This window comes from Dunckerocampus dactyliophorus, chromosome 6 (genome assembly GCF_027744805.1).
Source record: "Dunckerocampus dactyliophorus isolate RoL2022-P2 chromosome 6, RoL_Ddac_1.1, whole genome shotgun sequence".
NCBI classification, from domain to species: domain Eukaryota; kingdom Metazoa; phylum Chordata; class Actinopteri; order Syngnathiformes; family Syngnathidae; genus Dunckerocampus; species Dunckerocampus dactyliophorus.
In genome coordinates this window covers 18,706,456-18,963,912 of record NC_072824.1, presented here as the reverse complement: position 1 = coordinate 18,963,912, position 257,457 = coordinate 18,706,456, and the positions used below count along the sequence as shown (strand labels likewise).

The following is a 257,457-nucleotide window of genomic DNA, read 5'->3' as shown; positions in this document are numbered from 1 at the left end:
GACTTAATATAGCTGTGGAGGTTCAGGACCAGGCCTTTGGCATCTGGACTCATGACTAGAACTGTGAAATGAGCATCCAACAACAAACAAATCCAGTCCATAATCTATAAGAGAAGAAGAAGGAGCACACATCATTTCAAAGTTCAACATTCTAACCTCTCATTTCATTACATATTGTTCCAGACCTGGGTCAGATTTGGTGATCTGTAGCCATGCCTCTGAGGAAATGCGTCTTGATTATAATTGAAGTAGAGGAACTGCAGGTACTGGAGGAAAAGCTGATCAAGTGACAAAGAAGATTAATGACATGAAATAAAAGTAAATGAAGATGTATTTTTGGGTGGTGAACAGGGGACTACAGACTGGTACCTACAGTGTGCAAACATTATATGAAGTAAAGACAAGGAGAACTAAGCCAAAAACTCACAATAACATGTTGGGATGAGAGGTCTTTCAAATGTGGAAGGAGGAGGTCATCACTATATGCTGTCTGCAGGATTTCATTTCTGAACAGCTCTAGTTAAGATGTCACACCAAGTGTAATTGTAATGATTATACACTCATCTCATGTCTTGATAGTTCAGCGGCATGTGGCCTACAGTTGAAGGATACAGTAAAACAGCCTTGTGCAAACCGACTGGACAGCTATGTTCCAGGGGCGTTGAAGTCTTCTCCCCCTCGCCTGCTCTAGACATTGTGACATCTGAGTGGTCCTCCACAGAAGATGTGGAGCTAAAACCATTCTGCAAGCCAACCTGACCGTGCACCCTGGAGGTCAATGTTTCCATGAAGGAGACGCTATCAGGCTCCAGGTTCACGTTCTCTGCATCTTTGTCTGGCATGCTGCGTGAGAAGACAAGAATGCGCACCATGCATCATGTTTCACATGCTCATTTCTTGCCATAGTGAATTAGACAAGTCATATTATGCTCAAATTAGAAGTGCTGTGAGTGGCTAACAGAGAGGATTCTACCTGATGAATGCCTTCAGGCAGGTGCACGTGACAGCTTCTGGGACGTCAGGGAACAACTGCAAGCAGAGCTGACATAGGAAGTAATCCTTCTTTTCCAGGGCCAGCTGCATCAGGTCAGGGCACACACTGTAAAGGAGATGCAGTAATGAATAACAAAAAGCAACAACTGTGTTTATTATCTTATTGACTAATATTGAATCCTGCTTTGCAGAAATTCAATGCGAAGTAGGATTCCTTCTTTAGAAATTGAATATTTTCGTAGTTTGAGCATAGAAAACACAACCTTTTTCGTACGGTTTTTACCATTATTAAAGAGCCCTGTAGACATGAAATAACACTCCTATAGACCTTTACACTTGTATTACCCAATATAGTAGACATAATCAAAGAAAATAAGCCTATTAAGACACATAAAAAACTCATGTGTTGCTGTATGTCTTCCTTTGGGGGGACGGGTATGAAGTGAATCCTACTTTACAGTGATTCCTTCTTTATAAATGGAATTTTAAGTGAGAGCATAATTAGACAGGGAAGTTCCTTGTTGTTATAGTATCTCAAACGTGGGTCAATTGTGTCTATTAAAAAAAGCAACATGAGCCTATCATGCATTCTCACTATGATGTTTGTCGATTGATATGTTCGTGTTAGGGATCCGATCGATCGGCCACCGACCGATATTGGCCGATTTCTGTGAAAAAGCACGTGAACAGCATACGCAGATAAATGCCTTTCAACGCTGATCACAAAAGCTAATATTATGCGGCCTGCACCCTTTCACGATGCCTGTGTGCAATGCAGTGTCTTGCTCCAGTGTGTTGGAGAAGCATCCCCTGCCCACTTTCCTTCACACTACGCAGACGCGACAAAACCAAAACAACCATGTCTGCCATGTGGAACTTGGAACCTGACATTTGTGAGAGTGATAAAAAATTAAAAACATGGCATGAAAAATATCTTGCAGGTGTAGCATGTTAAAACGCTTGAATTTAATACGGTATTTGAAGAACAAACACTTGACGGAATATGGTGAGTTTGTGAGGCTCACGGTGCAGCATGTGTCAAACAGCAGCTCAAGCACCCAACGCTGGACACTCACCCGTATGTGTGTGACAGAAGGATAAGCAAATAACCTGAAAAATAATTAATGTGACGAGATGATTGATATGACTAGATGCTTATATTTATAGGACTAGTTGACGAGCCTCTCAGCGGTGGAAGACACCGGGTTTGAACACTGCTCTCTCACTTGGAACGACTGGAAGTCCTACTCGAGCTCCACCAATGTCTCGATCTCACATCCAGAGTCTCCTCAAAGAAGGCATCTCATCCTCTAAGTTTCATGCGTGATATATGTTCTCTTGAAAAAGTAAGTCAAATATGTTTTTCTCTAAATGAAGGTGATTTTATGGTTCCTTTTCCCATATCATATAGCCAAATAGCAGGGGTGCAGCCAGGAAATTCCGGGGCCCATGAAAAGAAAAAGAAAGAAATCATGGTGCCCTGAGTTAGCCTCCAATTTATTTATTCTAAACCTAAGAATTGGTTTGAAACTGAGCGGAAGAAAGACAAAATACGCAGCCAAAAACGTACCGCTTCCACACAGAATAGTGAGACATGGTCAACCGCTAAACCGAGATCATTAATTTAAACGCGATACAGTGAGGGAGCAATATTTGAACCATGATGTAGCGAGGGATGACTGCACTGCATTTGCGTGTTGTCCACAAGTGGGCAGCATAAACTGTATACAAAGTGCACTGTCATTTTTGAGAAGAAATATGGTTTGTTCCTGTTTACAACAGATTTGTTTGTTGATAATGTGTGGCTGGGGGTAAACATCTATCTTGCAGATCTTGTAGAAGCAATTGCAGACAACACACCACAAGAAAATGTTTTCATGAGGTTTGCCAGCTGGTGAGTTTGAGTGTGGCATGTATGTTTTAGGTCCAAATTACGTTTAAAGGTAAGTTTAGTTTTTATTTTAAATGTCAGCTCATTCAAATATATATTGCTTGATAAGCTTCCATAGGTTTCTTAGTAGTCAGTGGTACCCCTTAGTTCTGATTAGTTAGGTAGGTTAGGTAAAATAAATAGTGCCTCTTTAGTCCTTCCAGGAAAAAAACACAAACACCACAGTGGCTTGCGCTTACTAACCTGTGGCAGACACACTGCGTGTGCACTAGCTGTGCCAGTGTGGTTGGTGTGTAGAAGGATGGATCAGCCATGCTGCGGGACACCAGCAATGATGCCAGCTGCCCCACCCATTGATTCACGTCCTGAGTGTCTGTCCTGGAAAAGAGGCCTTCCACTTCTTTCTGGACTTTATCTATTGGTGTCGTCTAAGTACAAAAATAATAGTTATTGTTTCATCTCAAATGTTACATACAGTACATTATAGTCAAACACATTTTGAGGAAGTGCACTGGTTCATTATGTACAAATAGTAGACAACCACAAGACATCTGGATTATCTTTTGCATTCCAATATATAATATATGGAATGAATGTAAAATTAGAACGTAGTTAATCTCTGTTAACGTCGGAACGTTACTAAAATTACATTACATGCATATTAAGATCCCATGTACTCTTAAAAACAGTAAACATTCAAATAAATACTACAAATCCAACCTGAGCATAATTCAATACAATTCTTACCTTGATGAGCTCCAGAACTTGTCCAACTGTTAAATTGGCAGTTGATTGGGTCCTACGCGTTGTTCTCTGGAAAGACATTCAACTCAAATTAAACATCTGCTTTGCATAGAAGCAAAGCAAAGAACATAAATCACATTGCTCTATGAATCCACTTCTGTACTGTACTATTGGTTATTTTGCATTATTTGCGATGGATTGGAATTAAAGACAGAAACCTGTCAATTGTGTATGTAATTAACTTTGGAGATATACAAGTATCACACATACCAACTTTCTGGGCTCTATTGTTTTTGAGGTTTGAGCGCTGTCTTCCTTTAAGATGTTGTTCCAAGATGGCACAGAGACAAGAGGTCTGGATTCTGTGGAATTGAAAGGACAAGACATGTCATTGAGTCATCAATACCAGCAGTCTACCGTGAAGTGTTTTCGCTCACCTTCACTCCGGGCCTGCTTCAATTTGCCCAAGGCAGATGCGAGTGAAGATTTGGTGCATCCGTATGGAATGACAGACAGGGTTTTGCCATGTGGAATGAACAACTTGCTGGAATAACCCCATAGCTAAAATGATAAAAAGGATACTTACTAATAAAGAATGAGTAAATGTGACTTAAGTTTGTAAACTGCTATGCAGTTGTGAGGAGGGACTGTCAGCCCTGTCACAGTGGAGAGCAGACATGACGCTCTACCAAAGTCATACAGTCCTCCATCAGCACCTAGCAGCTGGGAGGACAGGGAACATTGGCCTGTGTTCAGAATGACGTTGAGGGAGGTGGCTGTTGTTGTAGACCAACCTCGGCAAGCTCACACATGCCGTTAGCTCAAATAGTCTCGCTAACCCCGTGTCTTGATCATCAAAATTAAACATTCAGTTTGGCAGGTTCTGAAAATATTTTTATTCCTACCTGTCCAAAGATTTTACCCGCAATTTCTTTTCCTGCCTGAAGTGTCTGGAAATTGATATTCCAGATGCAGAGAAAGTCTGAAAAAGCAAAGACAGCCATTGAAGCTCACTGAAGATAATTTAGTCACATAGTTAATACTTTCAGAAGTACAAAATGTTGATAGGTCATGACTCATCTGTCCTGCTCACAGTTCACTATGGACAAAAGTATTGGTACACTTGTAAGGTGTGAAAATGGAAGAAAATCTAGAGTTCCATTGTTTTACCATGTCTGTTGTTCATTGTTCCAGAAGTGAGGTCAATGACATTTGGCAGAGGGCTAATCTCTGTACTAATTCATTCTAAATGTGTTAAATGAGGTTGAGGTCAATGTTATGTGCAGCCCAGTCAAGTATGTCTACACCAGGGGTCACCAAGGTTTTTCCTTGTGAGAGCTACTTTTACAAAATGAAAATGGCCAAGAGCTACTCATTTTTGTAACATTTATTTTCAGAGCTTATTTAAACCCAAACAAAGTGAATATGCTTGTTTTACCAGAACATGAACAAAATGCTGGTGTCCACAACTCACATTTTGTATTTCAGAATGCATTTCTTTCTACTGTTCTTTCATCATTAACTGAAAACCTGAATGAAAAGCAGGCTTGCGGGCACCTCATGCCGTCGTGGGGGGCTACCTGGTGCCCGCGGGCACCACGTTGGTGACCCCTGGTCTACACCAAATTCACCCAACCATGCCTTTATGGAACTTAGTTCATGCAGTGGGAACTGTTCGCACAAAGATAGAACATAATTGTCAAGTATAGATTACAGATATTAGGAGTACAGAGTCAGGAGCTACTGGATAAAGGGGTCCAGGCCACATCCTGATTGACCTTTATCTCAGAAATATATTCAAAATTTTGTACAACTCAAGCCTTTAACAAGCCACATGTTCACATTTACTACACAGACATTTTCATTTTGAGGAAGAACAATGTCATGTACCTTTACCAGCTCCAGCTAAGGGGTGTGGAACGCCAACTACAGCAATGTGGGCTTCATCCAACATGAGGGCAGAAGCTGCATCCAGTGGGCCCTCATCAACAGTAAGAGACAGCAGCAGTTTACGGGGAAGTGGAAGTGTTTGGGAACCCTGATCGGCCCCCAGGGCTCGCACAGAGATTACACTCTGGTACACGTGACCATTAGGGTCTGGATGACAGAAATGACAAAAATTATCTTTATATGGGAAAAAATATGGGATGCATGATATGTTTTGTTCAAGCCAATACTGATAACTTCCTGCTTCTCACGGACAATACGGATAAGTTTTTATATCTATAATTTTTTTGAATATAGATTTAAAATTGTAGACTAAAAATTAATTAATTGGTTTAGATTAAAAATGTAATGAAAATATAGATTTAACTCCTGGGGGTAAGAACACCTCGAACTAAGTTGAATCTGACAAACAGTATCTGTGGATTTGTCCTTCCCAAATACCATAACATCACTACTTTTAACAAAATACTAGCGGCGACTCAGAAGTACAAACCATAACTCAGAGTGGTTTGCTGGCTGACGAGGGCCGGTGTCTTCGACGATAGTGGAGGACACCGCGGTGATGGCAGCGGCGTCCTGGGCCTTTCTTTGCGGCTGGCCTTAAGGCAGCGTCTTTGACAGCGCAGGTGTCTTTGTGGGCTTTCGGGGCGCCGTTGTGGCGATGCTGGTGTTTTCGGTGGCTGGTGGGGTTTGGTGTGTTGAGGGTCGATGTTTTTTTGTCTTTCGCTTGTGTGTTTGCTGCGACTTGTGCGTGAGGTGTCTGAGGCAGTGGAGAGGTCCTACACGACTGATGCCATGTTTGTTTACAGCACGTCACATGTAAGAGCGCTTGATTTGCACAGTACAAGTGATCTCATCTCATTTGAGGATTTTTTTTTTTTTAAATGATCAGAGCTATTTTTTTTATGTTATCTGATTTATCGGTATGACATCATAAGTCCTTATATCAGCCTGATAGTTATCGTTCTAATATTTATCGTGCACCTCTGGAAAAAATACAAATCCATTATGTGTCCAAATAAAGAAGCATCTGGAAACGTGATGCAAGCAATAACGTTTCAATTTCAAAATCATTTGGGTCAGATTGTGACTTGTTTGGTCAAACCAATAATTAACTGGTTAAAAATATCTGCAAACACCCTTAACTTAATCTCTGCAATAATACAGTACTTTTTACCAAGGCTGCACTCTTGAGTTGCATGTGCACTGTACCGCCCAAGACTCAAAGATATGCTCCTACTTTATGCACATCTTTCAGCAAGATATTTACTGCTTTCATATTTATTATGTCATCTGCTGTGTTGGTTTGTTAATATCAGAGTCCATGAATCAAAACATATGTCAATGTGTAAAAATGGAGGCTTACAAAGGTAAAGCAGGTGGATGAGTCTCTCTCTGTAGGATGCAGAGAAGCTGAGCGGTGAGAGGCCGGAGTCTTCTCGCTCCAGTCGATACCTCTGTAGTGTATTAGGATTCAGTTTCTGTAAGTAGAGGATGCTGTCCCCCTTCTAGAGAAAGAAATAGACAATAGAGGTTACACTAGGCCTTTTATTTTTCCACAATCATTTGGCGAGATTTGGCAACTGCATGTATGTACCGTACTAGCAAGGTATACATGTGATATAACGCTACAGCACATGCTGTTGAGAGTCTAGTGGCGAAACATGCAGCAACAGCGCTCTGTCACAGGGAAGAAACACTTCCTGCTCTCCAAAATAAAACATTCCTCTCTGCACCCTTGCTCTGCTGTTAAACAGATGTATTAATTTATTTATTAAAAACACGACTACAGCGCTTTTCCTGCCAATTGTCAGTAATCCAAACGTAACAAGTGTGGCTATCTCAACACAACACACATTAACATAAATGAAAGTCACAATTAATAATACTTGACACCACCCGATACATTCTTTGACGTGCACTGCGGCCAGCGATGCCAACTGTTTTTGTACATTTGCATAATTAAACAAATCAAGGCAAATGCTGGCTAACCTAAGCTCTTATCAACAGCTATTAAAGGCCAATCAGAGAAGGGAAAACCAGCAACTATCACAGAAAAACAAAAAGACAGACACAGATTCACAGAAAAAACAAACGTTTACATGTACACATACTCCATGTATGTGCCTTTTCATTAATATGTGCTTTTCATGAAAAAGGACTGCTAGAAATCTGCTACCTGTTGTGTGGTGAAGATGACAAACTGCTGCGTTTCTGCCACTATGTTGGTGCTCCACCTGACGACAAAAATAATCAACTACAACGAAAGTCGAAGCAAGACAGCAACAAAGCTTGAGCAACGGAGTCATTTAATTTAGATTTATAGCAATGATAACAATAATTATTGTGTAAGTGAGTATAGTGGTTGCAGTTTGCAGTGGTGTAGAACTGCACTGTATTATATGCCACTGCCATGTGGCATACCCAGTAGTCCTGTCACGGTAACAAATTTTGCCGGACGATAATTGTCCTACAAATTATTGCCGATAAACGATATCATTGTCTACATTATTTTGAGACCATTTTTTCATTAATGTAATGATAATACATGGCATAATAATGTGAGTATACGTGAACACATGTATCAAAAGCATTTAATTTCTCATGTATAGTATATATAGTATAACATTGTAATTGGAATGTCAAGAGGTTTTCAATATAATAAATTGAACAAACCTAATAAATTAAACAAACCTAATAAATTACAACAAAAAAGACAAAAAAAACCCAATGGGAAAAAAAGGGCTTAGCAAAAATTGCACTCAAATAAAAATCACAATCATAACCAAAAACATTAAAAAATAGACCATCTCTGCTAAGAAAAAAAAAACACTCCAATAAAAACCACACACAACAATAAAAATAAATAAAATGACGTATCAAGTGTCTGTAAACAACATTGCACTTCATCACAATATGAGTGATCTTCAATGCATTGTTAGTTAGAACAAGAGTAACACACTTCCCCCTTCTGCCGAAACATGATGTAAAACTATAGTTTCCCAAAGTGTATTGATAAAAACTAGATCTGTAGAAAACTGAAACGTAACACGTATTATAGACACTATGCCATATTTCTGATTTTGAATCAGTGTCATGCCATGCCATGTAGACAAGTAGGGTAACCACAATATTACAACAATCTCAGGATGATACAGTGCAGTTTTACACCACTGCAAACTACAACCCCATATAAACGTATGGTTAAACTAATACCTATCTGATAGTGTCAATCAAAAGTGATCATAGTCATCTTTTATAAAGGGAGGTTTGTGTTACCTGATGGTCTCATCTGGAGCCAAAACTTCCTCAATGGTTTGCTGAGGAGCGGATAGCAGAGAATCAAGAAGTCTCACAGCTCCTCTCTGGAACAAGACCACTGGATCTACTCCAGCAACACAGTGGACTCTCCAAATGTCAGATGACACCTGGACAAAGCACGTTTAAATAAATTCAACCAAAATGAACCAAGTCTTATAACGTGCATATTAGGCCTGTCACGATAATGGATAAATCGTTTTATCAAACGATAAAAAAAAACAGGTAGATAATTATGAGCCCTCGATAAATTAACATTTACATGTACTGTATGCGCGTCTGTTCCATCTATCTCTCTGTGGTACACAGGCTGGATGACAAGAGGTTTCACTCTGCATGTCTGTGTGCATTGGCTCTTTATGCATCTTCTCAGCTATTAAGCCTCTTTGTTCCAGTAGTGAAGGCGGGGGCTACCCACACCGAGTGCGAGCAGTTAGCTCGCAGACGCGATTATGAATGAAGGCACAAACGTAATCGTTTCCAAGCCGAATGCCACAGTTCCAGTGTGGATGTGAAGCAAAGCCTTCCTCCCGACGGTCAACGTTACTGAGGCGTTTCATCGGCGGAGTAAATATTAAACAAAATATAACAAAATGGTGCGCGTTCAGTGTCGCTCGCTACATTGCAAAAGAAATACACCCTTTCAATATGGCTGAAAAGCCAGAAGTAGGAATTGCCAGGAAGATGTCAGCAACATTGCATTTCACATCACTGTCTTGTCTGTTTTTATCCACCTATTGTGTTGCTGTGTGTAGTTCATTTGACACCATGAGTAGGATTGGTATGTGACGTCCTGAGTATTCTCGTGGGCGGCTTCACGCTTGAGTGCTATCTAGTGGCGCAAATGTGACATGAAAAAATGATCATTGAATAATAACAAACCAAATGATATGGTTTAAAAAAGTTCGAAATTATCGATCAATTTGAGTAAAATTATCGTCCAGCAAAATTTGGTATCGTGACAGGCCTACTTTATATCTAGAAGCACACTGAGATTTCTGAGAAAAGCACAAGTCAATTTGACATTTACAGTTGCTTTGAATGTCTTATCCAGGACAACATCTTCTTCCTTCCAGATTCTGATCACCTAAAAAACATACAATAGACATCACATCAAGATGGACCTTACTACTACATGCTCTCATGTATAGTATACTGTATAGCCTAATTGTGCGTGTTTGTAAGCGTACAGATAAATTGTGCTTACCTTATTGTCTGTGACAGTGATATATTCTTTAGTATGTGTGTTGTAGACTGCTGGACTGGTCAAACAGTTGCCTTGTTTCACCGTCCAGCTCCCCAGTGGCTTCTGGTCTGAAACCTGATAGAAGCACAATGTTGAGGGTGCGTTCACACGAGTAGTCCGGTTCTCTGGCCAGGTCAAAAATTTTTAAAAAAGATACTTGGTGGCAACTGCTGCTACTGTTGCTGAGTTTTTGTTTTTGAATTTGAAAAAGTTAATGCTAGGTGTAGCCGTACGTTTCTATGTTGCTATGTGACCAGAAAGGAAGTTCTGGTAATGCTTAAAAGGACGAAAATACGGCAAAATACTCCAAGTATTACATGTTATCATGAATTTAACTCTTACTGCATGGTTACAACAAGTATATAAATCATAAAACCTTGGAGGTTTTTGGAGGTGTTTTAATAGCAAACTTTGTAGGCATCATCTGTGTATCCGATTACATGCAGTGCAGTGTTCTCTCGCTCTTTCGCGGTTTACCTTTCGCGATTCGTTTATTTTTTTTTGTTATTACAGTGAATGAACTGTTACAGGCCGAGCCTGGCCCTTTAAGAAGAATTGCATATTGGGAAGTTCAGTGTCTATCTCTTTCATTTCTTGTCCGTCTGCACCGCCCATTGTTTTCTGCGTCCTGATTGGCTGTAAAAAAAAAAAATGAAGTTGGCCACTTTGCGGATTTCACTTATTGCGGGCTGTTTTGGGAACCTATCCCCCGCATGAACGAGGGAACACTGATAAGCTGTCTCTTTTTATATCATTAGAACGCACAGAAAAGAAAAAGATGTGTGTTCATGTCTCACACAAGGATTGTGATGGGCAAAATTTTTTAAAAAGTGCACTTTTACTTTAAAAGGCCAGACATGAGGTTTATGCATTGGAAATCACGTAATTTCCGATACGTGAATTATGCTGGTATGTGAACCCCATGCCAATACTCGATCGGTCTCATCTCTTTCTATGGCAGATTTTTTACCAGCTCAGATGTAATGAAGAGGATATAAATGACGTCACAAAGTGTCCTGTAGATGTGCTGCAAGGAGTCAACTTCTCCAGACTGTAATGATCAACACGACCGCTTTGTTGTAAAGATCAAAGTATGTTCAGCTCTCTTATTTTTTTTGGATGATTTTCCCTGAGCTTTCTGTTAAGTGTTGCTAACCATCGCCTGGTTACAGAGGTGCTTTTAAAAGAGACAATGCCATGTGCATCACTGATTGACAATAAATCTGTTGACAACCATAACATAAACATCTTATCTATACTGGTTCGTAAGATTGTCAGGAACATGTTTGTTCAGTGTTGACACTGATTCCATTAGCACGACCACATTTCTTTATTATAACGTCTAAGTCTCCTTCAATGTATTATGCTAAACTAGCAAATGTGAGAATAGTAGCCGTTTCTGGAACATAGCACATGCAAACTCAAAACTATAAGCTCTTCTTTTGCCTCACATAAAAATGATCAGAGCAGTCAACTACTGTGTCGTTTATTCTAGTTATTTGTCAATGTTCCTGAAAAATCCGAAGACGCCAACACGAGTTGTGCATGAAGTACTCCTCTGCTAACTAGCTAGTGGTTGCTAAAACCGCTACAAACACATTACAAGTTACCTTGTAAAGAGTCACACATCTGGCGGAGTCTGTGACAATTACATGGTCGCTGTCCCTCTCCGCTTCAACACCCCGAATGCCGGAATTTGACAGACTTTGGGATGGAACTAGCCCACATAACGTGTATGCCTCATACAGCGCCGCCATGCTGGACGAGGAGAAGAGAATGGGGCTTCGTTGGATCTCGCGAGACTAGAAGAAATCTCTCGCGACGGGATAATGTACGTGGGCGGTTAAAATACGATGTACACTAAAAGACGGGCGATATCACAAATTTTGGCATTGATACCAAGTAAATACAGGGAAAGTATCGCCGATACCAATACTATTTTTTAAATCATTGAATATTTTTCTGATTTTTTCCCCTCTCATTTGTTAATCATGATTATAATCAGAATAAAACAAAGATTTTAGGCAAACAAAAAATATTTGTATCAACACACTTATTTGTGAAAAATGTACAACATTTAATACAATATAAGACAATGTAACAATATCAGCACAATACTAAAAAGATTCCCTTTTACTACAAGAGTTAGAAAAATAAATGTCATGAGCTGGGGTGCTGCTCTGCTGCCACCTTGTGTTTATCTGTTGCAGCACACCTACCTACCTAGAGGGAGGCGCTCTGACACAGCTGCTTGCAATCACCACGTCCTACTAATACCCTGCACTGAGTCTCAGTCCTTGCCACATTGTCTCATCATGTTCACCTGTTGCTTGTTCATGCTTAGTCTTGCCTTCCAATGTTTCTGTAGCTTCTGGTCAAACTCCCAAGTTGTAAGTACCTATGCTTTGTTCCTGCGTGCACTTTTTGCCACCGTGATTTTTGTTAGCATTTTGCTCTGCTTAGCCTTTGTTGTTGTTGCCTTAGTTTTTGTATATTTGTACATAGTTGGACATTGTTATGTTTTGAGTCTTTCCTGCTAGTGCAGTGATTTTTTTGTTACATCTTTTTCCCGTGGATGTACCCGGCGCTTTTTGTTATTGGACTGTCACAGATATTCTAGTGCAGGGGTGTCAAACTCATGCCATGGAGGGCCGACACGCTGCAGATTTTCTTTCTAGCCGGTCACTAAAGCAGGTGATTTTAATGATCACCACCTCCTCTAATTTGAGGGAAGGAGCTCATCAATCTAATCACCTGCTGGAGAAACTGGTTGGAGAAAAAACCTGCAGTGTCTCGGCCTTCCATGGCACGAGTTTGACACCCCTGTTCTAATGTGTTAATAAATATTTTTGTACAACGGAAGTTGTCCAATCTGCATTTTGGAATCCTGTAATCGGCCACGCGCCAGTCCGTGACAGTCACTTTTGCAAAGTAAACAAAAAACAAACTACTTTTCGCTCTAGGAGTTTGTGAAAAATATAATGAATATATACAATAAATTTAAAACACGATTTAAAAAAAAAAAAAAAAAAAAAAAGTTTGTGAAATTAAATACAAGAACTGAGAAATATTGTGCTCTAACGCTCGTCTAGCATCGATCTGAGCCCGATATTCCCCTGGTATTCCCCCCGTCCTGTCCAGCCTTTAAAGCAGATAGAATTGTAGATCTAAATGCCGTCAAGTGCTCAACAGATTTACTCTGCCAGGGAGAAGTGTGATATACACTTCCCCTGTCATACAAAATTTATTTGACTTTGATGCTTGTTATAAAGCAAATTTGGAGCGACCGGACCGGAGCAGGAGGGGACAGAGAAGAAGAGAAAAGGAAACGGGGGGGGGGGGGGGGGGGGGGGGGGACAACAAAAAAAAAGAGACAAGGACGACAACAACAACAGCAGCAACAACAACAATTGTGATAGAACAACAGAAACATACAGGACGACATCAGCAAATAAATGTCTTTGACAACTATAAAGACGAACAAGGACATAAGGACAAAACAATATCAACAACCACAATGACAAAGTTGTCAATGACAATCACACATAATAGCAGTCATGAAATGATGAACTATGACAGTGATCACAATGACAATACTGCATTGAAACAGTCACACATAATAGCAGTCATGAAATGAACTATGATAGTGATCACAATGATAATACTGCATTGAAACAGTCACACATAATAGTAGTAATGAAATGATGAACTATGATAGTAATCACAATGATAATACTGCATTGAAACAGTCACACATAATTGTAGTAATGAAATGATTATCCATGATAGTGAACAGAATGAAAATTACTGTAATGCACATCATTGTAAAAAGAAAGAAAAAAAAAAAAAACACTATAGTCATACTGCTGATATCACCGTTGCTGTAATAAAACCAACAACATAACACCCTGGATAACTCAGTGAGTAATGTGGGGAAGTACGTATGTACTGTGAGTGTGCATATGTACAGGTATTGCTGTATGTGAGGAAGACTTCATATATATAAAGGTGCAAGAATGTGTGGGCGTGTAATTGTCACTGAGAATGCATGAAAGGAAAGGGGCCGCCTTCCACCTCCCAGAGAGCCCCGCCCCAAATAGCCAGGCCGGGCCCCGACCGCCAGAAGGCCACCAGGCCCACAGGGGCAGGCAGCACAAAGATCAGTGCCCCAAGAGCCAGCCCAGAGAGCGCCAAACCGGCAGGCCCAGAGACGCCTCCACAACCGGAAAGAAAAGCCCGCCCGCGCCGGAAGCGCCAGATTCCGCCCACCGCCACCCCCACCCCCAAGGAGCGGAGCCCGGCCCGCCCCGGGCCAACCCCCGCCCGACTCCCGACACAGGGCCGCCCCGCCAAGGGATGCAGGAGGCACACCCTCCATCCACCCGGCGGAGGCACGGGCGGCAGAGATGTATCACCCAGCACCCGACCCCACGGAGCAAACCCCTGTATGCCCCCCCCCCCCAAAATAAATCACTAAAATAAATAAATAAATAAATAAAAGTATAATAATATTATAATAATATGGTAATATTATAATATCGATAATATTTGTATCAATCTGCCCACATCGAATGCACATGTTTTCGTGCTTGACATTGATATTGTAAGCATTACTAATCAAAGTCCGCTTGAATTAGAGGTAGGGTTGTAGTAATAAACCCACCAACAGCATTTTCATCTCTCGCATAATAGAAAAAAAGCTTTTAAAAAATTCAGTATTTAAAAAAAAAAGAAGATAATGCTCAGTTTTTATTCAAAAATATTAATTTAACAATACATTATTATTGCGGTTGTAATTTACAGTACTGTGACTGAAATGTTGACTACTCTAATATTTGGACTGTGTAGCTTTAGAATATACATGTACTATAGAAAAATGTAAGATGATGCAGTTGCTTTTGAGGTATTTGTATTTTATTGAGGTGAATGAAGAACCATTAAATTTGGTTGCAGAAGACAGCAAGTCAAACAGGAGACAACAGAGTAATATTGTGGTATTACAGAAGGACTCTGCTGTCGTCGTAGCACTGTTCTATTTCAGATGGAAGTGAACCTGAATAAAGGGCATAATCAGTGCTGCTTGGCTCTAAAAAGGAAACACATGAAAAGAATAAGTTAGAATTTAAACATGCAATCACCAAACTATAAAATATGTTTTTCCATTGGTCTTATACTTTAAAAACTGTCGAATCGGCTAGCTACATTTAGATTTTCAGTGTATTTTTTTTTTTTGACGCTACATAACTATCCATCCGTTTCCATTCAGTAAAAAAAAAAAAAAATCAGTATCATGGAAATGGTGAATCCCCGCATATTGGAGACCCTGCAAATTTACTAATGTACAAATTTTTGACAAACTTTTTTTTTTTTAAATTCGTGGGAAACCACAAACGTCTGTGCTTTTTGTCTATAAATAGGCTGTACACTGGAGATCAGGTTGGGGGGGCCCCCCCTCAAAACTGATTTTCGGAAGCATATTTTGCAGCATTTTCTGCACACCCCTGACTCAGTTTAGTGTTTCATTGTGAGAACTAAAAATCAACCAATTTTGCTGTGAAACATAAATGAACTTAGCTTTTGAACGTAGCTTTTTGGAAAAAGGTGTTTTTCTCTATTTTCCTCAAGCTGCTGCACCTCCCCTGGAGTCTTTTGGCGCATCCCAGGGGAAGCCGCCACTGCTGTAACTGTATTACACGTTACCTTCATAGCATTCAGGGATTTTGAGTTTCCCATCAGTGCACTGGCTTGACACGGCATAGCCACACTTCCTGGCTTTATCCATGCAGTAGACTGAGACTATGTCACCATGGAGGACTCTGTTCGGCTGGAAGGCTTCAATCCAGAGTTTTTGTTCCTTGTACAATATTCTTCCTCTTTTTATGTCAATGCTGCAAGGGGCTGCATGTCACAGCAACAAAGAAACTTAATACCTCAGATGATGACGTTGTACAGCTAACACGTTACATCTTTCTTCGACACAATGGAGTCAAATTGTTGTGATTGGGTTATGATTTGCAGTATTACATAACAGAAATCGTGTACAAATTAACTTGGAAAAAGACCTCCAGAAAACATCTGCTGTATTATACAATGAACCAAAACAGGCATGTTATTGTACCTTTGCAGACTGGTTTTTCAGACCATTCTCCATCCTTCTGACAAACAGTTTGGAAGCTTCCTTCCAGCTCGTAGTCGCCATTGCAGCCATACCTGACTATCTCCAAGTAGTAGTAGTACTTCCTGTTGGTGGTGGACATGTAACCATTGGCAATGTTCTCTGGTGGAGGACATGTGACAACTGGAAAGATTTGGTCAAGTGAGTAGATCAATAAGTCATGAAGTTTTCCTTTTAAACTGCATCTACTTTTCTGCAAGGTTTAACAGAGAGTAAACTACTGAAATGCAGAGGTTGGAGTTGTCAGTGTTTTGCAAGTCTCAAGTTAAGACAAGTCGAAGTCATAGACTTGAAATGTTCCACCCCTTACAAGTGATAACTGTTTCGTAAAAAATAAAATGCCATTTTACAATGTAATCTATTACATTTGACAAATACAATGAATTTCTTTTTGAATTTCTTTTTTTTAATGAAATAGGACCAGTGTGATGAGACGTAGTCATAGAAAAAGAGTGCTGACATAGCATTCAGGATTTAGTCCACACCCTTGTTTGTCCATAGACCTGATTGGACGTTAATAGATGCATTCAATGAGGCAGATTCAAAGGGAAAATATGTTGTCTTGCTGGGAATTATGCAATAATATAATAATTAGTTGACTGCTTTGAATGGGGATGCATTTTACTCAACACGCTCACTGAAAATGTGAATTATTTTCACGTCATCAGACTAAAGTCAAAGTCTGGTCCTGAGTCACTTATGTGAAAGACTAAGTGGAATTGCAAATCTGTGGTGAAAGTCATCCAAATTGTGACTTGAGTCTGACTCGAGTCCAAGTCGCGTGACTCGAGTCCTCACCTCTGCTAAAATGGTAGGTGAGTTACAGGTGACCCTGGCCAGTGCACTACAACTTGGCTCTAAGCTACATGTCTTGTGGATGGACTGTATTTGACATTTTGGAATTACACTCGTCACACAAATGAAATGATCAAGAACCAGGTAGGGTAGTACCATAACACATCCAGCAGATGGTGCTGTGGTAAAAAAAAAAAAGCTTGCTCTTATTTAGAGTGACCTGAATGCCCCTCTAGTTGAAACTTTTTGCTTTTTTTTTTCTTTGGCTTGCTGTTACACTCATTCTACAAGAGAAAGAGCAGCCTCTACAACGAGTATTTAGAGAAAAAGAACGTGAGACGAACACTATACCTTTACATTCAGGTGTCTTGGTCCAGTTGCCATTAGCTGTGCACTCTGCATGTGCGTTTCCAAAGAGGGCGTAAGGAGGCAGGCACTTATATGTCCCATGGATGCCAAAATAAGTAGTGTTGCCTTTGATATTTTTGTTATAAATGATAAGACCAAACTTTGGAATTGGAGCGAGACCACAAGACACAGCTGAAAGAGAAGAGAAGAATTATTAACATTTAGGCACACCTGTACTAACTAGAAATATCTGGCTAGGTTTGAATGTTTACTGTTAAAATACGTTTGCACTCCGGTTTTGATGTGCTCCATGTTCTATTAGCTTGGCATTTAGCACTGTTGGGTCCAGACAAGGTGTACCTGCAGAGAGAAAACATTCATTTTCTACTGCGTACCCTGGTCAGGGTCACGGGTGAGCTGGCCCCTATCCCAGCTGACTTTGGGTAAGAGGTGGGGTACACCCATACACCCAGCCACTCTCAGGGCACATATAGTCAAACAACCATTCACACTCACATTCACACCTATGAACGATTCTCATATTTCCCTTAAACACCTGTCTTTGGTCAAACATATCATTTGTGTTTAATATTGTAACAACAGCCTCTCGGCCAGATTTGTTGTGCTTGATTTCAAATGTTGACAGACCGGGAGAATCATAAACACAACACAGTACATATAAGCACAAGGGAACCTCCAAAAATCAAATACCGATCGATTCAAGCAGAGATTCCCAAACTGCGGTATAACAAATTGATGTAGGGAGTAAAACATAAAAACATGTTTTGCAAAGCAACCTGATAATATACTGCACAAAAAAATTTGAGGAACACTTTGAAAACACATCAGATCTAAACTGGGGGAAAAATGATCTTGAATATCTTTCCTGATAATAAGTGGGTGATGTATTAGTAACAAAATGATGCTACATAATTTGACAGAAATGAAAATGGTCACCCTATAGAGGGGGGAAATCAAAGACACCCCAAAAATGAAAGTGAAAAAATGATGCAGCACACTGGTCCATTTTGCTAAAATGTCATGGCAGCAACTCAAAATGATTCTCAATAGTTTGTGTGGCCCCCACGTGCTTGTACGCATGCCTGACAACGTCGGGGCATGCTCCTAATGAGACTACGGATGGTGTCTGGGGGATCTCCTCCCAGATCTGGACCAGAGCATCAATGAGGTACCTGGATGCATGGAGGAGATTCCAGAAGACGGGTAGTTACCCTAGGAGAGCTGGACAGGGCCGTAGAAGGTCCTTCAACCCTCAGCAGGATCGGTATCTGCTCCTTTGTGCAAGGAGGAACAGGATGAGCACTGCCAGAGCCCTACAAAATGACCTCCAGCAGGCCACTGGTGTGAATGTTTCTGACCAAACAATCAGAAACAGGCTCCATGAGGGTGGCCTGAGGGCCCGACGTCCTGTAGTGGGCCCTGTGCTCACTGCCCAGCACCGTAGAGATTTGCCATAGACCACCAGACCAGACCACTAGACCATCATTTTGTTACTAATACATCACCCACTTATTATCAGGAAAGATATTCAAGATCATTTTTCCCCCCAGTTTAGATCTGATGTGTTTTGAAAGTGTTCCTCTAATTTTTTTGAGCAGTGTATTTTGAATAAATAATATAGTTGTTCCAGGAATGTTTAGTGTGTGTGGCTGTCTGAAAAACATTTATTTCATTATTTTTTTTTTGCGTAATAAACGCGTGCACATAATGGCAAGCCACACCTCTCTGTTATGACTTTACTCTGACCTGAACACATCAACAGCAGTGCAATTCCAACATCATATAGGTATCCCAACTCAGAAACGCATCCATTTGTCCTGGAAACAACTCTTCCTCATTCCTGAGATGCATTCATGGACACGCCGAACTCCGAATATCGCAACATCTTTATTATGCTCAAAACATGTGAATGCAACAAAAATTACGTGATGTCTTTGAGCGCAACCCCCCATTTGCTCATAATAACATGGTTAAAGTGTGATTCAAATGTGCTGCTACTATTAAAGAAACTACTGTATTGGCAAATCGATTTTAACACGTGTTTAATTAAAATGCTCTGTTCATTTAGAGCTGTTAATATATACTAATCTATTGTGTTTTATTTGTCATTTACTGTTCTTCATAAAATACAGAAAAAATGGCATATTTCAGACATAGTTGCAAATGGTGACTAATCGTGATTCATTCGTTTGAAATGAATCACTGTGATCCATCCGATTAAAAATTGTAATCATTTGACAGACCTAATAATTATCAAAGACGAACGTAAGGTACGCTGCAGCCATTGTTTTGTGTTATTGTGAAGAGACCCTCTCCCTCTGCACATTTGATACCGCATCATCTGCAGTGGGTCATCAAAGTTAAGGGTGAGTAACTTCTTTTTATGAGGTCAACTCAGCAGTCCTTTCAACTCACAAGTCCTTTCTTCTGCACTCACTCCACCAAAATCCTTTTTTATTTTAGCTTGATTTTGTCTTAGAATCCCGTGGTCAACCTAGCTGTGATTTAAGCAAGAATAGCAACCCCAAAAAACTGGATGCAGCTCGGAGGTAAGTGGCACTATTTGCGCTATCTTTAGAACAGGCTGGCGGGCGACTCATGCAGTCCTTAGGGGCCACCTGGTGCCCACGTTCATGTGATGGTCCGCGTGTCCCTGAATGCACCTCGCGGTCTGTCTTGTGACAACGAGGAAGCGTCGTTGCAATGACGAATTGGCTAGAGACGTTTATTTACAGTTGAAAATACTTATAGGGTGCTTGAATTGCACTGCTGTTGATGCGTTCAGGTCAGAGTAAAGTTATCAAGGAGTGACAGACTCTGTGGGGAGCTACACTGTTCCGCTGTCTGTCGTCATAACAGAGAGCAGTGGCTTGCCATGATGCGTATGCGTTAAATACGCTCAACAATAAATACACTACACATATAGCTGACTAATAAACACTAAATATAGCAACTTTTGATCAAACTTTTGTCAATTTCAGAATTAAAATAATGTACCGATTTAAGCCCCACACATTTCCGGTTAAACCACGCCCATTTCCGGTCTATGCCCCGCCCATTCAGAATACAGATACTGTTATAGATCATTTAGATGGGTGAACAGATGCAGATAGAGATACATATAGGGGTGTACTCGCTCATCCCTAATCTGTGTGCTTATCATTGTCAGCTATTGTGTCAGAGTGATAGGTTTCGGGTTAATTTGGCACCAACTTGCCGTGCTCTTTTTATTACTTTCAAGGTGTGCCTGTCAACATTCCCATTTACCAGCACACCAACGAAATTTGACAAGAACTTCTTGGCTTTACCCCTCATGACAGGTGTAGTTGACTGTACTCTTGTATACCGTATCCTCATAGTATGTTTTTCCATGGAGCGGTGCGTCTGGATAAGGGCATCGTTTTGCTAGAATAGAGAGGTTACGTCAGAGGGAAGCAAGAAACATGGACAGTCGCTAACACATATTATCACACAACAAATAAGTGAGACCCACCAATGCACATGAATTGGGTTTTCGTCCACTCTCCATGCTCTGTACATACAATTGTTCGGGGGCCCAACATGGATGTGTATCCCAGTTCGCAGGCCAGTGGTAACACTGTACCGGGGCTAAAGTACATCTGCTGCTCGACAGCTTCAACGTGGTCACCCAGTTCGGGCATCACACATACTAAAAGGACAAAGATTTAATGACAGAAATAAAATGTATTACTGGTGCCCACTAGCTTCATGTAAAATGTACTGTCTTTTATTTTTATTGTAGACTCAACTAATGGAGCTGTTCTACCATTTTTCACCTGAACAAACACACAAAACAAGCTCAATATGAATGAAAATAAGGTCCTATTTCAACTACGGTATGTTCTATTCCAGTTTGGTGCATTTACAATCCCACATGCTGTACGTATGTCATCATAGGTGGCATCAAAAAGTAACAAAAAGTAATTACCATCGTTTTCTTGTGCAGTCACAGTGGACAAAAATGTGCATAGAAGTAGAAAATATAGATATTCCATGCTGAAGTGAGTTCTTTCCTATGGTGACAAGTACACGCTCTGTGATGTCTGCCCACTCGGTTACTGCTGTTTGTGCTTGTCCAAAAGTAAACAGATAAGACGTTGCCGGTGATCCCGCTTTTGTTTTTTAATTCTTCAATCAGCAAGAATATTAAAACAAAGCAGTCAGACAAGTGCAGGCTTTTTGTGGCATCTAAACAAGACTTTGTTTGTGGCCCAATTCGGTCTTTAATATTACTAGGGTTTGATTTGCTAAGTTGCTAAATAAATTGAACCCTCCAAGGCTCCAAGTGACATTAGTTAAAATATAATGAGTGCGCATCTAAATGGACTTGAACATGGTCAGCGCCTTTCTGATCACGTGCCCTCCCCTAGTGGTTGTGGCCCTAAACAACCGAGTATTTATGGCAGGAGCAGGTGTATTGGTCCAGTGGTTAATTCACCTCTAGCGCCCTATGATCATAATCAGGGTAAGTGGTACAAAATGGATGAATAGATGGAATGAAACAACTCATCAGTGCAGTGGCCTCTGAACCTCTGGATGAATAGACGAACAAAATCGCCACTCACAAAAGCTTTTAGACAGTGGCTGTGGGGACAACATTTTTACTTCCCGTACGTGTGATGGCCCAATACTTTGGCCCATGCGGTGCACTTTGAAACCCTTCGAGCTCTTGTGTGCCTGGCAAAGAAAAAAGAATGACATCAGTGCACCGAAACGTTTCTTATCAGGACGCTCTGGACTTTCACCTTTGTTGTAACAAAGTCAAAATACAACGCTTACCTTTCCCACAACTATCTGAAGCGGTCATTAAAAAGGATGTAATTCTATGATTGTCCGCAGGATGGTGTCCACGTAAAGCACACGACAGGTAGGACTCCGGCTATAGAGTCCTGGGCTGCGCGATACCACGAGGCGGAACTGACTACCACGACTAGGATATTCGTAAAATAAAAGTCCTAGTAAAATATGTGGACGAGTTCTGCTGTTAACGATATTTACAGAAAGTTGTAAACTTCGATATGTCGTAACTTGCAGTCAGTAACGTTTCTCTCCATCCGGTAGGTAGGAGTAATGCGCAGAACAAAATTGGTTACAACTGCGAAATAACCAAAGATGTGGTTGTCACATTCCCCATATGACGTAAGTGGTGAAACCTGACCTACATTTTCTCATTGATTAATGTATTTAAAAATATACAACTGGTTTAGCATTTGATGTTTCTCCCTCGGTTGATTGTCTTGTATGGAAAAACTGAAGTTGCAATCAAACCAAATGCTAAATAAGCCCACTGCTGTAAAACGTGCTCATGAATGTCCACGTGCATGCGAAACTTTTTTGTGTAAGAAGATTCGACGTTGACAAGTGGGAAGCCTTTACTTTGAAGGGTATACCGGATGTAGTGCGCATGGCTAATTTGACGGCGTGTGAAGCTGTCAGCGGAGCAGCCCAGTGTCAGCGACAGGCGGGGAAACCCTCACACACACTAAAGTCCACAGCGTGTGTTTCAGCTGGCTTCTTACTGAAGTCCACACACGAAAAAAAGCACTAGAGCACAGCGACGCCGAGCTTGCAGCGCTCAACATGGCCGATACAACAAGTTTGAACGAGTCGTCCACCGTGGACGTGGCTAATCGGTTTGCTCGCAAAGGAGCTCTGAGGCAGAAAAACGTCCACGAAGTGAAGAATCACAAGTTCACCGCCCGGTTCTTCAAGCAGCCGACTTTCTGCAGCCACTGCACGGACTTCATCTGGTAAGCAATCCGTCCCCCCCCAACTCCCCCCGTAACCACCTCAGTGCTTGCAGCCTGTTGCATATTATTGCAACTTGGCACACCCGAGCCTCCTTCCATCATGTTACGCAACTTCACTTTGCAACTTTGCTGCACCTGATCCTGCATATCGCACCTCCTTGTCGACTGAGCTGTCAAAAGTAGACTTCCTCACGGATCCCGGGCCAATATGGGAGGGGCCACGTTGTTTTTTTACTCCTTGAAACACGGACTTTGCTTTTGCATGCTGTTTTACTCACATTTTGAAGATCCCTAATAATAACGAAGTACACATCCTAGACATTTTGGATAAGAGACAACGTTTCCTGCAGTGTTTCCTGCTGAAGCTGATGCACATTTCTGATGAGTCACAGATTCCCTTTGCTGACACATAAAGTTGATACATACAGTACTGCAATGCATTATTCGTTGTTTATGGGCACATTTTTGAGAGAGGGCATTTAGATTACTTTTGCAGTGAAAACATTTTTATTGGGCATTCCATTTTTGGGAAGAACGTGCAAATGGAAAGCAGGACCTGTGCAAAAGCGTACAGAGCGGCTTTTGTCCCCCCCTGCCAGTCTGCATAAGTGGCTATTTCAAAGCTCCAAAATCATCAAACCTGTGGCATATGCATTTGCAGGCTTTGATTGTGTGTTTAATGTAGACGATATTGTATTTGAGGCACTTGAATGTTGTCAAGCACTCACTAATGTATGTAGATTTCCACAATTTAATGGCTTCCTAGGTTATAGTAGGTTTATTATTGTGGTTGTAGTTTGCTGTATTGTTTCTAGTATTTAACTCTCATAAGAAGCATACTGTGGAATCTCACAATTCAAATGCCTTTGGAAAGTGAAACTGAAGAAACTGTCATTGTGTGTGACATCATGCAAATCTTGTGAGACTTCATCTCAAAGGAACTCCAGATGTGATTTGCATCTCCCTATAAGGCCGCCACACCAATGTTGGCAAAGTGGGAAAGTGCCATCCATCCATCCATTTTCTATACCGCTTCATCCTCATTAGGGTCGCGGGGGCATGCTGGAGCCTATCCCAGCTGACTTCGGGCGACAGGCAGGGTACACCCTGGACTGGTCGCCAGCCAATCGCAGGGCACATATAGACAAACAACCATTCACTCTCACATTCATACCTATGGACAATTTAGAGTTGCCAATTAACCTCACCTGCATGTTTTTGGGAATGTGGGAGGAAGCCGGAGTACCCGGAGAAAACCCGCGCGCACACAGGGAGAACATGCAAACTCCACACAGAAATGCCCAGGGGAGAATCGAACCCAGATCTTCCCGATCTCCAGGCTGTTCCTGTATTGGCCAACGTGCTAACCACTAGACCACCGTGCGGCCCCATGATGACCATAGAACCAGAAATGGAACTTAATTACACACGTCTCTGTCCTGGCTGCTTAGTACAATATGGTTATAGACAGGATTCAAGTTACATGGGCCAACATGGCTTGGGCGGTAGAGTGGTCATCTTCCTAAAGGTTCATCTTCAGTCCCCTTGTGACCATGTCGAAGTATTCTTGGATAAGATACTGATGATGGTCTGATGGTACTGATGGTCTTATTTGTGTGTGTGTGTGACTGAAGATTGTGGAGACTCCCTCAAAGCTCAGCTAATGAGTGAAGTCCAATAATAAAGAAAGCGCTGAATGTACACTGCAAAGTCAGCTGATCAGGAAGAGACTCACCTCCCAGGCACACTCAATAATACCCTGTGCACATTGATTTTGCGTCTGTCACCGGTCATCAGAGTTAAAAGTCTCTTATTATACAAATTTTCAGAGTTTCAGAGGTCCCACAAAACGTTATTCAAAGTGTATTGACCAAAATCTAATCGAAAAATGTAAAAGCGGTTTTCGTAAGCCCAACTGGCAACACTCCATTTTGTGTGTCTCTAGCTTTAAGGCTAATGAGTTGTGTTCGTCTACACAAGAAGTGCTGTTTCTTACATTTCTTTCTGCTTCTTACGTACACACAGTAACGCTGCGCTTGTCCACCGTAAAAGATGCTATATATCACACAACAACGTAACATTAAGGAGCGGGACAGGAGGACACATATGTTATAGTGCCCACGTCTTTTGCTGACTGACGGATAGTTGGCAGAGCTCTAGGTTTTATTTAGCATGTGTAGCGAAGCCTGTTTACATCTACAAAATCTACCGTTGTTAAGGTTATGTCCATGAGGAAGGAGGTTTTTCCTTCATGCCATCATGAAAACACGAAACATAAAAGTTTGAGGGCCTCTTCTCTCAAAAGCGAGGAAGATGATGGATTTTTGTCACGTTTTGCTGATCATCACCGTTATAATTAAAAATCATAATTAAAAAGTCAATTTTATATAATGTTGACCTTTTGATAGTAACATAATTTATTGTTTATAATTTTCAATACACAGTGGTTGACCCATTTTTACACTTACACCAATTTAGAATGTTGCAGCAGCCCTCCCACTCTACTTAACTAAATGCTCTATCAAAGGGTGAATAGTTTAGCAGTTTAGTTTGATCTAGTTTTATTACACAGCAGGCACCTCCTTTTTACACTTGTATGACAGTTAAGAATGTTACTTAATAGTTACTAAAATGTTTTGTAATAGTGACAGTTTGACTTATTAATTTTATTAGCATGATTTTCTAGGGGGAAAAAATGGGAAAAAAGAAAAAAAAGTCGACTAGAGTCTTGTATTGTGGATTGTATTCGACCCTAGAGGTTCCACGGTAAATATGCACCCATGTTCACAGTAGTTCACTGTTGCAGGTGCTAGTATGATCTCAGGCCCTATACAGCCTGTGGTTTATCACCCTGACAATTTTACGGCATGAAATGTGCCTCATGCCGCTCCTTAGTCCATGCTTGGGAGAACTAAACATGTCCGGGGTTACAGTGTACAGCTTGTTACAATGCCTATTGTATCTACGGAAGGAGGGTAAGTCCACTTTGTTTCCTGGGAGGGCCTAACTAACACAACACTGTGGCGATGAGCTCATAATTGCTCAGCCTTATTAGCAAGTCTGGCAGGAATAGCTGTACACTGCTTCCATCCATGAAAATCTTTCCAGACCCAAAAACGTCACAATGTGTGCACAGTGGAATACAGTGTGCTTTATAGTTTAGACCAGCTGTGTCTTACTTTTTCCACCGAGGGCCGCATACTTAAAAATCAAAGGATGCGGGGGACATTTTTACATTTTTCTTTAAAACCAAACCATGTAAATAATCAAATTTTCCAAGAATTGCAAATTTATTCTTTGTTTTGTTTGTTTGTCATAGAGTATTATGACTTTTTTTCCTTTTAAAATTTCACCTTTATGCTCCTTTTTTTCTTGATATTATGACTTCACTCTTTTAATATTTTGTCTTTATTCTTGTAAAATTATTGGTCTTTCCCCCCCCCATTTTTACTGTTATTATTTTCTTTTCTTGTTTAATTGTATTGTTAGAATGTACCTATGGCCACTTTACGGCCGCAAATGGCCCCCAGGCCGCACTTTGGACGTGCCTGGTTTAGACCATGTGTAAAGTATAACGTTTATTAAAAGAAACATCAACATTATAACAAATGTTTCATTTTTTTTTCATTAATTTGCAAAAAAAAGCACAATTATCTTGTAACTTGAACAAAGTTATTTTTTGACTAATTGCAACGGTGTCATTGGGCGGAGGACATTTTTTTCGTCAATGGACACCATATCAAGAGCAGCGGGCATTATGAGCTGCTCTGCGATGGCGTGTGGTTTCTCTTGGAAGAGGCCTCATGATTTTACTTCTACAGTTGACTGAACTGACTGAGTATTGCTCTGATTAAATAACAACAGCTTTATGATTGAATGTGAGAGTGAGGGTGGTCATGTGATCATTTAATTCTGTTTTTGTTTGTGTCCACAGGGGCTTTGGAAAACAAGGATTCCAGTGCCAAGGTAAACACAACATCAGGTTTATTCAGAGAGGATATTTGTTTTGTGTGTATGTGTGATGTGTCTGATGATATGTGGCTGTAGCCGTCTGTTTATGAATTGTGATTTTTGGAACGTCAGACACCTGCAACACAAGGGAAGGATGGCCAGTGGTTTATGTGGTTAACACTATCAGTGTATGGGTACATAAAACCTCCATTTTAATGTACCAACCGTACAGTACTTCCAGTATTTTGCTTGCAATTCTGCAGGCATGGTACTACAGTATTTACTCGCAACCTGAGTGTTGATTGTCTATGTTGAAATGTTAAAATGCCAAATAATTGGCAGTAAGTGAAGCTCTAACACAACACAATGCTACAATTAGCATTACACTAAATACACTAATAATACATTTAACAATGCTAAAAATATATATGATACAACATATTATATATTTTTCATATAATATATTATAATATATAATATGAATTAGATATCGTATTCTTAACAATAAAGCAAAGTACTGCAGGAAACATGCAAGGGCAGTTGTGGTCAGAAATTGACATACTTATCATAGGCGTGAATGCCGCATTCATTTATTACTTTTACCGAATGAATAATGAATAATTTGAACCATTGTTCTTGCAGTGTGGAACCCATGTCTAAGAAAGATTAACCGTCAGCTACAGTAATGACCAACAAGAAGTTAATAGGTGAATATGCAGTATGTATAATTTGACCCTGTCGTGATTGCAGAAAATTCCAAATAAATTCAAACCTGTGCACCCAATTAGCGCTTGTAAAATGATTGAAGATTAAGCAAACCCAAATAACGATTCAAATAAGTAATTAAAAGCTCAACATTTCCATGACATTCATGTCCACGATCAGAATATATAAATGTCTGGCTAAGTTTTGTTACCAATTACAAAACCCCTGCATGTACATACAGTATAAGAACACATCAAAGTCAATAAAGATACCTACACCTTACTTATTCTTGTTGTGTAATGGAAGTTACCCAGCAGCTGAAAACATTTACTGGATTGGCTTTGCCAGGTACCCTCCGTCCGTTCAATTTCCAATCGGTTGCAATCGTGAGATTGCAGGGAGTAATGCTCCCTGAGGAAGGAAGGCACATACAGTAGTTTACCAAATCTTCTAAGAGTCAATAACATTCTTAAGGAATAAGTGACTAATGAATCGATATGCCCTTTTATTGCTCCTTTTAATCATGAAATTTTGTTTGGCTCTCAGAATCAATACAGTTCTTAAGAAATAAGTGACTAATGAATCGATATGCCCTTTTATTGCTCCTTATAATCATGACATTTTGCTAAGTATGATTCAGTTTCATTTTCCATTGCACAGATGGCAACCTTCCCAGTGTCGCTGACAGTATGAGGATGCAGGCACGTTTCATAAAAAAGACGTTATGAACACAGCTGAACACGCATCGCGTATTAATAATGCGACAAGAGTCACCAACGTGGGATTCTTTGTTTGGGCACTCAAGTCTGTGGAATGATATGTGGGCAAACTTGTGTAACATTGTCATTTTTGGTCAAATGAATGTGACCCAGAGGGTACCGTACGGTGTATAAACTAAGCATGGTGTCGGGTGTGTGATCCAAGATGGCTGAATAAACAAGCAATGTGGGAAGTAATTTATTAATACCCCAACTTTCAATGTGCGGCTGGTATATTGCCGGTATTTGTTACCGGCAATACAAATACACAATATTGTACGATAACCGAGACAGTGCAGAATAAACAAGGCAGAATTTTGGTGAACATTTTTGTGAATCATAAGAAAACTGGGGCGTTGCTGCTTCATTTATGGGTATATATGTTTATGTTTCTTATGTTCTTATTCTTTCTTGTGTTTTCTTTTTTTTCTTGGGAGAATGAACAGAATAAGATTTTCATTGCATGGTATTACTGCTGTTTTACCATGCACATGACAATAAAACTCTCTTGAATCTTGAAGGTTCCACTTCCATCCAGCCATCCATTTTCTATACGGCTTTATCCTCATTAGGGTCGCGGGGGCATGCTGGAGGCTATCCCAGCTGACTTCAGGCGACAGGCGGGGTACACCCTGGACTGGTCGCCAGCCAATCACAGGGCACATATAGACAAACAAGCATTCACACTCACATTCATATTCAATTTTAGAGTCGCCAATTAACCTCACCTGCATGTTTTTGGGAATGTGGGAGGAAGCCGGAGTGCCCGGAGAAAACCCACGCGCACACGGGGAGAACATGCAAACTCCACACAGAAATGCCCAGGGGAGAATCGAACCCAGGTCTTCCCGATCTCCAGGCTGTTCCTGTATTGGCCAACGTGCTAACCACTAGACCACCGTGCGGCCCTGGTTCCACTTTAACATAATTAATCAACATTTCTACCCTGGTTGTTTGTTTGTTTTGAAAAGCTGTAAATGTTACATCCCTCAATAAAGTCCACATAGAGGTGAGGCAAATCATGAATAACATCTGATGTTTTAATTACAAATAATAATCAGTGGTCTTGATATTTTGCTTCCCTTGGACAACAAGACCTCAAAACAGTTTGCAGTTGAAACCATGCTCACTTAAATGCAAAAGAATTGTTTTGCATACCTTTGTATATAAAAATGTGTCATTTACATTTGGTAACACTGAATTGTAATCAGAGAACGCCCACACATCCCAACGTTGTCACCACCAGCATTTGTTGCTGCATTTTTGCGGTGTCCTCTTAGGCACGAGATAAAAGTGCGTACTGTCACAGTGCACATGTAGCAGGTGTGACCAGGTGCAAAGCACGCAGGATTATTGGTAGATTGCTCTCACCAGGCCATGCGGAAACAAAGCTTGTCTCTGTTGTAGACATAAAGATAAACACCCTGCAAGACATTTGAGCCTAATGATTGGGAGCTTTTCTCCTTCGGGTGTGAGACATTCAGAGGTCTTCGCTCACTGCATCATTCTAATAAACAGGGATGCTTCATGGAGTCTGACGTGTCTGTAGGAGGGAAATGTTCACACTCTGTGTGGTGGTGGTGCCGTGCAAGCAGCCGTGACTGCCGACAACCCACCTGATGGCGGTCAGGTGGAAGTGCGACCGGTAAAGACTCAGTCCAAGGTGTTGACAGCACATGTAGTGTGACGTCAGCCAGTCTGCTTTTATAGCAAGCTGTTATTTTCATTCAGCTTTACTGGTAATGTCTGACCTGTTCATATAAGAGATGATTCAGGAGAATACAAATATAGAGTGTGGAAGTGATACTTTGAAGCAGTCATGCAAAAAAAGTCAACAACACTCCACATTAGTGCCCCCTGTCAAATGCAAGGCAAAGCAACATGTGGTGCTGTACCTCCCAAAAGTAATGCTATTTCAGTCGGAAACCTGAACAAAGTCATTTCTGGAAAAGATGCTGAAACAAAAGTGAAGGTCATACTATATGTCTGGACCGATGTGAAAAACAGCTACAAAGAGGTCAGCTAAGAATGCACGTAATGGGACATTACGTACTACAGTATTCCGCACATAAAAACTCCAAAAAGCGCCAACAACGCTCTGTTTACATAATGTGACCTGCATATTAACCAAGCTACAGCGACATTGTTGTTATTGTTGTTGTTAACATTGTTACGCTGAAGAACTACTTTAGTGGTGCAGTGACACCTCGCCACACCACACCAGCTAGATGCTAGCCGGTTAGCGACTAGCTTCACCACACACTCGCTGACAGTGCCTTGCTCACAGGTGTAGCATTCCTTTCTATGTTGCTTTGTGAAATCAGTGCGCCCAGGAAGGAAGTTCCGGTACTGCTTGAAATGAGTACGGCAAAATACTTTTAAGTATTACACGTTATCGTGAATGTGCCTGTTACTACATGGTCATAGCATGTATATAAAACCTTGTTGGAAGTTTTTGGAGGTGTTTTAATACCAGGCTTTGTAGGCGGAATAGGTGTGTCCCATTACACGCATTAATTTGCTGCCTCTTTTTAGCTGTTTTTATATCTGTACAACGCACAGAAAAGAGAAAGACAATCCTTACGTAAGGATTGTGGGTGATGGGCAAAATTTTAAAGTTCAAACATTTAACCAAAGACATGACAAAGCTAACAATTTGCACGTAAATACCGTTCTCACAATGGAAAATGTTCACCCTTTCCTGGAATTTTCCAAACAGTCAATTTTCATAGACCTAAAATTTAATCAGCATGAGGACAAAAAGACCCAAAAAGCATTGTAAAATATTGATAGAAGTTTTTCAATTTGCTCAGTGTAGACGTACCCTGTACCAAAAAATGAGTATAAACTGCCCACGTCTTCTTTCCTTTTTTATTAATTCCCTGCCCAGACATGTTGAATAAATAATGTCCACCCTATCAAGAGGCGATCGTTTCCACTGCAGCTTTTAAAGTAGGAAAGGTCCTCACTTTGTAAGATCTGTTTCGCCATAAATTATTAAGGCTAAGGCGCTCTCCTCTAAAGTGGAGGTCAGACCAGGCGCCCTCTCACTCACTGCTTGAAAATGACAAGATGATAAACGGGAGGATGGCATTTCTCTTAACGGGATTGACATTTCATTTTCATCCCCATAAATGTCCTTTTGCTAAAAATAGGGCAGATTGCACGGTATTACATCACAAGTGTAGTTACATTGTCGCACGCAGGGCATGTTGAGGATTTTGAGGATTGATTTGGCTTTTTTGAAACACAAAATAAATCCCAGTTTAGAAGCTCATTAAATGAAAATGCGGGCGCATTTTTGGATTAATTAGTGAAAGAAATGTCCTATATAGATGTCAGTTTTAGCAGTTGGCATGTTAGAGCTTCAGTTTACTCCTGGGTTAAGTAAAGTCAATATTAGGGATGGGCTTTTGACTACATTTCGTTGAGCGACAGAGTAAAATTAACCGTCAATAAAGCAAATACTTGTAATTTTACTTCTTAAGACTGTTTTAGAAATTTGTTTTATCCATTTATATTTTTTTAATTCAGTTTTTTACCCTTTACACTTATTTTACCTGCGTTAAGTGTGTACTTTTGTCACAGTAAATAAAATAATAGTGTCTGTTAATCCAATGCAAAAATCATTTACATTTATTGATGCAACACGTCATTGGCCAATTTTGCCAGAAACGGATGTGACTTGGCTAACTTTTCTAATGGGAAGTCATCCTTTGAACACACAAAATCCTCAACAAGCTGCAATGCCTTTGCTTGTGGTTAAGGAAGACGTTGTCACCAATGCAGTTCCAAATGCGTTAATAATGTAAGACACCCTTATTTTGTCATTCATTTGGCAAACTATTTGCACATTTAAGACAGTATGTGGCAAACAGCACTCTTATTGTTGACAGTTAAGACGAGCTGAGAGCAGGAATACTGTATATTGTAGGTATAAAATATATTTCCTTGCACTAAAGGAAATATTAATATCGGCTAAAAGTGGTATTTGTCTTTTTTCTAGACCCCAAAACAAGTAAACCTTGTTGTTTAAAAAAATGGCATTTCTACTCACGCAAAGTGGTAACTGAAACTGCAAGTTTTCCAGCGGTCTGCAACGTACCACTTCAGCTATTTAAGTGAAGACTTCGGGTGCGATGCAGGGTACACCCTGGACTGGTCGCCAGCCAATCGCAGGCTTTTTTTGGGGACAACATCTGCACTCCAACAGAGATTCGAACCCATATCTTCCCGATCTCCTGACTGTGTGGCCAACATGCTAAACACAAGGCCACCGTGCTGTCCCAGATACAAACTGATTTTATACATTATAAATAATTTGTATTAGTCCAGGGTGTACCCTGCCTCTTGGCCCAAGTCTGCTGGGATAGGCTCTAGCATACCCCCGTGACCCCAGTGAGGACAAGCGGCATAGAAAATGGATGAATGGATATATGGATTGTGTTATGGTTCTTTACTAACAATATAAAAGACAATAGCAAGAACTCCAAATAGAAACAAACCTTGGATTGTTAGTGTTAAATAGTGCACTAGGCCAAACTTGAAAAGTGTCAAACAAACTAACTACAGTGCGGTTGTTCCATCTTATTTATGCACATAGCTCTGAGCTATTCAATGTTTGAACAGTGCTCAGAATATCCGCCATAGAGTCAACTATATATGTGTTGACAGTCATTTGAAAGGTAAATTCTATGTGTGTTCATGTTGGCTGGAGCACACATTCTGTCATTACCTGTAATTGTTACTTCACCTTTGCTCTGGAAACTTGATCAAATTGCGACTTGGCCTGCGTTTCCTCCTGAGGCTGCAATACAGCTGGTCAAAAGAAGAAGCGATTGAGCCTAATAGTCTTTTGAACAAGCATCTGTGTAGGCTCTCAGTCGTACAGGAGTTGTCCATCGAGGAAAAGGCTTCTTGAGACGTCATCTGTACTTCTGTGTAGAAGGTGTCGGACGTTTCGCTCCTCATCCGAAGAGCTTCGTCAGCAAACTAATAAGTGCTGGTAGCTTAGGCCTTAAATACAGTAAGAGTGGGCGGAATTGGTGTGCCAACACCCTCCTCCTATTGGTTCGTTACACTAAGCCTGGGCGGAGCAGTGGTATAATCCTATCCTGTTATTCACACCTACGATAAAAGGGAAGTGTCGCTCCCTGAATTGGGTATGAACGACTCTGATACTGGCTTGTTAGCATCTATTGTTCTGGCTCGGCCCTGCCTTCACCTCATTTGCAAGACTAAGAGCTGTGGGTTTTGGTCTCAGTAACCTGCTGAACACAGGGTCCAAATTAAACCTCAAACCACCATTCCGATTCAATGATGGGTTCTGTTGTTTGACAAAAATAGCTTCCTTAACTCCTCTTTCAAACCATCTGTTTTCTTTGGCCAAAATCTTAACCTCGCTGTCCTGAAAAGAGTGATTGGTAGCTTTCAGGTGTAGATGTACTGCTGATTGAGGACCACTAGCATTGTCCCTGCGATGTTGATAAAGCCTTTTTTGGAGCATTTGCTTAGTTTCCCCAATGTAGTGCTCTTTGCATTCCTCATCTTTACAGTGGATGGAATAGACCACATTGCTCTGTTTCTGGTTTGGAGCCTTGTCTTTAGGATGCACTAATTTTTGTCTCAGGGTATTTACTGGTTTGAAATAGGTAGGAATTTTGTGTTGCCATAAGATCCTCTGGAGTTTTTCGGAGACCCCCGCTACATAAGGGACTACCACTCCTCTCCTTTTTGCTTCTGTGGGCTTTTGGGTTTCTTTCCCTACTCTCTTCTTTTGACATTTGTTAAAAGCCCACCGTGGGTACCCACAGGTTGAGAGCGCTCTCTGGACATGTTGTGTCTCCTTTTTCTTTCCCTCAGCACTAGTTGGTATTTGTTCCGCTCTATGTTGGAGGGTCCTAATAACCCCTAGTTTATGTTGTAGTGGATGGTTTGATTCAAAAAGCAGGTATTGGTCAGTGTGTGTGGCCTTTCTAAAGACCTCTGTAAGTAGCTGTCTGTCCTTTCCTATAATTACCTTGCAGTCTAAGAAGGCTAGTTGGTTTTCTTTAGTGTCCTCGCGAGTAAATTTGATATTGGTGTCCACCGCATTGATGTGATCTGTGAAAGACTGAATTTCTTGTTTTTTGATTATGACAAAGGTGTCATCCACGTATCTAAACCAGTGCCTTGGTTTTGTCCCTGAGAAGGATGTGAGAGCCTGTTTCTCCATCTCTTCCATGTACAGATTCGCCACTATGGGTGAGACTGGTGAGCCCATAGCACAACCATGAATTTGTCTGTAGAATTTCCCTCTAAACTGAAAATATGTGGTGTTAAGGCAAATTTCCAGTAATTGGCAGATGTGGTCAGCACTAAGTTTTGTTCTCCGATGCAGAGTTGAGTCCTCGAGCAGTCTCTTCCTCACCACCGAGACTGCTGCTGAGGTGGGGACAGATGTGAAAAGTGAAGTCACATCATAAGACACCAAAGTTTCCTCTGGCTCCAATCTGAGGTCTTTGAACCAAACCACCACCGTCCAATATCACGTTAGGTGAGAGGAAAGCATTAGCGGCTCTGCAGAAAGATGAGAGCATCACCATCTTACCAGCTGATAAGGGCAGATGCACAGTGGTTCTCAACACATTGGACTACGAAGAAAAAATAACAAGTCTAATTAGTGATGCCAACACATATGAGCAAAAGGGACCCATCCAGTAGGTATAAGAAAGAAATCATACACTGTCTCCAAAAGTTAGAGAAGGAAGAACTAATTGACAGACAGATGTATCATAGGTTATACCCTGGGGAGGCTACACCATGTATCTATGGCCTTCCAAAAATCCACAAGGAAGGGTTTCCCCTCAGACCCATTGTCTGTAGCATTGACTCTACCACGTACAATGTAGCGAAATATGTAAAAACAGTCTTATCCCCATTGGTAGGCAACACTGATCATCATATAGAGAACACAAAAGGGTTTGTGGCGAGCATCAAAGACCTCAGATTGGAGCCAGAGGAAACTTTGGTGTCTTATGATGTGACTTCACTTTTCACATCTGTCCCCACCTCAGCAGCAGTCTCGGTGGTGAGGAAGAGACTGCTCGAGGACTCAACTCTGCATCGGAGAACAAAACTTAGTGCTGACCACATCTGCCAATTACTGGAAATTTGCCTTAACACCACATATTTTCAGTTTAGAGGGAAATTCTACAGACAAATTCATGGTTGTGCTATGGGCTCACCAGTCTCACCCATAGTGGCGAATCTGTACATGGAAGAGATGGAGAAACAGGCTCTCACATCCTTCTCAGGGACAAAACCAAGGCACTGGTTTAGATACGTGGATGACACCTTTGTCATAATCAAAAAACAAGAAATTCAGTCTTTCACAGATCACATCAATGCGGTGGACACCAATATCAAATTTACTCGCGAGGACACTAAAGAAAACCAACTAGCCTTCTTAGACTGCAAGGTAATTATAGGAAAGGACAGACAGCTACTTACAGAGGTCTTTAGAAAGGCCACACACACTGACCAATACCTGCTTTTTGAATCAAACCATCCACTACAACATAAACTAGGGGTTATTAGGACCCTCCAACATAGAGCGGAACAAATACCAACTAGTGCTGAGGGAAAGAAAAAGGAGACACAACATGTCCAGAGAGCGCTCTCAACCTGTGGGTACCCACGGTGGGCTTTTAACAAATGTCAAAAGAAGAGAGTAGGGAAAGAAACCCAAAAGCCCACAGAAGCAAAAAGGAGAGGAGTGGTAGTCCCTTATGTAGCGGGGGTCTCCGAAAAACTCCAGAGGATCTTATGGCAACACAAAAATCCTACCTATTTCAAACCAGTAAATACCCTGAGACAAAAATTAGTGCATCCTAAAGACAAGGCTCCAAACCAGAAACAGAGCAATGTGGTCTATTCCATCCACTGTAAAGATGAGGAATGCAAAGAGCACTACATTGGGGAAACTAAGCAAATGCTCCAAAAAAGGCTTTATCAACATCGCAGGGACAATGCTAGTGGTCCTCAATCAGCAGTACATCTACACCTGAAAGCTACCAATCACTCTTTTCAGGGCAGCGAGGTTAAGATTTTGGCCAAAGAAAACAGATGGTTTGAAAGAGGAGTTAAGGAAGCTATTTTTGTCAAACAACAGAACCCATCATTGAATCGGAATGGTGGTTTGAGGTTTAATTTGGACCCTGTGTTCAGCAGGTTACTGAGACCAAAACCCACAGCTCTTAGTCTTGCAAATGAGGTGAAGGCAGGGCCGAGCCAGAACAATAGATGCTAACAAGCCAGTATCAGAGTCGTTCATACCCAATTCAGGGAGCGACACTTCCCTTTTATCGTAGGTGTGAATAACAGGATAGGATTATACCACTGCTCCGCCCAGGCTTAGTGTAACGAACCAATAGGAGGAGGGTGTTGGCACACCAATTCCGCCCACTCTTACTGTATTTAAGGCCTAAGCTACCAGCACTTATTAGTTTGCTGACGAAGCTCTTCGGATGAGGAGCGAAACGTCCGACACCTTCTACACAGAAGTACAGATGACGTCTCAAGAAGCCTTTTCCTTTTGAACAAGCACACATTTCCTTCAGAGCACAAGTATACACATGGTGCATGTGAGTGTATCTTGGTACCACAAAACAAAGACACTCTCTACTTTTACATGCACGAAAACAGTCATAGTTTGGTTTTTGAATGGATCAATAAACTGAAGAAACAATGGTGGTCTAATCATTTTTTCCATGACTGTATATGATTAAAGTTTTATTTTATAATTATTTTTGTATTTAAAAAACTATTTATTTGAAATATCACCCAAATGGGTCGTTTGCATTTTTTTAAATAAAAGCATTTGAAGTCTTTTTTTTCTTCCTTTTTTGTACTGAAAATGAACCGAACCAAGCACTTCAAGAGACTGAACCGAACCGAAATTACATTTTAGTGTACCATTACACCCCTAGTGTAAATAAACTGACTGCTGTTGTGTGTGTTGGACAGACTGGGGTGCTTTTTGCAATGCACTCTCTGTTGTCTCTGTGTGCTATTGCAAAGCACATAGTTCTGCAGATGTGCATGCTGTGGTCTCGATGCAACAACGGTATCAAAAACATCTGGTAAGCTTTTGATAGCTCAGTTGGTGGCCTGTAGGACTGTAGAGGCAATATGTTGAAATCCATAGGACGCTGGCTCAAATCTGCCTGAAAGAGATTTTTAAGATGTCCAGTGTAACGCAATGTTTACTGTTCCGTGCTCTTGTTATAAACCCTCACTATCAGTGTGTGACTTTTGCCTGCTTGTTTGTTGTCAGAAAGACTCTACCCTACATGACTGCTCATGGAGCTTCTCTCCCTCTCTTACATGCCCAATCGTTTCATCACTTCCTGTTAAAACAGCAGAAATTAGTACTAACGGTCAAATCTGTACTCTTTGGCAGTAACGTTGTATGAAAGGCCATCTGCTGCTTGCTTGGCTCCGGCATCAAGATTCATTCACATTCACAAAGTAGAACAGTGTAATGCAAATGTCTATGCTCGTGTTTACAAGGCAGTGAGCGAGGTGGGCAGAGGTCAGTAGAGGCTATATTTAAAGTTGCTTTTCTGTCACTCTTGTAAAAGAGATTATTTATATCAGTGAAGTTTACCTGGTTAAATAAAGGATAAATAAATAAAAAAGAGATTTATAGGTTTATAGTTACGCTGTTATGCTATTCTTTGCCAAATGAATATTGTGTGATTATTATAAGTATTATTATTATTATTATTATTAATTATTATTATTATTATATTGTCTTGGGACAGACAGTACATGTTAAGTTGTGTAGGTTGAGTTTAATGCTTGTTCCTTCCTCAGTACACCTAATGAAACCTGGAAATGATGCTGTTTCGTACCAAGTGCCATTATAAAGGCCTTGATAATACATACAACAGATCGGTGTGTATATCTGGAAATGAAGCAAGCATTGTTGTGAAAAACTTAGGAAACTCCATGGGGTATGTATTTTGTTTGTGTAGGCTAGCTCTTTTACTCCTGAACTACCTCACACAAGTGGGTAAATATGGCAAAACATGCACCAAAGTTTGTTTCTAACCTGAGCACCTTAGTCATGCAGAATGAGTGAACTGTATGATTGTTTTGCCAGAACTGTCTTGCTTTACAACAGCTGAGTCTGGTATACTCCTCTTGTTCCAATTGCATTGCAAATTTATTGTTAAAACCACCAAACAGAACACAATTAGAGGGATGACAAACAAAGAGAGAGAAGAGAGAAAAGACAGCGTTAGGTCACATCATTGACTGTGATTGGAGTCTGAGTAGGGAATATTGGGTAAGGGTTAGGGGAAGAGAAGGGACCCAGATGTTGCCACAGATGGCGAGAGCACCCACTTCATCACCTGTTTCTGTAGTACTGGATGGGCCAGATAGTCAGTTGGTGCAGGAATAGTAGGGATGTAGCTGTGAGAACTGATTGAAGAACCTTGGGACTGGATGTGGAACCTAGCTGGAGAACCTGGGAATGGAGAGAAAGGGAGCACGAGACATGCCAGCAGACACTACTAACTTTAGTATAGCATCTTTCTGTATAGTTATTACTCCTAAGGTTACTCTCATTACTATAATAATAATATGATAACAAAGACAGAAACGATGGTGGTAACAATAATTTTAATATTAAGTATCAAATTAAAAGATGCTGAAAACAGACCATGCATGCATGCTAGTGTGTGTTAAAATTTCTCGCTTGGAGTCGGTGCTAATTCCCAATGGGGGTGCCGCAATGTTTGGCTGCATAAATTGGATTTTGCCAAATCCATCATCCATTTTCTATGCCACTTATCCTGGATTTTGCCAAATCACTACAACATTTGGTACACACCCTTAGGGGACTGACAAGTGCATAAAATACAATTTGAGCAAAATTGTTTGAAAAACATGACCACCATCATGCAAAATATCTTTGCAGGGGCACGGGTGGGACTTGGCAAGTAATTGCCGATCAGTTATTGACCATTTGTCTAAAAATGATAAAACTTTGAGGTTATCTGTATTATATGTATGCTAGCTTGTCTTCCAAAGCATTTTGAACACAACCCATAGGCGGTGCCACAAATGTCATTTACAGTCACAATTGGATAGTTTTGAAGCTACATCTGAATGAGGGTTGGATTTCTCAAAGATAATTAGACTGTGATTGCTTTCAACTACAAGAGGCTATGTGGCCAAGCAGCTTGGATTTCCCCGAAAGCCTCTCACCTCTCTTCCTGTTCCTCACTAATCAGTTCAGACCAGCTGCATTAAGATTAGACAAATCCATCACGGTACCTTGCATTATTTATCACCTAGACTCTCGCTGTGCGTTTGAAAGACGCACATATTGTGTGTGTGTGTGTGTGTGTGTGTGTGTGTGTGTGTGTGTGTGTGTGAAGTAGTGTTTGTACTAGAAAGGGCTACTGTTTGTCATAGTTGTCGACTTATCGGGGCGATGTTGGCATGTGTAAACAGTGCTCACAGGGGGAGTAACTCTGTGTGCATTTTAAATAGCGCAGTGGTATCTGCTACAACCGGTACACTTACATGCACCAAAACAAATATACTTACTTACTTATATATATTGCATGAATGTCGTTGAAACCCAACATTTTAAAATGCATGTAAACACCTTAATTAGACTGTGTTTGACTTTTTAAGCATGGGATTAACATACTTGGATTGGAAGCCAGTTTCTTCTTGCATGTATGCGCTACCCTTGATCAATCATTGGAGCTGGCATTCTGCAAATGCACCAATCTCCACGGTGGGGTGTAACGTGGAAAAGTGGTATTGGGTCCTCCCATTTAAGGTGCGCTTCAACCGATATGTTGGGCTTAGTGGGTTTATTATTCAGGCAGCTATCACAGAGATAAGACATGAAACAAAACCAGGTTCGCCAACAGATACTTTGGATGTGGTAAGTGTGATGACGTACAAAAAAAATACGACTTCCCAGCCTTTCTTCTCTCCTCCTCACAGACATGGACATGTGTGTTCCCTTTATTACTTCTTTAAGTGCACACATCCGCCTATGCCCACATGCCCACTCCCTCCACACCTCTACAGAGAACAACCTAAACCTGTCTGCTACAGGTGGTTTGTAGCAGAAGTGGTGTTCATGGCAAACTCAATGATGATTACTTGTTACTGTCGGCTATGGAATATCACCACAGCCACAAGAGCCATAGTAGATCTATCGTGTACCAACATTACAGTAAAGCGTACCGCACGTACAACATATACTGGCTGTTAATTTGTTCATGTCAGCATTCCTTGTTTCCAATTTTTGACTAGCTGATGTAATATGTCAGTCGGAAAAGCCGTACATTTGACGGTACGATAACCTTAGGCAAAAATGTCACTGTTTCATGGTTTTGTGTTATAATTACAGCTCTGAAATTTGTTATTTTGAAATATCTTTACTGAAAAGAAGAAAAATAAGTTTCTGTTGGACAGTCATTTTTTTAAACAATATAAAAGAACATGATGTGAGGGGAATATATGTATTGAAAATAAATAAAAAATGTACGCTGTATGAGCCGCTTTTTTCTTAAACTTTAACTCCTGCGGCTTATACAGCGATGCGGCAAATTTCTGGCTATGATCTTATCTTGTGACATCTCCTTTACTTCAGAACTACTACTAATCATTTAAATATTGTACCGCTCGCGAGTCAGTGAGGAAACGGTAGTTCTTTCTTTGTTAGACGGCAATCCCGATCTATAAGTGAACTCACAACGAGCTTGTCAAATTGGAAATCGCAGGATGTCATTACTCAATATAAGAAATATGCAAGGCAAGTACCAATACGAGTTTAAAATAAAAAACAACATCCCATAATGCATTTCGTCCCAGCAAAGCATTTCATTGTTTATGGCGGGGTGCTGCAACGCTGCCTCTGTCCACCAGCGGGAGCCAGAGGAGCCCAGAGAGAGGCTGACATCATTGCAGTACCCCGGCAGGCACCAATGAATGCTTTGCTCAGACGCAATGTATTAAAAGAAGAAGTTAAGTTACTACAGTAATAATTCAGGGTCAATGTGAGTGAACAGAGAGAGATGTTTACATGACAGATGTGTGTGTGAATGGACAGGCATATATATATATGTCTCACATGAATGTGAATGGATAGAAATGTGTTTATGTGAATGGACAGACGGATGATCTGTAACGCAAGCACAGAGAGAAGATTCCAAACACAGCTTCGAACCCAGATCTCTTGACTGTGAAGGCAGATGTGCTAACCACTAGTCCACCGAATGGCAGTACTAATAGTATGAATGTATTTCGATCAATGCAGTTCCTTTCTTTGGGTTTATTTTTCCGTTTTGTTGATGATTATGTTTAGGGGATCAGAATTACAGAATTTTTGCTTAATGGGAGCTTAACAGTAGCTTTTACTTCAATGAACGACTAAAATCAGCCTGTTTTTCATGAATGGGACCACCTGTTCATTTGTCATTTGCCTGTCGTAAGCGTACCCATTTACGCAGATTAACTTTTGGGCTGGATGCGAGCAGAAGGGAACAATCCTTCCCTGCACTGGTAAATTGATGCTGTCAACAGTTTGCAAATCCTCACATTTGTCTGCAAGCAAAGTAGGCCTCTGTGGTGACTGCTCGGTCCCTAAGCTGGATTGTCTGCATTGGCATTTTACACTGACCTTGTGTTGGCCTGTTAAAGTAAACCCTCGGCCTTAACTTACTGTGTAGCGATCTTCTAAAAATCCCATGAGGTTACTCTTTAGACGAGGTAGTGTTAGGATTTATTGATTAGCGTTGGCCTTTCAAAGTTAACATTTAAATGACACAATTCATCCGATCAACTTTAAAAGGCAGCGACGACATAGATAATGGCCTCTTTCTTTCTGACACCTGAACCTGAAATGCCAAAAGGACATAAGTGGTAATATTGAGTGTTTTTATGAGTTTAAAAATGTACCAGATTAGTGAACTTCAATATTTGTGATATAATAGGGTTTGTGTGTTCTTTGGCAGTACAGTTAGTGAGTGAAGTGCGTTTTTGTAGTTATTTCCCCACGATTCCACACAATCATTCAGATATGTGAAAGGACAGACAGATGTCTACATATTACAGTAATCCTTCGTTTATTGTAGTCAGTTGGTTCTAGACCCGACAGTGATCAGTGAATTTTCGCGAAGAAAGATACCTTACTTATAGATCGAATGTTTTTGTGGTTTTATGATCTTGTAAATTTGTTTTTTAGATTTTTTTTAGATCCCCTAGACAAGGGGTGTCAAACTCGTGCCATGGAGGGCCGAGACACTGCAGGTTTTCTTTCCATCCAGTCACTAAACCAGGTGATTTTAATGATCAACACCTTCAGTTTTAGGGAAGGAGCTCATCAATTAAATCACCTGCTGAAGAAACTGGTTGGAGAGAAAACCTGCAGCGTCTCGGCCCTCCATGTTTGACACATGTGATCTAGACAAATAACACCCCGAGAGTCACCTTTACACTTATAGAATATACATAATAAGAGTAAATAAGCCATTAAAAACACAAGTAAGATTCATGCTCGTGTGTTGCTATAAATGTGTTTCCAAGGGGAGCTGAGAGGCAAGTGGGCAGGAAGTGATGTTGGGGGTTCAGAGTTGAGTTTTAGCTTGGCGTGGGTTACTGCAGCAACTGCAGCCTGTGTATTTAATAAGGGTGTTCTTGGAGATTATTGTGTCTGTTGTGAGAGATTCAAACTTGCAATAAAAGCTTGTTGTTTTGGTGAGCAAGTCAGGCGTTTTTTCTGAAATGACGACGGTATGCTCTGTAAAATTCGTAGGTCTTGCACCCTTGTCTCAGTACGGTCCATCGCCTTTCTCTTTTGTGCGGTCCATGTGTTTGTTACGCAGTGTATCTCTTTACGACTCTGATACAAACGTCCTCAAATGGCGCCCACAGTGCATTGCGCGATCACGTGCGGGTATTGCGAGATTTCATCTTGTGCGTGTGACCCAAGATGGCGGCGTAACCAAACCTGGCGGTATTTTGGACACTAAACAAGCGGATGAAAGCAAGCCAAGGTTGTTAAAAAACGCGCTAACCAGGGTGGACATTAACCGAGGTACCACCGTATATTAAAATAGTCAGGCATTGTCTATACTGACTGAATAGATCTTTAAGTGTGTCTGAACGGGTAGACAGTCGCTGTGTTTTGGTATTACATAACACAACTTAGACTTGCAGGCCGCACGGTGGTCTAGTGGTTAGCGTGTTGGCCACACAGTAATAGTCTGGAGATCGGGAAGACATGGGTTATCAAACCCATTGGGCATTTCTGTGTGGAGTTTGCATGTTTGCATGTTTTCCCCGTGTGTGCGTGGGTTTTCTCCAGGTACTCCGATTTCCTCCCCAAAAACATGCAGGTTAGGTTAATTGGCAACTCTAGATTGTATGAACGTGAGCGTGAATGGTTGTTTGTCTATATGTGCTCTGCGATTGGCTGGCGACCAGTGTCAGCTGGGATAGGCTCCTACAGAAAATTGATGGATGGAACTTAGACTTGCCTCATTTCTGCTTTGCCAAGCACAACAAAGAAATAAATGTACCCTAAAGGGTAAAGAAAGTGGCATTTTTGTTCCAACGTTATAGAAGTTGAAATGTGGTGATTAAGGTGTTGTATCCCTGACCCAAACATACTCCCCACTATTTCTGCAGAATAAACAAACCGGTGTCTGTTCGACTTCTAGGCTTAGTCACTGTACATTACAGCATGGTCCTGTGACTGGTGATACAGTGTGTACCCTGCCTCTTGCCCTTAATCAACTGGGATAGGCTGTAGCCTCCCCCTGACCCTGCACTAGATGAGCAAATGTGTGCATGGATGGACATAACACCATAGAAAAAGGACTATATTACTGCCTTCAGTTGACCTTGAGTCTATCATGGATTATTATTACTATTAATGCATAATATTCCATATGATTGTACTTGTAGATGTTTTATGGGACTAAGCCTGTATGTTACCTAATGCATAGTGTGCTGGACATTTTACTTTTACACTTGCAAATGCACACACACACTGTGAGAAATGTCATTTTTCATTTATGTAAAATGTGAAAAATTGGTTTAGTACAGTGGTTATTTTCTGTCATGACAGAAATGTTTTCTGTTCCCACCCAATTGGAAATACTGTTGAGAAACTGATATCTATTTATTTATCTGTACTGTACAGACTGAACTCGATACTGAAATGAGCAAAATGCAACAAAATGGAGAGCAGTGAAGCATACAAGTGTATTCAAGAGTCAAATTGCATGCTGAGTACAATTTCACACATGTTGGCAGGTCTGCACTAACTTTGAAAGTCCTCCCTGCCTCTCACCTCATCTCCCCTGACAGTTCACCGCGTCCCCCCAGGGGGCCTCGCCCCACTATTTGAGAAGCACTGGTTTAGTAGAACTCTGCAGACAATGCATAGTCCCAGGTATTTCACTTGCGGCATACAATAATTTCTTCAGTCAACACTGAACTAAGAATAAATGGTATGTTATTAATCCTGCAGTGTCCGTATGGTCATTCATATGGATTTTCCTTTCTTGTTTTGAAGGCAAAGGTGACTAATAATGCAGAAGTTGTTTGGCAGAGGTCAGTGTTGGCAGCAGATGTTTGCAACCACAACAAACCTATGTGGATAACATTTGACCTGGATTTACATCTTGTTGTGGGGCTAATGCACCAAGCAGAAAAATGCTAATTCTATATCCTGAAGCTTAGTGAAAGGTGTAACTTTCAATGGTGCACCCCGTTTTTGTTTGGGATCAGAATGCTTTTAACAGTAAGAGGGCTTGCTTAATCCCTAGGGAGGAGCAGCACTGAACATTACCAAGGATTAGAGTGGGATATGACTGTCTGAATGCATTAGAGGTGTATTAGATAGCTTGATGATGGAGCAAAGACTAATGCATCAGACTCTGAATTACAGTATAATCTGCATTTAATTGCCCAGAGTTTTGATGTGATAATGGTATTATCTAATGGAAGGGCTCTAAGAAAAACAACAGGAAGGATAAATGGAATCAGCACTGTCAGTTACAGACTGTTGATCTGATGAGATGATTTAGATCTCCTTGATTGTTACTGAGGCATTTGTAACATTGGAAATGTCAAACGTAGGACAGCAGGCTCTTCTTATCATTCACTATTGAATTGTATAGCACAGGGCCTTAAATTAATACTGTTGAATAATAATTTATATATCATATATATCCTATAGTATTATAATGTATTACAGGGTTTCGCCGAGGATTTTCTGAAGCTGTGGTGGTGGGCTGCATGTGACTGCCGCCGCTGTGTCGTACCGCTGCTGCGTCTGCATTTTTTAAAATTATTATGACAAATAACAATTTTTTATGACTTCATTATTTTTTAACTTATTTATTAAACGTTTTTCAAAAAACAGCAGAACATGATCTGAGAACATTGCAAAACTGTTAATTTAATGGCAAAGTTGCTGAGAGCACTTAAAGTGAGTGTCTACAACGTCAAGCCTCCTTTTTGTTACCCGACCTATTTAGTCCAATAGACTAGTACAAAAGTACATTTTGTACTATTTGACACAAACCTAAATTTAATTTGATGCCTGTTTTAGAGTAAAACTAATACATGGGAAATTAATTGTTCAATAATGTTTTTTTGTTCAAAATAACACAATTAACAAAATAAAATCATTTTAATATTTTTGTTACACAAATGTGTCCTGTATAAAGAGTATAAAGGGTTATGATAGCACAGGTGTATCCACCTTGCAGCACTATTAAAGCTACTTTGACTAAAAGAAAGGAGAGGTGAGTTATTTTATGTGACTGCCAACATTTAATTGTAGTTTATTTACAAAGCACATCTCCACTCATTGTACTCATTTGTCATTAAACACAGGAGTCATGTTTGAATAGAACACTTATAAAACTAAGAGGTGAAGCAAATATTCTTTGGTGAACTACATTAGCTGGGGAGCTACCGCTAGCATACGAGCTACCTGTTGGACACCGCTGTATAGCATCACTGTCTAAGACTGGTTACTATTTGTTTTTGTTGAACAACTTAGTCACACATCTTATGTTTTATCGCTAAGTATTATAATGATGACATGAGAGCAAGATTGTTATCTTGACACTTTAAAAAGTAAGTTAGCATGAATGTGATAGCCACTTCTAGCTTGACCGTGATCGAGCTAGCTTCCGCCAGCAAGGCCGTGCAAATGTGTAAAAGACGCCGGAAAGTGGAATTAGATTGAAACGTGAGCGATCGCACACACACTCGCATAGATGCAGTAGGCTTTGCATGTGTCAAGATGTCATCAATACAATATACATTTTACATTTTTTTATTTGCACGACAGTAAGGAACACAGTGAACGTTAACAGAAGACGCGGGTGCCGCGACACGAGCAAGTGCCGACACGGCAGACAGCCATAAAGCGCAGTGAAACATTTTTATATTTTAAATTGTTTTCAGACTAATTGTGCGTAAAAAATAAGCTACTATGTGTCTATGTAGCATATGCAGTATATCCATTCACACAATATTTAATATACTTAACATTTTTTTCAAGTAAATTTTTAAGGAGTGGCGGGCCGCACGATCAATTACAGTAGTGGAAACCGTGTATTAGTAATGGGCAAAAGAAACAATATGTCCAAGAAACTATATAAATTTGTCCTAAAAGATGTTAATTCACCCTATTGCGATAATGCATGTTGATGATGCAATCGAGCCGCATCTGAATCTAGCGCATTGTCAATGTAATAAATAAACATGAACGCAAACAGGAAGAGCTGGTGAAATATACTGGTGCAACATCCATCAAACTAAATTTACTGCCTTCTGCACTGTTTGGCATTTTTTACTGTCTACTGGCATGGTACTGTTCGAAATATACTGGAAGATACTTTTACTATGCTTTAACGTTATTGAATTTAAGTAAATATAGCAAAACACGAAGATGGTGTCTGTGTTGCTCTCACTGCCGCATCTTATCTTTGTCAACAATCACGTCTTCAATTAAGGTAAAAGTTTATCCCTTTCATTTGTCATTTATGTGCATTTAGAATTGTTTTCTGCATGTAAAATGTCAAGGGAAAATTTTCTGCTGGCTTCCTAATAGACACAAGACAAGCCAAGACAGTTCTTTGAGAGTAATGAGAGGTACAATCGAATAAAACTTGCATGCAAGGAGACAAATCAATACAACCTGAACGGACCGCTTCTAGAGAAAATGGCTAACCTCTACAGGAAAAAATGTTGCTATATAAGATTTGCATATGTGAGGGGAGGGGTAATCTAAAATGAGGGGTGAAAGTTATCCTAAAGTGCTCAAGGCTGTTGAGTGTAAGCATGTGAAGGACTTGTTTTGGAGACAAGAGGTCTCTCGCCTTGAGCAGGTAATCATAGCAAGTCTGTGTGAGCAGAAATACATATGGATGTTAGTGCATAATTAGTGCTGGTAGTCGTAAAAAATCAAATGGAAATAATGGCCACGCAACATTTTACATATGCAATAACAAATCATATTTTCTTGACATTAAAAACGTGTTGTGTTAACATCTTTGAGACTTGTGGCATAACTGTGTTAGTTACTACAGAGTCAACCGCTGATTACTTCATTGACGAGCGACGTAAGCTGACTTGCGGTTCCTGTTTCCATGTAGTAGCAAGCTGACAGGCTGCTAACAAGGACGTTTCGAGATAAAAATACGAAGAGAAGAACACAGTTGGACTCATGCAGTGTATGAACTCATTTAATCCTAGCCATCTTTCAAGGCACATAGAATATTGTGTTCAATGGCTACATAAACATGGAACCTACCAAAAGAAAGGATCATTGATATTGTTCATAAATGTAAAGCAAAAACATCAACTGACTGTAACGGAATAGGAATGGAAACGATAAAAAAAGTTATTAACAGGATCGCAGAACCACTGACGTACATCAGTAATTTATCATTCCAGACTGGTAAATTCCCTAACAAAATGAAAACTGCTAAAGTAGTTCCAATTTTTAAAAATGAATACAAACATCAATTCACAAACTACCGACCGGTTTCCTTAGTACCCCAATTTCCAAAAAAATCATTGAAAAGCTATTCAATTGGACAAATGTATTAATAAGAATGAATTACTAGCAGACAGCACATGTGTGTGCGCGTGTTGTGTGTGCATGTGCGTGCGCATGTGTGTGTTTGTGTGCGTGTGTTAAAATTTACCTTCAATGCGCAACCTTCTGCCTGCTACACTCCTCCACGCTCTCCCACTCCCTCCTTCCTGTCATGTGTGTTTCTTCCACCCTCATGATCTCTGCCGAGCGCTTAACAAATGCACTTCTGCCACATAGTGGCCGTTTTTATGGCTTAAAATTGCTCTGAAGGCAAATGCATTGGTGGGGAGTTGCATCATCACCTCTTTTAGCCTCTCGCGCAAAAATCATAAAAGACGTATGAATACGTTGTTGGGATCGGGCGTTCGGGCTATAAAAAGTTTGACTTTGGCATTGAATGAGTTAAAAACAGATGCGTGCCATGTTGTACACAAACCAGAAAAAAAATGCAAACCGAAGCAAAATTTTGGTGGAAATTTTCCACGTTAACTGGGAAATACGCTAACCAGGGTTTATGATAACCGAGGTTCCACTGTAATCATATAGCACATTTCTTAAGTAAATGTATTATTATTTGCTACAATTTTGCATCACACAATAAAATACAATACAATTCTATTTTGACATCATGATAACATTAAAGGCCGCACGGTGGTCTAGTGGTTAGCACGTTGGCCAATACAGGAACAGCCTGGAGATCGGGAAGCCCTGGGTTCGATTCTCCCCTGGGCATTTCTGTGTGGAGTTTGCATGTTCTCCCCGTGTGCGCGTGGGTTTTCTCCGGGCACTCCGGCTTCCTCCCACATTCCAAAAAACATGCAGGTGAGGTTAATTGGCGACTCTAAATTGTCCATAGGTATGACTGTGAGTGTGAATGGTTGTTTGTGCCCTGCGATTGGCTGGCGACCGGTCTGGGGTGTACCCCGCCTGTTGCCCGAAGTCAGCTGGGATAGGCTCTAGCATGCCCCCGCGACCCTAATGAGGATGAAGCGGTATAGAAAATGGATGGATGAATAAAATGAAAGTGAAAAAATAAATACATTTGATTTCAACTGCTATTGCTTTGCCCTTGAATTTGGAAATGTGTGTGCGTTACTATTTGGTTGGAAGGGACTGTTGTCCTGGTAGCAGAGTTGCACATTGATTTTTTTTTTTTTGTCCACTCCTCCTGGTTGTCAGTGATAAGACTATAAATCACATCATTTGCATCCTCGATTGCCTTTTTGGCTTCTGCTGTGTGGCATGAACCCATTGACCCCCTTCTCCTTTGATTTAATGCGCCATGATCCAACTTTTAGTAGTTTAAGCTAGCCGAATTAAACAACGATAATACATTAATAGAGTCCCGCGTCATCTTCTCCAATCCGATAGCTTTTGATGACATTTTTTCATTTTTCCTAATTTTTTCAGCCAAGTCAACCTTCATGAGTGACGATCTGAACACAACACAAATGTTGTAAACACGGCTCTGTTGTGAACTTATAAAATACTTCGAAGTCATTATCAGCCAAAATTGTATACCTAATTTTTTCTCAGCACTAAATTCCAAAAGCGACCGTATAAAGCAAATTCCTCCTGCTGCCAAGAAGCCACATTTGTACATATGAATAGCATTATTCCCTCCCTCTTCCTGCTTTGAGTTCGCCGACGAAACACACACACACGCGCATCAGTTATATTTCTCGTCTAATAATAGCGATGTGGTTAATTTTAGCTACTAACATTAGCCATCGTTGAGTTTCTATGTCATTTTTATGCAGTGATTGCGTTGTTGACCCGTACCTGTATCCGCCGGAGGCTCCACAAACTATGATGACTCAAAGGCGGACCATGGTAAAAGAAGATTGAAGATTTGCTAGGTGTGTCATCGTGGTGTCTCAGATTTATGAGACGAAAAGGACTATCCATCAGGGCACCCACAACATGTTATACGCACGTTTAACTAGCTGTTCACTGTTTAACTCATTCAATGCCAGCCATTTTTCAAAAGACACCCCCTTCAGTACCGGCCATTTTTGACAATTTTGACTGATTTTTCAAGGTACACAGAATATTATGTTCTATGGCTATATATACATTGAACCTACCCTTTTCAATTCTTTCATAATCAGCAGTAGAACATGGGTAAGGTTCACGAAAATATCAGTTCCTGACTAAAAAAGGGAGAAAAGATACATTTCAAGCATAACTTACATTGAAGCAATTTTTTTCCTTTTGTGACAGTTCTCTATTGTCACAAAAGTAGTCTACTGTCCGCCTAGTCATAAACTATATCGTACCTAATATGACGTCATGTTAATTTTATGCATATCTTAAACTTAACGTTTAATAAGTTACATTAGCATTCATGTTAAGTTAGCTAAAGACACTTTCAGTGCGCAATTTACTGAGAAGACATATATATTAGCTAGCTTGTTTAAGCTAAGTTAGTGTTGGCAAATGTTAGCATTCTTGAAAGAGCTAGCTAAAAGACACATTCACGTAGATTACCTTTCTTTGTGGGTTTTATAGTGACGGGTGAAGTTGGATTGATTTTTGAGCTGCAGACCTTGCATACCGCTGTCCTCTTTTTAATACCGCCATTGACAAGATAGTCCTTGAACCCAAATTTAATTACAGTCATCCCTCGTTTATCGTGGTTAATTGGTTCCAGACTGCGATAAGTGGATTTCTGCGAAGTAAGAGTCAATATTAATAAACAAATGCAATAGTTTTTTAGTTAGAGCTTAGAAACCTGTTTAGGACTTTCTAAATATGACTTTTAACATTATTAGAGCCCTGTAGACATGAAATAACACCCCAATAGTCACTTTTACCCTCCTATTATTCTTTGTTTACGTCACATTGCGCAGGCTACGGGATCACTGCAAGCACATAACAGACGGCCGCTGCTAGCATAGCAAGCTAACTAGTTAGCTTCTCTAATTTACTTATTGTAAACTTTAAAAAAAGTGTTTGAAACGGAGTGGAGAAGGACAAAGAAGCCAAAAATGTACCACTTCCACACGGAATGAGAGGAGAACCCCCCCCCCAGTGTGCAGTGTGAAGGGTAATGTAATCTAGCGTCATATCATTACTATAACATTATTGATGCCTAGTGACCACAATACTTCATATAACTTGTTTTTCAATATTTCTTAAATAATAATAGGCCATAGTCAACCAAGAAATGCCAATTATTTATATTATATTATTATATTATTTAAAAAAAAAAGAAGCAGTACGGTTCATATCTCCGTGGGAACATCTCTGTGTGGACTTTGCATGTTCTCCCCATGCGTGGGTTCTCTGGCTTCCTCCCACATTCCAAACATATGCATGCTCGGTTAATTGGAGACTGAATTGTCCATAGGTGTGAATGTGAGTGTGAATGGTTGATGGTCTGTCTATATGCTATGTGATTGGCTGGCGACCATTCCAGAGTGCACCCCGCTTCTTGCTTGAAGACTGCTGGGATAGGCTCTAGCAACCTGTGACCCTAGTGAGGACAAGCGGTATAGAAAATGGACGGATGGATGGTAGAGTAGTCTTGCATATTCCTTACAAATAAACTGGTGAAAACTCCTGGTGGAGGAAGGCTATTTTCTTTTCCATTAATGTCCATACCAAATTCAACTCTGTTTTTCCACTGTTCTTTCTATTTTTCTTCTCTGTGCTCAAGTTGGAACATCAACAAATGTGGACGAGACATTACAGTCTCTGACAACTTCACCTTGAAGCTACATCTCAAGTGCTTTCCTGGCAATTGGCTTTTACATGAAATTCCTATCTATTCAATCCAACAACTGACTCAACATGAAGTACTGTGGTGTTGTTAACATAAGGCTGATGTTTTATGGCTCAGGCCCATTTGTTAGTACTGTGCTTCTTTAAGGATAGAAGTCAACTGAAAGTAGCACACATTTAAAGTGTAAAGTGATTTAAAAAGTTTGTACATTTCACCAAAATGACTAAATAATGACACAATACCAAGAGTGTCTGATTTAGTGTTTAATCTGCCGTTACCTTTGAATGAATGTGTGAAAATGATGACTATAAAACACTAACAGTATGGAGACCAACACACTAGACCAGAATGTACCTCTTCTTGTCTGCAGTGCTCCACACTACCACTACATGGTTGCATTGTGCGACTAAAATATGAGAAATTGCGAGTGACATGTACAACCAGATAAAAGTATGTGTCCCATACTGAGTTGACCAGGAACGTCCCTTATTATGGTGATAATGAAAAATAGTCTGTGAAATGTGTCAATTGACGACAGCTTGTCACAGTCTAAGCCTACCGATCACAGCGTGTGTGGTTGCTTATAATAATAGTGTGCTGGATTATAATAATTATGTATTGTCATCACAACACTAGGTGTGTGTCTAATTTGTTCAACATAAACACATGGTGTGTCCAGCTTTAAAGCAGTGATGCTATCAGGGGATCTTAACAGGTAGCTCGTGAACTACCAGTAGCTCGCCGTCTGATCAGTTGAGTAGCTCACCGAAGAATATTTGCTTCAACGCTTAGTATTTATTATAACTTCAATTCAGACATGATATCTGTATCTAATGACAAATGAGCACAAAATAGCATAAAGACAACGAGCACACTGCTTGAGTGGAGATGTGCTTTGTAAATAAAGTACAATTGAAATGTTGGCAGTCACATAAAACACAAGTAGCTCACCTCGACTTTCTTTTTGTCAAAGTAGCTTTAAAAGTGCTGGAAGTTGGATACACCTGCGCTATCATAACCCTGCACACTCAATTTATCCTGTTTTGTATTAAGCAGGACAGATTTTTATAGGAAAGATTTTTAATATTCTGTTAATTATGTTATTTGTAACTAAAAAATATATTATTAAACAATGAACTTCCAATCTATTAGTACTCCTACAACAGGCATCAATTATTAATTAATTAAATTATTATTATTATAATATATAATTATTATTAATTAAATTCAGGTTTGTGTCAAATAGTACAACATTTCCTTCACACAATTAAAGTAAAAAAAACAAAAAAAACAGTTGGGTTGGTTGGTCCTGCCAACAACATTACCAGTTAATTTGCCGACTTTATTTTATTTAATATTTTTTGTTGCTGTCAAACGTCTGCCCCACACTTTAGCCCAGAAGTTGACAGTAGCTCGCAAATGAGCTAGTTTGCCAACCCACACTAACTCCTAAAGAGGAAGCAAGGAGACAAACACAAAGAAGAAGGAATGAGGGAGGTGTTGGAGTTATAATGTATACGATGCCACCAATTAGGCCTTACAGAAGCTATGGACAGAAACAGGGTGGATAGAAAAGACGGTTGTCATTAATTGTTTGAGTACTTATCAGTAAAACAGTGAAAATGAAAGGAAATGTGAATATTTACTTTGCAAGTTGGTTTCGGTGCGCACCCCTACATTTTCTGCTTGCGCTCCTAAAATTTGAAGTTAGAGGCCACTGTGTTCCTGGCAAAAAAAGTTAGTCTGGAGCCCTGCTTTAAGGGTTTTAGCTGCGTTTAGACACACAAGTAACAGTGAGGTTATTAACCATGTGTAAGTAGGTAATCCTCCCAAGCCCTGTAGAAAATCACTTCAGTGTTCTTAGTAAAAAAAAAAAAAAAATAAAACAGTTCCCTGAATGGACATTAAATTATTCTGTTACCTTAATCGCTCTAGATGCCTGCATAATCCTGCCACAGTTGCAAAGTGCTGTTTAATCCAAGACAAAATATTTAATTGACACTCATAATCCTTTTTCACAATGGAATTTAAATTTATTACAGAATCAGCACTCATCTACTATTATTAGGGATGCTCCGAATGATCGGCTAGCCGTCAGTATCCGACGATTTCAATGAAAACGCACGTGATAGGCATATGCCGATAAATGCCTTTAACATACTACGGTATTTGAAGAGCAAACACGTGACGGGTTATGGTGAGTTTTTGAGGCTCACGAGTCAAATTTATTTTATTTTAGATACAGTATATGGGTACAAATGACCATGCATACTCTTGGAAATTGTCTTTATATACGTACCTCTCCTAGCTCAGGAAATAGGACTAGTTTAGGCCTTGTCCACATGGGAACGTTCTTGGGATTTTTTTTTGGCAGGTTGAAATAAATAGCTGCATCCAGATGGGAACGGATAACTGAGTGAAAACGGTGTAATACACAAGGCACACCTACAGTATTTGTGGCCCTGTGAACAGTCGCGGACGGAACAATGTGACACACCAAACCATAGAAGAAGAAAGAACGGATGCGCATAAGTCCGTCTTCTTCAGCTTTTCAAGGCTCGTGGAATTACGTGTGCGTCGTTTTGGGAGTATAAGACAAGAAAATACTGGGAGAATGTCGACAGCGGTGAGTCATGACACTTGTTCAATCATGACAATATTCAGTGGGTCGCTGACATCATCGTTCTCATATTGCCTGTTTACATGGCAACGACAAGCCGGCGTTTTCAGATTTTCCCAGCCTGGGAAAATAACCTTTCAGGTCACCCAGAACGGCATTCTCGTGTGGATGAGAGGCTGAAACGATAAAATACTTTGCCGTTTTGACCCGAAAACGTTTCCGTGTGGATAGCCCCTTAGTCTCATACAGGATACAGTATGAGTGTCAGCTGCAGTTTTATCACAAATGTTTCCCTGCACTTTTTCCACCGAGAGCCGTATACTGAATAATCAAAGGATGTGGGAGGTCATTTTGATATTTTTCATTGTGTAAAAAAGGATAAAACCAATCCAATATGCTAAGAAGTTAAATATATTTAATGAAAAAACAGCCTGCATGTCATCAACATTTCAAGTTTGATATTGTGCCTTTTTACTCTTTCTTCCCCATTTTTATGTTGAAATTGTCTTTTTAAACTGTCCCACGGGCCAATTAAAAATTAGCTGTGGCACACAAATGGTCCCCGGGCCGCAATTTGGACATACCTGTCTTAAAAGTGTTATTTACTGATGAAGCAGCAAACACCAGACTAAGGTGAAGGTATTAGTGTTTATTTCAAATGGCTTTTGGTAGAAGCCTGTGGGAACATTTCATCGTGCTTGAGCAAATATCACATTTACAAGGTGCCAACACTTAAGTAGTGTTCACCAGTGACAAGTTTGGAATAACCTGTCCTTATTCCATGGTGTTGATTTTACGGTCTTGCCTGCAGTCGCTTAGCTGCAGTTCAAAGACGCCACATGGAATGTTGCCTATGGGTTATTGTGCACATCTTCTTTGCAGTCTAGCAAAGAAGTTGTTAATTGAATTTGTCCTTAAAAGGATAGTTTGGATTTTTTTGACACAAAGTTGTCTGACATCCCCATCAGCAGTGTCGTCTATCAACAGTGACTTACCCCCCACTTTTTCCTGTGAGCAAAGTTCTGGTCGGATTTTGGTGAGGACACTTTTTCTTTTTATTGTGCAGTTTCAGCAAGTAACAAAGAAGCATTAATGAGATTCAGTCAGATAACTGGAAATTAGTGTATGAGAGAGGGAAAAAAAAAGGGAGAACAAACCTTACTTTGGGATGTAGATTAGGTGTGTGGTCCTAAAGTGCCTGCTCACGTTTTCGTAATTATGTGATGAATTCCTTCACTGTAGCTACCCCTTGCTTTTCTCACTCAGTTTCCCTGCAGTCACTCGCAATACCTCATCGCCCTGCACTATCAGCGATTGCGCCCTATGTAAACATGAAACACACATTTCATCTTAGTAGCTCCAGCACTAATGTCACAGTCACAAAATGTGTAGTAGCCCACAGTCTCCCACTGACTTGCTCGTGAAAGTAGTGACATGCTTGCACCCTCAGCTCTTTTTTCTGCACTTAAAACATTGGGATTGAGTGTGTTACATTTCTCCCTCGCTCGGCATGTGTGAAAGGCATGTAAGATAAAGGAAAGAGCAGTGGAATGACAACAGCCCGCTGCCCCCCACAGCCCTGGAAAATACCTTCTGCATTGTTTGTGTTGTAATGTCTTTTAAGAGGTGAACTTTGCTCAAGGTGGTGGTTGGATGATAATGATGTGGAGTGAGTGTTGTTTGCTGGCATGCAAAGGTCAGTTGTATATAGAGCGGTATGCTTCCTTATTATATTATGAAGGCTCATAGATTGCAAAGGAAATAATGTAATAATAAAATATAATGGCACTATCCAAATTCAGCGGGTTAATCTCTGGCACATTTAAATTGTTTAAGTATGGTATGGTGTATTTGTGTCAGACATGCCTAACAATTTGCATGAAGGAACATTGCGTGATTACATTTGCACAATTCAACATGTCCGAAAAGGAGTAGGAAGGAGCAGACCTTATTTAATCCTAACCCTTCTCCATGTCTATTACTGATAATTCATTCACACCATGACTTTTACATGTTAACATGTTCATTGCAATTTAATGGAAAATGTCACATCTCGCTCCGCAAATGAAGGAAATCATCTTCTTTGACTTAATTGCAGTAAAACTTAAAGGCATAGTTTGGATTTTTTGACATGAAGTTGTATGACATCCCCATGGGATGAGCGATTACACCACTATCTGTATCTGTATCTGTTCACCCATCTAAATGATCTGTATCCTGTCTGTAGTTGGAGTGGGCGGGGCATAAACCGGACGTGTGGGTGGTATAACCGGAAATGGGCGGGTCTTAAATTGGTACATTATTTTAAGTCGGAAATTGACATGGATTGACCAGAAGTTTCTATATTTATTGTTTATTATTCAGCAATATATGTACTGCGTACTTTATTATTTAATTAATTTTTAATGATCTGTGGTTGGTGATTCATGCAAACATCCAGTGATGGCAAACAGGGAAATAATCTGTCAGCCTTGGACACTGTAGTTTTCTCAAAAGCACCGCGACAAGCAAAGTTTTACAACTAACTTTGTATCACCAGCCCAATTAGAACCAAGCAGATGGAAAAAAACGCCCCCAAAAAACACAGGCAGTGACCAACGCAACACAAGTGGTTTGTCAAATGCACTGCGTACGCAACGAAACTAGTTTACCACGTAACTTTGGATACAAACTGAGCTGAGGAAAACCTAAAAAAAACCCCCGTCCGAAGTGGAGGCAGTGACCAACGCGACTCAAGCTGTTTTCAGCTCTGTCTTGTCCGATATCTGATATCACTATCGGATCGGGACACCCCTACTCTAAATTTTTTGTGTACAGGTATATGTGGCCTGTGACTGACTGGTGACCAGTCCAGTACTCTGGTGTACTCTGCCCTTGCCCCAAGTCAGCTGGGATAGACTCCAGCTCACCCACTACAGAGAACAAAATAAGTGGTAGAACATTTTCGTTCACTCACACAAGTCTGAAGTCTCACAAAGCAGGTAAAGAATAAGCATAGAAAAATACAAATATAATTACATACAGGAAGCAGACAGACAGGAGAATAGTGGGCCCTTCCAAACCACCCCATGTCTATGGCAAGGCGAGAGCCAGCGTGAGATAATCAGTCACCTTCTCACTGAGCTTTAACTTTAGCAACGTCACCCTCATCTATCTCCTCCTCCTATTTCCCTGTCGCCTACTCCCGCCAACCACCCCCTCAACTGGCATCACGCCACTTATCACTGGCTGCTACATGCCTCCCTTTTGTGCGACTCATGCTTGTTACAAGGTGTATAGCAGCGCTGACAGTGTGTGTTTGGGTTCCTATGTGCGCCTGTGACTGGTGACCTCATTGCTGCTAGGAGAGACCATTGTGACTCTCTACTGTGTGCATTCTTTACGTCATCGCTCATCTCGTTAAAAGTCTATTGTGATGGAGTCGTGTGTTTGTGTGTTACGTGACGGGTTTTATGAATGACTTGCTATTTTGTTGCGAGGGTGTGTGCTTCTGAGGCTGATAACAGTGAGTGAATGACAGACAAAGTTGCAAAATTAACGTTGCAAATGTAGTAAGGGATCTCATCAGTGATACATTATATGGACATAAGTAGCGGAGCACACCTCCTGCGCTGCGTTATTAATGTAAGATAGTTTTATGACACCCTTATTATATTTACACAATTAAACAAATGTGACAGAGCGCTCTTACTTTTGAAGGCCGGAAGTGTGTTGTGTGTGTTGAGAATGGCAATTGACGGTTGGTACGAGCTGGGTGCAAGAATAAACGTGCCTCTCATCTTTTTTTCACTCAGAACATGCACATCGCCAGTGAGCATTGTAAAATGGTCCTTACTTTATGAAATTGTCCTTACATTAAAGCGGTAAAACACAACACGGTGAAAAAGTACTCATCCAGCCTGAGTGGTGCGCACACACGCACTAGCACACTCTGCTAAACTAAGCTAACCCCGCTAGCTTCCATTCACGGTCCGCAACAGTGGTGTTTCCAAGGTTTTTCGCCGCCATTTCGACATGTTTAGTAGTGTTTGTGATGAGATTCCGCCACAATTGAGCGGCCCGCCGGGGATTTACTTCCCCACACGAACTTTCTCTCTTCTCACAATGACATAATTTCATTCACTTGTCACTTTCCGCGAGATTGTGCGTTTAACAGTAGATTCCGTTTATATTGGCCAATCCCACAATTTCGTCCGTGATTCCGTAAACGCGGAAATCAAATGGCCCTACACTACATAAGCTTTTTGATGGTTTTTAGGCAGACTGCATGATTGACGTGCTAAGTGACTGAGCATAAAGCAGCACAACGAATCATGTGATCTCGAACCTGCCGCTGTCCTCTCTCCACGTGTTTTTGTGCTCTGCCAAAGGCCGTGGATGACTTCAGTGTTACGCTCCCACAGCAGAGCATCTCCCTTTTTCATTGTGACCAAATTCCTTTTCTCTGAGCAACCTGCCTAAGCTCACTGGAAGGTGTTGCACGCTTGCTTGTGTGCCAGTCAAGTATGCAACTTGCAAAAGAGGCATTGCTCATTTGTGTTATTCAAAGTTTGGGAAAAAAACAGATAAGCAGAAGATTTGGACAGAGAAACTACAGCAAATAAGGCAGTTATGTAAGCGATGGTAATAGTGTGGTGATATCTTGGAACGCTCACATACTTCAGGCTGTGCGAAGAGCAATAAACTGTTCTTCTGGTCAGCTGACCACAGATGAGGACAATGAAGAAAGAGGAGTACATGCACACAAATTGGCCTCTCTAATTAAACTTCAGTGCCATTATCCATGTGCTTCCTTTTTCACTCTCAATGCAGCCTCAAGGGACATTCAATTTTTAGCTCTTTTTCTCATTTGTTATGTCTGAGCTAATTATTTTCCTGTATTCTTTGCCTCCACTATATTTGTAACATGTCTAAGTGATACTGTCTTTTTCTTTCCGACAGCTGCATTCTCTTTATATTACTATTCCTTTAAAAAAAAAAAAAAAAGATAATAATTTAGTTGATGTTTATTTGTTTGGGATTCCCATAGAACTTTGTGGAATGGTGGCATATGCTGGACAAGAAGGCATGAAATATATATATATATATATATATATATAACGATTTGGAAGCATTTGTTTCCTCTTTTTTCGATTTGGAACTGTTCCCTCTTCTCAAGATGCAAGTGGTCGAGTCCCATCCACCTCATGTTGACATCCTTCGTCATTCTCCAAGTAGCCTGCGAACTAACACATGGGCACACAAACATACGGATGCCACAATTTTTTTTTTCTCACAAGACTTTATTTGACAAGAGTTTATGCTGTTTTAGTTGCAATGAAAGTGTTGATTCATGTTGTATTTAAATGACACAATTTTATTTTGCTAACTGGCTGTTAGAGATCTTTGTTTTTAATGGCCATCTTCTGCCGTATTCTTGTTAGAGAGCACACTGCTGGTTGCAGAAACTCATGTTAGCTCCAATGTGGTTGTTCCATCTTGGCAGAATTCCATGCGCCACTGAATGTTGTTTTTTTTTTATTTTATTATTCGCCTTGTTTCCTTAGATTTTAATGTTTCGGCTTCTTCTGCATTCTTCTTATTGTTTTGTTTCTCCATTAAAATGCTATCGATGCCAAATGCTGTTAAAGTTCTCCTCATATTAGTATTTCTCTGTTGCATTCTTGTGTTCGACAAGCATGTTGTATTTGTTTGTTACTCTGTGGCCATTTCGGCCCACTGCACTACTGGCATACTACCCTGCATGGTGAGAAAAAGTGTTAAGATAATTTTTCACTCTAACACTAGCTATATAACACTTGGATACTGTGCTCCTTGCAGCTATTATTAGTGTATGATTAAAAGAGTCATTATTTCACACTCTACCTGGGATTATATGTCTTCGATTCATTTTTAATAAAGGGAATAAGGTCCTGATTTATTCAAAGGATTCCTTCATGAACTCTTCATGAACTTCATGGAGCTGTGACATTTTTTGGGGAAGCAGCAGGTTTGGATTGTGGATTGTGCAACAGTAGATAAATGCACACCCAGTTTGGCCTTTATACATGATGCAGGTTGTCTGCAAGTTATCTCCTGTCATTATTATAGACACTTGCAATGTTATACCCCCTGGGAGGATGTAACAGTTTGCACTTTGCACATTCAAAATAAGAGTTCAAAAGTAGGAATGGGCATTTGACTTAATTTCCTTTAATGTATGGATGATGTGAGATCAGCTTCCTGAATGTTTTGAATTCCAGTTTTGATGCCAGTGTTGTATGAAGTACATTTTATTTATATAGCACCGATTCACAACACAACTTGTCTGAGGGCACTTTATCCCTGGAACAGGTCTAGAATTACGCTCCTCAGCGTGAACTAAATCTCACAAAAGCAAGCAATTTGGTGACAGAGGCGAGGAAAAACTCCCTCTAAGGAATAAACACTGACAAGAACTAAGATGAAGTAAATAGGACATGATAATGCTGCCTGGAAAAGTTGTGTCAGAGCCAAGGTCTTGCTGGATGTGGCTCATTTCTCCATGCAGTGCAGCTGATTGGCCACAAACTAGTTGAGACTGAATCAACAGCAGCTCTGCTGGTTGCCTCAGTTGCGTCAAGACGGCGACTCGACTGATTAGTATGGCCATCCCTATTTGTAAGGTAGCATTATGAACGCTGACCACACTGAATGCTGGGTTTTTATAATAGGATGATCCACAGGCTGTTTCTTGAGACACCTGAACACAAAAGCATGCAATAGAGTACAATGTGTCAGGGTGACAGCTGTCCAATAAATAAAGGTTTAGTTGTCGAGAGGGTATCTGTAACACAACAACACTCAACAAGTATGCTTATTTCCTAGCAGAGAGAAAGAAAGTGAACGTTAGGTCAATAGAAAGAGAGAAGTGATGAAGGGAGTACAACTTAACACGAAAGATGATGAAAGAAATGCTCCTTGTACAGTAAAAAAAAAAAAGTACTTCCTATTTAACAGTCATGCTACTGATAATTTAATTTAGCCTTCATTATGCCCAAACCCTAAGGCCATGCTTTCACGCCTGTGAGTTATGCAGCATCCTGGCACTAGCAATAAAGCGTCACAGGCTTCGGCTTTCTGTAGGTGTCGTAAGTAATGAAATCCCAGAATGATGCAAATGAAAAAAAATAGTTTTCACCGGAATGGTGTCACACCGTTTTCTATTTATTAGGCTTTGTCGTGGAGGGTAATTTATAACATGAGCAATAGCAGGGACATTATCAAGGATCGACATCTTTGGCTCCATTTGCAGCCATAACTCAGGTGGAAATGATCGACTGTATGTGGCATTAGGACCTACAAAGACGCACTGAGAAAATGAATTATGTGTGGCAGTTATGCATTTATTTTAGAGGCATGTAAAGTGAATTAAAACAAATTGTGGTTGATATGCTTAATGTTACAGTAGTCGCACATTGAAATGCTTTATTAACCCATTCTTTCCATCTTAGCAGGATTGTTCAAAACTATTTGTTCTTAAACCTTGTGGAGGTATTTCTAACTATTTGACAAGTTTAACCATTTGTGGTACACTTTTAAAATATTCAAATAATGTCAATACGGGCAAGGCTGCCCATACTGCCCGGCCATTCAGGTGCTTAGCTGCTGTTTTACACTGTAGGTGCAGTAATTATCTTATTCAAAGAGGTTTCCTCTAATTATATATATATTTTTTTCTGCTGTTTTCCAGTCCCATGACACCAACCATTTCAAGACCGTCACCCTCATCTTTCAGTTATTTTGTTGTCTTTTATATTTTATCGCTGTTCTGCTATTTCCTGAGCAGATAGCCTTTGCATTTAGATGCAAAGATTTTTTTAACTAAGAGGCCAAACATTTCTGTGGCACAAAACTTCAGTTATTATTAGAAACTGATTGTTCTGTTGAGCAACTTATGCATGTGGAATATAATAAGCAATTGGAGCGTTCCCGGGGTGATACATGATGCGTCTGTAATTAGTACACATTATTGCAAAACTCTCAGGTTGAACTCCTCACTTTCTTGTGTCGTCCTCACTTCTATTTGATTTATGCAACAGCAGAAATAAAATGGTAAAATAAAATAGGGTAGCAGCTTATTGTCACATATCAGTTTGTGTTTATATTTTATGTTCTAAGACATGGAAGCACTGATTAAAAAACATAGAAAGCCTGTTATTATTGCCTTGCGCGTAAAAAAAAGGATCAGGGTGTAATCACAAGGTAAACTATGAATATTCTATACTAGTATGTACACCATCTGCAATACAGTCGTCCCTCGCCACTTTGCGCATCAAATTTCACAGCTTCACTATCACGGTTTTTCAAAATTAGATTAATTAATAATTCTGTTTTGTGGTTGAATATAGCCTATTATAAATGAAAACATATGTATATTTAAGCACATTTGGCCCAAATTAAGCATTTTCAAGCATAAAAATGGCTAAATGAACTAAAATACAAATACACTAGGTCCCCAACTTACGAACATCTGACATGCGAACTTTCGGAGATACGAACACAAGCCGACTGGTCTATTTTTTCATGTATTTTGCCTTTTAGTACTCTAACTCCATTATTAATACTGCTACATGCTTGACCAGTAGAGGGCACTGTGACACTGCTAATGGGACCAACAGGTACAGGAAGCCGCTGGGGAGAGAAAGCTAAATGGAAAGCTAAATTGTAGTTGTATGATACAACCCGGACAGAGCGTGTGATTAAAGTTTATGAAGAGTTAATAGGCCTGCTTAATTCTACACCACCCACAGACCACTACCTCTTTTAGAAGAGTCTAACGATGACGACGATTTGTCCTTTTTTTCAATATCTCCACCTCCAACTCTAGCACAATGACGTATGCTCGACCACTCCTCTTGAAAGGTCAATAACATTTATCAATACGTATTATTATATCATTTTTATTATTGCTTTTTTAATTAATTATCCTCGTTACTACTGCATCCAAACTCATATTTACATATATACGCATATACTGTATATGTATGCACGTACATGTAATACCTATATCATTGGTAATATTACCTTTTCCCCTACTTAAGAACAATTTGACCTAAGAACGGTCGTCTGGAACCAATTGTGTTCATTGGTTGGGGACCTAGTGTATAAGGAATTCAAAAGACGCATTCAAATTTTGATGAGTCAGTAATGTTACTTTAATGCTCGGTAAAAATTAAAATAATGGAACAGGCTTTTATGGCAAGTTTGCATTATCTCACAACAGGCACAATAATCCCTAATAAAAAAATACAGAATAAAAACACGGGCTACCGTTGCGGCCATAACCCACGTCACGTTAAACCCATTACATCATGTCCTGTCCGCCCGCCATTCAGCTCCCCTGGGGGAACATATTTATAGCAACACACACAAGCACAAGTCTTATTTATGTCTTAAATGGCTTATTTACTCTTTTACTCTTATTATGTCTACTATAGTGGGTAATACCAGTATAAAGGTGACTATAAGGGTGTTATTTCAGCACTCTAATAATGTTAAAACTGCATTTAGAAGGTTTTAAACAGGTTTTTTATATTCTATGAAAATATTCAATTTATAAATAAAGAATCCTACTTCGTGGATATTGAGTTATCAACTATGATAATAGCAGGATTACGCCACACTGTAATGGAGAAATGTTAATGGTCCTGTGTAATAAGCACCACCCACACAAGGAAGTCTCAATAAAGACCTCTTTGAACTGTCACTTTGGTTTCTACTGCAACCATTAAAATATTGACTGCAGGGGAGACTTTTGTAGCAGTCAGTGCTCTATTGATGATCCTCTTTTGGCCTTTATTACAAAACCACTGATGATTTATGCAATTCATTTCACGCTGCCACAGGACAACTGTGTGGCACAAAGATGTGTATTGTAGAGATGCCCTAAGGAACATTGTCAGCAGGATTCAAACCTGCATGGGAAGACCTCAGTGGATTTCTAGTCCATCGCATGAACCACTCCGCCACGACAACTGATATGTTTCACAGCATCACCTTCATACATCAGATGTTGACCACCCTTCTTTTAGGAGCTTCATTTTTGGATAAACAAAGTTAATACAGAGTTCTTGCCTCCCTGGGCAGCAGTGAGCTTGCCCTGCAAAAAGTCGACTGGTCTTGTTCTGGATTATCTCGTCTTACTCAGAATCCTATTAAGTCTCCACCCTATCACTTACCTGCTGGCATGCTCGCTAATGATACTTGAATGTTCCCAGTAGTCCTCTAGTCGCCAATATATTTAGCTATTGATAACCAACATCATTTATCTTAAACGTTCAATTAATTAACAACATAACTATGGAATGAAAAAAAATATCTAAGCATCCATCTGTGTGCATTTGTCACTAATGTAAAATCATACATACTGGTAGTTATGATTAATTGTAGAGTTTATATAGGTAGTGTTGTCAGGAGAGATTCCATAGGGTAATACAGAAAGCACTCAATCTAAACATGTTGTCCATAATATTAACCAATGCCTTTGATGTCCAAAGTTTAAATCCCATTATTTAGCTGGATTTTTGCTTTTAAAACTTCCTGTTTTTTGATTATTCTTCTGCCAAATGATTGCTAACTACCAAACAATATTTTCCAGAGAGCAAAGATGTTATTCCAAATAGAATACACGGTGTATATGCCGCGGTAAAGCTGTACAAATAAAGGCCAGCCCTTGAAACAGGAAGCTGCGGCCAGCCCACTCAGCCTGCTGCGCTTTGAGATCCCTTTTTTGAGCATTTTCCAAGACATTCTTTTTTCTGTTGCAAGTCTTTAGTCAGGTTGTTGAAATAGGAGCCTCTTCTATGTTTTTTCTACACAGTTGAAAGTAACACAGCTCTGTGTGAAAGTAAGTTATTTTTCTTTTCCAAACCAGCCCTGACTTCCCTACTTGTGTTTGTAGTTGTTCAACTGAGGGAGGTCATAGCTAGGAGGCACGGGTGTTTGGTTCAAGTGTCGTCATTTGATCTTAAGAAGATAACGAATAGCATAGAATTCATGTGTTGTTCTTTTTTAGATTGCAAAATAGTGTGGCGATCTCGTGTTGGTGAAGCGACGTTCACTGGCGCTTCAGCTGCTTGGACGGAAGTTTCTTTTTATTTGGGCAGGTAATTGTCAGGGCGAAACTTGCACTGCTCTTAACACACAATGAAATGAATTAATAAATTGCAATTGATGTTTTACTCTCACTATAAAAATTGAATTGAAACAATAAAAACAACCATTTTAAATGGCCAATAAAACTGACCACTGAGTTTGCATTTGATTTTATTTTAAAATGTATTTTTCGCTGGATCTACATCTTCTTGAAGGTTTTGAAGAAAAGACAATATTGTAAAATGAGCTGAAAATTGATACTCAGACTCTCTATTCCTCCTATCTCCACAGTAAAAGTTGCTGTGTGGGTGTCCATTCAAATGGAGGACACCCACTCTAAATCACTGCTCATATCTTACACTGCTTGCAACCATTTTTTGTACTTCTCATCCTGCAAAGGGTCACATAATGCTGCAGTCTACCCAAGATTATCTTGGGAAAAGCCTACATCTAAAGTTTTGGCAGTCAATGTAATTAGTTGAAAAGTAACTTATATGTCCGTTGACATTAAAAAGCTTTGTTTTATGAAATATTATATTATGAAATATAGTCCTACTAATTTGAAATTACAACAGAATACAGTTTTCAGTACAACCCTCCCGGTAATGACAATGGAATATCCTGTAGCTGCCACTTAACTATTGGACATTTAGCAGCCTCTTGGAAATATTACAAACGTTAGGATATTACGGAATTGACATTTTATCATCAGCCTTTAGTTTCCAGGACATCACAAAACAAAGTTGTGGCATTTCAGTGCTGAGGTTCGTCTTCTTTTGCACTTGATTAGAAGTGTTGAGTAGTTGAAGACGACAGCCTGATTGCACAACAGAGACGACCTAGTAGGTTCTTAGAGCTGCCCTCATGAGAGAACAAATGTTCACACCAGTGTGCCCCTGTTCTTTTCAACTGCCATCTTGGACCTGTTAACAGGACAAATCTGCACTGACTGCTATTTTTCGCACTTAGTTGCTGTCCTGCTGGATTACATGGTCCACGGCAGTTTATATTCTGCTTTCATCCAAACTGCTCCACTTTCAGGGTTTTAGAAATAAACACTTGAATTGTTTGGTTTTAAATGGCGGCAGCATGAATGCACAGACTGGTCACTAATATTTGTGTGATGAAACAATGACTTTGATTTATATTTTCCTGCCAATTCACACAAACCAATAAAAAAATTACATTTCAGAACGGTTTGATAAAACACAGATTTGGTCATATATAAACCGCACCGGACTATAAACTGCACATGTCCACGTCATAAAATGGGTATATTGTGGCAGGCACAAGTCTGCGAGGACCAGGCAGCTCTTTATTTGACAGGAGACAGCCCCAGCAGGCACCAATGAATGCTTTGCTTGGATGCAATGCATTATGGGAAAACTCTAAAATAGTTTTTTTTCATTTTACAGTCATATTGGTACTTGTTTGTATATTTCTTAGGTATACCTTTTGAGAGTTAAGTTGCTGTGTGATGATTTTTGCCTTCCATCTAAGATGACATTGTGAGTCAGACGGTTATATTCCTGCAATTTCCAGTGGGTTGACAAGCTCGTTGTGAGTGCACTGATAGCTCGTGATCATCTCCTGCCAAAGAAAGAGCTACCGTTTCCTCGCTGACTTGCGAGCGGCACACCATTTAAACGATTAGTAGTAGTTTTCAAGTAAAGGAGATGTCACGAGATTAGAATTTAGCCATAAATTAGCCGCACCGCTGTATAAGCCGCAGGGTTCAAACTTTAAGAACAGTATACTGTAATGGGTATATGCTAGAACCTGTGCATTAATGCAAAAACACTGTAAAGCAACGTTTGAGCTAATTTACTGTAAGTGAAATTATTTTGTACATGCACATAAATGAGGCTTTGCTGAAAATGAAAGCCTCGCAAATCCATTCCGTCCAAGGTTTCAACTTGCAGTCAAATACAGGAGCTGTTTTGTCTGTTCCATATTACATTTCTTATTTCCCTTTGTGGCCTTGGTGGCATGAATGTCTCTGATAAGTAAAAATTATAGTCGTGTTGCTGTCATACTGCTGTTCTCATCTCATTATTCACTGTAAATATTTAACACGGTTTTAATGACTGCTCCTTAAATTCTCCCAAGGCATTGCAAATCCTGTGAATAGTTATACATATATTACGAAAACAACTGTTACAATAAACAGAGGTGAGTTTTTTTTAAGAGGGCCATGTAATTAGGCACCAGTTAAAAACAAATTGCCAGAGTAAATGGCTTGTTTAGTGTCTGCATAGTTGGTTTTATAGTGTGTCTACAGCTGCTTCAGGAATTTTGTTTATCTTTTCTATCTTTGGAAGAAAGAAGTTCCTGTTCATAAATCATTCCGATTATGTCTTCTTAGGCTGTTAAATGCATGTTTATAGATGTAATTGTGTAAAACTAAGGCTTTACAAGCACACACAATTCAGATGTGTATGCAATGCAGCACATTTATTTGAATAGCTGGGTGCTGTTGAGGCTATTGTATGCACCTATTATTTCAACATCTTCATTCCTTTGCTTGTTAGAGAGGATACTGTTTTCGTGCTGCTTTGATTTGACCCGTTGTTATTTCCTGTTGTACTGTTTGGACTCAATAGTTTGTCAGAAAGATTGGTACAGTAAACAACAGCCAGCTTGGCCTGGAGCGTACACTATCACTGGGTATGTTTTCAAAGTCACTGATGCTACTGTCTGCTGTCTTTCCCACACCAGTGATGAGGGCTCAGTTCAATAACATGGCCGAGGGTTCATTGTAAGCCGGGCTGCTTGGATTCTTATAATAACTTCATTATGGCTTGTTGCCTTGGAAACCACCCCAGCGCTGTCCCAGTTTGCCTCTCTTAACATTTAGTGTTTCAAACAACATCTTAAATTTTAGTCCAAATGTGCTGTTGGCTGTTACTCTTTCTACCCCTATACCTACAGGGTAGTTTCAAAGTTAAAGACAAGTACATTTGCACTATCACTGCAAATAGTGGCCTCCCTTTGAGGAAACCTTGAACACCTCTCCCCAAATAGATGCCATTTTTACCTTAAGGGTAATCCCATTTGAACGCTGTTGCTAACCCAAACAACAGCACCTACCGAGACCTGTAAATAGTCTCTCAAATGAATTGTGTCTATAAAAAGTATGGAGTCTTACAGCTGCTGCTCTGATAATGAGTTTCCGGTGCAGTATTAAAAATGATTTAACATTATGTGCAAACTTTTCCTGTGATTTGCATTCCAGTTGCTTCTGTGCTCACTTCGTTGCATGTGACTATTTTTATGTTTTGGGGAACCACATGCCGTCAGATTAGTTGTGCCCATACACTGTATGATATAGCATAAAAATATATTTATATACTGTATATAATTGCTATAGTAAATATCATTATTTATTTGTGAAAGAAATATAATTTTGTAATATTATTATTATTAGACAAATGTATTTGTACAAGTAAAGACCTCTTTTTTACCCCTAATAGAGATCCGGTTGTCTTTGCAATTGAGTAGGTAGGGCAATAGAAATGGTTCCATCACATTTTACAACGGTATTGATTCCTGAGCAGATAACACAAGAGTTGGGCTTCAAAACTTGGAGACATTGTAAACCCAGGGGATACATTGGATTTATAGTTGGATCCGCTGCTGTTGCGGAAATGTTTTGTGTACATAATACGAGTCACACTTTGGTGTACTTCTAGTGATATGTAGTATACAATGTGTGCAGTGATATATAGTTTGCAATAAATTTGAGCTGAAACAGAAATGTCATGATGTGCACCTTGGCATTTATGGGGATGGTGAAATCATTGGAATTTTTTATTTGTAGCATTACTCCAAGAAAAAAATGCCGGAAATTGCTGCAAAGAACCCTTGACCTTTGTAAAAACAGAGGCAAATGATTGATTGAAATTGCGTGGGACTGACTTATGTTATCTCAAAAGGGGTGGGGGGGGTTTGGTTTGTTGTACTTGAAAGTCAATAAGTATTGATTTTAAGGCCGTCATTCGACTCTCACCTACTTTACAATTAATTGTGCCCAGGGAGAAAAGGAACGATTAGGTCAGAGGCGAATACCTCCAGATGCTCTAACGAACCTCTTCAATTTCTCCAATTTACAAATTAAAAGGCACACAAAATTTGAAGTGCACAAAACGAGCAAGCTACAAGTGTTTCCTTGACCATACATTCACTTGTTTGACAAGGATATTCTATCAATGCAATGTTCCAATTAAGTTTGCACGGTAAAGGAGATGTTTCTGCATTAGGTGTCAGAGGTGATGTATGCATTGAACCATTTGACATTTTAAATCCCCAAACAAGACCTCAGGGACACAAGCAGAAAATTGGAGACGCTAAGCCTTTCTTAAGGTGACCTCTTTGGTCATGTCTAGTTCACGTCTTATGGAACATGAAACAAAGCGAATAAACCTTTTGAGAAATTGTCTTCTTGTGCACCTTCCAGGCCTTTCTAAAGAATGTGTTCAACATATCATTTAAATTAGGGATGCTCTGATTGATAGGCCACCGATCAGTATCGGCAGATTTTTGTAAAAACTGTGATCGGTATATGCCGATAAATGCCTTTCAAATCACAGGATTGGGCTGTAGTACATTGCACAAAAAAACATACGCATTTTGTCCAAAAACTAAGCCTTTTTATTTTTACAGAATTTTGTTTGACATGCAAGTTAAACAGAATAGTAATTTGTATAAAATAAGTAATAATAGTACTAATAATCATAATAAATTCACCAATTTGAAATAAAATCCACAACAAATCATAAATTTCAGCCAGCCAAACCAGCAGCAATACAGAACATGCAGAATGTGCAAAAAACCCCACAAGATTTTACAGTACTTGCATACATGCTGCTATTTAAGTACATACATTTCACACATTTCGAGCAGGTAAACAATTGTGGTGATGTTTACTACCCTAACAGCAGTTTTTGCTAGTAAATCCTACATGCAAGAGTTGTGTATTTTTTTTAGCAAAATTAAGTTACTGTAACAATATGCTGGTATAATGTTGATGTTCAGAATTCCAGTGTTTGTGAATGCACCTCGCCGTGACCGTGATTGGTTGATAATGAAGTGTCGTGTGCTGGTGTGGAGAGCAACAGAAATGTTACTTGCACAATATCACCTTGAAGCAATTATTGCAGGTGTCTGAGTCTGCATTCATCTGGCACTGAAATAAGACAGAGAAAACTGCTTAGTTTTTTCATCCAGTTACTACAGTTTACATTGCCATTATGATGCTGAGTTTCGGTACGCATCCTTATTGACCACTGCTGATTAGAGAACAGCTATTAAAGCTCAAGAAGTAATGAGTTCCTGCCACTTTAACCCATGAAACAAGACTGATTGGATTTGGAAGAACACAGCCTGACATCCTGTGTGGCCCACTGTTTTCTGGAGTACATTTAGGATCGTTCGCGGCAGCATCTGTTGTAGGATGAATTATGTTGGTACTGAATCATTGAGATGTATGATGTGTCTAGTTTGTGGGTTGGTGCGGCGTGATTTATTGCCCATGGTTCCATGTTGGTAATTGACTGTGCTGACCAATAGCTCCTCGGAGGCATCAGAGGGTAGTCAGGGTTAACTTGTGCTGTAATGCATCTGTGTGGAAGGCTGCATTTATTTCCCCTTATTAATGGCAACCTTTCTTAATTAAAACTGCCCTTTAGTAGGGATAAAGTTGGTAAAAAAAAACAAAAAACAAAAAAAACAGGGTGCTTTGTTTTTCTTAAACTACTGACTGCTGTGTATATCTCCTGTGCATTTTTAAGTTGAAGAGCATTTTTTTTAAAACGAATAAAAGTAAAACCCCTGTGTAAAGCAGAAATATAAATAAGACACACACTGTGTGGGACACATTTTTTTCTTAGTGACTTTCACCCACGCAGCACTACTGTGAAAGCACACCTTATGTATAGTGTGTATTACATGCTGTGAAACATATGGCTGCATGTTTGATGTCCTTAAAAATATGTTAAATTCACATATTTGTATATCGGTCATATATTGATGCAGAATGACAGCTGTGTGCCGATGTGATTAGACCGTGTTTAGTCCTTCTTTTTTCAAGAGGACTGCTCTTCACAGGTGAGGTATTTAAATTGCTATAATGTGACAAATAGATTTTTCCCGTCACTGTGCTCCGCAGATGATATGTTTCCCCACTGAAAGTCAGACAAGCTCTTTGAAAATGCATGGCTTCAAGGATAAAACACAACCCACTAATGGAGTGTACTCAGGGTTCAGTGCTAAGTGAAGACTATACATGTAGAACCCACCAGTGAGACGCTTTCATTGTCATGCAGCAAGTGTTGGCCTTGTAAACATCAAGTGAGAGTTCAAATGTCTGACACACACAGATAGAAGCAAGGATGTGTCAATCTGCTACGCAACACACTGTAGTTAGTCGAAAAGCAGAAGCCTATTGATATTTTTAAAATATTGATATTTCTTTTTAGCACCATATCAAAAGCAAACACCTAACACTCATCGATATACAGTAGACTGGATTTGCGCTGTTGTCGTCTATCTTCACATGGGGGTCTGTCTGCTGCTGCCCCGCCCCCCATTCCAAACCCTCTTTGCGACATATTTTCTATAAAAAGCGACTAGCGACAAATGTAGCTACTTTTTCTGGCGTCGTTGGAGAGTTTTCTGCAGGTATTTGGGAACACAAAAGTGAAAGTAAAGCCACCGCTGCACACTGCATAGTGGAGAGCCATGCACCCTCAAGGCGCGATGCCACCGGGGTGGATCCCGCTCTGTAAAAGAGGGCGAGATGCGAAAATGTTTCTGAATCTTCATGAAATGACTACTCATTACACTCAAGCCTCATTGGGTCTCGGTCACTTAGCGTTTCAGAATGTGCGATGGAAGAACGATGTGTGATAAATAAACAAGTAGTCCTAACTACAAGATAAAAGGTGGAGGCTGGAAGTTAGTCTGGAGTCTGTTTGTAATTGTTATGCTGTCTAGACTTTGCGAGGCAATACTCAAGATAAAATATTAAAATTATTTAATTTTGATGAAGGGGGTGGCCAATTTTAAATTAACAAACTAAGAATCAAGTTTATTTGTAGTTCTAAAAGTAATAAAGGTGTGTTTATTCACTTTTTTGTCTCTCCTACGAGGTTCTGCTTTTAAAAAAAAAAAATAATACTGCTCAATACTGCCAATAAAACAAGCATTCTGAGCCAATAACGCTTACTTCCACTTCCATTCGGAATTAATTTCAAACTCTTGACATTACTGTGACGCACCTTATCCCTCACATTGCTCTGGACACAATGTGCAACTCCTGCTGCTGATCTAAAATAGCACAATGGGCAAATATTTAAGTCCATCTACTTCATCAAGTGATGCAACGGCCAAAGCGGCTAACATTTGAAAATATGACAACATATATGGAGTTTGGTTTTATTGAGAACAATGACCGAAGAAAATGTGCCATGTGTCAACTCTTAATTACACTGTTGTAACTGGCTGTTGTGCCAGTCATTTCAGTCAGAAGTAGTAATCATTTTGTTACCAATTAAGTATGCCTTAAACTGGCTTTAACACAACAAAACAGTGGCTTCATTTGGACTATTTTCTGGAAGCTTTAAGATATGTTACTTGAAAATTGCAATTAGTTTAAGTTTATATCTATGAAAGAAGGTCTTAAGTAGTTAGGTTGAAATGTTTGAAATACAAATAATTCCTATGGCACCTAGCTCATTAAGTTTTCGTTTCAGTGTTCAGCATTTTCAGAGCTATGGGAATGCCTTTCGTCTGGCAATTACAATTTACTTTAAAAAAAAAAAGATTATTTTCTGGAACCCTTCCTTCCACAAAATGATGCAGTCCCATCATCTTACATCTGATGCAAACATTATCGTTTAGATTTGGCGCAGAGATTTGCACTTTTGTGGCTGCTTGTTTTGTGATGCCTTTGTGCTTTTGTGTGTGTGCTTTGTGCAAGTGCATGCACAGCGATACTGTTGTTGCATCACAATTTTCTGTTCCAGTATTACACAGTTCTTAATATTTTGGGCAATGTTATACTATGTTATAAACCGGCTTACATAGCTACGCGCCCTATTGCCAACTGAGAGTCCATAACAGATGGACTGCAATGCACACTAGTAAGATCTGACTGTATGTGCTCCATGCAGATCTATGTCCATTATTTGAGTGCAGTTTGGGGCCACACTTGCTAAACAGTGTAAGTGTCTATTTGCTGTCTGACCAAGCAGTGGCAGCACGCTGTGTAATAAGAGCAGCCAGCTTGAAGGCCATCTGGACACATGACAAGCAGCGGAGAGCAGACTTAATTTGCTTCTTTAATACCTGTCACTGCTGTCTGTTTTAATAATCTGTTTTACCCATTGAACTTTTTCTCGTTCAACCCTTTGTGTCGCCATTCATCTATGTACCTTTTTCACTCCCAATCTCACTTCATTCTTCTCTCATCTCCCTTTTGTTATTTATTTATTTATTGATTTATTTTTTACAGTTTGCTGTTTTGTGGTCCACAAGAGGTGCCATGAATTTGTCACATTCTCCTGTCCAGGAGCTGATAAGGGGCCAGACACAGATGTAAGTAACCACAACTTCATCTATCTTTTAAAGGTCCCACATTATGCAACAATTTTAAAGGGAACCCACAATTTTGTGTTGCCAAAAATCTATCCTTGATGCTTGAATCTAGACAGTTTAAAAGTGCTTTTAGTAAGTGCGACAGGGAACATGTTTGTGTGTGTGTACCTTTAATGCTAATGAGCTGTGTTTGTCTACGCCTGTCTCCGATACGAGTGTGTGGCTCCAAGAAACGCTATTGTACACTTTATCCTCTTTTTCCACATATACTTGTCCTTCGCCACTTCACAGTTCGAAATTCGCAGCTTCACTCAATCACAATTTTTCAAAAATATATAAACTAATAGATCATAATGTTTTGTGGTTGAATGCTGCCTATTGTTCATAAAACCATGCATATTGATGTAAGTTTTATGGTTTTTGACTAAATTAAGCATTTTCAAGCATAACAATGGCGAAATGAACTAAAATACAAACATAAAGCGTTCAAAAGATGCTTTCAAAGACACTGAATGATATGTAGTATTCTACACTTGTCACTAGGTATCAGTAATGCTACTGACACACAATCACCAGACTTGATTGCTGGAACAACAGGCTGTTATTGCAGGTTTGAAGGATGTCACAACAGACACAATAATGCCTAATAAAAATCCCGAATAAAAACCTAAGCTACTGTTGAGACCGTAACCTGTGCTAAAACTCAACTCTGAACCCCTATCTGTCCTTTGGTGGGCGTGTACATGCGGCGGTTAAGAGACGGTATGATGTGCATGAGGAAGTTTTTCCTTTGAAACCGTGGAGCAAGCAACAGTGGAGCAAGCATGTTGATGATATGATAGATTTTTCTCACGTTTGGTGCTCATAAGCAGGCTCAATGTAAACCGTAGTAACCGGACCAAAAAACGAAGCAGTTTTCTTACATAATACTGTTAGAACAATAGGAAGTAGTCCATTTTGCATAAACCCTGGCTTATACTTCTGGCTTGAGGCGCTTGCGTACGCTCCTCAAGCGCACTTCTCCCCCTCTAATGCTTTTGTGCAGCTTGACGCTCTAACCTTGAAAATCTTAGGTCATGGCGACTTGGACTGTAATGGTTGTGATTGATCGTTTTTTAGTATGTTATTTTCTGTGTTTTGGCTCGACATTTGCACTACATGTGATTGTTGTAACACAACATAGTTTCAGCACCAGTAACACTCTTGGTCTGTCCACACTACTGCCAAAGGAAATTAACAAGCTAAATAGTTGACCAGTCATGGTAGCTCACTGAGTTGACTGAGTGGAAAACACTGTCCCTGCAATTTTGGCAGCGATTCGCATAGCACAAACTCAACCCACTATACAGAAGCATGAACCAAGCTTAATAGGGGACCTTTAATAGTGATACTGTACATAATTTATTGTTTTTGTTTTTGAATAAAAAACCTGCCTCCATAGGGGTTGATATGATAAATACAGTATATGCATATTGGTTGTTCCCTATAGATGTTACTTGCAGCAGCCTTGTGACTGGCCTGCAACAGGTGGATAATTCAATTCATTCAATATCAATGTTCCAGCGAGGTCCCTCGGTGCCACCATTAGGAAATGGGATTGAAATATTGTACTTAGTGACTCACTGTCTCCATACAGCCTGGAAAGAGTGGATTATTCTCTCTTGATAATACTGCCTCAGAGTGTATTTTACTTAGAAAATCAGGTTGTCATTTTAAAACATGTTGGCTCTTGAGCTTGCTCCCAGAACAGTGATGGAGTTCAGGGTTTAACTCTAAATAATAACTCTAATCCAACTGGCCTCAGAAAAAAAAGGAAATGATTGGCAGATTAGGCTGCCATTAGCGGGGACGAGGCTTGGAGACAACATTAGAAGAGACCGGTTGGCTAAAACCAGCACATCCACATTGCTGGGTGAAAGGATGATGTGTGATACCAGCAACTTGCTGCGACTCTTTTGAGGCCATTTCACACACACCAAGATGGGTATTTAAGAAAATATATTTTTCTAAGCATTTTGTTACGTCAATATAAACGGAAACCAGAAATTTTTGTTCAGCACCCAGACAACAATTTACTAAAAAAGTCCAGCAAAAAAGACAGCAAAAATAATACTGTATATCAACAGGCTAATCTGCCCTGTTGCCATTATCTGTAGTTTTATCAACTCATTATCGATATTGATAAGTGAAATATTTTGGAGTAACTAAATTGGTATACCATGATCATTATCAGTCCCAAGATTCCTCATTGCATCCTTTTCCAGAAATAGCTTTCTTCAGGCTTTCGACTGGCTAAAATGTCCTTATGTTTATAGGTTTTTAATGCCACCTGATGCTTTAGCTTCTTGTTCAATGGCTTCCTGTAGCAGCCATGTGCCATCAACCACTGCCTGCCAAGTTTGAAAGTCCATTTACGTGCCTGCTCGGTGGCCGTGACGTGTAAATACTCTGTGTTACAGAAGCCCAACATGGCCTCTGTAATTGGAGATAAGGCAGCGTGCCGTTCAAGATCATCGACCAAGACTTAAAATAGAGCGCTAGAAAGATGACATCAAACTCCTTCCGCCAAAAATAGTGTGAACTCAGCCAGTTTATGATTCAAAGCAGGTACAAGGGTTCAGAGGGGTACTTGAAATAAAAATCTAGTTTATAAGTGTACATTGAGGAACATCAGATGTTTCAACATGTCTGAAAAGGAAGGACGTAGGAAGAAGAATGTCTCCATGCCTCCATGTCTCAGTAATTACTGTTTTGTTCACTTCCTGTATTTAAAAGTTACCATTTTCCAATAGAGAGTGAAAACAATAAATAAATACATAAATACATACTGTAAATATTAAGCTGATTACATTAATTTTGGGGGATCAGCGATCGGCCGATCCTTACTTATAAAACAGATCTTATCCACCCATCTTATCTACCTCTGCAAAGGTCTGAAAGTCAACCACTGTCCCCTTTTGCTCTGCCAGACTGACAGATAGCAATTCAACTAAGGCTAAAGCTAAAGTTAGCTGGAGCAAAGAGTCAGGCAGTGGCCCGCTGTTAGCACTTATGAGCAGAGAAAAAAGCAAAGCTACTTATTACGAGGACAGTTATGGAGTTCCTGGCATTGGGGGACCAGCCATTTTTGGTAACTGTGCACTTTATTTTTGGTAAGAGGCTCAAATCAGGTCTGCAGTGCAACCTGTTGTGCCAGTTTTGTTTATTTTTAAAACGTGAAAAATAAAAGACTAAAGGAACTATTTGAGAGAACTTCTGTACCTCATGTGCTGTTAAAACAAGTATTGTTCAGATGTGTATATAAACAAGTACAGGTATTGTTCAATGTTTTTTTAACAAAATAATATTGGAACATTGAAGGTATATGCTGTCTGTTATTTGAAAACAATCGGTATCGGCCAAAATAGGAATCACCAGGTCAGGCTTTTTAAAAATTGGTGATCGGACAGAAAATTGTAATCAGTGCATCCCTAATAAATATATTTATATTTAATAAATATATTTCTATTTTTCATAGAGTACCTGTATACAGTCAAACCTGTCTTAGCGGCCACCTTTATAGAAGGGCCACCTGCCTATAGCAGCCACTGAAAAATCCCCCCCAGCAAATTTACATGTTATAGACCCTGTGTATAGCAGTCACCTGTCCAACGCGACCAGCGACCACCCATTTTGTCTCCCTTGGTCAATATCTGACTGCATATAGCAGCCAAATTACCAATTCAAGTAGAAGCTTCATGCACGAAAAAGTTTTGTTTTTCAATCAATGAAGGCGTCGTGTGTAGACTTTAATTACTGAGTTCACAAGATCCACACAAACTGTCAGTTGTTCCACATAAAAAAGCCGTCTTCTTTTGAGCTTGCTATTTCCTGGTCAAACATGTAACTTTAAGAGCATTTGCACCAAAACATTACCACAAAGTAGGCTGGGAACAGGACGTGCTCCCAGCGACGCTACAATAAAAAAAAACATATGCTAGCATGCATGCGGCAGCGGGAGCAAAACTGAGTTCGGTTGTACTTAACTGAAGTATTTTATCAGTTATCAGTTATTATTAAGCTTCTAGCTTCCTTTTAGTAAGTAAAAACCTTGGCTATGATTGCACTACATTGTCATGTAGACCTACAAAGTACACTTGGAAGAACAAGAGGTGAAAATGTATTGCAACTGGTGTGAAACTGATGAGAGGTAGGATTAAATAAGCTTTGCTTCTTCCTACTCCTTTTTGGACATACAAAATTGTGAATTGTACTATGTGATGTGCTACTGTTTGACTCAGGCATGTTCAGGATTAAAAGCATGAACCATGATAATAACAAGCCTAGTAGTGCTGTACAACTTTTATCCACAGTCCGCAGTGCCCTCTACTGGTCAGCATTATTATTATTTTTTCCCTTTTTTTCCCTCTACTGGTCAACATTCAAACTGGACGCCAACCTGTCTATAGAGGCCACCTGTCTATAGCGGCCACTTTTGCAGACTCCCTCTAGTGGCCGCTATTGACAAGTTTGACTGTATTTTAATAAATATATCTATACATATATTTATATTTAATAAATATATTTATATTCCTTTTTGCTCTCAGTCCTACTGTAAAAGCGTACCTGACATGAATTGCATAAATTTGGGCATAAAAAAAAAAATTGCTGCATGATGTGCAACGTATGCCTCGGAAAATGTCATGACAAGGAAATCATAATCTGAGCAACAATATTGGTCTGCATTATTGCTTCTATTAGAACGGTGGTTCCCAAACTTTTATAGTCCCATATACCGCTTTAGACATTTGACCTGAAGTCATGTGCCACCTACTACTGCACATTTTAAAAAAACAAATCATTGTCTGTAAGCACACAATAAAACATCTTACTCTAAAACATCTTACTCTAAATTGTTTATCTTTCTAAAAATGTCACCTGGTTGAGATATTTAATACATTTTTATACACATTATCGTTGCATTTATTTTATTTTAATTCTTTTTAATATATAAACACTTATTTGTTTACATAAGGAACAGAACAATGAACAACTTACTGTCTGTCTCCTTTCTTCTTCACTGCACTCCCTGCGCTGTGCAGGCTTTGCTCACATGAGGCGTTGAGGCACACTGAGAGGCTGTTTTTAATTTTTATTCACGCATCCCAGATGAAAATTTTGGCAACCTAGGCACTAGGAAATGTCATTATGAAGCCATGTGTCAAAAATGGACAATTTGATGGGCGTCTCAATTACGGATTTTTGCCATTCTCTGGTGGTCTCTGAACGTCACCCCTATGAAAAGCTGGGATTTACCGTACCGTATCCCTCCATGGATGACCTCATTGTTTATAGTATATTGTATAGCTGAAATTCCACCATAGCTCTTTTGCTTATTTCCATATTTCAGTGAAGATGCACTCTTTATACCACTCTAATACAAGATAATAGCTTTGGTAAAGAGAAAGAATAGATTTGTAGGAAAGGAATATTTCGGGCTGGAGACTGTTGTGGCGCACCAGAGTGTTAAATTAGTCTCACACATTATTTCATGCAGGCTTCCTGCTTCACTTTATGGCTTCATAACTGATACAATGGTAATCTCTTGCAAGAAGAAAATACTCGTCTTTTTATTATACATGTGCACTAAGTATTGTTGTTGCCAGGAGCAACCACACATATTACATGGCATGCTGCCTACCAGGCAAGCAGTCCACGAATGCAATAACTCCCATGGCAAGTAAATATCCTCAAGATCTGCAGTATCTCGACTACCTGCATTGAATGAGTCACATCTATGTTTTATAACACCCCCGCTGGAAAAGAATAAACACCCATGAAGATGCAAACATGAACATTAAACTGTTTAGTTGCAACTCATACATGCGAGGGTAACCTTGATTTGATTCAAGATACAAGATGACCATGAATGTCATCAGAGGCTCTATTTAAGGAGCAATCATTCATTTTCCTATGGCCGATTCTATTCAGGGTCACAAGTGAGCTGGAGCCTATCCCAGCTGGCTTTGGGTGGGGGTCCACCTTGAAGTGGTCAGCAGTCAATCATACGGCACCTAAATACAACCATTCACACTCGCATGCACACCTATAGACAATTTAGAGCAGTGATTCTCAAGTGGGGGGTCACAGGTCTTTGCTTGGGGGGGAATCATCTATTTACTTGCAACGCCGCCATGATGTGTGTGGCATTTTTATGGGCATCTTCGTAAAGAGTGGGAGATGAACGATGAACGTATATAGTAAGGGCTCGTCCCCCGACTGACCCGACTGACCGGGTACAAGAAATAATATACCTGGTAGTATCTGTTTTTGACACTGCATGCAAAAGCATTTAAAGCCTTTAAAGCCTAGTAGGCATCATGCAGTGGAAAAATATCATTTGTAACCAAAAAAGTCACCAGTCAATTCAACAAAGAAGATAACTGTAGAGGGCTACGTACTGACACTATGCATACACAAGCAACATACTGTAAACAGCAAAAATTCCTTTCTTTGTTGTGTTTTTTAGAGGGAGCACATTGTTGAGCAAATTGAAATTGTTGCAAATTCTGTTTTTAAATGGTACTTTAAAAAAATTGTCTTCACATTTCATCCTTCCATTGTAACACATAGGGTGACAATTTTCTGTCATTCGATCAATAGTTAGTCTAGAGCAGGGGTCACCAACGTGGTGCCTGCGGGCACCAGGTAGCCCCCCATGACCACACGAGGTGCCCGCAAGCCTGCTTTTCATTCAGGTTTGCAGTTAATAATGAAAGAACAGTAGAAAGAAATGCATTGTGAAATACAAAATGTGAGTTGTGGACACCAGCATTTTGTTAATGTTCTGGTAAAACAAGCATATTCGCTTTGTTTGGGTTTAAAATAAGCTCTGAAAATAAATGTTACAAAAATGAGTAGCTCTTGGCCATTTTCATTTTGGAAAAGTAGCTCTCACAAGGATAAACATTGGTGACCCCTGGTCTAGGGTGTAGCTAGCGGGATTCCTTGATTGGAGATTTGAAGTCCTTTATATTTCTGTACAGATATACAGTAACGTGTAGTAGTGTACCATGCCACATTTATGTTTTTTGTTTAATTCAATTACAGGCTGTCTTGCTGTTCTGATGTGATACTATTTGTGTAAGTAACCTTAGCTGTCACCATCCCACTGACACGCCGCAGTGGAAACATAACGGTAGCTGACTGAGAGATGCTCCCCTCAGGAACAGAGTGGCATTACAAGATAAGGGCCACATAGGCTTGTTTATATTTAAGCGATTCATTTAACAGAATGTTGTTCACGTAGACTGCCAGGTGTAACGGTGTAACGTTCGCTGCAGCTTGAGCGAGTTCAGTGTTTTACAGGACAGGAGCATCAATAATGCAGAGGCTTCCCCTTTCACCAAAGGGGCTCAGCAGATGAAACTGAGAGGTTTGACTTGTGCTTGTGTTTATGTGGGTGTGTTGCTGCTGCATTATTGATGTCCACTTAACCAGCAGTCTACAGTATATGACCCGGGGCAATCCACACTGATTTGCCCTTTGCTCACATACACAAACACACACGTGCACACACACATACACATGCACACACCCAATATGCAGCGGGAATTGGAAACAGACAGAAATCCCCAGAGGCAGACATGGGAGACTGGCCAGACTCAAGAAAATAATACAGGATATTTCTGAATGTTGGTGTGAACAGGCCCAAATGTACAGTTTTAAGGGAGAAGTAAGCTGTAATATTTAAATCGCTCAGGAGAGATGGTTCTGGCCTTGTCTGGGAAAAATAAGTGTTGTGGTGAAAAGGCTTGAAACACACACAGTGTCATTACAAGGAGTCTGCTTGGGGATTCGAAACAAGATTAGGAGTGGGGATAAATTACATCATCTGCGCCACAGGCATCATGGCTTGTCACAAGCAATAGACCTTGTCGTCTGTAGTATGCTTCCTTCAAGCGAGGATGTTGGCCGTCTCCTCCAACCAGACCAATAACACTCGCCTGTGGTTATCACTTGGCATCCGACAGTGCAAAACAAGAGCGGCGATACAGCGTTGTGACTATGAAATGACAGAGGCAGTGTGTGTTCCTAATTTGCTGTAAAAAGATGCGCTGGCCTAAACTACTAATATTGGGTTGAGGTTTGACTGTGCGTAAAGACGTAGAATCACCACAGCAGTAGTGAAGACTTTTTTTCCAGCACAAGGAGTAAATAGGCTTGCAAACACTTCCAACATGCATAGTGCACCCCTTAGTAATTTGTGCCATTCAGGATTCATTTAACTGAATCCACTGTAGTTGTCTTTGTTCATACTCAAGTAGTATTCACCCACTGAAGAGTTGATTATCTTGAAATGTGAATCAACACGCTGTAGATTATATCTGAAAACTATTCTGAGTTTGGAGATTGGAGATCATTTTCTCTTTATTACATAACTAAAATATGAAATGCTGTATTTATAAAATTTTTTACATACATTACATTAGGGGTGCCATGACGTCGATTGCAAGCTACTGGTAGGTCGCCAAGGTAGTTTGGGTCGATCGTGTAAACGTCACTTTGTAAATGTCACATGACATCAGTCAGCTGACATTAAGCGCCCCTCCTGATTCGCTCTTGCTCCCCCCGCAGTGTATCAAGCTACACACGGAGATGCAACTTTCTCCTTTATTATTCTGATTACGGATGAACTAACTCAGCGGTGAGATGCTTATATAATGTAATATTATCACACAAGTTATCAGTTCACTTGTAGCGGCTAGTTATGTAGAAAAAACAGTATTGTTTGATGGCTTTGCTTCGCATCATTTTCTCCACTGTAGAAATCAGTGTTTTCTACATTCTTAAACTATTATTTCATGATGAAATGGAAAATGTGCCCAGTGCTTAAACCTTTTTAATATGTTGTCTTGACTTTGGCTGCATTGTCTTTTGCATAACCATTCTCAATTCTTGTTTTTCAGTGATGTTTGATTACTAGCTGGATCCAATACATGAACTGTCTACTAATGAATGTTCCGTAGCTATTTTGACAGACATATTACCAATACTCAGGTTATGTACACAACTATTGAGGAATTATGTGTACTATTATGTATAGTATTTCAAATTTAGTTAGATTTTCTGTTATATAGAAAGAGGTAGATTATTTTGACTTGTAACTTGATTGCTGAAAACGTGCGTGCACCCCTGATATACATGTATACATTATAACATACATAAATACATACTCTGTATGTATATATTATATATTTTACTATATATATCGTAGGAGGTACATCTTTGGGACTTTGGGACATCTTGGGTCATTTTAAAAGTAGCTAGCAGGCTGAAAATGCGTGAGCACCCGTGCATTACATACATTACTACAGAGCAAAGTACAATAAAAGGGAATGCAAAAGTGAATGCTTAAAGGAAAACTGCACTTTTTGGAATTTTGACCATCATCCACAATCCTTATGTGAAACATGAACACAGGTCTTTCTCTTTTCTGTTCTAAAGATATAAAAACAGATAAAAAGAGACAGCTCATTACTGCACGTAATGGGATCCACCTATGCCGCCTACATCGGGCAGCATGGCTCAGGTGGTAGAGTGGTCGTCTCCCAACTTGAAGGTTGTGGGTTTGATCCTCCGTACTTTCGTGATTGTGTCAAAGTGTCCTGATGCTGCGTTAGTAGGTAAATGTGCTGGCAGTGTGAAAAGACCATGAATGACCATTTACAAAGACCACTATTAAAACACCACCACCGTTTTATGGTTTTATGTACATGCATTGATCATGTAGTAACAGCACATTTATGATATACAGTATTTTGCCGTATTTTGGTCCTTTTAAGCCAGGTGTCTCAAACTCAATTTCACTGGGGGCCAGTGGAGGTAGCGTTTCGGGGAGGCTGGGCCGCATCAAGTATTGGGAGTAGAGCTGGGAATCTCAGGGTACCTCACGATACGATACAATTCACAATACATCCATGTGATAACACCACTGTTAGTTTAGTGTTGGTGTTTACTTGCCCCTGTAAGTGTGTAAGTAACACTGAGCTTGCCCAGATGTTGTGGGCTGCAGTTACACTACTTTTTGATGTCCAGTCGCGGGCCGCAAGATACGATTTGTTGGGCCGCAAATGGCCCGCGGGCCGCGAGTTTGCGACCAGTTTCAAGCATTACAGGAACATCCTTCCTCGGCACATTGATTTCAATATAGAAACGCCTAGAGACACCTACACCTAGCATTAACTTTCCCAAACTCAGAAATAAAAACACAGCAGCAGGGGTGCCAGCTCAAATATGTAGCCTTACCTTTTTTGTAGTGATCTGAGGCGTTGTGAGCGCGTCACTGATGCGCTGCGGGCGAGTCTGTGGTGAGGCTAGTCGCTAGCCATCTCGTAGCTCGCCGGTGTGTTCTGGCTAAGTGTCAATGCGGCAGTAACGTTCGATCGGCGTAACAACAACGTCACTGTAGCTTGGTTATATGCACGTCACATTATATGTAAATGCAGCATTGTTGCTGCTTTTTGGAGGCTTTTTCTGAAAGCTTTCTAGGCGGAATAAGTGGTTCCCATACATGCAATAATGAGCGGTCTCTTTTTTTTATCTGTTTTTATATCTTTAGAACACACAGAAAAAAGAAAGATGTGCTCATGTCTCACATAAGGATTGTGGATGCTGGGCAAAATTCCCCCCAAATTTTCCTTTCACTCATAGGAAATATACTTTGCAGAATAGGTCTGTTGTCATTTAAAAAGTCCAGTTTGACCTAAATGACTGCGCTCATTAGGGTGCAGTGGCTCATTAAAAGTATAGCATCTCTGCCATGGCAACCCCAGATCACTCACTGTGACCTAAAGTGACCTATACAATTACAGTGGAGCCCCGCTTTTCGCTGGGTTTACGTTCCGGGCCCTCCAGTAAATGGGGCGTAATTGAGAACCTCCAAACCCTCCTGCTAGCTTGACGTTGACGATTTCCTCTGATTTCCGCTCATCATTTGCAATAAATGTGGCTTTAGATACACCTCCCTAACCCTGCCATGTCTCTCTTCAATATACTTCATACACTTATAAACACATGTGGAGTTTGCATGTGGGTTTTCTCCGGGTACTTCGGTTTCCTCCCACATTCCAAAAACATGCATGTCAGGTTAATTGGCGACTAAATTGTCCATAGGTATGAATGTGAGTGTGAATGGTTGTTTGTCTATATGTGCCCTGCAATTGGCTGGCGACCAGTCCAGGGTGTAACCCGCCTCTTGCCCAAAGTCGGCTGGGATGGGCTCCAGCGTACCCCCATGAGCCTAATGAAGATGAGCGGCATAGAAAATGGATGGAAGGATACATCATTTGATGCATGTTTTCATGTTTTCTGCTAGTTAACTACCTTAACTTTTGATCATGTTTGGAGTTTTGGAGTTGTATTTACTGTAGTGACTTAAAGATAAATATGAACATTTCACAACTGAAATGAGCGCTGGAGACAAAAACAACAAAAACAGAACACAACACAATTTGGACTTTTAAACAATGCTTTTAAAATAATTTCCAGTGTGTCAGTGTTTTTCAGAGTTTGGCCCAGTGAGCCTACTGTCAGAACATACTGTAATACGGTTGGGCCTCTCCTACTCTGAAAAACTGTTTTAGTTTTCCGATCTCTGCTCTGTATTCTAAACTCTGTTTATTCTTTCACTATAGGTCTAATTCATTTAAACATGCTTTTCTTTTCTCAAGTTGCGCTCCCTTTGAAATCTTCTGTCGCCTCTCAGGGAAGGTCCGTCTCACACTTTACCAGTGGAATGTTAGTTGACCGTGCCGTGCAGAAATAAGAGGAAGGTCATCAAGTGTACATGTATTCAATGTGATGTGATGACATAGTCTAATATAAACCCTCAGGCAGGCATTCTCCTAACTTTCTTTATGGCCACACTAGACAACATTATGGTTGAAGATATGACCATATACTGTAGGCCTCACAATTTGCTCATAAAATCTGAGAAGTGCAGCATCAGTCAGCCACCGGCAAATGAGAATAGATCATGTTCCGTATTCCCATGCTCTGTAAATACATTAAAAAAAGGGGAAAACAAACATGACTGATTATTATTCCTGGTGGACTTTGTTTACTGGATGCATTTAATAGGTCCATGAACTTGTGTTTCTCCCAAATAATGATATCTATCCTAAATCTAACTTTCTCACGCGTTATAGTATGTGCAGTATTCTTTGAATAAGTTTAATGTAAGATTAAGGCAACATACATGACATATATATATTATACAGTGCAAAAGATACTCAGTTCACGAGAAGAGACGATACACAAGATAGATTACGTTTGTCCTTTGTATTCGTATTGCATATTGTGCGTTCTCCTTATGTAGACCTTATTTTTTCCTTATGTAGACCTTATTTTTTATTTAGTCTGTAAAATTGTGGGTTTTTTTGTAGATAATTCACATGCTCCAGTTGCAAATGCCTTTTCATGTGAAGCAATAGCAATGATCTGAAAGAACTGTACCTATAAAGCAAGTTAAAACTTATTTTTAAAGTCAGAACAATGAAAAGCATACATTAGAAATGTTGCCTATCTAGACTAGCCGTCATTGGAAAGTTGGGATGTTACAAGACAGTCAGTTCCCGAGATGATAGGATTACTGCATGTAATGAAACATATAAAACAATATAATATAAAATAATAGATGACAATATATTGCAGTCTACTAATTTAATTTCTACGTTACACTCTTCTGCACACTGTGTATGCTACTGGCCCCACCTCCACCCACCGAGGCAGAGACTATGACTGACAAAAGGGCTCACTCTATTCATGCCGTTGTTCTATGGAACAAACGCGGCAATGTGCTGAACCCAATGCACAAAGTGATCCCTCTTCCTGTTTGGAGGCGAGAGACAAGGAAAATAGACATGCATGCACATGGCAATATATTGAGGCCTGCAAAATTATCAAGTTAATTTTCATTTATTGTGCGATTAATGTATTCGTCGTCCCAGTCCTGGTGCCCATGAGACTTGTTGTCATATTTTAATCTCGGGACATCTTCTAACACCCCTATTATATGGTATATGGATTTAACAATAAAGGTTTTGTCAAGGAAACATTTTAGTTACATTTTTTTGTTGAAAAATGTTGTTGGTGTAGTTTCCAATGACTGATGGTCAATGTGATAGTGGATGGTCCCCTGGGCTGCCTGCCTGCTGATGGTACTCGTACACTGTAGGATCCTAATGAACAATAACAGTTGTTGAGTCTCTCTTGCTAATAGTCTGTGACATGTTGTCTAAAAGCAGGTTTGATCAAGGCTTGGCTGGAGGGAGACTAACAAGTTCATGTACACACGTATATGTTTGTGTGTGTGTGGGACATGATGGATCATTTACTGGTGAAACCTTGTCCTTTGGTGAGTTATTGAAAATCTGTTGTTGCAAAGAGAGCCACACCTGCAGATTAACAACCCGTTAGGACACTCATTGAAATATTAAGCAGATTTACTCAATGACATTTATTACGATGTAGCAAGACTTTTTGATGATTTAAGTTTTCATTTTCTTCCCTCTCAATGGTTCAGTATTGTAATTTAATTATAGCATGTGTCATTTAATTATAACATTTTCATAATTGCCCTTTATTAACCATTATTGTTAAAAAATTTTCCATATACTGTATAGACAAAACAGATTTAAGTATGTCATACATACAACATTTCCTTAAGACATCATGGCATATTAATACTGCAAGGTAGTTTGAGGCACCCAGAATGCACTGGAAATGTCAAGGAATATCAACTGTGTAAGCTTTTGTACTCCTACTGTATTACCTGTGTTACCTGTGCGTTTTTTCCCAAACAGCGCTTGCCAAACAGTGTTAAACAGTGAAAAACACGGCACAAGTACACAGGTAATTAAACTTAGTGGCTAGTTAAACATTGACAAATAGTACACGGCTACGATGGTAAAAGTGCCGAATAGTGCGTGTGACAAATTACGGTAGCCTACCAGAAACGTCATTCATCGCCGTCGTCTTGGGAGCTAAAACCACCAAAGTCTTTCTGTTCTGTGTCAGAATTAAACTGTGTCACAATTCCTCTGTCGCACACGTCGACGATCTCGATCTCTCTGTCGATCTCCCCCCCCCCCCCCCCCCCCCCCCCCCCCCCCCCCCCCCCCCCGGGGCTGGCTTTGTTTGAGTGTATATCTGGAGGTTTGTAACTGCTTCCTTGGAGTTGGAAGGGAGTTGTTGACACAAAGTCGTGCGCGCCCTGATCGACAGTTCTTTTCGTCTCGTAAATCTGAGACACCACTATAGTCTACCTATAAATCTTCAATCTTCTGTTTGTTGGTGATTGCTTTGGCTTTTAGTCGGCTCTGCACAGTGGAAACACCTTGGCTCTCTGCTGTCTGTGTGTATATCCCGTCTTCCAGCACGTCCTCTAGTTCAGGCCATCTGTTTGACCTCTGAAAGCTTTTACTGTATTTTTACTTTGCGTCAGCTTTCCATGTTGACGTCTCCAAAGTCTCACCATACATTCATTTATGCTAAGCTTGCGTGAAGCAGCCCTGTTTCCTACTCAGACAGCCAAATCGATCGCCTTTAACTTTAAAGAGGCATTGTATGCTTTTCGTTGCGTGTTTCCCATGATGGAAGTGTGTGACTACCCGGTTGTCACTGCGCATGTGCAGAATACGTCTACATTCCGGTACAGTGCGTGGCGATATGCACCTAAACGGTGGTTACAACACGCCATAAACAAAACAAGAAGGCCGTGCCTATTTGTCGGCAGTCAGTTTTAGATGGATAGATGGAGCAACTTTATTCATTCATCTCCAAGAGAACAACACAGCATTTTATGATTTGTTTTATATGGTTTATTGTATTTTTATGTATTTATTGATGTATAATATACATGAAGGGATATTACGTGCACGCCTGTGGCACTGCATACATTGCAAATTTTACGTAGGGTCACTTGGGAAATTACTGGCTTGATATTACAAACTTTCTGCTGGAGGTATCCTCTGGTAGTACAATGGCACCTTTGTGGCCGCCTTTGAGTCATCATAGTGCGTGGATCCCCGGCGGATGCAGGTATGTGCCACAATGCTATCGCTAAACAAATTCCAATAAGTCCCTATTTTTTTACTACACTAACTGTAGTAGTTCTGAAGTATAGGAGATTAGCCTCACCGATGTATAATCCGCAGGGTTCAACGATTGAGAAAAAAGTAGCGCTTATACACCAGAATTTGTGTGGTTTGCTTGCAACCTGTCTGCTAAACATTTGTCCAACCACTAAAGTATTACATTGCATGGGGGAGTTAGAGCATCACCAGTATTGCAGGACAGTATAGCACATACAACACAATCTGGTATATTGACATACTAATTCAATTAACTGACCACTATTAATGTAATTATAGCGCCATTCAATCCCGCCTCTTGCCCAAAGTCAGCTGGTACAGGCTTCAGCATACCCCATGAAAATGGATGGATGGACTGTACCTGTCAAAAGTTTGAACGCATGTTCTTACAATATTCTTTGAAAGAGTTACGCCTTACATGGGAAATACTTATCTGCGTGTCCTAGTTGTTGAATAGTGTCTGAGAAATATGATTGCTTCCTTGGACATTCACAGTCCTAGAAATTACAGAAGTATCTATCAAACAAACAGTTGGTAAGTCAAAGGTTGGAAAGAGTAAAGACAGCAGAGTTAAAAGTTAAAGCACTGGTGTTGTCAGCTGGCTCATTATGTTGAAAAAGGCTTCCCAAAACTTTTGCGAATGCATCTTGTTTTACTCATTATCCACCTGACAGATGGTCGATGGCTGCTAAGCCCATTTATTCAGCCACTTGGCATCTGCAGCTTCACGAAATGAACCAACTGTATTCCCAAGGTTCTTTCTACCTGTTCTCTGATGTAGATCTTTTTCTATAGAACATTGTGGAGGTTGTATTGTTTTGCTTAGATTAAAAACATTTACATGTTCAGTTTCATTGGAGTATGCCCACTTGTGAGGCTGCTGAAGTCTCCTTGAAAATGTGAGGTGTAGCAATGTTCCCCACGTCAAAAGACCAGATGGTCCAGCTTGACCTGTTCATCGACCGAATTTTGTTGGGACCCGCTCATCAAACAGTCCTATCATGTTTCCTATTTCATTTCAACCTTATCGCACGATAATAGAAAGGCAACACACACTGACCACAGCATTAAGTACATCCATCTTCTATACCGCTTCTCCTAATTAGGGTCGCGGGGGAGCCTATCCCAGCTGACTTTCTGGCGACCGGCCAATCAAACAACCATTCACACTCACATTCATACCTATGGACAACTTAGAGTCGCCAATTAACATGCATGTTTTTGTAATGTGGGAGGAAACCGGGGAGCACGGAGAACCTTCAGACTCCACACAGAAATGCCCAGGGGAGATTCGAACCCGATCTTCAGACTGTGACTGTGTGGCCAACATGCTAACCACTAGACCACCGTGCGGCCTGCATTAAGTACATTATTGGGTGTACATCATTAAGTACACCCAGACAATATTCTGTAGGGGCTAAATATTTGCATCACCTCAGTATGAGAATGCAGTGCGCAAGCTACAACCACAATAAAATACATAAATACATGTCGTCATTAATTTGCCAAGTAATTATGAGCCTTATGAGCCTTATTACCTTATGTGTGCCAAGTAATTATGAGCCTTATTATCTTTGTAAAAGCAAATTTTTTATACAGCTCTTGTATTGGATCTCATTAGAGTGTGCAGGTGTATCTCAAGTGGTCAAGATTGTATTCATCCACCTCAATATTAATGAAGGCATTACAAATTCTTGAAATACCATGGCTCTAAGCTCTATTTTGAAGTACTGTGAAACCTTGTATGGCAGTCCATATCTATTTGTGGCGACCCGCCATTAATCAATGCATGGCAAACACCGGTGGAGGAGGCAGTCATCTTGTGATGGCATCTTCATAATTCCATGCATGTAAGGTTAATTGGAGACTATACAGTGACCATTGATGTGAATGGGAGTGAAGGCCTGTTGCTAAGTGTGACCCTAACAGGACTGGACCAAACAGGGGGGCAAAGACCGCTTGACCGCCATCCAATCGAGGCACAGTTTTATGCATATGCATAATTGAGGGCATTATTTGGCCTGCTGACAAAAATACAAGTGTGCAAACCAGACCGCACTTAAGTGACCACCAAGAATCTTTTTTGTATTTTTGGTCTGGGCCAGTACCGGACTAGAAGTGTGAACGCACCCAGATCACCTATGATTGATAGGTGATCAGTCTGCTGGGATAGGCTCCAGCCTCCTCATCCTCACCCTGAACAGTGCAGATGGATGGGTGGGTTGGCCGAAACTGGTTAAATTCCGCCTGTTAATTTGTGCATTGCTTGCAGACAAATGTTAACAGCTCGCACACAGGAAGGAAAACCCCCTGTGCGCTGCAGTGGCAACCCGCCCTCCCTCTCAGCACTCATCAGCTTAGTGAAAGGCCAAGAGGAATGAGGGTGGTGATTTATAGGCTAAAAATAGTAACCCTGTCTAGCTTAACACCTCCGGTCGAGATAGATAACTCCAGTTTGTTCTATGGAAAGCTTCTTCTCTACTGACTAACCTTTTAAACTTTGGTTCTGCCTGCCTTAGTTCATGAAAGGGAAACTCATTAGCAACCAGCCGGAGCGAGTGTGTTCCTACGGGGTGTGCTGGGAGCGGGGAGGGCAGTTGAACCTGATTATTGTCTTAACATGTATTTTCCTTTTTACTGCTTGAAGCATTTTAAATAGTGTGGATGTGTGTCTTTGTATGTGTGAGTGGCACAATTTAAGGTCCACATTAGCGATGTCCGATATTAGCTTTTTTGCCGATAACCGATATGCCGATATTGTCCAACTCTCAATTTCAGATGCTGATATCAACCGACACTGATATGTGTAACATCACATGTTACACATTTCTTTTTCTTGAGCAAAGTTGTTGTAAAGTAACAATATATATACAGTAGACGCCCCTACAACGTAAATAATCCGTTCCGAGAACCTTTATGTTTTCGGGATTTTATGTTATACGAAGCGTAAAATACATGTAAATAGCCTAATTCCTTCCAAGATCTTCCCAGACTCACCCCTTTGGCACTTCAAAATATTCAGAGTCCACCAAGTATGGTGGGAAAATATAAGAAAACGTTTGCATAAACATAGTAGAGTAACATTCCAATATAAAATAAGGTAATAAATAAGATTACTGTAAATTAATTAAACTGAAAAACAAAAACAATCCTACCGTTCACGAGATGTCTTGATCAGGAGTGCAAGTGGAGGCAGGAAGGGGGAGGAGGACTAGCCTGAGTCGAAACGCGACTCAAAGAGTCTAAGAGTCAGCTGATCTCACAGACAAACGCACACGCACTACACGATAATGCTGTGTGCAAAATTTTTATTTGTAACTTAACTTAATTGTTTAAGTTAGTTTCAGGGGGACTACAAAGAGGAAGGAGTTTGAAGGGACAAGCCCGTCTCTCACACAAACTCACGTACGTGCTGTACAAGTCACCCAATGAAATGAGAGCGTAGGCGGTGCCCCGATAATCAGCCAATGAGATGAGAGCGGAGGCGGTGCCTCGAAAATCAGCCAATGAGAGCGTAAAGCGTCAGAAGGCGTCACCAAGTGTTAGTCTGAACTTGCACCGACTTGAGACATTAATAAAGTTGATTGAAAAAAAAAAGACTTGCACTGACTTGACGCTTTGTTATATGGAAGTTCTTCTGTCATACGAATTCTTTATGTTCAGTGGAATTTATGTAAAAGGAGGTTTATGTTATGCGAGGTACTACTGTGTGTGTGTGTGTGTATATATATATATATATATATACTGTGTATGGTTTTTCGGCACTACTTTGTGCTCTATAGCTGATGTCATGGGAATTACTACTGTGTGGGATCAATAAAGTTCTCATCTTAACCATCTAAGAAGATCAAATACATTGTTTTTGGTGCCTAACTGTTTCCCAAGTATATTAGTGTGTGTGTGTGAATGTATAAATGAGAGGTGTTAACTTAAATTTCTTTGTAGTAGAAAGGCGCTTTATAAAAGTCAGTACATTTATTTGTATTCACTTACAGTGCAGCCTTGCCACATCCATTATGGCGGCGACGTTGACGTTAGGCTCGTCTACGTATATGGTTTTGAGAACAGCGCTTCCTGTTTCACAGCGTGCTTTGCTGTACTGTTGTTGTAAATGGCGGCTAAGTTACATGTTTGGAGCGCACATTATTCAGCATTACTCGTTGGTAGTGTCTTGTCTGTTATCTACCTATTACCATGTTGTGTGATGTTTTTTTTAGCTCATTCTTTAAAGACACTCTGAGTAACAATGATATGGTAACCCTCCTGCGATTTCTATGGAGCTGGTAAGTTAATTTTGAACTCTGTTGTAACTCTTCTTGCTAAATAAAGAGTTACTTCTCTCACAGGCTTGAGTGGCACACTATTAACTACATCATTCAACAATATTGCAATTCTGCGACGTTAGCGCTAAGAGCTCTATTCCTTATAGCAGCGGTCTTCAATTTAAAATTGAGTAAGGTCCGTTCATGCATGCAAATTTTTTCACGTTGAAGGTCTGAACCTCATTTTGCCTTTAATTGCATCAAGAAAAGTCATGAATATCAAATATAATGAAACCCTGCACATCACCCTATTGTTTCAATACAACACACTTAACTTGACACCTACATTGCGTTTAAAAGATAACAGGACCAAAATGTCACATAAATAAAATGTTTGGCTGTACAAACAATACAATAAAATAACTGCAACAGTACATCCTCTGTTAAAGTTTTGGTTTTCTTGAAGTTGACATTAGGATTGGCTTGATTTTGTAACACAGTTCCTGTTTTTATTGACCTGAGAAAGGTACCTGCAGCAGAAGCACTCCTTTACAACTCTCCCGTCAGTTTTGTCCCAATATCAACACAATCCTTCGTGAACACTCATTTGCACGTTGCTTTGCTGTAAATTAATCTGTAAATGAATGTGTTATGGCGCTCGTAGATTTGTCATACTGGGCTATAAACGTTATTATCCGCACTCTGATGTGGACACTTTCCCTCAAATTATCTGTGTTTTGTCTTATAATGGCGCGTCACATTCCCGCTTTTGACCAGCGCTACAGTTTCTGAGCATATGAGACACAGCAGTTTGGCACTGGATTCTGGAAGAATTAATATATTGGTCTATCCATTCACATATAAATGTTCGGTTTTCTTGGAAGCAAGCCATGGTTTAATTGGCTCATTTTGAGTGACGTCACAGTGTTTATGGGACAAGTCCTAATGTTTTGCAGTAACATTGCACACTTTTGTCTTGGTTTGATTCAGTATACTGACTATTATTAACCATGCTGGCGTGCATATACAAGTACTACTTAAATAATTCATGTAAATAGAAATAATCAGGCTCGCTTATACACACTCCTCCCCTGCAAACCCTCTTGTGTAGCATTATGTGCACCACCAAAATAATCTTGCGACGTGGACCGTAAAGGCTGTGATTGGTCGACTTGTAAAACATTATTTCCTGTGTGTCTACTAGGGTTGGGAAAGATAACCCCATATGACCAGATATTCGGTTTTATTTGGTTTGACAAGCGAGAGATATGGCTGAGTTGGTAGCAGCCTTCTTGATCGATAAGAATCAGCTATAAATCCTTACAGTAATCGATTGTAGAGTCAGTGCATCTGTAAAACAACGCCAGAGCCTGGGCTGCCAAAAAACGATTCACGAGCCTGCTCCATAGCTTACTATGAAGAAAATGGATGTACAGTCGTCCCACATTTATCGCGGTTAATTGGTTCCAGACCCCGCTGCGAAAAGTGAATTTCTGCGACTTAGGATTCAATATTAATCAGTCTGATAGTTTCATAGTTAGAGCATAGAAAACCTGTTTATGACTTTCTAAATATGATTTTACCATTATTAAAGCCCTGTAGACATGAAATAACACCTTTCCACTCCTATTATTCTTCGTTTACAACACATTGCTCAACTGTCATGCATAGGCTACGGGATCACTGCAGGGACGCCGCTTTTAAAATAGCATGCTACTGAGCTAACTAGTTAGCCTCTAATTTATTTAACTCAAGAAAGGGTTTCAAACAGTGGGCAAGAAGGACAAAGTAAGAAGTCAAAAACATACCACTTCCACAGACATGCCATGGCTGACTCCATGCAGTGTGAGAACAGCCCACCTCCCTGAACGCCTTCTTTTCCGATTATGGATCAACATTAGCAAAAAAATGACTTGGCACGCATTGATTAGTTCCAGACGTTCACTTGCGACAAAGGAAGCGAGGAAGCTAAATAGTAAACAAGACTTGTGGTTGCTTACAGAGTTGACGTCACGTCACACACTCAACCCTGACGAAGAGCTGTAAAAGCAGATGTGTCCTAAGTGCGGCCATTAGCAACCCGTGGCTCGTTTTTTATTGGCCCATGGCACTTTGTGGGAAAAAAAATTAAACCCCAAAAAAAACAAAAAACATGACAACCAAAACAGGTTGACTTATAAACAAACTGGCATAACAGTGCTGTTTATCAGCTTTAAGCTCAAACAAGCCTCTGTCAAAGGCTCCAAAAACATCTGTAGCAACTTTGGTGTTGTATTTTATGAATAGATGGGTCAAAAAAATATGATAAGACAAGACATTACAGAGACACCGGTGAGAGCTAGTTACACAGTCCGTGGCTGCAAATGTCACACTGGGTTGGCCTCTTTTGACTCTGTGGGATGCAGGCTGTTTTAGCTGCCCTTCCTTTTTGATGAGCATCCATGCATTGTGCATTACTCCACACAGTCAAATAAAATGAGAGAGCCAACCGCTTGAAACAAAGGGACAATTTGTTAATCCTTCAGGGTGAACTGCACCTTTTGTCTTGCTCGTGCATGATGAGTTAGGACTGCGAATAAAATGGGTTCACTCACTGGAAGCAAGACTGTTGTTACACCCAATTAAATGAGCAACTTTCTGTAGTAAAGCTAAGCAATATATCTGAAAAATAAAGTTGCTAAACATTTTCAAACCACTTTCATTTTGTACTATCTATAACATAGTAGGGTTATTCAACTAAAATACAAATATGTCCGGATTCAGAAAGTTGCCGGCCAAAAATGGCCCTTGGGATGCACTTTGGACCACTGGGTTTAGGGGGTACTTAGCTGAAAAAACTTTTCGAACCATTAACATACACTATCGGGATTTGGGTGGGAGTGTTCATATATTGGGCTCTGAGACTGCTTATTTTCTGTGACCTCAGTTCAGACTCGAATTGATATGTTTGGTTAAAAACGTGCCTCTTCTCATAGTGGCGTTTCACTTTTTATGAGTAACACAGTCTCTGTACATAAGAGACAAACTGGTTTTGTGTTTCCAGAGGTGAAAGCTTGATTTTTGCTGTCCACTTTTCTGTTCTTAGGACCATGTGTATTTTGTTTTTCTGTTTATTATTTTCTCGTGTCTCACTCCTCTCTGTCTCTGTGTCTCACTTGTTTCTCTCTGTAATTAGTTACACATTTAGTGCCTGGACTGCACAAATTTGAGTGGATAAATAGTATCTTGTGGGATGACTTAACTTGTATGCAATTGGTTAGTTGGTTAGTGGATTTTCTGATCTGATCAACCAGTATGGTAGTCTAAAAAAGCTGCACCACTCAAAATAGAAGCACCCCATCAAAACCTATACGACTGTATAGGACGGTGTCTGTAAAAATGTTTTCAGCACCTTCTTGCTTGGCAATGTACTAACGTTTAATGACAAAATGTAAAGACGTTGAAGTTATATACTGTAAGTGTCAACATGTAAAAGAAGGTGTGAATGAATATAAAAGAAGGTGTGAATGAATTAGTAATTGATATAAGAAGGGGTAGGTTTAAATAAGCTGTGCTTCTTCCTACTCTTTTTCGGACATGTTGACTTGCTCCTTAATGGAACTTATGTTTGTCTGGAACAAATAAACCATACCGTACCAAAGTCACAAGTCAATGTGTAAGCAATGGTTTGGTTAGTTTTAGTTTTGATTTTGGCTATGTCGCCAACCGCCTATGTCAATGTCAGTTAGTCAGCCAGTCCAAGGGGCGTTGAGATAAGTGGGTTCCACTGTATATGTATTCATATCTATATATTTTTGTCAGAATGTTTCACTTATGTTGATGGAAAATTGTATTTTTGTTTCAGTCATCCCTTGTTACATTGTTTGAACGTTGCTCCCTCACTCTCACCGTTTTTCAAAAATAAATGGCCGCTGTTTCGTGGTTGACTATGGCCTATTTGTCAAAAATGACTGAAAGACAAGTGGTATGTAGTGTATTGGTCACTTCAGTAATGTTACATTGATGATACATTACATTAGATTAGATTACCGACACTGCATAGAGTCAGCCATGGCATGTCCTACATGACAGTGAAAAGCTCTCCTCCCATTCCGTGTGGAAGTGGTAAGTTTGAGCTTCTCACTTTTTCTTCCTCACTCCGTTTGAAACCCTTTAAGTTTAGAATAAATAAATTGGGGGCTAACTTGGTATGTGGTAGCATGCTATGTTTAAAGCAGTGCCAGTCTCTTGTGTCCCTGCAGTGAGCCCGTAGCCTGTGCATAATAGTTGAGCAATGTAAAGAAAAAGAACGAGTGTACTGTTGACTCTAGGTGTGTTATTTCATGTCTACAGGGCTCTAATAATGGTAAAATCATATTAAGAAAGTCATAAACAGGTTTTCTATGCTCTATGAAAATATCCCACTTATTAATATTGGATCCTAAGTTGCAGAAATTCACTAATCGTGGTCAGCTCTGGAAATCAATTAACCACGATAATAGGAAACATAGCGATGTTGTGATTTGTTAACAAATGCTGGTGATTTATTCTCAGATCTGTTTTGATAAAAAATAATGAATTGCAATCAAACCTGTTTATCACATTCCTGTTTGACACAGACCGCCCAATTAACACCATAGAGTATCCAAATGTTAGTGTCATCCACTGCATGAGCTCAGCATCACTCTGCCAAGCTTTTCATTCACAAGGCTGCCTGGTGTCCCGCTTGCTAATTAAGATGGATGGGCGAATTTAGTTAATTAGCCATCATCAGCAGGCTGACCCCTGGGCCTTCCATTCATCACTATCTCCTGGTAGCATTTGATCTGCACTTTGTGTTTTTAATATTTTCCTTTACATACACATTCACCTGGGGTTAACACAAGAAAAATGCAGTAATAACACTCTGATTAGTTAAAGCAAAAATATATTTGCCCTTTTGGCATTTGAGTTTTGTATGATCTCAGCGTTTTCTGTATTTGTTGTGTTGACTTATTTTTTTGATTAGAAGAGTTCAACATCTACAGCATGACCATTTTTATCATACTGAGTAATATGAGTAATTGGACAACAGTGTAGTTTACCATTACATGTTTGATAGATGAAAGCTAGGGCTGTAACGAATCTAGTCAATTAATCTGAAGCTTGTTGTTTTGATTAATCGAGTAATCGGTTAGGCACTCGACAGACCGTATTATCCATCTGTCCATCCATTTTCTATACCACTTGTCCTCACTAAGTTTGTGGGTATGCTGGAGCCTAATGTAGCTGTCTTCAGGCGAGAGGCAGGGTACAATCTGGAGTGGTCGCCAGCCAATCACAGGGCACATATGGACAAACAACCATTCATACTCACATTCACACTTATGGACAATTTAGAATCTCCACTTAACATAGCATGTGTATTTTAACTGATGAATTGAGATCCATATGTCCGAAAGAGGTTATAAAGCCATTTGTGTAAAAGTGAACGGAGCATTTCAGAAAAAGAACATCGTACCAACAGTAAAATATGGTGGTGGTAGTGTGATGGCCTGGGCTGTTTTGCTGCATCAGGATCTGAAAGTTTCAAACCATGAATTCCGCTGTCTACCAACAAATCCTGAATGAGAATGTCTGGCCATCTGTTCGTGACCTCAAGCTGAAACGAACTTGGGTTCTCCAGCAGGACAATGAACCTAAACACACAAGACCACCTCTAAATGGAAAGAAAAACAAAAGGAGGCAAACACTTTCACACCACTGTATGCCATCCATTTTCTCTACTTATTGAACATTTCAGTGAAATTCAAATTTAGATTTAGTTGGGTATTTGGTTATTTTTAAAAACGTATTTTTGTGTATTTTGAGCTTTTGTTCACATGCAAATTGTGTTTTCCCAACTGAATTGTTTTATAATTGTATATTATGAATAGTTTTATAATACTATTTGTATAATAATTGTGTGTAATTGTTTTTTTTTAATTATACATTTAATGCTGTGTTTTGTTTTATTTTAACTGGTATTTCAAAGTAAATGCACCGTAAATTAGGTGTGAAATACAAGGTGGGTGAAAAGTACAACCCCAATATAAAATACTTAATTGGGATTGCATGGGTTGCATGGGTAGCCTGGAAGAAGTTTATCATATCAAACCATCCCTCAAGTTCCTTGTGAAATCAGTGGCCACATCCTGGGCAAATCCAATAGCTGGTGGAGAGAGCGGGAGCCCATTTTCAAACAAAACACACTACTAAAAACTATGTTTTCATTTAACTTTTTCTGTAATTGAAGGAAATTGAAAGTAATGTTTAATACAAATTATGGAGGTACTTTTCACCCACTGTATATTCTGATTTGTTGAACACGTAATCCAATTATCAATACAGCTCAATGGGTATTTCCTCCCCTGCTTGTAGATGTGATCACACTAACTCTTCATCTAATGAGCTCAGGTTTGTATGTTTTTCTATTATTTAATGGCAGTGCAGCCCTTTTAACTTTACAAATGCATGGTCTGCTGACTCCCTGTTACATGCCAGTCCTTCCTAATAAGACACATTATGTAAATGTTGAAGAAAAGCACAGATGAATGTCATCTCTACAAGATGCAAGACTGAAACACCAAGCGGGCACATTTCATCTATAGAGAGCCATCATCCAGGCTGCCTTTAACACCCAATGGCTTGCTTTGCGGTAATAGCCTTCTGATGTTGAGCCAAGTGATTAAGTTGCTCATTGCTCTCAGCATCGCTGCTGTGGTGGCCCAGCGCCACCCAGTCTGTCTTGAATTTCCCATTAAGGCACAGTTTGGCTGTAATAGTGGATAGGGGCCGGAGGGGAGGAGCCGCTCGTGTGGTAGCAGTCAGAGAGGATGTGTTAATGGACAATCCTGTGTGTGCAGTGATGTGTAGTCACTTATGGTCATTTACAGGATTCATTTTGTGCACATCACACCTTCCCACGAGTGAATCTTTAAATAGGACCTCGCAAATCATTCAGACATTTCACACCTGCCCTAATCTTAATTCATATTAACGATTACCACCATGAAAATTATTCACTAGTATGATTAATAATGGATTTCTGATTAAAAATAACCTGACTTAATGGCCCCAACTGTGTTTTTTAGATTCATTTATTCTATTTTGCCAGTTCTAAATTGCGAGTCAATTGAGCTGCTTGGAATCTTGCCACAGCATCAAGCAGTTTGGTTCACTAGTTTTGGAAATATCTGGACTCTATGCCTCCATCTGTATTAGGGATGTTCGATAATATCGCATAAAAATTACATCAGTTCATATCGGCGCACGAGCAATGATGACTTGCTCTACGCAGCAATTATTTGTTTCGCCCTTGGATTGTAAATCTTCAATTGGCAATGAAAGCGCTGGTTATGCGAGGGGGTAGTAAGGTGTCTTCCTTCAACACTTCTAATCTTGTTCTTTCATGCTGCGTTCTAGTTGAGCCACATAGAAATGTGCAGCTTTCCAAATATAATTGGATTCTTATTTGTCAATTTATTAAGACTAACCTGTTTTACTTGATTATTTTCCTGCATAATTTACTGCATATTGCAGTATTTCTTGTATTTTGCACAATTTGTGAAATTCATCCAATGGCCGCATAATGTGTTCATTACACGAGATGTGATCTAACATTAGTTGGAGGGAAGAGCTGTTGCTTATGTCAGTATCGGGAATGAAGATCTGGACAATATCGGGATATCATAAGAAAGCCAATGTTGAGCATCTAGTATCAATATAATCGGGGAATATGCAAACCTTGCCTTCAACCTTCAAAAGCCTTTGATTGTTGATTTAAAAAATATACGCTCCATCTGCTGATGTTGCTGATCAGTTGTTTGCTTCTTAGAGGATGGAACAAAACAGCGATGGGAGGGTTGAGATGACAACAGAATAGTCCTTCAGGATCAGCTGTGTGGAGGTGGACATGACTAAATACAGCTGACATGGCCCTCCCTCCCCTCTGTCTACCTCATTTTTTCATCTTGTCCGTGCACAAGCTGTTAATTGGGCAATGTGCAATGTAGCTATGTGCACAGAAGGTGCACTTTCAGTTCACTTTCTTTTTCATGAAGAATGATGTAAAATTTGAAGATGTGGACTCTACCCTTTGCATTATGGTTCCCTTCTGACTCAAAAGACAATAAATTCTTCCGTGTGCATATTAATCCAGATTTGCACCAAAATCTATTCCATAGCATGTCGTCCCTCCACATAGGTTTGTGGAAATTGGAATGCCCCAATGATGTGGGCATTCAGTTGTACTGAAGAAATTGGTCGACTGGATGGAATTGTGTCTTGAAGCAATTGAGGCAAAATGCAGTAAAGCCAGTGGAGGCGCTGTTGAGTCAGGAAATGCAGTCAAATGCCATCGTTCCAAGGTTTGGGAGGTTTTCTGACATGCTACTCGATGCTATGTAAGTTTATACTCACAATTTATATTTATTTTTTTTAGCACATATTTGTCAGAATCTCATGTTATATTATTGTCAAACTCATCATCATCCAAACATGTTCACAGACTAATGTTACACATACAACTTGCACATTGATTTTCCACCTATTTTGGATACTTTGTGCAACCTTCTGATTAGCAAAACATCTTACTACCCTATCACCACCGACTCCTGCTGTTGCCATGGTAACTTTGGTAAATTTAGGCTAAGCCTAATGATGTTGTAGTATGCAGATGTTCTATTAATGTAAATAGGTTTGAAGAGAATTTGAAACCTCGCTTTAATGGTGCAAATCCAATGCAATTTTTTGTCACGCTACAAGCAGTATCTTAGGTCATTAAGTCATATTCCTAAAGTCACTTTTCAGCACCTAATTGACTTTCGTCTTTTGTATTGCGTATTGTTCGTTATATTGTTCGTTATATCCTTATGTTTACCATATTTTTTTTATTTTGTCTTTAAAATTGTATTTTACTTTTTTGTAAATAATTCATGTGCTCCACCTGCAAAAGCCTTTTCATATAAACCGACCGAAGTGGTCTGAAGGGACTCCTGAATGGGAAATAATATTCCTTTGTTTTTTTATGCTTGGATGTAGCCATTGGTTAGTTGTGTGTACCTATAAAGCAAGTTTAACAGATTTTTACATCAGAACCACAAAAAACATACATTAGAAATGTTGCCTATCCACATTAGCCGCCATTGAAAAGTAGGGGCGTTACAGTCAGTTCACGAGACGATATGCAACGAGATTGGGACTAGGAGAACGAGACGAGATTTTAATTTATTTTAAGAAAAGTACAATGAAAAAATATTTTTAAAATATATTGCCATCTACTAATGTAATTTGTACTACGTTACCCTCTTCTGCACTCTTGTGTGTTTGCTACTGACCCCTCCTCCACCCACTGAGTCAAAGACTGACAAAAGGGCTCAGTCCTTCCATGCCGAACAAATGCAGCAAGGTGCTGAAACCAATGCACACAGTGAACTCTCTTCCTGCCTGTTTGGAGGCGGAGGCGAGGAAAACAGACATGCATACACATGGTAATGTATTGAGGCCTGCAAAATGATCAGGTTGTGCAGAGTCCCTGAGTCAAATGCGTTGCTTATGACAAAAGGATGCATTAATCACAGCATTGCCTCACTGTATCAGATGCTGCCAACTTAGAAACAACACTTTTACTGATTTATTACTCCTGGGTCAAGTTTCTGCTTATCTAATTCACTTTGGACACCGAAATTCCTAAGATTCGGAAGAAATAACTTAAGTGAGTGACACTAAGCTTTTGTCCTTGAGAATGAATGCATGAAAAGTGGAAATGAGACAAAAGTGCAATTCCACTTGTATTAAAACTGCAATACTGAAAGTAGTCATTAGGGTTAAAACACTCTTTCAAAAGTGGTGTTTGAGCGCTGTTTGTTCCATCAGAGTGCTTCAGGCTGTATGGTCTTAGGTCAGCGGTGGGCACAATGGGTTAAAACATTTTGCAGGGGGGGCCGGGCTATATACTTTATTTTTTTTATTTATCCTTTATTTAACCAGGAGAACCTCACTGAGATTAAAAATCTCTTTTTCAAGAGTGTCCTGGCCAAGTGGCAGCACAATTTACAGGTTACATCAGACATTCGTACACACATAATAATAAAAAATAAAACAATAAAAATACAAGGTAATGAAAGTAATCAGGCAAAGCATTTACAGCATGATAATTTCTCAACCCAAACATTTAAAAGTCTCTCAAAAGAGTAAATTGAGACCAACTGATCCAGCTTCAAGTCAGATTGGATCTTATTCCAGGAAAATGGTGCAAAATAACTGAATGCCTTTTTTCCTTGTTCTGAGTTGACTCTTGGAACAGTCAACATAATAAAGTCTTCAGATCTCAAGTTATAGCGATCAGTTTCTCTGGGCAAAATATAATCACATATATACCTAGGCAGCAGTCCGAGCATAGCTTTATATACAAAGAGGTACCAATGTTTCAGCCTGCGTAAAGACAAGGAAGACCAGCCGACATTGTAATAAAGAACACAATGATGTGTGAAGGATTTTAGGTTTGTAATGAACCTTAAAGCACCGTGGTAAACAGTATCAAAGGCATCTAAGGCCTTAGCTGGCGCATGCATGTATAAAATGTCACCATAATCCAACATTGATAAGAATGCTGCAGACACCAACCTCTTTTTGGCAGCAAAAGAAAGGCATGATTTTATCCTGAAAAGGAAACCCAATTTTCGCTCCTGATGAAAATTTTAAGACCAGTTAAATATTTTGCACTGTTGGATCTTAAAGGAAAACTGAACACGTATTTTTTTCTGTGCATTCTAAAGATATAAAAACAGATAAAAAGACGCAGCTAAGAATACAGGTATTTGGAAACACTTATTACGCCTTTAAAAGCTTCTGAAAAAAAGCGCAACAGCTCGGGCTGACGTTCCTGAAATCAGCATGCCAATTGCACGCTCCCTCAAATCTTGCGACATCTGTGGCATTGTGCCATGCTATAAAACTGCACATTTCAGAGTGGCCTTTTATTGTGGGCAGTCTAAGGCACACCTGTGCACTAACCATGGTGTCTAATCAGCATCTTGATATGGCACACCTGTGAGGTGGGATGGATTATTACGTGCTCACTATCACAGATTTAGAGAGATTTGAGAATGATATTTGAGAGAAATGGTGATATTGTGTATGTGGAAAAAGTTTTAGATCTTTTGAGTTCATCTCATAAAAAATGGGAGCAAAAACAAAAGTGCTGTGTTTAGATTTTTGTTGACTGCATATATTGTAATTGAATGTAATTGTAAGTAAGAAAGTAATTGAATGCCTATAAAGTAACAGTCCACCTGGAATTATTTGTCTTATTTGTGCTCTAAAAGTGTTATATAATATGCTGTATGTGCTTGGGTCCATTTTTCAGAAGCACTTTAAACATGTGGAGGTTGCTTTGCATTACTGCATGCTAAAACTGTTCTAATGACAGTGTCAAGTTCTTTTGGACTCAAGCCAGCCTGCACTTGAAAAGGCTGAGAAGATCATAGAGGACGCTTTATCAACTCAACTCCAGTCAATTTCTTTTCAGTTTTATTTCACACTTCAGCTATTTCCATGAGCTTGTCAGGTTAGGATGATTTTTCAGAAATTTCTACTCAGACTTAACACAGTTCTATCTTGGAAGCAACAATAGTTGTTACATACCAGTGGTCTCTCTGGTCTTCTCTCATAGCTTTCCGTTGAGTAGTGTCTTTTCGTTGTCCACTAAATTTTCTGACTTTACCCTCTGCACAGCCACCTAGCATCATATAATGCATGTCATAGGTATGTCACATAGGTACCAAACAAGTACATTTTGCATCATATTTGTATCAGAGATTTGAAAGACTTGCATTTTTAGCATCATAATTGTTCAAAAGAATTACTCTTTGACGAATACAAGACAGTCATGCACAGTCATGTGATACTTATTGTTAAACAATATATTCTCAAATTCTCTCGAACAGACAGACCACCTTCAACAGGTTTTTACTGAAAAAGACGCAGAATGTAAGACCCAGAATTTACATGAATAAAGTATGTGGAATTTACAAGATGAACTATAAGTGTACTATTTATGAAAGTCCTTCCTCGTTTACCTCCTTGACACGTTTTGCAAACAAGCAAAAATACAGCAAAAAAAAGTGAGAAAAAAACTGCAAAACACAAAAACAAACAGTAAAAAAAAACCCACCCATAAAATATAAAATGTCACTTTTCTTCAGGGCTTTGTCATACTTGTAGAAACCTTGCTTCTCTGACCCTCTCCATCATACAGGCTAAAGCTGCTCAAAGGCTATGAATGGAAAACACAAAGACAGCAAGCGCACTGTATAAGATAAGACACTCACTCACCACGCAGTGGTCTTATGATCATATTATATCTTTGAAATATTAAACAGCGTAGCTGCAGTTGCCTTCATCCTGTTTCAGTTAGCCTCATAAGAAATGTCTTAGTACTGTGTGGCTCAAGGGGAAATTAATTTTACACTTTGTTATAGGTTTTACATATTCCTTCTAAACATATTCCAGAAATACACGCATAAACTGTGCAACGGTATGAGGCATCATTGGATTTGATGTTTTAGCAATGCTATCATAAATATATATCATGAATATATTGTCATTGCCTTGCTTTTTATATATATTTTTTTTTTTATTGAGTAGTGTGGTCTGTTTTTTTTATTACAAACGTGATTAGCGCAACTTTGCTTTCCTTACACATTTTTATACTCTACTTGTAATACTTGAAATCTCAGAACTAATCCTAAAATTGTATATGCCAAAATAACTGTTATCTAATAGAAATGCTCACAATTAACGGAAAACCGACAAATTGGTGTTTTTGAATGAACCACCTTGCTGTCACCAAGTCCTCTGCCGACTCATCTTTTAGACTGAGCATTCTATATCCAATGACATTTCTTACTAGCTCGTCAACAATGATTTATTTAACTACCCCTGAATCAGTTTCCGCCAACTTAATGAAAAATAAACAGTCCTAAATAAATTCTGCTTTATCTTGCCCCTGCTGTCTGTAAATAAATATTGTTTTGCATGCTAAATGTTCCCAGCATCCAAAATTCTAATGGATGCTTGCCCAGTGGATGGGAACACAAGCAAGCTTTACAGTCAAATCTCACTGTTCGGTAATAAAACAGGAACATCAAAAAGTACACAAAATACATTAGAAAAACACAGACAATTGCAAAAATAGTTTTCTTCATATTGTTTTATATAGAGAGTTGCATAATATGTGCATGCGCAATATACGTAATATAAATAGTTAATTATTTTAATCTTGTGTTTAAATTGAATATTTTTGGTACAACCTGAATTCTAAATAAATACAGTAGATTGGTTGTGAAAGCAGTTGGCACACCTAAGACGTCAGTCAAATAAACATTGAAACATTGAGTCAGTACACTCCCGATCAAAAATATTAAGACCAGTTTAAAAAATTGCAACAATTTACATTTTGCACTGTTGGATCTTAAGGAGGTTCTAAGTAGAGCTTCAAAATGAAAAATGAAGAAATGGGAGCGAGACAAACATTTCTTTTGAGGAAAACAACCATGAGACTGAAATAAGCTTAAGCAAAAGTTTAAGACCAAAAAGTGTCATGAACTCTTGATGGCAAAGGCTAAAAAGCTTTCTCTCTTTGTACGTGGTCGGATTTTTGAGCTGCATAATCAAGGCCTCTCTCAGCATGCCATTTGCTGCTGAGTTTAGATGCAGTAAGACAGTTGTTTTAAACTCCTTAAAAGACCCTGAGGGTTATGGAACAAAAAAGTTAAGTGGTAGACCCAATTGCCTGTTTGGAATTTACACGAGAGCACCAAACATGGGACATTGAAAGGTGGAAGAAAGTTTTATTCTCTGATGAGGAAAAAAATTGAACCTCGATGGTTGCAGGGGGCATCCCTCATGACTGAAAGCCCTCGTCTGTGTGGTAATGACACACACCATGCCCGCCTGACAAAAGACTTCTTCCAGAGGAATAATGTCACTCTTTTGGACCATCCTGCATGTTCCCCTGGTCTAAATCCAATTGAGAACATTTGGGGATGGATGGCAAGGTAAGTTTACAAAAATGAACATCAGTTAAAGACAGTGGATGCCCTCCGTGAAGCCATCGTCACCACCTAGAGCAACATTCCCACTAGCCTCCTGGAAACACTGGCATCAGGCATACCCAAACCAATTTTTGAGGCACAAGAATGGTGCAGCCACTCATTCCTGAATCTTTTTTTCTATTTTAGGGGAGCTTCAAGTTTTTTTAAGATTTGGTCTTAAAGCTCTTGAGTAGCTGATGAACGGCCTATTTCAGTTTAATGGTTGTTTGCAATAAATCGCTTAATCAACTTTTTTTTGTCTCAGCCCCACTTTTTTATTTTTAATTTTTTTTTGCATTTTGAAACATCTTTATTTAGAACCTTTTTAACAATAGTTTTTTCCTGACAAACTTAAAAATTCTTTGAATAAAAAGTGCTTGTAAAGGTCTTCAGTACATGGCTTGGGGAGTTTAATCAGAGCAACTGGACTTGGAGTTGGATGGGAGATGAAATATCAGCAAGCGAGTCCAGTTGGTGCATCCCTTCAGATAAACAAAAAGTGCAATTAAAAAGATTCAAATATACAATTGTAGCTTTTCTCCTCAGTAGGTAAGTTTCATAAGAGAAGGGGCATTTTTTTCTATAGACCACCCTCATGCTTGGCCCAATAGTTTGAATTGGGCATGAATCGCCTCCCAGTCCGCTCTACTGTCAGACCAAGGAGTCTACATTGTGGACATGGTTTCCCCACGCAACATGACCTGCAGCGGATGAGACGCGGATGATCTGTTTAGTGTGTTCTTGGAGCTCACGTGTCCCTCTCCTGTTCACAGCACCCAGAGCCACAGACGGCATGTTACATCCCCACTGGATCCCCCTCACCTCCAGCTCAAGCATGACAAAGTCACCCTTAAACATTGCACCCACCCCATGTACTCTACTCAGAACCTCCTTAAGATCCAACAGTGCAAAATGCAAAATCTAGAAGTTTTTCAGCTGGTCTTAAAATTTTGATCAGGAGTGTATAAACACTGTACATTTGGGCCACGACCCATCAGTTGAGAATCGCTGGTGTAGATTACATTTTACAACAATTTGAATTTGAATAATAAAACTAATATAATATGAAATAATAATGTATATTTTAATCATCATGTTTAATTTCTGTGATTTTTTTCTCTCTTTCTTTTAGGATCCCAGAACTAAACATAAATTTAAGATCCACACCTATGGGAGCCCCACCTTCTGTGACCACTGTGGCTCTCTGCTGTACGGCCTCATCCACCAGGGCATGAAGTGTGACTGTGAGTACTTCATGTGGAGCATTGTAAACTTCCTTTACAAAAATAATAATGCTCAGTTTTTGTTGACATTGTCAGGGAGGTATTCATTTAACAATGTGTTTTTATTGCGGTTGTAATTTGTAGTTGTGTACCATTGTACTACATCATACCGAGCGGTGTTTTTTTTTATCACTTTGTTCTTCTTTTGTAACTAAATCGGGTTACCAAAATAGTAGAAACAGCTCTCAGAATCCGTATAAGAGCTGCAAACCTCTGCCAACATGTACACATTTTTTGTACACAGCATACATTTTGACCCTTGAATATGCTTGTACCCTTCACTGCTCTCAGGTAAGCATTTTATGGTTTTCAGTTTTCTTGGTCAGTTTTCTTGATGTTTACCTCCAAATAAAATCCTTGATCTGTGGTGACGCTGACCATTAAGGTTTGGATTGGTTGGCTTGTAGTACATTATTTCCTGTCTAAGCTGAGGTTATGTCCACACAAGCACAGATATTTTCACAACTCCCCCACTCTGGTGTTAAAAAAATGTCTGATTTAGATTTTCTAATGTTACACAGAAGCAAAGTTTGACAGATTTTTTTTTATTAATATAAGGCCTATGGTTGCAGTCAAAATGATTCAACCCTTATTTGAAATTATATTTATTTGCAAAGTTCAACTTTAAATTTCTAAACTGCAGTCCTGCTTTTGTGGATGGATTTCGATTTCCTCACACAAGTAAACCTTGTAATTTCTGACTGAAAATGGACTTTATGGAAGAATGCATACTACAGCCACCTTAAAAATGAGACATATTGTTAAAGTCATACTGAAAAACGACTTATATTTGTAAATATTTTGATTAATCACTTGGCTGTACCTAATATTGCAGATGAACAAGTGTTTACATGGCTGTGAGCTGTCTGTAATGTACATTTCACAGTAAACAAGGATATTAAAGTATGGATGTAAATTGGTCATAGATTACATGCGGTATGTTCTGTAAGATAATGACTGTTTACAACCATCATGATATGCATACATAAGACTGTCCTACATACTAAATCCCATATCTAAAGATAAACATCTATGGCTGATATTCCATTAATTTTATATTCCAGGTTCATTCCACCTCTTAACACACCAACCTTACAATTGAAGGTGAATTGACATAATTTATATGAGACAGGATGCTCAGTCCACATGCCATGTATTTATTATGCCTGCTGAATCTTTTAACCTTGTTACAACACACGCAATCGTTTATTTGCACCACAATACACAAATTTAAAAAAATTGTCCTGATATAGACGCAGTAAAGCCAGAAGGCATTCTTAAAGCGGCTTACTACCCACAAACATTAAGCCGGTAGAGGTTGCACAAATTGCTTTTATAAGATCAAAGCGTAAAACGGATTTTGTCAAACATGTATGTACATACAGTATTAATTCAACATCATTGCTCTTTGCACGATATTGCATTGACAGCACTGTGTAAAATGTACTGTATTGTGCAAAAGTCTTCGGTCGTCTTTAGCGCTGTTACGCAAAAAATACAACAGCAATTTCCTCAAAACTTTGAAAACAAAGAATCCATGACATTTTGGTGAGGATCTGGCTGGTGAGGTTCTAGCCATCACTATGGCTTCAATGGATATTTCCACCAGACTAGAATCATAACGGCAATGGTAAAACAACACTTATAATGATGCCTAATATTCAGTTTCTAGCAATTCTAGCATTTGTAGAATTTCTAGCAATTCTTCCCTCTTCTTTGTTCCCTTGCAGCTTGCGATATGAACGTCCACAATCAGTGTGTCATGAACGTGCCCAGCCTGTGTGGGACCGATCACACCGAAAGGAGGGGACGCTTGTACCTCAAGTGTGAGGTCAGCGGGGAGAAGATGCAGGTCACAGGTAGGTCTCGCAGCCCAATGTCATTTCATTTGCTAAAATGGGGACCCAACGCTGGTGTACACTCGGCTGAGTGAGCAGATGCAAGCTATTGGCCTGTTCCCTCTGTGACCTCGGATCAGATTGAACACAAAGGCCATCTAATTTCATAGGCAAAGTCACTGTCAATCCTCTGATGCCATTAACCTGAATTAAACCTCTCTGGCCATTTATTCTGCCCCCCTTATTATGCAGTCAATCCCCCAGCTAACCACCCGACTGGCTGTCGGACTATCAATGTGGCATGAAGGCAATTCCCTTTTAGAACACAAATCAATACACCTCTGGTGTCTTAGAGTATGCAATAAGAAACATAGTTACAACACACTTGGAAAGGATATCCCAAAGTGGATAGTCCACTGTGTGGGTTTTATCCTGTTTCTATGTTTTCACACTGTTATCACTCACCCGGTGCTAAGGGGAATATTCTGATGTAACTCAGATCAATCTGAGAAGGACGGAACGCTACCCTGTATCACTTCCTTCTTGCGAGTAGGGAGTCTTTCTATATTGAGAATGAACTGCTTCTCAGATTTTATACTATGACATCTTTGTTTTTCATTCCATTCAATCACACTGGTGTGATGGCAGCCTTTTAAGGATTGGACAGATATTTCATACAGTCAAACTTGGGTTTTTGTATGCCCCAGTTTTTGACTTTTTGTATTATTATTATTATTATTTTTTTTACTAAAATTTTGCCTCTGTTTTTGTACACTGTCTCTTTCGTTAAGTGATACATTTTTTAAATCAGTTTTCAAATGAATTAATCATGAAAGATAAATTGCAGGACACAGTTATACGTATTTGTATGTATTAACAGCTCCAAATGAACTGAAAATTTAAATTAAGCTAAAGGACACCACACATCTGAAAATATATTTGCCCAACTCTAGTCTTTTTAGAAGTAGCAGAACATTTGCGTTATTATGAGCCATGAAGGGTTGCGTTCAAGGACACCACTTAACTTACGTTCAATTTACATGTTTTGAGTGGAGGAGTATTTTCTGGGATTTTTGAGCATAGTTAAATGCAGCAAGTTGTACTTCCTCAGTAGGAGTTATGTTAGTGAGAGTTAATATCCACTTACGGTTTTTCTTTGTCTTTCTGTTTATTTAGACCACGCATACATGCATAATAGCTGGGATATCCAGCATACCCCCGCGGCCCTCGTGAGGACAAGCAGCATAGAAAATGGTTGGATGGACACATGCATAATAAAGACGTTGTTGTGATTGTTGTGTCAGTGAATGCACCTCGCAGAGAGAGGCTTGACAAGATGCACATGTGTTACCAATGCAAAAAATTGTAACGTAATTAATGAAAACATTAGTGACTACCGTTAATGCTCTATTTTTGACAGCCCTCATGTTAATATTATTGGGTGTCCAGAATGGACTAATTGGAAATACATTATTTCCTATGGGAAAAATTTATTTTGTATGTTTCGTTTTGACCTTTTCGAACGAAATGATGACCACAACTGAGTTTCCATTGTATTATCAAATCCGTTTCTACAGCAGAAAATTTTATTTTACTCGCCTCTGCTCTTTTAGACACCATATCTCAATTAATTCGGTAACTCACAAATAAAGACATCACAACAGGTCATCATAGCACACATTCATTTTCTTTCTTTCATCTAGGCTTGGTGTCTCAGCATTTCCACACTATTTCTGAGGGATTTGCACTTGCTCGTCTTAATTAGTGGTTTGAATAGACAGGTTGTCCTTACTCCCTGACATAAGAAAGGCTGTAATGACTTACTTTTAATTAGACTGGCTGCTATTGGCTGAACAAAAAGAAAATTAAGCAACAGTATTGTTGATAGTCTCATTAAAATGTGCAAGACCCCAGGATGTCAAATGTGACTTTTTCTGTCTTCCTTCTTGTTTGTATATATTACAATATAATATGATTGTGTCATGTTTTATTTTGTTATATAAAAATTAGCATGTGAATATCACCAAATCAAGTGTTTTCTTGTTGACATTTATGTAAAATGTTTTAAAACTCCAATTCAATAGTTTTCTTATCAGACAAAAAAACAATTATATATCTTTGTATATGTATATTCACGGTTCACGAGACGGGCCGATACACGAGATCGGGTCAACGAGGATGAGAAGAGAGTTAAGAAAAGTACAACGAAAAAATATAAAAATATGTGACATATTGTAATCTACTAATTTACTTTCTACTAGGTTACTGTGCATTGCTCCTCACGAGGTAACACTCTTCTGCACTTTGTGTGTGAGAGAAGAGGAAAACAGACATGGATGCATGTGGCAATATATTGAGGTCGGCAAAATGATCTGTTCATTTTCATTTATTGTGTGATTAATTAATATATTTATTATCGTCCCAGGCCTAGTGCTCACAAGACAGATTTTTTTCTGAACCAGAAATCTTTAAGGTTTTAATCTCGCGATATCTTGTAACATGAGATCTTGTGAAACCCCTATTATATACTGTATGTGTATGTGTATGTGTATGTATATGTGTGTGTGTGTGTGTGGGGGGGTGTGTGTGTGTGTGTGTGTGTGTGTGTGTATATATATATATGGCTTTGCGGCAGTTTGAGAATAGGCAGGGACAAATCAATCAAATTATGTTAATGTAAATTCTATTAGACGTAGGAAATTTAACAAATTATAATAAAGACCTAGTTTACAATTATTTAAAGTGTGTATACATTTTTTGGGACACCCTGTGTGTGTGTGTGTGTGTGTGTGTGTGTGTGTGTGTGTGTGTGTGTGCGTGTGTATGTATATATATATATATATATATATATATATACACACACTACAGTATATTACTAAAAGTATTCGCTCAACTGCCTTGACTCATATGAATTTAAGTGCCATCCCATTCCTAACCCATAGGGTTCAGTATGACGTTGGTCCACATTTTGCAGTTATTACTGCTTCAACTCTTCTGGGAAGGCTGTCCACAAGGTTGAGTGTGTTTATAAGAATTTTTGACCATTCTTCCAAAAGCGCATTGGTGAGGTCACACACTGATGGCTCTGGCTCTCAGTCTCCGCTCTAATTCATCCCAAAGGTGTTCTATCGGGATCAGGTCAGGACTGTGTGCAGGCCAGTCGAGTTCATCCACACCAGACTCTGTCATCCGTGTCTTTATGGACCTTGCTTTGTGCACTGGTGCACAGTCATGTTGGAAGAGGAAGGGGCCCGCTCTAAACTGTTCCCACAAGGTTGGGAGCATGGAATTGTCCAAAATGTTTTGGTATCCTGAAGCATTCAAAGTTCCTTTCACCGGAACTAAGGGGCCAAGCCCAACTCCTGAAAAACAGCCCCACACCATAATTCCTCCTCCACCAAATTTCACACTCGGCACAATGCAGTCCGAAATTTACCGTTCTCCTGGCAACCTCCAAACCCAGACTTGTCCATCAGATTGCCAGATGGAAAAGCGTGATTCATCACTCCAGAGAACGCGTCTCCGCTGCTCTATAGTCCAGTGGCGGCGTGCTTTACACAACTGCATCCGGCTTGGATGCAGCTGCTCGGCCATGCTCGGCCATATATATATATATATATATATATATATATATATATATATATATATACATACACATGTTACAACATTGTCTGGATGCTGCTCAAGCCGCATTGTCCAATAGAATTCACATTGAGTGGAGGCTTGCTGTCAGCTGGCAATCAAAGCAAACATGTGCTTAATGTAATGAATTCTGAGGTAACATTTCCAAGGCCATCCTAATCTGTAAAAATCCTCTTGCTGCAATTTGTTAATTTTGAGCTGCTGAGCCAAAAGAATATCCCCGATTATGCCTGCTATGTTTAAACATTTCATTAAATAAATAGTTGTTACCGTGAGGCAAATGCTCTTTGAAATAACAATGAGGTATTTCGTTTCAGTTCTGTTTCATGCTATTTTTTCTTACCAAACATTTGCATGCAAGCGTTGTGATAAATGCAAAGGATACATACTGTATGTTTTGTATTTCATCATTCCAAGGTATGCAGTAGTATGTATGATCTGCAGACACTGGGATAATTAAGTTCATAATCAGTTGAAGTTGTCCGTCTTTGGTCATGCTCTCACTCCCTCGCCACATGAAGCCAAACCAGTGAATGCAGATGCTAAATACTAACAAATGTGTTACAATGTGTCTTGAAAAAACATTGTCTAATTTTTCCTCTGTAAGGCACACTACTCTAAACAGGAACATTAGTGCTGACACATCAGCATGAGAGGTGTCCTGCATGGTCCACCATTATTATAATTGGGCATTCTCCTGAAAAATCCTTCCATTAATTGAGTAATTGGATAAAACGTATTTTTAAAATTCTTATATTCCATATTTGCATAGGAACAAACTGTATTTATCCACCATACTCAGTGGGCTCATGTCTAGGACTATCATGTTTAAAATGCTATTTATTAGCTTAACTGCCTGCTTGGGACTATTGTACATACAGTAATTGTGCTTTGTATATACATGTATTCATCCGAGACTGCAATGATTTACTGGAAAAGTAGAGAAATTATCATTTCTAATCGGCATTACTAAGACTAAATTTCATATGATATTACGCTGATGGCTGTGAATATACAGTATGAACCCTAAACTTAGACCGGCTGAATAGAAATAAGACGGATATTTTTTTATACAATTTTGAGGTTGTGCAGTGTTCAAGGCAAAATGAAGACACCTACTGTAGTGGAACACATTAGGATATTTTATCAATCAACCAAGCGAGTAACACACATTTCCTTGTTCCATCACACAGTATTGTCTGCTAGAGATGACCAGCTACTGATTAGTGAACTAAAATGTTTTTATTTGAACTCACAACGCTGTCTTGCTGCAGATGAAGTAAACCCTGTATGAAGTCATGTTACCATCGTAATAAACTAGCCACACAGTCATAGAAAGCTAGCCCTCCACACGGCTAAAGTTACTAAGGTACTGTAAATTAACGGTACAGTCATCCCTCGCAATATCGCGGTTCAATGATCGTTCCCTCGCTACGTCACGGTTTTTCAGAAATTAGTTAACCCTTAATGATCCCTGTTTCATGGTAGACTATGGTCTGTTGTTCGTCAAAACATACTGAAATACAAGTGATATGTAGTCTGGTCACTTGGCAGCAGTAACGACACAAAACATAGCTTACATCACATTACCGTAACACTGCATGAAGTCATGAAGTCAGCCATGGCACGTCTGACGTGATAGAGTGAAAAAAAGTTCTCCTCCCGTTCCGTGTGGAAGTGGTAAGTGTTTGGCTTCTTAAATTTAGAAATAAATTTGAGGCTAACTGGTTAGTTCGCCAACTTGTTAACTAGCGACCGTCTCGAGTCCCTGCAGCACAAGAGCTGCGTTGTATTGTATGTTCAATGAATAAAAGGAGTGTAGGCGTGTTATTTCATTTCTACATTGTTAAAAAATGGATTTAGAAAGTCATAAAAGTCAGGTTTTCTGTGCCCTAACTACGAAAATAATCAATTTATTAACATTGAATCCTATATTGCAGACATTAATTTATGATGGTCGGCCAATTAACTGCTATAACGACTGTAATCTCATTGATTTGCGCTACAAGTACTTTAAATTTACCTTGTTTTGAGTCTTTCGCTCCGCTCTGGGTGTTGATGCAACATTGAAGATGTGCTTTTATGGTATGCAAGTGCTGCATTCTAACTAATCCAAGTCACAGTATTAACCTGAAATGCTCCTACACTTTCCACATTTTCCATCTGTTTTTGTTTTCCCTATTTCGTCGTCTTGTCGTTTTCTTTCGCCTCTATCTTCCCGCTCCTTCAACTAAACAGCTGCTTCTTATTCTGTGTGGGTGACGTAAGCGTGTTACGAGTCTTCAAAGCAGAAAAAAAATCCGAATTACTCGAGGAATCGTTTCACTAAAGAAGGTGATCCTCGGTCATCATCGGCAATGGCAGAAATGCTGCTCTCCTTATTACAAGTCAATGTACCGTGCGAAAAACAGTGGAGCCTTTGTCATTAATCCATTCCAAAAGGTCAGATGAAATCAGCGCCATTGTTTGGCCGTACCATAACCGAGACAGTGTACGAAAACCAAGATATATTTTTAGCAATATTTTTTGGCGAAAACCGAATTCTACATAAGCAAGGGGTTACGAAAACTGAGGTTTCACTGAAATTGTTGACTTTAATGTCAAATTTCAGTGTATTGTTGCTTTAACTATTTTATGTGAGGAACCGGCGATCTAGTTCAGTTTGCACCACTTACTGTGATAATGTAATTAAAGCCCTGAAAAGACAATACTATACTCTGTAAATGGGTGTTAATATACAATGCCAATAATAGTCAAAAACTAACTGACTGCAAGCTTGTATACACAATGCATATCAGCCTGAATTGGATAATGAGGTTGCTCTGCAAACAGCACGGCCGTCTGTGTTTGTCCGGGACGGCTTTTGCCTCTTACTTGGAGGCATGTTGTAAATCCTCACTCTTTGATGACAGAGCATTAGCACATCTGCAAGAACAATAATGATGGTGGGATCTGACAGCAGGCTCATGTAATCATTCGATTAGCTGGCTCACAGAGGTCAGCGTTTCCTAAGACACAGAACTTAAGTGACTTGTTCATTTATCAAATGATCTCTAGGAGAAACAGGGTGAAGGTTGGCTGGGAAGTGGCGCAACAACTGTGCGGGCAAGTCAAACGAGCTTCAGTGGTGACATGTAAAAGACAATTGGCTAGATCAGGTTAATTCAGGAAAGGCCATGCTGTGAATAAAGCGAAGATCATTTCAGCATGTTTGTGTGACATACCGAGCAGAGTCAATGTGAATTTGAGTCTGCTTAATTCTTACCCACTTTATTTTCTTCTTCACTTTGTATCTGACAGAATGACTCAAAAATAATGCACAAAGTCAGAAGTTATGTCCACTCAATTACACAGCCTGTGGTAACCCCATATGTATGTACAGTATTTACAAGTATGTGTGCATAGACTGTGGACTGTAAACACACTTGTTGGCATGCTCGTATTATCATTATCATTATCATTATCATTATCATTATCATTATCATTATCATTATCATCTCTATGTTTTTTCTTTTTGGTGTACGTGTGTGCAGTGTGTACAGAACTGCTGTACTAACCACACAGCCCACTCAGGCCAGATTGTATTTCAGATTACATTAACTGCTGTTGACGCCAAGCAGGCAGCCTTCCAAACAGATTTGAGTTACACAGTTAAAATAGCATGCTGGATGGTGGGGAGGAAGAATCATTACATCATTTTCACATGTACTTTTTCTTTCTCAAAATAAATAGGACCCTGTTTAGGCCTCTCAAGTATCAGAAATATGAAGCCCGAACAAGTTTTAGAACAAGTACGTTACTTATGTTGCAGCCCCAACTTTGGCGCTACCACCGGCATGCTTGACTGTAAGCAAGGCTCAATTATCCTGGTACTCATTTGTGCTTATTGAGACAATAATGGCTGTGCGTTGACTCATTTTTAGTGGAAAGTGAATTTAATCTATACAAGCTGTACAATGACTACTCTAAAGTGTATTCAAGTTTAATTTCTATAGTATTGTTCCTTGAGAAAATATACTGTAATGTGAGGGGTGCACTTACTATTGTGGGCTCTATATGCTGAAATACATACATCAAACAGTACTGTAGTTTTGTGGTTAGTGGTCCACCATTCTTATATATGATAGAACGGAAACGCATTGAGTGTTATTCTGCAGTGTGCAGCAAAATATTGCCGTGTCTGAAGCTAACCTAGCTGGTAATGTTTTCAAAAGGATTTAAACTTGTTAAATAATGCATCGCTGTTTTTTTTTTTTTACCCTGCACAAGCATATTTCCCTCTCTTGAATTTTTTAATGTCCCTTTGACAATAGCCATTTCGGTCCACACATTATGCTAGATTAATGTTTGTGTAAGTGGTGATTCTGTCCATCATGTGCCAGCCAGTGGTCAGAGGCAAGACATTGTGCAGGAAGCGTTATGACTGCCAAGGGAAGTTGTGCTCTCTCAAATACACATTCGAGACAGCAGATAATCAGCCTTCTGGCATATACTCTTGCAAAATGAACTAATTTGTCTCTCTATCAATCCTGAGACATGATGAATTTGTGTTTTTGTGGTGAAACAGAACTGGTAGGCAGATGTAGAAGGAGAGACAAGGGTTTTTGTGTAGTGAAGGACAGCCACGACCCTATAGCCTTGTCCTCCGCCTCGCCATCGTGCGAGCACACAGCGCCGTTGTATTGGTTGGTGCTGAGAACGCCACCCTCGTCTTGGTTTCAGCAACTCTTTTGTTCCCTTGCTGTGTGGAAGGATTCACTTCGTAGAAAGCTATATTGTGCTTGTTATTCACTGGCTCGCAATGCACTGTTTGCAAATATTTGTGCCAGTTTCCACAACTCTGCCACCTGTAGGTTTTGCGGAGGACAAAACACTGTCACGCAGAGCACCTCCATGGAGAACCACCCTCTGCTTGTGTACGAATGCGAACATAAAGAGTCATATAACCTAAATCTAACACATTCTACACAAAAATTTGATGTAATTGCTAAACTACATGATTATTACCCCACAAAATCACCAATGCTAAAATTTGACTTCCTTGCAGTACACTGGCCATATAACAGGAACAATGTTCTTCAAAATTGTATGTAATTTTGTCCTATTTATTTTTTTATGATATCCTTTAGAAGATGGCAGAGGAAAGACGGGTAAAATATGAACACAGTATGTCAGTATATACAATATATTATATGTCAACACTCTCTTGGCCAAAGATTTCATCAACATTTCAGGGATTATTTTTCTACATTAGGAGCGATGCAGTGCTCTGCAAAAGTCTTAGTCCACCATGACCACATATAACTAGAATGTCACGAAGTAGAGTAAACACATCATATTCCCACTGCATTTTTGGTACCTTTGTAGACTGTGGCCACACAGTCCCAGTCAGGAGATTGGGAAGACCTGGGTTCGAATCTCCGTTGGGCATTTCTGTGTGGAGTTTCTGTGTTCTCCCCGTGCGTGGGTTTTCTCCGGGTACTCCCGTTTCCTCCCACATTCCAAAAACATGCATGTTAGGTTAATTGATGACTCTAAATTGTCCATAGGTATGAATGTGAGTGTGAATGGTTGTTTGTCTATATGTGCCCTGCAATTGGCTGGCGACCAGTCCAGGGTGTACCCCGCCTGTCGCCCGAAGTCAGCTGGGATAGGCTCCAGCATACCCCGCGACCCTCATGACGAGAAGTGGCATAGAAAATGGATGGATGGATGGATGGAAGCCGTCTGCTATGGCTGCTTCATTGTGACTCGTACACCATGCTGTTGCCCAATGCAGAGCAGAGGAAGTACTGCATGAACGAGCAATTCTTTTTTTTAAGCTGGTATACGTTATTATGGTGATGGAGGGCCAAATGAATGGCCCATGGGCCGGCTATTGACCACCTAGACACTAATCCCTAAAATATTTCTCTCACAGTTATTAAACACATTTTAAATGGAGTTGTACACATGAAGCAACAATTTCAGGTGTGCAGTAATCAGTATTGTACTTAGAAAACCTGCAGTCACACATCACATCCTGTCAAAGCATCTTGTTGCTGGAAAATCTTGAGTGAATTGACTTGTGAGACAACGCCCTCTGCTGGATTCACAGCTCCAGGAATAGGAATCTACTGTATTTGTTATGCACTCCTGATCATGATTTTAAAACTAGTTTAAAAAAAATGCAGGAATTTACATTTTTAATTTTAAGAAGCTTCTCGGTAGAGCTAAATGCAAAAAGAAGAAATGAGAGTGAGACAAAAAACAATTTCATAAGCAATTTATTACAAACAACCAAACCAAACGGAAACAGGCCGCAGCATTTAAAAGCTCTCTCTTTCAATGCCGTCAGGTTTTTGAGCTGCATAAGCGAAGCCTCTGGCAGCACGCCATTGCTGCTGAGGTTGGATGCAGTAAAACAGTCTTTTTAAACTTCTGAAAAGATCTTGAGGATGGAACAAAAAAATCAGAAGCAGCCAGTGCCTATGGATCAAGCGCAAGGACCCTTGCTGGGCTCAAAGCAGAGAGGGGGCACACCTGGGGCGCCAGGTGTTGCCGATGAGCTCTGTGGAGGTGTCGTAGGCCTGTTATCTAAACACCAATAAAGGAGGGTGCCCAAATGACGACCCTAATGAAATTTGAAACTCACCCCCGTTAGCAACGACCTAGTCCGACGGGGCAGTGTTTGGTCCCAGGTAGGGGTCCCACTGCCTAGCTCACTCCCATTTCTCCTTTTTACATTTTGAAGCTCTACTTAGAACCTCCTTAATATCCAACAGAGTGAAGTGTAAATTCTTTTAATTTTTCAACTGGTCTTACAATTTTGATCAGGAGTGTATGTTTATTTGCATGTCCATCTGTTAGTTAGTTAGCAGGCCACTTCCTGGTTCATGGAGGATGACAAACAGGCGCGGGTGCCGTTATGATTCTGGTGGGTGGACCGTTTCTTTGACGTCAGAGTGACTCACAACTGTAAATTCCTGCTTTAGTCTCTTTATCCAGATCCTCGCCAAACGTGAATACATTTTCTTTGGTGCATGTGCCACCCCCTCCACAAAGATGGGTGGAAATCGGATAGTGTAAACATGTTAATGGTGTCAATCCTCTATTTCATGTGTCAAAATATTTGCTGTAAAAAAATTAATTCCAAGAATAAAACTAGTAGTGGTCTAAGAATTTTGCACATTTTAATTGACTCAGTAAGTTCGGGTCATATGTCATCAGGGATTTATTGTCTCCAAATGAAAGCAGGGATTTGACAGGATATCCTGCACATGAAGGCCGATGTAGCTAAGGTTAAAGGTCAAACTAACCCATGTTCCTCATTCAACTTCCTATTGCAATTTTTCAGATTTCTTTCATTGCACAGGAACTACACATTTACTGCTTCATTTACCCTTTGTTTCCTCTCATTTAATATCATTCATCCATTCTTTTGACCCACTGACTAGTGTGCGTGCCTGTTAATTGTTAACCATATCGACTGCGTGCAGTCTGTATTTCACAATGTTACATATAATGGTGCAGCGTAGGTGTGCACAGGTCAGATTTAGTGCTCAGTTTGGATTTATTGTGGATGTAGGTGGATCAGAGAGATCCCATTTTGACTTTTACCTTTTTTTCTACAGGTTTGTTGTTCCTTTACTGTAAAAGCTCAAATTCTCTTTCTCACTGTGTGTGTAACAGTAGAAAAATTGCAGCGCTGCAGAGGATGATAAACACGTAAGAAAACGTAAACTGACCGAGCTGCACTTATTAAGGAATCTAAAGTATGCGATTATTGTTGAATATTGAGATTTTTTTTTCCACATAGCTCCATATTGTTTACTTTTTCTGGCTATTTTAGGATGCCGGCAGTAGGCAGATCACAGTGTCAGGTGTCTGCGCTCATTGCCTAATGGTGCATATGCCTGAGTCGGCTTCCAGTTTCAGATTAGCACATTGCAATTTAGATAACTTGGCAAGAAGTGTACAAATGTTTATTTAACTGCAGGTCAATGTATTTCTATCTGTTACAATTATAACTAAATAGCTGTTGTTTTCAAGACCCGCCCTGGTCACAATTTTAGGTACACCTGCACAAGCTGAAAAGATCCAGTATAAGAGAATATACTGTATCAAAGAGTCATGTCTCTGCTGGGAAGGGAGGCTTGCCTGAAGGTAGAGTTGGGCTTGGTTCAAGACTCTGCACACAGTAGCATGCATGCAATGACTAAGGCCCTTAGAGCTTCTTCATTTGAGCCTTTTCTCGCTGCAATTTCCTCTACTTCATAGCATAGCTTATTCACTGCGCACAGATGCCAACAGATTTTTGCCAAGAGGAAATTAACTTTTAACTCTTGTTTTTACTGTAAATCAGTGTCAAGATGCAGCTGAAAATGCTTGAGTCGACTTGTAGCACTGCCAGGAGACCACTCATTCTTTTAATGTTCATTCCTGACATCTTTAGCTGGGAAACTTTAATTTATAAAAATTACATCAAGACATCTAACTTAAATTTTGTCTTACTCTCAGTGGAACCTCTGAAGTCAAACAAATGGAAATAATGGAAATAAAAATATCAGTTCCAAGCTGTTGTCATCATAAAACCATTATTAACTGTACATGCAATGTTTCAGTGTTTTACATGGCGTTGTTAATTGTCATACTTGAATAAAAATAAGACAGATAGGCCTCATACATCTCACATGGTTACTTTTCACACAAGTGTAGAAAGAAGTTCACCTCTGCAAAATGTAAAAACAACAAGAGATGACGTGTATGGTGACAGTTTATTTCACAGGACGAAATGACAACATGCACAAGATGCTGACATCTCATGTGATGTCATGCAAGAATTTAAGTTTAATTTAGAGTCAAACATTTGATTGAATTCTGAATTGCACAACCCTTACGGGCGTTTACTTGCGGTGTTCCTTGAGAGTATTTTTAGTTGACTAACCAAGCAGGTATAAAAACTCACCTGTACTACATGGAGTTCCCTTCACTTTATTTACAGTATGTGTGAGGAGTGCAGATGTGGAAGTGAAGGTGCACGGTGAAACTTTAAACTTTAGTTTTGTTTGCCAAAGGAGATGGAGAGCAAACATGGCTTCATGACTTCATTATTTGAGGATGTGTCAGCTGAAGACAAGGCCCTTTGTTTGTGTAGGTTCTCAGTCGTCCAAGTCGTGGTAATCCGCTAACATTCACTTCTAAATTCCTGGTTGAGAGTCCCCACATTTACAGCATCTGTCACACTGTCCTTTTTCACTGCCTTTTGCTGTGTCATCATTGCCACCGACATGGAATGGGGGGACGGAGTGAGCTTAACACCCGAGACTCCCATCCTGTTGTTGTCAAAGCAATTGTCGCGGTCCGGCAGATCGAGATTGTCTCCCTGTTCATAAATTCATTTTTTTAGATCAAGAAGTACCATGATGCATCATTCCTACCAAATATACTGTATATAATAATACTGTACATTCTGTACTGTGCATTCATCTCCAACCAGTAGCTCCTGAGCAGGGGCACCACCAGGAATTCTGGAGTTCTGTAGTCTTTACAAGTTGATACATCGGAAAATGGTACAATGGGAAATGATAAGGTAATGTAACAATGTAGTAATATGATCATTTATTATGATTAAAAAGTTTTTTTTTTCAATCATAATCAATAATAATCACATCATTAGTATAATAGTATATTAATAATAATCAGTTTAAATAGACATACTGTAACTGAACTTGGTTTTAATAAAAGGTGAGTACTGACAATGAACTGACAAGAATGAAGAGTGTTGTAGTGATTACACGTAGCATTTTGTATGTACACAGTGGTTAAAGACTCTTCTTCGTGTTCTTTTTACAAACATCAACTGTTTGTATTGTTTTTTGAAATCGCTCATCTTGGTGCTTTGTTTGAGTTCCTTAGTCAAGCCGTTCCATAATTTGATTCGGGTTACATGCGGTTGTTCTCGTGTTTTAAGTTTAGTTTTTCCCTCATATTTCTCCTCTCTTGTTGAAACGTATTGTATGACATTTTTGGGTAGCAGGTTATTGTTTGCTTTAGGCATAATTTTAGCTGTTTGAAAATTTCCTAAATGAACAAATTTTAATATTTGTAATTTTATAAATAGAGGACTTGTATGTTCTCTATACGCGGCGTTATGGATTATACTAACTGATCTTTTTTGCAGTACATTTCGCAAATTAAGATGACTTTTATAGTTATTACCCCATATCGCCACATAATAAGTTCGATACGGTAGAGAACAGTAAAGAGTATGGAGTGATTTTTGATGAAGGACAAATATTGCTTTATTCAATATTGAGGTATTTGTCGCCATCTTATGTTGAATATTTTTAATATGAGATTTACAGTTCATGTTTTCATATATTATGATCCTCAGAAATTTTGATACCGTTACAATCAGTTGATGTTTTGCTTTATACTTGTTAACAATATCAATGATTTCCTTTTTTGTCACATCAGTAAGGAACATGGAATTAGGATTCCTGTTACTAGTTTCATTCCATTCCTCCTCTGACCAGAATTTTGGAATCTCTTCTTCCAGTTTTGGTCCAATATTTACAAAGTAGTTATTAAACTTCTCCACTACCTCATTCATATCATCTCTATTGGTGTTTGCAACCATAAAATAGTGAGGGCAGTCTGCTTTCTTAGTACTATTCCATATAATACTGTTTAGGATGCCCCAAGTTGCTCTAATTTTGTTTTTATTCTTGCCTAATAATTGACTATAATATTCTTTCTTACACACTCTCAAGATTGTTCTTTTGTCATCCATGGCTGATTATTTTTTTTTGCTTCTTGGACATTTCTCTTGGACGTGTGTGGAAAAGTAATTTGTGTTTGAAATTCTGTCATATACATATTTGTAATTTCCACAGACGCCCTGCAATGACACTAAGTGACATGTCATTGAACACAGTGTTGCTCACCTTCTTCACTGGGACAGGGAAGGGTAAAGTTATAGGCAGACAGGGCTGCTGCTGACTCATCTGTTGTTAAATCTGGTAAATGGGGGAGGGGAAACTGATTTAATAATACATGCTAAACATTTACTAGCGCTGACTAAATGTTGGTGGAAAAGGAGTGACATAGTCTAGCACAACATGCTAACACTTTGCTATCTTATTTCATTGTGGACATGAAGCTAACAGGTTAATTTCCACGACACACATATTGACACCCTTTTCGTTTGCCTCTCTTCTTTCACCTTTTCTCTGTTTTCTTTTTTGACACCCAGACTTTACTTTACTAGGCACTGGCAGCACTGTTTCACTTTGCTCTGCCGCAACCGCTGACTAGCTGTCGATACCAAGAAGGTGAGAGTAGTAGTGGACCAAACCATTTCATGTACCTATGGGGATGGTCAGTCAATATGGAGGATTACTTTTGGTCAATGTACTGTATTGTTACTACCAAATACAAGAGATTGTTTTCATAGTTTACTGACTATACAAAAAAATCACAACCAGACAGCAAAATTATTTTACCCATTTACTGGGGCCCCTGCCAGGAAGGGGCCCTTTGAATTGTCCTAACTTCCCCCCCTGTACGGCACCCTGCTCGGGAGCTTCCAGTAGCTCACCAGCTGACTTTGAGTGTCTTACCAAAGGGTCAAAGAATATTTGCTTAAACTCTTCGCATTTTATAACTGTTCAGTTCATAGACTACTGTATGCCTCTATTTAATGACCACAAAATAACAAAGACAACAGCTGCACTGTTTTAGTGGAGATCTGCTTTGCAAGTAAAGTACAATTTAAATGTTGGCAGTCATATAAATAAAACACAAATAGCTCACCTCGTTTTTCTTTTTGCCAGTGTAACTCTAATATAGTGATGAAAGTTTTCATACAAAATGTGACTAGTGGTTACCCACATTTTGTTAATGTTCTGGCAAAACAAGTGTATTTAGTTTGTTTAAGTTCACATAAGCTGTGTAAGTGTTCACATGATCGCGGCCATTTCATTTTGTAAAAGGAGTTCTCAGAAGAAAAAATGTTTTGTACCCCCAACAGTTTGAAATGGGTGGGGGTGGGAGGGGGGGTCTTGTAGCGACCTACCTGAATAATTGGGCTTTGTCGCCCTCTGACGGTTGAAACATAAAGTACACCAGGTAGCGTCAATATTATTTGTTTAATTTCATTATACTGTATTTATGGTTGATAACATTTTGGTTATTCTCAAGAGGGCGACTGGGGGAGAAATGAGTTTATTTTATTCAACATTTGTGTTTTTTTATTGTTCAATTAAAGATTATTTAGAAATAAATCAATTAGAAATTAGGTGTCCTAATTTTTTCACATGATTGTACATAATCCAATTTGTAAAAAGTATTCCAAACTTTCCATCCATCCATCCATCCATTTTCTACTGCTTATCCTGTTCATTCAGTGCAAGCATATTGAATTGCCTGTGACGAGTCAAGTGATGTAAACGATATTGAGCAGACACACTGATATGCAGATATGTGAACTCTGATGGGCTTTTTTCATGTTAAAGTTGGCTACGTTTTCTTTTAATTTTGCACAAACACAGGAACGACTCAAAAAGGCCTACATAGTTCAGTGTTTCAATTATTTCAAAGTAGGCCTACACATGCAATCTGCACTTCTGCCAGTTGAATTCTGTTGTTGGAACAGGTAACATGTGAAAAAGATTAAAAGTTTATAAGCTGAGTCATGTTTTGCGGCTTCAGAACATTTTTCTTTACTGGAACAGGAGCCAAAATATCTCTTTTGATGCTAAAGGTTGCCGACCACTGGTCTAGTATCTCAAAGGAAATGAGTTACGTTATGCATTCTGATCAGGTGACAGGTCAGCTAGTATCCTCATAAACTGGAATAAGTGAATAATTTACAGCTAGTGGGTTCTCCAGCGATGAAGCTTTAGTCAAGCAAAGCAAGCATCAATAAAAACAGAATGTTATTGTCTGTGTCTGTGCGTCTACGATATCTATTTGTGTGTTCTGTGCTTTAAACCTGGCTAATGGAGCTCTTTTGTCCCTTTTGCATCCTTGTTTACCGCCCAGCTGATTCTGGAGAATAAAAGTCTTCACCCACTTCCTGCCTTTGCACCATATAAAGCCCAGCGTCGACACACACACACACACACACATGCACACACACTGCATGTGAATTGCATGTTTGATCTTGAACACCTGCAGTGTTTTCCACTGATGTTCACCTGGTTCTGTGTCTCTTGTTGAGCAAAAGGGTTTATAAAGCATAATTTAAGATGAATATTTATTGAGACCTGAATGTAGATTAAAGGCGGTGTTCTACTTGAAATAATCAACCAAGGATGAAGCTGTTACATTTTGGTGAGGATCTGGATAAAGGGTCTGATATAGGAATGTATTATTACAGTTTGAGTCACTTTGGCATCAAAGGAACTGTCCACCCTCCAAAATCAGAATGGCACCCTCCATCTGTTTGTCCTCCTTGAAACAGGAAATAGAATGGGTTAATTGTTCAGCCTTGGTGGGGGCCTGCACTCCGCAAAGTTACTTTGTAGTTACAGTATATCACACCTTCTTTAAACCAGCCGAGATCTAGACAAGGATCTTCTTTTCTATGTAGATTTTGAAATTGTTAGTTGTAGGTGCAATGGAAATCCCGTTTTTGTAATTGCTACATCATTGCAGTATAGTGATGATAAAATGAATCTTGGATCTTAAATCCTGGGTTTCAGGGGAAAAAGGACACAAAAACCTCACCAGAATATCATATTTTTATTGAGTGGCTCTGATATTAACTGTAATTGCATCCTGCAAAATGATTTGCAGTGGAAGTCATTATTGATGCAATTTCTGCTACATAGATAATATTGACAAAATACAGGAACTTTGGAAATCCAATAATCGTTACCTTACATGCCCTCCGCCGTCACACTTGTTAATTAGCGTGGGAAGTACCTTGAACGCCTTCTGTTTGGCACCTAACACACCAGCTGCAAAACAAGAAGCGAGGTTATAGTTATGGGGCCAGACTAAGTTAATTGTGTAATGTAATGATATCTAAAAAATCATGTGGTGTCCAATCATCACAATTATCACTGACAAAGTGCAAGGTTTTATTTGCCGCTATTTAACATGAATTTAACATTATGCAGTTATCTTGTTGTATGTTTTTTATGATGTGGCAGTGATTGAACACTGCAAAAAATAAGCAGTGTTGAGTGCAACTCAACTTAAAATTTTGACTCCCTTGTCAGGTTTTTAGTCAGCAGGTTCAGAGAACGTGTCATGTGGTCATGAAAGTTCCGCTAAAACAATCTAATTTGCACGGTACTGTATGGGTCCTATAAAAGTTGTCCAACAAATCATTCAGCTTCAAGTAATACGATAAGCTCAAACTCAACTGATGACTGGCTTTCAAATGACATTGACATGACATGACCTTTTGGAGGACGCTGTGGATCAATGACTGAATCCAGTCACGTGGGATACAACTAACAACACAATAACCTTTTTTCTGTATTTCTTTTAGTTGGTGAAGGCAGGAATCTGATACCAATGGATCCTAATGGCCTGTCTGATCCATATGTCAAACTCAAGCTCATACCTGACCCCAAAAATGAGACCAAGCAGAAGACCAAAACCATCCGCTCCAACCTGAACCCCAAATGGAACGAGACTTTTACCTTGTAAGTAATGCCTTTGTTGTCATCTGTTGACGGGTTGTTTGAGCTACATTTGACAATTTTGAAAGTCATACTGTCATCGTCTGCATGTTGCAGCAAACTGAAGCCTACAGACAAGGACCGCAGGTTGTCCGTGGAGGTGTGGGACTGGGACCGAACAACCAGGAATGACTTCATGGGAGCTCTTTCATTTGGCGTCTCAGAGCTCATCAAGTCTCCAGTTTGTGGCTGGTAATTACCAATATCTGTAGTTTCAACTGCCCATCTGAAAGCCTGACGCCTTAAAAACTAATTTGACTGATGTTCTACCATCCGTCCATCACGCACCGCTTCTTGTGTCTTCTTTGTATAGGTATAAGTTGTTGTGCCAGGAGGAGGGAGAGTATTACAATGTTCCCATCTCAGAGGAGGATGACGGGAATGAAGAACTGAGACTGAAATTTGAGGTGAGGATTTCCTTCTGCTTGCTTGGTGACCTTTTTAACAATTAGACATATCAACATCTAGAAACCTCGTGCTTTCTGACAGCTGGGAATTACATATAGTCTTGTTAGAGAACATCCCTCTATTTGTTTTAAGAGTGTTCACATGGTTAGTATGTTAGTGAAGTGAAACCAGAAACAAGGTAAAACTGTTTGTAAGCATTGCTCAGCTAACACTATACTACTTCTGCTCACAGGAAGATTTGCTTGTCTACCTAAAAAACTCCATGTGATTTATATCAGTCCTTACTGTATGTGATTTTTCTTATTTAGCACACACTTAACGAATTAGAAAATAAATAAAACAAAAATGACATTGAAAAATATTGGGTACACTTTAAAGGGTTCCAACCAATACAATAAACTTGCAGGACTATTTCATCCCATATGATTCAATCCAAAACTTCTGAATGATCATTCAAGGACGATTTCTGTTTTTTCTGAGAAATCGGTTGGAGCATCGTCTCTCGGTTGAGTATGCCCAGTGGAATTTGTATCGAAACACCTGTCAAGCGGCACAGCTGTTACATAAAAAGTGCCTTTTGTGGCTTTCTCCGACCTCTTGTCTGTGTTGGCTTCACAAAGCAGAATCTGCCTTAGTAAACATTTTGTTGATGATGCTGGTGTTACATTTATAAAGAATTTCAGCCTTTATCAAATTAACCACTGGTAGCAATTTGGTAATTTTTCCACTCATATGGTGTTCATTGTGCTTTATTGTGTTTGTTGTGCTTTTATTGTGTATTTCTAATTGTCACAGACCTCTGGCGCGGATTTAGAGGGGGGTGTCCCCCATTTTGAGGCACCCACGATTTTTTTTGCCACAATAAAAGCTAATAAAATGATAAACCATCCTGGATTCCAGTCACCCAGTCCCAGTGAAGGTACATGTTCTGAATTATGGACGCGTAGTGGACGCATATGCCAGAATGCAACCGAGACGCATGCTATTCCTGAACCCACTGTCAGGCTGATAATTTACATTGGACATTGAACGTGTACTGTACATGGCTATTCAGGTGGAGGTGCAAAATAAAGGTTCTGGCATCATGACTATAAGGAAAACTGTTGTCTATTCTCAATGAAAATTAACCAGAAAAGCGATCCCCAGTGACATAAAATTATACTCAAATCCTCGGAATTTACAGCTGCTTCAAATTGGAAAATATTTCAGGAAATTGAGCTAAAATGGGTTTCTTCTAGTACCGGTAATTTTATAAATAGAATGTTTTGGCTTAAATGATATATTCCAAGGATAAAAATAACAACAAACACTTGAAATTAAGGACATAAAATTGGCCTCAGATATCACCAGATTGCAGGAAATGAGGTTTAATTTTACATTTTTTTCTGGGGCACGGCCCCATCCCTCCACCCCTCCATTTTCAGCGCCTCGGTCTACGGCCTCAGCCACACCCCCCCTTTTCAAAAAAGCTAGATCCGCCCCTGGACCTTGTTAAAGGCATTTCTTTCAGGGTAACAATAACATATACAATATATGACAATAGATTCTAATCATAAAGCCTTGTCTATCATTCCTTGTCATCATACGAAAAATGAGTTTTAGAATAGTACTGTCTAAACTGATAAATGCTTGCATGCGTAGCTATTTTTGCCTGATTCACAGTATCAGTTGGTCAAGCTGTATGAGAGTGAAGTACTTCTCACTGTGCTGGTCTTGATTGTATGTCGTTTATTGTTCATTGCGAGCACACATCCTTGGAAGACACATTCTTTGAGAGCATTCTTGCCACAGGCTTATAGATTTAGGGGTGCAAAGGAAAAAAGAAAGGACAAGAAACTCAGTTGCAGGACGTTACCCAGCTTTACTCTAGCTCCCTCCTCCTTCCTGTGACCACTAGATGTCAGCATATCACTTTAAAAAACATTTTTTTAAACGTCTGCAGAACATGCGCCACGTGAAAACAAATAGTGCCATGAGGTGCCTCTGGGTGTCTCCCAGCTGTACGGGACTCTTAGTTTTCTATGAAATTCCTCTAGTCCCCCTCATGAAGCCACAGTCAATATGGTAACCAAAAAAGTACAAATAAAAACAACAGCTCGCAGTACAATACCTCATTTTAAACGGTGTATAAGTCTTGATGTGTGCTGGATTGGTTGTCGTCCCTACTTGTGTAGTGGTCCTGGCTCAGTTATTTGCAGGTGAGTCAGCAACTTTGGGTCCTTCTCCTTATGGTTTCAGGACCAAGCAGTTTTGGAAGACTCTGATCAGGTGCGTCTGAGAGGAAGGAAGTAAGGCTGCTGCTCGCTCGGCTCAGCTCCGCTCGGCTCAGCCAGGCTCTTGTCTTTGGCTAAAGCTTAAAGGTGTGCTGTGGTTTGATGCCGTTTGCTCTGCTTTGCATATTCGAACAGATTGTGGTTGGTGCTGTTAAACTAACTTAGGCATACCTGTCAACCCTTCCGTTTTCCCCGGGAAACTCCTGTATTTTGCCCTTCTTTCCTGTCACACTCCCATTTAAAGAGTTTCCCAATACTTTCACCATTAGAAAAAAATAATGGCAGTGACCGCACTGTTCGAGTGGAAATCTGCTTTGTTCATTAAGCACAGTTTATGTTGCCAGTCATATAAATAAAACAAATAGCTGACCTCTCTTTTCTTTTTGCTAAAGTAGCTCTAATATGAGTGTGATGAAAGTTGGGAGAACTAAACATAAATGCATACTAAAATACAAGATGTAGATGAACAACATTTCTGTTTTTTAATGCAAAGTGTGAATTGTGGATACCAACATTTTGACCATGTTCGGGCAAAACAAGTTGTTTATATTGAAAGTAGCTATGAAAATAAATGAGTAGCTCTTGGCCATTTTCATATTGAAAAAGTATGTCTTCGAAGAAAAAAGGTTGGAGACCCCTGTTGGAGTGCATCAACAGTGGCCAGTCAGGTCTTCCCACCCCACCTCCGGCGGGGGAATTTCCCTCATTTTCAAATGCAACTGTTGACAGGTATGAACTAAGGCTGCTCAGCTTGATTGTCACAAGATTTATTGGAATGAATGTTTGATAGTTGAGGTCTGAATGTCAGCCAACACAGAATGTAACAAAGTACACAAACATTTACCATCCTGCACAGTCTTTGATAAGCTTAAACCGGTAGATGTAGTGCAGTGTTGCTAAATTACATTAGTTCAGGATGCGTTTTGGAGAGATGGGGTGAAAGTTAAGTATCTGTTTGACTTTTTAAATAAACATAATGACTGTTCTCTTTTTGGTGAAATGTAATAAAGTGTCTCGAGATTTAGATGCCCACGATATCAGGTTCAGCATGAGTTTTAATCTATTTGGCCTGGCTGAGTGTGAACTTTGGACATGATATACGTATTGGTTTTTGCTTGTATAGATATCATGGATGGGCATTTGTCTGGAAAATTAACAATTTTAATAGGATGGGAGAATCTTACTGTGAATGTGCTGTTTCCATGCCAGTGTTTTGTGCAGCAGAATAATGTTGCCTGGAAGAGTTGTACCAAAGCAGAGGTCTGTACAGATGTAGCTCAACTCATTGCTGCACGTCTTTAGATAGCAAACTAGTCGACAAGACTGAATCAACTGCGCCTGTGTTGGTTTCAGCGAAGTAGTGCACTCCATTTTGCCTCGATGCTTGAAAATGTGGTTAACTCATTCAATCCCAGCCATTTTTCAAAAGACAACCTCTTCAGTATCTGCCATTTTAGACAATTTTGACTGCTCTTTCAAGGCACACAGAATATTGTGTTCTATGGCGATATAAACATGGAACCTATCAAAAGAAGGCTTAGACTCCCGTCATTCATCAGGAAAAAAAAGGTTTGTTTCAACTTTTTTCCTCTCCTTAATAATCAGCAGTAGAACAGAGGTAAGTTTCAGGAAGATATCAGTTCCTGACTAAAAAAGGGAGAAAACTGGCTTTGTGTGAAAAGATATATTTCAAGCATAACTTTCACTTGGACATAAATATTTTTTTGCTTTTGTGACAGCTCAAACAACTATACCACAACACAATTTTTTTTTTTCACATCAAAATAACAATTTATTTACAAATACGCTCCTGATCAAAATCTTAATACCAGTTGAAAAACTGCTAGAATTAGCATTTTGCACATTTGGATCTACAGTAAGTGATTTTTAAGTAGAGCTACAATATGCAAAAACAAGAAGGGGGATTAAGACAAAAAGCATTTTGAAAAAGTAATTTATTGAAAAGAACAATTTAACTGAAGTAGGCTGTTTATCATCTGATCAAAAGTTTGAGACCATCACTCGAAAAATAACAAAAAACTCTCCAAACCAGAACAAAAAATGTTCTCAGTAGGACTCAGTAATGGTAGCTCCACCGTTCTTGTTAATCACTTCAAAAATTCTTTTGGGCATGCTTGATGCAAGTGTTTCCAGGAGGCTAGAGGGAACATTGCTCCAAGTGGTGAAGATGGCTTCACGAAGGGCATCAACTGTCTGGAACTGATGGCCATTTTTATAAACTTCCCTTGCCATCCATCCCCAAATGTTCTCTATGGGATTTAAATGAGGGGAATATGCAGGATGGTCCAAAAGAGTGATGTTATTCTCCCTGAAGAAGTCCTTGGTCAAGTGACTATTGTGAACTGCAGCGTTGTCCTGTTGAAAAAGCCAGCTGTTACCACACAGACGAGGGCCCTCAGTCATGAGGGATGCCCGCTGCAACATCTGCAGGTAAGCACCCGCGGTTTGACGACCCTGCACCACCTGAAGCTCCGGTGTTCCACTGAATGAAAAAGCACCCCAGATCATGATGGACCCCCCTCCACTGTGCCGGGTAGAAAACATCTCAGGTGGGATCTCCTTGTCATGCCAGTAACGTTGGAAGCCATCTGGACCGTGAAGGTTACATTTTTTCATCATCAGAGAATGAAACTTTTTTCCACCTTTCAATGTCCCATGTTTGATGCTCGCTGGCAAAGTCTAAACGGGCAGTTTTGTGGCTTTGAAGGAGACGAGGTATTTGAATTTGTTTTTTGTTTTTTAAACCCTTTTCCCGCAGATGCCGTCTGATGGTTATTGCGCTGCAGTCGGCATCCTTAGGGGCCTCAATTTGGGTCGATGACCGCCCTGTGTGTTGATGGACAGCCAATTGGATCCTGCGGCTCAGCGCAGGTGTGATTTTTTTGGGTCTAGCACTTGACTTTTTTGTTCCATAATGCTCAGGATCTTTTAAAAAATGTAGAATGACTGTCTTACTGCACCCAACCTCAGCAGCAATGGCACGCTGCGAGAGGCCTTGCTTGTGCAGCTCCACAATCTGACCACGTTCAAAAAGAGAAAGCTTCTTAGCTTTAGCCATCAGGAGGGCATGACAGTGTGAATGCCTGACAGAAAATGAACATTTTGTGCAGATTTTGGCTTTTATAGCCTGTGGTCTTAAACTTTTGATCAGCTGATAAACAGCCTATTTCAGTTTAATTGTTGTTTTCAATAAATTACTTTTTCAAAATGCTTTTTGTCTCACTCCCCCTTCTTGTTTTTGCATATTGTAGCCCTACTTAAAACCTCATTAAGATCCAAATGTGCAAAATGCAAATTCTAGCAATTTTTCAAATGGTCTTAAGATTTTGATCAGGAATGTTATAACACCATGAGCTATTTACAATTTTAACCTTTGGAACTGAACTGTGTGAGTTAGACCTGAACTCAGTGTGCACGTGCGTGCGTGTGCATGCGTTAAAATATCCCTAAAATGCATAGGTTTTTTTTGTGCAATATAACAGCTACTTTTATGCAAGGGCTTCCTTTTCCTGTCATCTGTGCTTCTCTTTTCTCTCCTTTCTCAGCTCTTATCAAATGCACTTCTGCCACCTAGCGGCCGTTTTTATAGCAATAAAATTCCTCTCAAGCCTAATCTGTTTATTAGGAGCTGAGGAGTTGAGGCATGGATTTGGCATGAAGGGTTTTTTTGTGTAGTAATATATGATTTTATTTGTTTGTGTTGACATGAGAGAGCTTTTTGTCTGCAGCAGGCATGCATTCACATACTGTACGAACATGTACACAACAAGGAATTTTGTGCCTCACTACTTGACACATCATTCAATCCAATCCCAGCACTGCACGTGCAGGGGACCGAGATAAAAGGTGTCTAGGCTGCTTACTTATCTATTTGTCAGTGCTAGTGAGACTTTTTCTCAAAATCTGACCATACTAACTACTGTTTTTTCAGCCTGGATTATTGGGCCATGTCCTGTCGTGATAGCATTTTAAACAAGAATCTGTGTGAATGTTGTTGATTAAAAGGACAAGAAGGTTTTAAGGTTGGTAATACTTACAATATGCAGAAATATACAAGTGTTGAAAATTTTTGAATAAATAATAAGAAATAATAACATTTATATGGGGGTGGGGTAGGGGGGTAATGTCCAGTTTGGCCCACAACGTAAAGTGGGGTTTGAGTTTTGGCCCCCTGTGCGTTGCCCCCTGTGCGATTGAGTTTGACACCCGTGGTCTAATGGATTCAAAATGTTGAAATTAGTTGGCCTCATTATTGTTTGTCAATGACACATTTTCCGAACCTGCTGACTAAAAACCTGACAAGGCAGTCAAAATTTAAAGTTGGGGTGCACTCAAAACTTGCTTATTTTTTTGCAGTGTTCAATCACCGCCACATCATAAAAACATGTAAAAAGTTAATGGTACAATGTTAAGTTCATGAAAAATAGTGGCAAATCAAACCTTCTCATAAAACATTGGACACCATATGATTTTTAGATATCAATACTCGGGGTGTCACGAAAACTTGTGTCACTAGATCTTTCGAGATTAAAACGTGACAATATTTCTGGTTTAGAGAAATGCTGTCTCACAGGAACAAGTCATCCAGAAGTCTATCAGTCTGTCAACTGTGGCATCACTACTGCGAATGATAATACACGTAATATAGGAGTGGGCAGTGCGCGAGGCAGGAGTGGAAACACACATTAAGTGTTTTACGCACACTATAAACCTTGCAATCCAAACTACCTTGGTGTTCCCAGCATCATTTGTCACTCGGCGGGTGCTTTTTTCCATCGAAAGCGGAAGCTGTAGCAATTCTACATTTGATCAAAATTGCTTAAGATTTGTCAGCTCAAAACACAATGACTGCATAAGACTTCTGTCAAACATGTGATTTGAGCATTTATTAACTACTTTCTGGTACAGCTTTCTAAGCTTCATGGGAACTATAGTTCTTTTAGTGTCAACGTAAAGCTGAGACTATATTGTGTCATTGTAGTTTGTACCGCCTCGTCTCATGAGCTGAGTGTACCGTGACACCCCTAATCAGTACATAATTAATTTAGTAACGTTTTATTCATGTGACCCCATAACTTAAGCCTAGCTTTTTACTCTGCCGATGGTGTTTGTTAGAAGTAAAGCAGAAAGCATTCAAAGCACTTCCCACACTAATGAACAACTATAGTGGCGATTTGCATTGGCTTTCGAAAGTTCTTGCAATTCGTCAATACTGTCTGTGCCGCAGAAATTGTATGCAAATTTTGCAAACAGCACATCAATTCTGACATTTTAATTACAGTTAATATCAGAGCCACTCAATAAAACCATGATATTCCTGTCAGGTTTTTATTTTCTAATATCCAGGATTAAGTCATCAATCAAGAAAAGACAAGATCATCACAATATCTCAATAATGTGACAATTACGACCATGGCATTTTCATTTCACCATTTACCATTTAGAATAGAAGCTCCTTGTAGAGATCTCAACAGGTTCGGAGAACGTGTTGTAGAAATGTGCAACACCTGTTTAGGCACACAAAATGTATCATTCCAGGTTATGCCACTATATGCAGTATATCCAGTACAGTATAATGTGTCACTGATGACAGGCTTATTGCTTTTCTTTTGGCTGGACCAATTTGTTCGTCGCATAGGGGCAAATCCAAGTGGCGTACTTCCCAGTTTCCTTGAATGCAGCATCACAGGCAATTCCAATATTTTTTCCACTTCATGTAGCTGTACATAAGAAGTGTAGTGAAGTTATACGCCACTTCGAAGTACAACCACATAAATAACCATGTATTAAAGTGAAAATTAAGTTAATTATCATGTCTTTAACAAAGGAGAGTGTTATGCAGTTTATGTATTGGATCTCTAATGTAGTGGCTGGTGAGTGAATAGTTAGTTTCTTCAAGTACATTTTGAAACATCTCGTACTTTGTTATCTGAGTGCAGAAAGCCAAGCTAGGCCCAGCGAAGAAGGCAATCACAGAGACAGATGGCAGCCCATCCAGCCAGCTGCCATTCAACAGCTTGGATCAGGTCAAACTCAGTGACTTCAGCTTCTTGGCTGTTCTTGGGAAAGGCAGTTTTGGCAAGGTAGGCTCGAATGTTTTTCCTTTCTCGTGCCAAAACACAGCAAGCCACATGTTAAAAGTCACCTTCACAAGATCTCTATTCCTTGTATGACTAGACCTTTTTCCTGCTTTTGTGCGACTAAAGGTCATGCTGGCCGAGATGAAGGCCACTGAAGAGTTGTATGCAATAAAGATCCTAAAAAAGGATGTGGTGATCCAGGACGATGACGTGGAATGTACCATGGTGGAGAAGAGAGTCCTGGCCCAGCAGGAAAAACCTCCCTTCCTCACCCAGCTACACTCGTGCTTCCAGACTGTGGTGGGTAAAATGTTCTGAGGTCAAGCTTAGGTCAAAGTAGGTTGCTTTTATACAAAAGGGTAATAAAAACAAAGCTTGTATACATAGCACGTGCATGCATGTTAGTCATGAGCAGAAACCAGACTAAACAACCTGAGAGCACAAAGTGACACATCCTAAAAAATATGTACAGTTGGTCCTCGGGTTGTGTGCGAGTTGCAGTCCTACACTGGAAAAAACAGCCATACTTGAAAGATGCCCAAATTATCTTAAAATGAGACAACTTTTCTTATTTCAAGCAAAATTTGCTCGGCTAGAATTAGTAGAAAAAAGTAGAATATTTTTCTTGTGACTTACAGTAATGAGTCCTAAAATAAGCAAGTTGTTTTCTAGATTTAAGTAAAATATTCTTTTGAAATGAGCCAAATGCTCTTGTAAGATTTCTAAATTGAGATAAAAATGTGCTTTTATGGGGCTAGTTTTAAGGAAAATATTTTTTCACATATGTATTGAATTTCCAACAAAAATTTTAAAAAGAAAAAAGTGTGATTGTATCTAAAATTCACCTCATTTAGGAAAACGTATTGTCATAAACACTATCAGAATTGTTTTTTGGCATGATTTGCATGCAAATCCACTATTTTTTACATTTATAAACTAGATAAAAAGAGGGTAATATTTTCTTGAATCAAGTTTCATAATTTTACACAGATTTAATTTAATAAATCTTGGCATGCTCTACAAAATTGGCTGTGCAGCCTTAATATTGTTTTGAAATCAGTAAACCATTTATTTTTTGTGTGTGAGTCCATTCTTAAATTTAGAAAGTTTAGAAACCAGTTTTATTCTTAATTTAAGACAAATATTCTTAATCTGCTGTTGAAGAATAATCAAAATAAGGTTTCTAGTTTATTAGAAAAAAAAAGTAAATACTGGCACCAAAATATTTTCATAAGAATTGGCTAGCTATACTTTCGTAATATAAGATTATTTTTCTCATGTGAAAATTGTAATGTTGTTCCGAAATTAGTAAATCTTTAGATATATTTTCTGTGTGTGTTTGTTCTTAAATTTAGAAAGTTACGTAACCAGTTTTTGCTCTTAATTTAAAGCAAATATTCTTAATCTGTTGCTGAAGAATAATCAAAATTAAGTTTTTAGCTTGTTATTAGAAAAAAGAACAAATTTCTGGCAAAAAAAATATCTCCTTAAGAATTGGATAGCTATACTTTATACTTTAATGGAAGATTATTTTTCTCAAATGAAACTTGCTAGACAAGATGTTTTTTCTTTTTCGGAAAAAAAAAAGAAAAAGTTGCTTAAAATGGGAGATTTTACTTTCTTGAAATCTAGTTTTTGCATTGTAGAATGTGATATAAGTCGAGTTTTGGTGTAAGTCGGAACTTACACCTAAACTATACCTAAATAACTCCTGAGTCACTCACACCGTACACAGAACACACGGAAGAGATCAAATACAGTAATAAAACACTAAATACAAGAATTTAATGAAACATCTCCACATAGCCAGCTGCCTTTTGACAGCCCTGCACAACCTGAAGCTTCATTGTTCCATTGAAGGAAAAAGCAAATTAAGGGAGCTCTTGGAAAATCTCTTACAGTATCCTGTAACGTGAACAAAAGCCCCAAAAAAAAAAATCAATGACTTTCATAGACAGCATAGACAGGAGTGTTTATTATGAAGAAAATAGATAGATATTATTTACATAATATCTTTCTCTTCTCATCTCGGCACAGGATCGTCTGTACTTTGTCATGGAGTATGTGAATGGGGGAGACCTCATGTACCACATCCAACAAGTGGGCAAGTTCAAGGAACCACAGGCAGTGTAAGAATACTTTAAATTTACTGAACTCCATTTTAGTATTTAGCTCAGCCTTGAAAACTACTATATAGTTTTAAGAGTTTTGAAGAGCTCTTATTGGCTCAAACAACATTGAGTAACTGTGATTACTGTGTTTGTGCCTCAATGTGGTGCTGTAATTGCAGGTTCTATGCAGCAGAGATCGCTGTTGGTCTTTTCTTCCTGCACCTTAAAGGAGTCATCTATAGGTGGGCATTTGCACATCTACTTCTCAGAGGCTACCAGAATTATTAAGCATCACTTTGGAGATAATGTCAAGCAGTTTGAATGAGATGAATTAGCCATGGCACCACTGTAATTCACATCCTGAGGCTTATTCTAAAAAAAAGGGGAACACCTGCCTTTCTAGGATTTTTCTGAAACTGTTATTATTTGTCTGCTATTTCAGAGATCTAAAGTTGGATAACGTAATGCTCGACAGCGAGGGCCACATTAAGATTGCTGACTTCGGCATGTGCAAAGAGAACATGTCAGATGGAGTGACCACTCGCACCTTCTGCGGTACTCCAGACTACATCGCTCCTGAGGTAATGTTGGAACTTGTAAACCTGTGTGACTGTATGTGTTTGCAAACCCTGATGCATGAGGTCACAGGTTTCAGCCCTCAAGGACTACATTAAGTTCACTGCCGCAGGACGCACACATAGACACACAACATGTTTTGTCATGACGAAAGCGTCGCAGTCAGACCCATTGTGTCTGCTGAAGCAGACTGTGAGACGCTTGCCCTCAGCAAACTGCTGATACCACAGTGCTGCTTTTCGCATCCATCATCATCAAACAAACACACTTGTTTTGCCCTTGACTGATTACAAGCACAAAATGCTGCACTCTTTATGGTATGGCAAATGATAAATGAGCAGAAATGCCATCTTTCATGGAAATGAGCTCTCAAAGTGTGGTTTAATTTCCAGTCATTTGCAAAACAACTTTAAAAACTATTCAAAACACATTTACTATCTTTTAATAACACAGTGCGACGCTCATTCAGTTGTTTTAATGAACTTTCAGAGCAATCATTTTGTAAAAGGACAGACACAAATAGCAGGATTACACTAAAAATACAAAAACAATTTTTACCAAGCTTTGTAGAGGGGTAGCACATGGCCATTACATTTTGTTAAGGATATGGATAAAGGAGCTAATACAGGAATTTATTATTATTAAATCCAGTTGGAGTCACTATGGTACCCTGCAGAATCATAATGGCACCCCTGTCTGTCATCTTCCATGAACCTTTTTTTAAAAGATCCTTGTAGACCTTAAAAAAGATTCAACATGTCAGTGGTTAAAATACAGGCGTTTGTTATGGGCAATCCTGTACAATAACCGAGAGGATAAGAAAACCGAGGCAAAATGTTGGCAGAAATTTTCGTTGAAAACTGGAGCTTTCAGCAACTGAGGTTCCGCTGTATGTCACCGCTACCATTATTTGTAGTAAATAAATAATCATTTTAGAATTTATGAACACCTGATAATGTCTTTTGGCACACTCATGTGCCAAGGCACAGTGGTTGGGAATCACTGCTCTCGACGACCTGTCTTTTCGAGATGTTTTTTTATAGGGAGAAATGTTTACTCGCTTCAATACATAATTGATTGGGATGTGTGTGTCCATATGTATTTGTAATTTCTCCTGCATAGTGACAGAAGGGGGTCTTAACCCTTTGATTTTGCTTTTGTAAGTTGCTCCAACTTTCTGACCATTATGACTTAGTTACCTCCATTATAGTGGAGAGTTGTGTTATAGATTCTCTTCGCTGTCGGAATTAGATGTTGTCTGCTTGCAGCCAGTGACGACATGCTGTGACAGCTCACAGTCAGACTGACACTAATGCTCTAGCCAGTGATTGCATAGCAAGGATGGAAGCTGCTGCTGTCTCCTCCATGTTGTGATGTAGTGGACACGGGCAATAACACACACTTTCATTAGAGTCATACACACTTTGTCAGAAGTGTTATAGACTTCCCAACTTATTAATAACTCTGATAGACTGGTGTCACCGCATATTTGCATTCCAATCTTGACAGATTCAATGCCATGTAATCAACTATGACGCTGTGTGTACCAATTTAGTACTAGTAAAACATCAGATTTGATTTCATGGAATTACCTTTCAACAGGGTTTCCTACATTTCTCAGCTCAAAACCCAAAATAGAAGTTTGATTGCTTCCCATACCCACAAGGACATACCATAGATTGACATAACCCACATACTTCAAATGATAATAAAGAACATAATATAAATAAACATGAATCAAAACGCCCTTTGCCCAGAAATGTGTGCCTGCTGAACAGTCAATAAGAAAATATGAAAATAATCGAACCAAAGTTGTTGTTTTAGATTTTTTTTTTGTGTTTGTGTGTTGCTGGAAAGAGAAGAGAAGTGGGTTCCAAGTGAGAGCGAAGTCGGCGAACTCTGTGTCTGAGAAAGGCTGCTCATCTCACCCGATCAATTCATTTATTTCTCAGGTTATTTGCTTAGCATCGGACTGGCACGCACATAGGAGCGAGTGTTGTCCAGCGTTTTGGCTGCATTAACTGCCGTTTGACTGATGATCACACCGTGGCATCAGTCATGAAAACTCGCCATACTCTGTCAAGTGTTTGTTCTTCAAATGTCGTATTAAATTAACGCTTTTTAACATGCCACGATATATTTTTCATTGCAAATGTTGGCAGGTAAGTTCCACACAGCAGACAGGTTTGTTTTTTGTTTTGGCACGCCTGCACAGTCTGAAGGAAAGTGGGGGCGGGACGCTAACCCAAGACATTAGGGCAAGACACTACACTGCACGCAGGGATCGCTTCAGGCTGCAGGCTACAATAGTATGAGCCAGAGGAGATCAGCTTTTGTAATCGGCATTGCAAGGCATTTATCGGCATATGCATATACTGATTGGTGGCCAATCGATCAGAGCATCCCTACAATATTTTCATACTTTCTTTTTTGCCAGCAAGGGAGAAAGTAGCAGTGTTTCACCTGGTCGTCAGTACACAGTGACAGAAGCAGTCATGTTTTTTATATATATATATATATATATATATATATATATATATATATATACACACACACACACACACACACACACACACACACACACACACACACACACACACAGTTCTCGCTCAGTTTACCCTGACCTACATAAGTAGCCAGTCATTGGTATCTCCTGTCTGGGAGGAATGCTCACGCTAACATCTATTTACACCTCAGTGACTTTGATGCAGAGAGAAAGAGATGGAGAGAAAGAGCGGAGCTTGTTGGAGAAACAAGGAGACATAAAAGCTATTAAGTGTGAGTAAAAGAGCAGAAGGAGCAGCTGGACAATGAAAGCAGGAAGGAAAAAGAGCAGTCTAATGACTCAGTGACATTTCACAGGAGCATTTGAGGATATTGAGCTGTCTGATGCGGTCCATTTCCCTCTATGGCCTAGTTGACCCTAGAACAGCGTCATCTTGGGGATAAAACAGCACGGTGTGGCTTTGCGCTGTCAGGATGATGAAGTACGAATTTAGTCCGCTAACGAGCCCTTTTTTCATTCTACAAGGTGTACACTCACCTTTTATATATAAATAAAATCTGCCTTCAGAAAGAAAAACAACACTCATATTTAAACAATAATATAAACATTACAAATGATATGATTCGTCAATTTGGGTAGGCTCTTGTATTGGATGTTATCATATTGTGCTGACGTTCCTTTTTTGTGGTATGTGCAAAAGGCAGTCAGTCTATGGCATATAGGGTGCTTAAAATGATGATGATTATTATTATAATTCATATTATTATTATGATAGCATTAGTTTTCTCTTAGTTCTTTAAAGGGCATTAACTTGTAAATTCCAAATTTTAACCCCAAGAAGTTATTGTAGTATATTACTACAATGATCTTTTTTTACCCAGGTACCGTTTACAAAAAAATTATATATACAATATATATATATATATATATATATATATATATATATATACACACTGTTCTTGAGATGAGGCAATACATGAGACGAAACAATACACGAGATTGGGTCTACAAGAATGAGACAAGATTTTAGATTTTGTCCAGTTTATTTATTCTAAACTTAAAGTCTTTCAAACAGAGTGGGGAAGAAGGACAAAGTAAGAAGCCAAAAACGTACTACTTCCACAGAGAATGGGAGAACTATTTCTCCACTCTATCATGTCGGAATTGCCGTGGCTGATAGTGATGTGTCGGTCGCGAATGAATCGTCTCTAAGAGCCGGCTCTTTGAAATGAAGGACAGGAGCCGGTTTGAGTCGTTGGGAGCCAATTTGAGAGCCAATTAGTTTTTTCTTTGGTTTTTTTTTTTCTGTTAAAGGCAAATGTCATTGGTCAAGATGTGTGGCGGCGTCGCTGTGTCCACACTGAGCAGTGTGAGGGGCTTCAAGTTAAACACACTGTGGTGCTCTTAAAGCCGATTTGACCGATTTTGACCTAATTTGTCTATTGTGATGGGTCTTTGATTTTCTAAGATAACATATACTGTTGTAGCTGTTCATTGAGGTTTAAATAAATCCATTTAAATAATAAACATTTTAAATCATGTATTTTTGTACATTGGTCATTCATTTTACACAATACACATAATTTGGTAACACATTAATTTAAGACAACACAAAAGTTTGAGGAGCCACTTGAGAGCTGAAAGAGACATCTCTTTTTAGTGAGCCGAGCCAAAAGAACTGGTTCTCTAAAAATAGACGAAATAGTACTGGGACAGTGAGGCCCATGCCTTTATTTTTGCTGTAGACTGAAAACATTTGGGCTTGACATCGAAAGATGAATATGAGAAAAGAGAGAAACATTTCCACTTTTAATCCCAGATTTTACATCTGGATCGGATGCACAACTTTTAAGATAATTTTCATGTGAGCAAAAGCATTAAACGTGCTTTGTTGCACAGGTGTGTCCTACTACATTGCTTGTTCAATCAATAAATAGCACTGAATGTCTATGCTCAGTTTTAGATTGGGTAGGATAGGTTTTGCCTGTGTCAACTGCATTTAGAGGTGAAAACAACATGAAAATCAATTAGAACCATTTTACAAACATTGGTCATAACCGCTACAACCATTTGAAATGTCCTGAAGAAGAAAGAAACCACTGTTGCACTAAGTAACAGACAAGTCCAACAAGTAGCCCAAGAAAAACATCAGAAGGTGATGACAGAAACATTGTGAGAGCTGGAAAGAAATACCTTAAAACAGCTCTTAGTGACGTCAGAAACAACTTGCAGAGGGCAGGAGTGAAGCTATCACTATCTACTGTTCATAGAAGACTTCATTAACAAGAGTACAGTGGCTGCACTCATTAGCAAGAAAAATATGAAGGCTGAGCTGGAATTTCCCAAAAAGTACAGAAATAAGCCTTCAAATTTCATCAGGCCAAAAAACTTTTGTCTCAGAATTTGTAAGTGACAGTTGTGACAGAGATTTATATTTTTAATACCACCTGAAACATGAACTTAATTAAACTGTTACTTTTTTTTATAAATGAAGATATCCTGAGCATTTAGGAAAGAAAAGGAACAGAATGCAAGGAAGGAAAGGGGATAAAGGAAGATAACAGGTCCTGATAAATGTTCTTCAAATAATGAATGAATTGATGATTGATGATGTAAATTCCTGAGCACACAGTTGTGGGTTAAACCGCCACACCCACACCCCTCATCTTTCAATCCTAGTGACGTCCCTGCTTTAGTCATCACAGAGTTTTCTTCTCACTTTGTGCTTATTCCTTAGCAGCTCCAATTTTAAACTTACCAGTCCGGATTAGAGTCTCCCCTGAAGCCGTGTGACAGAGTGTGACAGAGGTGAGAAATTTCAGCTGTAGAAGCCAACGTGTGATGAAGCAGCAAATTATACGGAGCAGGTGTTTTGGTGGAAGGTGGCATCCTGCAAACTGGATGCAAACTTTCACGTGGTCTTTAGTGTACTGAAATAAAGTATTGAAATAAAATGTGGATATCATTTCTATACATATTTGCACCACAGGTTAGGTTTTTGGATTTACTCCAGGCAGGGGCGGATTTAGTCATTTGGGGCCCCAAGGCAAACCCAGTCATTGGGGTCCTCCACTTCCTTGTACTGCACTGACAGAAGTTTATTTTTTTATTTACATTTTTACAAAAGGGAAGTATGTAATTTAAGCCACTTTTTTCCTGCTTTCGAATCTGTTACAGTTATCTCTCAGCTTAAGTTGCTTGTTACATTGCCAAGTTTATATACCCCCCAGCACCCCAAATTATTTTAAATATTAATATTTATCATCTACTAAGAACTGTGGATATGAGAAAATTATCCAATTTCCTGAGAAAGTCCCTAAAATCCTCCTGGGGGATTATTATAACAAGCGAATTACCTCAACGCTTTTACTGTAATTGATAAAAACATAAAGCAACATTTAATATAGTTTACCGCTTATACTCCCATTTTTGTGATGAAAAGCGTCACTGTCAGCTTCATCTCTAAAACTACCTCATTCTGCTTGGCTGTGCTGCTGTCAAGCGCGTCTGGCTGTCGTTGTGTGTCTGCGTTTGTTGTGATTGTGAAAAGTTGACACCTTGGGTAGTTTTGATAAAAAGCAGTTTTTCTCTCGCCTTTCTCCTCTTCTCTGCTTCACAGGGGTAACTCCGCTTCATTTTTCTCCAAACCGAGCCAACAAGTTTAATTTGCTCCCATTCTCCAGAATGAATCCGCACATGCAGAGTCACATGGAATAGTCCATTTCCTGAGAACGGAGGGCAGAGCAGTTGCAACGATCATGATACATTATGCTTTTGGTGTAGTTTGGGAACGTCTGGCAGAGTCCCCTCTCAGAAGGATTTTCAACTCTCACCTCCGGGAGAGCTTTGACCATGTTCCAAGGGAGGCGGTGGACATTGAGTCCAAGTGGGCCATGTTCCGTGCCTCCATTGTCGAGGTGGCTGATTGGAGCTGTGGCCGTAAGGTGGTTGGTGCCAGTGGTAAGGGATGCCGTCAAGCTGAAGAAGGAGTCCTATCGGGTGTTTTTGGCCCATGGGACTCTGGAGGTAGCTGACAAGTATCGGCAGGCCAAGCGGTCTGCGGCTTTGGCGGTCGCTGAGGCAAAAACTCGGACATGGGAGAAGTTTAGAGAAGCCATGGAGAACGACTTCGGGACGGCTTCAAAGAGATTCTGTACCACCATCCGCCATCTCAGGAGGGGGGAGCAGTGCATGGTCAACACCGTGTATGGTGGGGATGGTGTGCTGCTGACCTCGACTCGAGATGTTGTGGACTGGTGGAAGGAATACTTCGAAGACCTCCTCAATCCCACCAACACGTCTTCCAATGAGGAAGCAGTGCCTGGGGACTCCGCTGTGGGCTCTCCTATCTCTGGGGCTCTGGAGAGTTGCCGAGGTGGTTAAAAAGGTCCTCGGTGCCAGGGCCCCGGGGATGGATGAGATCCACCCGGAATTCCTTAAGGCCCTGGATGCTGTGGCCGTGTCTTGGTTGACACGACTCTGCAGCGTCGCGTGGACATCAGTGGCAGTGCCTCTGTCTTGGCAGACCAGGGTGGTGGTCCCCCTTTTTAAGAAGGGACCAAGGTTTTTGTTAAATACTTTTATGGACAGAATTTCTATGCTTAGCCAGGGCGTTGAGGGGTTCTGGTTTGGTGGCTGCAGGATTGGGTGTTTGCTTTTTGCAGATGATGTGGTCCTGCTGGCTTCATCGAGCCCTGACCTTCAACTCTCACTGGATCAGTTTGCAGCTGAATGTGAAGCGGCTTGGATGAGAATCAGCACCTCCAAGTCCGAGTCTATGGTTCTTGCTTGGAAAAGGGATGGAGTGCCATATCCGGGTTGGGGATGAGATCCTGCCCCAAGTGGAGGTGTTTAAATACCTCGGGGCCTTTTTCACGAGTGAGGGAAGGATGGAACGCAAGAGCGACAGGTGGATTGGTGCAGCGTCTGCAGTGATGCAGACTCTGCATCGGCCCGTTGTGGTGAAGAGGGAGCTTTACCGGTCAATCTACGTTCCTACCCTCACCTATGGTCATGAGCTTTGGGTAGTGACCGAAAGGACAAGATCGCGGGTACAAGCGGCCAAAATGAGTTTTCTCAGTAGGGTGGCTTGGCTCTCCCTTAGAGATAAGGTGAGAAGCACTGTCATCTGGGAGAAGCTCAGAGTAGACCTGCTGCTCCTCCGCACTGAGAGGAGCCAGATGAGGTGGCTTGAGCATCTGGTCAGGATGCCCCCCGGACGCCTCCCAGGGGAGGTGTTCAAGGCACGTCCAACCTGTCGGAGGCCTCGGGGAAGACCCAGGAGACATTGGAGAGACTATGTCTCTCAAGTGGCCTGGGAACGCCTCGGGATCCGCCGGGGGAGCTGGACGAAGTAGCTGGGGAGAGCGAAGCCTGGGCTTCCCTGCTTAGGCTGCTTCCCCCGCGACCTGACCTCGGATAAGCGGAAGAAGATGGATGAATGGACAGTGTAGTTTTAGCATGTGAATTAAAACTAAAAGAAATTAAGTAACATTTACTTTAAATCAAAGAAAAAAAATCAATAATCAGTTTTTATGAGAAGGGGGTGAGGGGCCCTAGGCAAATGCCTGAGTTTGCCTAATGGTAAGTCCACCTTTGACTCGAGGTATTCTGCTTTGCTGCTGCAGTCCAAAAACATGGATGTTAGGCTAATGGAGGCTTATAGGTATGAATGTACTGTAAATGTGAATAGTTGTTTGTCTATGTGCGTCCTGTGATTGACTGGCAAAAATGAATACCTTATTTTTGTATTGTGATGTCCTTTTAAAATGATGTTACTCCCGTACACAACTTAAAGTGACATACATGCAAATATGGGTATACAGTATGTGTTCAATTCTACAAGTATATTGCTATCATATAGAGCAATCTGAGCTGGTGTGTGTGTGTGTGTGCCTGTGTGTGTGAGCGAGTGTGTGTCGTAAAGAGAGTAGCCTGGAATAGCTAGCAGTCTGATCCAAAACTGTCATGTAGTATTAGGTCTAATGGGAGAGAGATGTCTGCAGCAATACACGCACATACATGCGCACAGATGCACCCACAAACTCCAGCACATGTACAGAGACAAGAACAGGTACACAAATAAACAAAGAGAAACCCATTTAGCATGCAAAGAATGTTCTCAACAATTGATTTGTAAAGCAAGTAGAGAATCCTAATATTAGGATGAACACAAAGATGAACACAAACGTGCCCCCACAGTTAAATGCTGCAGTGAATCAGCAGAGCTCTGCTAGCCAGAGGCTTTCATACAATAAAGTAAAAAAAAAAAAAAAAAAAAAAAAAACAGGATGAGAGCAGTGAATGTCAGGCGCAGGTCACACTTGTCTCTTCCCATCACTTCTTATTCTCACAACCTGGCTGAAAGAGAAAACACTTGACTTATTCATCACTCTCATCCATCTCAGTGCGCAACGAAAAAAATCTAGAAAAGGTCGCTATGACTGTAACTGTAAATGTCCGCTGGTGGTGTTGAAGACTAACGTAGGGTAGCAGTGGACAGCAAGTCACAGCAGCTTCACATTTGCAAGGTGACCTTTGACTGATGCCTCTCTTCTGACCATGTCCTGACCTGACATGTCTCAAAAGCTTTCAGCGGTTAAGTTCTTTAATGTGCACAGTTTTGGTGGGGTCAATCTACAAAGACATAGTTCAACACATGTGACATATTTCACTTTGTAGGTCTGGCCTCGTTCCCGCTGTCATGCTGTCTGCTTGCAACAGATCACCAGAGGATTAAGTAACCTTTCTCTCCTCATTAATGATGTGACATGTACTCGCTGCTCTAATGTGCTGGTTCAGCATCCCATGTGATATTATGTGTGCACAACAGTGTTGTCTTATGTATGTTTTTAGGGGGTTGTTTGTCTAGTAAGATTGTTTTCCTGTCTTCATAGAACAGGGCTGAAATGTAGTTATTGCCCTGGACCAGCACTTAGTAAAATACATAATGTATTACCATTGCCTTAGGTTATCAAACAAATAATAAATAATACAAAAGACATGGATTTTAGACAAATGTGAATGGTCTTCCTACCTGATGCTCAATCACAGTTTTAGAAATGACTCCCAATAACAATTTTTGGCCCTGAGCTAAAATTTGGTAAACCCTCCCTTAGAGGGATACATCTTTCTATCCATCCATTTTCTATACAGCTTGTCATCATTAGGCTCACGGGTGAGCTGGAGTTTATCCGAGCTGACTTTGGGTGACAGGGGGATATGCCCTGGGCTGGTCACCAGTCAGCCACAGTGCACATACAGTTGCTCCTCGTGTTACAGTGGTCCCTTGGTTAGCGTCATTAATCCATTCCAGATGGTCTGACTCAAACCAAACTTTGGCACTTATTGTTGATGGGTGCTTACAGTACATCCTGCCAAGAGCAGCAACATGGACGCAATCTTCGAAGTTTGCGATGACTTTTTAAAAATTCAATACTGGTATTCATTCTCTTTTGAAATGTTGCCGTCACTTGCAACCTCCTTTGGACTCATAGCAGCTTATTTAGAGTTTGTCGTGCTCGGTGAAAAATAGCACGAACAGCAGTCATCAACCCAAAGGTCCACATTTTTGGCCACTTCATTGCCTTAAATGTACTACAGGCTGCCATAGTGAAGGGTGAACTAAGTATGGTCTTGGGGCGTGATCCAACATGGCTGCGTAAACAGACCAAGCACAAATATAACAATTTCCTACGCGCCCCATATTGCACGCTAACCAAGTGGGCGAACCCAAACCAAGGCAAAATTTTAGCAAAAATTTTGGATGTTAACCGAAAAACGCACTAACCGGGGTGGACGTTAACCGAGGTACTACTGTACGTCGTTCCGACATTCGCCATTCCGTGGTTACGTGTGCACCCGTGTGCACCCTCATAAATGTACTTATTTTGGTTGGTAAACACTGGACTAACTTTTAGTGCAAGTGCACTGACAAAACAAAAAGCCATCACCACGAAAGTGAAAATGGGCTCTATCAGAAGCTCTGATAGAGGAGAAACCCACCAATATTGGCCCCTCAATTGGTGTGACGGCTATCGTTAAGTATAAAGATGGTATCATTGACACCAGCAACAGTGTTAACTAAGCTACGTAGTGGTCTTATTATTGAGATGAAAAGGTTGCTTGTGCTCTGGAAGAGAAGCGAAGGTTATCCTTCCAAACTAGCCTGGAAAAATATTTTAAATATTTTAAGAAGGTAGGAAGGGCTGCAAGACAACCACAGGGATATTACTGTTTCATGTCGTTCTTGTAGTTAATCTTTTCATTGCTGTATTTTATATGTCCTTCATGTGTTCTCTATATAGTGTGAGTGATTTAGGAGTTAATTTAGGTCTAATTTTGGTATAGTATTCGACTTACACCAAAACTCGACGTACATCACAGTCTAGTAACAGAACTCGAATTCCCACTTTAGAGTATCCAATTAACCTAAGGTACGCTTTTGGGATGTGGGAGGAAGTCAGAGTACCCTGAGAAAACCTTCACAAGCACGGAAAAGCTCCAAACTACACACAGAGATTTCTACCCAGATCTCCTGACGGTGAGGCAGACCTGGTAACCACTAGTCCACCGCACTGCCCGTGCTGGATACATGTGTGTCGTTGGTGTAATAAATCTTTTGTGACATTAAGGAACGTGTTGACTTTTCTTTGTAGCCGTTAGGTCACACAAAGAAGGTCATCACTATTCCTGCAGGAAACAGGATTAAACTGTCTTGCACGGGGATTTCAGCATCAGGATTTCTCTCACTGTGGAGTCTTTGACCTGCTAGCTAATTAAAAGTAAGGATGCAAGACGCTGGAAGCTCATGCTTCATCCCTCTGATTTCTCACCAAATAGAAAATCCAGGATTAAGTTAAAAGTATTTCCTCTCCGGTACAACGCTTTCATTCATGAATGGACGAATGCCGGTTGATTTCCATTCTACAAGTAGTAAAAACTGGATGCTCGAAAGAAGAGCTTTTGCTTGTTTAATGAATACTGTCAATTTCACACGATACGCCACTACTTTTTTCACACGCTTTGAACCCTGCGGATTAAACCATGATGTGGCTAATTTGTGGCTAAAAGAATTTACAGTTCCCATGATGAATTGGACTGGTTAAGTGGGTGTTAATTTGTCATGGAGATGATTAGAGTATCTATCTAATATCACGTTTTGAAGTTTTATGCAGCAATCGTGGTTTGATCCGACAAATGTTAAGTAAGTTTGATCAGGTGTAGAATTACTACAGCTTCTGCTTGGACTATTTCACTCCTTCTTTATGGTACGAACCGAAGCTTCATTTATTCCGTAATTATTTAGTAATTGCACCCTACAGCTGCACCTTTTGGATGGGTGCAACTGCAGGTGCCTTTGTTTGTGCAGAGTGTTTAGTGGACATTGTGAGTTTTGTTGGGGAGAAAACTTGCAAACATACAGGACTAAACAGCCACACTGCTATCGATCAATTATGTAAATTAGGCAAGCTGAATGCATTCTGTACAGTACAGGACACATTGCATGGAGGAGATTGATGGTCTACAGTCTCTTAGCCAATCGGGACGCAGAAGACAATGCGGGTTGTAATTGTACAGTTTTGTAGTTTTTTTGTAAAGCCACTAGACAGTACAGTCATCGCCAAAAATTTTGAGAGTGACTTCAATTTTGTGCTTCAATAATTTTGCTGCCTCAGTATTTTTTCTGAAAATATTTTACATTTCTGTTATACACTGAAAAAACAAGCAATTTTCTGTGAACCTACAAAAATTGCTTGTTTTTTCACACGTAATAATATCTCTAAAATGGCATTTTACGGTCCTTTGCCACTTTTAGTGTGATTCCCCAAATGAAAATCCACAATAACTCAATATGTCACCAGGGTATGAAGTATCATGGCCTAAACAGCATATTAGTAACTATTCTGTTGTAATCCAAGTTGTTTTAGTGACATTTCTCTTCTTTGCTCCGCAGATTATTGCCTACCAACCATATGGACGTTCTGTAGACTGGTGGGCATATGGAGTGCTTCTATATGAAATGTTAGCTGGACAGGTGAGTTACACACAACATGGGTAATTTTTCTTTAACCTTCCAAAGATTATGTTTCCAACACTAACATGTGTAGCATTCAATGAACATGACTTTTTACCTGAAGTGCTCCTATCCTTGGTGTGTGTAAAAGCAGGTAAAGAGGTCATGACGCAGACACCCTATCGCTAGCAAGCCTAGTGGAGTGTAAACGACAAATAATTCATTTTCTGCGCTGTCAAAACACCCACATTAGAGTTCCTGATGGTAGCCACCCAGAGAGAGAGAGAGGTAAAAAGCTGGGTCACCCACTCCGTTTACCCTGCAAGGTCTTCTGTGTGAAACTTGTTTGCACCAATTTGTAGATTTTTATTTGACTGTAATGTTGACTTGTGTCGCTTGTTCTCAATCAATGTAACACCTTTTAAAGGGATAGTTGGGATTTTTTGACATGAAGTTGTATGACATCCCCATCAGCAGTGTAGTGCAGTGAAGAACGGAGTTCCAGGCAGTCGCTTGGGTTTCACAAGTAAGGAGTTTGGCTTCTCAAAACAATATGCATTCAAAAGAGTACAACATTTGCACCACAAAAATGCCTACTCGAAAAAAATCTGACTTCCCATATCGCTCTGCGTTATATCTGTCTCCCGTCGTATTCCTGCGCACTGTCGCATGTGCATTCTTGTGTATGTGATGAAGACGCTCTCATCTACTTCCACGACGGAGAGCCGCGGCCATCTTGTTTACGTGTGTGTTCCACAGCGAAAGAAGACGCGGGTGTCTTCGTCACATACACAGGAAGCCAAACTCCTTACTTGTGAAACCCCAGCGACTACGTTCTTCATCACTGAACTCCGACCAGAACTACACTGAGGAGACCAAGTGGGGGGGTGACTCGCTGTTGCTGGACTACACTGCTGATGGGGATGTCATAAAGCTTCATGTCAAAAAATCCAAACTATCCCTTTAATGCTACATACTGTGACTGTTATGGTTTCATTCATAAGAATGTTTTTTTTTTTTTTGACATTTCTTTGATTGACAGAACAATATTAATTTTTCATAATGCTGCCCAGAGGCCTTAGCTGACCTTATGTTGTTCTTTAGAACATAAAGCAGGAGAGACTGAATCAGTACCGCCACTGCTGGTTGCAGCTAAGCAGTACACAACATTTTGCTTCAGCTGCTTCAAAATGTGGTCATAATATACACCAATAATATCAGTCAAATGTTTGAACACACCTTCTTATTTAATAACATGGGACAGCGTGTCAATTTTGACTAGCACTGTATATGTGTGTCTGGAAAAAAAGGTGCAAAATGACTACTGTACATTCCAAATTTGACCACTGTGTTACATGGTGCCAGAGTTGTTTGTGGTCTCAGAGTCCTCCATTGTGCGATAATGGATGAAGCTCAAAGTCTCACCAACATCACGGTCTTCTGTTTGCAGCCTCCCTTTGATGGAGAGGATGAAGACGAGTTGTTCCAGTCCATTATGGAGCACAACGTCTCCTACCCAAAGTCCCTGTCCAAAGAGGCTGTTTCCATTTGCAAAGGAGTGAGTGAAAGTTTCCATCACATTAATGGGATGTACTGTGTGTTCCTTGTGTTTTGCTTTTCTTTTTTTTTTTCTTCTTTTTTTACAATGTGCGTGGTCAAGCGAATGGTGAATCCATCTGCTGTACATAAAAAGTTAATGTGTGGCAGCTTCATGCTTCTCTTTGACACGCGCATTCAGTGTGTGCTTCAAGCAACACGCTTCGGTCTGTTGTCCTTTTCCCCAAAAAATTAACATAGCCTTAGTTGAGAATCATGCAGATAAGCAATTTAAGTGGAGTTTCTGGTGCTCTTCACTGTAGCTAACATAATTGAAATTCATGTACGAGAAAGCCACAAGTGCTTGTTCAACATTCATAGCATTGTAGATATAAAAGAAAAATACTTTGTTCTAGTTGTGTGTGGATAAAGAATAGTCTGCTTCCATTTCATATATTGTTTCTGACATTAACTCTACATTAAACCCTGCTTCGTTCATGGTATCCCTTGAGCATAAGTGCAATTTTAAGAAAATACAGCATTGCGTACTTCTTTTATGGGTCTTATTATTATAATACATTTCCAAACGGTCCATATATTATATTATATATTAGTACATGTATGGTGACATTTAGAATTGCACGTCTGTAGGTATTCCACAGTAAGTGAAAAATAATATGCCGTATGTTGACTTCCTCTCAACTAATGGCGTTAACATACATTTTTTTATGACATAATTTCAGTATGTTGTTAGTCATCAATCCAATTGACAAACTGAACATGAGTCCAGGATATGATCTTTGTTGATTTTCACTTCCATGGTGATGGCTTTTTTTTTTTTCTTGGCGCATTTCCAACAGAATAGCCTGGATTATGCTTGGGAGACATGATCAAGTGCAAAAAATGTATTAATAAGCAATGTTGCCCACTCTGTGTAGCTTCCAATAAGGCACACATTGTATTTATCCGCAGCACGCTAGACAAGGCATACACTGCGTCCTTGCAGTATGCAGAGCATCTGTAACTAATTATCGAGCAAGTCGAGTGGTTATGGAACAAAACTAATTTTCATTAATTTGTGCGAGTGGATTAGTAATCACAAAACGCTGTAACAAGGAACGCTCTAACCTGAGGACCACCTGTTTAATGTAAATTTATTTTCACAGGTTGCCCACAAGTTACTGTATTTTCCGGGATATAAGCCGTTACTTTTTTTTTCTAACTTGCGGTTTATACTGTACATCGGTGCGGCTAATATGTGGTCATGTTCTAATTTTGTGGCATCTCATATAGTTCAGACCTATTACTAATTGTTTAATTTTTGTATTTCGGAAAGCACTATTACTAAGATAGTACATCATAACGGCCAAAAAAGTTCAGGAAACAACCAAAAACGCAGAGAAGCCACCTTTCTCGTTGTTTGCTGACCCTGTCACTCTTGAGTTGAGTGGAGCCGGGTATGCATGCACACGCTGCAGTTTACAGTGAGCAGCAACAAGCACAATTTATCCTAAAACCAAATGTAAAACATTGTTGGATTTGGATTATTCAATAAACACCATAAATATACCATCAAGATTGGAAAACCTGTTACAGTATGTTGAATGAAAACAAAAAGGGAAAGTAACACATAAAAGAAGGGACGAGGGGAACGAATTTGTGCAGCGATCGCGTTGTTGACACATACCTGCATCAGCCGGCATGCACTATGATGACTTAAAGGCGGACCACGGTAACCCTGGTACCCTTGTACCGTGGTTCTTATGAAGTCCAGAGCCGATGACTCCAGCAGAAATAGTGTGTAATACCCAGCAATTCCCCAAGTGACCTTTGACTACACATCATATCGGCTCACGTATCCTATACATCAATAAATACAAATACAGTTACAATAAACTTTATAAAACATAAAATGCCATATTATTCTCTTGGAGATGAATACAGTTGCTATTTATCCATCTAACATTGACTGCCGAATAGGAGACCGGATGTAGATGTGTTCTTCTTCTTTTTGTTTATGGTGGGTTACAACCAACGTTTAGGTACACACCGCCACTTACTATACCGGAATGTAGACACAGTGCCCGGATGGAGATGTGTTCTTTTTCTTCTTCTTTTTGTTTATGGTGGGTTGCAACCAACGTTTGGGTTCATACTGCCACCTACTGTACCGGAATGTAGATGAGGTGTCCGGATGTAGATGCAAGGACAACCCGGTAGTCACAATCTTCCATCATAGAAATCACACGAAGAAATGGATATGATGCCGCTTTCAAGTTAAAGGCGATCGATTTGGCTGTCAAGTACAAGGAATGTATGGTCAGACGTTGGAGACAGCAACATGAAAGGTTGACGCAGAGCAAAAAGACAATAAAAGCTTTTAGAGGTAAGAAAAGCAGATTGCATAAACTAGAAAACTTGCTTGAAGACTGGTTAAATACACAGAGAGCGGACGGCTGCATGCAAAGAGCAACTTTTGCACAAGTCTGTCAGTGGATCCTTACAGTGTGGAGCAAAAAAAAACACTTATCAATGGTTTTCGAAAGGCTGAACTACTGCTAGATAAGAGGAGGACATCGAGAGCACCCCAAAAGAGAGAGAGAGACCGACGACGTGTGTGACGAAGGAATTATGACACTATTCAATCCTGACACGGAAGACTTTTGTGGTTTTAGTTCCCAAGAGGAGGGCGCTGAATGGCTTTTCTGGCAGGCTACTGTTATCTGTTTTACATGCACTATTCAGCGCTGCTTAACTAGCCGTGAACTGTTCTGCACTGTTTAAATAGCCATGTTGCATCACTGTTTGGCACGCACTGGGGAAAAAAAGCATTTATTTTATTAAAAGTTGAAAAATCTTTCTGTGTAACGTCTTTCTTTGCACTAAATATCCCATTTCATAAGGTGCCCACTTCTGGCTTATAGTCCGGTGCGGATTATATATCCACAAATCTGTTTTATTTTCCTCTAAATTTAGTGGGTGCGGTCTTATACACCAGTGCGGCTTGTACACTGGAATTTACGGTACATATTTTGGAATCCACATTGCTCTTTTTCGAAGTCAACAAACAAGCATTCGGCATTGCAATGAAGTAGATTGATGGGTATTTGTACAGTCTCTGACAGTGAAAGGATTTTATTTTTGTCCGACAGCAGAGCAAAGTCTCTGAGCTGTGGAATGTGTTAACCCTCATTTATCTTTGCAGCTTTTTCATTTGTGTGTATTGTGGTATAGTCATGTAATACCTCAAAGTGTACACAGCAATCAATGTGAGCCATACCCTCTATATTGCACAATACATCACATTTTTAAATAGGTCACAGAGATAGACGACCAAATCTTAGTAGTGGGATGTTTTCCAGCGCTCTCATATGTAATCTTGATCGAGGCACTCCTGCATATGTAGCATTTTTGCAAATATTAACAGCTTAGATCTTAACATGATTATAGTAGTCTGTGTTCAGTGTAGTCTAAACGAATATACTTTATACAATAAACTGCAAACGTGCGCATATAATACAAAATGAAACCATGTCACAAAAGACAAGCATTTTATAGTAGCAAAATTATTCAAACTATTCAAACATTTTTTTAAAAATGGGTACTACTTAAAAATCCGATATATTCTTAACATATGTTACTTAAAGGTCTACTGGTAATTCAGGCAAAGCTGATTTTAGCAGTTTAGAGCTTAAATTGTACCTTTTCTCTTTTACTACTTTGCTGTTGTTTCCTTCATAACAGATTTGAACAAAATGTTCAGCCGAATATAAGGTATACCAAAAGGTTCTGCCTTTATGAAGATAATAATGTTCAGTTTTGATTGACATTGACATCTAAACATAAACTTACAGATATGCGGGTTAAATATTTAAGTTATTCCTATTAAACAGACCCTGTAGGAGTTTGCATTGTTGAAATTCAACCAATCCCTGTGACTAATGCGTAACCTCACCATTTTGTTGAATCCCCACAACTTCCCTGCACATTTTGTCCAGTCGTCATTTTCTCCAATCAAATTTGTCCCTCGGCAGCATTCACACATGTCACCTATCTAACCAATTTGATTATATCTACTGTATTGGGTAATACGTATGTAAAAGTGACTACATTGTGTTATTTCATGTCTAGATGGCTTTAATAATGTTAAAAAATGTTTTCAGAAGATCGTAAACAGGTTTTCTATGCCATAACTACGAAAATATTTCATTTATAAGTAAGGATTTCTACTTTGCGTAAATTCACTTATCACGGCCGGGTGTGGAACCATTTATGTATGTGTATGTGGAATTTAAGAACATGAATATTATTGACCAGTCTTGAATCTTATCCTAAATCCTTTCCAACTCAGGTTGTTGTGTTTTTTATTTGCTCTGCTTTATTTTGATAAGCAATGTGCCAGCAGGCTCCTACATAATTTAACAAGGACCAGATTTTGTTAGTGCTCGTTTGCTTTTGTACAAAATGCAAACTGTGTCCTTGTGTCGTCTGCAGTACGATTGGAAGTGGCAGCACTTCTCTAAAGGCAAAAAACAGAAAAAGACAGCAGAAAAGAAGTAACTATATGACTATTTTTTTTATGGCCATCTGTTTTGTTGTCACGTCTGGAAAAGCAGCAAAGTCACATTATGGAACACATCAATGAAAGACCACTGGAGAGGGACAAAACAATAAAAAGCATTTTACTCCTTTCGAGAACAATTTAATAAAGTGACGTTGCCACTGTGATCCACTTGTTTTGACCCCTTATCCACTGTGTCATTCTGTACCGTGAACAGCTGATGACCAAGCATCCCTCCAAGCGACTGGGCTGTGGCCCTGAAGGGGAGCGGGATGTCAGAGAACATGCCTTCTTCAGACGTATTGACTGGGAACGCCTTCAGAACAAGGAGATACAGCCACCCTTCAAGCCTAAACTGGTAAGTCCTGTCTTGCACACATACAGTACACTTTGGAAATAAAACAGTAAACCACAAGCGGGAGAGTGTCTGAGCCTCTGACAAAACTGGTAAGGTTCTTACAATCTGACCTAGTGTTGGCAATGAAGGAGGACAACCAACTACTATAGATTATGCAAACATCTCACAAGAAAGATAAAGGTTGGCTTTGTAAGAAGGAAAATGTGTTTGGTTTCCTGATTGAGTCTGCTTCCTTTGTGTTAAACAGTCAATGGATGGATTGACTAGTGTGCAAGCATTTGGACTGATGGATGGATGGATTGACTGGTTGATTGATTGTTGCATTGGTGGGTGCTTGGCTGGCTAGATGGATTGGTGTTTGGTTGAGTGGATGTCTTGGTGATGGAATGGATGGGGCAGCATATGCTTAGCACATCTGCTGCACAGCTCCATGGTTGGTTCAATTTTCGGCTTGGACCTGTTCTCCACATGCTTGTGTGGGTTTTCTCTGGGTACTACAATCCAAAAACACACATGTTAGGTTATTTGGACACTCTAAAATTGTGCATATGTCTGAATGTGAGTGTCCATATGGGCCATGTGATTGTGACTGACTGGCGACCAGTCCAGGGTGTACCCCGCCTCTCATTCAGAAGTCAGCTGGGATAGGCTCCAGCTCACCCCTGAATACAAAATGAATGAAAGACGAGACTGATTAATTATCAGAATAGTATAGTGACTGTGAAATCCAATATGATGGTCTATAGTAACTCTTTGTACAAATTCTGCAGCCAGGCATAACATACTGTGTACATACTGAGCTAGAATCGAGAAGAGGCAGCACTGCCTAAAGCTATTTTGCATTTTAATAAAAATAAACTAAACACAACGCAAGACATTGTGACATGCTTTAGCCTGCTGCAGTATTATATTTCTTAAATTGTTTTGATGAATTGTATTCATATGGACTGTTTTAAAATCTAGTTTGTACATTTTAGTGCGCTGTCACACTGCAGTTTCCCCCTCACGTTAAGCAGATACGCACTTCAACATTGTGTGGATTTTGTTATTCAGTATGTTTGTTTCTGAACGTTAATGTGGATAATAATTCACTGATATTAATGTGTCAGCCATAATGGCAGTAGCAAAGTGCAACTCATCTTTAACTGTGCTTAAGGCGTTTTATTAGGATTAACCTCATCTACACTACACACACACACACACACACACACACACACACAACTTAAACAAAAGAGAACTCAAGACTGAAATCATCAGTTTGGTTTCATTTTATTTAAGGAGTTGTCATGTTTGGTCCACATTTCAAATGCAGGATCCACTTTTCCGTGCCGTTGACAGCATGTATAGTTGGAAAATTCAGGAGAGAACAATTAAAAACGTTAAGAGCATTTTTAGACATGTACCATTGCCTGGGGGGGCATTTTCGACCTGCAGATCATATTTTATTGAATTTATAGATTTATATATATAGAATTAATTATGAATTATTAATAAGATATATTATTATATATTACTAGAGATGCTTAATATTGGCATTCCTATTTTCTTTCGATAGACTGATATTGTCCAGCACTTCATTACCTGATACCAATATCAGTCGATACCAACATTGGCAACAGCTCTTACCGCAAACTAATGTCAGGTCACATCTTGTTTAGTGGATGAACACATTATGCTAGTTTTACACTGATGCAATTTATAAACCGGGCTTCTTATTTTGCTGCAGGTACACCATCTGCGTGTGACTCCAAATGATTCTGCCTGTGGTGTGATATTAAAGGAAGACGTGTTTCTCCCCCCTTGCAGCGCTTTACAGTCATTGCAAAGTGCATATTTCCAGTCCCAAAACGAAACTTGGAAAAATATTATCGCAGTGATATCATCATTGGCGCACCGGTATCATTATCAGCTCGATACCGATATGAACCGACGTCGGCTGATATTTTCGGACACCCGTAGATATTACACTAATAACTATTTGCTTTGCAAAAGCTAAGATGTTAACATTTTTAGTAGCTGAGCATCTGTTGACCTATATCGGATTGGTTTTAGCATCTTTAATGTACAACATGTATCAAAGTGGCCCCCGCATCCTGTAATTGAAAAAAGTTTGAACACCCCTGATTTAAGACATTGGTCTCATGAGATGAAATTACGTCTTTTTTCTGTAATGAAGGAAAATCAGGAAATGTTTTTTTATAAGGACATATTTTGGGAGAAAGAAAGAAAGAAAGATTTTTATGCAGTGCATTTTTAGGGGAAAATGCATTACATGAATTACAATATAAAAGAATGGTTCATCATAGGTCATACTTTTTGGAAAAAAATACAATGGAAAAGAGCCATATTTGTTGTTCAAGAGGCACTTTCAAAAAGTTGACTGTTTCTTATCACTCTACTAAAAACATTACATCGATGTAATATTATATTATTACACTATTGTCTGATCACATTATTATATACTTTTCCTTGACTTGTATGATAAATATCTACACATCTATTGTCTCGCTCAGTTTTTCCTTTGCCGAGTTGTGAAGGGGGGAGGCAGCCATTTAGGTAGCCCATGAATACAGAACAAGTCATTACAGTCCACCGGGTGCTTTTATGGACACAAAACAACTCTGCTGCTACAGTAGATGTATGACACTTGCAGGCAATGAAATACATGCATTACTCGTACTCCAGCTTAAGGAACTTTATCATGTTTTCAACATACTTGAAACGTATAATGTAGAGGAAGTCAATAATACATATTTTTAGTTCATGGAACGTGTAGAGAAAATTACATTCCAGAATGTTTGAACCCAGTCAGAACAGTAACAGCTGGAGAGTATACACTGCACGTGACATACAGTATGAAGCTGTAAATAATTCCATAGCTTCTTATTTCAATGTATAATTAAGATTACATCAATTTATTATGAAGCCGACATCGGGGCAAGTCATGTAGAAGAAAATAAAAACAATTATTGAGAATGGAGGGCAGGTATTACAGATTGTCTTACAGATATAAATATTAGTATTTCTTTTCTTCTTTCAACTCTTAAGGGCTCCAGTTCTTCTAAAAAGGTGAATCCCGGCCTCGCTGTCCATGTAGCCTCCTGCTCAATGGATGGACTTTGTGTGCTGCAAATGTGTGTGTGCGTGTGCCTTGCAATTCAAAGGAATGTGTGTTTGGAAGACTGTGAAGAAATTGAGATAACCCACGGATGCATGTGCAGTATTTTAGTTTCAATTGTGCATCCGTTTTCCGCACCGTTTTCTGTCAGTGTCTCACGAAAGAGACTACCCGCTCACATTTCAGTAACCACTTTTATTACAATATGTCCTTTCAAAGGACAATACTAGAGAAATTAAACGTGGATGTACTTTACAGTAGTCACTGTACAGCTTGTATGGTCGTATAGATCCACTGAAAATGACTCTACAGATAGCCATTATTGTCTCTAAAGGATATGCAAGTTTCATTTATATAGTATTGTCCCTTTAAGATAAAGATAATATAATGGTTGCTGAAATGTGTGAGAAGTGTATTCATTATTGTGCAATACTGTAAATGCAAGTTTGCAGGGGTGGAGAAAGAACTGAAGCTTTGCACTGGTTCACTTCCGTACAGGTCCACTTCCATGTTGAAGGGAAGCCAGTGCATGTAAATTGCTTTGCCATTGCACAGTGAATGCTTGCATGGCTGGCCAGTAGATGTGGGGAAAATGAGAACTAGTCTGTCTCGAATGAACACCCATCATATCACGACCTACTATCATGTCCATCTCACGCTGTCATGTAACTGTGGAGTCCATTACCAGCAAATAGCTGTTGTTATACGCCTTTCTCACACCCCTCAACTACATCTAACCCTTTCCCTTCAATCCATCCTGCTTCCTTTTCCCTCTTTTTTTTGCCCACACATTCCTGGTCAATCTCACTTCATCTGCTTGCGACAGCTGCGGAATTACAATCAATACCTTGGCTGCACCCAGCTGAGAGATTCAAACCGGGGGACAAAAACTGTGTGGTAGAATGAGCATCAAGGTGTGCTCACTAAGCGTTCATGCATCCTTGGATGTTGTCACCACGGCAACACAACTGCACGTAAACAGCAGTTACATTCACTGAGCAGTGAAATGAATCTGAATTCTGTAAAATACACACTGTGCGTTTACGCCCACTTGTGGATGGCCAATATGCTTTATGGCTTTAAGGAGGATGCAGAAAGTGGGTCAAGTGTAGAAGCTGTTGATTGATAGTTATGTGAGCAGTGGATGAACAGAGGATGAGAAAGAATGAGTGGGAGGACTGTGTCATTGTGGCACAGACGCCGTGGAACAATGGCCAAGAAAGGGAGGCCTAATGGGATGCAAGGACATATACACACACGAACGATACAGTTGATACAGTTGTGACTCACTGCGGCTGTAAGACAATGAAGGGTAAACACTATTGCAAGGTGACTGCGTATTGACAGTTTGTCTATTTTAGTCTGCACTTAATGGACTAAATAGGATTTATCTCCTGTCTGACATGACCACACCTGTGTTGACATGTATAAATCTTGTTAATGCAAGAAACCTATTGGAGGGATGGGGCTGAGCAGATCCAGTATCAGTGTCGGGTTCTGATACTAGTGTCGTTTACGTATTGGAGATTTCCATGTCTGAGCTTCGGTGTTGGGAACAAATATAGCCAGAAAAATATCTTCAAACATAGCAAAAATAGTATCAGGGAACATCGCTGTCTCCACACATGTGCTGCAGTCGTCCTCCTCACTCGTGCCACACACACATGCACAAGTGCTCGGCAAGATGCGTTCATGACCACGCAGTTGGACATCACAAACTTTTACACCAAACTCTGGGGCTGCTACAATATCATACTTGCCTGTAGAGCCTGATATAAAATCAACAATAATGATTATGTAGCGACCTGTTTGTGTTGTTCTACTGTTTTTGAAGCCGTGAACATTTTAAGCTGAGTGTTTGTGTATGTGTGTGCGTGTGCACATGCGTGTGTGTGTGTGCACGTGCGCGGTGCGAGGGTGGAGGACAGCTACATTCACTGATATTCTTCTAGCTACATTTATTGATTCTTTTGGCGGGTTTGTGACTGACAGCAACCTGTTTTGTTCAAGAAAGCGATTTCTGGTAAAGCAAACAGAGGTATCGCAACAATTTTATTAAAATTCGGGTATCGAGATCGGAAGTGAAGATATGTGAATCCCTAACCTTATATTTTATGAGTGTTATTCAAGACAAGATGATCTACTAGTTATCTGAAGCGGAATCAGTACAAGTTCATTTGTGGCACACAAAAAACCCTGCTGATTTTTAAGTGGGCCAGATGGTCAAGATGGTCACCCTAACTTTGCTTAAAGTTGATACCAGTCATCATCTATTCCTAGTTGATGCTCTGCCAAATATAATTTTAAAGTGATCTTCTTTAAATATCGAAGAATTAAAGTAGTTATTTCACGATCTACATGGTAAACGTTGCTGTGCTCGATTATGAACTAATTACATGATAATTGTTGCCTCCAGCATACCCGTAACCCTCGTGAGATCAAGCGTTATATCATTCTGCGCCAATCTTTAATTTGTCAGCAGTTACATCCCTATTTTGAATAGTATCTGATTGAGTAAACTTGAGGTACTGTAGCTAAGGTTCAGACCAGTAGCTACTTGTCTCCTGATGTTTCCTGAGGGGCACATTTGAATTTCTTTGCATTACAGTTGAGCCTTTACAGCCAATGAAAATCCTATTAGTTGGTGTCAGATTTCAAAACAAACCTTCCTGTAGGAAATAATGAAAATAGAATGACTCTGTTCCGGTGTCAGACTGTTGCTCTCATAAAACCTTTAGAAACAGTGGAGGTCCTCTGTTTACGAAGTTCCGCGTTACAACGTTTCGAGGTTATGAACATGCTCCCATAAATTAATTAAAAACTTAACTTTGTCCGTGAACACGAGACTTGGTCAATAACTAGTTACAATGCGAGCCAGCGGAATATGTGCCACGTCTAAGAATATAGTGTGTGCCTGCTCAGCTACACTGAGGAAGAATAACATCACTTATTAGTTCACTCTTTGGACTTCAGTTTGTTCCCAAGTGGCACTGTGTCAAAGATAAGGAAAGCCATCACCGTGGAAATGAAATTAACATCATAAAAAGCTCAGAGAGAGGAGAAACGCCCACCAATATCGGTCGCTCTTTTGGTCCCAAACGCCTGACTATCACAAGATTAATGAATGCTAATGAATGCTAGAGGGGTCATGGATTCTAAGCGCTGTTACAAGGAGATCTAGGAGGAGAAGAGGAGGTTATCCTTCCAGACAAGCCTGGGTCATTTCACGAAGGTAGAAAGGCAAGCAAGACAACCACAGGGATAAAAGTAAGGAGTTGTTCTGTGATTGTTTCATTTAATCCTTGTATTTTAATCTTGCTATTACTATATTTTATATGCACTGCATGTGTTCTGTGTACAGTGTGAGTGACTTAGGAGTTAATTTAGGTATAATTTAGGTATAAGTTCCAACTTAAAACTTCATATCACAGTCGAGGAAAGGACTTGTTCGCAACAGGACGACCATCTTTACATTCTTTTAATAAAACGTGAAAACAATAACACGCTTTGGTTGTTGGACTATATGTGCCCCGTGGTTGACTAGCGACCCAAAGTCAGCTGGGATAAGCTCCAGCCCAATTGTGACTCTGAACAGGATAAGCGGTAGAAAAAAAAATTGCATCCATCACATTTTAACGTTCTTAATTTTCATTTTTAAAAACATTAAAACACGTCATTCTAATTCATTCTATCTCCGGTTTGAAAATCATGTGACAGTGTAGAAGGTTAAACTGGCATCAACATTGTTTAAAAAAGCCAAAGAAAATGCACAATACGTACTGCATCATATTTAATACAAGGTAGCTCAGGTTATTGCATTTAAGCAGTACATAAATCGTCCCTGTCACCTAAAATAAGTTATTGCGCGTATTGAAGAACTTGCAAAATCCAATTAAGGAACAAGAGTAGTCCTAAATAAACTGCTTGTCCTATGCCTTGTGGCTGTGCAACATATGCTGAGTTCAAATGTCTCCACTGCTAATAAACAATTCAATCGGTGTGGTGAGATGAGGTGAATAGCTGAGGGCTTCTTTGGTAGCGAGGTAGAGGAAGAGCGCAAGAGCGATCTTAATGGAGGCGAGCAGACATTTATCATCCTAAGTAGCTGACTTCTTTTAATATGCTTGAGTGCAGAGGCGTGCCTGCCTGTGTGCATGCAGACACAGAGAGAGAGGCAGAGATTAAACATGAGAGAAAGTAGGTCAAAATCCCATATAGGACACTTTGTCACTGACGATGTATCAACAGCTTGGGTCATCAACCCGGAAGATTTGGCTGAATCACACTACGACAAAGAGGGCATGCATGCCATTTTCGAAGAACACATGCTGTATTTCAAGTAAACATTATCAGGCAGTGGTCCGGGTCCCCATCTTGTCGTGGTTAATAACCTATTTTTCTTTTTTTTGTTTTAGTTGAGCTTCTGTAATCATCTCAAAGCTTATGAGCTACTGTTTTAAATCCAGTTAAGGGCCTCACTGTGACTGTGATGCTTTTCTCTTTCAACAGACAATACTTCTGGCCTGTACAGTATTAGAGCCATGCAGTTGAAGCATGAATATTTAATCATTTTAAACAGCTGTGCCCTGTGATTGACTAGCGACCAGTTCAGGGTGTAGTCTAACTCTCACCAAACTCAGCTGGGATAGGCTCCAGCTGTGACCCTGAACATCATAAGCCAGGGGTGTCCACAAACTTTTTCTACGGAGGGTCCATACTGAAAAATGAAAGGATAAAAGGCCACTAGTTACTTTATATTTACTGTATATTTCAAGAAAAAACTGCATCTCATCATTGTGATATAGGTGAAAAAGCGTATTATTAGTATGAACTTATTATTTTGTTCTTTTGTTTGTTTTTCATAATGTTATGACTTTAAAAAAAAAAACTTTATGCTATTCAAATTTTTCCTCACAATATCATTATTTAGTTATTCAGTTATTCTGGTAAAAAATGATGGATACTTTTAGCAAAACTGATTATAGGACAGCCAACAATATTATTTTAATATCAGTGATGATCAAGGAAGTGCTTTAAAAGCAAAGCTCAGGTTCTGAATGATAAACAGTTACATCTGGTTGTCCGCAATGGTCATTGGAGGTCAGAGTGAGAAATATGCTGCCTGTCTTGAACAAAGGATAGTCAGTGATGGATAGAAGACGACAAGTAGACGCTGCACTTGAAGGACATTGGGTATTTCCCATCAGGTATCTGCTGTGCTGGATTCAATCTCTCTCACACACACACACGCACGCGCACACACGCGCACACACAAACCAACATTTGTCCTTTATCGTAAGTGTGTCCACTGTGACAGGATGCAAGTGGCTTGGAGGGAATGTCACCTGTCAGTAAAAATGCCATGGAAGGGCATTTGAACCAGCCCGACACACAACAATACACGTGTCTTTGTATGTAGAGTCTGGAGTATTTGCTTGGGTTTAAAAAGAAAAGATGAAGGAAAGACAGAAATGTGCAGTAGCACAGTGTGACAAAGACACTGATTGACACACTGTGGCACATGCATACAAGATGACACTAACATAACCCCAAACAACACAAACACTCACACACACATAACAATGTGTGCGCTGGGAATTTAGGGCAGCAGCTGTTGAGGCCAGTTCAGTTAGTCACAAGTCACAAGTAGCTCTTCGCTGCCAGTCCTTCCGTTAAAAGTGAGACAAAGATGATGAGACACAGAGATTGAAATCACAGAGATACATTGATAAATCAATCAATTATTGTTCAAAAGTTCCTTCATTTCAGTAGTTCAATTCAAAAACTGAAACTCACATAGATTGACGATGCAGAGTGAAATATTTCAGTAATGAATTTCTTAATTCCTAATCAATTTTTTTGTATTATTATAGCGAGATAGGAAAAAAGCCCACATTCAGAATCTCATAGCATTTGAATATTGTGAAAAAGGGTCAGTGTTATTTATCATTGTTTTTTGTTATTTAGGTTATTAGTTATTGTGGGATACAATATCTGTACACACTGTATTATTATACGAGGTGTGTCAGTAAAGTTCCATGATTGGTGTCACACAAGGTTTATTTATAATCCAAACTACAAACCACAAGTGTTCCCCTTCAAAGTAATCCACCTGGGGTCTAATGCACTTTCCCATCCTTATCTGCCACGCTTGCATGGACTCCTGGAAGGATTCTTCCGGGATGCTCCGTAGCTCCGTGGTCACAGCCTTTTTGATGTCGTCCACGTCTTCAGAATGCGTCCCCTTGATGAACCTGTTGAAGGTCCATGACTCATCACCGGTGATGAGTCTCCGTAGCAAGTCTGGTTCAGCTTCAAGACGCTCGATGTCTCTGACACACTTGTATGCGTCGATCCTTCTGGTCAGTTTTCAGTCCGGTCAGTTTTGGCACCATCTTTGCGCAGACTTTCCGCCAAATCTTCAGTGATAATCTGTCCCAATTCATGCCCAGCACATTTGCTCAGCTCAGTCGTACAGTCAGCCGACGATCGTTACGCACCATCTGCCTGACGCGCTCAAACCTGTTTACGACCTACTAAATACGGCTTTTAACATTATTAGAGCCCTCTAGACATAAACTAACACCCCTAAAGTCAACTTTACACTCATATTACCCAACACAGTAGACATAAGAAGAGTAAATAAGCCATTTAAGACATAAATAAGACTTGTGCGGGTGTGTATAGCTATAAATGTGTTCCCTAGTGGAGCTGTGTGACGGGCGGACAGGAAGTGACGTCAGGGATTCGGAGTTGAGTTTTAGCTTGCCGTGGATTACTGCAGCAACAGTAGCCCGTATTTTTATTAGAGGTTTTTTATTAAGGATCATTGTACCTGTTGTGAGATAATTTCAGCCTGCAATAAAAGCCTGTTGTTGTTAGCAATCAAGTCTGGTATGTGTGTGTGTCTCACCGAACATTACTGTAATATTACTGATACCTAGTGACCAGTGTCGAATTCTACAGGCCATTCACAGCATCTTTGGATGTGTCTTCTGAATGCCTTATGTATGTATTTTATTTCATTTGGCCATTTTCATGCTTCAAAATGAATGACTAGAAGATGACTGAGTCATTTGTAAACTTGTTGTTGTTAATAAAAGTAAAAAAAAAAGAAAAAAATGTAACCCTTTCAAATATTATTAGTAATGTAGCACTCGTGTGCCATAGATGGCGACAATGTGGACAAAAACCGGGCTCAACTGCCAAACAAATGAAGGAGAATACAACATATTTTCCATCTTCTTTGGCATCTTAGTTCATACAGTGACCATTTTAAATATGAACATGTAAACATGGCCAAACAAATGACCTAAATGACCAATCCAGCCTATTGTATGCTGTTAAAATGGCTACAGTGTGTGCATTGGCTGGTGTTGAGTCTACTGCAGAGACCTTTTTAATTAGACAGATGCTTGGAACTGAAGAGATGATGACGAGTCAGAAGTGGCCAAGGGGGCTTCGCTCATAGCAGTATGCGGAGAGGCCAAAACATGGAACAACAAAGTTAGAAGTGGCCGTCCATGGCCAAACACTTGATGATAAATCTGTCTTGACCTAAATAATCTTGCTGTGACGTTGTGTCATCATTGCTATCTGAACAAGATTCAGCTCTTAATTAACTGGAAAAGGAGGAAAAACACTGTTAGACACATAAGTTCAGCCGGGGACTTCCCACCAGCAACTTTAATTTATTTGGAGATAATTTAGACCGACAATTAGGTCAGGAGACACAAACTAATCCTTATCTATGTATGACTTTGTCATTGTCTTGTAGTACTTATGCTTTGACAATGACTTTTTTTTTTACCTGTACATTTGAACCTCCATTTTTTTCAAAAATGTTCCTGTAAAAATAATCACTTCCAGGGTCAAACTGTGTTGTAAGTTTTAAGCAATGATTTAAGATTGGCTGGCGACAAGTTCAGGGTCTACCCCACTTCTCACCCAAAGTCAGCTGCAGCTTATTTATGACCCTAATGAGGACAAGCGTTATGGATAATTGCCATACAAGTGTAAAAATATGGGTCATTTTCCTGAAAGGGGGTACCAAAAGCAGGATATAGCAAGCAAAAATGAAAGTTGTAATTTTCAAACCAATCACTATCACTATCATTCAATTTATGAGGAAGTAAATGCAAGAAAATATCACATTTTGGCATTTCGTGGCAGCAGGGCACTGTTTACTGAAATCTCAATTGTAACATTTACATAAAAAATGATCTAGTTTCCCTTTTTAAATAAATGCTTGATTTGCACATGGTATGAGTAAATAAATGTTTTGTGTCAAAGGTTTTCAAAAAAACAATTTTGACATTTTTACATGTCCATCTAAAATTTTCAGTTTGATGAACAAGTGCAAAAAATAATGTGGTGCACTCATTTACAATTTATGATGATGAGGCCACTTCTGTGATGGGCTTTTTTTTTTCATAGCTTACCATTTTCGGTGTTGTTGGGCTGACCATGACATGACATAATGGCAACTCATATTTCACGTAACACAGAGCTCGTGGATGGACCATGCTTCAAACTCCAAACTGCGAAACTCAACACTGTGTTCTTCAAAGCATTGTTAGTTAGCACAAGAGTTACCTACCGTTTCCTCACTGACTCGCAAGCGGCACAGTATTTAAACAGTCAGTAGTAGTTCAGAAGGAGCTGGCACGAGATTAGAATTTAGCCATAAATTGGCCGCACCGCTGTATAAGCCGCAGGGATCAAAGTTTAAGAAAAAAGTAGCGACTTTTACACCCGAATTTATGGCAATTTGTTTATCTCAGATTTTATGCAGTTGCGGAAACACAATAATTTATTGAACTGCATTGTGTATGCAGCAGCATTATCTGGTCTTCTAAAATCTGTTTTACCAGGCAAATGGCTTTTGATTGCAAACGTAGAGCGTTTTAGATGTTGCCAGCAGATTATTAAATATAAGGTCACATATTGTGTAATGAGTGAACACATGCATTTCACAAATAAACACTGTGCAAAATAAGACAAATGCTGCAATATAGAATGTAAGTTATAGAAAAGGGTCATATTTATTTTAAACATTTTGTCTCAACAAAATAGTCCAAAAAAATCATAACCAATAGTTAACTATTATAACATGTCCTACTATCAACAGCAACAATGCAATTTCAAAAGCTGCACATTTCTATGTGACGCAAGCATCCATATAAGAACAAAGTAAAGTGCAAAACTCATATTAAATATTGTCCTTGTGTGTGTGTGTGTTCATTACAGTGTGGCAAAGCAGCAGAGAACTTTGACAAGTTCTTCACACGCACACAGCCTCAGCTCACACCTCCTGACGAGCTGGTGATCGCCAACATCGACCAGGCTGAGTTTGCGGGCTTCTCCTTCATCAACCCGCAGTTTGTACACCCGTCACTCAACAACAACGCATAAGAAGGATGGCCAAAGCACTTCCTTTACCTCCACCCGTGAAGGATCTCCTCTACTCACTGCCACCCATTAGAACTAAGCAACAACCTAACATCTGACCACCACTTGACATGACAAAACTTGATGTTTTTATTCATAAACAGGATTCTAGGGCATGCTTATTTGTTCTCTATGCTATATTTTGCAATCTAGGTTAGATTCATTCTTGGCCACCACAAGAAGGCTTTAGTTTAATGAGCATGTACTGTGTACAATGATGTCCTTTTTAACAAAAGTTTACCAAAACTGGACGCACTGAGACGGAACAGTGTTTATCTATGCCAGTATATGATGGGGGAAGGAGTGTATCAATCTGTGGCTGTATGTTATAGAAGCAAAGACACGCATTTGTTGAGGCATGATTCATTTTGGAGAAGATGCATGAACTTTGGTTTTCAAGAAGAATTTCAACATATATAAGGTGCATTATGCGCCCGAGGTAGTGAAGATACTGTATCATAGCCAAATAAGAAGAGAGGCGGTGCAATGTTGCTCGTGTCATGTTTACTTTATTTAATGTACTTCTGTCAATAATATTTAGTATAATTTGATGCTAGACACCCTCATCTCCTAACTTCGGCTATCAACGAACTCAGCTTCTACTATAAGTTGCAATGGCGCCTGTAAAGGTAGAAGTTAGTTATTAAAGTTTATCAGTACTAAATTCCAAGCTACAATACTTCATATCTGCAGTTATGACTTTTACTCAGAACAGAATGGTGTTTGTGCATAGAATTTTAAAAGATATTACAAAAAGTTTACAATCTGTTGCCAAGTGTCTCAGTACCCTCCTAGCAGTGTACAATATACCGGTAGTTGCTGTTTAGGGTTTAATGTCATCAAAATATCCTTCGCATTAGATTTCCTTGATACAGTTGTTAAAATTAGGATGCAGTTTTGCTTCAATATGTATTTCTTATCCATAGGAGAAAAAGTCAACATAATTAATACCAGTAGATTAATTTGTTTCTAAAATGCTTGGAGCTATAAGTGTTTTCATCTCCAATTTCTTTGTGATTAGAGATCCATATTAGAATGTGTCTACATGTAGTGTAAAACTCCTTTGTATATAATAATCATGGGTTATTTTCAAAGAGTATAGCTTCTTCTATACTATACTCTTCAAAGAGTATAGTTTTTATACCAACACCTGAATGTGCTTTTCTTACACTGATGCGAGAGTGGGTTGTTTAAAGTGTGTGGCAGACACAGCTAAGAAAGTGCAGTTCAACAGCGTAGCTTCCTTGAACAAATAACAGTTAATTTTGGATGGTGTCAATCTCTTTGTTGTTGCTTGATTGTAAGTTGTGTCAGGCTGTCTGCATGCGGGTGGCTACGTCATTTATGCACGTGAGTCAGGGAATGCAGCATGCGACTCAATGTACAACTTCTAATGAAGTTAAACCGTTTAGGGAAATCCTAATCACACTTTTGCAGCAGTTTCAGTTGGCTAGAACCGTAAGAGGAGGAACAGGATAGTCCCCTGAATCACCTTAGCGTCTCACTTTATGTTTCTGTGGTCATTGTTTTTAGTACATGTGTGTATGATCTGCTTCATTTTGTCCTTTTTTAACGTCGACATCTTTTTGAGCACACGTCTCCATTGGTCAAATATTTCCTGGGCAATCAACTAAGAGTTCTAGAGCTGGTCTGAAACCAACAGAGGGTGTTATCATGACAATTTAGTTGCATTTCCCACATAAAGTAATGCAGTGTAATTTGTAGAAAAGGAACATATCCGTCAATTAATTTTATTAAATCAATTATATACATTATATATTAAATAATGAATAAATTAGTGTTTTTAGGCAACACCAAAAAAAAATGCATTTTCTGCCAATTTTAATATTATTTTAACATTTTCTAGTTAACCAGTTCCACCAATGTGTATGTTGTTAGCTGATATTATTTGTGTTAGACCAATGTAATATTTTGATGTTGAACTGACAAAATGCTATTTGATGGCAGTAGATGAAAAGCTCATGCAGGCCTTGTGACACTGATGTTATTCATTTGGAACATTTGTTCATTTTTTTTATGATGAGAGTTAACCAGCAAGACCTTTTAAGATCTTGGGACTAATCTCTGCTCAGAAAACAGTGTGTTTTTGATAGAAATTAGACTTCTTGTTGTTTTGTCACTAGACCAGCGGGACCACCCACTCCCTAATTAATTGTGGTTTACGTCATTATCTTAAATGTTTCTGTTATTTTCCTTTCTTTCTTTGCTTTTGTTGCTCTTTTTAGTTATCTATCCAGCGAGTCCTTGCAGTGCACTGCAAGAATGATTTTTTAAAAAGCACATATTGCTTTCCTGTGATACAATATGTGTGTGCAATATGTATTTGTTATATACACTCAACAAAAATGTAAATGCTTTGTTTTTTTTCTCCCATTTTTCACAAGGTTAACTAAAAGATGTAAAACTTTTTCTATGTACGCAAAAGGCCTATTTTTCTCAAATATTGATCCAGATCATCCTAGACATGCTCGTTAGGTGCTGGCCATGCAAGACCTAGGCTGTTTTCTGCTTCCAGAAATTGTGTACAGAGCCTTGCAATATGGGGCCGTGCATTATCATGCTGCAACATGAGGTGATGGTCATGGATGGATGGCACAACAATGGGCCCCATGATCCCATCACGGTATATATCTGTGCCTTTAAAATACCATCAATAAAATGCACCTGTGCTGCGGCTGAGTGGTCCGTGGTGGCGGTGAGGTTTTGGTATGGGCAGGCGTACGTTATGGACAACGGACACAGGTGGTGACACCAAATACTGACTGGACTCACCCCCAATACAGTTAAATTGCTCATATTTGAGTGGCCTTTTATTGTGGCCAACTTAAGGCACACCCGTTGAGTTTACCACACAAAAAACGGGAGCAAAAAAAGTGCTGTATTTAGATTTTTGTTGAGTATATATTTAAAAACAACAGCCTGCATGTGCCAAACCCCCCCCCAAAAAAAAACAGTCCCTTGTTGCACAAGTTATTTTTGTGTCAACCCCTCTTGCCATGAACCACACCTGCTGCTGGCCACACAGTGACACATAAGCATTGTGTGCCGACAAGACACACACAACAAAGCACCATTCAGACAACATTAAAACAGTACGTGGTGCTTCCCTTTGTCTCCTTTTGGTCTGAGCACATTTGAATCACAACCTGCCAACTACAATGTCACGCTTTTATCTGAGTTGGCAATATTTGGTGTAAAAACACAGGTCCATTCTTGATTTCTTCACAGAAAAGTCATGTGAAATTTGTTCTTGTGAAAGTGTGAGCATGGAACAAAGATGACTAACTCCCCCTGCATGTCTGCCTTTCCCAATCTTCTTGATTTTCCTGTAGCTACAGGCACCATTTGTCAAGAGTCATGTGCACATTTCACTTTGGCAGTGACATAAGGGTTGTTTTTCATTAACTTGTTTCGATTACATTATGGAACCTCGGTTTTTGTCATTGATTTTTGTCCTAAAGGTCCAACGAAAATCAAAATGCACGAAAACCAAGGCAATTTTTCCCATAGGAAATAATGTAAATCCAAGTACAGTAATCCATTCCAGACATACAAAAATATGAAAACTATTTTTTTACAGAGAATAATTCATTTTACATGCAGAAAAGAAGGTGAAATAATTCTAAATTAAGAATGGATGGAAATTATTGTTGACACATACTTGCTGTACATCCTGGCGACATTGAATTTAATAATGTTTCTCACCTTACTTAGCAAATTGCTGGCACTCACAACTTTCTTTGGCTCCATGGTGAGTTATTTACCAGTCACAGACAATAAAAGATGCACTGCACATGCACGCATAGGGTGCTTTGTTTGGGTACTCGATTTTGCGGAACGATACAGTACCGGGCAAACTGACTAGTTATGTGTAACATTGTACGAGAACTGAAACAGTCTGTGAAAACTGAGGCAACATTTTCAATGAAAACTGAATCATACGAAAACTGGGAGGTACGAAAACCCAGGTTTGACTGTATACAATAAAAAAAATGTCGACCCATTTAATGTATGTTGCTTAGGCATGGCAAAGTTTTTCGGAATGCAGAAAAAAAAATTGTAACTACATGCAGCACGGTGGAGGTATGGTTCAATGCCTGGCTCTCAGGACCAGGTTGTGCCCCGATTCTCGCGTGAAGTCAGCTGGGATAGGCTCCTGCTCACCGCATAACCCTGAACAGGCTAAGCAGTAGAAAATGAATGAATTGGAACCGCTCATTCCAACAATATGGAACCACTGTGACTTCCAAACAAGAAAAGTGAAGCAGCAAAGTTAGTCACTGCCAAAAGTGACCTGAATTAACATGTGCATCAATGATGAATGAAACGCATGTAACTCATAACGTTTTTACAGTAACTCACAGTTTATGCATAAAACAACTAAAACGTGACTTTTATTGTTTTGGAGATACACGTTTTCATTAGACAGCGCTTCATTAAGTGTGTTCATGATGTGAACATTTAAATAGCAAATTAATGGTAATGGTTTAATTTATTTGAACATGCAGACAAGTTACTTTGGAATGCATCACATAATACTATTAGCAGTTCCACATGTCCAAGAGGAGTAGGAAGAAGAGTTTAGGTTTTTTTGTTTTTGTTTATTTACTCAAATTTCAGATGCTTTTCTTCAGGGGTGGTGCGGGTGCTCTCAAAAGCTCGTCAACGGATTTGGTAAATAAAGGGAAGGCACAATAAGAAGGTGCATTGTTTTTCAATTTTGGATCATTCAGCGGTTTTGAAGGACTTTATCCCCCATCCTCAGTGCAAATTGAATCCATCCTCCGAAATATTTATTCGTTTTTGTTCTTTGGTATTTGTTTTTCACATACCTTTCTCTGTTGCTATAAACCCCAGAAATGACTTTGGAGAGCCACGTGTATGTTGGTGTTTTACATTGTTTACATTATGTCTTTTTTTTTTTATATCTGGCCAGATACTAATGAAGTCATCTTAATTATGAAGCACATTGTCATTTCTTACACTACTGCTCATATACATGTACTGTATGTACGTACATGATAAGGCTTTCGATTGTCATAGAAGTAAGTCTTTGCCCTCCACTGTGAGCTTAGAAAGGTGAAGTGCGTGATCTAGTTAAATGAGTAATAAGTGCAAGAATGCCTTATCTCCGAACTTATACAGTCACATGATCTCTTACTCTGCTTGTACAAAACCAACCCGCAGTAGATGCCTACGTAGATCAACAATAAATGAAGGATTATGTTGTATTTTGCAAATGTTTGTTCTCTTCCCTTGTTAGCCTGAGACCTTTAAAATGACTCTGAGCAACTTACCTTGTAATTGTTTGTGTCATTTGTACCTAATGTATGATAATGCAAATAAAAAACGGTAAAATGAGGTTCACACTTTGGCAAAGTAGTATTTATTTTGACTCGTTTTGCTGTCAAAGAAGTTAGATGATATCACAAAGACATGCTATTCTTCTGCTATTAATAATGATAATCTGTAAGGGCCATGATGATTTAGGGATGACAGAACATTCTGATGGGAGGCACAGTTGTGGCTAAAAGCCGGCTGGCCAGTTAGGCAATGTAGACAAATGCTAAGTGCGTTGTGGCCTGGGGGCGCCATAAAACTGGGAAAAAATTAACTTTTAAAAATACAGTTTTTAAAGTCATTAATGTAACTCAAGAAGGTCCAACTCAGACCAAAACGGATTCTAAGCAAAGTAAATTTTCTCGTAGAAAAAAAAGTAAATGCAATTAATCCGTTCCAGACACTCAAAAATGTTAACACAAAACACATTTTAGAGACAATAATTATAGTTTTACATGCAGAAAATGATGCAAAAATTAAAAAAAAGATGACAAATGAATGGACATCACTTTTACCTAGTTTTGTTGGGGAAAAAACAGACAAAACCATCAATTTACAAAATAACATAAAATAAACACATTATTCTGAGGCAACCACAATTTGCAAAAATGTAAAAAAGATAATCCAACTAATTATCAATGTTCTACAACAAATAAACGTGCGCTGGCGAGGATGCCTTATGTCTGGTGACGTGCTATGTTTGACTGCGGATACCGTGAGCTTGCTACAGTAAGTGTGAATACTTGTTTTGCTGTTAGAAACAAAAATGAGTGTTATGAATGTCAAATGAGACGGGCAAAAACCCCAAGTGTCACCCTTGATGCGCCGCCGGGTTGATAGACTGTTACGTGGGAACCGGAGTAGACGTGTAGCTGTAAAATTCAGAGGTCTTGCACCCTTGTCTCGGTACAGTCCATCACCTTTGTCTCTTTCGTGCGGTCCATGTGTTTGTTACGTCGCGTATCTCTCTACAACTCTGATACAAACGCTGTTGTCCGCCCGCGGCCCACCATGCGTTGCACGACCACGTGCATGTATCCTGAGATTTTGCCTTGTGTGCGTGATTGAAGATGGCGGCGGAAAAAAAACGGAGGGCATTTTGGACACTAAACAAGCAGGCGAACGCAAGCCAATGCAAAATTTTAGTAGAAACTTTGGTTGTTAACCGAAAAACACGCTAATTGGGGCGGACATTAACTGATACATAGTTTTGCATACAGTTGTTCATAGGTATTTTATATCATTTTTGTATATCGTTTTTGTATTACATACAGTAGTGTAAATGTAATCAAGAGTTATTGTGTTCAAACTGTGTGGCTACTTCAATTGTTTGATGTTGATAGTTATTTTTATAATCTATGAATATCATTATTTATTCACTTATTTACAAGATTTTTATTTTGTGGTGAGAGCATTTAGATTGTATTTCAGACTTTTTTTTGTATTTGTTTGTAATTTGTTAACCTTGTAAATCGGGTGACACCTTATCTTGCAAATTAAAGACGACGGTAAAAACAATGGCATTCACTTTCTTGAACGGCATTTAGCGAATATAAATCGTCATTGGAGGGGGGCGCCACATTGGATGGGGCCAGCTCTGGTCATGGCGATGACATGACACTATTGCTGCATTTTGCTTTTCTGTCCATGATATTGCATCTTCAATCTGAAAAAGCCAAATATTGGAACCAATTAAGACTCACCCTTCACAAATGGGTCGGACGTGTTTTGTTGAATCCACTGAGTGATGTCGTTCCTCTGAAATGAAATAAAAGTGTTTCTATGATGGTGGCTTATATCAACATTGACACAATTATATTATCCTTGTGGGTAAATTTTATTGAAAAATATTGAAATGCATTAACATGCACACGCCGTAATTTTTGCTCAAGAGCATAGAAAGGCTCTGGAAACAGGCTGGAATCGCTACAGCAACCGTTTTGGTCTGGACTCAAACCTGTGATCCTCTCGACCCCAAATCAAGTATTAGTCCTTGTCAAGTATTGACCACCGTGTAGCACAATTATTAGCTGCGCAGTGTGCCCAGGACATGTTTTCAATGCATAGTTTCTGGATTCTGCTCACCATCATGGCGACCAAACCCACGCAGGTCATAATACGGAAGTGGATGCCGATCCACACTCCTGTTTTAACTCTAGACTCCTTGGTTTGCATGCCCACTCATGCTGCTACAGAGAGCTTCCATTATTAACAGACTTATGTGCTGAATCATGCTTCAGAATTCCAAGTCCAAGTCGACATCGTGAGAAAACTTGTCCAGAACCAACCAAAGTAATCATGGAAAACTTACCTACCTCTTACAGTTCATGCAAGACGCTTTTTTATTGACAGGTTCTCCACACGGAATGTTGTGTGCTGAAGTGAAACGTGTCCAAGCGGAAAACGAACTAATGTTCTGCACCATAGAGCTGCATTTGTCAAAATTGTTCCCCAGCCGTGAGGGTGGGCCCAGGGGTGTGACCAAGGGTGGCCACGGCCACCCCTGGCCACCCCGTAGCTCCACCACTGTATTAGTCTCATAAAACAAGCACTAAAAATGATAACGAGTTTAAAAACATGCATGCCACCTGCTGCTTATGTATATTCTGTGTATGTGTGTGTGTGTGTGTGTGTGTGTATCTGTCGTGTGTACAAAAGCCTGACTGCCATTACATTATCTCTTCTTCTTCCCTTAAAGCCAGCAGTGTAGTGCCAGACTTCAAAGTTTCCAATAAACCAGCTGTATCTTCCAATCTTAGTCTCTTTTCCATGAAATCCTCATGCCGATCCTGTTAGTCACCTGATTCCCCCCTCAACACATTTCTATACAGAACCTACAAACCATAATTACCCTCATCGGACAAAGAATGACTCACTAAGAGTGGGCTAGCCACAGAGAACAGGACTTTTACACATCAACATAATGGATTTTAGCTGTTCAATTCATAGAAAGTATACTGTATTTTATTGGGTGTTTATCCAGTTATTTTTATGTTGTCTCAATTTGGGGAAAAAAGTCCTAAAGGCACGTTTTTTAAACTTAATGAATACAAAAAGCTGTGAAGTATCAGTCACCGGCATTAGAGTAGTTATTTTTTTTCTTCTTAGTAATGTAAAATATTTTTGAAGGTAAATAAATAAAAATAATATTGTAATTAATTCATACATTGAAATATCAAATATCACTCATAGGAGTTTAGGTATTTTCATTTCCATTTATTTCTATCATCCATTATTTTGTCAGATGTTAATAGAATATTGACTTATGGAATAATTTTTATTAACTCTTAATGTTATTTGAAAATAAGTCAAATTTTCAAAGTTTTATTTTGTAAGATGTTTATCACATTATTTTTCATGTGTTCATGATGTTGATGAAATATCCAAACTACGAAGAAACACAACAGAGGATCAGGAACAAGAAGGTACAAAAAGATAATCCACCAAAAAAAGCTGGAGAGCAGTCCACACGTGTATGACAAGCATGACTAGAAGGAATCAACCGGCATCAGCCAGCTGACAGAGATCAGTTTAAGTGAGAGCTGCTGACAATTAGGGGCGGATGTGCCCAGTGGTTCTACCCCCAGCCAAGGTGAGGGACCCTGCAATGACAACAGTAAACAAGGAAAAAGCAGGGACAAAACCATAGGAACAGCAGGTTCAACCGCTTCAGTAATGATCACCTTTCCTCGTCGAGATATCATTCACCCATACTTATCTAGTCCGAATGACATTCCGATATCATTCCGTGAATCGGGGACTCAATGTCATGCTCATTCTTGGCATGCAGCTTGATGTCATCCATGTCGAGGAGATGGCTGGTTGTTGTTCTGTAGAACAGCAGCGGGGACAGAGCATCTCCGTGGAATATGCCACATTCCATCCTCACCTGTGCAATTGGCTTGGAGTTGGCTTCCAGGGTTGTTTTCTACAGCCTCATTGAGCTCATGATGAAGATTCTTAGCGTCCTGTTGATGTTATACAGTTTCAGGCATTCCAGTATCCATGTACTGTATGTGGCATTGAGGTGTAAGCTTTCTTGTAATCAATCCAGGCAGTGCACAGGTTGGTGCTTCTGATCATTCAGTCTCATGCGATTGCTCTATCAACCAGTAGCTGGTGTTTGGCTCCCCTGGTGTTATTGCCAATACCCTTCTGTGCTTTGCTCATGTATTGATCCATATGGCGACTCACTATAGGAGTTTTCACGTGGTGCTGAGGGAGGTCATTGGCCGGTAGTTTGTTGCTGCCATTCCCTTCTGGGGTCCTGCATGATGAGGACAGTCCGACCTTGGGTTAACCATTCTGGGTGGGTCCCCAATGTTGTTAGCATCTGGTTCATGCGTGCTGCCAGGCGTTCATAGAGGGCAGTTAGCTTCTTAAGCCAGTAGGTGTGAATCATGTCGGGCCCTTGTGCTGTCAAGCTCTTCATCTTCGATACTATTGTTTGGATATCTGCCGTTGTTATATTGCACAGGTTGCTGTGCTCTGCACAAATATACATGTACTGTGTATATACTGTATACATAGACTAGTTTTTCTTAACCTTTTTACAAAATGTAAAAAAATATATAAAAATATCAAAGTGGCCCTCTGTCTCTTTTTTCAGTATGCAGCTCTCGGTGGAAAAAGTTTGGACACCACAGATTTACACTAATAAGTATGGAAAAAAATTAATACTCTATATGGATTTGTGTGTACATTTATTTTAATTTATTGACTCATTTTTTTTAAATCACTGCAATGTGAATAATTTGTTATCATTAAGATGAATACAAGATGAACAGAATAAGATTTTCATTGCATGGTATAACTGCTGTTTTACCATGCACATGACAATAAAACTCTCTTGAATCTTGAATCTTGAATCTTGAATCTACATGTTATTTAAAAGAAGATTAAAGATGTTGCCTTTTTGTATCTTAACAAACAATAACCAAAAAAAGCCACAGAGAATAGTTGCCTTCTGCGTTAATAGAAACGTTCCTGCTTACATCATCTTCACGTGATGATGAATGGAAGCCTGATAAGAGAAAAGCCCTTTGGCATGTGTTCATGAGGGCCCAGCTGGTGTGTGAGCTTGTATTTAACACCTATAAGTTTCAGTCCACTACTTTCCGCCATTATACTACACAATACAAAAAAAAAATACACACACACACATCTGGAGCTGGTACACATGCACAGTGTTTTGTTACCAGAGCTCTTCTGGCCCTTGAGCAGAGCAGATGATAATTTACAAAATTTACAAAAAGACACTTAAAGAGTTGACTTCCACTGCAGAAAAGAGAGTTGCATTTAGCAAACAAACAAGCACATAAGCATGCATGGATACTAAGGCTTTAAGTGGGCATTGTATGTGTAAGATGATGTAATCCATGCATAGATTCATACCAAGAGCAAAGCTGGTTTGACAGCCACACCATGGGTCCATTTTCAGAGAGGATTTAAGAGCTGTAACAATACCCAATATAATAAATTCAAGCACAAAAAAGTTCCTGTAATCCTAAGTGATGCTTTGCACCCAAATCCAACCGCACTTTGTCCTCACAGCGGATACATGGTAAGATATTACTATTCAGTCTATGCGATATACTGTGTGTATGTGTGTAATACGATATTAAGAAATCAATGATTGCCATTACAAAGATAATAAGCAACATTTGTTTTTCCTTCATTTTGGTTACATACTGTACATTACTTGTCTTATTTTGGCGCTTTAATCACAAAGAAACCACTTTGCTATTCACAAAATAAAAATGGTACAATCCCATCACGGGCCGCACGGTGACTGAGTGGTTAGCACACAGTCACACAGGCCACACAGTCTGGAGATCGGGAAGATCTGGGTTCGAATCTCCGCTGGGTATCTCTGTGTGGAGTTTGCATGTTCTCCCCGTCTGTGCATGGGTTTTCTCCGGGTACTCCGTTTTCCTCTCACATTCCAAAAACATGCATGTTAAGTTAATTGGCGACTCTAAAGTGTTCATAGGTATGAATGGGTGTGTGAATGTGCCCTGCGATTGGCTGGCAACCAGTCCAGGGTGAACCCCACCTCTCGCCTGGGACAATCCCATCACCTTACACCACGAACAAGGAAGTAGCTTGCTAACAATCAGATTGACAAACAAAAACACATATGGTGCCCTTCAGTTATTTTCAAGGTATTTTTTACTTTGGTTCACAGTTTGACCTTGGCGAAGGCCTTCTCGTTATCTTTGTAAGGGCAGAAATTTTAATGCAGCTCATTAGATTTAACATCCGATGGGGTATCTTAATTTTTGTTATTATTTTTGTGAAAGCTAACTCTTATACTCTTGATCTTCTACACATAAAAGAGAGAAAATGTGTGCGGTATTGACTGAATTATTAGTTTTCTGAGAAATACACCACATGGTGGCGCTGTTCTGCTATTAAACTCCAATGTGAACGGCATCACTCGGAATGACTTGAAATTTCTCATACAGCTCAATGCGCTCTACAAAACACCCATTGCAACTTCTGGCTCTTTAACGGGATCACCACAAAATTTGGTACTGACAAAAACATTTGAACAAGATAGGTTGAAAAACATGGTCGCCATCGACCAAAACCTCTTGTCGAGAAACGGGCAGGACTTGGCCATAAGTCATTTACCATTTATGTTATGATTATATGAGGATATACTTATTACATGGACTGTATGTTAGCAGGTCTTACAAAGTATTTTGAGCACAACCTACAGGCGGCACCACAAATGTAATTTGAGTATCTGCGTTTGATTAATGGCTGAGTGTGTAACTTCTTTAGAAGAAATCCCTCCTGCCTGATGCATACTGAAAATATTTTATATTTCCTGACATATCAGCCTGCAGGGGTCCAGATGGTGTAGCCCACTTTGATATTTGGCTGTCAAAAGAAGAGGGTGAAATTAAAGCTGAAATAAGAGGGGGTTAGTTCTGCAAAATGTGTGCAACTTGTCACTGTGAGGTCAGCGAGATGTTACGGGAAAGCGGCGAGCCGATGACGTGCTCTTCTTGATGAATCCCCATCCTTGTTCACTGAGGAACAGAATGTGTCAGTTAGTCATATGTGAGCCTGTGAATGTCCAGATGCTCCTCAGAGAAGGCCCATATGTTCTGAGACACGATGTTCTGAACCCGTCTGACAGCTGCTCAGGTTGTGTTTGATTCCATGTGACAACATACTGTGTAGTCTTATACACAAATAATTAGCTGACTTCATGTACATTATATCTATGCTTCATTCGTCAACCACTCATGACTAATATTCTTGCATAAAATATTGGAGCAAATGATAACAGAAGAATGATAACGGCATATTGTAGACTATATTCCATTAACAACTGTCCACAAACACAAATAAACATTTAGAATTCAGACATCAGTGAAGTTCATCATATCATATCATCATCCTCACTTCTTTGCTGTACTTTTGAGAGAAGATGTGCTCAAATTGTTATTTCCGAAGTTCCAAGTATTCATGATGTCATAAAGGAAAAACCTCTTTCCTCATGGACATAGGTCTGACCCTGACCCTATGTTAAAGCCAATCTAGTGTAGGTCAAACTACACCATACAGACTACATACTACTACATACTGTACTACATACATACAGAGGCCAATACTATATTTGTTAATCTAAAATTGTATGAATACATTACTCAATACATATTATATGTTGTGTTCTGTGTGGTTGCTCTACCGCCGCCTGTCTGCCTTGTCTTGCAGTGCACTGCAGTACTGCAGTAGGCGGAGTTACCTGCACACACCTGTGAGCAATCGCTCATCTGGCCTTTTTAAGCATGGCAGCAGGAGTGACTTTTTGCCAGGTTGTCCGCTCAGCTCGGCTCTTTGTTTGCAACTTCGTAGTCCCTGCTTTCTGGCTTTTAGTCTGTACCTCGTTGTATTTTCCTGCTAGTTGTCTTCAGCAGCGTTTTCTTTTCACTTGTCTAGTTTTTTTTCTGCCTGTCGTTTCGGCTGATTTTTTTGTTTGTTGTATGGTATTCGCAGCCTTGCCTGCTAGTTTTTCACAGTAGTGATTTTTTGTTATATTTTTGGACTGTCTGTCGTTGCCTTGTTTGTACTATTTCCCTCTGTGAGGCCACCTTTTGTTATAATAAATATTTTTTTGTTCACTACTCGACTCTCTGCATCTTGGGTTCCTGTAACCCAAGATCAACTATTACGGGAAGCGATCTATTGCTTATTTAAAGTCGATACTTTTTTCTTTAAAGTTGCTTAATTTGCAATTTATTTTAATTATTCTTTAATATTGTTTTTTTGTTGTTGTTTTAGCTTTTATTTTATGTTTATGTGCACTGTTGTTACCGTATTTTTAAAAAATATGCAGCGGGCCAACAAAAAAACAAGCTGTGGACACCACTGCCCTAACTTGATGAACCCACCCTGTGTTTTCGCCTACCACTTCATGGAGGACAGTTTGGTAAAAAAAAAACAGGCTTCACTACGCAGCTTAAAACAATTCTAGACCTCTGCCAACTATCCATCAGACAGCTACATAGAGCTGTATGTTTTCTAATTCTGTTTTTCTTCAACGAATATGCATGATGCTGCTGTAATGTTAGCACTACAGTATAGCTCGCATAGCTAGTGTTGCTAGCATTTGTGTCCTCCTGTGGCACTCCTTAATGTTACATTGTTGTATGTGACATACTGTATGGCATACAAGTGCAGAATTACTATGTATATGTAAAAAGTGGATAAAGTGCACAACAGTGCTTACTGGAGCCACACATTTTGTTGGAGACCCACCCCCAGCACACACACACGCACAGGCACGCGCGCGCGCGCGCGCGCTTGGCACGTGCTAAGCTCCTGCTAGCTATTAGCTATAGTAGGCTTGCACGAGCCTGAGGTGGTCACAGTTGTGCTTGGCGCCAAAGTGGTGATACTGATGAGAGCCGCACAAGAAGACAAAGAATAAACAAGAAAAAAGAGGAGGAACAGCGTTTTCTCCCAACGAGTTTCCTTTGTGAAGGTAAGACCATTGCTACATTAATCGTTTTCTCTTTATTTTTCATACATTAGTGGCCGACATTGTTGCTGCGCTCTAGTTGTATTAGTACGTACCAAGAACCGACCATATATGTTTTAACATCCAGCAGAGTATATGTTATGATATATTTAAGTTCATTTTCCTTTAATTGGCTCCAGGTGTTAATAATCTTCCTAAGCGTGGACTTTACCTTTACTGGCGTCGACACAATTTACATAGAGCGCGGGAGAGGAGTCGATAGTTATTTTTATTTATCTCTGCTGTCAATGCATATACGCTCAGTGTACATTTCATGACATGCATGTGCACAATCTGATGAGCTCCAGCTCTATCAAAAAAGTCTATGTACACAGAAGTATTAATTTACTATTTACTAGTTAGCATTGGTGTAGAACGGAACTGCATCCTATTGGGAATAAAAGTAACCAAAATATTATAAACCGCTCCAGTATGATGCAGCATAGTTTTATTGTGCACCACTGCAAACTACAACCATAATAAAAAAACATATCGTTAAATTTGTACCTCCCCAACAGTGCTGGTCAAAACGGAGTGTGATTATTTTTGTAAAGGCAGACTTTTTGTGTTATGCAGGTGTACCTAATTTTGTGGCTGGCCATATCTTTAGTCAGGGTAAGCTGGTGAGGAGGAGGAGATGTATCGTTTTTTGTTTTTTTTTAAAGATCTAAGATTTTCTAGATTTTCCAGATAATAAAATGCAAGTGGAGTGTATCTGTTCTAAGATGACTTTTTAAAAAGAGATGATCATTTGGATGAGATAGGAGCTTTTCCATTACATTACCATTTAACTTAGTGGCTAATCAACAGTTAGGGTATTGACTGATAACAGGCAGTTTATTGGTGTTTCAGCACCACGGACAGCAAATTGCACTGCAGCTAAGATCACAAAACAATCAGCTCTGAGAGGCTTGTACTGCAATAGGCACAGCTAATAAACACATCATCCCTTCATTAGTGAAATGATGCACAGCTATAGATATTAAGAAAGAAATGAGGTAAACATCTATTATGTTTTTTAGGCATACTGTATGCCTTGTTGTATTTGTTGTACTGTAGCAGTGTGCAACCCACGGGCTCACTTGGCTGACAGCCATTTCTTAACATGCCACCCAGACAAATAGTGTTAGAGCAGAGATGCAGACAGTGATGTGTCAGTTGTTGTGTGTGTGTGCAACTGCAGCATAAATGCTTTAGAAGGATTGTAAAGGCTTTCGCAGGGATCGCACAACTGGTACGATTATGAATGACAGGCGACTTGTTGTCACGAGACAGATAACAATGCGATGTGGTCTTTGTTGTGTTGACATTGCACTGGAGAATTTCACACTGTGACTCAAATGAGGATACATGTCACACATATATGCTTGTGTTCATTGATGTCGCCATTTGAAATGCCGTACATTGGTATACATGGAAGTGAATTAGTTGCTGGCATTTACTTGATTTGAAACATGAGCATTTCTATTGGCCTCAGATCTTAAAAGCCTCAGGACATGATCGTTTTGATTGAGAAACACTTGCTTCAAATGTATATTGAACTAGTGACATCAGTCTGAACAATGCACTACTATTTACACAAATTACCGTATGTACATAGAAACATGTAACGTCAACTGCAGTCTAGTTGTAGATTGTTAGAAATAATGCAAAATAAATGATGTGTTCCTGGGTCAAGCTGTCACGTCATAATTTCCTCTACAGTCAGTGTTTTAAGAAATATTTGGCATTCTTAACTGCCATATTAAAATAAGTTAACCTAAATGAAATCAATTGTGTACTCACCCTTAGTTCTGATGACGACTAACTGATGTAGGGATGATCATGCAATGGAAGATTGCGACTTGTGCTTGGGAGTTGACTTTTTGTGCACATTTTTTGTCACCTAATTGTAACTTTTACAATACAAGCGGTCCTTTGGTTACAAACGAGTTCCGTTCCTACGATGTGTTGTAAATCAAATTTTAGTGTAAGTTCATACTTAAATGAACACCGTACATGCAACACATGAAAGACATAAAATAGAGTAATACAAAGCCTAAATACAGTTAAATGAAAACAGTATTAAAATAAGAGAGAGTAATTCCTTACCTTTATCCCTGTGGCCTATTGGGAGAATGAAGTAGAAGAGGCTGGAGAAGCTGCAGAACCGTTGATTATGGTCTTTTAGCCGAAGCACTAACAACCTTTCCATCTCAGCAATAAGACCACTACTCTGCTTAGTTACAGTATCACTGTTGCTTTCATAAGATCAGATCCGTTAACATGCTTAAGGAGCCTTGTGCGACCTGTCAGTTATGTGCAATGTTTTTTCCGGCTGTCTGTGAACGTGACAAGGCTCAGTCCTGACTGGGTGTGGGCCGAGGAGGACGGCTGCGTGCAGAAAGGACAGTAGAGTTTGGCATGGTAGACATTACAATACGATCTTTATCCTTAATGATGGTCATGGCAGTCGAGTGTTGAGACCAAAAGTGCAGCTAATATTGGCGGGCTTTTTTCTCCTCTCTGAGCTTTTTATGATGTTCATTTTCATTGTGATGGATTTCCTTTTCTTTGGCGCTCATGCCACAAATATTACAAACATGCTGCATATAAAGCAGATATAACTTGAAACATTAATGCATTTTCCAGAGATTTGAGCATCAAGGCAGTTAGTGTTCAAGTATTTAGTTTTTAGGATATTTAATAACATTTAATGTTTTTCATACACATTATTTAAACTTTCGTTAAATATTGCTAAATTCCCAAGATTCACTTGTGTTATGTTTGTGTGCTGCTTTTCAGTGGCTCAAACCCAAATGGCCTTTGTTTAAAAAAAAAAAAATCCCATAATCCGTATAAGTCTAGCTTTATGCTGTATCTTAGGTATCAGTTCTTTCTTTTTTTTTAATGCTTTTGTTCCAAACATTAATTTGTGGAATTAAATATGGTTATGAAAATAGCTCTTCAAAGCAATAAAAATAATGCAACCAACGTATTGCTGAATTTACTTTATTACACAGCATGACCAACAATATTGCTTGGCTTTTGTAACAAATCTCTGTGAGTCAGGTCCCTAATCCAATAAAAGATCCAATAAAAGATAAAATTGGAAAAAATGCTCGTGCAAAATACTTTAAGGGTAGGACTAGTCATTTGACATGTGGTGTGATTTTAGAATTTAAGCCTTTTTTTTTTTTAACAAACTCTTCAGCGCAATAGTAATTTATTGATGGTCTCTAGTATAAACAACCAGAAGAGGAGTGCGAGCAGTGGCGGAGCCAGAAATTTTTCATAGGGTTGGCCAAGGTGAGACCATTACTCACATACCTGAAATGTCTAGATGGCCAGTGGGGTGGCTGGAGAGTGACAAAGGGTGGCCACGACCACCACGTAGCTCCGCCATTGCGTGCGAGCTCCCCATACAATGACACAGCAGTCCAGGCACCGTGAGGGGGAAGCAACGATGTAGCTACGGAGCCAAATATCCACTGTCCAACATGAAACTATCTTCACCACGGTACACCACGGACATGTCTGCATGGTGGTGTTGTATTTTCTTCTTCTTGCGGGTGGCGGGAGTTGAGTGCCAACCAGCTTTGAGGCGCATTACCGTACCTACCATGTTGGAGCGTGGCCCAGAGATACCAACGTTATGCGGCAACCGGATCGGCACGATCTCATGGCAGAAGCCGATATTATCCGATCTTCAAAATACAGCGGATCGGCAGCCAATCCATACTCTAACTTTATAGGAGAGCATACAGTAGTAAGTTACGAAGTTCTCAGGCAGTTTTCCATTAGGAAGGTCCCATCAGACATAATAAGTGGAATACATTATTTATCTACCAGCACAAAAGATATACTGTAGTTCAATTTCTTTTCAGTTTTTTCAATCTTGACTGTTGACCTGCAGCTTGTTCAGTATTCTGATTCTCAATTTGTCTATATGCTGGCTCCGGTAATTAAAAGGTGCCAAGAAAAATGAAGTCTTGTTTCAGGGCTTGCTCATCAGTCCACTCATGCTGAAATAAATTGGCATCCTCTCTGCCTGGTGACAGCTTGAAGAAATGTATCTCTGTTACAATAAACGTACCATAAAAATGATGCAATGTTCATATCTTCGTAAGGGGCTAACATGCAAAATCAGCAGTTGAGCATGTACATATTTTCCCCACTGTATATAGTATTTTGCTTTTTTATGCTGATTGGATCTTTGATCGAAGAACTAGCCATCTCTGTAGTATTTGCGACACCACGACCAATCAGGGTTGTGTGTGTAGTGACTGACACTACACGACTGCACTATGACTGCAAAGGTGACCAATAGGAAGGCGGGACTAAAGCAGAGAAACGCAAACTACAGCAAAGAAGAAGAATACATGCTGACTGAAATATTCAAATCCAGGACAAAAAGTCAACATGTCCGCGAAATATAAAATTCTGTTTCAAAATGTAATTGTATAAATGTAAACTGTAGTCAGGAAGTACCACACAAACAAATTGGAAAGAAAGGACAAATCCACACAAATGAAACCCTTTGTGGCAGATGTAAATACATACGGAGTATTCTTTCTTCATTTTGGAACACAGATACATGCAGCTATTGATGCAGGCATACTGTGTATAGATATAGACATCAGCACATATGGAAGAACATGGAGGTTGTGTGAGTGTACATTCGTGGTGACACATGTACAGTATACTGTACATACTGTAGGCATGAGCTGCCCCCCTCCTCAGCATGTGTTCCTAAGTCGAACAAAGGTAGAATGACGGGGGCTGTGTCCAGCTGTGCCCAAGCCTTGTTCACTTGAGTCTCCACTCTTGTGCATTACGCTGCTGCTGTCCTCGGGCTCCTCTGTGGCCATCTCACGCTGTGTTTGTTGCCTGCCCACCCAGAGGTCACCAAGGGACTACATTTGCAGACGTGCTCATACAGATCTGCTAACTGGGTCAACAATGCATTTTGGAATTCTGACCAGCAGAAAGAAAAGGAAAGGAAGATCAGGATTGTGTGGATTGTGTGTATTCATTAATTTACATCTATCTATCTATCTAGCTATCTAGCTATCTAGCTATCCATCTACCTATCTATCTCTCTAGCTATCTATCTCTGTATCTCTCTATCTACTGACTACTAGATATAGTTATATCTATCTATATAGATATAGTGGTTAGCATGTTGGCCGCACAGTCAGGAGATAGGGAAGACCTGGGTTCAAATCCCAACATGGCCCCAACATGCCCTTCGCTGTGGTAGTTGTGTGAATTATTATTTAGTATGAAATGGGCAACTAAAGGCAGTCCTCCACCATTACTTGAGCTTGTAAATCACTGTCTAAACCGAATCCAGGCAATTTTGTAGAATTTTTTCATAAAACATACAAGGAGGCTTAATGCAAGTCTGTGGCGTGTTGCTAATTAATATCCGGGCTGTCAGTTAGCAACAAATATGACATTATTAGTGTTATTATATTTAGAGCAGTAATGTGTGTGATGTAGGTGTACAGTGATAATCAAGAATTAGACTGTTATTTATGTGAAGCTTCATGTCAGATGTTTTTTTTTTTTTATTTTTAAAATTTTGCAAATTTGGGTTTGGTAGATTATTTCTCTGTTGTAAAGATGCTTCTTGCCAATAGCGTTATAGCACTGGGAAGCTTTTCCTCCTTCAAATGATGCCATTTGTGGGACGAACAGCACAAGTGAGTATGTAAATTGCAAAAATGTGCCCAATGTTTGCACCTATGTCATTTCCATCTCTAGAAAAACAAGGCTGACCTCAACTCAGCTGATATGTGGTATCAGCTTTGTTCATTCAGAGTGAACAACACAACCACTAGCAGTGGACTGCCATCCCATAACTGTGTGCCCTGGTTAGAGGCGGTGCCAGGCTGTTTATTGTTCTTCTATGGGTGACTGAGGCTCCTGACAATTTGTTAAAAAGAATAGATTGTAATATTGCCAATATACCTTATATATTTCTTTTGTGTTACTCATTTCACCCAATCCCGCAATCTACCAAATAACACTTAACTAAACCACTGTGCTACAAAAATAGGGCACATTAAGTGATTGAATGGATGATGAATTTCATCTGAAACACAAAAGATTGTGTTGGCTGTTAATTATGCATCTCTTGTGCAGCATACATAAAATTATACTGTATACAGCTTTAACATGAAGAAATGAAATTAATGGTGAGTGATTACACCATGGTTTGAAAAATGGTTTAATGAAGGTTACTTACTTCATCATTAATGCATGTCTCTTGAGGTTTTAAATGCTTCCAATCGTCATCATCCAATCAGCTTTAATCTTGCTGCTATGACTGGCTGACCTGTGGCTCACAGATAAAGGACACATCTAAAAATAGCATAAGGTGTGCATTTATGTGTGCATTTTATGTCCACATGAACACAGATTTTCAAACCCCCACTCTGGTGTTAAAAAAAATCTCCCTTTTTTTTTTTTAAATGTCGCAAACACATTCAGCTGCTGTAATGCACATTTTCACCAAGCAGAAGCCTACCATAACTACCATAGATGACTTAATCGCACATTATAATGCCTCTGTCCGTCAATATAGTGATATATTAGATGTACAATGATATGTACATTATATTTAAAATCAACACAGAGCACATGGAACATCATTAATATTTTTTTTTTAATCGCTTATGTTATAAGGCACACATATGCACATCAACCACTGCACAAAATGAAACCAACGCACCTGTAAGTCACTAACTTCATGTTCTGTTGTTAAAGGAACTGCTTGCAACTAAGAACACTACCTTTGTTTCTACGCTACGTGCTGGTCCTATGGTTGCCATCACACTTTTTCTCTGCCCTAATAAAAACACACAAAAATGCCAAGAAAAAAAGAATACAATACACTTGTGGAATAGCTCACTAACCTGAAGTCTCACACAATGACATTGTGCATGATGAGTTTTTGTGAGACTTTCAAATCATATTTCCCCCCCAAAACCATTCAGATTGAAATTGTACAACCTATAAGGCCTTCATGTTTTCAGTCTGTCAAAGTGATTGTGTCTTCATTGTCCAAAGATCAACTTATAAAGGTTGCTGCTGCTCTTCACTGATAAAAACAGTGGTAAGATTGTCTAACTTTGTTGAGGCTCTATGTTAATGCAAATGTCCACTTTGGACAAAAAGAGAAAAGCACAAGTAGAATGAAAAGTTAAAACTCCTCCCACATAACCACATTGCATCTTTTCAGTCTCCTAGTCAGTGCTTAATGCTGCAGCATGCTGACAGCTCATTATGTAAAAATCTAGTCCATTCAACACAAAATCCTGCGCCAAGTTCCCCAGCGCCCAAGTTTCTGTCGAATGTGTGCGCTGTCTAACATATGAACAACTCCATTGTTTTGTATTACAATAATGGACACCAACTGCAATGCTGACTTTTCACTGAGAATCGACTTATCTAAGCTTACTGGAAATCACATCAATGTATTTTTTTTCTACCCAGCTCCCCTTTCTGCTGGCGGCGCCCCTTGGCTCTCGAGGCTGTGGTATGAGCCTATGTGGCAGGAAGGCGCTGACGTTGCTGAGCAGCGCGTTCGCTGTTTGCGGCCTGGGCCTGTTGGGCATTGCCGTGAGCACCGACTACTGGCTCTACCTGGAGGAGGGTGTCATCCTTCCACTCAATCAAAGCACCGAGATACGCATGTCCCTCCACTCTGGCCTCTGGAGGGTTTGTTTCTTAGCTGGTAAGTTCATAGCAAGACTGGAGTCTACTGTACAGTGGTGTGAAAAAGTGTTTACCCTCTTCCTGATTTCTTTTTTTTGTTTTGCATGTTGTTGACCCTTAAATGTTTCAAATCATCAACCAAATTTAAACATTAGTCGATGACAACACAACTGAATACTAAATGCAATTTTTTAAATGAAACTTTTTATTAAGGGAGAAAAAAAACCTACATGGCCCTGTGGGAAAAAGTGATTGCCCCCTAAACCTAATAACTGGTTGGGCCCCCCTTAGCAGGAACAACCGCAATCAAGCGTTTGCAGTAACTTGCAATGAGTCTCTTACAGCGCTGTGGAGGAATTTTGGCCCACAACGTATACAGAAGAAGAAACCTGAACCACAGTGTACATACAATGCTATGTCTAACAACTCTTGTGCTTACTACTTATTCTTCACTTTTTAGGACTACTTGAAGTATTATGTTGTCTGTACTCACTCATCATCAAACAATGTTTCTGTCAACTATTCACTTTTTCGTCATGTATTATTAGGGGTGGGCGATATATCTATTTTAAAAATATCGATATTTACTTTAAGCACGATATTAAAACCAACCATATCATTGATATCGCTGTAGAATGGATTTGCGCTGTATCTCCCTCATCCCTGCATGCAGGAGGAAGGAGGAGAGGCGGAGCTCCAATCAAAGCGACAGCGTCTGCTGCAAGGAACAAGCGGTAGTTCAGTAATGTGGAGGTACTTCAAATGCAGAGCATAAAAAAATCTTTTTCAGTACCTTAAAACTCCAGGCACAAACTCCAATACGAGGAATGTGTAAAGCTGTGCGCTCCTGTTGCCGTCCTCATGAAAGGAAAAATAAAGTTGTATGCTATTATAAAGACGTGTCCTATCACATTGCTAAGATATAGGCCCCGTGGCAACAATGGAAAAAATGTCTTTAAAAACCTGCTGAAAACGATGGACTTGCGATGTCCAGCGAGCTTCGCAGTCAATTATTTAGCACGACAAGCTCTACCACAAATATACAAGAAAGTTAAACAGACAGTTGCTGAGCCTGATGCAGTTGACAGGTTGGTGTCCCTGGCACAAAATAAGAACATGCTTGTGTCTCCTAAAAATGTTTATCTAGAAATACTGCTGTTCAATTTAATTATTATTATAATATAATTATTATAATAATATAGTATATTATTATAACTTATAATTATTTAATTATAAGTATTTTTGAGTTGCTGACATTTTAAAATTTCCTCTTAAACCCAGCACAGGGTTATATTTGACTTTTTCTATATTTATTTCAAAAAGAGAATGGACTACTTTATTTTAGAGGCGACTTTTGGAGATAAGATTTTTTATGTGCGTCTTGCATGAAGCTTTAAAATTACAGAAACATCCTCATGTTAAGTATTTATGTTAATAAAACAACTTGACACGCATATTTGGCTTTGATTTAGTCTAAACTCACTTTGCATAAAAAATATCGGGATATGTATCGTCTATCGATATTCAACCTAAATATATCGGGATGTGAGTTTTGGTCCATACCACACAGCCCTACTTATTATTATTATTATTATTATTATTATTGTTGTATATGTATTTTTTATTTATTTATTATGAATGTTATATAATATTTTTTATTGATTTACAAAGCTTAACGTCTATTGTAGTATAATGTTATAGTATCATTTTCTTATGTTCTTCAATTGAGGTGAACAAATGTATTAGCAATTGATGTGAAACGGAGAGGGAGTAGGATTAACTAAGCTTTGCTTCTTCCTTTTCCTTCGTGGACACGTGGATTTGTGAATTGCAGTATGTGATGTATTCCAATGTAAAATGTATGCATGTTCAAAATAAATTAAACCGTTACCGTTACCATTACCATATTTGCTGTACCTAAATGGTTTTGCTGGTTTCAGACAACCATTCTGCTCAAACTCAGACCTCAACACGAACGCTGTGGTGCTGTGCAGATATCTACTTGCTCACTTTTCATTAGACTTGTGTGACTGCCACTGTACAAAGTTTGGTCACAGGATGACAACATCCAAGCAAGATGCTGCTGAAAGCTGCTGCAAAGAGCTGCGGCATGTTCTGTTACTTTCACACTTAAGGTGGAAAGCAATTATTTCTTTATTTGTGACTGTTAACAACACTTTCCACTCACTCAGCATGTTTTGTCTGTCTGTCCCACAGAACTGTCGTGAATGTTTACTTTGTTCTCCTGTTATTGTTCATCTTTCACATGCCCAGTGTTGCCCACAGCATAAATATTTAAGCTCTGTGCAATGATAGAATCAGTATGTCTCCTGTTGTTAGCGATGACCTAACTGTGTCTTCTTGTTGGCTGCATTTACTCCATTCATCCCCCATGATTTCCCCTTCAGGCCTTTTTAGTACTGCTCATCCTCTCCAGCCCAGCTGTGTCCTGTATCTCTATTCAAACTCAGGAAGTGAAAAGCATCAATTGCAGAATTACAAAAGCAAGATCTCCTATTGCATGCTTCAAATTTACAAAGGCACACTTAAGAGTGCTGGAAAAGAACTACTAACAACACGGCTTGCGTTTCTCTACAGCTTTAACCATCTCTCCTCCCGTTGTTGCTAATCCTATACTAATTATGTTGATACTTGTTTCATTTAAATTCCCAGCTCCACTCTGTTCCATGCTTATACTGCATTGGCTGTAATGTGTTGACTACACATACGTAGGCAGAGGTCTGTCATCTGGGTGTGATTAGGTAACAGATGCTTTACTGACACACAGAAGACCACCCCTTATAACAGGACAAGCTAATGTGCCACTCTTGTGTTTTAAGGGCAATTGAGTGGCCTTATTGCCCACTTAACTGCTGTAGAGCACACTGTTTGACCTACTATAATCACTGGCCATTATCACAGGGCAGAGTTACGCTGTGGGACCATGAATGGGGTTACATGGCCTTTTGTCTAATATTGCGCCAGTTTAATTGTTCTCAGGTCATTGAGTGTACAATACATAAAATCCAATGACCCAGATGGATGCTAATTTTTAACTGTTATTTATTTCCATTTCTTACATCACCACCAGTGTTGTTGTTGTTTTAATGACCTTTGTCACAGCAAAATACATAAATAGAAAATAAATAAATAGGATAGAATCCTTAAGAACATTTTATAGCGGGATGGCTCAAGGTAGAACCCATATTATGTAGATGAGGGTGTGAATAAAAGCAGGGATACAGGTGTTCTATACCAATAAAGCACAAAAATCATAATATCACCATCCCTATGTTGTCACATTCTACTTTATTTCCATTTGCCTACTGGGTGACAGCTGAATAATTTTTTTGTCTTTTACACAGCACAGTATGTTTGTATGTGTTTTATGGGTTAAGTGATGGGTCAGCAACCTGCAGCTCCAGAGAACTCGCAGAGCTCAGAGGTTTTTTTGACACTGGTGTGGGGAAAATGCACATCTTTTAAAAGATTTTGAAATATCTGACTGTCTCTAAGGCCATGAATGCATCCTGGCTGAGTTCTGACTGGTTATTGGATGAGTGTGAGGATGGGAGGTGGAGCTGGTGTGTGCCCTTTCCTGCGTTCAGTGACATGTAAGTCCCGATTACTCCAGCGTTCCATGGAATTGCGGAATTAGCCAATACAAACTGAATCTACTATTAAATGCCGAGTCTCGCGGAAACTGACATAATGTGAATGAAATGCTGTAATTGTGAGGAGAAGGAATGTTTGTGTGCACAGTTTGTGTGTTCTGGCATATCTCCTCACAAACAGTAACCCGTCCTCTCCTGAACTAAACAACATGTCGAAGCAGACCCTCGAAACACTGGCTAAGTCGGTGAAAAAGCTTAGAAACGCAGTCTTACTCGTCAGCAAGTGTGAGTGGAAGATCGCTGGGTTAGCTTAGTTTAACAGAACATGCTGGTGTGGCTGTGTGCGTATGACTGTGTTTACACTGTGTTGTGTTTTACCGCTTGCTAATAATGCAATTGGAATTGCATCGGCGACTCAGTCTTCCTTATCCTCAAGCACGGACATTACAGTTTGTTGAGGATTTTGTAGCAATGCGTGCAGAGGCTGACATCTCGTTAGAAAAGTTAGTGAAGCTACATCCGTTTCTGAAATATTGAGCAAAATTCTTCAATGATGTATTGCATCAATAAGTGTAAGGATTTTTGCATTTAATTGTTGGACATTTTATTCACTGACACAAAAAGCACACTCTATGGTGGTAAAATAAGTGTCAAAGGTAAAAAAAAATGAAATTCGGAAACAAAACACATTTCGTAGGGCCCTGCATATGATAGAGATGTCTGTTTCCCCTCACAATAAGCGGACCATGAATATCCCCAAAAAAGAAACATCTCAGAAGAAAATAAGAGTTATTCTACAAGGACATACTCCTTTGTCTTCTCTTCCAACAACACTGGCTTACCTATATGCTTGATATGTGGCGAGAAATTACCCAACAACAAAAAACATTAAAAGACTTTTTCAAATAAATCACTGCCCATTTTTGCTGTATTTAATTAACAGAACGATAAATGACGGGACAGTATTACATATATTTGTATATATCAACAATTCCAAATGGACTGAACATGTCAATCAAGCTAAACGATACCACACAAGTCTAAAAATCTATTTGTCTCTTTAATAGTAGCAGAACATTTGAATCACACTGTAAACCGTGTTATTATGAGCAAGACATCACATAATTTAAGGGAAATTTACTTGTTTTCAGTGTATTGTCCAGCATACTTAAATGTAACAAATTTTACATCCGAATTAAGAGCTACGAAGAGAGTGATAAGAATATCCACTTAATTTTTTTCTTTATCTTCCTGTGTATTTACACACACACACAATAAAGCCCTTTTTTTGTGATGTTTGAAGAGTTTTCTAATATGCTGAAAGCATGTTTTCTCGGTGAGCAATGGCGGGTCCTGTTGACAGGTCCGCCCCCGCCCAAAGACAGTTGCAAGCCATGTTGTGGAGCTCTATGCAACAAAAGTGCATATGAATAGCTATTACATATATTCACAAGAAGAGTGTGGTACTCACAAACCACATCTGTCATATTAATGTGAGCCATAGAATAAACAGAGCATAATCTGTTATTCGCTGTTCAATTGCGCTAATTTAAAAAATGTTCTCAATTGCCAATGTGTGATGGGAAAACTTTGAGAGGCACTGACTGAGATAAAATAGTTTTTATTTTGATGAAATGACGACCCTGAAAAGGAGAAGCGGTATAGAAAATGGATGGATAGATGGATGTACAATTTTAAATTAACAAACCAAGAATCAATTTTATTTGTTGTTCTAAACGTAATTAAGGTGTCTTTACTCACTTTGTCTCTGCTACGAGATTATGCGTTTTTCCTCCTGCATTTTACAACATCATATGTAAATTATATGCAAATTAGACGATGGCATCATCTAGCAACTTCCAACGACTTCTGCAACAGCCAATAGCTACTTTTCTTACTGAAAGTTGGCAACAGTGAGTCTTACCATGATGAATGGCCCAGAGACGTGTGTGAGATGGAGATACGTACAGTATATGGTGATGGAATTGTACTGGTGTTTGTGTTCAGGTCAGAATGAAGTTATAAAAGAGCGTCAGGCTCGGTGTGACTGTGTGGGGATGCTCCACTGTGCTTTATGGTGCTATGTGCTCCACTGTGCTGATGACGACGGATCCGTCTGCCATCATTAACAGAGGGGCGTGCTTGCTCTGGTGCGCATGCATTAATTACACACAAAAAAATGAATGCAATTAATGAAATAAATTAGTTACCGCCGTTAAGGCGTTATTTTTGACAGCCCTCATTAAGACGTTTAAAAGTTTATAGGCTGTTATATCTTTTGCGGCTCCAGACTATTTTTCTTTAGTGGAAGAGGGGGCAAAATGGTTGTTTTGTTCATAAAGGTTGCTGACCCTTGGGTTAAGCGATAAATGTTCCATTAGTTAATAAACACCTTCACCTTTTTAAAAGTACTGTATTGCAAAATCTAGCATATTACTGGCAAATGGCATTATGACTGTACTATATCCCATTATGATCAAGCATTATTACTGTACTATATCCCGTTAATGGATGAAGAGTTTGATGTATGGTATTATCTGCTGTATTTAACTGGTAATTTTACTAAAGTTTTTGTTCTCTTATAAAAAATGATAAGCCGGTGTGATGTAATCACAACTTTTTTTTTCCCTTTATTCTAGGGGAGGAGAAAGGTCGCTGTTTTACCATTGAATATGTGATGCCCACTAAAGTCCAAATGACTTCTGAGTCCACTGTCAGTGTCCTGAGTAAGTAAGTCAGGTCTGTACTTACATTTACTTGCAGGCACTGATGGCCAACAGTTCATGAGGGGCATGAGGTGTCTTGACTTTGGCTTAATTCCTATATAGCTTGATTACGGTTCCATCACAGTATGATGGAACAGGCATACACTAGTAGCATTTCAGCTTGTGACATATCATCAGCAATACAATGACTAGAGAGTGACGCTAGCAACTATTAAAACACACTATCAAAGCATGGCTCACTGAGATAGCACCCCATACAAATCTGATCAATTTCCAATGGGCAGTCCACTCCACATCAAGGTATAGAATGTATGAAAAATTAAACAGTACCACTTTGCTCTACGGATGAAAACAGCATGGTTAACCCCAGGAGCATATGCAGTGCGTGTGCAGATCAAGACTATCAAGACTTTTTAGAGTGATGAGGTCAAGAGAACCACTCTAAACCTCAATGCCTCTTTCGTCCTCCACCATCAAAGCCACAGTCTTTCCACGTGATGACATCACAGCCACACTTGGCAACAGTGGTGGGGAAAAAAATGAAGTACAATTTTTTCATAAAGCTAAGTTGGGTAGACACTGTACAATACAGGCTGTCTCATACGAAAGACAAATTTTAGCTCAAAAACAACAGTCATAAATTTCACAGTGAGACGGACCATGACAGTTGTCAAGCAATGTCCAAGAGAGCCATAACAGTAAATCCTGCTTTTATTTGTCTGTGTATTTCACACAGAACATGGCAATTAGGATATTGTGTGACTGATGTGTATTCGCAGACACCCAATCAATTCAGTATATGTGATGTATACAGAGGCAATTGGGTGAGGCTTGGGTGTTAAATTTACAAGTCATGTAAAATCAGAGCTAAAATACTGCATAGATGCACCATTTTTGTATGTGGAAATCATTCAAATATATTTCGGAAAACGCTATTACTAACATAGTCCATCATAACGGGAAAAAAGTTCAGGAAACAGCCAAAAAATGCAGAGAAGCTACATTTTTTGGCATTTGCTAACCCTGAGGCTCTCGCCGAGTGGATCAGAGTATGGACACGGCCCATTTTACTGTGAACAAGAACAAGCAAAAATTATACTAAAATCAGTTAAAGTTAAAACATTGTTGGAATTTGAAAATGTGACATGCAGAAAGAATTGCCTCATAACAGAAAACTACAGAGTCATCATTTCTTCATACGGCTTCATCTAAATGTTCCAACTGTATGGCCAATGCCCAATTGGTGTGCCCAATTATTCAAAAAACAACATAAATATACCGCCAAGATTACAAAGGCTGCTCTGTTGCATGAAAACAAAACAGTCTGTCTTTCAACTATTTTATGTCTTCATCTATCACACCATGTGCACTCACACAATTGGAGCAAATAATTTCAACAACATGCACTGTTATTCGCTTTAATCTCCAAAATATTGCACAAACATACTGAGTGTGTATGTACTGTAGCCGTATCTTGAGCTTGCTCCCCGTCTGCTCACCGGAAGTGACGCAAACTGCCTGTAAGCCACGTGGCTGAAAGCCAGTAATTGCAGGATACTCAGTGTTGCCAACTTGCCAATTTTGTCGCTAGATCTGATGACATTCCAACCCCCCTCGATGACATATTTTGTCAAAAGCGACTATAACAACAAATCTAGCGACTTTTTCTGGCGTTGTTGGGGAGTTTTCTGGTATTTGGGGACTCAAAAGTGAAAGCACGTATTGTTCTGCATTTTGTGTTCTCACTAACCAACAGCATGTGCTGTTGACAGGTCCTCCTCAGGTCCGTCACAAGCCGGCAGTGTACAGTCAGCTTCCGCGGCAGACTGAGAGCATGATGTGGAGCTCCATGCATCAAAAGTGCAAATGAATCACGCATGCACAAACCCCGAAGCCGCAGGGGTGGAGCTCGCCCTGTTTTACACAGCGAGATCTAAAACGCAAATGTTTCTTAATCTTCAGTAAGCCTGGATAAAAGAGGAGGGTGTGTTTATATTTTCTTGTTAGTCTATTGCTACTCTTTATTTCTAAAATGACGTGAATTATCTTACAATTATTTGGGTAAATATAAGTAATTGATAAGCCTGCTGTATTGCCGATATTTGAGCTGATATTTGTGAAGCTCAGTTGCTATTACAAATATTCACCAGAAGAGTATGCTACTCACGAACCACACTGAGTCATGTTCATGTGAACCATAGAATAAACACAGCATAATCTGTTATTTGTTGTTCATTTGTGCCAATCTTATAAAGTTCCCAATAGCCAACGTGTGATAGGAGAACTTTGACGGGCGCTGGCCGAGATAAAATTTTAAAGTTATTTTATTTTTATGAAATGATGGCCAATTTTAAATTAACATAATCTAGTTTATTTGTAGTTCTAAACATAATTAAGGTTTTTTTACACACTTTTTTGGCTCTCCTATGAGGTTATGCTTTTTTCCTACAGCATTTTACATGATATGCAAATCTTACGCAAATTGGACTTAATGACATCATTTAGCGACTTCTAGGACAGCCAATTGGCAACAGTAGATACGCTTTCACACTGGGGCCTTTCTTCATGTTACAGCAACTTCCAAAACCAAAAGATTCGTGGGCTGTGTTCAACCTTCCATTTTATGTCGGTACTTTCTACAATGTCTCAGAACAGCGACGTGGAATGTAGAAATAGCACAGGCTTTTAAGGGCAGTTTGAAAGTGGCTTCTGCCTTTCGCTGCTGCGGCTTTGATGCTTTGTCAGCAAACCAACCAATAGGAACACACTATGACAATATGTCGACGACGATCATTAGGGTCAAATTCAAAGCAGATGGTGGAGAAACAAGGTGAAAAGCTTTTGTGTGGGACTCAAATAAAGGTGCACTGCGGTCATGTTGACTGGCTAATGCTAACTTGTACGCATTTAGACTGAGTTAATAACAGCATCCCAAGTCGGCTCCTTAATGTTGAAAACAGTGTCAGTCTCTAAAGAGTTTTTTTACAGTTTGCTTTTAGTTGAAAGGTCAGACTTCATCTTGATATGATATCTTAAATAACAGGTTGTCTGCTATAAGACCACTTGTAATGGAAAACCACTACTGGCCAAAGAGGAAGTCACTTAGATCAGTGGCTCTTAACTGGTTTGGCTGCAGGACCTACCATCACCTCTCAATGACAAGCAGTGACCTAAATTGGGGAAATGTTTCAACTTCTTAAATATCTGTTTGCAATGGTAACGCAGATACCTAAACACGCACCTCATGGTGGCGTAGCAAGCGAATAGCACTGATAAAAACACGAGGTGCATTCACATGTATGGGGTCATTACGTTATTTTTTTTTGTGCCCAAGCAAAGACCCGCGACCCACTCACTGAAAACAGAAGTTGAGAATCACTGATTAGATCATTTACAAAAGTGTTATAAAAAAAAAACCAAAAAACTAAAGGGATTATTTTCTTTTTGTTGCAGAGATGATTCGCTCAGCCACACCTTTCCCACTGGTCAGCCTCTTCTTCATGTTTATTGGTTTTGTCCTCAGCAACATTGGCCACATTCGACCCCATCGCACCATCCTGGCTTTTGTTTCGGGAATCTTCTTCATCCTGTCAGGTATTATTCCTTTCAGCTTTTACTTACCTAGAGATTACATATCTAGAGTCCTTTCTCCTAATTTATTTGGGCTTTATGCCATAGGTAGTGCCCTATATTGATGTATTCAGGTTACGCTAAGTCAGCTGGGATAGGCTCCAGCTCCCCTGTGACCCTTAAGCAGTAGCAGTGGAGAAACTGGATGGGTGGATATAATGAGCTCCGAACACTAACTGCTCAAAAAGAAGGCAAAGTATAGGACTGTCATGGGAAAACATGGCATTTTTAATTGCAGAATGCCTGTCATGTTTGTGGAATCATGCTTCAGTGTTTTGCTTGCATCAACGCAGTGACGCTCAACACTTTCCTTTACGTTTTGCTACTGAATTATATTAAGCGTATGATGCATAATGACCATTAATGAATGGCCTGTTTTACACTTTAGTTGAGCTTGATTGAAATCATGGTTTAGTCCTTGGTTGCTATTGATTCACAGTAAAATAGGTGGTAGTGATACACAGGAGAAAATACTAATTTGTTGGTTTCTGTGCTGCAGGTCTCTCTCTGGTTGTTGGTCTTGTGTTGTACATCTCCAACATCAATGATGAAATGTTAAATAGGACCAAAAGCAATGAAGCCTACTTCAGCTACAAGTACGGCTGGTCTTTCGCCTTCGCTGCCATCTCCTTCCTCCTCACTGAGGTAAACAGCAGTATAAAAATGTCAGGGTGTTCCTTTCCAGCAAAGCTTGTACCTTATTTGCATGAAGCTGTTTTGATCGAATCCCATGAAACAATTTAATTACTGTTGGAATGTTACGGTGTAGAAACGCCTAATCAGAATCAGAATCGGCTTTATTGGCCAAGTATGCTTACACAAACAAGGAATTTGACTTCGGTTAAATTAGCTCTCACTGTACATGTACACAGACACTTGAGAAATACATAAATAAGAAGTCATTAAAGAGTAAGATTGAGATTTGCAAAGGGATAATAATATAATGACAGCGCAATTCAAGTAAGTGGGTGTGTGATTAATAAACTGGGACATTATCTGCATTTATACAAAAAGACAGGTCTTGATCAGAGTGACGGCCTGGGGGAAGAAACTGTCTCTGTGTCTGGAAGTTCTGGCGTACAGTGCTCTGTAGCCCCTACCTGAGGGGAGGAGTTTGAACAGATTGTGTCCGGGGTGTGAGTGGTCTGCAGTGATGGCCGCTTCCTGGCCCTGGAGCAATACAGGTCACAAATGGAGGGAACGTCGGCTCCAATTATTTTTCCTGTAGATTTGATGGTCCTTTGTAGTCTGTTCCTGTCCTGTTTGGTTGCAGATCCGAACCAGACAGTGATGGAAGTGCACAGAAAAGACTGAATGATTGCGGTGTAGAACTGGATCAGCAGCTCCTCGGGCAGATTCAACTTCCTGAGTTGTCGTAGGAAGTACAGCCTCTGTGGCTCCCAGAAACCTGAAGGTGTCCACATCAAGACACTGTGCTGTTGAGACTGTGAGGGGGAGAGTGCACAGGGGTTCTCCTGAAGTCCACTGTCATCTCCACAGTCTTGAGCTGGTTCAGCTACATCATCCACTGACCTGTTTGCCCTGTAGGCAAACTGGGATGGCCTCCTGTAGTTGGTGATGTCCTGCAGGCCTCTCCAAACTGACGCAGGGTTGTTGGCAGCTGTTTTTTATCTTCTCAGTGTAGCTCCTCTTAGCTACCTTGATCTCCTTTATCAGGGAATTTCTGGCCTGCCTGTACAGGATCTGATCCCCACTTCTGTAGGCCTCCCCTTTGGCTTGACACAGCTGCCTGAGCTTGTGAAACCAGGGTTTAGAGTTGTTGTATGTGCGAAAGTGTCTGCACACACGTGTCTGGATATTTTTGCTCCATGTCTGTTATGTGATCAGCCAGGCGTTGCAGTGCCTTTGATAGGCAGGCTTGAGGTGGAATGTAGACACCTACCAGCACAAACGAGGAGAACTGCCACGGAGAGTGAAAAGGTTTTGCAATTAATAAAAAAGACTCTTAATGAGGGCTGCATGATCTCTTAACACTGTGACATCTGTACACCGGCTTTCGTTTATGTAGAAGCTCTTTTTTCCCCCCGAGAGCTCTGTGACGGAGTCCGTTTTTGTAAAAGTTGAAAGCCCGGCAGCTGTAGCGAGCTCTCCGGGATGTGTTCACTGAGTCGGGGGGGCCTGAGAGTACAGGGACTACTTTCAGTGTTACTGCCGACCTGCCAACTTGTACAAATTTATCGTACACAACATGCAATTTGACTCTTGAATATGCTTGTATGTCTCGCAGCTCTCCATTTTGTTGCATTTTGCTGCTTTCAGTTTCGAGTTCAGTACAGATAAATAAATACATATTATCATTTTATCAATATTATATCAAATTGGGGGGGGGGGAACATTTCTGTCCCCGGTGGGGAGCATGACGCAAGCACATGTTTTACACACATTTTGGTCAAATTGCACAACCTAATTCAACAGAACAACAGTGTTTCATTGCTGACATCAGATGCTTGGTTGTTTGTCTCTACAATTGGTCCTCGCTTCCGACAATGTCACTTTTGTTCTTTTTAGTTAACTTTGTAATTTTTAACCTCCATTACGTCTCCCAAGGCAGTGAAGCCGACGCATCTGGTGGCAGCACATAAAAGAAAGTGAAAGTGAAATTAGACATCATAGGACGCTCAGTGGGGAAGTCAACATTGGCTGCATGCCTGGTTTTAGCTGCTGAAACGTGCCGATCATCGTGAAGGATAAAAATGGTGTTCTTGAACGTGCGAAAGGATCTTCAACTATTAAATGGACAATGATGACAGTATACGCGGTGTAGTGCTGTCAATATTGATGCTTGCTCCTCCCAAAAAGCCTGTCCCTCCTTGCAACACCCCCCAGGTGTGCAAGACAACCAGGGGGATAAAAAGTAAAGAGTTCTGGCTTTGCTATGACTGTTTAATTTCATTCTGGTATTTAATATTTTATTCATGTATTTTCTTTCATGTACCCTGTGTAAACTGTGAGTGACTTAGGTGTTAATTTAGGTATCATTAGATCCAACTTACACTAAAACTCGACTTACATCACAGTCTAGGAACGGAACTCGTACGTAACCGAGCACCACCTGTACCGTGTAGTCACAGTGCATCCTAGTGGACATCTTATGGAATAACACTAAATCCAAGTTATGATCCTATGAAATTACATGTGGGTAAATAATAGTGTTTTGTGCATAGGCTACATTGGTCAGCACCTCAGTTAGTTGTCATTGTATTCATTCAATGATAACCACGTTATGGTTTGTGTTGTATTTCATTTCCTGGTCAACTGGTCTAGACTTTAGCCACTAGAATGGACTGTGGTCTCTAATATTAGTACTACTCTTACAGACAGCGGGTGTGATGTCTGTGTACCTGTTCATGAAGCGCTACACTGCAGAGGAAATGTACCGACCACACCAGGGTTTCTACCGGCCTCGCCTTAGCAACTGCTCCGACTACTCCGGTCAGTTCCTCCACCCGGACGCCTGGGCCGGGCGCGGCCGCAGCCCCTCCTCCATCTCTTCCGAGGCTTCCCTCCAGATGAACTCCTCCAACTACCCTGCCCTTCTCAAGTGTCCAGAGTACGAACAGATGTCATCATCGCCATGCTGAAACACTGGATGAAAGGTTATTATGGCGTGAACCTTTCATTTTGATACAACTTGTGTTACACATTCACAATCTAATGCAAAAGTTGTATCAAAGATGTTGTCAGTCATTATACATTTGCCAAGGTAGAACACGGACTAAAAAAGTCCCTCAGTACTTGAAATAAAACGTAGTCATTCAGAAGTGATGTTCAGCTAACAGCAGAAATATTGACACCATGTCCACTTTAACGTATCTGGTTGGTCACCAAATATTTGGCTCAATCTTCTGCAGTAACTTTTTCCTCCATCACACGTTAAAATCCATTTATGTTCTTTTTCAATGCTTGTTTTCTTTAGTCTCTTCCAGAAACTCCTACTGATGCCAAATGAAGAACTTAATCATGCTCACCTCTTAAAGCTTATTAACAGCTATTGGATGTGGGAGGGAGGGAGTGTGCGCACATAAGCGCAAAACATCAATAAATTCCCGTCAGTAAAATGCCCAAAATTACTACATGTGAGGCAAAAACACAATTATAGCTGTACTGTAATATATTTCAGTGAGAAGAGAAGGAGAAAAGTAGCGTGTTGTGGGCTCTAATGGAAAGTATTATTTTGATACATGTGATTGTATGATGTGTACTGTAGAAGGAAACACTGCTAAATGAGATTGTACAACATAATGATGATACACTCGATTTGTAGATAAGATATTTTTGTAATTCATGCCCTGAAGAAGATTCCTGGTCATGTGCCAAGAAAGACTAATTATAAACATTTCATGCAGCATTAAGAGTGAGTAAACATCCATCCATTTTCTATGCCTAATTGGGGTCACTGGAGCCTATCCGAGGTGATTTTGGCCGGGTACACCCTGTGTGCCCAGCCAGCAGGGCACATATAGACAAACAACCATTCACACTCACATTCTTACCTATGGACAATTTAGAGTCGCCAGTTAACCTAACATGCATGTTTTTGGAATATGGAGGAAACCGGAGTACCCGGAGAAAACCCACACACGCACGGGGAGAACATGCAAACTCCACACACAGATGCCCAAGCGGAGATTCGAACCCACGTCTTCCCGATTTCCATACTAAACACTCAGCCACCGTGCGCCGTACACAGAAATATGTTGTCTTGTGCAATCATTTTTATCTTAGTTGACTAGTTGAATATTGTTGATATTTAATTGGAATTTAGTTGCATGATGTGGACCCATAGACACATTATTAATGGTAGGCAACATGTTGTTACTTTTCGGCAGATCTGTAAACCTGTTTATTTAGTATTTGTCTAAAAACATACATTACTCTTGAACACTGTGTTTGTATACAAACCATTGCGATGATTTCAAACTTTGTAAATAGGAACTCGTCATGGGTGTATATACTAGTACTGTATCAGCTTTGTATAGAGGAGCATAGAAGTATACATTTATGTATGTTCTGTTGTTGAATAGAATATTGTGCAAAGTACTGCTTTACCTCCGCATCACATTGAGAATGTGAGCTCTTGCATTATATGAAAGTGTAAGCTACTCAGATGCTTGTCACAATCCAAATGTACATTTTAAATATTGTGTATTTTTACAATCCAGTTTCCTGGTGTTCAACGTGACTATACTCAGTGGAATAAAGTTCAGTACATTTTTTTCTAAATGATTATTTTTGCATTATTTTAAGAATTTACTAATATAAATAGCATACTTTTTTTTTTTTAAGAAGCTCCCATTAATTTTAAAAACACCCTTTGTGATGCACTGTCGCCCCCTGCTGGCAAAACATGCACACAAAAAACTGCAAATTTGACGACGTAGTATAGGAAAACTATTATCAACCAATTCATCAAATCCCCGTGCTGGGTCTTAAAAAAAACTCATGCGGGAAAAAATTTCACCTCACAAGAAAAAGTTGCCTCGATTCAACCTTTGTGCATTACCATGACCTGGACGACTGACAGGGTGTCCGCACTTTTTCCAGCGAGGCCTGCACACTGAAAAATTAATCCATTGTAAGTCAATAAATGCTAAACAAAACGTCCTACACAAACTCATGTGGGTCCAGCATGATCGTGCATCAGTACATAAAATAATGCTTGAATGAGATTTGTGTGGAAAAACTTGATTATCAGCAACCTTTGGCATGAACTAGAACAGAGATGGGGGCCCAGCAGGCCTTCTCTCAGAGTCAGGTCCAACATTAATCTAAACTCAAGCACATTTCCTGTATGTGTATTGGCAACATGCCCCAATATTTTTTGCTCAATGTGCTTCCCAGTCAGAAATAGTAGTCGTACATCAGCTAGAATGAGATGCAATATGGGACCATGAGGCAGTGGGAAACAGCTTGACTACAGCATGAAGTGATTGCTTGATGGCCTCCCGACTGAGCATTTTCAGCTCTTGACATGATGAGTTGGAACATTCCAGCAGGGATTGCCTCCATAAATGTTCTGCAAGCCTCACTGGCTGTGTTACTACTGCAGCTTCTCACTTTGACGATCTCATAAAGATTTCCATCATTTGGATATTCTTGTGCTTAAATCCTGTTCAAGGGCATGGGTGAGCTGGAGACTATCCCATCTGAGGGGTCCTAAACTGAGATTTGAACACACAACCATTTAGCTGTGAGGCAGACATGTTACTGTTTCATGGAAACAGATGAAGTGCATGCAATGTCTCGTTGTCTCCAGCAAGGGGAGCTTGGATGTCAAGCAATTAGTCGTTTAGAAGCTACAGGCTTAAATCAATGCATTGGCTAGACGACATTTTTTGTTTAATTGCTTACATTTGCTCTTTTATATGTATGTACAGAATTATATGTACGAGTAAATTATATGTACTAATTAGTAAATTATACTGTATGGACTAAATAGAGGAGAATTCTGTTACAACTGCGGAGAAGCATTCCTACTATATTAGAATGGTCCTTTCTTCAAGTGAGATCATATTGTCGTACAGTCGAACTGTGGTTTTCATATGCCCCAATTTTCACATGATTTGGTTTTCGGCACAAAAATTCACAAAAACTTTGCCTCCGTTTTTGTTGACTGTCTCAGTTATTGTTCAGTATTGCACGTGACAAACTAGTCTGTTTGCCCTGTACTTTAACGTTCCACAAAACCGAGTGCCGAAACAAAGCACCCTACGCTTCGTTGGCTCAGGCATTTTTTATTGAATGCAACTGCTAAAAATAACCCGTCTTTGATGAAGAAGGTGAGAAGCACTATTGAATTCAATCCTGCCAGGATGTACGGGAGGTCAACAATAAGTTGCAATCATGTGTCATTTCTAATTATTTTGCATTGTTTTCTGCATGTGCAACTATAATTATTCTCTATAAAATAGTTTTTTTTCTCAATATTTCTGGGTGTCCGGAAAGGATGAGTGGGATTACACTATTAAGGAAAAACTGCCTCGGTTTTCGTCATTTCTTTTGGGACAAATTAATGACAAAAACAGAGGTTCCACTGAAGTTGCATTGTAATAAATGGAATTATCAATGAGCTGCAATACCTCTGAGTCCACTGAAATTTTCATTATTCATCCAGAAAACCATAAAAAAACCCAATCCCAATAAAAGTGAATGTTTATTTTGGAATTTTGCCCATCATTCACAATCCTTATGTGAAACATGAACGCATATTTCTTTCCTTTTCTGTGCGTTCTAAAAAAAGAAAATGAGTTAGCATGAGCCAGCTAACGTTGCACGTCATGGGAAGTACCTATTACGACTATAAAGCCCTCTAAAAAACCTCTAACCATGTTTTATCAGTTTATATTCATACTGTAATCATGCATTAACAGGTACTTTGATGATAACATGTAATACTTAGAGTATCTTGCTGTATTTTGATGATTTAAAACAATACCAAAACTTCTTTCCTAGGCACACTGATTTCACATAGCCCATGGGAGTGAACACTACTTCCGTCAACAACAGCAGCGTAGAAATGACAACGACATCAACGACATTTACAATGTCCGCTCTCATTGGGATGGCTGTGTCTTTCAGCACAAGACTTTTGCTCCAGTGCTCAGGTAAAAAATGCTGACAGCAAATGAGCATCATGTTGAGTCTTCGTAGCGAAATTGAGAGCCAGTAGTATCCACTCCAGGCTTGAGGCGTTGTGAGTGACGCTGAGACTAGCGAGGCTTTGTGTTACTCCGCCAGATAAATATAATTGTTCGTGTTAGCTGCTACAATAACAGTATCGCTGTAGCTTGGTTAATATACTGTACAGATTCAGTTATGTAAATGCGACACTGTTAGCATTTTTTGGAGCGTTTTTTTTAAGGGCTTTATTGTCGAAATAGGTTACTCCCATGACGTGCAATTTTAGCTGGCTAATGCTACATAAGGATTGTGGATGATGGGCAAAATTCCCCCCAAAAGGTGCAGTTTTCCTTGAAGTGTTTTGCTCTTTCTTGTACACATTAATAACAACAAAACAAGGACAGACACACAGCATCTCATTAACTCAAAGGGATGTTGCTAATAAGCAACACTTGCAGAAGATCTAAACCCTAAACTTTATTTGGACTTATTACCTCTCGTGAAAATAGTGGTCTGAGGAGTTTGTAAATATGTTGGATGCTTTGGAATCAAACAAGCTGTGTTGTGTTATTAAATGGAGCAGCCAAATTTGTTGCGTACATGTAAGATTCTAAGAACTAAAAACGCCCTACAGCAGTATGTAGTCAATTGAGTGTACATGTTGAAGTGATTTGCCAAGTCATTAAGCCCAAGATCAATAAAGTGTAAGGAAATGCCTCCGTTTGTTTTGTTGTTTTTCCATGTTTTAAATCAGAAAGTACAAACTCAACCATTCAGAAAGATTCTGATATTTTTTATTCATTGCTGCCCCCAAGCCTGATTGGACAAGAGCTGTACAAGAGCTGCCCTCCTCCTATTTGATCCCAAAGGACCTACAGCACTACTCACTCACTGCTACCGACGTCCTCGTAACTTTCTAGAGGGACACCGGGGACAGATGGTTGAGGTTGTGGCTACACCATGGTGTCCAATGCGCTTGCTGCTGCTTGCACTCTGTGCTAAATGGATGAGAAAATGAGAAAAACTAAAGGGATGCACCACTTTTTTCAACAAATATTTCCTTAAACGTTGGAGATGTTCTTATTAAAAGAGCTGTAGTGAGAAAATTGTGTTTGTCCGACCTCATTGTGCTGAGCAGATATTTCTGCAATCGGCTGTATGTATTCTGCCAAAAACGAGGCAGGAAATGGCAATGCATGACGTTTATTGTGAACGCACGCTCATCTCCCTAAGGATGAATAATCTCGACCTCTATCTCTACTGTAGTCGGTATTCATGCTTACATTACAGCTACTACGTATTGTTTTTGTATTTTGTTTTTTTGTATTGTTTTTTCAGTTTTTTCACTGTCGCGAAATCACATTTTTAAAAAGTTGCTGAAACAACACTTTTCCGGCCCGGATGGTGGGCCAAACCCCCAAACATTCATCGGGGGTCCCGGCAGGACTCAAAGATGGAAAAAAAAAAACTTTTCCGAGGGGTCGATTTTCGCCCGTTTTTTCAGTGTCGCGAAATTGCATTTTTTCAAGTTGCTGAAACGACACTTTTCAGGTTCGGGAGGTGGGCCAAACCCCGCCAACATTCATCGGGAGTCCCGGCAGGAATCAAAGATGGCAAAAAACCCAACTTTTCCGAGGGGTTGATTTTCGCCCGTTTTTTCAGTGTCGGGAAATCGCATTTTTTCAAGTTGCTGAAAAAACACTTTTCCACCCCGGGAGGTTGGCCAAACCCCCCAAACATTCATCGGGGGTCCCGGCAGGACATAAAAATGGCAAAAAACCCAACTTTTCCGAGGAGTCGATTTTTGTCCGTTTTTTCAGTTTCCGTTTCGTCCGCACTGAAAAACGGACGAGAATCAACAACTCGGAAAAGTAGGGTTTTTTGCCATCTTTGAGTCCTGCTGGGACACACGATGTCGCGAAATCGCAGTTTTTCAAGCTGCTGAAACGCCACTTTTCCGGCCCGGGAGGTGGGCCAAACCCCCCAAACATTCATCGGGGGTCTTGGCAGGACTGAAAGATGGCAAAAAACCCAACTTTTCCGAGGGGTCGATTTTCACCCGTTTCGACAGTGCCGGCACTGTCGCGAAATCGCAGTTTTTCAAGCTGCTGAAACGCCACTTTTCCGGCCCGGCAGGTGGGCCAAACCCCCCAAACATCCATCGGGGGTGCCGGCAGGACTGAAAGATGGCAAAAAAGCCAACTTTTCCGAGGGGTCGATTTTCACCCGTTTCGACAGTGCCGGCACTGTCGCGAAATCGCAGTTTTTCAAGCTGCTGAAACGCCACTTTTCCGGCCCGGGAGGTGGGCCAAACCCCCCAAACATTCATCAGGGGTCCCGGCAGGACTCAAAGATGGTAAAAAACCCAACTTATTTGTATTATTTGCAGACGATACAATCGCATTATGTTCTGGAGACAGCACACCAGAGCTAGTACAACAAATCACAGATGAACTAAATCTACTAAAAAGATGGTTTGACAAAAACAGACTATCACTGAACCTCAGTAAAACTAAAGTAATGCTATTTGGTAAGTGTAAAAAGGAAACGTACCAGCAAATACAAATTGATGGGGTAGACATTGACAGGGTGAACGAAAATAAATTTCTCGGGGTTATAATAGATGAGAAGATGAACTGGAAATCTCACATTAAAAATGTAAAACATAAAGTGGCAAGAAACACCTCAATACTGAATAAAGCTAAATTTGTCCTTGACCAAAAAGCACTACATATGCTCTACTGTTCACTGATATTACCATATCTAACTTATTGTGCCGAGTTATGGGGCAATAACGATAAAAGTGCACTTCAGCCACTAACTGTGCTACAAAAAAGGTCACTCAGGATCATCCATAATGCTGCTTACAGAGAACACACAAATTCCTTATTTATAAAATCACAATTATTACAATTTGCGGATCTAGTAAACCTTCAGACGGCTAAAATTATGCATAAAGCAAACAATAACCTTCTACCGAAAAATGTAAAACAATTCTTATCAACAAGAGAGGAGAAATATGATCTGAGAGGAAAATTTAATCTAAAACACCTATATGCACGGACAACACTGAAAACTTTCAGCATTTCTGTATGTGGAATCAAGTTGTGGAATGGATTGAGTAAGGAACTCAAACAGTGCACAACAATGAGCCATTTTAAGAAAAAGTACAAGCAGTTGATGTTCACAAAATACAAAGAAGAAGAGACCTGAACCACTGTGTACATATAATACAACATCTAACCATTACTATACTGACTATTAACTTTTCATTGTGGTGACTACATGGTCTGTACTCATTCATTATCAATCAAACACTTCTTCAATCATTCTATCAGTTATCATTATGCCTGTAGCTTCCTTTTAGTAAGTGAAAACCTTGTTATGATCGCACTACATTGTCATGTAGCCTTACAAAGCATACCTGGAAGAACAAGAGGGAGTGAATGTATTGGAATTGATGTGAAGCTGATGAGGGGTAGGATTAAATAAGCTTTGCTTCTTCCTACTCCTTTTTGGACATGCAAAACTGTGAACTGTATTGTGTGATGTGCAACTGTTTGACTTGTATGCATGTTCAAGATGAATTAAAACCATGAACCATGAACCATGAACTTTTCCGAGGGGTCGATTTTCACCCGTTTCGACAGTGCCGGCACTGTCGCGAATGCGAAATCGCATTTTTTTCAAGTTGCTGAAACGACACTTTTCCGCCCCGGGAGGTGGGCCAAACCCCCCAAACATTCATCGGGGGTCCCGGCAGGACCCAAAGATGGCAAAAAACCCAACTTTTCCGAGGGGTCGATTTTCACCCGTTTCGACAGTGCCGGCACTGTCGCGAATGCGAAATCGCATTTTTTTCAAGTTGCTGAAACGACACTTTTCCGCACCGGGAGGTGGGCCAAACCCCCTAAACATTCATCGGGGGTCCCGGCAGGACCCAAAGATGGCAAAAAACCCAATTTTTCCGAGGGATCGATTTGCACCCGTTTCGACAGTGCCGGCACTGTAGGAAAATTGCATTTTTTCAAGTTGCTGAAACGACACTTTTCCGCCCCGGGAGGTGGGCCAAACCCCCCAAACATTCATCGGGGGTCCCGGCAGGACCCAAAGATGGCAAAAAACCCAACTTTTCCGAGGGGTCGATTTTCACCCGTTTCGACAGTGCCGGCACTGTAGGAAAATTGCATTTTTTCAAGTTGCTGAAACGACACTTTTCCGCCCCGGGAGGTGGGCCAAACCCCCCAAACATTCATCGGGGGTCCCGGCAGGACCCAAAGATGGCAAAAAACCCAATTTTTCCGAGGGATCGATTTTCACCCGTTTCGACAGTGCCGGCACTGTCGCGAATGCGAAATCGCATTTTTTCAAGTTGCTGAAACGACATTTTTCCGCCCCGGGAGGTGGGCCAAACCCCCCAAACATTCATCGGGGGTCCCGGCAGGACCCAAAGATGGCAAAAAACCCAACATTTCCGAGGGGTCGATTTTCACCCGTTTTGACAGTGCCGGCACTGTCGCGAAATCGCATTTTTTCAAGTTGCTGAAACGACACTTTTCCGCCCCGGGAGGTGGGCCAAACCCCCCAAACATTCATCGGGGGTCCCGGCAGGACCCAAAGATGGCAAAAAACCCAACTTTTCCGAGGGGTCGATTTTCACCCGTTTTGACAGTGCCGGCACTGTCGCGAAATCGCATTTTTTCAAGTTGCTGAAACGACACTTTTCCGCCCCGGGAGGTGGGCCAAACCCCCCAAACATTCATCGGGGGTCCCGGCAGGACCCAAAGATGGCAAAAAACCCAAATTTTCCGAGGGGTCGATTTTCACCCGTTTCGACAGTGCCGGCACTGTCGCGAAATCGCATTTTTTCAAGTTGCTGAAACGACACTTTTCCGCCCCGGGAGGTGGGCCAAACCCCCCAAACATTCATCGGGGGTCCTGGCAGGACCCAAAGATGGCAAAAAACCCAACTTTTCCGAGGGGTCGATTTTCACCCGTTTCGACAGTGCCGGCACTGTCGCGAATGCGAAATCGCATTTTTTTCAAGTTGCTGAAACAACACTTTTCCGCCCCGGGAGGTGGGCCAAACCCCCCAAACATTCATCGGGGGTCCCGGCAGGACCCAAAGATGGCAAAAAACCCAATTTTTCCGAGGGATCGATTTTCACCCGTTTCGACAGTGCCGCACTGTCGCGAAATCGCATTTTTTCAAGTTGCTGAAACGACACTTTTCCGCCCCGGGAGGTGGGCCAAACACCCCAAACATTCATCGGGGGTCCCGGCAGGACCCAAAGATTGCAAAAAACCCAACTTTTCCGAGGGGTCGATTTTCACCCGTTTCGACAGTGCCGGCACTGTCGGAAAATCGCATTTTTTCAAGTTGCTGAAACGACACTTTTCCGCCCCGGGAGGTGGGCCAAACCCCCCAAACATTCATCGGGGGTCCCGGCAGGACCCAAAGATGGCAAAAAACCCAACTTTTCCGAGGGGTCAATTTTCACCCGTTTTGACAGTGCCGAAACTATCGCGAAATCGCATTTTTTCAAGTTGCTGAAACGACACTTTTCCGCCTCAGGAGGTGGGCCAAACCCCCCAAACATTCATCGGGAGTCCCGGCAGGACCCAAAGATGGCAAAAAACCCAACTTTTCCGAGGGGTCGATTTTCACCCGTTTCAACAGTGCCACTGTGCACTGTCGCGAATGCGAAATCGCATTTTTTTCAAGTTGCGAAAACAACACTTTTCCGCCCCGGGAGGTGGGCCAAACCCCCCAAACATTCATCGGGGGTCCCGGCAGGACCCAAAGATGGCAAAAAACCCAACTTTTCCGAGGGGTCGATTTTCACCCGTTTCGACAGTGCCGGCACTGTCGCGAAATCGCATTTTTTCAAGTTGCTGAAACGACACTTTTCCGCCCCGGGAGGTGGGCCAAACCCCCCAAACATTCATCGGGGGTCCCGGCAGGACCCAAAGATGGCAAAAAACCCAACTTTTCCGAGGGGTCGATTTTCACCCGTTTCGACAGTGCCGGCACTGTCGCGAATGCGAAATCGCATTTTTTCAAGTTGCTGAAACGACATTTTTCCGCCCCGGGAGGTGGGCCAAACCCCCCAAACATTCATCGGGGGTCCCGGCAGGACCCAAAGATGGCAAAAAACCCAACATTTCCGAGGGGTCGATTTTCACCCGTTTTGACAGTGCCGGCACTGTCGCGAAATCGCATTTTTTCAAGTTGCTGAAACGACACTTTTCCGCCCCGGGAGGTGGGCCAAACCCCCCAAACATTCATCGGGGGTCCCGGCAGGACCCAAAGATGGCAAAAAACCCAACTTTTCCGAGGGGTCGATTTTCACCCGTTTCGACAGTGCCGGCACTGTCGCGAAATCGCATTTTTACAAGTTGTTGAAACGACACTTTTCCGCCCCGGGAGGTGGCCCAAACCCCCCAAACATTCATCGGGGGTCCCGGCAGGACCCAAAGATGACAAAAACCCAACTTTTCCGAGGGGTCTATTTTCACCCGTTTCGACAGTGCCGGCACTGTCGCGAAATCGCATTTTTTCAAGTTGCTGAAACGACACTTTTCCGCCCCGGGAGGTGGGCCAAACCCCCCAAACATTCATCGGGGGTCCCGGCAGGACCCAAAGATGGCAAAAAACCCAACTTTTCCGAGGGGTCGATTTTCATCCGTTTCGACAGTGCCGGCACTGTCGCGAATGCGAAATCGCATTTTTTTCAAGTTGCGAAAACAACACTTTTCCGCCCCGGGAGGTGGGCCAAACCCCCCAAACATTCATCGGGGGTCCCGGCAGGACCCAAAGATGGCAAAAAACCCAACTTTTCCGAGGGGTCGATTTTCACCCGTTTCGACAGTGCCGGCACTGTCGCGAAATCGCATTTTTACAAGTTGATGAAACGACACTTTTCCGCCCCGGGAGGTGGCCCAAACCCCCCAAACATTCATCGGGGGTCCCGGCAGGACCCAAAGATGGCAAAAAACCCAACTTTTCCGAGGGGTCGATTTTCACCCGTTTCGACAGTGCCGGCAGTGTCGCGAATGCGAAATCGCATTTTTCCAAGTTACTGAAACGACACTTTTCCGCCCCGGGAGGTGGGCCAAACCCCCCAAACATTCATCGGGGGTCTCGGCAGGACCCAAAGATGGCAAAAAACCCAACTTTTCCGAGGGGTCGATTTTCACCCGTTTCGACAGTGCCGGCACTGTCGCGAAATCGCATTTTTTCAAGTTGCTGAAACGACACTTTTCCGCCCCGGGAGGTGGGCCAAACCCCCCAAACATTCATCGGGGGTCCCGGCAGGACCCAAAGATGGCAAAAAACCCAAATTTTCCGAGGGGTCGATTTTCACCCGTTTCGACAGTGCCGGCACTGTCGCGAAATCGCATTTTTTCAAGTTGCTGAAACGACACTTTTCCGCCCCGGGAGGTGGGCCAAACCCCCCAAACATTCATCGGGGGTCCCGGCAGGACCCAAAGATGGCAAAAAACCCAACATTTCCGAGGGGTCGATTTTCACCCGTTTTGACAGTGCCGGCACTGTCGCGAAATCGCATTTTTTCAAGTTGCTGAAACGACACTTTTCCGCCCCGGGAGGTGGGCCAAACCCCCCAAACATTCATCGGGGGTCCCGGCAGGACCCAAAGATGACAAAAACCCAACTTTTCCGAGGGGTCTATTTTCACCCGTTTCGACAGTGCCGGCACTGTCGCGAAATCGCATTTTTTCAAGTTGCTGAAACGACACTTTTCCGCCCCGGGAGGTGGGCCAAACCCCCCAAACATTCATCGGGGGTCCCGGCAGGACCCAAAGATGGCAAAAAACCCAACTTTTCCGAGGGGTCGATTTTCACCCGTTTCGACAGTGCCGGCACTGTCGCGAATGCGAAATCGCATTTTTTTCAAGTTGCGAAAACAACACTTTTCCGCCCCGGGAGGTGGGCCAAACCCCCCAAACATTCATCGGGGGTCCCGGCAGGACCCAAAGATGGCAAAAAACCCAACTTTTCCGAGGGGTCGATTTTCACCCGTTTCGACAGTGCCGGCAGTGTCGCGAATGCGAAATCGCATTTTTCCAAGTTACTGAAACGACACTTTTCCGCTCCGGGAGGTGGGCCAAACCCCCCAAACATTCATCGGGGGTCCCGGCAGGACCCAAAGATGGCAAAAAACCCAACTTTTCCGAGGGGTCGATTTTCACCCGTTTCGACAGTGCCGGCACTGTCGCGAAATCGCATTTTTTCAAGTTGCTGAAACGACACTTTTCCGCCCCGGGAGGTGGGCCAAACCCCCCAAACATTCATCGGGGGTCCCGGCAGGACCCAAAGATGACAAAAACCCAACTTTTCCGAGGGGTCTATTTTCACCCGTTTCGACAGTGCCGGCACTGTCGCGAAATCGCATTTTTTCAAGTTGCTGAAACGACACTTTTCCGCCCCGGGAGGTGGGCCAAACCCCCCAAACATTCATCGGGGGTCCCGGCAGGACCCAAAGATGGCAAAAAACCCAACTTTTCCGAGGGGTCGATTTTCACCCGTTTCGACAGTGCCGGCACTGTCGCGAATGCGAAATCGCATTTTTTTCAAGTTGCGAAAACAACACTTTTCCGCCCCGGGAGGTGGGCCAAACCCCCCAAACATTCATCGGGGGTCCCGGCAGGACCCAAAGATGGCAAAAAACCCAACTTTTCCGAGGGGTCGATTTTCACCCGTTTCGACAGTGCCGGCAGTGTCGCGAATGCGAAATCGCATTTTTCCAAGTTACTGAAACGACACTTTTCCGCTCCGGGAGGTGGGCCAAACCCCCCAAACATTCATCGGGGGTCCCGGCAGGACCCAAAGATGGCAAAAAACCCAACTTTTCCGAGGGGTCGATTTTCACCCGTTTCGACAGTGCCGGCACTGTCGCGAAATCGCATTTTTTCAAGTTGCTGAAACGACACTTTTCCGCCCCGGGAGGTGGGCCAAACCCCCCAAACATTCATCGGGGGTCCCGGCAGGACCCAAAGATGGCAAAAAACCCAACTTTTCCGAGGGGTCGATTTTCAACCGTTTCAACAGTGCCGGCACTGTCGCAAATGCGAAATCGCATTTTTTTCAAGTTGCTGAAACGACACTTTTCCGCCCCGGGAGGTGAGCCAAACCCCCCAAACATTCATCGGGGGTCCCGGCAGGACCCAAAGATGGCAAAAAACCCAACTTTTCCGAGGGGTCGATTTTCACCCGTTTCAACAGTGCCGGCACTGTCGCGAATGCGAAATCGCATTTTTTTCAAGTTGCGAAAACAACACTTTTCCGCCCCGGGAGGTGGGCCAAACCCCCCAAACATTCATCGGGGGTCCCGGCAGGACCCAAAAATGGCAAAAAACCCAACTTTTCCGAGGGGTCGATTTTCACCCGTTTCGACAGTGCCGGCACTGTCGCGAAATCGCATTTTTTGAAGTTGCTGAAACGACACTTTTCCGCCCCGGGAGGTGGGCCAAACCCCCCAAACATTCATCGGGGGTCCCGGCAGGACCCAAAGATGGCAAAAAACCCAACTTTTCCGAGGGGGTTGATTTTCACCCGTTTCGACAGTGCCGGCACTGTCGCGAATGCGAAATCGCATTTTTTTCAAGTTGCTGAAACAACACTTTTCTGCCCCGGGAGGTGGGCCAAACCCCCCAAACATTCATCGGGGGTCTCGGCAGGACCCAAAGATGGCAAAAAACCCAACTTTTCCGAGGGGTCGATTTTCACCCGTTTCGACAGTGCCGGCACTGTCGCGAAATCGCATTTTTTCAAGTTGCTGAAACGACACTTTTCCGCCCCGGGAGGTGGGCCAAACCCCCTAAACATTCATCGGGTGTCCCGGCAGGACCCAAAGATGGCAAAAAACCCAACTTTTCCGAGGGGTCAATTTTCACCCGTTTTGACAGTGCCGAAACTATCGCGAAATCGCATTTTTTCAAGTTGCTGAAACGACACTTTTCCGCCCCGGGAGGTGGGCCAAACCCCCCAAACATTCATCGGGGGTCCCGGCAGGACCCAAAGATGGCAAAAAACCCAACTTTTCCGAGGGGTCGATTTTCACCCGTTTCAACAGTGCCGGCACTGTCGCGAATGCGAAATCGCATTTTTTTCAAGTTGCGAAAACAACACTTTTCCGCCCCGGGAGGTGGGCCAAACCCCCCAAACATTCATCGGGGGTCCCGGCAGGACCCAAAGATGGCAAAAAACCCAACTTTTCCGAGGGGTCGATTTTCACCCGTTTCGACAGTGCCGGCAGTGTCGCGAATGCGAAATCGCATTTTTCCAAGTTACTGAAACGACACTTTTCCGCTCCGGGAGGTGGGCCAAACCCCCCAAACATTCATCGGGGGTCCCGGCAGGACCCAAAGATGGCAAAAAACCCAACTTTTCCGAGGGGTCGATTTTCACCCGTTTCGACAGTGCCGGCACTGTCGCGAAATCGCATTTTTTCAAGTTGCTGAAACGACACTTTTCCGCCCCGGGAGGTGGGCCAAACCCCCCAAACATTCATCGGGGGTCCCGGCAGGACCCAAAGATGGCAAAAAACCCAACTTTTCCGAGGGGTCGATTTTCACCCGTTTCGACAGTGCCGGCACTGTCGCGAAATCGCATTTTTTCAAGTTGCTGAAACGACACTTTTCCGCCCCGGGAGGTGGGCCAAACCCCCCAAACATTCATCGGGGGTCCCGGCAGGACCCAAAGATGGCAAAAAACCCAACTTTTCCGAGGGGTCGATTTTCACCCGTTTCGACAGTGCCGGCACTGTCGCGAAATCGCATTTTTTCAAGTTGCTGAAACGACACTTTTCCGCCCCGGGAGGTGGGCCAAACACCCCAAACATTCATCGGGGGTCCCGGCAGGACCCAAAGATGGCAAAAAACCCAACTTTTCCGAGGGGTCGATTTTCACCCGTTTCGACAGTGCCGGCACTGTCGCGAAATCGCATTTTTTCAAGTTGCTGAAACGACACTTTTCCGCCCCGGGAGGTGGGCCAAACCCCCCAAACATTCATCGGGGGTCCCGGCAGGACCCAAAGATGGCAAAAAACCCAACTTTTCCGAGGGGTCGATTTTCACCCGTTTCGACAGTGCCGGCAGTGTCGCGAATGCGAAATCGCATTTTTCCAAGTTACTGAAACGACACTTTTCCGCTCCGGGAGGTGGGCCAAACCCCCCAAACATTCATCGGGGGTCCCGGCAGGACCCAAAGATGGCAAAAAACCCAACTTTTCCGAGGGGTCGATTTTCACCCGTTTCGACAGTGCCGGCACTGTCGGAAAATCGCATTTTTTCAAGTTGCTGAAACGACACTTTTCCGCCCCGGGAGGTGGGCCAAACCCCCCAAACATTCATCGGGGGTCCCGGCAGGACCCAAAGATGGCAAAAAACCCAACTTTTCCGAGGGGTCGATTTTCACCCGTTTCGACAGTGCCGGCACTGTCGCGAAATCGCATTTTTTCAAGTTGCTGAAACGACACTTTTCCGCCCCGAAGGGGTGGGCCAAACCCCCCAAACATTCATCGGGGGTCCCGGCAGGACCCAAAGATGGCAAAAAACCCAACTTTTCCGAGGGGTCGATTTTCACCCGTTTCGACAGTGCCGGCACTGTCGCGAAATCGCATTTTTTCAAGTTGCTGAAACGACACTTTTCCGCCCCGGGAGGTGGGCCAAACACCCCAAACATTCATCGGGGGTCCCGGCAGGACCCAAAGATTGCAAAAAACCCAACTTTTCCGAGGGGTCGATTTTCACCCGTTTCGACAGTGCCGGCACTGTCGGAAAATCGCATTTTTTCAAGTTGCTGAAACGACACTTTTCCGCCCCGGGAGGTGGGCCAAACCCCCCAAACATTCATCTGGGGTCCCGGCAGGACCCAAAAATGGCAAAAAACCCAACTTTTCCGAGGGGTCGATTTTCACCCGTTTCGACAGTGCCGGCACTGTCGCGAATGCGAAATCGCATTTTTTCAAGTTGCTGAAACGACACTTTTCCGCCACGGGAGGTGGGCCAAACCCCCCAAACATTCATCGGGGGTCCCGGCAGGACCCAAAGATGGCAAAAAACCCAACTTTTCCGAGGGGTCGATTTTCACCCGTTTCGACAGTGCCGGCACAGTGGCGAAATCGCATTTTTACAAGTTGTTGAAACGACACTTTTCCGCCCCGGGAGGTGGGCCAAACCCCCCAAACATTCATCGGGGGTCCCGGCAGGACCCAAAGATGGCAAAAAACCCAACTTTTCCGAGGGGTCGATTTTCACCCGTTTCGACAGTGCCGGCAGTGTCGCGAATGCGAAATCGCATTTTTCCAAGTTACTGAAACGACACTTTTCCGCTCCGGGAGGTGGGCCAAACCCCCCAAACATTCATCGGGGGTCCCGGCAGGACCCAAAGATGGCAAAAAACCCAACTTTTCCGAGGGGTCGATTTTCACCCGTTTCGACAGTGCCGGCACTGTCGCGAAATCGCATTTTTTCAAGTTGCTGAAACGACACTTTTCCGCCCCGGGAGGTGGGCCAAACCCCCCAAACATTCATCGGGGGTCCCGGCAGGACCCAAAGATGGCAAAAAACCCAACTTTTCCGAGGGGTCGATTTTCACCCGTTTCGACAGTGCCGGCACTGTCGCGAAATCGCATTTTTTCAAGTTGCTTAAACGACACTTTTCCGCCCCGAAGGGGTGGGCCAAACCCCCCAAACATTCATCGGGGGTCCCGGCAGGACCCAAAGATGGCAAAAAACCCAACTTTTCCGAGGGGTCGATTTTCACCCGTTTCAACAGTGCCGGCACTGTCGCGAATGCGAAATCGCATTTTTTTCAAGTTGCGAAAACAACACTTTTCCGCCCCGGGAGGTGGGCCAAACCCCCCAAACATTCATCGCGGGTCCCGGCAGGACCCAAAGATGGCAAAAAACCCAACTTTTCCGAGGGGTCGATTTTCACCCGTTTCAACAGTGCCGGCACTGTCGCGAATGCGAAATCGCATTTTTTTCAAGTTGCGAAAACAACACTTTTCCGCCCCGGGAGGTGGGCCAAACCCCCCAAACATTCATCGGGGGTCCCGGCAGGACCCAAAAATGGCAAAAAACCCAACTTTTCCGAGGGGTCGATTTTCACCCGTTTCGACAGTGCCGGCACTGTCGCGAAATCGCATTTTTTGAAGTTGCTGAAACGACACTTTTCCGCCCCGGGAGGTGGGCCAAACCCCCCAAACATTCATCGGGGGTCCCGGCAGGACCCAAAGATGGCAAAAAACCCAACTTTTCCGAGGGGGTTGATTTTCACCCGTTTCGACAGTGCCGGCACTGTCGCGAATGCGAAATCGCATTTTTTTCAAGTTGCTGAAACAACACTTTTCTGCCCCGGGAGGTGGGCCAAACCCCCCAAACATTCATCGGGGGTCTCGGCAGGACCCAAAGATGGCAAAAAACCCAACTTTTCCGAGGGGTCGATTTTCACCCGTTTCGACAGTGCCGGCACTGTCGCGAAATCGCATTTTTTCAAGTTGCTGAAACGACACTTTTCCGCCCCGGGAGGTGGGCCAAACCCCCTAAACATTCATCGGGTGTCCCGGCAGGACCCAAAGATGGCAAAAAACCCAACTTTTCCGAGGGGTCAATTTTCACCCGTTTTGACAGTGCCGAAACTATCGCGAAATCGCATTTTTTCAAGTTGCTGAAACGACACTTTTCCGCCCCGGGAGGTGGGCCAAACCCCCCAAACATTCATCGGGGGTCCCGGCAGGACCCAAAGATGGCAAAAAACCCAACTTTTCCGAGGGGTCGATTTTCACCCGTTTCAACAGTGCCGGCACTGTCGCGAATGCGAAATCGCATTTTTTTCAAGTTGCGAAAACAACACTTTTCCGCCCCGGGAGGTGGGCCAAACCCCCCAAACATTCATCGGGGGTCCCGGCAGGACCCAAAGATGGCAAAAAACCCAACTTTTCCGAGGGGTCGATTTTCACCCGTTTCGACAGTGCCGGCAGTGTCGCGAATGCGAAATCGCATTTTTCCAAGTTACTGAAACGACACTTTTCCGCTCCGGGAGGTGGGCCAAACCCCCCAAACATTCATCGGGGGTCCCGGCAGGACCCAAAGATGGCAAAAAACCCAACTTTTCCGAGGGGTCGATTTTCACCCGTTTCGACAGTGCCGGCACTGTCGCGAAATCGCATTTTTTCAAGTTGCTGAAACGACACTTTTCCGCCCCGGGAGGTGGGCCAAACCCCCCAAACATTCATCGGGGGTCCCGGCAGGACCCAAAGATGGCAAAAAACCCAACTTTTCCGAGGGGTCGATTTTCACCCGTTTCGACAGTGCCGGCACTGTCGCGAAATCGCATTTTTTCAAGTTGCTGAAACGACACTTTTCCGCCCCGGGAGGTGGGCCAAACACCCCAAACATTCATCGGGGGTCCCGGCAGGACCCAAAGATTGCAAAAAACCCAACTTTTCCGAGGGGTCGATTTTCACCCGTTTCGACAGTGCCGGCACTGTCGGAAAATCGCATTTTTTCAAGTTGCTGAAACGACACTTTTCCGCCCCGGGAGGTGGGCCAAACCCCCCAAACATTCATCTGGGGTCCCGGCAGGACCCAAAAATGGCAAAAAACCCAACTTTTCCGAGGGGTCGATTTTCACCCGTTTCGACAGTGCCGGCACAGTGGCGAAATCGCATTTTTACAAGTTGTTGAAACGACACTTTTCCGCCCCGGGAGGTGGGCCAAACCCCCCAAACATTCATCGGGGGTCCCGGCAGGACCCAAAGATGGCAAAAAACCCAACTTTTCCGAGGGGTCGATTTTCACCCGTTTCGACAGTGCCGGCAGTGTCGCGAATGCGAAATCGCATTTTTCCAAGTTACTGAAACGACACTTTTCCGCTCCGGGAGGTGGGCCAAACCCCCCAAACATTCATCGGGGGTCCCGGCAGGACCCAAAGATGGCAAAAAACCCAACTTTTCCGAGGGGTCGATTTTCACCCGTTTCGACAGTGCCGGCACTGTCGCGAAATCGCATTTTTTCAAGTTGCTGAAACGACACTTTTCCGCCCCGGGAGGTGGGCCAAACCCCCCAAACATTCATCGGGGGTCCCGGCAGGACCCAAAGATGGCAAAAAACCCAACTTTTCCGAGGGGTCGATTTTCACCCGTTTCGACAGTGCCGGCACTGTCGCGAAATCGCATTTTTTCAAGTTGCTGAAACGACACTTTTCCGCCCCGGGAGGTGGGCCAAACACCCCAAACATTCATCGGGGGTCCCGGCAGGACCCAAAGATTGCAAAAAACCCAACTTTTCCGAGGGGTCGATTTTCACCCGTTTCGACAGTGCCGGCACTGTCGGAAAATCGCATTTTTTCAAGTTGCTGAAACGACACTTTTCCGCCCCGGGAGGTGGGCCAAACCCCCCAAACATTCATCTGGGGTCCCGGCAGGACCCAAAAATGGCAAAAAACCCAACTTTTCCGAGGGGTCGATTTTCACCCGTTTCGACAGTGCCGGCACAGTGGCGAAATCGCATTTTTACAAGTTGTTGAAACGACACTTTTCCGCCCCGGGAGGTGGGCCAAACCCCCCAAACATTCATCGGGGGTCCCGGCAGGACCCAAAGATGGCAAAAAACCCAACTTTTCCGAGGGGTCGATTTTCACCCGTTTCGACAGTGCCGGCAGTGTCGCGAATGCGAAATCGCATTTTTCCAAGTTACTGAAACGACACTTTTCCGCTCCGGGAGGTGGGCCAAACCCCCCAAACATTCATCGGGGGTCCCGGCAGGACCCAAAGATGGCAAAAAACCCAACTTTTCCGAGGGGTCGATTTTCACCCGTTTCGACAGTGCCGGCAGTGTCGCGAATGCGAAATCGCATTTTTCCAAGTTACTGAAACGACACTTTTCCGCTCCGGGAGGTGGGCCAAACCCCCCAAACATTCATCGGGGGTCCCGGCAGGACCCAAAGATGGCAAAAAACCCAACTTTTCCGAGGGGTCGATTTTCACCCGTTTCGACAGTGCCGGCACTGTCGCGAAATCGCATTTTTTCAAGTTGCTGAAACGACACTTTTCCGCCCCGGGAGGTGGGCCAAACCCCCCAAACATTCATCGGGGGTCCCGGCAGGACCCAAAGATGGCAAAAAACCCAACTTTTCCGAGGGGTCGATTTTCACCCGTTTCGACAGTGCCGGCACTGTCGCGAAATCGCATTTTTTCAAGTTGCTGAAACGACACTTTTCCGCCCCGAAGGGGTGGGCCAAACCCCCCAAACATTCATCGGGGGTCCCGGCAGGACCCAAAGATGGCAAAAAACCCAACTTTTCCAAGGGGTCGATTTTCACCCGTTTCGACAGTGCCGGCACTGTCGCGAAATCGCATTTTTTCAAGTTGCTGAAACGACACTTTTCCGCCCCGGGAGGTGGGCCAAACACCCCAAACATTCATCGGGGGTCCCGGCAGGACCCAAAGATTGCAAAAAACCCAACTTTTCCGAGGGGTCGATTTTCACCCGTTTCGACAGTGCCGGCACTGTCGGAAAATCGCATTTTTTCAAGTTGCTGAAACGACACTTTTCCGCCCCGGGAGGTGGGCCAAACCCCCCAAACATTCATCTGGGGTCCCGGCAGGACCCAAAAATGGCAAAAAACCCAACTTTTCCGAGGGGTCGATTTTCACCCGTTTCGACAGTGCCGGCACTGTCGCGAATGCGAAATCGCATTTTTTCAAGTTGCTGAAACGACACTTTTCCGCCACGGGAGGTGGGCCAAACCCCCCAAACATTCATCGGGGGTCCCGGCAGGACCCAAAGATGGCAAAAAACCCAACTTTTCCGAGGGGTCGATTTTCACCCGTTTCGACAGTGCCGGCACAGTGGCGAAATCGCATTTTTACAAGTTGTTGAAACGACACTTTTCCGCCCCGGGAGGTGGGCCAAACCCCCCAAACATTCATCGGGGGTCCCGGCAGGACCCAAAGATGGCAAAAAACCCAACTTTTCCGAGGGGTCGATTTTCACCCGTTTCGACAGTGCCGGCACTGTCGCGAAATCGCATTTTTTCAAGTTGCTGAAACGACACTTTTCCGCCCCGGGAGGTGGGCCAAACCCCCCAAACATTCATCGGTGGTCCCGGCAGGACCCAAAGATGGCAAAAAACCCAACTTTTCCGAGGGGTCGATTTTCACCCGTTTCAACAGTGCCGGCACTGTCGCAAATGCGAAATCGCATTTTTTTCAAGTTGCTGAAACGACACTTTTCCGCCCCGGGAGGTGAGCCAAACCCCCCAAACATTCATCGGGGGTCCCGGCAGGACCCAAAGATGGCAAAAACCCCAACTTTTTCGAGGGGTCGATTTTCACCCGTTTCGACAGTGCCGGCACTGTCGCGAAATCGCATTTTTTCAAGTTGCTGAAACGACACTTTTCCGCCCCGGGAGGTGGGCCAAACCCCCCAAACATTCATCGGGGGTCCCGGCAGGAACCAAAGATGGCAAAAAACCCAACTTTTCCGAGGGGGTTGATTTTCACCCGTTTCGACAGTGCCGGCACTGTCGCGAATGCGAAATCGCATTTTTTTCAAGTTGCTGAAACGACACTTTTCTGCCCCGGGAGGTGGGCCAAACCCCCCAAACATTCATCGGGGGTCTCGGCAGGACCCAAAGATGGCAAAAAACCCAACTTTTCCGAGGGGTCGATTTTCACCCGTTTCGACAGTGCCGGCACTGTCGCGAAATCGCATTTTTTCAAGTTGCTGAAACGACACTTTTCCGCCCCGGGAGGTGGGCCAAACCCCCTAAACATTCATCGGGTGTCCCGGCAGGACCCAAAGATGGCAAAAAACCCAACTTTTCCGAGGGGTCGATTTTCACCCGTTTCAACAGTGCCGGCACTGTCGCGAATGCGAAATCGCATTTTTTTCAAGTTGCGAAAACAACACTTTTCCGCCCCGGGAGGTGGGCCAAACCCCCCAAACATTCATCGGGGGTCCCGGCAGGACCCAAAGATGGCAAAAAACCCAACTTTTCCGAGGGGTCGATTTTCACCCGTTTCGACAGTGCCGGCACTGTCGCGAAATCGCATTTTTTCAAGTTGCTGAAACGACACTTTTCCGCCCCGGGAGGTGGGCCAAACCCCCCAAACATTCATCGGGGGTCCCGGCAGGACCCAAAGATGGCAAAAAACCCAACTTTTCCGAGGGGTCGATTTTCACCCGTTTCGACAGTGCCGGCACTGTCGCGAATGCGAAATCGCATTTTTTCAAGTTGCTGAAACGACATTTTTCCGCCCCGGGAGGTGGGCCAAACCCCCCAAACATTCATCGGGGGTCCCGGCAGGACCCAAAGATGGCAAAAAACCCAACATTTCCGAGGGGTCGATTTTCACCCGTTTTGACAGTGCCGGCACTGTCGCGAAATCGCATTTTTTCAAGTTGCTGAAACGACACTTTTCCGCCCCGGGAGGTGGGCCAAACCCCCCAAACATTCATCGGGGGTCCCGGCAGGACCCAAAGATGGCAAAAAACCCAACTTTTCCGAGGGGTCGATTTTCACCCGTTTCGACAGTGCCGGCACTGTCGGAAAATTGCATTTTTTCAAGTTGCTGAAACGACACTTTTCCGCCCCGGGAGGTGGGCCAAACCCCCTAAACATTCATCGGGTGTCCCGGCAGGACCCAAAGATGGCAAAAAACCCAACTTTTCCGAGGGGTCAATTTTCACCCGTTTTGACAGTGCCGAAACTATCGCGAAATCGCATTTTTTTCAAGTTGCTGAAACGACACTTTTCCGCCCCGGGAGGTGGGCCAAACCCCCCAAACATTCATCGGGGGTCCCGGCAGGACCCAAAGATGGCAAAAAACCCAACTTTTCCGAGGGGTCGATTTTCACACGTTTCGACAGTGCCGGCACTGTCGCGAAATCGCATTTTTTCAAGTTGCTGAAACGACACTTTTCCGCCCCGGGAGGTGGGCCAAACCCCCCAAACATTCATCGGGGGTCCCGGCAGGACCCAAAGATGGCAAAAAACCCAACTTTTCCGAGGGGTCGATTTTCACCCGTTTCGACAGTGCCGGCACTGTCGCGAATGCGAAATCGCATTTTTTCAAGTTGCTGAAACGACATTTTTCCGCCCCGGGAGGTGGGCCAAACCCCCCAAACATTCATCGGGGGTCCCGGCAGGACCCAAAGATGGCAAAAAACCCAACATTTCCGAGGGGTCGATTTTCACCCGTTTTGACAGTGCCGGCACTGTCGCGAAATCGCATTTTTTCAAGTTGCTGAAACGACACTTTTCCGCCCCGGGAGGTGGGCCAAACCCCCCAAACATTCATCGGGGGTCCCGGCAGGACCCAAAGATGGCAAAAAACCCAACTTTTCCGAGGGGTCGATTTTCACCCGTTTCGACAGTGCCGGCACTGTCGGAAAATTGCATTTTTTCAAGTTGCTGAAACGACACTTTTCCGCCCCGGGAGGTGGGCCAAACCCCCCAAACATTCATCGGGGGTCCCGGCAGGACCCAAAGATGGCAAAAAACCCAAATTTTCCGAGGGGTCGATTTTCACCCGTTTCGACAGTGCCGGCACTGTCGCGAAATCGCATTTTTTCAAGTTGCTGAAACGACACTTTTCCGCCCCGGGAGGTGGGCCAAACCCCCCAAACATTCATCGGGGGTCCTGGCAGGACCCAAAGATGGCAAAAAACCCAACTTTTCCGAGGGGTCGATTTTCACCCGTTTCGACAGTGCCGGCACTGTCGCGAATGCGAAATCGCATTTTTTTCAAGTTGCTGAAACGACACTTTTCCGCCCCGGGAGGTGGCCCAAACCCCCCAAACATTCATCGGGGGTCCCGGCAGGACCCAAAGATGGCAAAAAACCCAACTTTTCCGAGGGGTCGATTTTCACCCGTTTCGACAGTGCCGGCACTGTCGCGAATGCGAAATCGCATTTTTTCAAGTTGCTGAAACGACATTTTTCCGCCCCGGGAGGTGGGCCAAACCCCCCAAACATTCATCGGGGGTCCCGGCAGGACCCAAAGATGGCAAAAAACCCAACATTTCCGAGGGGTCGATTTTCACCCGTTTTGACAGTGCCGGCACTGTCGCGAAATCGCATTTTTTCAAGTTGCTGAAACGACACTTTTCCGCCCCGGGAGGTGGGCCAAACCCCCCAAACATTCATCGGGGGTCCCGGCAGGACCCAAAGATGGCAAAAAACCCAACTTTTCCGAGGGGTCGATTTTCACCCGTTTCGACAGTGCCGGCACTGTCGCGAAATCGCATTTTTACAAGTTGTTGAAACGACACTTTTCCGCCCCGGGAGGTGGCCCAAACCCCCCAAACATTCATCGGGGGTCCCGGCAGGACCCAAAGATGGCAAAAAACCCAACTTTTCCGAGGGGTCGATTTTCACCCGTTTCGACAGTGCCGGCAGTGTCGCGAATGCGAAATCGCATTTTTCCAAGTTACTGAAACGACACTTTTCCGCCCCGGGAGGTGGGCCAAACCCCCCAAACATTCATCGGGGGTCCCGGCAGGACCCAAAGATGGCAAAAAACCCAAATTTTCCGAGGGGTCGATTTTCACCCGTTTCGACAGTGCCGGCACTGTCGCGAAATCGCATTTTTTCAAGTTGCTGAAACGACACTTTTCCGCCCCGGGAGGTGGGCCAAACCCCCCAAACATTCATCGGGGGTCCCGGCAGGACCCAAAGATGGCAAAAAACCCAACATTTCCGAGGGGTCGATTTTCACCCGTTTTGACAGTGCCGGCACTGTCGCGAAATCGCATTTTTTCAAGTTGCTGAAACGACACTTTTCCGCCCCGGGAGGTGGGCCAAACCCCCCAAACATTCATCGGGGGTCCCGGCAGGACCCAAAGATGACAAAAACCCAACTTTTCCGAGGGGTCTATTTTCACCCGTTTCGACAGTGCCGGCACTGTCGCGAAATCGCATTTTTTCAAGTTGCTGAAACGACACTTTTCCGCCCCGGGAGGTGGGCCAAACCCCCCAAACATTCATCGGGGGTCCCGGCAGGACCCAAAGATGGCAAAAAACCCAACTTTTCCGAGGGGTCGATTTTCACCCGTTTCGACAGTGCCGGCACTGTCGCGAATGCGAAATCGCATTTTTTTCAAGTTGCGAAAACAACACTTTTCCGCCCCGGGAGGTGGGCCAAACCCCCCAAACATTCATCGGGGGTCCCGGCAGGACCCAAAGATGGCAAAAAACCCAACTTTTCCGAGGGGTCGATTTTCACCCGTTTCGACAGTGCCGGCAGTGTCGCGAATGCGAAATCGCATTTTTCCAAGTTACTGAAACGACACTTTTCCGCTCCGGGAGGTGGGCCAAACCCCCCAAACATTCATCGGGGGTCCCGGCAGGACCCAAAGATGGCAAAAAACCCAACTTTTCCGAGGGGTCGATTTTCACCCGTTTCGACAGTGCCGGCACTGTCGTGAAATCGCATTTTTTCAAGTTGCTGAAACGACACTTTTCCGCCCCGGGAGGTGGGCCAAACCCCCCAAACATTCATCGGGGGTCCCGGCAGGACCCAAAGATGGCAAAAAACCCAACTTTTCCGAGGGGTCGATTTTCAACCGTTTCAACAGTGCCGGCACTGTCGCAAATGCGAAATCGCATTTTTTTCAAGTTGCTGAAACGACACTTTTCCGCCCCGGGAGGTGAGCCAAACCCCCCAAACATTCATCGGGGGTCCCGGCAGGACCCAAAGATGGCAAAAAACCCAACTTTTCCGAGGGGTCGATTTTCACCCGTTTCAACAGTGCCGGCACTGTCGCGAATGCGAAATCGCATTTTTTTCAAGTTGAGAAAACAACACTTTTCCGCCCCGGGAGGTGGGCCAAACCCCCCAAACATTCATCGGGGGTCCCGGCAGGACCCAAAAATGGCAAAAAACCCAACTTTTCCGAGGGGTCGATTTTCACCCGTTTCGACAGTGCCGGCACTGTCGCGAAATCGCATTTTTTGAAGTTGCTGAAACGACACTTTTCCGCCCCGGGAGGTGGGCCAAACCCCCCAAACATTCATCGGGGGTCCCGGCAGGACCCAAAGATGGCAAAAAACCCAACTTTTCCGAGGGGGTTGATTTTCACCCGTTTCGACAGTGCCGGCACTGTCGCGAATGCGAAATCGCATTTTTTTCAAGTTGCTGAAACAACACTTTTCTGCCCCGGGAGGTGGGCCAAACCCCCCAAACATTCATCGGGGGTCTCGGCAGGACCCAAAGATGGCAAAAAACCCAACTTTTCCGAGGGGTCGATTTTCACCCGTTTCGACAGTGCCGGCACTGTCGCGAAATCGCATTTTTTCAAGTTGCTGAAACGACACTTTTCCGCCCCGGGAGGTGGGCCAAACCCCCTAAACATTCATCGGGTGTCCCGGCAGGACCCAAAGATGGCAAAAAACCCAACTTTTCCGAGGGGTCAATTTTCACCCGTTTTGACAGTGCCGAAACTATCGCGAAATCGCATTTTTTCAAGTTGCTGAAACGACACTTTTCCGCCCCGGGAGGTGGGCCAAACCCCCCAAACATTCATCGGGGGTCCCGGCAGGACCCAAAGATGGCAAAAAACCCAACTTTTCCGAGGGGTCGATTTTCACCCGTTTCAACAGTGCCGGCACTGTCGCGAATGCGAAATCGCATTTTTTTCAAGTTGCGAAAACAACACTTTTCCGCCCCGGGAGGTGGGCCAAACCCCCCAAACATTCATCGGGGGTCCCGGCAGGACCCAAAGATGGCAAAAAACCCAACTTTTCCGAGGGGTCGATTTTCACCCGTTTCGACAGTGCCGGCAGTGTCGCGAATGCGAAATCGCATTTTTCCAAGTTACTGAAACGACACTTTTCCGCTCCGGGAGGTGGGCCAAACCCCCCAAACATTCATCGGGGGTCCCGGCAGGACCCAAAGATGGCAAAAAACCCAACTTTTCCGAGGGGTCGATTTTCACCCGTTTCGACAGTGCCGGCACTGTCGCGAAATCGCATTTTTTCAAGTTGCTGAAACGACACTTTTCCGCCCCGGGAGGTGGGCCAAACCCCCCAAACATTCATCGGGGGTCCCGGCAGGACCCAAAGATGGCAAAAAACCCAACTTTTCCGAGGGGTCGATTTTCACCCGTTTCGACAGTGCCGGCACTGTCGCGAAATCGCATTTTTTCAAGTTGCTGAAACGACACTTTTCCGCCCCGGGAGGTGGGCCAAACACCCCAAACATTCATCGGGGGTCCCGGCAGGACCCAAAGATTGCAAAAAACCCAACTTTTCCGAGGGGTCGATTTTCACCCGTTTCGACAGTGCCGGCACTGTCGGAAAATCGCATTTTTTCAAGTTGCTGAAACGACACTTTTCCGCCCCGGGAGGTGGGCCAAACACCCCAAACATTCATCGGGGGTCCCGGCAGGACCCAAAGATTGCAAAAAACCCAACTTTTCCGAGGGGTCGATTTTCACCCGTTTCGACAGTGCCGGCACTGTCGGAAAATCGCATTTTTTCAAGTTGCTGAAACGACACTTTTCCGCCCCGGGAGGTGGGCCAAACCCCCCAAACATTCATCTGGGGTCCCGGCAGGACCCAAAAATGGCAAAAAACCCAACTTTTCCGAGGGGTCGATTTTCACCCGTTTCGACAGTGCCGGCACAGTGGCGAAATCGCATTTTTACAAGTTGTTGAAACGACACTTTTCCGCCCCGGGAGGTGGGCCAAACCCCCCAAACATTCATCGGGGGTCCCGGCAGGACCCAAAGATGGCAAAAAACCCAACTTTTCCGAGGGGTCGATTTTCACCCGTTTCGACAGTGCCGGCACTGTCGCAAATGCGAAATCGCATTTTTTTCAAGTTGCTGAAACGACACTTTTCCGCCCCGGGAGGTGAGCCAAACCCCCCAAACATTCATCGGGGGTCCCGGCAGGACCCAAAGATGGCAAAAAACCCAACTTTTCCGAGGGGTCGATTTTCACCCGTTTCAACAGTGCCGGCACTGTCGCGAATGCGAAATCGCATTTTTTTCAAGTTGAGAAAACAACACTTTTCCGCCCCGGGAGGTGGGCCAAACCCCCCAAACATTCATCGGGGGTCCCGGCAGGACCCAAAGATGGCAAAAAACCCAACTTTTCCGAGGGGTCGATTTTCAGCCGTTTCGACAGTGCCGGCAGTGTCGCGAATGCGAAATCGCATTTTTCCAAGTTACTGAAACGACACTTTTCCGCTCCGGGAGGTGGGCCAAACCCCCCAAACATTCATCGGGGGTCCCGGCAGGACCCAAAGATGGCAAAAAACCCAACTTTTCCGAGGGGTCGATTTTCACCCGTTTCGACAGTGCCGGCACTGTCGTGAAATCGCATTTTTTCAAGTTGCTGAAACGACACTTTTCCGCCCCGGGAGGTGGGCCAAACCCCCCAAACATTCATCGGGGGTCCCGGCAGGACCCAAAGATGGCAAAAAACCCAACTTTTCCGAGGGGTCGATTTTCAACCGTTTCAACAGTGCCGGCACTGTCGCAAATGCGAAATCGCATTTTTTTCAAGTTGCTGAAACGACACTTTTCCGCCCCGGGAGGTGAGCCAAACCCCCCAAACATTCATCGGGGGTCCCGGCAGGACCCAAAGATGGCAAAAAACCCAACTTTTCCGAGGGGTCGATTTTCACCCGTTTCAACAGTGCCGGCACTGTCGCGAATGCGAAATCGCATTTTTTTCAAGTTGAGAAAACAACACTTTTCCGCCCCGGGAGGTGGGCCAAACCCCCCAAACATTCATCGGGGGTCCCGGCAGGACCCAAAAATGGCAAAAAACCCAACTTTTCCGAGGGGTCGATTTTCACCCGTTTCGACAGTGCCGGCACTGTCGCGAAATCGCATTTTTTGAAGTTGCTGAAACGACACTTTTCCGCCCCGGGAGGTGGGCCAAACCCCCCAAACATTCATCGGGGGTCCCGGCAGGACCCAAAGATGGCAAAAAACCCAACTTTTCCGAGGGGGTTGATTTTCACCCGTTTCGACAGTGCCGGCACTGTCGCGAATGCGAAATCGCATTTTTTTCAAGTTGCTGAAACAACACTTTTCTGCCCCGGGAGGTGGGCCAAACCCCCCAAACATTCATCGGGGGTCTCGGCAGGACCCAAAGATGGCAAAAAACCCAACTTTTCCGAGGGGTCGATTTTCACCCGTTTCGACAGTGCCGGCACTGTCGCGAAATCGCATTTTTTCAAGTTGCTGAAACGACACTTTTCCGCCCCGGGAGGTGGGCCAAACCCCCTAAACATTCATCGGGTGTCCCGGCAGGACCCAAAGATGGCAAAAAACCCAACTTTTCCGAGGGGTCAATTTTCACCCGTTTTGACAGTGCCGAAACTATCGCGAAATCGCATTTTTTCAAGTTGCTGAAACGACACTTTTCCGCCCCGGGAGGTGGGCCAAACCCCCCAAACATTCATCGGGGGTCCCGGCAGGACCCAAAGATGGCAAAAAACCCAACTTTTCCGAGGGGTCGATTTTCACCCGTTTCAACAGTGCCGGCACTGTCGCGAATGCGAAATCGCATTTTTTTCAAGTTGCGAAAACAACACTTTTCCGCCCCGGGAGGTGGGCCAAACCCCCCAAACATTCATCGGGGGTCCCGGCAGGACCCAAAGATGGCAAAAAACCCAACTTTTCCGAGGGGTCGATTTTCACCCGTTTCGACAGTGCCGGCAGTGTCGCGAATGCGAAATCGCATTTTTCCAAGTTACTGAAACGACACTTTTCCGCCCCGGGAGGTGGGCCAAACCCCCCAAACATTCATCGGGGGTCCCGGCAGGACCCAAAGATGGCAAAAAACCCAACTTTTCCGAGGGGTCGATTTTCACCCGTTTCGACAGTGCCGGCACTGTCGCGAAATCGCATTTTTTCAAGTTGCTGAAACGACACTTTTCCGCCCCGAAGGGGTGGGCCAAACCCCCCAAACATTCATCGGGGGTCCCGGCAGGACCCAAAGATGGCAAAAAACCCAACTTTTCCGAGGGGTCGATTTTCACCCGTTTCGACAGTGCCGGCACTGTCGCGAAATCGCATTTTTTCAAGTTGCTGAAACGACACTTTTCCGCCCCGGGAGGTGGGCCAAACACCCCAAACATTCATCGGGGGTCCCGGCAGGACCCAAAGATTGCAAAAAACCCAACTTTTCCGAGGGGTCGATTTTCACCCGTTTCGACAGTGCCGGCACTGTCGGAAAATCGCATTTTTTCAAGTTGCTGAAACGACACTTTTCCGCCCCGGGAGGTGGGCCAAACCCCCCAAACATTCATCTGGGGTCCCGGCAGGACCCAAAAATGGCAAAAAACCCAACTTTTCCGAGGGGTCGATTTTCACCCGTTTCGACAGTGCCGGCACTGTCGCGAATGCGAAATCGCATTTTTTCAAGTTGCTGAAACGACACTTTTCCGCCACGGGAGGTGGGCCAAACCCCCCAAACATTCATCGGGGGTCCCGGCAGGACCCAAAGATGGCAAAAAACCCAACTTTTCCGAGGGGTCGATTTTCACCCGTTTCGACAGTGCCGGCACAGTGGCGAAATCGCATTTTTACAAGTTGTTGAAACGACACTTTTCCGCCCCGGGAGGTGGGCCAAACCCCCCAAACATTCATCGGGGGTCCCGGCAGGACCCAAAGATGGCAAAAAACCCAACTTTTCCGAGGGGTCGATTTTCACCCGTTTCGACAGTGCCGGCACTGTCGCGAAATCGCATTTTTTCAAGTTGCTGAAACGACACTTTTCCGCCCCGGGAGGTGGGCCAAACCCCCCAAACATTCATCGGTGGTCCCGGCAGGACCCAAAGATGGCAAAAAACCCAACTTTTCCGAGGGGTCGATTTTCACCCGTTTCAACAGTGCCGGCACTGTCGCAAATGCGAAATCGCATTTTTTTCAAGTTGCTGAAACGACACTTTTCCGCCCCGGGAGGTGAGCCAAACCCCCCAAACATTCATCGGGGGTCCCGGCAGGACCCAAAGATGGCAAAAACCCCAACTTTTTCGAGGGGTCGATTTTCACCCGTTTCGACAGTGCCGGCACTGTCGCGAAATCGCATTTTTTCAAGTTGCTGAAACAACACTTTTCCGCCCCGGGAGGTGGGCCAAACCCCCCAAACATTCATTGGGGGTCCCGGCAGGACCCAAAGATGGCAAAAAACCCAACTTTTCCGAGGGGTCGATTTTCACCCGTTTCGACAGTGCCGGCACTGTCGCGAAATCGCATTTTTTCAAGTTGCTGAAACGACACTTTTCCGCCCCGGGAGGTGGGCCAAACCCCCCAAACATTCATCGCGGGTCCCGGCAGGACCCAAAGATGGCAAAAAACCCAACTTTTCCGAGGGGTCGATTTTCACCCGTTTCAACAGTGCCGGCACTGTCGCGAATGCGAAATCGCATTTTTTTCAAGTTGCGAAAACAACACTTTTCCGCCCCGGGAGGTGGGCCAAACCCCCCAAACATTCATCGGGGGTCCCGGCAGGACCCAAAGATGGCAAAAAACCCAACTTTTCCGAGGGGTCGATTTTCACCCGTTTCGACAGTGCCGGCAGTGTCGCGAATGCGAAATCGCATTTTTCCAAGTTACTGAAACGACACTTTTCCGCTCCGGGAGGTGGGCCAAACCCCCCAAACATTCATCGGGGGTCCCGGCAGGACCCAAAGATGGCAAAAAACCCAACTTTTCCGAGGGGTCGATTTTCACCCGTTTCGACAGTGCCGGCACTGTCGCGAAATCGCATTTTTTCAAGTTGCTGAAACGACACTTTTCCGCCCCGGGAGGTGGGCCAAACCCCCCAAACATTCATCGGGGGTCCCGGCAGGACCCAAAGATGGCAAAAAACCCAACTTTTCCGAGGGGTCGATTTTCAACCGTTTCAACAGTGCCGGCACTGTCGCAAATGCGAAATCGCATTTTTTTCAAGTTGCTGAAACGACACTTTTCCGCCCCGGGAGGTGAGCCAAACCCCCCAAACATTCATCGGGGGTCCCGGCAGGACCCAAAGATGGCAAAAAACCCAACTTTTCCGAGGGGTCGATTTTCACCCGTTTCAACAGTGCCGGCACTGTCGCGAATGCGAAATCGCATTTTTTTCAAGTTGAGAAAACAACACTTTTCCGCCCCGGGAGGTGGGCCAAACCCCCCAAACATTCATCGGGGGTCCCGGCAGGACCCAAAAATGGCAAAAAACCCAACTTTTCCGAGGGGTCGATTTTCACCCGTTTCGACAGTGCCGGCACTGTCGCGAAATCGCATTTTTTGAAGTTGCTGAAACGACACTTTTCCGCCCCGGGAGGTGGGCCAAACCCCCCAAACATTCATCGGGGGTCCCGGCAGGAACCAAAGATGGCAAAAAACCCAACTTTTCCGAGGGGGTTGATTTTCACCCGTTTCGACAGTGCCGGCACTGTCGCGAATGCGAAATCGCATTTTTTTCAAGTTGCTGAAACGACACTTTTCTGCCCCGGGAGGTGGGCCAAACCCCCCAAACATTCATCGGGGGTCTCGGCAGGACCCAAAGATGGCAAAAAACCCAACTTTTCCGAGGGGTCGATTTTCACCCGTTTCGACAGTGCCGGCACTGTCGCGAAATCGCATTTTTTCAAGTTGCTGAAACGACACTTTTCCGCCCCGGGAGGTGGGCCAAACCCCCTAAACATTCATCGGGTGTCCCGGCAGGACCCAAAGATGGCAAAAAACCCAAGTTTTCCGAGGGGTCGATTTTCACCCGTTTCGACAGTGCCGGCACTGTCGCGAATGCGAAATCGCATTTTTTTCAAGTTGCTGAAACGACACTTTTCCGCCCCGGGAGGTGGGCCAAACCCCCCAAACATTCATCGGGGGTCTCGGCAGGACCCAAAGATGGCAAAAACCCCAACTTTTCCGAGGGGTCGATTTTCACCCGTTTCGACAGTGCCGGCACTGTCGCGAAATCGCATTTTTTCAAGTTGCTGAAACGACACTTTTCCGCCCCGGGAGGTGGGCCAAACCCCCCAAACATTCATCGCGGGTCCCGGCAGGACCCAAAGATGGCAAAAAACCCAACTTTTCCGAGGGGTCGATTTTCACCCGTTTCAACAGTGCCGGCAGTGTCGCGAATGCGAAATCGCATTTTTCCAAGTTACTGAAACGACACTTTTCCGCTCCGGGAGGTGGGCCAAACCCCCCAAACATTCATCGGGGGTCCCGGCAGGACCCAAAGATGGCAAAAAACCCAACTTTTCCGAGGGGTCGATTTTCACCCGTTTCGACAGTCGCGAAATCGCATTTTTTCAAGTTGCTGAAACGACACTTTTCCGCCCCGGGAGGTGGGCCAAACCCCCCAAACATTCATCGGGGGTCCCGGCAGGACCCAAAGATGGCAAAAAACCCAACTTTTCCGAGGGGTCGATTTTCAACCGTTTCAACAGTGCCGGCACTGTCGCAAATGCGAAATCGCATTTTTTTCAAGTTGCTGAAACGACACTTTTCCGCCCCGGGAGGTGAGCCAAACCCCCCAAACATTCATCGGGGGTCCCGGCAGGACCCAAAGATGGCAAAAAACCCAACTTTTCCGAGGGGTCGATTTTCACCCGTTTCAACAGTGCCGGCACTGTCGCGAATGCGAAATCGCATTTTTTTCAAGTTGAGAAAACAACACTTTTCCGCCCCGGGAGGTGGGCCAAACCCCCCAAACATTCATCGGGGGTCCCGGCAGGACCCAAAAATGGCAAAAAACCCAACTTTTCCGAGGGGTCGATTTTCACCCGTTTCGACAGTGCCGGCACTGTCGCGAAATCGCATTTTTTGAAGTTGCTGAAACGACACTTTTCCGCCCCGGGAGGTGGGCCAAACCCCCCAAACATTCATCGGGGGTCCCGGCAGGAACCAAAGATGGCAAAAAACCCAACTTTTCCGAGGGGGTTGATTTTCACCCGTTTCGACAGTGCCGGCACTGTCGCGAATGCGAAATCGCATTTTTTTCAAGTTGCTGAAACGACACTTTTCTGCCCCGGGAGGTGGGCCAAACCCCCCAAACATTCATCGGGGGTCTCGGCAGGACCCAAAGATGGCAAAAAACCCAACTTTTCCGAGGGGTCGATTTTCACCCGTTTCGACAGTGCCGGCACTGTCGCGATATCGCATTTTTTCAAGTTGCTGAAACGACACTTTTCCGCCCCGGGAGGTGGGCCAAACCCCCTAAACATTCATCGGGTGTCCCGGCAGGACCCAAAGATGGCAAAAAACCCAAGTTTTCCGAGGGGTCGATTTTCACCCGTTTCGACAGTGCCGGCACTGTCGCGAAATCGCATTTTTTCAAGTTGCTGAAACGACACTTTTCCGCCCCGGGAGGTGGGCCAAACCCCCCAAACATTCATCGCGGGTCCCGGCAGGACCCAAAGATGGCAAAAAACCCAACTTTTCCGAGGGGTCGATTTTCACCCGTTTCAACAGTGCCGGCACTGTCGCGAATGCGAAATCGCATTTTTTTCAAGTTGCGAAAACAACACTTTTCCGCCCCGGGAGGTGGGCCAAACCCCCCAAACATTCATCGGGGGTCCCGGCAGGACCCAAAGATGGCAAAAAACCCAACTTTTCCGAGGGGTCGATTTTCACCCGTTTCGACAGTGCCGGCAGTGTCGCGAATGCGAAATCGCATTTTTCCAAGTTACTGAAACGACACTTTTCCGCTCCGGGAGGTGGGCCAAACCCCCCAAACATTCATCGGGGGTCCCGGCAGGACCCAAAGATGGCAAAAAACCCAACTTTTCCGAGGGGTCGATTTTCACCCGTTTCGACAGTCGCGAAATCGCATTTTTTCAAGTTGCTGAAACGACACTTTTCCGCCCCGGGAGGTGGGCCAAACCCCCCAAACATTCATCGGGGGTCCCGGCAGGACCCAAAGATGGCAAAAAACCCAACTTTTCCGAGGGGTCGATTTTCAACCGTTTCAACAGTGCCGGCACTGTCGCAAATGCGAAATCGCATTTTTTTCAAGTTGCTGAAACGACACTTTTCCGCCCCGGGAGGTGAGCCAAACCCCCCAAACATTCATCGGGGGTCCCGGCAGGACCCAAAGATGGCAAAAAACCCAACTTTTCCGAGGGGTCGATTTTCACCCGTTTCAACAGTGCCGGCACTGTCGCGAATGTGAAATCGCATTTTTTTCAAGTTGAGAAAACAACACTTTTCCGCCCCGGGAGGTGGGCCAAACCCCCCAAACATTCATCGGGGGTCCCGGCAGGACCCAAAAATGGCAAAAAACCCAACTTTTCCGAGGGGTCGATTTTCACCCGTTTCGACAGTGCCGGCACTGTCGCGAAATCGCATTTTTTGAAGTTGCTGAAACGACACTTTTCCGCCCCGGGAGGTGGGCCAAACCCCCCAAACATTCATCGGGGGTCCCGGCAGGAACCAAAGATGGCAAAAAACCCAACTTTTCCGAGGGGGTTGATTTTCACCCGTTTCGACAGTGCCGGCACTGTCGCGAATGCGAAATCGCATTTTTTTCAAGTTGCTGAAACGACACTTTTCTGCCCCGGGAGGTGGGCCAAACCCCCCAAACATTCATCGGGGGTCTCGGCAGGACCCAAAGATGGCAAAAAACCCAACTTTTCCGAGGGGTCGATTTTCACCCGTTTCGACAGTGCCGGCACTGTCGCGATATCGCATTTTTTCAAGTTGCTGAAACGACACTTTTCCGCCCCGGGAGGTGGGCCAAACCCCCTAAACATTCATCGGGTGTCCCGGCAGGACCCAAAGATGGCAAAAAACCCAAGTTTTCCGAGGGGTCGATTTTCACCCGTTTCGACAGTGCCGGCACTGTCGCGAATGCGAAATCGCATTTTTTTCAAGTTGCTGAAACGACACTTTTCCGCCCCGGGAGGTGGGCCAAACCCCCCAAACATTCATCGGGGGTCTCGGCAGGACCCAAAGATGGCAAAAACCCCAACTTTTCCGAGGGGTCGATTTTCACCCGTTTCGACAGTGCCGGCACTGTCGCGAAATCGCATTTTTTCAAGTTGCTGAAACGACACTTTTCCGCCCCGGGAGGTGGGCCAAACCCCCCAAACATTCATCGGGGGTCCCGGCAGGACCCAAAGATGGCAAAAAACCCAACTTTTCCGAGGGGTCGATTTTCACCCGTTTCGACAGTGCCGGCACTGTCGCGAAATCGCATTTTTTCAAGTTGCTGAAACGACACTTTTCCGCCCCGAAGGGGTGGGCCAAACCCCCCAAACATTCATCGGGGGTCCCGGCAGGACCCAAAGATGGCAAAAAACCCAACTTTTCCGAGGGGTCGATTTTCACCCGTTTCGACAGTGCCGGCACTGTCGCGAAATCGCATTTTTTCAAGTTGCTGAAACGACACTTTTCCGCCCCAGGAGGTGGGCCAAACACCCCAAACATTCATCGGGGGTCCCGGCAGGACCCAAAGATTGCAAAAAACCCAACTTTTCCGAGGGGTCGATTTTCACCCGTTTCGACAGTGCCGGCACTGTCGGAAAATCGCATTTTTTCAAGTTGCTGAAACGACACTTTTCCGCCCCGGGAGGTGGGCCAAACCCCCCAAACATTCATCTGGGGTCCCGGCAGGACCCAAAAATGGCAAAAAACCCAACTTTTCCGAGGGGTCGATTTTCACCCGTTTCGACAGTGCCGGCACTGTCGCGAATGCGAAATCGCATTTTTTCAAGTTGCTGAAACGACACTTTTCCGCCACGGGAGGTGGGCCAAACCCCCCAAACATTCATCGGGGGTCCCGGCAGGACCCAAAGATGGCAAAAAACCCAACTTTTCCGAGGGGTCGATTTTCACCCGTTTCGACAGTGCCGGCACAGTGGCGAAATCGCATTTTTACAAGTTGTTGAAACGACACTTTTCCGCCCCGGGAGGTGGGCCAAACCCCCCAAACATTCATCGGGGGTCCCGGCAGGACCCAAAGATGGCAAAAAACCCAACTTTTCCGAGGGGTCGATTTTCACCCGTTTCGACAGTGCCGGCACTGTCGCGAATGCGAAATCGCATTTTTTCAAGTTGCTGAAACGACACTTTTCCGCCACGGGAGGTGGGCCAAACCCCCCAAACATTCATCGGGGGTCCCGGCAGTGTCGCGAATGCGAAATCGCATTTTTCCAAGTTACTGAAACGACACTTTTCCGCTCCGGGAGGTGGGCCAAACCCCCCAAACATTCATCGGGGGTCCCGGCAGGACCCAAAGATGGCAAAAAACCCAACTTTTCCGAGGGGTCGATTTTCACCCGTTTCGACAGTGCCGGCACTGTCGCGAAATCGCATTTTTTCAAGTTGCTGAAACGACACTTTTCCGCCCCGGGAGGTGGGCCAAACCCCCCAAACATTCATCGGGGGTCCCGGAAGGACCCAAAAATGGCAAAAAACCCAACTTTTCCGAGGGGTCGATTATCACCCGTTTCGACAGTGCCGGCACTGTCGCGAAATCGCATTTTTTGAAGTTGCTGAAACGACACTTTTCTGCCCCGGGAGGTGGGCCAAACCCCCCAAACATTCATCGGGGGTCCCGGCAGGACCCAAAGATGGCAAAAAACCCAACTTTTCCGAGGGGGTTGATTTTCACCCGTTTCGACAGTGCCGGCACTGTCGCGAATGCGAAATCGCATTTTTTTCAAGTTGCTGAAACGACACTTTTCTGCCCCGGGAGGTGGGCCAAACCCCCCAAACATTCATCGGGGGTCTCGGCAGGACCCAAAGATGGCAAAAAACCCAACTTTTCCGAGGGGTCGATTTTCACCCGTTTCGACAGTGCCGGCACTGTCGCGAAATCGCATTTTTTCAAGTTGCTGAAACGACACTTTTCCGCCCCGGGAGGTGGGCCAAACCCCCCAAACATTCATCGGGGGTCCCGGCAGGACCCAAAGATGGCAAAAAACCCAACTTTTCCGAGGGGTCAATTTTCACCCGTTTTGACAGTGCCGAAACTATCGCGAAATCGCATTTTTTCAAGTTGCTGAAACGACACTTTTCCGCCCCGGGAGGTGGGCCAAACCCCCCAAACATTCATCGGGGGTCCCGGCAGGACCCAAAGATGGCAAAAAACCCAACTTTTCCGAGGGGTCGATTTTCACCCGTTTCAACAGTGCCGGCACTGTCGCGAATGCGAAATCGCATTTTTTTCAAGTTGCGAAAACAACACTTTTCCGCCCCGGGAGGTGGGCCAAACCCCCCAAACATTCATCGGGGGTCCCGGCAGGACCCAAAGATGGCAAAAAACCCAACTTTTCCGAGGGGTCGATTTTCACCCGTTTCGACAGTGCCGGCAGTGTCGCGAATGCGAAATCGCATTTTTCCAAGTTACTGAAACGACACTTTTCCGCTCCGGGAGGTGGGCCAAACCCCCCAAACATTCATCGGGGGTCCCGGCAGGACCCAAAGATGGCAAAAAACCCAACTTTTCCGAGGGGTCGATTTTCACCCGTTTCGACAGTGCCGGCACTGTCGCGAAATCGCATTTTTTCAAGTTGCTGAAACGACACTTTTCCGCCCCGGGAGGTGGGCCAAACCCCCCAAACATTCATCGGGGGTCCCGGCAGGACCCAAAAATGGCAAAAAACCCAACTTTTCCGAGGGGTCGATTTTCACCCGTTTCGACAGTGCCGGCACTGTCGCGAAATCGCATTTTTTGAAGTTGCTGAAACGACACTTTTCCGCCCCGGGAGGTGGGCCAAACCCCCCAAACATTCATCGGGGGTCCCGGCAGGACCCAAAGATGGCAAAAAACCCAACTTTTCCGAGGGGGTCGATTTTCACCCGTTTCGACAGTGCCGGCACTGTCGCGAATGCGAAATCGCATTTTTTTCAAGTTGCGAAAACAACACTTTTCCGCCCCGGGAGGTGGGCCAAACCCCCCAAACATTCATCGGGGGTCCTGGCAGGACCCAAAGATGGCAAAAAACCCAACTTTTCGAAGGGGTCGATTTTCACCCGTTTCGACAGTGCCGGCAGTGTCGCGAATGCGAAATCGCATTTTTCCAAGTTACTGAAACGACACTTTTCCGCTCCGGGAGGTGGGCCAAACCCCCCAAACATTCATCGGGGGTCCCGGCAGGACCCAAAGATGGCAAAAAACCCAACTTTTCCGAGGGGTCGATTTTCACCCGTTTCGACAGTGCCGGCACTGTCGCGAATGCGAAATCGCATTTTTTTCAAGTTGCTGAAACGACACTTTTCCGCCCCGGGAGGTGGGCCAAACCCCCCAAACATTCATCGGGGGTCCCGGCAGGACCCAAAGATGGCAAAAAACCCAATTTTTCCGAGGGATCGATTTTCACCCGTTTCGACAGTGCCGGCACTGTCGCGAAATCGCATTTTTTCAAGTTGCTGAAACGACACTTTTCCGCCCCGGGATGTGGGCCAAACCCCCCAAACATTCATCGGGGGTCCCGGCAGGACCCAAAGATGGCAAAAAACCCAACTTTTCCGAGGGGTCGATTTTCACCCGTTTCGACAGTGCCGGCACTGTCGCGAATGCGAAATCGCATTTTTTTCAAGTTGTGAAACGACACTTTTCCGCCCCGGGAGGTGGGCCAAACCCCCCAAACATTCATCGGGGGTCCCGGCAGGACCCAAAGATGGCAAAAAACCCAACTTTTCCGAGGGGTCGATTTTCACCCGTTTCGACAGTGCCGGCACTGTCGCGAATGCGAAATCGCATTTTTTTCAAGTTGCTGAAACGACACTTTTCCGCCCCGGGAGGTGGGCCAAACCCCCCAAACATTCATCGGGGGTCTCGGCAGGACCGAAAGATGGCAAAAAACCCAACTTTTCCGAGGGGTCGATTTTCACCCGTTTCGACAGTGCCGGCACTGTCGCGAAATCGCATTTTTTCAAGTTGCTGAAACGACACTTTTCCGCCCCGGGATGTGGGCCAAACCCCCCAAACATTCATCGGGGGTCCCGGCAGGACCCAAAGATGGCAAAAAACCCAACTTTTCCGAGGGGTCGATTTTCACCCGTTTCGACAGTGCCGGCACTGTCGCGAATGCGAAATCGCATTTTTTTCAAGTTGCTGAAACGACACTTTTCCGCCCCGGGAGGTGGGCCAAACCCCCCAAACATTCATCGGGGGTCTCGGCAGGACCGAAAGATGGCAAAAAACCCAACTTTTCCGAGGGGTCGATTTTCACCCGTTTCGACAGTGCCGGCACTGTCGCGAAATCGCATTTTTTCAAGTTGCTGAAACGACACTTTTCCGCCCCGGGATGTGGGCCAAACCCCCCAAACATTCATCGGGGGTCCCGGCAGGACCCAAAGATGGCAAAAAACCCAACTTTTCCGAGGGGTCGATTTTCACCCGTTTCGACAGTGCCGGCACTGTCGCGAATGCGAAATCGCATTTTTTTCAAGTTGCTGAAACGACACTTTTCCGCCCCGGGAGGTGGGCCAAACCCCCCAAACATTCATCGGGGGTCTCGGCAGGACCGAAAGATGGCAAAAAACCCAACTTTTCCGAGGGGTCGATTTTCACCCGTTTCGACAGTGCCGGCACTGTCGCGAAATCGCATTTTTTCAAGTTGCTGAAACGACCCTTTTCCGCCCCGGGAGGTGGGCCAAACCCCCCAAACATTCATCGGGGGTCCCGGCAGGACCCAAAGATGGCAAAAAACCCAACTTTTCCGAGGGGTCGATTTTCACCCGTTTCGACAGTGCCGGCACTGTCGCGAAATCGCATTTTTTCAAGTTGCTGAAACGACACTTTTCCGCCCCGGGAGGTGGGCCAAACCCCCCAAACATTCATCGGGGGTCCCGGCAGGACCCAAAGATGGCAAAAAACCCAACTTTTCCGAGGGGTCGATTTTCACCCGTTTCGACAGTGCCGGCACTGTCGCGAATGCGAAATCGCATTTTTTTCAAGTTGCTGAAACGACACTTTTCCGCCCCGGGAGGTGGGCCAAACCCCCCAAACATTCATCGGGGGTCTCGGCAGGACCGAAAGATGGCAAAAAACCCAACTTTTCCGAGGGGTCGATTTTCACCCGTTTCGACAGTGCCGGCACTGTCGCGAAATCGCATTTTTTCAAGTTGCTGAAACGACACTTTTCCGCCCCGGGATGTGGGCCAAACCCCCCAAACATTCATCGGGGGTCCCGGCAGGACCCAAAGATGGCAAAAAACCCAACTTTTCCGAGGGGTCGATTTTCACCCGTTTCGACAGTGCCGGCACTGTCGCGAATGCGAAATCGCATTTTTTTCAAGTTGCTGAAACGACACTTTTCCGCCCCGGGAGGTGGGCCAAACCCCCCAAACATTCATCGGGGGTCTCGGCAGGACCGAAAGATGGCAAAAAACCCAACTTTTCCGAGGGGTCGATTTTCACCCGTTTCGACAGTGCCGGCACTGTCGCGAAATCGCATTTTTTCAAGTTGCTGAAACGACACTTTTCCGCCCCGGGATGTGGGCCAAACCCCCCAAACATTCATCGGGGGTCCCGGCAGGACCCAAAGATGGCAAAAAACCCAACTTTTCCGAGGGGTCGATTTTCACCCGTTTCGACAGTGCCGGCACTGTCGCGAATGCGAAATCGCATTTTTTTCAAGTTGCTGAAACGACACTTTTCCGCCCCGGGAGGTGGGCCAAACCCCCCAAACATTCATCGGGGGTCTCGGCAGGACCGAAAGATGGCAAAAAACCCAACTTTTCCGAGGGGTCGATTTTCACCCGTTTCGACAGTGCCGGCACTGTCGCGAAATCGCATTTTTTCAAGTTGCTGAAACGACCCTTTTCCGCCCCGGGAGGTGGGCCAAACCCCCCAAACATTCATCGGGGGTCCCGGCAGGACCCAAAGATGGCAAAAAACCCAACTTTTCCGAGGGGTCGATTTTCACCCGTTTCGACAGTGCCGGCACTGTCGCGAATGCGAAATCGCATTTTTTTCAAGTTGTGAAACGACACTTTTCCGCCCCGGGAGGTGGGCCAAACCCCCCAAACATTCATCGGGGGTCTCGGCAGGACCGAAAGATGGCAAAAAACCCAACTTTTCCGAGGGGTCGATTTTCACCCGTTTCGACAGTGCCGGCACTGTCGCGAATGCGAAATCGCATTTTTTTCAAGTTGCTGAAACGACACTTTTCCGCCCCGGGAGGTGGGCCAAACCCCCCAAACATTCATCGGGGGTCTCGGCAGGACCGAAAGATGGCAAAAAACCCAACTTTTCCGAGGGGTCGATTTTCACCCGTTTCGACAGTGCCGGCACTGTCGCGAAATCGCATTTTTTCAAGTTGCTGAAACGACACTTTTCCGCCCCGGGATGTGGGCCAAACCCCCCAAACATTCATCGGGGGTCCCGGCAGGACCCAAAGATGGCAAAAAACCCAACTTTTCCGAGGGGTCGATTTTCACCCGTTTCGACAGTGCCGGCACTGTCGCGAATGCGAAATCGCATTTTTTTCAAGTTGCTGAAACGACACTTTTCCGCCCCGGGAGGTGGGCCAAACCCCCCAAACATTCATCGGGGGTCTCGGCAGGACCGAAAGATGGCAAAAAACCCAACTTTTCCGAGGGGTCGATTTTCACCCGTTTCGACAGTGCCGGCACTGTCGCGAAATCGCATTTTTTCAAGTTGCTGAAACGACACTTTTCCGCCCCGGGATGTGGGCCAAACCCCCCAAACATTCATCGGGGGTCCCGGCAGGACCCAAAGATGGCAAAAAACCCAACTTTTCCGAGGGGTCGATTTTCACCCGTTTCGACAGTGCCGGCACTGTCGCGAATGCGAAATCGCATTTTTTTCAAGTTGCTGAAACGACACTTTTCCGCCCCGGGAGGTGGGCCAAACCCCCCAAACATTCATCGGGGGTCTCGGCAGGACCGAAAGATGGCAAAAAACCCAACTTTTCCGAGGGGTCGATTTTCACCCGTTTCGACAGTGCCGGCACTGTCGCGAAATCGCATTTTTTCAAGTTGCTGAAACGACACTTTTCCGCCCCGGGATGTGGGCCAAACCCCCCAAACATTCATCGGGGGTCCCGGCAGGACCCAAAGATGGCAAAAAACCCAACTTTTCCGAGGGGTCGATTTTCACCCGTTTCGACAGTGCCGGCACTGTCGCGAATGCGAAATCGCATTTTTTTCAAGTTGCTGAAACGACACTTTTCCGCCCCGGGAGGTGGGCCAAACCCCCCAAACATTCATCGGGGGTCTCGGCAGGACCGAAAGATGGCAAAAAACCCAACTTTTCCGAGGGGTCGATTTTCACCCGTTTCGACAGTGCCGGCACTGTCGCGAAATCGCATTTTTTCAAGTTGCTGAAACGACCCTTTTCCGCCCCGGGAGGTGGGCCAAACCCCCCAAACATTCATCGGGGGTCCCGGCAGGACCCAAAGATGGCAAAAAACCCAACTTTTCCGAGGGGTCGATTTTCACCCGTTTCGACAGTGCCGGCACTGTCGCGAAATCGCATTTTTTCAAGTTGCTGAAACGACACTTTTCCGCCCCGGGAGGTGGGCCAAACCCCCCAAACATTCATCGGGGGTCCCGGCAGGACCCAAAGATGGCAAAAAACCCAACTTTTCCGAGGGGTCGATTTTCACCCGTTTCGACAGTGCCGGCACTGTCGCGAATGCGAAATCGCATTTTTTTCAAGTTGCTGAAACGACACTTTTCCGCCCCGGGAGGTGGGCCAAACCCCCCAAACATTCATCGGGGGTCCCGGCAGGACCCAAAGATGGCAAAAAACCCAACTTTTCCGAGGGGTCGATTTTCACCCGTTTCGACAGTGCCGGCACTGTCGCGAATGCGAAATCGCATTTTTTTCAAGTTGCTGAAACGACACTTTTCCGCCCCGGGAGGTGGGCCAAACCCCCCAAACATTCATCGGGGGTCCCGGCAGGACCCAAAGATGGCAAAAAACCCAACTTTTCCGAGGGGTCGATTTTCACCCGTTTCGACAGTGCCGGCACTGTCGCGAAATCGCATTTTTTCAAGTTGCTGAAACGACACTTTTCCGCCCCGGGAGGTGGGCCAAACCCCCCAAACATTCATCGGGGGTCCCGGCAGGACCCAAAGATGGCAAAAAACCCAACTTTTCCGAGGGGTCGATTTTCACCCGTTTCGACAGTGCCGGCACTGTCGCGAAATCGCATTTTTTCAAGTTGCTGAAACGACACTTTTCCGCCCCGGGAGGTGGGCCAAACCCCCCAAACATTCATCGGGGGTCCCGGCAGGACCCAAAGATGGCAAAAAACCCAACTTTTCCGAGGGGTCGATTTTCACCCGTTTCGACAGTGCCGGCAGTGTCGCGAATGCGAAATCGCATTTTTCCAAGTTACTGAAACGACACTTTTCCGCTCCGGGAGGTGGGCCAAACCCCCCAAACATTCATCGGGGGTCCCGGCAGGACCCAAAGATGGCAAAAAACCCAACTTTTCCGAGGGGTCGATTTTCACCCGTTTCGACAGTGCCGGCAGTGTCGCGAATGCGAAATCGCATTTTTCCAAGTTACTGAAACGACACTTTTCCGCTCCGGGAGGTGGGCCAAACCCCCCAAACATTCATCGGGGGTCCCGGCAGGACCCAAAGATGGCAAAAAACCCAACTTTTCCGAGGGGTCGATTTTCACCCGTTTCGACAGTGCCGGCACTGTCGCGAAATCGCATTTTTTCAAGTTGCTGAAACGACACTTTTCCGCCCCGGGAGGTTGGCCAAACCCCCCAAACATTCATCGGGGGTCCCGGCAGGACCCAAAGATGGCAAAAAACCCAACTTTTCCGAGGGGTCGATTTTCACCCGTTTCGACAGTGCCGGCACTGTCGCGAATGCGAAATCGCATTTTTTTCAAGTTGCTGAAACGACACTTTTCCGCCCCGGGAGGTGGGCCAAACCCCCCAAACATTCATCGGGGGTCCCGGCAGGACCCAAAGATGGCAAAAAACCCAACTTTTCCGAGGGGTCGATTTTCACCCGTTTCGACAGTGCCGGCACTGTCGCGAATGCGAAATCGCATTTTTTTCAAGTTGCTGAAACGACACTTTTCCGCCCCGGGAGGTGGGCCAAACCCCCCAAACATTCATTGGGGGTCCCGGCAGGACCGAAAGATGGCAAAAAACCCAACTTTTCCGAGGGGTCGATTTTCACCCGTTTCGACAGTGCCGGCACTGTCGCGAATGCGAAATCGCATTTTTTTCAAGTTGCTGAAACGACACTTTTCCGCCCCGGGAGGTGGGCCAAACCCCCCAAACATTCATCGGGGGTCTCGGCAGGACCCAAAGATGGCAAAAAACCCAACTTTTCCGAGGGGTCGATTTTCACCCGTTTCGACAGTGCCGGCACTGTCGCGAATGCGAAATCGCATTTTTTTCAAGTTGCTGAAACGACACTTTTCCGCCCCGGGAGGTGGGCCAAACCCCCCAAACATTCATCGGGGGTCCCGGCAGGACCCAAAGATGGCAAAAAACCCAACTTTTCCGAGGGGTCGATTTTCACCCGTTTCGACAGTGCCGGCACTGTCGCGAATGCGAAATCGCATTTTTTTCAAGTTGCTGAAACGACACTTTTCCGCCCCGGGAGGTGGGCCAAACCCCCCAAACATTCATCGGGGGTCTCGGCAGGACCGAAAGATGGCAAAAAACCCAACTTTTCCGAGGGGTCGATTTTCACCCGTTTCGACAGTGCCGGCACTGTCGCGAATGCGAAATCGCATTTTTTCAAGTTGCTGAAACGACACTTTTCCGCCCCGGGAGGTGGGCCAAACCCCCCAAACATTCATCGGGGGTCCCGGCAGGACCCAAAGATGGCAAAAAACCCAACTTTTCCGAGGGGTCGATTTTCACCCGTTTCGACAGTGCCGGCACTGTCGCGAATGCGAAATCGCATTTTTTTCAAGTTGCTGAAACGACACTTTTCCGCCCCGGGAGGTGGGCCAAACCCCCCAAACATTCATCGGGGGTCTCGGCAGGACCGAAAGATGGCAAAAAACCCAACTTTTCCGAGGGGTCGATTTTCACCCGTTTCGACAGTGCCGGCACTGTCGCGAAATCGCATTTTTTCAAGTTGCTGAAACGACACTTTTCCGCCCCGGGAGGTGGGCCAAACCCCCCAAACATTCATCGGGGGTCCCGGCAGGACCCAAAGATGGCAAAAAAACCAACTTTTCCGAGGGGTCGATTTTCACCCGTTTCGACAGTGCCGGCACTGTCGCGAATGCGAAATCGCATTTTTTTCAAGTTGCTGAAACGACACTTTTCCGCCCCGGGAGGTGGGCCAAACCCCCCAAACATTCATCGGGGGTCTCGGCAGGACCGAAAGATGGCAAAAAACCCAACTTTTCCGAGGGGTCGATTTTCACCCGTTTCGACAGTGCCGGCACTGTCGCGAAATCGCATTTTTTCAAGTTGCTGAAACGACCCTTTTCCGCCCCGGGAGGTGGGCCAAACCCCCCAAACATTCATCGGGGGTCCCGGCAGGACCCAAAGATGGCAAAAAACCCAACTTTTCCGAGGGGTCGATTTTCACCCGTTTCGACAGTGCCGGCACTGTCGCGAAATCGCATTTTTTCAAGTTGCTGAAACGACACTTTTCCGCCCCGGGAGGTGGGCCAAACCCCCCAAACATTCATCGGGGGTCCCGGCAGGACCCAAAGATGGCAAAAAACCCAACTTTTCCGAGGGGTCGATTTTCACCCGTTTCGACAGTGCCGGCACTGTCGCGAATGCGAAATCGCATTTTTTTCAAGTTGCTGAAACGACACTTTTCCGCCCCGGGAGGTGGGCCAAACCCCCCAAACATTCATCGGGGGTCCCGGCAGGACCCAAAGATGGCAAAAAACCCAACTCTTCCGAGGGGTCGATTTTCACCCGTTTCGACAGTGCCGGCACTGTCGCGAATGCGAAATCGCATTTTTTTCAAGTTGCTGAAACGACACTTTTCTGCCCCGGGAGGTGGGCCAAACCCCCCAAACATTCATCGGGGGTCCCGGCAGGACCCAAAGATGGCAAAAAACCCAACTTTTCCGAGGGGTCGATTTTCACCCGTTTCGACAGTGCCGGCACTGTCGCGAAATCGCATTTTTTCAAGTTGCTGAAACGACACTTTTCCGCCCCGGGAGGTGGGCCAAACCCCCCAAACATTCATCGGGGGTCCCGGCAGGACCCAAAGATGGCAAAAAACCCAACTTTTCCGAGGGGTCGATTTTCACCCGTTTCGACAGTGCCGGCAGTGTCGCGAATGCGAAATCGCATTTTGTCCAAGTTACTGAAACGACACTTTTCCGCTCCGGGAGGTGGGCCAAACCCCCCAAACATTCATCGGGGGTCCCGGCAGGACCCAAAGATGGCAAAAAACCCAACTTTTCCGAGGGGTCCATTTTCACCCGTTTCGACAGTGCCGGCAGTGTCGCGAATGCGAAATCGCATTTTTCCAAGTTACTGAAACGACACTTTTCCGCTCCGGGAGGTGGGCCAAACCCCCCAAACATTCATCGGGGGTCCCGGCAGGACCCAAAGATGGCAAAAAACCCAACTTTTCCGAGGGGTCGATTTTCACCCGTTTCGACAGTGCCGGCACTGTCGCGAAATCGCATTTTTTCAAGTTGCTGAAACGACACTTTTCCGCCCCGGGAGGTGGGCCAAACCCCCCAAACATTCATCGGGGGTCCCGGCAGGACCCAAAGATGGCAAAAAACCCAACTTTTCCGAGGGGTCGATTTTCACCCGTTTCGACAGTGCCGGCAGTGTCGCGAATGCGAAATCGCATTTTTCCAAGTTACTGAAACGACACTCTTCCGCTCCGGGAGGTGGGCCAAACCCCCCAAACATTCATCGGGGGTCCCGGCAGGACCCAAAGATGGCAAAAAACCCAACTTTTCCGAGGGGTCGATTTTCACCCGTTTCGACAGTGCCGGCACTGTCGCGAAATCGCATTTTTTCAAGTTGCTGAAACGACACTTTTCCGCCCCGGGAGGTGGGCCAAACCCCCCAAACATTCATCGGGGGTCCCGGCAGGACCCAAAGATGGCAAAAAACCCAACTTTTCCGAGGGGTCGATTTTCACCCGTTTCGACAGTGCCGGCAGTGTCGCGAATGCGAAATCGCATTTTTCCAAGTTACTGAAACGACACTTTTCCGCTCCGGGAGGTGGGCCAAACCCCCCAAACATTCATCGGGGGTCCCGGCAGGACCCAAAGATGGCAAAAAACCCAACTTTTCCGAGGGGTCGATTTTCACCCGTTTCGACAGTGCCGGCACTGTCGCGAAATCGCATTTTTTCAAGTTGCTGAAACGACACTTTTCCGCCCCGGGAGGTTGGCCAAACCCCCCAAACATTCATCGGGGGTCCCGGCAGGACCCAAAGATGGCAAAAAACCCAACTTTTCCGAGGGGTCGATTTTCACCCGTTTCGACAGTGCCGGCACTGTCGCGAAATCGCATTTTTTCAAGTTGCTGAAACGACACTTTTCCGCCCCGGGAGGTGGGCCAAACCCCCCAAACATTCATCGGGGGTCCCGGCAGGACCCAAAGATGGCAAAAAACCCAACTTTTCCGAGGGGTCGATTTTCACCCGTTTCGACAGTGCCGGCAGTGTCGCGAATGCGAAATCGCATTTTTCCAAGTTACTGAAACGACACTCTTCCGCTCCGGGAGGTGGGCCAAACCCCCCAAACATTCATCGGGGGTCCCGGCAGGACCCAAAGATGGCAAAAAACCCAACTTTTCCGAGGGGTCGATTTTCACCCGTTTCGACAGTGCCGGCACTGTCGCGAAATCGCATTTTTTCAAGTTGCTGAAACGACACTTTTCCGCCCCGGGAGGTGGGCCAAACCCCCCAAACATTCATCGGGGGTCCCGGCAGGACCCAAAGATGGCAAAAAACCCAACTTTTCCGAGGGGTCGATTTTCACCCGTTTCGACAGTGCCGGCAGTGTCGCGAATGCGAAATCGCATTTTTCCAAGTTACTGAAACG

General features: G+C 42.0%; 4 protein-coding genes across 4 annotated transcripts in view; 2 read left to right on the top strand and 2 right to left on the bottom strand.

The window, feature by feature from the left end:
- Positions 1 to 11,922, bottom strand: part of nol11 (nucleolar protein 11) — a 12,658-nt gene extending 736 nt beyond the window's left edge. Inside the window, exons 1-17 of the mRNA XM_054778330.1 lie at positions 11,750 to 11,922; positions 10,101 to 10,214; positions 9,924 to 9,980; positions 8,855 to 9,003; positions 7,755 to 7,812; positions 6,942 to 7,083; positions 5,519 to 5,725; positions 4,534 to 4,610; positions 4,066 to 4,189; positions 3,899 to 3,990; positions 3,632 to 3,697; positions 3,128 to 3,312; positions 974 to 1,099; positions 613 to 843; positions 428 to 506; positions 186 to 278; positions 1 to 104 (exon numbers count right to left, since the gene is read on the bottom strand). The exon at positions 1 to 104 is cut by the window's left edge and continues 4 nt beyond it. Of these exons, the coding sequence (XP_054634305.1) occupies positions 1 to 104; positions 186 to 278; positions 428 to 506; positions 613 to 843; positions 974 to 1,099; positions 3,128 to 3,312; positions 3,632 to 3,697; positions 3,899 to 3,990; positions 4,066 to 4,189; positions 4,534 to 4,610; positions 5,519 to 5,725; positions 6,942 to 7,083; positions 7,755 to 7,812; positions 8,855 to 9,003; positions 9,924 to 9,980; positions 10,101 to 10,214; positions 11,750 to 11,896 (2,051 nt within the window). The 5' untranslated portion in view covers positions 11,897 to 11,922. The remainder of the gene's footprint in view (positions 105 to 185; positions 279 to 427; positions 507 to 612; positions 844 to 973; positions 1,100 to 3,127; positions 3,313 to 3,631; positions 3,698 to 3,898; positions 3,991 to 4,065; positions 4,190 to 4,533; positions 4,611 to 5,518; positions 5,726 to 6,941; positions 7,084 to 7,754; positions 7,813 to 8,854; positions 9,004 to 9,923; positions 9,981 to 10,100; positions 10,215 to 11,749) is intronic.
- Positions 11,923 to 15,016: 3,094 nt separating this feature from the next.
- Positions 15,017 to 21,764, bottom strand: LOC129183236 (beta-2-glycoprotein 1-like). Its single transcript, XM_054780256.1, has 8 exons — positions 21,428 to 21,764; positions 20,972 to 21,148; positions 20,787 to 20,883; positions 17,741 to 17,817; positions 17,461 to 17,649; positions 16,258 to 16,437; positions 15,840 to 16,037; positions 15,017 to 15,225 (listed from the first exon to the last, which is right to left on the bottom strand). The coding sequence occupies exons 1-8, from the start codon at positions 21,492 to 21,494 to the stop codon at positions 15,137 to 15,139; spliced, it is 1,074 nt and encodes a 357-aa protein (XP_054636231.1). The 5' UTR covers positions 21,495 to 21,764; the 3' UTR covers positions 15,017 to 15,136.
- A 1,165-nt stretch (positions 21,765 to 22,929) lies between these two features.
- On the top strand, positions 22,930 to 178,208 carry prkcaa (protein kinase C, alpha, a). Its single transcript, XM_054780254.1, has 17 exons — positions 22,930 to 23,249; positions 27,184 to 27,215; positions 74,784 to 74,866; positions 109,488 to 109,599; positions 111,369 to 111,497; positions 129,604 to 129,760; positions 129,854 to 129,988; positions 130,110 to 130,203; positions 138,438 to 138,581; positions 138,705 to 138,878; positions 140,616 to 140,707; positions 140,869 to 140,931; positions 141,132 to 141,270; positions 153,727 to 153,807; positions 155,237 to 155,344; positions 160,101 to 160,241; positions 172,609 to 178,208. The coding sequence occupies exons 1-17, from the start codon at positions 23,080 to 23,082 to the stop codon at positions 172,771 to 172,773; spliced, it is 2,019 nt and encodes a 672-aa protein (XP_054636229.1). The 5' UTR covers positions 22,930 to 23,079; the 3' UTR covers positions 172,774 to 178,208.
- An 8,797-nt stretch (positions 178,209 to 187,005) lies between these two features.
- Positions 187,006 to 210,125, top strand: LOC129183202 (voltage-dependent calcium channel gamma-5 subunit). Its single transcript, XM_054780191.1, has 6 exons — positions 187,006 to 187,171; positions 194,690 to 194,930; positions 201,165 to 201,251; positions 204,705 to 204,845; positions 205,381 to 205,526; positions 208,220 to 210,125. Exons 2-6 carry the CDS (start codon positions 194,735 to 194,737, stop codon positions 208,481 to 208,483), a joined length of 834 nt encoding a protein of 277 aa, XP_054636166.1. The 5' UTR covers positions 187,006 to 187,171; positions 194,690 to 194,734; the 3' UTR covers positions 208,484 to 210,125.
- The last annotated feature ends 47,332 nt before the right edge of the window (positions 210,126 to 257,457 follow it).

Coding starts and splice junctions, on each gene's coding strand:
- LOC129183202 (XM_054780191.1), top strand. CDS start 194,735: ATGAGCCTATGTGGCAGGAAGGCGCTGACGTTGCTGAGCAGCGCGTTC. Junction 201,252..204,704: donor GTCCACTGTCAGTGTCCTGA/GTAAGTAAGTCA, acceptor TTTTTGTTGCAG/AGATGATTCGCTCAGCCACA. Junction 205,527..208,219: donor TCTCCTTCCTCCTCACTGAG/GTAAACAGCAGT, acceptor CTACTCTTACAG/ACAGCGGGTGTGATGTCTGT.
- prkcaa (XM_054780254.1), top strand. CDS start 23,080: ATGGCCGATACAACAAGTTTGAACGAGTCGTCCACCGTGGACGTGGCT. Junction 109,600..111,368: donor CCAGGGCATGAAGTGTGACT/GTGAGTACTTCA, acceptor GTTCCCTTGCAG/CTTGCGATATGAACGTCCAC. Junction 153,808..155,236: donor ATGAAATGTTAGCTGGACAG/GTGAGTTACACA, acceptor TTCTGTTTGCAG/CCTCCCTTTGATGGAGAGGA.
- LOC129183236 (XM_054780256.1), bottom strand. CDS start 21,494: ATGGAATATCTATATTTTCTACTTCTATGCACATTTTTGTCCACTGTG. Junction 16,438..17,460: donor CAAGACACCTGAATGTAAAG/GTATAGTGTTCG, acceptor AAATCTTTCCAG/TTGTCACATGTCCTCCACCA. Junction 16,038..16,257: donor TGAAAAACCAGTCTGCAAAG/GTACAATAACAT, acceptor TGTGACATGCAG/CCCCTTGCAGCATTGACATA.